At 44.7% G+C, this 278547-nt stretch overlaps 3 long non-coding RNA genes across 10 annotated transcripts; 2 read left to right on the top strand and 1 right to left on the bottom strand.

Moving 5' to 3' along the window:
• The first annotated feature begins 38217 nt into the window (after positions 1 to 38217).
• Positions 38218 to 161203, top strand: LOC140471958 (uncharacterized). 5 transcript variants are annotated; one of them, XR_011957288.1, is made up of 6 exons: positions 38218 to 38273; positions 94839 to 95054; positions 95166 to 95272; positions 100723 to 100848; positions 107289 to 107397; positions 114267 to 115044. It is a non-coding gene; the product is annotated as an uncharacterized lncRNA (long non-coding RNA). The 5 variants fall into 5 exon arrangements; XR_011957287.1 differs by lacking the exon at positions 38218 to 38273 and adding an exon at positions 94084 to 94118; XR_011957289.1 differs by lacking the exons at positions 38218 to 38273; positions 100723 to 100848 and adding an exon at positions 94084 to 94118 and having other exon boundaries at positions 114267 to 115043.
• Positions 79981 to 87454, bottom strand: LOC140471961 (uncharacterized). The gene is made up of 3 exons (XR_011957296.1): positions 87328 to 87454; positions 86226 to 86342; positions 79981 to 80117 (listed from the first exon to the last, which is right to left on the bottom strand). It is a non-coding gene; the product is annotated as an uncharacterized lncRNA (long non-coding RNA).
• LOC140471960 (uncharacterized) lies at positions 121170 to 147695 on the top strand. 4 transcript variants are annotated; one of them, XR_011957293.1, is made up of 5 exons: positions 121170 to 121229; positions 128050 to 128143; positions 133728 to 133849; positions 143618 to 143704; positions 146898 to 147695. It is a non-coding gene; the product is annotated as an uncharacterized lncRNA (long non-coding RNA). The 4 variants fall into 4 exon arrangements; XR_011957292.1 differs by lacking the exon at positions 121170 to 121229 and adding an exon at positions 126950 to 127008; XR_011957294.1 differs by lacking the exon at positions 121170 to 121229 and adding an exon at positions 126950 to 127008 and having other exon boundaries at positions 143618 to 143743.
• Positions 161204 to 278547: the final 117344 nt, after the last annotated feature.

Here is a 278547-nt window from a genome sequence, read left to right as displayed (position 1 = left end):
GAGGGGGCTTGAGAGAGGGGGTGGTGAGAGAGAGGGGGAGTGAGAGAGAGGGGGAGTGAGAGAGAGGGGGGGTGAGAGAGAGGGGGAGTGAGAGAGAGGGGGAGTGAGAGAGAGAGGGGGTGAGAAAGAGGGGTTGAGAGAGAGGGGAGTGAGAGAGAGAGTGGGGTTGAGAGTGAGAGGGGTGGGGGGTGAGAAGGATAGGAGTGGAGGGTTAAAGAGAGAGGGGTGAGAGAGTGAGAGGGTGGAAGGCAGGGGGTGTGGGAGAGAGAGGGGGTGAGCGAGAGAGCTGGGTGAGAGGGAGAGGTGGGAGTGAGTGACACAGAGGGAGTGGGAGAGAGAGGGGGTGAGAGAGAGGGAGCGAGAAGGAGAGAGAGGGGATGAGAAAGAAAGAGAGATGGTGGGAGAGAGGGAGGAGGTGAGAAAGCGAGGGTGTGTGAGAGTGTGTGTGAGAGAGAGGGGGATGTGAAAGAGATGGTGGTGAGAGAGAAAGGGGTGGCAGAAAGAGGGGAGAAAGGGGGGTGAGAGAGAGATGGATGTGAGAGAGAGAGCGGGGTTGAGAGAGCGTGGGGAGAGAGACTGAGGGGATGAGAGAGTGAGGGGATGAGAGTTTGAGGGGTGTTGAGAGAGGGGGTGTTGAGAGAGAGGGGTGAGAGAGAGGGAGTGAGAGAGAGACCGTTGAGAGAGAGGGGTTGACAGAGTAAGAGAGGGGTGTGAGAGAGAGAGGGGTGAGAGAGAGAGGGGTGAGAGAGAGGGTGTGAGAGAGAGAGATGAGTGAGAGGGCGGTGAGAGGGAGAGGTGGGGGTGAGTGACAGACAGGGCGTGGGAGAGAGAGACGAGTGAGAGAGAGAAGTTAAAGAGAGGGACGAGAAGGAGAGAGAGGGAATAAGAAAGAGGCAGAGCGATGTTGGGAGAGAGGGAGGGGGTAAGAGAGTGAGGGTGTGTGAGAGTGTGTGTGCGAGAGATGGGAATGTGAAAGAAATTAGGGTGGAAGAGAGAAGGGTGACGGAGAGAGAGGGGAGAGAGAGGGGGGTGAGAGAGAGGAAAATGTGAGAGCAAGAGGGGTTGAGAGAGTGGGGGTGAGAGACTGAGGGGGTTAGAGAGTGAGGGGGTTGAGAGAGGGGGTGGTGAGAGAGAGGGCGTGAGAGAGAGGGAGTGAGAGAGAGGGGTAAGAGAGTGAGGGGATGAGAGAGTGAGGGGGTTTGAGAGAGGGCGTGCTGAGAGAGAGAGGGATGACGGAAGTTAGGGGTGACAGAGAGGGGTTGAGAGAGAGGTGTGTTGAGAGAGAGAGTTGGTGGAGGGTGAGAGACAGAAGGGTGAGAGAGAGAGGGTTGAGAGAGAGAGGGGTGAGAGAGTGAGAGGGTGGAAGGGGGGTGGGAAAGAGAGGGGGATGAGACAGAGAGAGCTGGGTGAGAGGGCGGTGAGAGGGAGAAGTCGTAGTGAGTGACAGAGAAGGGGTGGGAGAGAGAGGGGTGAGAGAGAGAGCGGGGGTGAGAGAGAGGGAGTGAGAAGGAGAGAAAGCAGAGGAGAAAGAGGCAGAGAGATGGTGGGAGAGAGGGAGGGGGTGAGAGCGCGAGGGTGTGTGAGAGTGTATGTGAGAGAGAGGGTGATGTGAAAGAGATTGGGGTGGGAGAGAGGGGTGAGGAAGAGAGAAGGGAGGGGGGTGGTGAGAGAGAGGGGGGTGAGAGAGAGGGGAGTGAGAGAGAGTTGGATGTGAGAGAGAGTGCGGAATTGAGAGGGGGTGAGAGACTGATGGGAATGAGAGGGTGAGGGGATGGGCGATTAAGTGGTGTTGAGAGAGGGGGTGGTGAGACAGGAGGGTGAGAAAGAGAGGGTGAATGAAAAAGAGAGAGTGTATGTGAGAGAGAGAGTGCGTGAGTGAGAAAGAGAGAGCGGGTGAGAGAGAAGGGGTGAGAGAGTGGGGGTGGGGTGAGAGGGGTGAGAGAGAAGGGGTGTGAGACAGAGGGGGTGGGACAGAGAGAGTGACTGTGGTGAGAGAGAGAGGGGGTGAGAGAGTGAGATGGGAGTGAGAGAGAGGGTGTGAGAGAGGGGTAAGAGAGAGAGGGAGTGAGAGAGAGTGAGTGTTAGAGAGAGGGGTAAGAGAGCGAGGGGTGATAGAGAGGGGTTGAGAGTGAGAGGGGGGTGAGAGAGAGAGGGGTGAGAGTGGGGATGAGAGAGTGAGGGGTTGAGAGAGAGATGGGGGTGAGAGAGAGAAGGAGGGTGTGGGAGAGAGAGGGGGTGAGAGAGGGAGCGGGTGAGAGGGAGCGAGAAGGAGAGAGAGGGGATGAGAAAGAGACAGAGAGATGGTACGAGAGAGGGAGGGGGTGAGAGAGCGAGGGTGTGTGAGAGTGTGTGTGAGAGAGAGGGGGGAGTGAGAGTGATTCGGATGTGAGAGAGAGAGGGGTTGAGAGAGAGGGGGTGAGAGATTGAGGGGGTGAGAGAGTGATGGGATGAGAGATTGAGGTGTGTTGAGAGAGGGGGTGGTGAGAGTGCGGCGGTGAGAGACAGAGGGAGTGAGAGAGACAGGGGTGAGAGAGGGTGTGAGAGAAAAACAGGGGTGAGAGAGAGAGGGGAGGATGAGCGAGAGGGGTGAGATGGGGAGGGGTTAGAGGGAGAGAGTGTGGAGTAAGAGAGAAAGGGAGAGGGGTGAGGGGGTGAGAGTGGGAGGAGGGTTGAGAGGGGGTGACAGAGAGAGGGGTGAAAGAGAGGGGATGAGAGCGTGAGGGGGTTGAGAGAGGGGGTGGTGAGAGACACAGGGAGTGAGAAAGAGGTGTGTGAGAAAAGGGGTGAGAGAGCGAGGGGTGAGAAAGCGGGGTTGAGAGAGAGAGGGGATGAGAGAGAGGGAGGGTTGAGATGAGAGGGGTGGGGGGTGAGAGAGAGGGGTGGGGGGTGAGAGAGAGGGGTGGAGGTGAGAGAGTGAGAGGGTGGAAGAGAGGGGGTGTGGGAGAGAGAGGGGGTGAGAGAGAGAGAGCTGGGTGAGAGGGCAGTGTGAGGGAGAGGTGGGAGTGAGTGACACAGAGGGAGTATGAGAGAGAGAGGGGTGAGAGAGCGAGGGTGTGTGAGAGTGTGTGTGAGAGAGGGGGTGAGAGAGAGAGAAGTCAGAGAGAGAGGGGGAGAGAGGGGATGAGAGAGGAAGTGAGAGAGACGTGGTGAGAAAGAGGGGTGTGAGAGAGAGAGAAGGGGTGTGAGAGAGAAGGTGTGTGAGACAGAGAGGGTGGGAAAGAGAGAGAGACGTGGGCCGAGAGAGAGAGTGGGGTGAGAGAGTGAGATGGGAGTGAAAGGGGGTTTGAGAGTGGGCTAAGAGAGAGAGAGGGAGTGAGAGAGAGGGAGGTGGGAGAGAGAGGGGGTGAGAGACAAGGGGTGATTGAGAGAGAAAGTGGGGAGGGGGTAAGAGAGAGAGTGGAGTGTGAAGGAGAGCGTGTCAGAGAGAGAGTGGGTGAGAGAGAGGGGTTGAGAGAGAGGGAGGTGAGAGAGAGGGGGGTGAGAGAGAGAGCTGGGCGAGAGTGCGGTGAGAGGAAGAGGTGGGACTGAGTGACAGAGTGGAGGTGGGGGAGAGAGAGGCATTAAGAGAGAGAGGGAGTGAGAGAGGGAGTGAGAAGGAGAGAGAGGGAATGAGAAAAAGGCAGAGAGAGAGGTGAGAGAGACGGCGGGGACAGAGAGCGAGTGAGTGTGTGAGTGTGTGAGAGAGAGGGGGGATGTGAAAGAGATTGGGGTGGGAGAGAGAGGGATGACGGAGAGAGAGGGGAGAGAGGGAGGGGGTGAGAGAGAGATGGAACTGTGAGAGAGAAAGGAGTTAAGAGAGAGGGGGTGAGAGAGTGAGGGGGTGAGAGACTGAGGGGATGAGAGAGTGAGGGGGTTGAGAGAGGGGGTGGCGAGAGAGAGGGGGGTGAGAGAGAGAGGGGTAAGAGAGAGAGGGGGTGAGAGAGAGGGGGGTTGAGAGAGAGGGGTTGTGAGAGTGAGGGTGTGAGAGAGTGAGGGGATGAGAGAGTGAGGGAGTTTGAGAGAGGAGTGCTGAGAGATAGTGGGATGATGGAACAAGGGGTGAGAGAGAGGGGCTGGGAGAGAGAGGGGGGTGATAGAGTGAGCGGGTGGAAGGGGGGGTGGTAAAGAGAGGGGGATGAGACAGAGAGAGCTGGGTGAGAGGGCGGTGAGAGGGAGAAGTGGGAGTGAATGACAGAGAAGGGTGAGAGAGAGTGGGGGTGAGAGAGAGGGAGTGAGAAGGAGAGAAAGGGGATAAGAAAGAGGCAGAAAGATGGTGGGAGAGGCGGAAGGGGTAAGAGAGCGAGGGTGTGAGAGACAGTGTATGTGAGAAAGAGGGGGTTGTGAAAGAGATTGGGGTGGGAGAGAGGGGTGAGGAAGAGAGAAGGGGGGGTGGTGAGAGAGAGGGTTGCGAGACAGTTGGATGTGAGAGATAGTAAGGGATTGAGGGGGGGGTGAGAGACTGAGGGGGAGAGAGAGTGAGGGGAAGGGCGATTGAGGGGTGTTGAGAGAGGGGGTGGTGAGAGAGGGGAGTGAGAGAGAGAGGGAGTGAGAATGAGGGTTGAGAGAGTGACAGACAGAGAACGATAGAGCAAGAGTGAGAGAGAAGAGGTGAGAGAGATAGGGTGGACTGATGGAGAGGGAGAGAGAGTGAGAGTGACAGACAGAGAGAGTATGTGTGACAGAGAGAGAGCGAGCACGAGCGAGAGAGAGCAAACGAGAGAAACCGTGAGATAAGAGAGAGAGGGAGGCAAGAGAGAGGGAGAGAGGCAGGGAGAGAGAGAGAGAGAGTGTGTGGGAAACGGGTGAGAGAGTGAGAGAGACCGCAAGAGGAAGAGAGCGAGCGGTAGAGTGGGGGGGGTGAGAGTGAGAGTGGGGTGAGAGAGTGAGATGCGAGTGAGAGAGAGGGGGTGTGACGGGGGAGAGAGGGGGTAGAGAGTGGGCGGCAAGAGAGGGGAGAGAGAGAGGGGAGAGAGAGGGGAGAGAGAGGGGGACAGAGAGAGGAGTTGAGAGAAATGGGGTGAGAGAGAGGGGTTGAGAAAGAGAGAGAGTGAGTGAAAAAGAGAGAATGTACGTGAGAAAGAGAGAGCGTGAGTGAGAAAGAGAGAGCGGGTGAGAGAGAAGTGGCGAGAGATTGGGGTTGGGGTGAGAGGGGGGTGAGAGAGAGGGGGTGGGACAGAGAGAGAGAGACTGTGGTGAGAGAGAGAGGGGTGAGAGAGGGTATAAGAGAGAGGGGGAGTGAGAGAGAGAGGGAGTGTGAGAGAGGGGTAAGAGAACGAGGGGTGAGAGAGAGAGATGGGGGTGAGAGAGAGAGAAGGAGGGGAGAGAAAAGAGGGGTGAGAGAGAGAGGGGTGTGAGAGAGAGAGACGGTTGAGAGAGAGGGTTGAGAGAGGGGGTGAAAGAGTGAGAGTGTGAGAGAGTGAGTGGATGAGAGAGTGAGGCTGGTTGAGGGGTAGGGAGAGAGAGTTGGGGCCAGAGAGAGGGGTGAGAGAGAGAGGGGTGAGAGAGAGAGGTGTTGAGAGAGAGGGTTTGAGAGAGAGGGTTGAGGGAGAGAAGAGGGTGAGAGAGAGAGGGGGTGAGAGAGAGGGTTGAGGGAGAGAAGAGGGTGAGAGAGAGAGAGGGGGTGAGAGAGAGGGTTGAGGGAGAGTTGGATGTGAGAGATAGTGAGAGATAGAGAGGGGGGTGAGAGAGAGGGGATTGAGACAGAGAGGGGGTGAGTGAGAGAGGACGATATGAGGGGGTGAGAGGAAGGGGAGAGACAAAGGGGGAGAGACAAAGGGGGAGTGAGAGTGGGTCAGAGAAAGATTGGACGTGAGACAGAGAGGGGGTTGGGAGAGAGAGAGGGGTTGAGAGAGTGGGGGAGAGTGAAAGAGGGGTTGAGAGAGAAGGAGGTAGAGAGAGAGGTTGAGAGAGGGAGAGAGGATGAGAGAGATGGGTTAGAGAGAGAGGGTGAGAGAAACAGGGGGTGGGAAAGAGAAGGGTGTGTGAGGGAGTGGGGTGAGTGAGAGAGGGCGATGTGAGGGGGGTGAGAGAGAAAGGGGGAGAGACAAAGGGGGAGAGAGTGGGTCAGAGAAAGACTGAAGGTGAGACGGAGAGGGGCTGGGAGAAAGGGCATGGGAAAGAGAGGGGTTGAGAGAAATGGGGTGAGAGTGAGATGGGGTGAGAGAGAGGAGTGAAAAAGGAGAGAGAGGGGATGAGAAAGAGACTGGAGAGAGGGTGGGAGAGATGGAGGGGGCGAGAGAGAGGGGTAAGAGAGAGAGGGGTGGTGAGAGAGAGTGCGGGTGAGGATGTAAGAGAGAGAGATCGATAAAGTGAGAGAGAGGAGTGAGAGAGAGCGGTTGCGGGGGTGAGATAGAGGGGGTGAGAGAGAGAGAGAGAAAGAGCAAGGGGTGAGAGAGAGGGGTTTTAGAGAGAGAGGGAATTTGAGAGAGTGATAGAGAGCGGGTGAGAGAGAGAGGAGGATGAGGGGGGTGAGAGAGAGAGGGTGAGAGCGAGGGTGAGAGAGAGGGGTTGAGAGAGGGGGGTGAGAGAGAAAGGGGTGAGAGAGAGAGGGGTGAGAAAGGGAGAGAGGGGAGAGAGAGAGGGCTGAGAATGAGAGAGAGGGGAGAGAAAGAGAGGGTCAGATAAAGAGTGAATGTGAGGGGTGTGAGAGAGAGGAGGTGGGAGAGAGAGTGGGAGAGAGAGGGGGTGAGAGAGAGGGATTGAGAGAAAGGGGGAGAGATAGAGAAGGGGTGAGAGAGAAAGGGGGACAGCAAGAGAAAGAGGGATGAGAGAGATGGGACGTGAAAGAGAGAGCGAAAGGGGTGAGAGAGGGGGTGAGATAGACAGTGAATGATGGGTTGAGAGAGAAAGAGAGAGACAGAGAGAGAGAGAACGAGTGAACAGATGAGAGTTAGAGGGGTGTGAGGGCGATGGGGAGAGAGAATGGGCGCTAGAGAGAGACAGAGCGAGAGCAAGGAGGAGGGAGGAAGAAAGGGGTCAAAAGAGAGAGAGAAATGGGGGTGAACAATAAAAGAGGGTGCAAGAGAGGGGGTATACAGAGAGAGAGAGAGAGAGAGAGAGGGGTGTGAGACAGAGCACGAGAGGGAAAGGGAATGAGAGAGAGAAAAAGGGAACGAGAGACAGAAGGCAATAGAGCGAGAGAGAGGAGGGGATGAGAGAGAGGACGCGGAGAGAGAGGGTGTAAAGAGGAGAGAGGGTGAGGGGTGACAGGGAGACAGGTGTGAGAGTGAAAGAGCAGGGTGGAGATAGAGGGTGTGAGAGAGCGCGAGGGGGAGAGAGATAACAAGGTGAGAGAGAAAGGGTGTGTGAGAGAGAGAGGCAGTGAGAGAGAGAAGGGGATGAGAAAGACAGGGGGTGCAAGAGAGGGTGGATGAGAGCGGGAGGGGATGAGAGAGATGGGTGAGATAGGGAGAGTGTGAGAGAGGAGGGATGAGAGTGGGAGGGGGAAAGAGGGACAGCATGAGAGAGGGAGGGTGAGAGAGAGAGGGGTGTGAGAGAGAGGGGTGAGAGAGAAGGGTGTGAGAGTGGGAGGGTGGGAGAGAGGGATGGTTTGAGAGAGAGAGGGCATGAGAGAGAGGGTTGTGTGAGGGAGAGAGAGGTGAGAGAGAGGGTGAGAGAGGGGGAGAGAGAGGGAGAGAGAGGGGGAGAGAAGGTAAGACAGTTCGAGTGGTGAGAGAAAGAGAGAGGTGACAGAGAGATGGGTTTGAGAGAGAGGGGTTTGAGAGAGAGGGGCTGTAAGAGGCGTGTGAGAGAGAGCTGGGTGAGAGGGGGTGAGGGGGGGGCTGAGAGAGGGAGAAGTGGGTGAGAGAGAGAGTGGGGATGAGGGAGAGGTTGGTGAGAGATCGGGGTGGAAGAGAGAGCAGGTGTGAAAGAGAGAAGGAAGGGGTGAGACCGAGACAGGCTGAGAGAGAGAGAGAGGGTGGGGGGCGAGAGAGCGGGATACAGAGAGCGGTTTAGAGAGAGGGGTAAGAAAGAGAGGGGTTAGGATGAGAAGGGGTATGAGAGAGACCGGTGTGGAAGAGAGAGCGGGTGAGAAAGAGACGGGGGTGAGAGAGAGATAGGCTGAGTTAGAGAGAGAGGGGTGAGAGAGAGAGGGTAAGAGAGAGAGGGTAAGAGGGAGGTAAGAGAGAGAGGGAGTGAAAGAGAGAGGGGTGAAAGAGAGAGAGGGCCTGAGAGAGGGGGGTGAGACAGAGAGGGGGGAAAGAGAGAGAGGGGTGGGAGAGAGAGAGGAGTGTGAGAGAAGGTGTGTGAGAGAGATCTGGGTGGGAGAGACTGGGGAGAGAGGACGGGGGGCTGAGAGAGAGAGGGATGAGAGAGAGTGGTGAGAGAGAGAGGGGTGAGAGAGAGAGGGTGAGAGAGAGAAGGGTGTGAGAGAGTGGGTGAAAGAGAGAGAGAGAGACAGGCAGAGAAAGAGAGGGTGAGAGAGAGAGGCGTAAGAGAGAGAGGGGGAAGAGAGAGAAGGGTGAGAGGGTGAGAGAGAGAGGGAGGATGAGAAAGATCGTGGTGGGGAGAGAGGGGGGTGAGAAAGAGAAAAGCGGTGAGTGAGAGTGGGGGATAGAGTGGGGGTGAGAGAGAGACGTAAGGGGGTGTGAAAGAGAGAGGGGTAAGAGAGAGAGGGGTGAGAGAGAGGGGTGAGAGAGGGGGGTGAGAGAGGGGTGAGAGAGAGGGGTGAGAGAGAGGGGTGAGAGAGAGGGGGGTGAGAGAGAGGGGGGTGAGAGAGAGGGGTGAGAGAGAGAGGGGTGAGAGAGGGGGGTGAGAGAGAGGGGTGAGAGAGAGGGGTGAGAGAGAGGGGTGAGAGAGAGGGGTGAGAGAGAGGGGTGAGAGAGAGGGGTGAGAGAGGGGGGTGAGAGAGAGGGGGGTGAGAGAGAGAGGGGTGAGAGAGAGAGAGGGGTGAGAGTGGGAGGGGGTAAGAGAGGGGGGTGAGAGAGGGGGGTGAGAGAGAGAGGGGTGAGAGAGGAGAGTGGTGAGAGTGGGAGGGGGTAAGAGAGTGAGAGGGCGAAGAAAGAGAGGTGGTGAGAGAGAGAGAGGGGTGCGGGAGAGAGGGGGGTGAGAGAGGGCGTGAGAGAGAGGGATGAGACAGAGAGGGTTGTGAGAGTGAGGGGGGTGAGAGAGGGGGGTGTGAGAAAGAGGGGTGAAAAAGAGGGGGGGTGACAGAGAGAGGGGAGAGAGAGAGAGGGGTGAGGAGGGGTGAGAGAGGGGGTAATGAGAGGGGGTGAGAGAGAAAGAGAGAGATGAGAGAGAGAGGTGTGAGAGAAGGGTGAGAGAGAGGGGGTGTGAGAGAGAGAGGAAGGTGAGAGAGAGAGGGGGGTGAGAGAGAGAGGGCCTGAGAGTGAGGAGGTGAGAGAGGCGGTGAGAGAGTAGGGGTGAGGGAGATTGGCTGAGAGAGAGGTGTGTGTGAGAGAGAGGGGGTAAGAGAGAGAGGTGTAAGAGAGAAAGGGTGAGAGACAGAGGAGGATGCGAGAGACAGAGTGAGAGGGAGAGATAAGACAGAGAGGGGGTGAGAGAGAGAGAGGGCCTGAAGAGAGGGGGTGAGATAGAGAGAGGGTGAGAGAGACAGGCTTGAGAGAAAGGTGTGTGAGAGAGATCAGGGTGGGAGAGACTGGGGAGAGACGGGGGCTGATAGAGAGAGGGGACTGAGAAAGAGGGGGGTGAGAGAAAAGGGGTGAGAGAGAAGGGGTGAGAGCGCGGATAAGAGAGAGAGATGAGAGAGAGAGGGGTAAAAGAGAGAGGTGAGAGAGAGAGAGAGGGGTGAGAGAGAGGGGGGTGAGAGAGGGGTTGGGAGAGGGGGTGGTCAGAGAGGGGGTGAGAGAAGGGGGGTGAAAGAGAGGGATGAGACAGAGAGGGTGAGAGAGAGGTGTGTGAGAGAGAGAGACGTGTGAGAGAGAGGGGCTGAAAGAGAGGGCCTGAGAGAGAGGGGGTGAGAGAGGGGGTGAGATAGAAGGGATGAGAAAGAGGGTGAGAGAGAGGGGTAAGAGAGAGAGGGTTGTGAGAGAGGTGAGAGAGAATGAGTGTGAGACAGGGGGTTGAGAGAGAGGTGTGTGAGAGAGAGGGGGGTGTGAGAGCGCGATGGCCTGAAAGAGAGGGCCTGAGAGAGGGGTGAGAGAGAGAGGGTGAGAGAGAGAGGGGTGAGATTGAGAGACGGGTGAGAGAGGGGGGGGTGTGTGAGAGAGGGGGGTTGTAAGCGAGAGAGGGGAGTGAGAGAGAGAGGGGTGAGAGAGAAGGGTGAGAGAGAGAGAGAGAGGGCCTGAGAGAGGGGTGAGAGAGAGAGGGTGAGAGAGAGAGGGGTGAGATTGAGAGACGGGTGAGAGAGAGAGAGGGGGTGTGTGAGAGAGGGGAGTGTAAGCGAGAGAGGGGAGTGAGAGAGAGAGGGGTGAGAGAGAAGGGTGAGAGAGAGAGAGAGAGGGCCTGAGAGAGGGGTGAGAGAGAGAGGGTGAGAGAGAGAGGGGTGAGATTGAGAGACGGGTGAGAGAGAGAGAGGGGGTGTGTGAGAGAGGGGGGTGTAAGCGAGAGAGGGGAGTGAGAGAGAGAGGGGTGAGAGAGAAGGGTGAGAGAGAGAGAGAGAGGGCTTGAGAGAGGGGTGAGAGAGAGAGGGTGAGAGAGAGAGGGGTGAGATTGAGAGACGGGTGAGAGAGAGAGAGGGGGTGTGTGAGAGAGGGGGGTGTAAGAGAGAGAGGGGAGTGAGAGAGAGAGGGGTGAGAGAGAAGGGTGAGAGAGAGAGAGAGGGCCTGAGAGAGGGGGTGAGGGAGAATGTGAGAGAGAGAGGTTTGAGAGAGAGTGGGTGAGAAAGAGAGGTGTGAGGGATTGTGAGGGCCTGGAAGAGAGGGCCTGAGAGAGAGGGTGAGATGAGAAGGTGAGTGAGAGGTGAGAGAGAGAGGGTGAGAGAGTGCGAGGAGCTGAAAGAGAGGGCGAGAGAGAGGGGTGAGGATAAGGGGTGAGAGAGAGAGATAAGAGAGAGAGAGGGTGTGAGAGAGTGGGGGTAAGAGAGAGAGGGTGAGAGATAGGTGTGTGTGAGAGAGAAGGGTAAGAGAGAGGGGGGGTGAGAGAGAGGGTGAGAGATAGGTGTGTGTGAGAGTGAGATGCTGCACTCCATCCATACTGACCGACTGACAATGCTGCACTCCCTCCACACTGACCCTCTGACAATGCTGCACTCCATCCACACTGACCCTCTGACAATGCTGCACTTCCTCCACACTGACCCCCTGACAATGCTGCACTCCCTCCATACTGATCCTCTGACAAAGTTGCATTCCCTCCACACTGATCCTCTGACAATAATGCACACCCTCCACACTGATCGTCTGACAATGCTGCACTCCCTCCACAGTGATCCTCTGACAATGCTGCACTTCCTCCACACTGATCCTCCGATAATGCTGAACTCCCTCCACACTGACATTCTGACAATGATGCACCCCCTCCACACTGATCCTCTGACAATGCTGCACTGCCTCCATACTAACCCTCTGACAATGATGCACACCCTCCACACTGATCCACTGACAATTCTGCACTTCCTCCACACTGATCCTCTAACAATGCCGCACTCCCTCCACATTGACCCTCTGACACTGATGCACTCCCTACACGCTCACCCTATGACAATGCTGCAACCCCTCCACACTTATACTCTGACAATGCTGCACTCCCTCCACACTTACCCTCTGACAATGCTGCACTTCCTCCGTCCTGACTCTCTGACAATGCTGCACCCCCTCCATACTGACCCTCTGACACTGCTGCACTCCCCCCACACTGACCATCGGACAATGATGCACTCCCTCCACACTGACCCACTGACAATGCTTCACTCCCTCCACACTGATCCTCAGACAATGCTGCAGTCCCTCCACACTGACGCTCTGACAATGCTGCACTCCCTCCGTCCTGACTTCCTGACAATGCTGCACCCCCTCCATACTGACCCTCTGACACTGCTGTAATCCCCCCACACTGACCCTCTGACACTGCTGCACTCCCTCCACACTGACCCTCTGACAATGCTGCACTCCCTCCACACTGACCCTCTGACAATGCTGCACTCCCTCCACACTGACCCTCTGACAATGATGCACTCCCTCCACACTGACCCTCTGACAATGCTGCACCCGCTCCACACTGATCCTCTGACAATGCTCCAGTCCCTCCACACTGACCCTCTTACAATGCTGCACTCCCTCCACACTGATCCTCTGATAATGCTGCACTCCCTCCACACTGATCCTCTGACAATGCTGCACCCTCTCCACACTGATCCTCTGATAATTCTGCACTCCCTCTGCACAGATCCTCTGATAATGCTGCACTCCCTCCACACTGATCCTCTGACAATGCTGCACCTCCTCCACACTGATCCTCTGATAATTCTGCACTCCCTCTACACTGATCCTCTGACAATGTTGCACTCCCTCCACACTGACCCACTGAGATTGCTGTACGCCCACCACACTGATCCTCTGATAATTCTGCACTCCCACTACACTGATCCTCTGAAAATGCTGCACTCCCTCCAAACTGATCCTCTGACAATGCTGCACTCCCTCCACACTGATCCTCTGACAATGCTGCACTTCCTTCACACTGAGCCACTGACAATGGTGTACTCCCTTCACACTGATCCTCTGATAATTCTGCACTCCCACTACACTGATCCTCTGAAAATGCAGCACCCCCTCCATGCTGATCCTCTGACAATGCTGCACTTCCTCCACACTGATCCTCTAACAATGATGCACTCCCTCCACACTGATCCTCTGACAATGCTGCACTCCCTCCACACTGATCCTCTGACAATGCTGCACTCCCTCCACACTGATCCTCTGACAATGATCCACTCCCTCCACACTGATCCTCTGACAATGCTGCTCTCCCTCCAAACTGACCCTCTGACAATGCTGCACTCCCTCCGTCCTGACTCTCTGACAATGCTGCACCCCCTCCATACTGACACTCTGATACTGCTGCATTCCAGCCACAATGACCTCTGACAATGCGGCACTCCCTCCACACTGACCCTCTGACAATGCTGCACTCCCTACACACTGACCCTCTGACAACGCTGCACTCCCTCAACACTAACTTCCTGACAATGCTGCACTCCCGCCATACTGATCCTCTGACAATGCTGCACCCGCTCGACACTGATCCTCTGACAATGCTGCAGTCCCTCCACACAGACGCTCTGACAATGCTGCATTCCCTCCGTCCTGACTTCCTGACAATGCTGCACCCCCTCCATACTGACCCTCTGACACTGCTGTAATCCCCCCACACTGACCCTCTGACACTGCTGCACTCCCTCCACACTGACCCTCTGACAATGCTGCACTCCCTCCACACTGACCCTCTGACAATGATGCACCCCCTCCACACTGATCCTCTGATAATGCTGCACTCCCTCCACACTGATCCTCTGACAATACTGCACTCCCTCCACGCTGATCATCTGACAATGCTGCACCCTCTCCACACTGATCCTCTGATAATTCTGCACTCCCTCTACACAGATCCTCTGACAATGCTGCACTCCATCCACACTGACCCTCTGACAATGCGGTACTTCCTTCACACTGACCCACTGACAATGCTGTAGTCCCTCCACACTGATCCTCTGACAATGCTGCACTTCCTCCACACAGACCCTCTGACAATGCTGCACCCCCTCCACACTGATCCTCTGATAATTCTGCACTCCCTCTACACAGATCCTCTGACAATGCTGCACTCCCTCCACACTGACACTCTGACAATGCTGCACTCCCTCCACACTGACCCTCTGACAATGATGCACTCCCTCCACACTGACCCTCTGACAATGCTGCACCCGCTCCACACTGATCCTCTGACAATGGTGCAGTCCCTCCACACTGACCCTCTGACAATGCTGCACTCCCTCCACACTGACCCTCTGACAATGCTGCACCGCCTCCACACTGATCCTCTGATAATTCTGCACTCCCTCTACACAGATCCTCTGACAATGCTGCACTCCCTCCACACTGACCCTCTGACAATGCGGCACTTCCTTCACACTGACCCACTGACAATGCTGCACTTCCTCCACACTGATCCTCTGACAATGCTGCAATCCCCCGTCCTGACCCTCTGACAATGCTGCACCCCCTCCACACTGATCCTCTGATAATTCTGCACTCCCACTACACTGATCCTCTGACAATGCTGCACTCCCTCCACACTGATCCTCGGACACTGCTGCACTCCCCCCACACTGACCCTCTGACAATGATGCCCCCCCTCCACACTGATCCTCTGAAAATGCTGCACTCCCTCCAAACTGATCCTCTGACAATGCTGCACCCCCTCCAGACTGATCCTCTGACAATGCTGACCTTCCTTCACACTGACCCACTGACAATGCTGCACTTCCTCCACACTGATCCTCTAACAATGCTGCACTCCCTCCACACTGATCCTCTGACAATGCTGCAATCCCCCATCCTGACTCTCTGACAATGCTGCACTCCCTCTACACTGACCCTCTGACAATGCTGCACTCCCTCCACACTGACACTCTGACAATGCTGCACTCCCTCCACACTGATCCTCTGACAATGATCCACTCCCTCCACACTGATCCTCTGACAATGCTGCTCTCCCTCCAAACTGACCCTCTGACAATGCTGCACTCCCTCCATCCTGACTATCTGACAATGCTGCTCCCCCTCCATACTGACAATCTGATACTGCTGCATTACCCCCACAATGACCCTCTGACAATGCGGCACTCCCCCCAAACTGATCCTCTGACAATGCTGCACTCCCTCCACAGTGACCCTCTGACAATGCTGCACTCCCTCCACAGTGACCCTCTGACAATGCTGAACTCCCTCCACACTGACATTCTGACAATGATGCACTCCCTCCACACTGACACTCTGACAACGCTGCACCCCCTCCACACTGATACTCTGACAATGCTGCACCCCCTCCAAACTGATCCTCTGACAATACTGCACTCCCTCCATACTGATCCTCTGACAATTCTGCACTCCCTCAACACTGATCCTCTGACAATACTGCACTCCCTCCATACTGATCCTCTGACAATTCTGCACTCCCTCAACACTGATCCTCTAACAATGCTGCACTCTCTCCACACTGATCCTCTGAGAATGCTGCACTCCCTCCACACTGATCCTCTGACAATGCTGCAACCTCTCCACAATGATCCTCTGATTATTCTGCACTCCCTCTACACAGATCCTCTGACAACGCTGCACCCCCTCCACACTGATACTCTGACAATGCTGCACCCCCTCCATACTGATCCTCTGACATTGCTGCACCCCCTCCACACTGATCCTCTGAGAATGCTGCACTCCCTCCACACTGATCCTCTGACAATTCTGCACTCCCTCAACACTGATCCTCTAACAATGATGCACTCTCTCCACACTGATCCTCTGAGAATGCTGCACTCCCTCCACACTGATCCTCTGACAATTCTGCACTCCCTCAACACTGATCCTCTAACAATGCTGCACTCCCTCCACACTGACCCTCTGACACGGATGTACTCCCTACACGTTCACCCTATGACAATGCTGTACCCGCTCCACACTGATCCTCAGACAATGCTGCAGTCCCACCGCACTGACCCTCTGCCAATGATGCACTCCCTCCACACTGACCCTCTGACAATACTGCACCCGCTCCACACTGATCCTCTGACAATGCTGCAGTCCCTCCACACTGACCCTCTGACAATGCTGCACTCCCTCCACACTGACCCTGTGACAATGCTGCACCCCCTCCACACTGATCCTCTGATAATGCTGCTCTGCCTCCACACTGACCCTCTGACAATGCTGCACCCCCTCCTCACTGATCCTCTGACAATGCTGCACTCCCTCCACAATGACCCTCTGACAATACTGCACTCCCTCCACACTGATCCTCTGACAATGCTGCACTCCCTCCACACTGATCCTCTGACAATGCTGCACCCCCTCCACACTGATCCTCTGACAATGCTGCACTCCCTCCACACTGATCCTCTGACAATGCTGCAACCTCTCCACACTGATCCTCTGATTATTCTGCACTCCCTCTACACAGATCCTCTGACAATGCTGCACTCCCTCCACACTGACCCTCTGACAATGCGGCACTTCCTTCACACTGACCCACTGACAATGCTGTAGTCCCTCCACACTGATGCTCTGACAATGCTGCATTCCCTCCACACTGATCCTCTGACAATGCTGCAATCCCCCGTCCTGACCCTCTGACAATGCTGCACCCCCTCCACACAGATCCTCTGATAATTCTGCACTCCCTCTACACTGATCCTCTGACAATGCTGCACTCCCTCCACACTGACCCACTGAAATTGCTGTACTCCCACCACACTGATCCTCTGACAATTGTGCACTCCCTCCACACTGACCCACTGACAATGCTTCACTCCCTCCACACTGATCCTCTGACAATGCTGCACTCCCTCCACACTGATCCTCTGACAATTCTGCACTCCCTCAACACTGATCCTCTAACAATGCTGCACTCCCTCCACACTGACCCTCTGACACGGATGTACTCCCTACACGTTCACCCTATGACAATGCTGTACCCGCTCCACACTGATCCTCAGACAATGCTGCAGTCCCACCGCACTGACCCTCTGCCAATGATGCACTCCCTCCACACTGACCCTCTGACAATACTGCACCCGCTCCACACTGATCCTCTGACAATGCTGCAGTCCCTCCACACTGACCCTCTGACAATGCTGCACTCCCTCCACACTGACCCTGTGACAATGCTGCACCCCCTCCACACTGATCCTCTGATAATGCTGCTCTGCCTCCACACTGACCCTCTGACAATGCTGCACCCCCTCCTCACTGATCCTCTGACAATGCTGCACTCCCTCCACAATGACCCTCTGACAATACTGCACTCCCTCCACACTGATCCTCTGACAATGCTGCACTCCCTCCACACTGATCCTCTGACAATGCTGCACCCCCTCCACACTGATCCTCTGACAATGCTGCACTCCCTCCACACTGATCCTCTGACAATGCTGCAACCTCTCCACACTGATCCTCTGATTATTCTGCACTCCCTCTACACAGATCCTCTGACAATGCTGCACTCCCTCCACACTGACCCTCTGACAATGCGGCACTTCCTTCACACTGACCCACTGACAATGCTGTAGTCCCTCCACACTGATGCTCTGACAATGCTGCATTCCCTCCACACTGATCCTCTGACAATGCTGCAATCCCCCGTCCTGACCCTCTGACAATGCTGCACCCCCTCCACACAGATCCTCTGATAATTCTGCACTCCCTCTACACTGATCCTCTGACAATGCTGCACTCCCTCCACACTGACCCACTGAAATTGCTGTACTCCCACCACACTGATCCTCTGACAATTGTGCACTCCCTCCACACTGACCCACTGACAATGCTTCACTCCCTCCACACTGATCCTCTGACAATGCTGCACTCCCTCCGTCCTGACTTCCTGACAATGCTGCACCCCCTCCATACTGACCCTCTGACACTGCTGTAATCCCCCCACACTGACACTCTGACACTGCTGCACTCCCTCCACACTGACCCTCTGACAATGCTGCACTCCCTCCACACTGACCCTCTGACAATGCTGCACTCCCTCCACACTGACCCTCTGACAATGATGCACTCCCTCTACACTGACCCTCTGACAATGCTGCACCCGCTCCACACTGATCCTCTGACAATGCTGCAGTCCATCCACACTGACCCTATTACAATGCTGCACTCCCTCCACACTGACCCTCTGACAATGCTGCACCCCCTCCACACTGATCCTCTGATAATGCTGCACTCCCTCCACAATGACACTCTGACAATGATCCACTCCCTCCACACTGATCCTCTGACAATGCTGCTCTCCCTCCAAACTGACCCTCTGACAATGCTGCACTCCCTCCATCCTGACTCTCTGACAATGCTGCTCCCCCTCCATACTGACACTCTGATACTGCTGCATTCCCCCCACAATGACCCTCTGACAATGCGGCACTCCCTCCACACTGATCCTCTGACAATGCTGCACTTCCTCCACACTGATCCTCTGACAATGCTGTATCCCCTCCACAATGACCCTCTGACAATGCTGCACTCCCCCCAAACTGATCCTCTGACAATGCTGAACTCCCTCCACACTGACATTCTGACAATGATGCACTCCCTCCACACTGACACTCTGACAACGCTGCACCCCCTCCACACTGATACTCTGACAATGCTGCACCCCCTCCATACTGATCCTCTGACATTGCTGCACCCCCTCCACACTGATCCTCTGAGAATGCTGCATACCCTCCACACTGATCCTCTGACAATTCTGCACTCCCTCAACACTGATCCTCTAACAATGCTGCACTCTCTCCACACTGATCCTCTGAGAATGCTGCACTCCCTCCACACTGATCCTCTGACAATTCTGCACTCCCTCAACACTGATCCTCTAACAATGCTGCACTCCCTCCACACTGACCCTCTGACACGGATGCACTCCCTACACGCTCACCCTATGACAATGCTGCAACCCCTCCACACTGACACTCAGACAATGCTGCACTCCCTCCACACTTACCCTCTGACAATGCTGCACTCCCTCCGTCCTGACTCTCTGACAATGCTGTACCCCCTCCATACTGACCCTCTGACACTGCTGCACTCCCCCCACACTGACCCACTGACAATGCTTCACTCCCTCCACACTGATCCTGTGACAATGCTGCACCCGCTCCACACTGATCCTCAGACAATGCTGCAGTCCCTCCACACTGACGCTCTGACAATGCTGCACTCCCTCCGTCCTGACTTCCTGACAATGCTGCACCCCCTCCATACTGACCATCTGACACTGCTGTACTCCCCCCACACTGACCCTCTGACACTGCTGCACTCCCTCCACACTGACCCTCTGACAATGCTGCACTCCCTCCACACTGACCCTTTGACAATGCTGCACTCCCTCCACACTGACCCTCTGACAATGATGCACTCCCTCCACACTGACCCTCTGACAATACTGCACCCGCTCCACACTGATCCTCTGACAATGCTGCAGTCCCTCCACACTGACCCTCTGACAATGCTGCACTCCCTCCACACTGACCCTCTGACAATGCTGCACCCCCTCCACACTGATCCTCTGATAATGCTGCTCTGCCTCCACACTGACCCTCTGACAATGCTGCACTCCCTCCACACTGACCCTCTGACAATGCTGCACCCCCTCCTCACTGATCCTCTGACAATGCTGCACTCCCTCCACAATGACCCTCTGACAATACTGCACCCCCTCCACACTGATCCTCTGACAATGCTGCACTCCCTCCATACTGATCCTCTGACAATGCTGCAACCTCTCCACACTGATCCTCTGATTATTCTGCACTCCCTCTACACAGATCCTCTGACAATGCTGCACTCCCTCCACACTGACCCTCTGACAATGCGGCACGTCCTTCACACTGACCCACTGACAATGCTGTAGTCCCTCCACACTGATGCTCTGACAATGCTGCATTCCCTCCACACTGATCCTCTGACAATGCTGCGATCCCCCGTCCTGAACCTCTGACAATGCTGCACCCCTCCACACAGATCCTCTGATAATTCTGCACTCCCTCTACACTGATCCTCTGACAATTCTGCACTCCCTCCACACTGACCCACTGAAATTGCTGTACTCCCACCACACTGATCCTCTGACAATTGTGCACTCCCTCCACACTGACCCTCTGACAATGCTGCACCCCCTCCACACTGATCCTCTGACAATGCTGCACTCCCTCCACACTGACCCTCTGACACTGCTGCACTCCCCCCACACTGACCATCGGACAATGATGCACTCCCTCCACACTGACCCACTGACAATGCTTCACTCCCTCCACACTGATCCTCTGACAATGCTGCACCCCCTCCATACTGACCCTCTGAGACTGCTGTAATCCCCCCACACTGACACTCTGACACTGCTGCACTCCCTCCACACTGACCCTCTGACAATGCTGCACTCCCTCCACACTGACCCTCTGACAATGCTGCACCCGCTCCACACTGATCCTCTGACAATGCTGCAGTCCCTCCACACTGACCCTATTACAATGCTGCACTCCCTCCACACTGACCCTCTGACAATGCTGCACCCCCTCCACACTGATACTCTGATAATGCTGCACTCCCTCCACACTGATCCTCTGACAATGCTGCACTCCCTCCACGCTGATCATCTGACAATGCTGCACCCTCTCCACACTGATCCTCTGATAATTCTGCACTCCCTCTACACAGATCCTCTGACAATGCTGCACTCCCTCCACACTGACCCTCTGACAATGCGGTACTTCCTTCACACTGACCCACTGACAATGCTGTAGTCCCTCCACACTGATCCTCTGACAATGCTGCACTTCCTCCACACAGACCCTCTGACAATGCTGCACCCCCTCCACACTGATCCTCTGATAATTCTGCACTCCCTCTACACTGATCCTCTGACAATGCTGCACTCCCTCCACACTGACCCACTGAGATTGCTGTACGCCCACCACAGTGATCCTCTGATAATTCTGCACTCCCACTACACTGATCCTCTGACAACGCTGCACTCCGTCCACACTGACCCTCGGACACTGCTGCACTCCCCCCACACTGACCCTCTGACAATGATGCACCCCCTCCACACTGATCCTCTGAGAATGCTGCACTCCCTCCACACTGATCCTCTGACAATTTTGCTCTCCCTCAACACTGATCCTCTAACAATGCTGCACTTCCTCCACACTGATCCTCTAACAATGCTGCACTCCCTCCACACTGACCCTCTGACACTGATGCACTCCCGACACGCTCACCCTATGACAATGCTGCAACCCCTCCACACTGATACTCTGACAATGCTGCACTCCGTCCCCCCTTACCCTGTGACAATTCTCTACTCCCTCCGTCGTGACTCTCTGACAATGCTGCACTCCCTCCATACTGACCCTCTGACACTGCTGCACTCCCCAGACACTGACCCCCTGACAATGCTGCACTCCCTCCACACTGATCCTCTGACAATTCTGCACACCCTCAACACTGATCCTCTCACAATGCTGCACTTCCTCCACACTGATCCCCTAACAATGCTGCACTCCCTCCACACTGACCCTCTGACACTGATGCACTCCCTACACGCTCACCCAATGCAATGCTGCAACCCCTCCACACTTGTACTCTGACAATGCTGCACTCCCTCCACACTTACCCTCTGACAATGCTACACTTCCTCCGTGCTGACTCTCTGACAATGCTGCACTCCCTCCGTCCTGATTTCCTGACAATGCTGCACCTCCTCTATACTGACCCTCTGACACTGCTGTACTCCCCCCACACTGACCCTCTGACACTGCTGCACTCCCTCCACACTGACCCTCTGACAATGCTGCACTCCCTTCACACTGACCCTCTGACAATGCTGCACTCCCTCCACACTGACCCTCTGACAATGATGCACTCCCTCCACACTGACCCTCTGACAATGCTGCACCCGCTCCACACTGATCCTCTGACAATGGTGCAGTCCCTCCACACTGACCCTCTGACAATGCTGCACTCCCTCCACACTGACCCTCTGACAATGCTGCACCCCCTCCACACTGATCCTCTGATAATGCTGCACTCCCTCCACACTGATCTTCTGACAATGCTGCACTCCCTCCACGCTGATCCTCTGACAATGCTGCACCCTCTCCACACTGATCCTCTGATAATTCTGCACTCCTCTACACAGATCCTCTGACAATGCTGCACTCCCTCTACACTGACCCTCTGACAATGCGGCACTTCCTTCACACTGACCCACTGACAATGCTGTAGTCCCTCCACACTGATCCTCTGACAATGCTGCACTTCCTCCACACTGATCCTCTGACAATGCTGCAATCCCCCGTCCTGACCCTCTGACAATGCTGCACCCCCTCCACACTGATCCTCGGATAATTCTGCACTCCCTCTACACTGATCCTCTGACAATGCTGCACTCCCTCCACACTACCCACTGAGATTGCTGTACGCCCACCACACTGATCCTCTGATAATTCTGCACTCCCACTACACTGATCCTCTGACAATGCTGCACTCCCTCCACACTGACCCTCGGACACTGCTGCACTCCCCCCACACTGACCCTCTGACAATGATGCCCCCCCTCCACACTGATCCTCTGAAAATGCTGCACTCCCTCCAAACTGATCCTCTGACAATGCTGCACCCCCTCCAGACTGATCCTCTGACAATGCTGCAATCCCCCATCCTGACTCTCTGACAATGCTGCACTCCCTCTACACTGACCCTCTGACAATGCTGCACTCCCTCCACAATGACACTCTGACAATGATCCACTCCCTCCACACTGATCCTCTGACAATGCTGCTCTCCCTCCAAACTGACCCTCTGACAATGCTGCACTCCCTCCATCCTGACTCTCTGACAATGCTGCACCCCCTCCATACTGACCCTCTAACACTGCTGCACTCCCCCCACACTGACTCACTGACAATGCTTCACTCCCTCCACACTGATCCTGTGAAAATGCTGCACCCGCTCCACACTGATCCTCAGACAATGCTGCACTCCCTCCACACTGACCCTCTGACAATGCTGCACTCCCTCCACACTAACTTCCTGACAATGCTGCACCCCCTCCATACTGACCCTCTGACACTGCTGTACTCCCCCCACACTGACCCTCTGACACTGCTGCACTCCCTCCACACTGACCCTCTGACAATGCTGCACTCCCTCCACACTGACACTATGACAATGCTGCACTCCCTCCACACTGACCCTCTGACAATGATGCTCTCCCTCCACACTGACCCTCTGACAATACTGCACCCGCTCCACACTGATCCTCTGACAATGCTGCAGTCCCTCCACACTGACCCTTTGACAATGCTGCACTCCCTCCACACTGACCCTCTGACAATGCTGCACCCCCTCCACACTGATCCTCTGATAATGCTGCTCTGCCTCCACACTGACCTTCTGACAATGCTGCACTCCCTCCACACTGACCCTCTGACAATGCTGAACCCCCTCCACACTGATCCTCTGACAATGCTGCACTCCCTCCACAATTACCCTCTGACAATACTGCACCCCCTCCACACTGATCCTCTGACAATGCTGCACTCCCTCCACACTGATCCTCTGACAATGCTGCAACCTCTCCACACTGATCCTCTGATTATTCTGCACTCCCTCTACACAGATCCTCTGACAATGCTGCACTCCCTCCACACTGACCCTCTGACAATGCGGCACTTCCTTCACACTGACCCACTGACAATGCTGTAGTCCCTCAACACTGATGCTCTGACAATGCTGCATTCCCTCCACACTGATCCTCTGACAATGCTGCAATCCCCCGTCCTGACCCTCTGACAATGCTGCACCCCCTCCACACAGATCCTCTGATAATTCTGCACTCCCTCTACACTGATCCTCTGACAATGCTGCACTCCCTCCACACTGACCCACTGAAATTGCTGTACTCCCACCACACTGATCCTCTGACAATTGTGCACTCCCTCCACACTGACCCTCTGACAATGCTGCACCCCCTCCACACTGATCCTCTGACAATGCTGCACTCCCTCCACACTGACCCTCTGACACTGCTGCACTCCCCCCACACTGACCATCGGACAATGATGCACTCCCTCCACACTGATCCTCAGACAATGCTGCAGTCCCTCCACACTGACGCTCTGACAATGCTGCACTCCCTCCGTCCTGACTTCCTGACAATGCTGCACCCCCTCCACTTTGACCCTCTGACACTGCTGTAATCCCCCCACACTGACCCTCTGACACTGCTGCACTCCCTCCACACTGACCCTCTGACAATGCTGCACTCCCTCCACACTGACCCTCTGACAATGATGCACTCCCTCTACACTGAACCTCTGACAATGCTGCACCCGCTCCACACTGATCCTCTGACAATGCTGCAGTCCCTCCACACTGACCCTTTGATAATTCTGCACTCCCACGACACTGATCCTCTGACATTTGTGCACTCCATCCAAACTGACCCTCTGACAATGCTGCACTCCCTCCACGCTGATCATCTGACAATGCTGCACCCTCTCCACACTGATCCTCTGATAATTCTGCACTCCCTCTGCACAGATCCTCTGACAATGCTGCACTCCCTCCACACTGACCCTCTGACAGTGCGGTACTTCCTTCACACTGACCCACTGACAATGCTGTAGTCCCTCCACACTGATCCTCTGACAATGCTGCACTTCCTCCACACAGACCCTCTGACAATGCTGCACCCCCTCCACACTGATCCTCTGATAATTCTGCACTCCCTCCACACTGACCCTCGGACACTGCTGCACTCCCCCAACACTGACCCTCTGACAATGATGCACCCCCTCCACACTGATCCTCTGAAAATGCTGCACTCCCTCCAAACTGATCCTCTGACAATGCTGCACCCCCTCCATACTGATTCTCTGACAATGCTGCACTTCCTTCACACTGACCCACTGACAATGGTGTACTCCCTTCACACTGATCCTCTGACAATGCTGCACTTCCTCCACACTGATCTCTAACAGTGATGCACTCCCTCCACACTGACCCTCTGACAATGCTGCAATCCCCCGTCCTGACTCTCTGACAATGCTGCACTCCCTCTACACTGACCCTCTGACAATGCAGCAATCCCTCCACAATAACCCTCTGACAATGATCCACTCCCTCCACACTGATCCTCAGACATTGCTGCTCTCCCTCCAAACTGACTCTCTGACAATGCTGCACCCCCTCCATATTGACACTCTGATACTGCTGCATTCCACCCACAATGACCCTCTGACAATGCGGCACTCCTTCCACACTGACCCTCTGACAATGCTGCACTCCCTCCACACTGACCCTCTGACAATGCTGCACTCCCTCCACACTAACTTCCTGACAATGCTGCACTCCCTCCATACTGACCCTCTGACACTGCTGCACTCCCTCCACACTGAACCTCTGACACTGCTGCACTCCCTCCACACTGACCCTCTGACAATGCTGCACTCCCTCCACACTGACCCTCTGACAATTCTGCACTCCCTCAACACTGATCCTCTAACAATGCTGCAGTTCCTCCACACTGATCCTCTAACAATGCTGCACTCCCTCCACACTGACCCTCTGACACTGATCCACTCCCTACACGCTCACCCAATGCAATGCTGCAACCCCTCCACACTTGTACTCTGACAATGCTGCACTCCCTCCACACTTACCCTCTGACAATACTGCACTTCCTTCGTCCTGACTCTCTGACAATGCTGCACCCCCTCCGTCCTGATTTCCTGACAATGCTGCACCCCCTCTATACTGACCCTCTGACACTGCTGTACTCCCCCCACACTGACCCTCTGACACTGCTGCACTCCCTCCACACTGACCCTCTGACAATGCTGCACTCCCTTCACACTGACCCTCTGACAATGATGCACTCCCTCCACACTGACCCTCTGACAATGCTGCACTCCCTCCACAATGACCCTCTGACAATACTGCACCCCCTCCATACTGATCCTCTGATAATGCTGCACTCCCTCCACACTGATCCTCTGATAATGCTGCACCTTCTCCACACTGATCCTCTGATAATTCTGCACTCCCTCCACACTGACCCTCTGACAATGCGGCACTTCCTTCACACTGACCCACTGACAATGCTGTAGTCCCTCCACACTGATCCTCTGACAATGCTGCACTTCCTCCACACTGATCCTCTGACAATGCTGCAATCCCCCGTCCTGACCCCCTGACAATGCTGCACCCCCTCCACACTGATCCTCTGATAATTCTGCACTCCCTCTACACTGATCCTCTGATAATTCTGCACTCCCTCCACACTGACCCTCTGACAATGCTGCACTTCCTTCACACTGACCCACTGGCAATGCTGTACTCCCTTCACACTGATCCTCTGACAATGCTGCACTTCCTCCACACTGATCCTCTAACAATGCTGCACTCCCTCCAGACTGATCCTCTGACAATGCTGCAATCCCCCATCCTGACTCTCTGACAATGCTGCACTCCCTCTACACTGACCCTCTGACAATGCTGCACTCCCTCCACAATGACCCTCTGACAATGATCCACTCCCTCCACACTGATCCTCTGACAATGCTGCTCTCCCTCCAAACTGACCCTCTGACAATGCTGCACTCCCTCCATCCTGACTCTCTGACAATGCTGCTCCCCCTCCATACTGACACTCTGATACTGCTGCATTCCCCCCACAATGACCCTCTGACAATGCGGCACTCCCCCCAAACTGATCCTCTGACAATGCTGAACTCCCTCCACACTGACCCTCTGACACTGATGCACTCCCTCCACACTGACACTCTGACAACGCTGCACCCCCTCCACACTGATCCTCTGACAATGCTGCACCCGCTCCACACTGATCCTCTGACATTGCTGCACCCCCTCCACACTGATCCTCTGAGAATGCTGCACTCCCTCCACACTGATCCTCTAACAATTCTGCACTCCCTCAACACTGATCCTCTAACAATGCTGCACTCCCTCCACACTGATCCTATGAGAATGCTGCACTCCCTCCACACTGATCCTCTGACAATTCTGCACTCCCTCAACACTGATCCTCTAACAATGCTGCACTCCCTCCACACTGACCCTCTGACACGGATGCACTCCCTACACGCTCACCCTATGACAATGCTGCAACCCCTCCACACTGACACTCTGACAATGCTGCACTCCCTCCACACTTACCCTCTGACAATGCTGCACTCCCTCCGTCCTGACTCTCTGACAATGCTGCACCCCCTCCATACTGATCCTCTGACACTGCTGCACTCCCCCCACACTGACCCACTGACAATGCTTCACTCCCTCCACACTGATCCTGTGACAATGTTGCACCTGCTCCACACTGATCCTCAGACAATGCTGCAATCCCCCGTCCTGACCCTCTGACAATGCTGCACCCCCTCCACACTGATCCTCTGATAATTCTGCACTCCCTCTACACTGATCCTCTAACAATGCTGCACTCCCTCCACACTGACCCTCAGACACGGATGCACTCCCTACACGCTCACCCTATGACAATGCTGCAACCCCTCCACACTGACACTCTGACAATGCTGCACTCCCTCCACACTTACCCTCTGACAATGCTGCACTCCCTCCGTCCTGACTCTCTGACAATGCTGCACCCCCTCCATACTGATCCTCTGACACTGCTGCACTCCCCCCACACTGACCCACTGACAATGCTTCACTCCCTCCACACTGATCCTGTGACAATGCTGCACCTGCTCCACACTGATCCTCAGACAATGCTGCAGTCCCTCCACACTGACGCTCTGACAATGCTGCACTCCCTCCGTCCTGACTTCCTGACAATGCTGCACCCCCTCCATACTGACCCTCTGACACTGCTGTACTCCCCCCACACTGACCCTCTGACACTGCTGCACTCCCTCCACACTGACCCTCTGACAATGCTGCACTCCCTCCACACTGACCCTCTGACAATGCTGCACTCCCTCCACACTGACCCTCTGACAATGATGCACTCCCTCCACACTGACCCTCTGACAATACTGCACCCGCTCCACACTGATCCTCTGACAATGCTGCAGTCCCTCCACACTGACCCTCTGACAATGCTGCACTCCCTCCACACTGACCCTCTGACAATGCTGCACCCCCTCCACACTGATCCTCTGATAATGCTGCTCTGTCGCCACACTGACCCTCTGACAATGCTGCACTCCCTCCACACTGACCCTCTGACAATGCTGCACCCCCTCCACACTGATCCTCTGACAATGCTGCACTCCCTCCACAATGACCCTCTGACAATACTGCACCCCATCCACACTGATCCTCTGACAATGCTTCACCCCCTCCACACTGATCCTCTGACAATGCTGCAACCTCTACACACTGATCCTCTGATTATTCTGCACTCCCTCTACACAGATCCTCTGACAATGCTGCACTCCCTCCACACTGACCCTCTGACAATGCGGCACTTCCTTCACACTGACCCACTGACAATGCTGTAGTCCCTCCACACTGATGCTCTGACAATGCTGCATTCCCTCCACACTGATCCTCTGACAATGCTGCAATCCCCCGTCCTGACCCTCTGACAATGCTGCACCCCCTCCACACTGATCCTCTGATAATTCTGCACTCCCTCTACACTGATCCTCTGACAATGCTGCACTCCCTCCACACTGACCCACTGAAATTTCTGTACTCCCACCACACTGATCCTCTGACAATTGTGCACTCCCTCCACACTGACCCTCTGACAATGCTGCACGCCCTCCACACTGATCCTCTGACAATGCTGCACTCCCTCCACACTCACCCTCTGACAATGCTGCACTCCCTCCACACTGATCCTCTGACAATGCTGCACTCCCTCCACACTGATCCTCTGACAATGCGGCACTTCCTTCACACTGACACACTGACAATGCGGCACTTCCTTCACACTGACCCACTGACAATGCTGTAGTCCCTCCACACTGATCCTCTGACAATGCTGCACTTCCTCCACACTGATCCTCTGACAATGCTGCAATCCCCCGTCCTGACCCTCTGACAATGCTACACCCCCTCCACACTGATCCTCTGATAATTCTGCACTCCCTCTACACTGATCCTCTGACAATGCTGCACTCCCTCCACACTTCCCCCTGAGATTGCTGTACTCCCACCACACTGATCCTTTGATAATTCTGCACTCCCACGACACTGATCCTCTGACATTTGTGCACTCCATCCACACTGATCCTCTGACAATTCTGCACTCCCTGCACACGGATCCTCTGACAATTCTGCACCCCCTCCACATTGACCCTCTGACAATGCTGCACTCCCTCCACACTGATCCTCTGACAATGCTGCACTCCCTCCACACTGACCATCTGACAATGATGCACTCCCTCCACACTGACCCTCTGACAATGCTGCTCTCCCTCCACACTGACCGTCTGACAATGCTGCACTCCCTCCACACTGACCATCTGACAATGATGCACTCCCTCCACACTGACCCTCTGACAATGCTGCTCTCCCTCCTCACTGACCCTCTGACAATGCTGCACCCCCTCCACACTGATCGTCTGACAATGCTGCACTCCCTCCATACTGACCCTCTGACACTTCTGCACTCCCCCCACACTGACTCTCTGACAATGCTGCCCTCCCTCCACACTGACTCTGTGACAATGCTGTACCCCCTCCATACTGATCCTCTTACAATGCTGCACTCCCTCCACACTGACCCAATGACAATGCTGCACTCCCTCCACACTGACCCAATGACAATGCTGCAATCCCTCCACACTGACCCTCTGATAATGCTGTACTACCTCCACACTGATCCTCTGCCAATGCTGCACCCCCTCCACACTAATGCTCTGTCAATTACTCACTCCCTCCACACTGACCCAATGACAATGCTGCACTCCCTCCACAGTGACCCTCTGACAATGCTGTACTCCCTCCACACTGATCCTCTGACAATGCTGCAGTCCCTCCATACTGACCCTGTGACAATGCTGCACTCCCTGCACACTGACCCACTGACAGTGCTGTACTCCCTCCACACTGATCCTCTGACAATACTAACTTCCTCCACACAGACCCTTAGCCAATGCTGTACTCCCTCCACACTGACCCTCTGACAATGAAGCATTCTCTCCACACTGACACTCTGGCAATGCTGTACTCCCTCCACACTGATCCTCTGACAATGCTGCACTCCCTCCATACTGACCCTCTGACAATGCTGTACTCCCTCCACACTGATCCTCTGACAATGCTGCACTCCCGCCACACTGATCCTCTGACAATGCTGCACTCCCGCCACACTGACCCTCTGACAATGCTGCACCCCCTCCACTCTGATCCTCTGACAATGATTCTCTTCCTCCACACTGATCCTCTGACAATGATGCCCTCCCTCCACACTGACCATGTGACAATGTTGCACTCCCTCCAAACTGACCGTCTGACAAAGCTGCACTCCCTCCAGACTGACTCACTGACAATGCTGCACTCCCTCCACACTGATTCTCTGACAATGCTGCTCTTCCTCCACACTGACTCTCTGACAATGATGCCCTCCCTCCACACTGACCATGTGACAATGTTGCACTCCCTCCATACTGACCGTCTGACAATGCTGCACTCCCTCTACACTGACCCTCTGACAATGCTGCACCCCCCCGCCAAACTGATCCTCTGACAATGCTGAACTCCCTCCACACTGACATTCTGACAATGATGCACTCCCTCCACACTGATCCTCTGACTATGCCGCACTCCCTCCACACTGACACTCTGACAACGCTGCACCCCCTCCACACTGTTCCTCTGACAATGCTGCACTTCCTCCATACTGGCCCAGTGACAATGCTGTACTCCCTCCACACTGATCCTCTGGCAATGAAATACTCCCTCCAAACTGACACTCTGATAATTCTGCACCCCCTCCACACTGTTCCTCTGACAATGCTGTACTCCCCCACACTGACCCTCTGACAATGCTGCACTCCATCCACACTGACCCTCTGACAATGCTGCACTCCCTCCACACTGATCCTCTGATAGTGATGCACTCCCTCCACACTGACCCTCTGACAATGCTGCACTCGCTTTACACTGACCCTCTGACAATGCTGCACTTCCTCCACACTGATCCTCTGACAATGCTGCACTCCCTCCACACTGACCCTCTGACAATGCTGCACTCCCTCCTCACTGACCCTCTGACAATGCTGCACTCCCTCCATACTGAGCCTCTGACAATGCTGCATTCCGACCACTCTGATCCTCTGAAAATGCTGCACGCCCTCCATACTGATCCTCAGCCAATGCTGCACCCACTCCACACTGATCCTGTGATAATTTTGCACTCCCTCCTCACTGACCCTGTGACAATGCTGCACTCCCTCCACACTGACCCTCTGACAATGCTGCACTCCCTCCACACTGACTCTCTAACAATGCTGCACTCCCTCCGCACTGACCCTCTGACAATGCTGCACTCCCTCCACACTGACTCTCTGACAATGCTGCCCTCCCTCCACACTGACCCTCTGACAATGCTGCACTCCCTCCACACTGACTCTCTAACAATGCTGCACTCCCTCCACACTGATCCTCTGACAATGCTGCACTCCCTCCACACTGACCCTCTGACAATGCTGCAACCCCTTCACACTGACCCTCTAACAATGTTGCACTCCCTCCACACTGACCCTCTGACAATGCTGCACTCCCTCCACACAGATCCTCTGACAATGCTGCACTCCCCCAACACTGACGCTCTGACAATGATACACTCCCTCCACACTGACCCTCTGACAATGCTGCACTCCTTCCACACTGACCCTCTGACAATGCTGCACTCCCCCGACACTGACCCTCTGACAATGATGCACTCCCTCCACACTGATCCTCTGTCAATGCTGCACTGCCTCCACACTGACTCTCTGACAATGCTGCACTCCCTCCACACTGATCCACTGACAATGCTGCTCTACCTCCACACTGACTCTCTGACAATGCTGCACCCCCTCCATACTGATTCTCTGACAATGCTGCACCCCTCCACACTGATCCTCCTACAATGCTGCATCCCCTCAATACTGATCCTCTGATAATGCTGCACCCCCTCCACACTGATCCTCTGACAATGCTGCACCCCCTCCATACTGATCCTCTGACAATGCTGCACCCCCTCCACACTGATCCTCTGAAAATGCTGCACTCCCTCCACAATGATCCTCTGACAATGCTGCACTCCCTCCACACTGACTCTCTGACAATGCTGCACTCCCTCCATACTGATCCTCTGACAATGCTGCACCCCCTCCACACTGACTCTCTGACAATGATGCACTCCCTCCACACTGATGGTCTGATAATGCTGCTCTCCCTCCACACTGACTCTCTGACAATGCTGCACTCCCTCCACACTGACTCTCTGACAATGCTGCACTCCCTCCACACTGACGCTCTGACAATGCTGCACTCCCTCCACACTGACCCTCTGACAATGCTGCAACCCCTCCACACTGACCATCTAACAATGCTGCACTCCCTCCACACTGATCCTCTGACAATGCTGCACTCCCTCCGTCCTGACTCTCTGACAATGCTGCACTCCCTCCACACTGAACCTCTGACAATGATGCACTCCCTCCATACTGATCCTCTGACAATGCTGCACACCCTCCACACTCATCCTCTGACAATGCTGCACTCCCACCACACTGATCCTCTGACAATGCTGCACTCCCTCCATACGGACCGTCTGACAATGCTGCACTCCCTCCATACTGACCCTCTGACAATGCTGCACTCAATCCACACTGATTCTCGGACAATGCTGCCCCCCCTCCACACTGATCATCTGACAATGCTGCACTCCCTCCACACTAACCCACTGACAATGCTGTACTCCCTCCGTCCTGACTCTCTGAGAATGCTGCACTCCCTCCACACTGACCCACTGACAATGCTGTCCTCCCTCTACACTGACCCTCTGACAATGCTGCACTCCCTCCACACTGATCATCTGACAAGGCTGCACTTCCTCCACACTGATCCTCTGACAATGCTGCACTCCCCCCACACTGACCCTCTGACAATGATGCCCTCCCTCCACACTTATCCTCTGTCAATGCTGCACTCGCTCCGTCCTGACTCTCTGACAATTCTGCACACCCTCCACACTGACCCTCTAACAATGCTGCACTCCCTTCATACTGAACATCTGACAATGCTGTACTCCCTCCACACTGATCCTCTGACAATGCTGCACTCCCTCCACACTGATCCTCTGTTAGTGATGCACTTCCTCCACACTGACCCTCTGACAATGCTGCACTCCCTCCACACTGACCCTCTGACAATGCTGCACCCCCTCCACACTGACTCTCTGACAATGCTGCACTCCCTCCACACTGACCCTCTGACAATGCTGCACTCCCTCCACACTGACTCTTTGACAATGCTGCACTCCCTCCACACTGATCCTCTGACAATGCTGCACTCCCTCCGTCCTGACTCTCTGACAATGCTGCACTCCCCCCACACTGATCCTCTGATAATGCTGCACTGGCTCCACACTGATCCTCTGACAATGCTGCACCCCCTCCACACTGATCCTCTGATAATGCTGCAACCCCCTCCATACTGATCCTCTGACAATGCTGCACTCCCTCCACACTGACCCTCTGACAATGCTGCACTCCCTCCACACTGATCCTCTGACAATGCTGCAACCCCCTCCATACTGATCCTCTGACAATGCTACACTCCCTCCACACTGATCCTCTGAAAATACTGCACTCCCTCTGCACTGATCCTCTGACAATGCTGCACCCCCTCCGCGCTGATTCTCTGAAAATACTGCACTCCCTCCACACTGATCCTCTGACAATGCTGCACTCCCTCCGTCCTGACTCTCTGACAATGCAGCACTCCCTCAACACTGATCCTCTGACAATGCTGCACTTCCTGCACACTGATCCTCTGACAATGCTGCACTCCTCCCACAATGACGCTCTGACAATGATGCACTCCCTCCACACTGATCCTCTGACAATGGTGCACACCCTCCACACTGACTCTCTGACAATGCTGCACTCCCTCCGTCCTGACTCTCTGACAATGCTGCACTCCCTCCACACTGATCCTCTCACATTGCTGCACTCCCCCCACACTGACCCTCTGACAATGCTGCACTTCCTCCACACTGACCCTCTGACAATGCTGCACCCCCTCCACACTGACCCTCTGACAATGCTGCACTCCCTCCTCACTGACCCTCTGACAATGCTGCACTCCCTCCACACTGACCCTCTGACAATGCTGCACTCCCTCCATACTGAGCCTCTGACAATGCTGCATTCCCACCACTCTGATCCTCTGACAATGCTGCACCCCCTCCACACTGATCCTCTGACAATGCTGCACTCCCTCCACACTGATCCTCTGATAATTCTGCACTCCCTCCTCACTGACCATCTGACAATGCTGCATTCCCTCCACACTGACTCTCTGACAATGCTGCACTCCCTCCACACTGACCCTCTGACAATGCTGCACCCCCTCCACACTGTCCCTCTGACAATGCTGCACCCCCTCCACACTGACCCTCTAGCAATCCTGCACTCCCTCCACACTGATCCTCTGATAGTGATGCACTCCCTCAGTACTGACTCTCTGACAGTGTGAAAGTTGCCCTATACTGACCCTCCGACAGTGTGCCCCAATCTCAGGTCAAAACCTCTGACATTGCAGCACTCCCTCAGTACTGACTCATTGACAATATAGCACTCCCTCAGTACTGACCCATTGCCTTGGTCGTGCACCTCTGACAGTCCAGCAGTGCCTCAGTACTGTCTATCTGACAGTGCAGCACTCCCTCAGTACTGACCCTCTGACAGTGTAGCACTCCCTCAGTACTGACCCTCTGACTGTGGAAGTGGCCCTATATTGACCCTCTGACAGTGTGGCCCAATCTCAGGCCAAAACCTCTGACAGTACAGCACTCCATCATAACTGACTCTCTGACAGTACAGCACTGCATCAGTACTGACTCATTGACAGTGTAGTACTCTCTCAGTACTGACCCTCTGCCTCGGTCCTCCACCTCTGACAGTCCAGCAGTGCCTCAGGTTACTATCTATCTGACAGTGTAGCACTCTCTCTGTACTAACCCTCTGACAGTGCAGCACTCCCTCAGTACTGACCTTCTGACAGTGCAGCGCTCCCTCAGTACTGACCCTCTGACAGTGCAGCACTCCCTCAGTACTGACCGTCTGACAGTGCAGCGCTCCCTCAGTACTGACCCTCAGACAATGAGGCACTCCCTCAGTACTGACCCTCTGATGCTGTAGTGCTCTCTCAGTGCAGATCCTCTGATAGGGAGGCTTGCCGTCTGGACTGACCCTCTGACAGTGTGGTGCTCACTCAGTACTGACCCTCCGACAGTGCAGCACTCCCTCAGTACTGACCCTCTGACAGTGCAGCACTCCCTCAGTACTGACCCTCTGACAGTGCAGCACTCCCTCAGTATTGACCCTCTGAGAGTGCAGCACTCCCTCAGTACTGACCCTCTGACCGTGCAGCACTCCCTCAGTACTGACCCTCTGACAGTGCAGCGGTCCCTCAGTACTGACCCTCTGACAGTGCAGCACTCCCTCAGTACTGACCCTCTGACAGTGCAGCGCTCCGTCAGTACTGACCCTCTGACAGTGCAGCACTCCCACTGTACTGACTCTCTGACAGTGCAGCACTCCCTCAGTATTGACTCTCTGACCGTGCAGCACTCCCTCAGTACTGACCCTCTGACAGTGCAGCACTCCCTCAGTACTGACCATCTGACAGTGCAGCATTCCCTCAGTCCTGACGCTCACACAGTGCAGAACTTCCTCAGTACAGACCATCTGACTGTGTGGCTCTGCCCCCATACCGACCATGTGACAGTGCGGTACTGCCTCAGTACTGACCCTCTGACAGTGCAGCTCTTTGGCAGTGCAGCACTCCTTTAGTTCTGACATTCTTACAGTGTAGTGCTCCCTCAGTACAAACCCTCTGAGAATGCACCGCTCCATCAGTACTGACCCTCTGACACTGCAGCACTCCCTCAGTACTGACCCTCTCACAGTGCGGCACTCCATCAGTACTGACCCTCTGACATTGCAGCACTCCCTCAGTACTGACCATCTTACAGTGCATCATTCCCACAGTACTAACCCTCTGACAGTACAGCACTCCCTAGGTACTGACCCTCTGGCAGTGCAGCACTCCCTCAGGGCTTCATGGTAATTTCAGACATGATAGAGATTGAACCAACAATGTTGGCATCACGAACCTGTTAGCTGAGGTTAATGACCCCCCTTTGTAGCAGAGGGATTCAATCCCTCTGACAGTGCAGCACTCCCTCAGTGTTGACCTTCCGACAGTGTAGCACTCCCTCAGTACTGACTCTCGGACAGTGCAGCACTCCCTCAGTACTGACCTTCTGACAGTGCAGCACTCCCTCAGTACTGACCCTCTGACAGTGCAGCACTCCCTCAGTACTGACCCTCTGACAGTGCAGGACTCCCTCAGTACTGACCCTCTGACAGTGCAGCACTCCCTCAGTACTGACCCTCTGACAGTGCAGCACTCCCTCAGTACTGACCTTCTGACATTGCAGCACTCCCTCAGTGTTGACCTTCCGACAGTGCAGCACTCCCTCAGTACTGACCCTCTGACAGTGAAGCACTCCCTCAGTACTGACCCTCTGACAGTGCAGCACTCCCTCAGTACTGACCTTCTGACAGTGCAGCACTCCCTCAGTGTTGACCTTCCGACAGTGCAGCACTCCCTCAGTGTTGACCTTCCGACAGTGCAGCACTCCCTCAGTGTTGACCCTCTGACAGTGCAGCACTCCCTCAGTCTTGACCCTCTGACAGTGCAGCACTCCCTCAGTGTTGATCTTCCGACAGTGCAGCACTCCCTCAGCACTGACCCACTTTTTTTCTATTTCACAGAGTCTTGTGGAAATTTGTAGACATAGGGTTTGCAGATTCTGAGGAAGCATGAGAGAGACACACAAACCAAACCCTGTCTGAAACTCTCGGCAATAGACTATTCAGAGGCACAGAGTCACTGAGCTGAAACTCTCTGCAATAGACTATTCAGAGGCACAGAGTCACTGAGATGAAATTCTCTGCAATAGACTATTCAGAGGCACAGAGTCACTGAGATGAAACTCTCTGCAATAGACTACTCAGAGGCACAGAGTCACAGAGATGCACAGCTTGGAAATGGACGGTCCTATCCAACTCGCCCATAACAACCAGATATTCTCATTCCATTTCATTCCATTTGCTAGCACTTGGCTGATATCCCTCTAAACCCTTCCTATTCACATAATCATCCTGATGCCTTTGAAATGTCGCAATTATACCAGCCCCCATCACTTCCTCTGACAGCTACCTGCATGCCCTTGAATAAGTGCTCAAACATTCATACTGTCGATACAAACTCTAATAAACACCAACCTACGAAGGATACCATTGTCATTTTCAACTGACCCTTAGCTTCTTCATTTCGCTGATTTGAACAGAGGTAAAGAAACAGAGTTAGTGACCATCCACCGTCACCCTGTTATAAAACTTATTTTCAAATGTGGCTTGTATGTGATTCCCACCCCCTCTAATAGTTGCCTGGAAGGTGGGGGTGGGGTGTACTCTCTTGCTGCAGTCCTTGGGTGTCCCACAGTGATGTTAGGGACGGAGCTCTGGGATTGTGACCTGAACCATGTAAAGAGCTCTCTTACTGGAGTGCTTTTTTAAAGTTGGGAAGTTATTATAGACCAGGAGGACCCGAGAGCTGTTGTTCTGTCAGAGGGAGAGGCCTGGTGGGTCACACACCTCAGGTAAGGGGCGAGGTTGAGAAGCTGGGGCCTTCATGGTCATTTCAAACATGATAGAGATTGAGCCAACAATGTTGGCATCACGAACTTGTTAGCTGTGGTAACTGACCCCCCTTTGTAGCAGAGGGGTTCAATCCCTTGAACAGAGCAAGCTTGAGAATTCAACACTAAAATCAATCTGTACGGACGCGCTGGAGACCTGAAACATCAATATAGAGATTGCTGAAGAGGCTAAACATGTCTGGCTGCATCTCTGAAGGGAGAGGGAGAAAGAGACAGAGAGTTCACCTTTCAATCCAGTGATTTCTGCGGGAAAGTTCCTTCAGAACAGACCATTTTGATGAAGGGTCACTTGACAAAGGCACTTCACAAAGTTCCTGATCAATGTAACTTTGTGATGTTAGTTCAGAAGGAACAGCTCAGACCTAACATTTCGGTGTGCCTTTGTTCTGTATCTGTTCTCCCATGTTGCCCGCCCTCCGAATACAATACCTTACACAGCCTTAAACCTGTTTGTCAACTTTCAGCAGAAGCAGCCTCAGGGCATTGAACACAGACTGAATTACTCAGTGACACTTGGATCAGGTGAAGTTCTCAAGTAAACAGATGGTGGGGAAATTCAGCACAATTCAGCAGGTAGCAACGCTGAAGAGAGAGAGAGGAACAATTCGCATTCCAAGTGACTCTTCCTCAAAACGGTCTGTTCTGAAGGAACTTTCCCGCAGAAATCACTGGATTGAAAGGTGAACTCTCTCTCTGTCTCTTTCTCCGTCTCCCTTCCAAGATGCTGCCGGACATGCTGAGCTTCTTCAGCAATCTCTGTTTTGATGTTTCAGGTCTCTAGTACGTCCGTACATATTGATTTTAGTGTTGAATTCTCCAGCTTACTCTGTTAAAGGGATTGAATCCCTCTGCTACAAAGGGGGGTCAGTTACCACAGCTAACAGGTTCGTGATGCCAATATTGTTGGTTCGATCTCTATCATGTCTGAAATGACCATGAAGGCCCCAGCTTCTCAACCTCTCCTCTCACCTGAGGTGTGTGACCCACCAGTCCTCTCTCTCTGACAAGACAGCAGCTCTCGGGTCCTCCTGGTCTATAATAACTTCCCAACTTTAAAAAGGACACTCCAGTAAGAGAGCTCTTTACATGGTTCAGGTCAAACTCCTGGAGCTCCCTCCCTAACATCACTGTGGGACACCCAAGGACTGCAGCAGGAGAGTACACCTCACCCCCACCTTCCAGGCAACTATTAGAGGGTGTGGGAATCACATACAAGCCACATTTGAAAATAAGTTTTATAACAGGGTGACGGTGGATGGTCACTAACTCTGTTTCTTTACCTCTGTTCAAATCAGCGTAATGAAGAAGCTCAGGGTCAGTTGAAAATGACAGAGGGTCAGTACTGAGGGAGCACCATACTGTCAGAGGGTCAGCACAGAGGGAGCGCCATACTGTCAGAGGGTCAGCACAGAGGGAGCGCCATACTGTCAGAGGGTCAGCACAGAGGGAGTGCCACACTGTCAGAGGGTCAGCACAGAGGGAGTGCCACACTGTCAGAGGGTCAGTACAGAGAGAGTGCCACACTGTCAGAGGGTCAGTACAGAGAGAGTGCCACACTGTCAGAGGGTCAGTACAGAGGGAGTGCCACACTGTCAGAGGGTCAGTACAGAGAGAGTGCTACACTGTCAGAGGGTCAGTACAGAGAGAGTGCTACACTGTCAGAGGGTCAGTACAGAGGGAGTGCCACACTGTCAGAGGGTCAGCACAGAGGGAGTGCCACACTGTCAGAGGGTCAGTACAGAGAGGGTGCTACACTGTCAGAGGGTCAGCACAGAGGGAGTGCCACACTGTCAGAGGGTCAGTACAGAGAGAGTGCTACACTGTCAGAGGGTCAGCACAGAGGGAGTGCCACACTGTCAGAGGGTCAGCACAGAGGGAGTGCCACACTGTCAGAGGTCAGTACAGAGAGAGTGCCACACTGTCAGAGGGTCAGTACAGAGGGAGTGCCACACTGTCAGAGGGTCAGCACAGAGGGAGTGCCACACTGTCAGAGGGTCAGTACAGAGAGAGTGCTACACTGTCAGATGGTCTGTACAGAGAGAGTGCTACACTGTCAGATGGTCAGTATTGAGGCACTGCTGGACTGTCAGAGGTGCAGGACCGAGCCAGAGGGTTAGTACTGAGGGAGTGCTACACTGTCAATGGGTCAGTACTGAGGGACCACAGCGATGTGAGGGGGCCAGTACTGAGGGATCACCACGCTGTGAGGGGGTCAGTACTGAGGGATCACCGCGCTGTGAGGGGGTCAGTACTGAGGGATCACCGCGCTGTGAGGGGGTCAGTACTGAGGGATCACCGCGCTGTGAGGGGGTCAGTACTGAGGGATCACCGCGCTGTGAGGGGGTCAGTACTGAGGGATCACCGCACTGTGAGGGGGTCAGTACTGAGGGATCACCGCACTGTGAGGGGATTAGTACTGAGGGATCACCGCACTGTGAGGGGGTCAGTACTGAGGGAGCACCACACTATGTGTCGGACAGTCAGTACTGAGTGATTGCTGCATTGCCAGAGGGTCAGTACTGAGAGAGTGATGCACACTCAAAGGGTCATTACGGAGGGAGCGCTACACAGTCAGTGTGTCAGTTCTGTGGGAGTGTTGTTACAGAGGGTCAGGACTGAGGGAGTGCTGGACTATCAGAAGTGCAGGACTGAGGCAGTGCCGCACTATCAGAATGTCAGTACTGAGGGAGTTCTGCTCTGTCGGAGGGTCAGTACTGAGAAAATGCCACGTTATCGGAGGGTCAGTACCGAGGGAGTGCTGCACTGTAGAAATGTCAGTGCTGAGGGAATGCTATTGTGTCAGAATTTCATTTCTGAGGGTGTGCTGCAGTGTCAAAGGACCAGTGCTGAGGGATTGCAGCACTGTCAGAGTGTCAGTACTGAGGGATTGCAGCACCGTCAGGGGCCAAGGGGCTGTTGCAGTGTCAGAGGGTCAGTTCTGAGGGAGTATTGAATGATCAGAGGATGCGCCTGTCTTAAAGTCAGTATGAAGGTGCGCCACACTGTGGGAGGGTCAGTGTACGTGCAATGCTTCACTGTCAGTACAGAGGGTCAGTACAGAGGGAGTGCCGCAGTGTCATAGGAACAGTACTGAGGGGAGTCTCACTGTCAGAGGGCCAATACCAAGGGAGTGCTGCACTGTCAGAGGGTCAGTACTGAGGGAGTGCTGCACTGTCAGAGGGTCAGTACTGAGGGAGTGCTGCACTGTCAGAGGATACTACTGCAGGAGTGCTGCGCTATCAGGGGGTCAGTAATGGGGAATAGCTGCAATGTCAGAGGGTCAATCTGGGGGCAGTGCTGCACTGTGAGAAGGTCAGTACTGAGGGAGTGCTGCACTGACAGAGGATCATGACTGAGGGAGCGCTGCACTGACAGAGGATCATTACTGAGGGAGCGCAGCACTGACAGAGGATCATTACTGAGGGAGTGCTACACTGTCAGCGCATCAGTCTGGGGGATACCTGCATTGTAAGAGAGTCAGGACTGATTGAGTGCCACACTATCAGATGGGCTGAATGGCCTAATTTCTGCTCCCATAGCTTGTGGCCTAAGAGGAATATCTGAAATTGTTCAGTATATTTCTGCCTCTGCTTCCTACATACCCTGCTCAGAATTAATCCCACGTTCAGATTCCAGAGACTGTGTTCAAACAGACCGTCTTCATTTGGTTACCACCCTCTTTTCCCAGTGTTGGGGTTTCTGTTTCGTGTGACTGACTTGCCAGCTCAAAGGGATATTTTCATGCTGCAGGGCTGAGGTTTATTCCTCAGCTTCTGTGTGCTCATCCCAAATGAATCCCACTGTCCCACACTCATCACAGTCGTGTGTTCCATATTTCTGAGTTTCCCAATGCTAATCCACATCCAGACTGACATCCCACACTCCTCCAAATCGTATCACAGGCTAATTGCCTGGGAGAAAGGAATGCTAAGAGGGGAAATAGAATTCTGAATGGACCTTACAGTGACATTAAGGGTGAATTGATAATGACAGAAACACAGTGAGAATTTGTGCATGGACCCAGAGGCTACAGTGAATGGATTCATTTTGTCAATGCTCATTGGGACAGGGTTGGTATGAAATCGTGAAGATGCTCTGTGATACAATTAAATGAATGAGCATATATATATAGAGAGATGGTTCTGAGTGGTCTGGTCTTCTTACAACCCAATAAATCTCCAAAGACGGTGGAAATGTATCTCAGTTTACCGAATGAGGTGATGGAGGAAGTAGCAGGTACACTTGCAAACATTTTCAAATCCCCTCTGGCCACAAGAGAGGTGTCGTCGGACAGACCATGTGGTACTGTTATTCAAGAAGGAGCATGGGATATACCAGGCAGCTACAGGCCAGTCAGGCTAATACCGTGGGTGGGACGTCTGTTGGAAGCAATTTTGGGAGATAGAATTAATCAGCATTTAAAGAGACTGGAGTTCATGAAGACCAGTCAGAATGGTTGTGTTAAGTGGAGGTCAGGTCTTACCAATGGGATTGCACTTTTTAAGGAGGTGACCAGGTGTGTAAAAAGGTGCAACACTTTCCTGTCGCCTGCTTGGAGGTCAGTAAGGCTTTTTATCAGGATCCATACTGGAAACTATAGTGAACATAAAAACTCAAGATCCAAGGAATTTGGCGCAGAATGCTGAGTGGCAGGAAGCAGACAGTGATGGCCCAATTAGAAATCTCTGTCTGTTCATGTCTCACTGTTGGGGTCTTGCTGATGTGGTTGATAGAAAAGGTTTAGATTTGAATGGTGGAGGGTTAATCATTGGGTTCATGAATGATATGAAGATTGGTTGGGTGATAAATACTGAGGAGGATAGCCTTAGATTACAGAAGGATGGAGATGGCCTTGTCAGATGGACCGATCAGTGGCAACGGGTGAGGTGCCTGAAGACTGGAGGGTGATTAATGATGGGCCATTATTGAAGTAAGGCTGCAAGGAACAGCCATTGAACTATGGAGCTGTGAGCCTGATGGCAGTGGGGGGTAAGCTGTTGGAGGGCATTCTGAGAGACAACTTACATGGATTTGGAAAAGCAAGAATTGATTAGGGATGGTCAGCATGGCTTGTGGAAATGGTTTATCCAACTTGATAGAGGTTTTGAAGGGTTGACTGAGAAGATAGATGAGAAAGTTTCACATGGGAGACTGGTTAGTAAAAGGTTAGATGACATGACATCCAGGGAGAGAGAACAGCACGGTGCCGCAGTGGTTAGCACTGCTTCCTCACAGCACCAAGGATGCAACTTTGATTCTAGCTCCCAGCCACTGTCTGTGTGGAGTTTACACATTCTCCCTGTATCTGTGGGTTTCCTCTGGGTGTTCCGGTTTCTACCCACAATCCAAATATGTGCTGGTTAGGTGGGGTGGCCATGGGAAATGCAACATTACAGGGATAGAATAGAGAGTGTGAGTGTAGGTGGGATGCTTTTCAGACGGCCGATGTGGACCTGATGGGCCGAATGGCCTGATTTTACACTGTAGGAATTCAATGATTAATCAAGAGACCCAATAATGTTCTGAGGATCAGGGCTCCAATCTTGGACTGCGGTGGATGTCGGTCCTTACAATCTGAAGGGGTTTGTGGATAAATGCAGTCTGAGAGTTGGGCTGGGCTGTGTTCTGAGGTGTTAAGGGTGTGAATATTTTGTGGAGGTACTGTATGAGGGGCATTGTGGGTATACACAATAGAGTGGTGCTTTCTGAGGTATGAGGGAGCACTGTCTGGTGGTACAAGGTGCAGAATGTAGGAAGGTACAGATACCCTTCCCTGATCATTCCCTCAGGGTCCGCAAGGCACACTGGTGTCGCAATTTGGGATGGAGGCCACGTCCATTTTAGAAGATTCAGATCTTTTTGAACAAACATTGAAAGATAACATCACCATGTGTCTTAAACATGGATTGGAGGAAAACTGTTGTCAATGTATGGTCACTTGTAGCTTGGAGACTCTCTAGAAAAGCAGGCACCCAAACAGACCAACGCTGTCGATGCAAGACGTGGTGCACAGGAAGATCCAACAAGTCATTTGCAGTTACTGTCTGTCTCCCTACAGCAGTCATCATGCGAGATCAGGGTTTAGTCCTAGGAGAAGTAATCTCTCCATCGAACCTTCCTCCATGTTTGTACAGTAATCGTGGTTGTGTGTGTGTATCTCTGTGTGTGAGAGAGAGACAGAGAGCGAGTGTCTGTCTGTGTGTGAGAGAGAGAGTGCATGTGTGTGTATCTCTGTGTGTCTGTGTGTGTGAGAGAGGGATTATGTGTTTATGTATGTGTCTGTTTGAGTGTGTGTTTGTGTGCGTGTGTGTGTGTGAGAGAGGAATGTGTGTGTGTGTTTGAGGAAGTCAGAGTGTGTTTGAAAGAGAGTGTGTGTTTGTATGTATGTGTGTGAGAGGAATGTGTGTGTGAGAGAGAGAGGAATGTGTGTGTATATGTTTGAGAGTGTGTGTTTGGGAGAGTGAGTGTCTGTGAGAGTGTGTGTGTGTGTGTGTGTGTGTGTGTGTGTGTGTGTCTGTGTGTGTCTGTGACACAAAGGAGACACAAAGGTGCAAAATCCTAGAGAGGGGGCAGCTGCAAAGTCTGATCCCACCGATCTCACTGCTTCCCACTCCCATGAGAGCTCTTATGTATATTTCTGTGTACCCAGCTGTCTCTCCCACATTTTTCCTTCACTCCCTATCTCACAACATCCTTCATATCTCTGCCCTGTTGACATTTCCCTGCAGATTCCCTTCCTCCAACACTCTGCCCCATTGTCACCCCATCATGTTTTTCAGGAATGTTTAATCATTCAATCTTCCCCAACACCAACACCTTGCTCATCTCTCTCTGCATCTTTCTCTCAGCTCTGGGGGATCTTGCCTTTCTTGTCTCTAAATCATTCTCATTGCATCACAGCAGCCCCCCCCACCCCCACCCCTCAACTCTCTCAGCTCTATGCTGCTGCTGCAACTCCCCCCTCTCTCTCTCTCTCTCTCTCTCTCTGTCCTATATCTCTCCCTGGGATTTCTCTCTTGCTGTCTATTTGAACTTCACTCCCTGTCTTTGCCTCCCCTTTTCCCCCTCAAATCTGTCTGACATTGTATTTCTCTTCCTAGGGTTTTACTATCTCTCTCTCCTTTTCTCTCTCTGCCTCTCTCTTGCTCTTTTTCAGTTCTTCTCACTTTCTCTCCCACCCTCTGCCTGCCTGTCTTTCTCGTGTTCTCTCCCTCCCTCTCACTGTCTGTCTACCCATCTCTCTTTCTCTCTTGTCGTTTCTCTCCCTCTGTCTCCCTAGACCCCTGTCCCAGTAACTGGGAAAGGGACATTGGGAAGAGTTTGTCTCTGTCTCGCTGGATGTTGTACAGTTAATGCAGAGGATCAACCTTTTCCTGGTCTCTCCCGAATGTTACCTCGACTGTGGGGAGGGGGTTAGTGTAAGGGACATAAAAGGACTTTTCTCATTGAGTCTGAAATGAAGAAAAAGAGAAGGGAAGGGTGACAAAAAGAGAAAGAGAGAGATGGAGAGAGTGGGGATGGAGAAATTGAGGAGAGAGAGAGATGGGGAGTGAGAAACAGGGAGAGGAAGAAGGACACATATGAAGGGAGAGCGACAGTGTGTGCAGCTGGGGAATGGTTGCAGAGTGGGATCTTTCTGTGCATGACAGCAGTCAGTCAAAAGGTGTGTTAGTCTCTGCACCATGTCCTCTAGCCCAGGAGCTGTGGGTCTACATGGGAAGGGGGAGATTGGGAGACAAGGGGGGAGTGGGACAGCCAGAGATGGGGGACTGTTTGATGGGGTTTTGGGGTTGGTGGAGAAAGGAGGGGCTGCTGTGAGAGAGAGAGAGATTGAGGGAGGGACAGCATGAGACACAAAGTCTGAGACAGGATGGAGAAGAGGTGTTCAAAGTTTGGGAGAAGATTTGTAGCTCGGGTGCTCATTGTTGTGGTTCTGTTCGCCGAGCTAGGAATTTATGTTACAGACGTTTCGTCCCCTGTCACATCGACCTGGACCCAATATACCGGCTACTGCAGCGGACAGCTGGAACTGACAACCGGAAGCAGCAGAGACAGGCCACTATACATGTCAGAGGAAACATCACAGAAGCGCTTCACAGGAGGCTCCCAAACACTGAGGATGTCACCTAGACAGGGGATGAAACGTCTGTAACACAAATTCCCAACTCGGTGAACAGAACCATAACACGGAGAAGAGGTTTCCACAGAAAGGATAGTCAGTGAGGCCATTCAGGGGACAATCCTGAGGATCCTGAACAGGACCAAGATCATTTAATGGGGGAGGGGGGAATGGGCAGAAAGGACTCCATCTGTGATACAAGCCTTCTATAATTCTGGGACTGGGATCTTGCTGTGCATTAAAACAGCCACAGGCCAGTCAGTCAACCCAAACTCATTTACCTGTGTGAGAAAGTGAGGACTGCAGATGCTGGAAAGTCAGAGTTACAAAGTGAGGAGCTGGGGAAGCCCAGCGGGTCAGCCAGGAGAGTCGATGGTTCTGGCCTGACCTGCTTGGCTTTTCCAGCTCCGCACTTTTCCACTCAACTCCCTCTGCCCCAGGGAGTGGGGCTCACAGCAATGTTGGGGGGACAGCAAAATATTTGAGGGGGGGGGCACAGTTGGTGAGGCAATTATTTGGGAGGGAAGGCATTTGGGAAAGGGGATAAATTTGGGAGGACAGTGAAAATGAGGGGCATAGTATTTTTGAGGGGGTACAAAATTGGATGAGATCTTTTAGGTCTGAAATAGCGAAAAACAGAAAGGGAGAGTGAGAAAAAGAGACATAGAGATGGAGAGAGTGGGGATGGAGAAGGGGATCGGAGAAAGATAGGCAGAGAGAGACAAGGAGAGGGAGAGAGTGAGAGAAAGAGTGTGTATGTGAGAGAGAGAGAGAGACAGACAGAAGGACAGAGAGAGAGGGGACAGAGAGAGGGAGAGAAGGGGAAGTCAGACTAAGACTAAGGAGTTAAACCATGGACAGACTGAAGGGGTGACACTTGTTATTCCAGTTGGTTCCAACTCTCTCTCTCAATTGATTTTCACATTCCCTCTCTCCCATGCCCCTGGGGTTTGCTTCAGCCTGTCTCTCTCTCTCTCCCTCTCTCTCTGGTTCTGCCTCTGGGTCTGTGAAACTGTTTTCTCTTGCCCTCTCTCTCTCTGGATGGTCAGATGGTCTCTGTCTCTTGCCATGCTGGTCTCCTCAGAAGGTCTTCAGAGATTCAGTCAATCAGTCTGCAGATAAACCCTGTTTTTGTTCATTTCTAGATGGTTTTCCGGAACTTTCTATCGTTCCGGCCAATTAGGAGAATCTGTTAATAGTTTGAAGCATTGCCAATCATTGGGATGGCTTGTTGCTGTTAGTTTCTTTGTGTAGCAGGAGCCGGTGCCTTCCTGTCTGGGTCCTCATTTGTTTGGTAGATACGTCTGTCCAGAATAACTGTTACCTTTTACATTATGCAGTGTTTGCGCTGTGCCTGGTGTGCGGGTTTTGTGATTTGGGAGATTTCCTTGGCCAATACACCTTGGCTGTCTCTCTGTGTTTTAACCAGGAGTTTGTGACATCTCCCCCAACTCATCCACTTGAAAGGAAAGAAAAGAAGCTTATGCAATAAATTACAAACCTAATTTTAAAAGCTGGTTATGCTTGTTGTCAGAGTAGCCAGCTGTCTGTGCAAAAGCCATTGTGTACGTTTTCCAAACCGATGATCTTATAGCTTCACTTGAAGGTTGCCACTGATGATGCTACCCAGCCAGGTAACGAAACGTCTGGATATCAAATCTATCACCGAGCAAACCTACACCCTAAGTCTTAGAGCTGATAAGTGATATCATAAAATCTTGAGAGAACAGAATCAGACCGTTCGGCCCATTGAGTCCACAATGACCCTCTGAAGCGAATCCAACTCAGACCCACTCCCCCCAAAATATCCCTGAAACCCTGCATTTCCTATGGCTATTCCAGCTAGCCCGAATATCCCTTGACAAAATGGGCAATTTAATATGGCCAATCTGTCGTAATGGCAACTTCAGACAGGCAATCAATACTGGGCCCAGCCAGGAACACTCAAACACTGCAAATGAATGAAACTAAGGTGATCACCCGGGGAGTTCCATCTACCTTCCAGCCCCTGGGGGTGTGTCCAAGCATTATTCACCATGATCGTACCCATCTGTTACAGCCTGCAATCCTAACCACCGGTATCCCGAGATATATCAAGGTGAGTGCGGTTAGGACCACAGCCAATGTGAGAGGAGCCGAATTCTTGGATAACAGGCTATGGGAATGTCATGGTATGACCTGTTCCTTCCCATTTACGTAAGTATGGTCCCTGTCAATGTTCCCTCTATCTCTACAGTAAGTGGGAGGTAATCATGATAGCCCATCCAAATATCTTTTTTATACAACTTCGATAATTTGGACTTCATCCTAAATTTGGTCAATTGGGTTAAATAGAATCTCTCATACCAAGCCCAGGTGTTCCACCGAGAGTGTCCTTACAGCTGTTATTAACCCAGCCCTTGATGAGCTGCTGTCACTGACAGTGAGAGAACTTGGTGTGGGTGTTCTCCTGGAACAAATATTTATTCTGTTTGTCACTAACCCGGGATGGGACTTTCCCTTGGCTGGCCTGCCTGAGCTCCTCCCTCAGCTGTTCCATCATCCCGTTACTGCACAGGGTGTGGTTTTACTGCTCACCATAATCTCTGATTGGGCCGTGGATGATCTGGTTAATCGTGTTGGCCTGACCCTCCAGTTTGGTCACTAAGTGATGGTTAGCCTGATTTTCCACGAATTGTCCCATGGTCTCCTCTGGGTTTTCTGTATTCAGTCTTTCTCAGGCTCATTAGAGAGTTGTTGGGTCAGGATCCTGAGTTTATTCTCCAAATTAGCCAAGTCAGGTGTACTGACCTGTAACACTCCTGCCCTGGGGGTGGACTCGTATACTGTGGCTAAATCATTAAGGAGTTCCCTTTTCTTTTGTCTGTTAATTACTTTTCTGCGTTCTGTGTTTTCCCTCAATTTTCCCTGTCCTTTGTCCCATTATCCTGTGGGTCAGTTGGGAACATGATTATTTTAATGGGGAAGGACACCACTGTGATTACTGTATCCCTGATACATTCATTATGATTAGTGTCAGGTTGTGATAAATGTTCGTGAACAAGGAATTCCCTGTGAGTTTAATGCCCAGTCCATTGCGAGAGCCTCGTATGTGTGGGACAAGCTGGAGGAGGAGCCTTCCCTCCTGGTCACAGCCCGTTTTTAATTTTGTTTCTGAGGAATCCTCCCTGGTGGACTTCCTGGGATATTACTGTCCGAAAATGACCCCGAGTCCAGGCAGGGATCTTGGTATCCTACTACCATGCACCCATTCTCGGGGAAACCCTAACAATCGCTTCTGATCCCTGAGCTCCTGTAACACAATGTGGAAATCCCTAAAGTCTATTTCATATTCAGCAATTAATTAGCAGAGAACCCAAGCCTCATTACGGGCACGATTTTGGGTCGAATCCCAGGTGTCCCTCCTCCTTTCTGAGACATGGGAGACAAAGGGTCGGGCCCAGTTTCTCATCGCTAAGAGAGGTGCAGGTCATATCCCCAAAAATCCAGACAAATTGGAACTAGAGTCTCTGGGTGAAGTTGACAGGGGGGAGGGGGGAGCATTCCCCTGGTTGTTGTTCTGCAGTTATGTAGCGCCTCTGCAGGATATGCCTTATCCTGCCCTCGAGCAGTGAGGATCACTGTCTTCATCTCATCATGGATACCCCTCCCTAGCTGTTGGCCCTCAGGGAGGGCTGAATGGCCTGCTGGACTAAGGCACATGGCGATTCATTTGGTTTGCTCCTCAGCGTCCACTCTGTGTATGACAGACTGTCAGTCAGTATCTGTGACAGAGACGGGATCTTTTTGGTGCTGCTCACCAGCTGGGTGCCTGGAATGGCTGTTGTGTACGGAGTGAGACCATAAGCTGCTTTACACTGGGTAACCACAGGATTCATGGACTCTGAGTTCGGCTGTGGGTCAGGGCTGGGGGCAAAAGTTGCAGTTACCTGGGAGACAGGCAGTGGGAGTCCCCATCTGTGAGTGGGTGTGGATGTGTCAGTGTGGGGCCTGTCGTTATCTCCCTGGGGAGGTAGAACCCCAAAGGCACACATTATCCCATTCTGGGAGGGGTCCTAGTTCCCTAGGGATTGTATTTGCTCCTGACACCTCCTACTAGGGCCTGATGTGTGTTGCTCCGTGTTGCAGGTGTACAGGACCCATGAAGCTGCTTGGAGCTCATACACTGTCCTTCCAGATTGTCAATGTAACCTGAGGCTGCCTCCCCATCCCCAGAGACCCTCCTTTCACTGGATTGGGCTCTTCCCAATTGGAACTGGAGTAGTCCCATGTGGGTGAGATTTTCCTGCAACGTTCTGTCCTGCTCAATGTGTCAGAGACCTAGCTCTGTCACAGCCTGTAGTTTTCCCTGGGGTGACCGGATCCCAGATGTCTTATCCCAGCCGGGGGTCCTCTAGGCTATCGGCAGTGGAGTGAGCTTTCCAGCTTCCTTCCCCAGCTTCTCTATGGGCATCTCACCACAGCTCCTGTACCAGGAATCCTTCACTGCAAGGCCAGGCTGGCTTCCTGCCAAATTCTACAGGACTGTTTCACATTTGTACCAGCTCGTGTTCATGTTGCTTTGGCCGCTTCTGGATGATGGGACACTTAGGTATGTTCATAGAATTCTACAGCATGGAGACAGGCTCTTTGGCCCAAACTGGTCCATCCACACTAACCCCGTTTCCCTGCACTTGGCCCATATCCTTCCAATACTTTCCTCTCCATGTATTTGTCCAAGTGCATTTTAAATGTTCTTAAATTTATCCTCCTCGACCACTTGCACTGGTAGTTCATTCCGTATGTGTACCACCCTCTGGGTAAAAGCATTGTCCCTCAGGTTCCCTTTTAATCTTCCTCTTTCACCTTAAAACGATGCCCTTTCATCCTTGATTCCCCAAGCCTTGGATAAAGACTGAGTGCATTCACCCTATCCATGCCTCCCATGATCTTATACACCTCTATAAGGACACGCCTCAGTCTCCTACACATGAAATAAAATGTCCTTGCTTGTCCAACCTCTCTCTTTATCTGTCTAGTTGAGTTCTGGCAACATCCTTGTAAGTTTCTTCTGCTCTTTTTCCAGTTCAATAACATCCACTCGATAGCAATGTGGGCAAAACTGAACACAATACTCCAAGTGCGGCCTCACCAATATCCTGCACAACTACAACAGAACTGACCAACTTCGATATTCCATGCCCTGACTGATGAAGTGCCCAGTGTGCCAAAAGCCTTCGTCACTGCCCTGTCTCCCTGAGTTCAGAGAGCCGTGCTCCTGGAATCCAAGGTCCCTCTGTTCCACCACACTCCTTCAGGCCCTACCATGAGACCCCTGTCTTGATGTGACTTTCCAAAATGCTAGATCTCACACTTGTCTATTTTAAACTCCATTTGCCGTTTCTCAGCCCAATTCCCCAGCTGATCAAGGCCATGTTGCAATTGCTGAGAACTTTCCTCACTTACATTAGTATAATCTGAAAACTTTCTAATCATGCCTTAAACATCCTCATCCAAATCATTGATATAGATAACAAACAGTAATGGGCCTAGCACTGACAAGCTCAGCGGCACAATGGCTCAGTGGTTAGCACTGCTGCCTTACAGCACTGTCGATCTGGGTTCAATTCCAACCTCACAGGATGCTCTGTGTGGTTAGATCCTGTTCGGGTTAGATTGCGTACAGTATGGAAACAGGCCATTTGGCCCAACAAACCACACCAACCTGCTGAAGAGTAACCCACCCAGAGCCATTCTCCCGACCCAACATTTACCCTTAACGAATGCACCTAGCAATATGGACAATTTAGCCTGGTCAATCCATCTGACCTGCGCATTTTTGGAATGGGGAGGAAACGGGACCACCCAAAGGAAACCCACGCAGACACAGGGAGAATGTGCAAACTCCACACAGTCACCCGAGGCTGGGGTCGAACCCGGGTCCCTGGCGCGGTGAGGCAGCAGTGCCAACCACTGTGCCACCATGCCACACCAACTGAGTTTGTACGTTCTCACCATGTCTGCGTGGGTTTCCGCTGGGTGCACCAGTTTCCTCCCACAGTCCAAAGATCTGCAGGTCAAGTAAATTGGCAATGCTCAATTGCCGAGAATGTTCATGGATGTGTAAGTACGTTGCATTAGTCAGGGGTAAATGTAGAGTACACATTCCACAGAGGAGGGATTCTATGATTCTATGACCGCTGAGGCACACCACTAGTCACAGGCCTCCCGTCTGACTGTTACCCTCTGCTTCCTACCATCAAGCCAATTGTGTACTCAGCTTGCCAACGCCCCCTGGATTCCATGCGATCTAACCTTCCAGAGCAAGGTACCATGTGGAATCTTATCAAATGCCTTCTTGAAATCTGTAGAGTCTACATGTACTGGCCTGCCCTCGTCAAACTTCCTGATCACTTCAAAAAAGAACGCTGACAAATTTGTGAGGCATGGTCTCCCATGCACAAGGCTTTGCTGACTACTCCCAATCAAATGTATTTCCAAATGCATGTCTATCTAATCTCTCAGCATCTTCTCAAGTAACTTACTTACCACGGATCTTATGTTTACTGATCGATCGTTCCCAGGTTTATCTTTGCAGCCCTTCTTGAATAAGGGCGCAACATATGCTCTCTTTCAGGCTTCCGTGGCTAACGGTGAGGCAAAAAGATCAGCAGGGACCCCACAAGTACTTCCCTCGCCTCTTGAGGTGCCGTTGGATATGTTTGGTCAGATCCAGGAGATTTATCCACCTTCATACATTCTAATGCATTCAACACATCCTCTCCTGTGATATGGTCTGACCCCAAGAGATCATCACTAACTTTCCCAAGTTCCCAAGCCTTCATGTCCTTCCCCAAGGTCAACACAGAGGAGAAATAACTCCTGCGATTCTGCACACACATGTCCACTTTGGTCCTTGAAGGGTCCTATTTTCTCTCTAGTTATTCTTTTTTGCCTTGGGAGGGGGAGATTGCAGTGTTGGGTAGGGATCAGTCAGGGAGGGGGTGAGTGCAGTGTTGGGTAGGGATCAGTCAGGGAGGAGGAGATTGCAGTGTTGGGTAGTGATCAGTCACACGGCTGTGTCCCTCAGCCCCCTACTGTACTCCCTGTACACACATGGCTGTGTCCTCAGCCCCCTACTGTACTCCCTGTACACACATGGCACTGTCCATCAGCCCCCCACTGTACTCCCTGAATACACACAGCTGTGTCCCTCAGCCCCCTACTGTACTGTACTCCCTGTACACAAACGGCTGTGTCCCTCAGCAGTGCATTGATCTATAAACCCAGACGAGATATCTGTCCAGGACGGGGAGCTGTGCAGACCACAGCTGTGCTTGATCTATAAACCCAGACTAGATATCTGTTTAGGGCAGAGAGCTGTGCAGAACACAGCAGTGCATTGATCAATAAATCCAGATTGGATATCTGTCTAGGACGGGGAGCTGTGCAGACCGCAGCAGTGCATTGATCTATAAACCCAGACTAAATATCTGTCCAGGACGGGGAGCTGTGAAGACCGCAGCAGTACATAGATCTATAAACCCAGACTAGATATCTGTCCAGGACGGGGAGCTGCGCAGACCACAGCAGTGCACTGATATATAAACCCAGACGAGATATCTGTCCAGGACGGGGAGCTGTGCAGACCACAGCAGTGCATTGATCTATAAACCAGAACTCGATATCTGTCCAGCATGTGGAGCTGTGCAGACCACAGCAGTGCATTGATATATAAACCCAGACGAGATATCTATCCAGGGCGGGGAGCTGTGCAGACGACAGGAGTGCATTCATCGATAAACCACGACTGGATACCTGTCCAGGACGGCGAGCTGTGGAGACCACAGCAGTGCATTGATCTACAGACCCAGATGAGTTATCTGTCCAGTACGGGGAGCTATGCCGACCACAGCAGTACATTGATCTATAATCCCGGACTAGATATCTGTCCAGGACGGGGAGCTGTGTAGACCACAGCAGTGCATTGAACTATAAACCCAGAATAAATATCTATCCAGGACGGGGAGCTGTGCAGACCACAGCAGTGCATTGATCTATAAACCCAGACTCGATGTCTGTCCAGGACAGGGAGCTGTGCAGACCACAGCAGTGCATTGATCTATAAACCAGGACTAGATATCTGTCCACTACGGGGAGCTGTGCAGACCACAGCAGAGCATTGTTCTATAAACCCAGACTAGATATCTGTCCAGCACCGGGAGCTGTGCAGACAACAGCAGTGCATTGGTCTACAAACCCAGACGAGATAACTGTCCAGGACGGTGAGCTGTGCAGTCCACAGCAGTGCATTGATCTATAAACACGGACTAGATAGCTGTCTAGGGCGGAGAGCTGTGCAGAACATAGCAGTGCATTGATGTATTAACAAGGACGAGATATCTGTCCCGGACGGGGAGCTGTGCAGACCACAGCAGTGCATTGATGTATAAACCCGGAATAGATATCAATCCAGCACGGGGAGCTGTGTAGACCAGAGCAGTGCATTGATCTATAAACCCGGAAGAGATATCTGTCCAGAATGGGGAGCTGTGCAGACCACAGCAATGATTGAGCGATAAACCCAGACCAAATATCTGTCCAGCACTGGGAGCTGTGTAGACCACAGCAGTGCATTGATGGATAAACCCGGAATAGATATCTGTCCAGCACGGGGAGCTGTGTAGACCAGAGCAGTGCATTGATCTATAAACTCGGAAGAGATATCTGTCCAGCACGGGGAGCTGTGCAGACCACAGCAGTGCATTGATCTATAGACCCAGACGAGTTATCTGTCCAGTACGGGGAGCTATGCAGACCACAGCAGTACATTGATCTATAATCCCGGACTAGATATCTGTCCAGGACGGGGAGCTGTGTAGACCACAGCAGTGCATTGAACTATAAACCGAGAATAAATATCTGTCCAGGACGGGGAGCTGTGCAGACCACAGCAGTGCATTGATCTATAAACCCAGACTCGATATCTGTCCTGAACAGGGAGCTGTGCAGACCACAGCAGTGCATTGATCTATAAACCCGGACAAGATATCTGTCCAGTACGGGGAGCTGTGCAGACCACAGCAGTGCATTGTTCTATAAACCCAGACTAGATATCTGTCCAGCACCGGGAGCTGTGCAGACAACAGCAGTGCATTGGTCTACAAACCCAGACGAGATAACTGTCCAGGACGGTGAGCTGTGCAGTCCACAGCAGTGCATTGATCTATAAACACGGACTAGATATCTGTATAGGGCGGAGAGCTGTGCAGAACATAGCAGTGCATTGATGTATTAACAAGGACTAGATATCTGTCCAGGACGGGGAGCTGTGCAGACCACAGCAGTGCATTGATGTATAAACCCGGAATAGATATCAATCCAGCACGGGGAGCCGTGTAGACCAGAGCAGTGCATTGATCTATAAACCCGGAAGAGATATCTGTCCAGAACAGGGAACTGTGCAGACCACAGCAATGATTGAGCGATAAACCCAGACCAAATATCTGTCCAGCACTGGGAGCTGTGTAGACCACAGCAGTGCATTGATGGATAAACCCGGAATACATATCTATCCAGCACGGGGAGCTGTGTAGACCACAGCAGTGCAGTGATGGATAAACCCGGAATAGATATCTATCCAGCACGGGGAGCTGTGCAGACCAGAGCAGTGCATTGATCTATAAACCCAGACTAGATGTCTGTCCAGCACCGGGAGCTGTGCAGACCACAGCAGTGCATTGATCTATAACCCCGGACAAGATAAATGTTTAGGGCGGAGAGCTGTGAAGAACACAGCAGTGCATTGATCTATAAATCCAGTTTGGATATCTGTTCAGCACGGGGAGCTCCGCAGACCACAGTAGTGCATTGATCTATAAACCCGGACTAGATATCTGTCCAGAATGGGGAGTTGTGCAGACGACAGCAGTGCATTGATCTATAAACCCAGACTAGATATCCGTCCAGGACGAGGAGCTGTGCAGACCACAGCAGTGCATTGATCTATAAACCCGGACGAGATATCTGTCCAGACGGGGAGCTGTGCAGACCACAGCAGTGCATTGATCGATAAACCCAGACTAGATATCTGTCCAGGACGGGGAGCTGTGCAGAACACAGAAGTGCATTGATCTGTAAACCCAGACTAGATATCTGTCCAGGACGGGGAGCTGTGCAGACCACAGCAGTGCATTGATCTATAAACCCGGACGAGATATCTGTCCGGGGCGGGGAGCTGTGTAGACCACAGCAGTGCATTGATCTACAAACCCGGACTAGATATCTGACCAGGACAGGGAGCTGTGCAGACCAGAGCAGTGCATTGATCTGTAAACCCAGACTAGATATCTGTCCAGGACAGGGAGCTGTGCAGACCACAGCAGTGCATTGATCTATAATCCCGGACTAGATATCTGTCCACAATGGGGAGCTGTGTAGACCACAGCAGTGCATTGATCTATAAACCCGGAATAGATATCTGTCCAGTACGGGGAGCTGTGTAGGCGACAGCAGCGCATTGATCTATAAACCCAGACTAGATATCTGTCCAGAATGGGGAGTTGTGCAGACCACAGCAGTGGATTGATCTATAAACCCAGACTAGATATCTGTCCAGGACGGGGAGCTGTGCAGAACACAGCAGTGGATTGATCTCTAATCCCGGACAAGATATCTGTCCAGCACGGGGAGCTGTGCAGAATACAGCAGTGGATTGATCTATACACCCGGACTAGATATCTGTCCAGGACGGGGAGCTGTGTAGACCACAGCAGTGCATTGATCTATAAACCCGGACTAGATATCTGTCCAGGACGGGGAGCTGTGCAGACAACAGCAGTGCATTAATCTATAAACCCGTACTAGGTTTTTGTCCAGTACGGAGAGCTTTGCAGACAACAGCAGTGCATTGGTCTATAAACCCAGACGAGATAACTGTCCAGGACGGTGAGCTGTGCAGTCCACAGCAGTGCATTGATCTATAAACACGGACTAGATATCTGTATAGGGCGGAGAGCTGTGCAGAACACAGCAGTGCATTGATGTATTAACAAGGACTAGATATCTGTCCAGGACGGGGAGCTGTGCAGACCACAGCAGTGATTGATCTATAAACCCAGACTAGATATCTGTCCAGCACTGGGAGCTGTGTAGACCACAGCAGTGCATTGATGTATAAACCCGGAATAGATATCAATCCAGCACGAGGAGCTGTGTAGACCAGAGCAGTGCCTTGATCTATAAATCCGGAAGAGATATCTGTCCAGCACCGGGAGCTGTGCAGACAACAGCAGTGCATTCATCTATAAACAGAGACTAGATATCTGTCCAGGACGGGGAGCTGTGCAGACCACAGCAGTGCATTGATCTAAAAACCCGGACTAGATATCTGTCCAGGACGGGGAGCTGTGCAGACCACAGCAGTGCATTGATCTATAAACCCAGACGAGATATCTGTCCAGAATGGGGAGTTGTGCAGACTACAGCAGTGCATTGTTCTATAAACCCAGACTAGATATCCGTCCAGGACGGGGAGCTGTGCAGACCACAGCAGTGCATTGATCTATAAACCCAGACGAGATATCTGTCCAGACGGGGAGCTGTGCAGACCACAGCAGTGCATTGATCGATAAACCCAGACTAGATATCTGTCCAGCACAGGAAGCTGTGGAGACCACAGAAGTGCATTGATCTATAAACCCGGACGAGATATCTGTCCAGGACGGGGAGCTGTGCAGACCACAGCAGTGCATTGATCTATAAACCCAGACTAGATATCTGTCCAGACGGGGAGCTGTGCAGACCACAGCAGTGCATTGATCTGTAAACCCAGACGAGATATCTGTCCAGGACGGGGAGCTGTGCAGACCACAGCAGTGCATTGATCTATAAACCCGGACGAGATATCTGTCCAGGGCGGGGAGCTGTGTAGACCACAGCAGTGCATTGATCTACAAACCCGGACTAGATATCTGTCCAGGACGGGGAGCTGTGCAGACCACAGCAGCGCAGTGATCTATAAACCCAGACTAGATATCTGTCCAGAATGGGGAGTTCTGCAGACCACAGCAGTGGATTGATCTATAAACCCAGACTAGATATCTGTCCAGGACGGGGAGCTTTGCAGAACACAGCAGTGGATTGATCTCTAAACCCGGACTAGATATCTGTCCAGCACGGGGAGCTGTGCAGAACACAGCAGTGGAATGATCTATAAACCCAGACTAGATATCTGTCCAGGGCGGGGAGCTGTGCAGACCACAGCAGTGTATTGATCTATAAACCCAGACTAGATATCTGTCCAGGACGGGGAGCTGTGCAGACCACAGCAGTGCACTGATCAAAAATCCAGTTTGGATATCTGTCTAGGACGGGGAGCTGTGCAGACCGCAGCAGTGCATTGATCTATAAACCCAGACTAAATATCTGTCCAGGACGGGGAGCTGTGAAGACCGCAGCAGTGCATTGATCTATAAACCCAGACTAGATATCTGTCCAGGACGGGGAGCTGTGCAGACCACAGCAGTGCATTGATCTATAAACCCAGACGAGATATCTGTCCAGGACGGGGAGCTGTGTAGACCACAGCAGTGCATTGATCTATAAACCAGAACTAGATATCTGTCCAGCATGCGGAGCTGTGCAGACTACAGCAGTGCATTGATATATAAACCCAGACGCGATATCTATCCAGGGTGGGGAGCTGTGCAGACGACAGGAGTGCATTCATCGATAAACCCGGACTAGATACCTGTCCAGGACGGCGAGCTGTGTAGACCACAGCAGTGCATTGATATATAAACCCAGACGTGATATCTGCCCAGCACGGGGAGCTGTGCAGACCACAATAGTGCATTGATCTATAAACCCAGACTAGATGTCTATCCTGGGCGGGGAGCTGTGCAGACAACAGCAGGGCATTGATCTATTAATCCAGACGAGATATCTGTCCTGCACGGGGAGCTGTGCAGACCACAGCAGTGCATTGATATATAAACCCAGACTAGATATCTGTCCAGGACGGGGAGCTGTGCAGACCACAGCAGTGCATTGATCTCTAAACCCGGACTAGATATCTGTCCAGGACGTGGAGCTGTGCAGACCAAAGCAGTGCATTGATCTATAAACCCGGACTAGATATCTGTCCAGGACAGCGAGCTGTGGAGACCACAGCAGTGCATTGATCTATAAACCCGGACTAGATATCTGTAGAGTACGGGGAGCTGTGTAGACCACAGCAGTGCATTCATCTATAAACAGAGACTAGATATCTGTCCAGGACGGGGAGCTGTGCAGACCACAGCAGTGCATTGATCTAAAAACCCGGACTAGATATCTGTCCAGGACGGGGAGCTGTGCAGACCACAGCAGTGCATTGATCTATAAACCCAGACGAGATATCTGTCCAGAATGGGGAGTTGTGCAGACTACAGCAGTGCATTGTTCTATAAACCCAGACTAGATATCCGTCCAGGACGGGGAGCTGTGCAGACCACAGCAGTGCATTGATATATAAACCCAGACGAGATATCTGTCCAGACGGGGAGCTGTGCAGACCACAGCAGTGCATTGATCGATAAACCCAGACTAGATATCTGTCCAGCACAGGAAGCTGTGGAGACCACAGAAGTGCATTGATCTATAAACCCGGACGAGATATCTGTCCAGGACGGGGAGCTGTGCAGACCACAGCAGTGCATTGATCTATAAACCCAGACTAGATATCTGTCCAGACGGGGAGCTGTGCAGACCACAGCAGTGCATTGATCTGTAAACCCAGACGAGATATCTGTCCAGGACGGGGAGCTGTGCAGACCACAGCAGTGCATTGATCTATAAACCCGGACGAGATATCTGTCCAGGGCGGGGAGCTGTGTAGACCACAGCAGTGCATTGATCTACAAACCCGGACTAGATATCTGTCCAGGACGGGGAGCTGTGCAGACCACAGCAGCGCAGTGATCTATAAACCCAGACTAGATATCTGTCCAGAATGGGGAGTTCTGCAGACCACAGCAGTGGATTGATCTATAAACCCAGACTAGATATCTGTCCAGGACGGGGAGCTTTGCAGAACACAGCAGTGCATTGATCTCTAAACCCGGACTAGATATCTGTCCAGGACGTGGAGCTGTGCAGACCAAAGCAGTGCATTGATCTATAAACCCGGACTAGATATCTGTCCAGGACAGCGAGCTGTGGAGACCACAGCAGTGCATTGATCTATAAACCCGGACTAGATATCTGTAGAGTACGGGGAGCTGTGTAGACCACAGCAGTGCATTCATCTATAAACAGAGACTAGATATCTGTCCAGGACGGGGAGCTGTGCAGACCACAGCAGTGCATTGATCTAAAAACCCGGACTAGATATCTGTCCAGGACGGGGAGCTGTGCAGACCACAGCAGTGCATTGATCTATAAACCCAGACGAGATATCTGTCCAGAATGGGGAGTTGTGCAGACTACAGCAGTGCATTGTTCTATAAACCCAGACTAGATATCCGTCCAGGACGGGGAGCTGTGCAGACCACAGCAGTGCATTGATCTATAAACCCAGACGAGATATCTGTCCAGACGGGGAGCTGTGCAGACCACAGCAGTGCATTGATCGATAAACCCAGACTAGATATCTGTCCAGCACAGGAAGCTGTGGAGACCACAGAAGTGCATTGATCTATAAACCCGGACGAGATATCTGTCCAGGACGGGGAGCTGTGCAGACCACAGCAGTGCATTGATCTATAAACCCAGACTAGATATCTGTCCAGACGGGGAGCTGTGCAGACCACAGCAGTGCATTGATCTGTAAACCCAGACGAGATATCTGTCCAGGACGGGGAGCTGTGCAGACCACAGCAGTGCATTGATCTATAAACCCGGACGAGATATCTGTCCAGGGCGGGGAGCTGTGTAGACCACAGCAGTGCATTGATCTACAAACCCGGACTAGATATCTGTCCAGGACGGGGAGCTGTGCAGACCACAGCAGCGCAGTGATCTATAAACCCAGACTAGATATCTGTCCAGAATGGGGAGTTCTGCAGACCACAGCAGTGGATTGATCTATAAACCCAGACTAGATATCTGTCCAGGACGGGGAGCTTTGCAGAACACAGCAGTGGATTGATCTCTAAACCCGGACTAGATATCTGTCCAGCACGGGGAGCTGTGCAGAACACAGCAGTGCATTGATCTATAAACCCAGACTAAATATCTGTCCAGGACGGGGAGCTGTGAAGACCGCAGCAGTGCATTGATCTATAAACCCAGACTAGATATCTGTCCAGGACGGGGAGCTGTGCAGACCACAGCAGTGCATTGATCTATAAACCCAGACGAGATATCTGTCCAGGACGGGGAGCTGTGTAGACCACAGCAGTGCATTGATCTATAAACCAGAACTAGATATCTGTCCAGCATGCGGAGCTGTGCAGACTACAGCAGTGCATTGATATATAAACCCAGACGCGATATCTATCCAGGGTGGGGAGCTGTGCAGACGACAGGAGTGCATTCATCGATAAACCCGGACTAGATACCTGTCCAGGACGGCGAGCTGTGTAGACCACAGCAGTGCATTGATATATAAACCCAGACGTGATATCTGCCCAGCACGGGGAGCTGTGCAGACCAGAGCAGTGCCTTGATCTATAAACCCGGAATAGATATCTGTCCAGTACGGGGAGCTGTGTAGGCCACAGCAGCGCATTGATCTATAAACCCAGACTAGATATCTGTCCTGCACGGGGAGCTGTGCAGACCACAGCAGTGCATTGATCTATAAACCCAGATTAGATATCTGTCCAGGATTGGGAGCTGTGCAGACCACAGCAGTGCATTGATCTATAAACCCAGACTAGATATCTGTCCAGGATTGGGAGCTGTGCAGACCACAGCAGTACACTGTTCTATAAACCCAGACGAGATATTTGTGCAGGACTGGGAGCTGTGCAGACCACAGCAGTGCATTGATCTATAAACCCGGCCAAGATATCAGTCCAGGACGGGGAGCTGTGCAGACCACAGCAGTGAAATGATCTCTAAACACAGACTAGATATCTGTTTAGGGCGGAGAGCTGTGCAGAACACAGCAGTGCATTGATCTATAAATCCAGACTAGATATCTGTCCAGGATTGGGAGCTGTGCAGACCACAGCAGTGCATTGATCTATACACGCAGACGAGATATCTGTCCAGGATTGGGAGCTGTGCAGACCACAGCAGTACACTGTTCTATAAACCCAGACGAGATATTTGTGCAGGACTGGGAGCTGTGCAGACAACAGCAGTGCATTGAGCTATAAACCCAGACTAGATATCTGTTCAGCACGGGGAGCTGTGCAGACCACAGCAGTGCATTGATCTATAAACCCGGACTAGATATCTATCCAGAATGGGGAGCTATGCAGACGACAGCAGTGCAGTGATATATAAACCCGGACGAGATATCTGTCCAGCACGGGGAGCTGTGCAGACCACAGCAGTGCATTGATCTATAAACCCGGACTAGATATCTGTCCAGTACGGGGAGCTGTGCAGACCACAGCAGTGCATTGATCTATAAACCCAGACGAGATATCTGTCCAGGACGGGGAGCTGTGTCGACCACAGCAGTGCATTGATCTATAAACCCGGACTAGATATCTGTCCAGTACGGGGAGCTCTGCAGACCACAGCAGTGATTGATCTATAAACCCAGACTAGATATCTGTTCAGCACGGTGAGCTGTGCAGACCACAGCAGTGCATTGATCTATAATCCCGGACTGCTTCTCTGTCCAGAATGGGGAGTTGTGCAGACCACAGCAGTGCATTAATATATAAACCCAGACTAGATATCTGTCCAGGACGGGGAGCTGTGCAGACCACAGCAGTGCATTGATCTATAAACCCAGACTAGGTTTTTGTCCAGGGCGGGGAGCTGTGCAGACCACAGCAGTGCATTGATCTATAAACCCGGACTAGATATCTGTCCAGCACGGGTAGCTGTGTAGACCACAGCAGTGCATTGATCTATAAACCCAGACGATATATCTGTCAAGCACGGGGAGCTGTGCAGACCACAGCTGTGCATTGATCTATAAACCCGGACGAGATAACTGTCGAGGACGGGGAGCTGTGCAGACCACAACAGTGCATTGATCTATAAAACCAGACTAGATATCTGTTCAGCACGGGGAGCTTTGCAGACCACAGCAGTGCATTGATCTATAAACCCAGACTAGATATCTGTCCAGAATGGGGAGCTGTGCAGACCACAGCAGTGCATTGATCTATAAACCAAGACGAGATATCTGTCCAGCACCGGTAGCTGTGCAGACCACAGCAGTGCATTGATCTATAAACCCAGACTAGATATCTGTCCAGGACGGCGAGCTGTGCAGACCACAGCAGTGCATTGATCTATAAACAAAGACTAGATATCTGTCCAGGGCGGGGAGCTGTGCAGACAACAGCAGTGCATTGATCTATAAACCCAGACTAGATATCTGTCCAGGGCGGGGAGCTGTGCAGATCACAGTAGTGCATTGATCTATAAACCCAGACTAGTTATCTGTCCAGGACGGGGAGCTGTGCAGACCACAGCAGTGCATTGATCTCTAAACCCGGACTAGATATCTGTCCAGGACGGGGAGCTGTGCAGACCACAGCAGTGCATTGATCTCTAAACCCGGACTAGATATCTGTCCAGGACGGGGAGCTGTGCAGACCACAGCAGTGCATTGATCTATAAACCCAGACTAGATATCTGTCCAGGACGGGGAGCTGTGCAGACCACAGCAGTGCATTGATCTCTAAACCCGGACTAGATGTCTGTCCAGGACGTGGAGCTGTGCAGACCAAAGTAGTGCATTGATCTATAAACCCGGACTAGATATCTGTCCAGGACAGCGAGCTGTGGAGACCACAGCAGTGCATTGATCTATAAACCCGGACTAGATATCTGTAGAGTACGGGGAGCTGTGTAGACCACAGCAGTGCATTGATCTATAAACCCAGACGATATATCTGTCCAGCACGGGGTATTGACCATTATCAGGACACAGGATTATTCATATATAGTATTGACTTTCCTGAAGCCACAGGATTTTTCACACACAGTATTGACGATCCTCAGGTCACAGGTTTATTTTCACAAGGTACTGACCATCATCAGGCAACAGGATTATTCACACACAGCATTGACCATCCTCAGGCCACAAGATTACTCCAACACAGTGTTGAGCATTCATAGTTCCCAGGATTATTTACACACCATATTGACCATCCTCAGGCCACCAGATTTCTCACACACCTTTTTGACCTTCCTCAGGCCAAAGGATTATTCCCACACAGAACTGACCATCCTCAGGCCACGGGATAATTCCCACACAGTTTTGGCCATCCTCAAGCCACAGGATTGTTCACAAATAATATTGACCACCCTCACACTGCAGGATTATTCACACACAGTGTTCACCATTCACAGTCCACAGCATTATTCACACACAGCGTAGACCGTTAACAGACCACAGGGTTATTCATACAGAGCATTGAACAACCCCAATCAACAGGATTATTCACACACAGCATTGACCATGCTCAAGCCACAGGATTATTCACACACAGTATTGACCAGTCTACAGCCACTGGATTTTTGAACCAACTGCCTTGACAGTTTACAGGCCACAGGAATATTCATACATGGAACTAACCATTCACTGTCCAAACGATTATTCACACACTGTATTGACCATTCTCAAGCCACAGGATTAATAAACACACTGTCCTGACCATCCTCAGGCCACAGAATTGTTTACACATGGTATTGATAACCCTCAAGCCATGGTTTATTCACACACAGTATTGACGCTTCACAGGCCAGTGGATTATTCACAGAGTATTAACCATTTTCAAGTCACAGGATTGTTCACAGAGTATTGGCCATCCTGACGCAACACAATTATTCACACACAGTATTGACCATCCTCAAGCCACAGGAATTTTTGCACACAGTATTGATGATCCTCAGGCCACAGGATTATTTTCACATGGTATTAACCATCATCAGGCCACAAGATTAATCACACACCGTATTGACCATCCTCCTGCCACCGGACTTGTCACACACAGTATTGACCATCCTCATGCAACAGGATGAATCACACATGGTATTGATCATCCTCAGGCCACAGGATTATTCACACGCAGCTCTGACCCCCCCTCAGGCCACAGGATTAATGAACACACTGTCTTGACCATTTACAGGTCATAGATTTATCACATAGAGTTTTGACTACCCTCCGGCCGCAGGATTATGCACAGATAGTACTCACTACCCTCAGGCCACAGGATTGTTCACATACAGTAGTGACCATCCTTAGTCCAAGGATTGTTCACACACAGTATTCAGTGCACATGATAGTTCACACACTGTACTGACCATTCTCAGGCCACAGGATTATTCACACACAGTATTGACCGTCCTCCGGCAACAGGATTTTTCACATACAGTATTGACCATCCTCAAACTGCAGGACTATTCCCACACAGTAATGACAATCCTCAGGCCACAGGACTATTCGCATACAGTACTGACTAACATACGGCCACAGGATTAAAGAACACACTGTCTTGACCATTTACAGGTCGCACAAATATTCCCACCCAGTATTGACTATCCTCAAGCGACAGGATTATTCCCACACAGCATTGACCATTCTCAGGCCAACACGATTATTCACACACAGCATGGACAGTCCGTAGGTGACAGGATTATTCACACAAAGTATTGACAATCCTCAGGCCACAGGATTATTCACTCACTGTATTGAACATCATCAGGCAGCAGGATATTTAACACACACAGTATTGACTATCCTTCGGCCGAACGGTTATTCCCACACAATATTGGCCATTCTCAGACCACAGGATTATTCACATACAGTATTGACTTGCATATGGCCACATCATTAATGAACACACTGTCTTGATTATTTGCATGTCACAGGATTTTTCACAAACAGTATTGACCATCCTCAGGGCACAGAATTATTCACACACAGTATTGACTAGCATACGGGCTCATCATTAATGAACACACTGTCTTGATTATTTGCACGTCACAGGATTATTACCACGCAGTATTGACGATTCTCAGGCCACAGGATTATTTACACACAGTATTGGCCATCTTCAGACCACAGGATTATTCACACACTCTATTGAACATCCTCAGGCCACAGGATTATTCACACATAGTATTGAGCAGCATACGGCCACAGAATTAATGAACACACTATCCTGACCATTTACAGGTCACAGAAATATTCGCACCCAGTATTGACTACCCTCAAGCCACAGGATTATTAACACACAGTATTGCCCATTCTCAGGCCACAGGAGTAGTCACACACAGTATTGACCATCACCTCAGGGCACATGATTATATTTACACGGTATTGACCATCCTCAGGCTACAGGAATATTCACACACAATATTGACAATTCTCAAATTACAGGATTGTTCACACGCAGTATTGACGATTCACAGGCCAGAGCATTATGCATACATGGTATTGACCATTCACTGTCCAAAGGATTATTCACACACAGTATTGACCATTCTCAGACCAAAGGTTATTCACACACAGTACTGACGATTCACAGGCCACAGGATTATTCCCATACATTATTGAGTATTCGATGGCCACAGGATTATTCACACACAGGATGGCTGCCCTCAGGCAACATAATCTTTCACACACAATGTATGGACCATTCTCAGGCCACAAGATTATTCACTCGCGGTGTTGAACATCCTCGAGCAGCAGGATATTTATCACACACAGTATTGACTGTCCTTCGGCCTAACGGTTATTCCCACACAGTATTGAACATTCTCAGTCCACAGGATTATTCGCACACAGTATTGACCACTATATGGCCACAGGATTAATGAACGCATTGTCTTGATCATTTGCACGTCACAGGATTATTTTCACGCAGTATTGACGATTCTCAGGCCACAGGAATATTCACACACAGTATTGACCATTCACAGGGTACAGGATTATTCACACACAGCATTGACTAGCACACGGCCACAGGATTAATGAACACTCGGTCTTCAATATTTGCAGGTCATAGGATTGTTCCAACATAGAATTGACAATCCTCAGGCTACATGATTATTCACACTCAATATCGACCAGCCTACAGCCACAGAATTAATGAACACACTGTTTTGATCATTTTCAGGACACAGGATTATTCCCACACAGTATTGACCATCCTCAAGGAACAGGAATTTTTACACAAAGTATTCACCATCCTTAGGCCATGGATCATTCACACACAGTATTGAGAATCCTGAAGCCACAGGATTTTTCCTACACGCTATTGACCATCCACAGGCCACAGTTTTATTCGCAAACAATACTGACATTGCACAGGACAAAGATTATTAACACATAGTATTGACCATCCACAGGCCACAGGATTATTATCATACAGCATTGAACATGCACAGGCCAATCATTATTCACACACAGTATTGCCCATCCTTAGGCCAAGGGTTATTCACATACAGTATTTACAATTCACGGGCCATAGGATTATTCACACACAGTATTGACTGCCCTCAGTCCACAGGATTATTCACACACTGCATTGAGCATTCACAGTGCACAGGATTAGTCGCACACTGTATTCACAATTCTAAGGCCACAAGTTAATTCACACACAGTATTGACCATCCTCAGGCCACAGGATTACTCACACACAGTATTTACCATTCACAGTCCACAGCATTTTTCTCACAGTATTGACCATTCTCAACCCACAGGATTATTCACACACTGTATTGAACCACCTCAGGCAACACGATTGTTCACACACAGTATTGACGATTCACAGTCCACAGCATTTTTCACACACAGTATTGACCAACCTCAGGCCACAGGATTATTCACACGCAGTATTGACCATTCACAGTCCACAGGATTATTCATACACTGTATTGAACCACTTCAGGCAACACGATTGTTCACACACAGTATTGACCATCTGCAAGCCAAGGGTTATTCACACACAATACTGATGATTCATAGGCCACAACATTATTCACAGTGTATGGACCACTCACAGTCCACAGAATTATTCACACACAGTATTGACCATCCTTAGGCCAAGGGTTATGCACACACAGTATTTACGACTCATGGGCCATAGGATTATTTACACACTTTATTGAGCATTCACGGTGCACAGGATTATTCACACACTGTATTCACAATTCTCAGGCCTGAGGTTAATTCACACATGGTATTGACCATTCTCTGTCCACATGATTAATCACATGTTGTATTGACCATTCACAGTCCTCAAGGGTCATTATCTCTGGATTACTGCCCGAGCCACGTGCCAATTGGCATAGGGACAAGAAAATTAGGCAAGTAAACACGTGGCTAAGGGATTGGTGTGGGAAAGAGGGATTCCACTTCATGGGGCACTGGCATCAGTTTTGGAACAGGGGGGATCTGTACCGTTGGGACGGTTTGCACCTGAACCGATCAGGTACCAATGTTCTGGCGAAGAGGATAAATAGGGTGGTCAGTAGGACTTTAAACTTCTGAGTTGGGGGGAAGGGAAAGTGAAAGCGACAGGGAGTATGGAGGTAAATGGAAAGATAAGCAACAGGATAGCATGTTTCCAGGCGGATTTAAAATTGAGGCAGACTGAGAATGCAGAAAAAAGCAAGGATAACTTAGGACATATGACTTACAACATCTCTAATAAGGAAGTTAGCATTAAGGCACTTTACCTGAATGCTCGTAGCATTCATAACAAAGCCGATGAACTAATGGCACAGATAATAGTGAATGATTATGATGTAGTAGGCATCACAGAGACTTGGTTACAGGGGGGTCAGGACTGGCAGTTAAACCTCCATGGTTTTTCGACTTATCGAAAAGACAGAGAGGTGGGCAGAGGGGGTGGGGTTGCCTTGTTAGTTAAGAACAAAATTAAATCTATGGTATTGAATGACATAGCGTCGGATGATGTGGAGTCTGTGTGGGTGGAATTGAGGAACCACAAAGGCAAAAAAACCATAATTGGAGTTGTGTACAGACCTCCTAACAGTGGTCAGGACCAGGGACGCAACATGTACCGGGAAATAGAGAAGGCATGTCAGAAAGGCAAGGTTACATTGATCATGGGTGACTTCAATATGCAGGTGGACTGGGTAAATAATGTTGCTAGTGGATCTAAAGAAAGGGAATTCATGGAATGCTTACAGGATGGCTTTTTGGAACAGCTTGTCATGGAGCCCACAAGAGAGCAGGCTATTCTGGACCTAGTGCTTTGCAATGAACCAGACTCTATAAAAGATCTTAAAGTAAGGGAACCCTTAGGAAGTAGCGACCATAATATGGTAGAGTTCAGTCTGGAGTTTGAAAGGGAGAAGGCGAAATCTGATGTAATGGTGTTACAGTTGAATAAAGGTAATTATGAGGGCATGAGAGAGGAACTGACTAAAATAGACAGGAAGCAGAGGCTAACCAGGAAGACACTAGAGCAAAAATGGCAGGAATTTGTAGGTATAATTGAGGACACTGTACAGAGGTTCATTCCCAAGAAAAGAAAGATTAACCGGGGAGGGATGAGACAACCTTGGCTGACAAAGGAAGTCAGGAAATGTATTAAAGAAAAAGAGAGATCCTATAAAGTGGCTAAGAACAGTGGGAAATCAGAAGATTGGGAAGGATACAAAAGCAAACAGAGGATAACAAAGAGTGTAATAAGAAATGAGAGGATCAAATATGAAGGTAGGCTAGCCAGTAATATTAGAAATAATAGTAAACGTTTCTTTCAGTACATAAGAAACAAACGACAGGCAAAAGTAGACATTGGGCCACTTCAAACTGATGCAGGGAGCCTAGTGATGGGAGATAAGGAAATAGCAGGAGAACTTAACAAGTACTTTGCGTCAGTTTTCACAGTGGAAGACATGAGTAATATCCCAAAAATTAAAGGGTGTCACGGGGCTGAGTTGAGTATGGTTGCCATTACAAAAGAGATGGTGCTAGAAAAGTTAAAAAGTCTTAAAATTGATAAATCTCCTGGCCCCGATGGGATACACCCTAGAGTTCTGAGAGAGGTTGCTGAGGAAATAGCAGAGGCATTGGTTGAGATCTTTCAAGAGTCACTGGAGTCAGGAAAGGTCCCAGATGATTGGAAGATGGCTGTAGTAACCCCCTTGTTCAAGAAAGGATCAAGGCAAAAGATGGAAAATTATAGGCCAATCAGCTTAACCTCGGTTGTTGGTAAAATTCTAGAATCCATCATTAAGGATGAGGTTTCTAAATTCTTGGAAGAGCAGAGTCTGATTAGAACAAGTCAACATGGATTTAGTAAAGGGAGGTCATGCCTGACAAACCTGTTGGAATTTTTTGAAGAGGTAACAAGTAGGTTAGACCAGGGGAACCCAGTGGATGTGGTCTATCTGGACTTTCAAAAGGCCTTTGATAAGGTGCCACACGGGAGACTGCTGAGCAAGGTGAGGGCCCATGGTGTTCGAGGTGAGCTGCTGGGATGGATTGAGGATTGGCTATCTAACAGAAGGCAGAGAGTTGGGATAAAAGGTTCTTTTTCAGAATGGCAGCCGGTGACGAGCGGTGTCCCGCAGGGTTCCGTGCTGGGGCCACAGCTGTTCGCATTATATATTAATGATTTGGATGAGGGAACCGGGGGCATTCTAGCGAAGTTTGCCGATGATAAAAAGTTAGGTAGACAGGCAGGTAGCACTGAGGAAGTGGGGAGGCTACAGAAGGATCTAGACAGGTTGGGAGAGTGGTCCAGGAAATGGCTGATGGAATTTAACGTGAGCAAGTGCGAGGTCTTGCACTTTGGCAAAAAGAATATAGGAATGGACTACTTTCTAAATGGTGAGAAACTTAATAAAGCCAAAGCACAAAGGGATCTGGGAGTGCTAGTCGAGGATTCTCTAAAGGTAAACGTGCAGGTTGAGTCTGTGATTAAGAAAGCGAATGAAATGTTGTCTCTTATCTCAAGAGGGTTGGAATATAAAAGCAGAGATGTACTACTAAGACTTTATAAAGCTCTGGTTAGGCCCCATTTGGAGTACTGTGTCCAGTTTTGGTCCCCACACCTCAGGAAGGACATACTGGCACTGGAACGTGTCCAGCGGAGATTCACACGGATGATCCCTGGAATGACAGGTCTAGCATATGAGGAACGGCTGAGGATACTGGGATTGTATTCGTTGGAGTTTAGAAGATTAAGGGGAGATCTAATAGAAACGTACAAAATAATACATGGCTTTGAAAAGGTGGATGCTAGAAAATTGTTTCTGTTAGGCGAGGAGACTAGGACCCGTGGACACAGCCTTAGAATTAGAGGGGGTCATTTCAGAACGGAAATGCGGAGACATTTCTTCAGCCAGAGAGTGGTGGGCCTGTGGAATTCATTGCCACGGAGTGCAGTGGAAGCCGGGACGCTAAATGTCTTCAAGGCCAAGATTGATAGGTTCTTGTTGTCTAGAGGAATTAAGGGCTACGGGGAGAACGCTGGCAAGTGGAGCTGAAATGCGCATCAGCCATGATTGAATGGCGGAGTGGACTCGATGGGCCGAATGGCCTTACTTCCACTCCTATGTCTTATGGTCTTGTAGTCCACAGCATTTTTCACACATAGTATTGACCATTCTCAGGCCAGAGGACTATTCACACACCGTATTGACCAACCTCAGGCCACAGGATGATTCCCACAGAGTCTTGACCATTCACAGGCCACAGGATTATTCACACACAGCATTGACCGTCCTCAGTCAACAGGATTTTCCCCACACAGAATATGACCATTCTAAAGCCACAGGATTATTCACACACTGTATTGACCATCCTCAGGCTACTGGATCATTCCCACAGAGTGTGGACCATTCACAGGCCATAGGATTATTCACTCGCTGTATTGAACAACTTTGGGTAGCAGGATATTTAACACACACAGTATTGACTATCCTTTGGCCCAAAGGTTATTCACACACAGTATTGACCACCATTCGGCCACATCATTAATGAACACACTATCTTGATCATTTACACGTCACAGGATTATTTCCACGCAGTATTGACAATTCTCAGTCCACAGGATTATTCACACACAGTATTGACTAGCACATGGCACAGGATTAACGAACACTTTGTCTGGACCATTTTCATGTCACAGGATTGTTCCCACATAGTATTGAAAATCCTCAGGCCGCATGATTATTCACACTCAATATTGACCAGCCTACGGCCACAGAATTAATGAACACACTGTCTTGACCATTTACAGGTCACAGGATTATTCCCACACAGTATTGCCCATCCTCAGGCCATGGATTATTCCCACACAGTATTGACAATCCTCAAGACACAGGATTATTCCTACACAGTATTGACCATCCTCAGGCCACACAAGTACTCACACACAATATTCAACATTCTCAGCCGACAGGATTATTCCCACACAGTATTGACAAGCATACGGACAGAGGATTCATGAACAAAATGTCTTGACCATTTGCAGGTCACAGGACTATTCCCACACAGTATTTACCATTCTCAGGACACTTGATTATTCGTACTCTGTATTGACATTCAAGGGCCATAGGATTATTCCCACACAGTATTGGCCATTCTCTGGCCACAGGATTATTCACACCCAGCATTGACCATCCTCAGGCCACAGAATTATTCACACACAGTATTGACCATCCTCAGGCAAAGGTTATTCACACACAGTATTGCTGATTCACAGATCACAGAATTATTCACACCCAGTATTGACCATTCTCAAACCACAGGATTATTCACACACAGTATTGCCCATCCACAGGCCACAGTATTATTTGCAATCAGTATTGACCATGCACAGGCCAGAGATTATTAACACATTATATTGACTATCCATAGCCCACAGGTTTATGATCACACAGCATTGAACATCCACAGGCCATATTATTATTCACACACGGTATTGCTCATCATTCGGCAAAGGACTATTCGGACACAGTCTTGACAATTCACAGGCCATCGGATTATTCACACAGTATTTACCATCCTCAGGCCGCAGGATTATTCATACAGTGTATTTGCCATTCACAGTTCAAAGGATTATTCACACACAGTATTGACCATTCTTTGGCCAAGGGTAATTCACACACTGTATTGACAATTCTCAGGCCACAGGATCATTCACAAACTGTATGACAATCCTCCGTCCACAGGATTACTCTCACATAGTATTGACCGTTCACAGTCCACAGCATCTTTCAACACAGTATTGACCATCCTCAGACCACACGAGTTTTCACACACATCATTGTGTATCTTCAGGCCACGGAATTACTCCCACACACTATTGACCATCTACAAGCCACTGGATTATTAACACACAGCATTTACCATCCACAGGCCACATTATCATTCACACACAGTATTGACAATCATTAGACAAATGGTTAATCACACACAGTATACAGCATTCACAGTGCACAGGATTATTCACACACTGTATTGACCATTCAAATTCCAAAGGATTATTCTCACACAATACTGACCACCCTCATTCCACTGGATTACTCAATCACAGTATTGAACATTCTCAGTCCACAGGATTATTCCCACACAGTATTGACCATGTTCAAGCCTCGGGATTATTCACAAGACGTATTGAGCATTCACAGTGCACAGAATTATTCACACACTCTACTGACCATCCTCAATCCACGGGATTACTCACACACAGTATTGACCAGCATACGGCCACAGGATTATTCACACACACTATTGCCCATCTTTAGACAAAGGATTATTCACACACAGTATTGATGACTCATGGGCCACAGGATTATTTACACACTGTATTGACCATTCACATTCCAAAGGATTATTCACACACAATGTTGACCATCCTCAGTTCACAGGATTACTCATACACAGTATTGACCATCTGAAAACGACAGTATTATTCACACACAGTATTGACCATCCTCAGTCCACAGGATTATTCACACACTGCATTGAACAGACACAGGCCACAGGAAAGTTCACACAGAGTATTGACCAACTACAGGCAACAGGATTAATTACACACGCTTTTTACCATCCTCAGGCCAAAGGATTACGCCCACACTGTATTGATCATTCTCAGGCGACAGGATTATTCAAACGCAGTATTGATCATTCTCAGTCCACACGATTAATCACACACAGTATAGACCATTCTCAGGCCACAGGATTAATCACACACAGTATTGATCATTCTCAGTACTCAGACTTATACACACACTGAACTGACCAACGTCAGGTCACAGGATTATTCCCACACAGTATTGGCCATGTTCAAACCTCAGGATTATTCACACACAGTATTGAGCATTCACAGTGCACAGGAGTATTCACACACTATATAGACCATCCTCAGTCCACAGGATTGCTCACACGCAGTATGGACCATCCTAAAACCATAGGATTCTTCACATACAGTATTGACCATTTACAGTCCACAGCATTACTCATACACAGCATTGATCATTCACAGGCTAGAGGATTATTCAAACACAGTATTCTACATCCTGAGGCCTCAGGATTATTCAAACACAGTACTGATGATTCAGAGGCCAGAGGATTATGCACACATAATATTGACCGTCCTCTGTCCACAGGAGTTTTCACACACAGATTATGACCACACTCAGGCCACAGTATAATTCACACATAGTATTGACCAAGCTCAGGCCACAGGATTACTCCCACACAGTATTGACAATCCTCAGGCCAGAGGAGTGTTCACACACAGTATTGATAATCCTTAGGCCACAGGATCATTCGCACACTGTCTTGCCCAACCACAGGCCACAGAATTATCCGCACACAATATTCAACATTCTCAGCCAACAGGATTATTCACACACAACATTGACTAGCATATGGCCACAGGATTAATCAACACACTGTCTTGAGCATTTACAGGTCAGAGGATTATTCCCACACAGTATTGACCATTCTCAGACCACAGGATTATTCACATACAGTATTGAACATCCTCAGGGCACAGGATTATTCCCACACAGTATTTTCCATTCTCAGGCCACTGGATTATTCTCACCCTGTTTTGACCATCCTCTTGCAACAGGACTTTTCACACACAGTATTGAACATCCTCAAGCCACAGGATTAGTCACACACATTATTGACCTTTCTGAGCCCAGAGGATTACGCACACACTGTATTAAACATCCTCAAGCCATAGGATTATTCTGACACTCTATTGACCATGCTCAGGCCACAGGATCATTCACACAAAGTATTGATCATACTCAGGCCAAGGTATAGTCACACACAATAATGACCATTCACATGCCAGAGTATTATTCACACACAGTATTGACTCAACTCAGGCCACAGGAGTATTCACACACAATATTCAATGTTCTCAGCCCAGGATTATTCACAAAGTATAGACCAGCCTACGGCCACAGGATTAATGCACACACTGTCTTGATCATTTGCAGGTCACAGGATTATTACCACGCAGTTTTGTCCATCCTCAGGCCACAGGGGTATTCACAAAGTATTGAACATCCTCAGGCCACAGGATTATTCCCACACAGTATTGAACATCCTCCGTCCACAGGATTACTCACACACAGTATTGATCATCCTCAGGTCAAGGGTTATTCACACACAGTATTGACCATTCACAGGCCACAGGATTATTCACGCACAGTATCGATCATCCTAAAGACATGAGATCATTCACACACTGTATTGACCAATCCGAGGCCACAGGATTAATGAACACATTCTCTTTACCAATTAACAGATCACAGGATTATTCCCACACAGTATTGAACATCCTCAAGCCACAGGATTATTCTGACACAGTATTGACCATTCACAGCCATATGATTGTTCACACATAGTATTGATCATGCTCATGCCAAGGATTAGTCACACACAGTATTGACCATTCACAAGCCAGAGGATTACCACACACAGTATTGATCATGCTCAGGTAACAGTATCATTCACACACAGTATTGACCAACCTCAGGCCACAGGAGTATACACACACAATATTCAATATTCTCAGCCAGCAGGATTATTCACACAGAGTATTGACCAGCATATGGACACAGGATTAATGAACACACTGTCTTGACCATTCACAGGGCACATGATTATTCCCACACAGTATTGACTATCCTAAAGCCACGGGATTGTTCACACACAGTATTGACCATTGTCAGGCCATAGGATTATTCACACACAGTGAAGACCATCTTCCGGCCACAGGATTGTTCCCACACAGTATTGTCCAACCTTAGGCCACAGGATTATTCGCACACTTTATTGACCATTCTCAGGCAATAATATTTTTCACACACTGTATTCACCATCCTCAGGCCAGAGGGTTATTCACACACTGTATTCACCATCCTCAGGCCAGAGGGTTATTCACACACTGTATTCACCATCCTCAGGCCAGAGGATTAGTCACACACAGTATTGAACATCTTCAGGCCAGAGGATTATTCTCACACAGTATTGACTATTCTTAGGCCAAAAGGTTATTCCAACACAGTATTGGACATTCTCAATCCACATGATTATTCGCACACATTATTCACTACCCTCAGGCCACTGGATTATTAACACACAATATTGACCATCCACGGCTCACAGGATGATTATCACACAGCATTGACAATCCACAGTCCACATTATTATTCACACACAGTATTGCCCATCCTAATGCAAAGACTTATTTACACAGTATTTACGATTCACAGGCCACAGGATTAGAGACACACAGTATTGACTGGCCTCAGTCCACAGGATTATTCACACATGGTATTGAGCATACACACAGTACTGAACATTCACAGCACACAGGATTATTCACACAATGCATTGAGCATACACACGGTACTGAACATTAACAGTCCACAGGATTATTCACACAATGCATTGATCATGCACAGTCCAAAGGATTATTCCCACACAGTATCAACCATCCTCCATCCACAGGATTGCTCATACACAGTATATACCATCCTAAAACCATAGGATTATTCACACAGAGTATTGACCATTCACAGTCCACAGCAATATGCACACACACCATTGACCATTCATGGGGCACAGGATTATTCACACCCAGTATTGAACAACCTCAGGCAACAGGATTAATTACATACAGTTCTGACCATCCTCAGGCCACAGGATTGTTCACACATAGTATTGACTATCCTCAGGCCAAGGGGCTTCCACACACGGTATTTACGATTCACAGGCCACAGGAGTAATGAACACAGTGTCTTGACAATTTACAGGCCACAGGATTATTCATACACAGTATTGACTATCCTCATACCACAGGATCATTCATTCACTGTACTGACCAACCTCAGGCTAGAGGAGTATTCTCACACAGTATTCAACATTCTCAACCAACAGGATTATTCCCACACAGTATTGACCAGCCTATGGCTACAGCATTAATGAACACATTGTATTGACAATTTACAAGTCACAGGATTTTACACACACAGTATTGACCATCCTCAATCCACAGGATTGTTCACACACAGTATTGACAAACCTCAGGCCACAGGATTATACACACACAGTATTGAACATCCTCAGGCCACAGGAGTATACGCACACATTATTGACCAGCCTCAGGCCTCAGGATTAATCACACACAGTATTAAACAACCTCAGGCCAGAATAATATTCACACACAGTACTGACTATCCACAGAACAAAGGATTATTCCTACACAGTATTGTCCATCCTCAGGCCAAAGGATTATTTACAAACAGCATTGATAGTACACAGGCCACGGAATTATTCACACACAGTAATGACCATTCACAGGCCACTGTCTTATTCACACAGAGTATTGGTTATCCTCAGACCAAAGGCTTATTTACAAACAATATTGACCATGCAAAGCCCACAGGATTACTCACACATAGTATTGACCATTCACAGGCTACAGGATTATTATCACACTGCATTTACCATCCACAGGCCACAGGATTATTCACACACAGTATTACCCATCCTTCAGCAAAGAGTTAGTCACACACAGTATTGACCATCCTTCGGCCAATGGTTATTCACACACAGTATTTACAATTCAAAGGCCATAGGGTTATTTACACACAGTATTGACTGCCCTCAGGACACAGGATTTTTCACACTCTGTGTTGAGTATTCACAGTGCACAGGATTATTCACACATAGTACTGAATAACCTCAGGCAACAGGACTAATTACACAAAGTTTGGACCATCCTCAGGCTAAGGGTTATTCACACACAGTATTGACCATTCACAGGCCAAAGGATAATTCACAAACTGTGTTGACCAATCTCAAGCCACACGGGTATTTACACAAAATATTCAACATTCTGAGCCCACACGATTATGCACACACTTTATTGACCAGCATGTGGCCACAGGATTATTCTCACACTGTATTGATCATCCTCAGGCCACAGGATTATTCACACATTTTATTGACATATGTCAGGCCACAAGATTATTCTCACACAGTATGGACCACCCTCAGGCCAAAGGATTATTCACACACAGAATTGATCATCCGCAGGCCACAGGATTATTCTCACATAGTATTGATCTTTCTCAGGCAACATGATTATTTACACACAGAATTGACCAACCGCAGACCACAGGATTATTCTCACACAGTATGGACCACCCTCAGGCCAAAGGATTATTCACACCAGAATTGATCATCCTCAGGCCACAGGATTATTTTCACATAGTATTGATCTTTCTCAGCCAACAGGATTATTTACACACAGAATTGACCAACCGCAGACCACAGAATTATTCTCACACAGTATTGACCATTCTCTGGCGACAGGATTATTCACATACCATATTGTCCATCCACATGCCAAGGGTTATTCACACAGATTACCGGCCACACAAAGTGAGAGTGTTAGAGGTGCTCAGAGGAGCAAACAGAGATGCGGAGTGTTGTGGCGACTGGAAAAGGGTCTGAAAAGGATTTTACAGTGGCAGGGTGGACTGTAGTTATTGTGAAAAACCACAGAAATAGCGATTATTGTACTGAGTGCAGGATGAGATTATTGAGATTCGGCATGTTATCAAGACTAGAGCAATTTACAAATATGAGGAATCATCAGAATTGGAGTAGGGATCAAATTAATAGTGGGATTGTGGGCAGGGTTAAGGTTATAGAAAAAAGAACTTTTCTGGGAATTACAAGCATTCATGGCCCAGGCACAGATAAGTTGGACCGAAAGGAACGTTTCCTTAATGAATGACTCCATCCCATGACAAAAGTTAGCGTGATCGGGGGAAGTGTGGAATATAAAGATCCCAGGATTCAAAACCATCTCCTTGGGGGAGGCCTGCTTTCCCCGCTTTTGTACTGATCCTCACTAAGACAGCACAGGCCTGGATTGATAACTGTCAACTTCCTATATTGACAAAGGAAGACTCAATACAGCAGAGAAGAAAGTAAACGAGAGAGTGGAGATTGAGCCTGGGACCATCACACTCTGTATTCACCCTTCAACTCTGTACCTATGTCATGTCCTCCATACCAAAGATCGATCGCTGAAATGCTCTCTGCTCTGTTCACTGTGAGTGGGCCTATCTTGCTGCAGGATTTCTTGAAGGCTCCAGGTCTCCCTTCCCTCTGAATGAAATGTATCCCAATCTGCTTTGGGAGGTAAGGGAGGAGATTGTTGGGGCCCTGGTGGATATATTTAATACATTGCTGACCACGGATGAAATGCCGAATGACTGGAGGATAGCAAATGTGGTTCCTTTGTTCAAGAAGGGCAGCAGGGATAGGCCAGGAAATGACAGAGCAGATAGGTCACCCCATTAGAGGAACGATGTGTAAGATTTGGAAAAGGCTCAGTGGAGATTTACTAGGATGTTACCTGGTATGGAGGGAATGTGATATGAGGAACTTGAAGCTGTTTTTGTTTGAGTGAAGACGTTTCAGATGAATTAATTGAGATATTAAGATAATCAGAAAGTGAAATGGATTGGACAGTGAGAGCCTTTTCCCTCAGATGGCAATACCGAGCATGAGGGGGGATAGCTTTAAATTGAGCGGTGAAAGATATATGACAGATGTCAGAGATAGTTTCTTTACTCAGGGTAGTAGGAGCATGGAACAGACTGCCTGCAACAGGAGTAGATCTGCTCACCTTAAGGGCATTTAAACGGTCATTGGATAGTCACATGGATGAGAATGGAATAGTGTTGGCTACTTGGGCTTCACATTGTTGCGCCAACCTGTGGAACCCATCGAGAGCCGAAGGGCCTGTACTGTGCCGCCGTCTTCTATGTTCTAGAGGGAATAAATATAAGGTGAGAGGGGAAAGACTTAAAAGGGATTGGAGGAGAACATTTTTCACACAGAGGATGGTGCAGGTGGTAGGGAAAAGTACAATAACAACATGTAAAAAAGATTTGGGCAGAAACATGGAGAGTAGAAGGTTTGAAGGGATTTGGGTCAAATGCAGGGAAATGCGACTCGGTCAGGGACTCTGGTCAACATGGATGAGTTGGATCGAAGGAAATATTTTCGTGCTGCATGACTCAGTCTCCTCCTCCAGTAACTGGAGACAACCGAGATAAGGCATGTTGTAGACACTGAAGCAAGTTACAGTGATAGGGATAGTAACCTGGAATGCAGTACGTTTCAAATACGTGGAGTGACTATTGGGATAGGAGGAGGTTACAGGGATACGAACTGTTATTGGAGTTAAAAATTATTGAAGACACCAGTCCACAAAACATGCCAAAGGTGCAGTGTTGGAGTGTAGCAAGTTTTAGTACAACAGAACTTAAAGTTGGGATGGGGATTGTGCATGGGGTGGGCCTGTACTGTATTCCCCCTCCAGATCTGTATCGATGTCATGTCTTGTTAACAGAGGTTTGGAGCCTTCTCATTCCTCTCTTCTCAGTTATCGAAACTGGATGAAGTTATCAATACCGAGGGTTGAAGAATTAGTAAGGACTCTTCAGACTGGCCAAGGTTACAGGTAGAGAGAGCTGTTGGGACTGGAAGAGGTGACAGTCCTCAATAGGATGGTACACATTCACGGATGATTTTAGTGACTGCAGGAGGTTACAGAGTTAAGAAGGCTAGTAGTGATGGGAGGAGGTCACAGAGATAGATAAGATTGCAGAGATTGGCCAAGGTTACAGATCTGGGGAACGGTCATGTGGCTTCAAAGGGAGGATGGGCAGGAATGGCTGTGGGAGCTGGAGGGATTTATACAAATAAGGAGGTTTATAGGGATGGTAGAAGGTTCATGGGAGTGAGGTGCTGTAGGATAGGATGGAGGAGTGCTGTGGGGACTGGAGAAGTTTGCAGTGATATCATATGATGGAAAGGCTTGAGGAAGGTACAAGCCTTTGGTAACGGCTGGAGGATATTAAAGAGACAGGGTGGGCTGTAGGTACTGAACATTTTGACAGAGATAAGGATAAGGTAGTGTTTGGGGATAATGACCATAATTCTGTACGTTTTGAAGTCATGATGGAAAGAGCTAAGGATCATGCAGAAGTTGTGTGTCCAAATTTGGGGAATGCTACTTATCATTTCATTATCACTATCACTGATCATTATTACTAGCATTAGACAGGATTTGAAAAATATAGACTCAGAGGAACTATTTGCAGTCGAGCCTACAATTGGAAAGAGGGAGTATTTTCAAGTGATACAGTGAGAATTCAGGGCCAGCGTGTACCATGAACAGTGAATGACAAAGGCACCAAGTTCAGCGAATACTCATCAAGTGATATTGTGAGTTTGGTAAAGAAAATACAGTGCAATCAAACCAGGTGAAGCCCTTCAACAACGATAGAGAGTGCAAGGGGGTCCTTAAAAATGAGGGGCACTCAATGGCCATGAAACCTCCTTGGCAGACACTAGTAAGGAAAAGGTACAAGATATTATATGACGAGAGGCAGAGTAAGAAGATGCCCAGCTAAAGAGTGCGGTCTGTTGGAAACCAAAGGGACGATCTGCGCATGGAGCCAGAGGAAGTAGCTGAGGTCTTCAATGTATGCTTCCCATCTGTATTCACACAGGAGAAAGACACTGTAGCCCAGGGATTTCAGTCAGGATGGTGAGACTCGAGAACATGTTAAGATCAATAAGGAGATATTAAATGCTTTCACAGGCATAAAAGGGGAGAAATCACCAGTGCCCAATGAAATGTATTGCAGGCTGCAGTGGGAGGTAAGGGAGGAGATTGCTGGGGCCCTTTTGGATCTTTTTAATACTTTGCTGACCATAGGGATATTGGGTAAAAATTGGGAACAATTCTGAGGGTCAAGATGTATCAACATTGAAAATGAAGGAACAGATTCAGGACAGATTTTGTAAAGGAGAATCCTGTCTGATGAATTCAATTGAGTTTTTTTGAAAAGTTATCTAAAATTATTTATGAGAGTAGTGCAGATGATGTGGTTATCCTGGCGTTTGGTAAGGCCTTTGACCAAGTCTCAGTCAATATGTAAATGGCCCAACTGGAGAAAGGAGCGAAACCTGACCTCCCCTTGGGAAACAAGGTAGGGAATAGGACTGAGGTGTTAGTGAGGGAGCACTTTGGCAAAGTGACCGCAATTCTATTAGTTTGAAAATAGCTTTGCTGAAAGACAGGCCTGATCCAAACGTTAAAGTTATAAAATGTGGCAAGACAAATCTTGATAGTATTAGACATTAACCTTTTTAAAAGTTGATTAGAGTGTCTATTTGCAGGTAAAGGGAATTCTGACAATTGGGAATATTTTAAATGTGAGATAAAAGGACCGTTGAGCACCAGCATGTTCCTGTTTGTGTGCAGCTCAATGCTGACAGTTTTCAGAAACACTGGCTGTCGACTGAGACTCTGCTCAAGGAAAAGGGGGCACATGTCAGGTATAGCCAGCTGGATCAAGGGAATCCCTGAGGAGCATAGGGGCTGTAGGAATACTCTTTGGATTGAAATCAGGAATGCAGAAAGGGGACATGAAATAACTTTGACACATAAAGTTAAGGAGAATCCAAAGTGTATTAAGAGCAAAAGAAGAGCTCGGGACAAAACCGGTATTCTTAATGATCAACAAATCCAACGACGTGTGGAACTACAAGATCCTAAACAAATATTTCACTTTGGAACTTACTGTGGATAAGGTCTGGGGCGCTCAGTGTTTGGCCGAACCACTATTGGAATATTGTGTGCAATTCTGGTCTCAATGCCATCGGATGGATGTTGTGGAACTTGAAAAGGTTCAGAAGAAATGAATAAGGATGTTGCCAGGGTTGGAGGGTTTGCGCTACAGAGAAAAGCTGAAGAGACTGGGATTATTTATACTTTAACATGGGACGCTGAGGAGTTATCTTATAAAGGTTTCTTAAAATCATGATGAGCATGGAAAAGGGTCAATAGATAAAGACTTTTCTCCGGTCGTGGGGGGGTGAGTCCAAACCTACAAGGCATAGCTTTAAGGTGAGAGGAAAAGATTTAGAAGGGACCAAAGGGACAGCTGTTTCCTGCAGAGGTTGGTATATATATATATGATATAAACTGCCAGAAGAAACGGTGGAGGCTAACAGAAATATATTTAGCAGGCATCTGGATGTGTATATAAATATCAGGATTTTAGAGGGATATTGACAAAGTTCTGGCAAATGGGTTTGACAAACGTCATGGAGGAGTTGGACCAAAGGGTCAGTTTCCATGCTGTACATCTCAATGACTCCATGTCTTGAAATGAGTCCACATTATAGAAGAGGCGGTGTTGGAAGATTTAAAACATAGAGGTAGATAAATCCCCAGGACCTGATCAAATGTATCTCAGAACATTGTGGGAAGCTGGGGAAGAAATTGTAGGGGCCTGAGCAGTGATATTTGTGGCATTCTGGGCAGTGATGGAGGTTTTCTGAGTTTACAAAGGGATCTTGATGAAATGCGTGAATGGCTGAAAAACTGCAGACAGAGTTCAATTCGGGTAAATGCGAGGTAATACATTTAGGTTACAACAAACAAGGGTCGAGCTTTCACAATTAATGGTAGGGTCTTCAGTAGTGTTGTACGCCTTGGGGTTCAGGTACGTAGTTCTTTGAAGTTTGCCACAAGGAGAGACAGGATGGTTATAAATGGTACTTGCCTTCATTGTTCAGTCATTCGAGTTTAGGAGTTTGGGAAGTCGTGTGTAGATTGTACAGGACATTGGTAAGGCCTATTCTGGAATACTCTGCCCAGTTATAGGAAGGATATTAAACTGGAGAGGGTTCAGATCACATTTACCAGGATGGTGATGGGTATAGAAAGTTTCAGTTATAAAGGAAGGTTGTATAGTCAGGGACATTTTTCACATGAGCCTGGAGATTGAGAGGTGAGCGTATAGAAGTCTATAAAATAATGAGGGATATAGATAGAGTTAACGTGACTTGTCTTTCCCCAACAGCAGGTCATTTTAGAACTAGGGGCTACATTTCTTAAGGTTAGAAGGGAGAGATTTAAAATCAGAAAACATAAGGAGCAAACTGTTAGAGTGTGTTTTGTGTGTGGAATGAAATTCCCAAGGAAAGGGTGATTGTGTGTACAATTACAAAGCTTGAAATATTAGTACAGGAATAGGAAAGGTTTGAAGGGGTGTGATCCAGGAAGAGGCAGGAGGGACGAGGTTAGTTTAAGATTATGGTCGGTATCAACCCAACAGTCAGTTTCTGTGCTGTATGACTGTCTGACTATGAAAATAATTTTGTGCCCTTAGTTAAGAAAGACTGCAAGGGGAAGCCAAGGAACTGCAGACTGAGGAGACAGAAATCAAGGATGGGTAAGGTGTTGGAGATCATTCTGAGACATAGGAGTTACATGCATTTGGAAAGACAGGATTGATTACAGACAGTTAGAGAGGCTTTGTGCGCAGGAAAACATGCCTCACAAACTTGCCTGAGTTTGTTGAAGATGTGACCAAGAAAAGAGATGGAAGCAGAGCAATAGACATTGTTTCTGGGTTCAGCAAGGCCTTTGAAAGGGTTGAGCAGGCTTCATGGGTTAGTAAGGTTCGGTCACATGGGTTCAGGGAGAGCGACCCAACTGGATGCACAATGGGTTTGATAGGAGGAGGGAGAGAGTTGTTCAGACTGGAGGCCTTCGACCAGCAGTGTGCTGTAAGGATTGGTGCTGGGGCCACCAATGTGCATCATTTATATAGAGGATCTGGGTAAAAATATAGGAGTCACTGTTTGTATGTTTGCGGATACCAAAATTAGTGGAAGAGTGGGCAGGGAATATAGTTATCGAAGGGGATGGTAATCAACTGGGCCAGTGGGACAAGGAATGAAAGATGGAATTTAATTCATGTGTTGGATTTAGTTAAGACAAACCAGGGAGGACTAAGACAGGTAATGGTTGGGCTCTGGACAATGTTGTTGAACAGAGAGAGACCAAGGGGTGCACTTACACTGTTTTGGAATGGAATCACAGGGGGACATGGTGGGGAAAGCAGCATTTGGCACACTTGTCTTCATTGGTCAGAGCACTGAGTACATGAGTTGGAGATATTTGTAACATTGTCGTCAATATTTCTCCTGGGTAAAGGAGGCTACGGGGTGGCCTTATAAAGGTTTATGAAACCATATAGAGCCTAAATAAGGTGAAAAGCCAAGGGTAGGCGAGTCCGAAGCTTGAGGCATAAACGTGAGGTGAGAGAGCAATGATTTAAAGAGGGAGCTGAGGGGCAACATTTTGCACAGAGGATGGTGCATAGACGGAATGGACCGCCAGAGGAAATGGGAAAAACAAGTACAATTACAACATGGAAAAGATACTTGGGCAGGTACATGGAGAGGAGAAGATTGGAAGGGGTATGGGCGAAACACAGGCAAATGCAACTCATTCCAATTAGGAAACTGCAAACAAAGAGTCATGCAGCACAGAAACAGGCCCGATGGCCCAGTTGTTGGAGGAGGAGACTATCGAGACAAGGCATGTTGTAGAGACTGAAGCAAGTTACAGCGATACGGATGGTCGTCTAGACTGGAGGTTTCAAATATGTCAATTAATTGGTAAGAGGGGAGGGGATGACAGAGATAGGAACTGTTATAGGAGTTAGAATGATTGAAGACACTGGTCCACAAGATGACCCATAGATACAATGTTGGAGGGGGAATAGAGAACAGAAAGATCCCAGGCAGCATTACCACTCTCTCATGTGAGGCCTGCATTCCCCTCTGTTGTCCTGGTGCTCACCAAGATAGCCCACGTCTAGATTGAAAACTGGGAATTCCCGATGCTGTCTCAGTGCAACAAAACTTAAAGTAGGGGTGGTGTATGAGCCTGGGGTGTGCCTGTACTTTGCTCCCCCTCCATCACTATGTCTATGTCATGTCTTGTTAGCTGATGTTTGGAGCCCTCTCATTGCTCTCTGCTCTGTGCACTGTGAGTGATCTTACCTGGCAGCAGGATTTATTAAAGGCTCCCGACCTCCCTGACTTTCATCTCACTGGCTGACCAATCATCTTTCCAACCAGCAGTTGGCAAGTCTATTGAGTCAGGAACTCCCCGAGTACCTGTAGAAGACACAGAAATAAGCAGAGTCGGAAATTAGACTGATGCTGTGATGGTTACACATGTAGAATGGCCCACAGAGATCTGGGAAATTCTAGTCTCCATCCCTGGCCTGTGCTGCCTCATCTCTCTGGAGTGGAGAATTCTGTTGGCTCAGGATCTGGAGTAGCTGCAAGAGTGAGAGACACTGACAGAGGCAGCAATTAGACGCATACAGTGAGGGTTCACACATGGAAAAATACTGACTGATAGCACCAGAGTTCAGGATCAAATAATTGTGTGGGAAGAAAGGGTTTTGATTCATGTTGCACTTAGATATACAAACTGTGAGCAGGCGAAGTGATGGCCTCGTGCCATTATTGTGTGACAATTTATCCAGAAAGTCAGCAAGTGTTCTCTGGACACAGGTTCAAATCCCACCATTGCAAATGATTGAATGTGAAGTAAATGCTTCAAAAAAGATGTAATAAAAAACCTGTAAGTGAGTATTAAACAATTGCTGATGTTAAGAAAAATCCACCGGGTGCATTTAAGTCTTTAGTGAAGTAATCTAAGATGGGTCTGGGATATCACAGGTATTACAGAAACAACAGCTGAGGGAGGGACAGGACAGGCAGCTCAATGTTCCAGGGGACAGATGCTGCAGGAAGGACAGAAGGGGAGCTGAGAGAGGAGGAGAGCTACTGGTTCTGATGGGGTGAAACATCCCAGCAGGACTGAGAGAGGATATTCCTGCAGGATCGCCCAGTGAAGCTGTGTTCGTGGAATTAATCAACAACAATGGGGCTTCCCTTTCCTCTGATTGTTCTACAGACCCCGATAACCCCGCCCTCCTGCACCTTGACCTTCTCAAGATGGCGGCCCTGAGGCCCGGGCTCCCTCTTCCCTCAAACAAATGGCGGCCGTGACCCTGGGCCCGTTCCCTGATCAGAGACCGCCACCTCCTTTCCCGGGCCTGGTGGGTCTTTTCCGAGTTTTTTTTTTCACCTTTATCCGGGACTTGTGAATTCTCTCCGCTCCTTTCTCCCGGCGAGGCTCCCACACACCGGCTCTGAGCGCCGCTTTCTGAAGCCGATCGCAGCCGCTGCCGGCCAAAGTAGCTCCATGTCTCTCTGTGTCCTGACCAATGTGATACTGCGCATGCTCTACATAGAAACCAAACTGCGCGTGCGTCTGAGGTGATCAGTGAGTTTATAGAGAATATTCATATCTGCACAGACTGATGGGTAAAATATTAATCATTATCAATTGCTTTGTCGAGTTATAATCATGGAGATGTCTAACATGGAAATTGTCTGGTCCAAATCAACCATACTGGCCAGGTATGTAAATCACCAACTGTGTTGGGAGTTTGAAAAGAAGTTTCTTTCTCGAGTAGTGTGAATCGATTGGAAATATGTACGTTATCCGATTTACATTTCAACTACAGTATTTTTAAAAATCTCACATTGATTTATGAGAGACGTTTAATGCTCCACTATGTCGTGAGAATGATCAATCCTGCAAAATAGTTTGCTCTCTGACCAATCCTGAAGCGTTCACTCCCGAGAATGCTTTGGCCCCTCTCCTCATTCACTCTGGTTAAAGGACCGGCCGCTACTCGGTCCTCCTGTTCCGCCCCTTCCTCCCAATTGCAGAGTTGATTCAGGTGTGACTTAGCAGGCAAGGGACAAAGGAAGTTCAAGTCGATGTTTTGTGACGCGGTGAAAATATCCCGAATCTTGAACGAGAGGCCTGGGTTCAATTCACAGCTTGTGCAGATGTGTGTAATAACAACTTTAGCAGGTTCATTAGGAAAACTAAGGGAAGTCAGGAAGAGAGTGAAAACAAGAGAAAATGCATGCAATGTGATGGGGCTTTCAATGCTCAGATGATTTGACTCTTTACCAAGCGTTTCAGGGTCCCAGTACAAACTGTTGCACTGCTCTTCGTGCACAGCCAGATACCACGATTGTGGGGGCAAAATGTTGTGGTGATTATACAGATGCTTTTCTGGAAGGCGCTCGGTTTTTGTGGTGAAAACAGTTGAGAAGGAGTCGGGTTTTGGATGGAGATACCTGTCTCCCTCCTGTTGCAGCCTCTTATTATTGCCCTGACTCTACCTCGTACATGGAGAAAGTAAGGACTGCAGATGCTGGAGATCAGAGCTGAAAAATGTGTTGCTGGAAAAGCACAGCAGGTCAGGCAGCATTCGCTACCTTGTACATGTTTGGTTGAGATCAGTGACACTTTGTAAGCTCACAATACAAGATCCATCACTCTGTTTAAGACAGTAAAAATCTCTTGTAGCACAATAGCCAGAGAAAAACACAGCGCAGAACAGGCCCTTCAGTCCTTGATGTTGCGCCGACCTGTGAACTATTCTCAGCTCGTCCCCCTACACTATCCTGAAATCACCCATGTGCTTATCTAAAGGACTGTTTAAATCTCACTAAATTGGCTGAGTTAACTACATTAGTAGGTAGTGGATTCCACGCGCTAACCAGTCTCTGAGAAAAGAACCTGCCTCTGACATCTGTCTTAAATCTATCACCCCTCAATTTGTAGTTATGCCCCCTCATACACACTGATGTCATCATCCTAGGAAAAAGACTTTCACTGTCTACCCTATTTAAGCCTCTGATCATCTTTTATGTCTCTATCAAATCCTCTGTTAGCCGCCTTCTTGCCAATGAGAACACGTTCAAATTGCTCAACCTTTCCTCATAAGACCTTCCCTCCAGACCACACAACATCCTGGTAAATCTCCTCTGCACCTCTTCCAATGCTTCCACATCCTTCCCGAAATATGGCACCAAAACTGCACACAATATTCCAAATATGGCCGCACCAGTGTTTTGGAAAGTTGCAGCATGATATTGTGGTTCCAGAACTCAATCCATCTATGAATAAAACCTAACACACTGTATGCCACCTTAACAGTACTGTACACCTGGGTGGCAACGTTCAGGCATTTATGTACGTGGACTCCAACATCCCTCTGCACATCTACATTACCAAGAATGTTTCCATTGACCCAGTACTCTGCCTTCCTGTTATTCTTCACAAAGTGTATCACCTCACATTTAGCTGCATTGAACTACATTTGCCACCCTTCAGCCCAATTCTGCACTTTATCCAAGTCCCCTTGCAACCTGTAATATTCTTCCACACTGTCCACTACTCCACTGACTTTCGTGTCGTCTGCAAATTTACCAATCCATCCACCTATGCCTGCATTTAAGACTTTTATAAAAAATTACAAACAGCAGTGGTCCCAAAACAGATCCTTGTTGCACACCACTAATAACCGCACTGGAGGCTGATTATTTTCCATCATCCACCACTCACTGCCTTCTTTCAGAAAGCCAGTTTCTAATCCAAACTGCTAAATCACACTCAATTCCATGTCGCTGCATTTTATCTAAGAGCCTACCATTTGGAACCTTATCAAAGACTTTACTGAAGTCCATGTATACCACGTCAACTGCCCTATCCTCATCTATATGCTTGGTCACCATCTCAAAAATACTCAATGAAGTTTGTGAGACAAGACCTGCCCTTGACGAAACCATATTGACAATCTGAAATCATATTGTTGTTTGCCAGATGATTACAAATATTGTCTCTTATAATCCTTTCCAAAACCTTTCCGGCAACAGAAGTAAGGCTCACTGGAATATAATTAACTGGGTCATCTCTACTGGCCTTCTTGATCAAGGGCATAACATTTGCAATCATCCAGTCCTCTGGTACTGAACATGTAGGCAATGACGACTCAATATCAAAGCCTAAGTATTTGCTATCTTCTCCCTAGCTTCCCAGAAAATCCACAGATAAATCCCATCCAGCCCAGGGAACTTGTCTACTTTCAATCCTTTTAGAATTGATAACACCTGTTCGTAACTAACCTCGATCCTTTCTCGTCTAACATCTTCTACCTCATTATTGTCTGCGATATTCTCATTTTCCTGAGTGAAAACCAATGAGAAATATTCGTTTAGCACCTCTCCAATTTCAATAGTGTCCACACTCAACTTCCCACTCCTGTCTTTGATTGGCCCTATTCCTACCCTATCCTTTATTCCTCACATACCTAAAGAAAGCTTTAGGGTTCTCCTTTATTCTATTTGCTAAAGACTGCTCATGTCCTCTCTTTGCTCTTCTTAACTCTCTTTAAATCCTTCCGAGGTGATCTGTAAGTCTGCATGGCCTCATCAACACATAAGCCTCCTACTTCTTCTGAACAAGAGATGCAATTTCTGTGGTAAACCACAGTTCCCTTACCTTATCACTTCCTCCCTGCCTGACAGGGACATACCAATCAAGGACACGCAATATTTGTTCCTTAAACCAGCTCCACATTTCTATTGTCTACATCCACTGCATTTTGCTACCCCATTCTATGCATCCTAAATCTTGCTGAATTGCATTATTATTGCCACTGCCCCATTGATAATTCTTCACCTGTGGCACGTACCTATCACTTTTCATCGCTAAACTAAACATAACTGAATTGTACTAATCTCTCCAAAGTGCTCACCTACAACTGAACCAAACACCTAGTCCGGTTCATGACCAAACACCAGATCCAATGTGGCATCCCCTCTCGTCGGCCCTTCGACATACTGTGTCAGGAAACCCTCCCGTACACCTTGGACAAAAACTGATCCATCCAACATACTAGAGTAATAGCATTTTCAGTCAATGTTTGGGAAGTTAAAGTTCCCCATAATGACCACCATGTTACTTTCGCTCCTACCCAGAGTATTTTTGCTAATACTCTCTTCCCCCTCCCTGGAACTCTGCAGCAGCCTATTAAAAAGTCCAAGCAGTGTGACCTCCCCTCTCCTGTTTCTAACTCAGCCCACACTACTTCAGTAGAGAAGTCCTCATCAAATGTTCTCTCAGCCACCGTTATACTATCCTTGACTAACATAACATGCATGGGCCCATTGCGGTGCTTCAAATTCCATGAGGCAGCCATACTGTCTATGACAGACAGACTCAGTCCAGAACCTCCTCTGTCCTTAAGACTTTAAACACTGCCTGCACTCCTCGATTTCCCCTTTGCACGTTGCCTTTCCAACCCACCCCACCTGCATCACTCCGCAATTGGAACTGTCAAGGGCAGAAGTCTGTGGAAAACCCTCCCTAACCTTCTCTATCCTCTTTTAAGATGCATTTTAAAATCATTCTCTTTAATCAATGTTTTGATCATCCATGAAGCACCTTAGGAGATTTGCCATTGTGAAAGATTCCATACAATGCAAGTAGTTGTTTTTATTGCCATACATTAGGAGAAACAGGAATGATGCTTTCAAAATGTTAACAAGAAAGTCACTGATAGGCGCAGTGTGTAGGCCAAATAATAATGTCACATTGGGATGGGCAATTATCAAAGAAGTAACTAAAGCCTGTAAAAATGGCATGTCTATTACCATGGGTGATTTGAATCTACAAGTAGATTGGTCGAACCAGCTCAGTCAGGGTAGCCATGAGGAGTTCATTAAGTGTATCCATGATAGTTTTTTTGAACAGTATGAAATGGAAATGACAAGGAGCAAGCTATCCAAAATCTGGCCCCTGTGCAATGAGACAGGAATAATTAATGACCTCAGTGTTAGGGATCCTCTTGGAAGAAGTGATCACTGTATGATTGAAGTTAGAACACATATTGAGTGTGTAAAGATAAAATCTAATACCTTGGTCCTGTGCTTGAACACGGGGAACTAAAATAGAATGAGGGAGAACCTGGATAATGTAGACTGGAAACAAAGATTTTATGGTGGGACAGTTGATGAGCAGTGAAAAATTTTCAAAGACATTTTAGGAAGTGCTCAGCAAAAACATATTCCAGTGAAAAGGAAGGACTGTAAGAAAAGGTGGTGGACAAAAGATAGGGAATTCTACACTAGTTCGTTTATTCTCTGTAGTTAGAAAGATGCTTTGGTCTATTATCAAGGAAGAAAAAGCAGGGAATCTCGATAGAAATTGTCCCATTGGGCAGACAGAGCATGGATTCATGAAGGGCAGGTCATGCTTGACAAATCATTTGGAATTCTGTGAAGACATTTCGAGCAAGGTGGACAATGGGGACCCAGTGGATGCGGCGTGCCTGGATTTCCAAATGGCCTTCAACAAGGTGCCACGCAAGAGGCTGTTGCATTATATAAGGGTGCATGGGATAGAGTATTAGCATGGAAAGAAGATTGGTTGATTAACAGGAAGCAAAGAGTGGGGATAAATAAACCTTATTCTGGCTGGCAATCAGTAGCTAGTAGTGTGCCTCAGGGATCAGTGTTGGGACTGCAATTATTTAGAATTGATACAGATGATTTGGAGTTGGGGACCACATGTAGGGTGTCAAAGTTTGCATATGACACTGAGATGAATAACAGAACAAAGTGTGCGGAGGACTGTGAAACTTTGCAGAGGAACAGAGATACATTGAGTGAGTGGGCAATGGTTTGGCAAGTGGAATATTATGTTCATAAATGTAAAGTCATACTCTTTGGTTGGAGTAATATTAGTAAAAAGTTTACTATTTGAATTTTTTAAAAATGCATTATTTGCTATGCAAAGGCACCTGAACATCCTTCTGTATGAGGGTTGGTCACCAGGTACAACAATCAATTCAGAAGACAAATGGAATATTGTCCTTCATTGCTGAAGGGATTGTGTTTAAAAGCAGAGGTGGGCTATAGTGGGTGCTGGTGAGCCCACACCTGGAGTACTCCATGTAGTTTTTATCTCCTTTCTTGCTCAAGGATGTACTGGCACTAGAGGGGGTGCAGAGGAGGTTAACTATGTTGACTCCGGAGGTGAGGTGTTTGGTTTAACAGAGACTGAGTAGATTGGGATTATATTCATTGGAATTCAGAAGAATGGAAAGATATAAAATAATGAATGGAATGGATAAAATAGAAATAGAGAGAATGTTTCCACTGGCCGGTGAAGCTAGGACAAGAGGGCATCACCACAAGATTAGAGGCAGCAAATTTAGGACTGAATTGAGAAGGAACTTCTTGACCTCTATGGAGTGCATTGCCCAGGGAAGTAGTTGATGCTAGTTCAGAAAATGTTTTTAGAGCTAAGTTAGTTTTTTAAAAAGAGAAATAATTAATTAAGGAATACGGTAAGAACGTGGGTAAATGGTTCTGCGTCCACAAAATGATCAGCCATGATCTTATTGAATGGTAGGGCAGGCTCGAAGGGCAGGACAGCCTTCTACTTTTCCTAGATCTTTTGTTCTTGCATTATGCATTCCTCCATCACTCGTGACTTGGAGTTGTTGGATTAGGATGGACAAAATTAAAATTCACAGAACACCAGGTTATAGTTCAACAGGTTTATTTGGAAGCACTACTTTGCCGGTCCTTCATCAGGTGGTTGTGTGATTTTTAACTTTGTCCCTCACTCTTGTAATTGAGAAACAGCAACAAAAGCCACGAAGCAGTGTGCAAGCTCCAGCCAACAGTTGGTATTGTGCAGAATGAAGAAGGTTATCTCAGAATACAATGGGATATTGATCAGATGGGCCAGTGGGCTGAGGACAGGCAGATAGGATTTAATTTAGTTAGATGAGGTTAGTATATCTGGTCGTCATAGACAGGTTGGACCGAAGAAGTGATTGATGTCAGCGGCGGACCAATGGAAAGGCAGGGGCGGAGCTGGAGGACCTGGCGGGGCAGTTGGTCCTCCGACCAATCAGTGAATAAGAGCGGCACTAGACTATACCACGTGATCACCCTCGCGGTGGGCGTGGATTTTAGGGACATATGTGCGGAGAGCTGTCGGTAAGGAAAGAAACAGCAGGAAGTGGGAGGGAAATGGTGTTGGTATGGTCTGAGAGGTTTTACTATCATTTGCTGCACATCGGAAAATACAAATTTGAAACTTACAGTCCCGTTTTTGCAGCAAATGGGAATATGCCTCGTTGAGTAATCGGCCCGAGTGAGCGCCGCCATCTTTATTCGGGGCAATGAGTCACTGGACACGTGCGCGGCCGCCAGCTTTGTAGGGGGCAAAGTTCAGAGGGATGTATGTACAGCCTTCCCTGGGAAAAAGAGTCATAGGGCAGGATTTACACAGCATATTCAAACCCAGAGAAGTGCATTTTTTTCCGGATTTGTTTCGTCATTCACTTAAATGATTTGGATGTGAATAGAGGCCGTATAGTTAGGAAGTTTGCAGGTGACACCAAAATTGGAGGTATTGTGGACAATGAAGACGGTTATCTCAGAGTACAGTGGGATATTGATCAGATGGACCAATGGGCTGAGGAGTGCCAAAAAGGATTAAATTTGTGGAAATTAGGTTAGGCTATCTGGTTGGCATAGGTTGGACCGAAGAAGTCTGTTTCTGTGTTAGACATCTTTGACTGTGGGATCATAAAAGTGAACTCTGCTCTGGTTCACCTCTGGGTTCTCTGATGTCCACTTGTTCATTATCTAGCTTCCTCAGTCTCTCGTGGGTAAATTTTTGATCTGTATAGTATTTTACTATTACTTTCACAGCTGCTTTGTAAATGAATTGAAGAATGTAGAGCTGGAAAAACACAGCAGCGCAGGCAGCATTCGAGGAGCAGGAGTATCAACGATTCGGCATAAGCCCTTCTTCAGGAATGCAAATGAATTGTCCACTGCTGCCCGGCTCCTGACCGTATGATGTTCCATTATCAGTTTATCTTTTCCACAATATCTTTGACGGTCAAGAATTCTTTTTTCCAATAAGTGAGTGCATTTTCCTTCAATTTTCTGACAGTCAAATTCTGCACCATTTTCATTCCCTGTAATTCATATTGCACTCCCTGAAACATCAACTGTGTATTTCTCCTTCCACAGAAACCAGTGATCAATGCCAAAGCCTTGTTGCCTGTGGAGAGGGTAATGTTTGACTTCCTTGTACTGCTGCAGTTTGTGTGGTGAAGGTGCTCCCACAACGTGGTTGGGTAAGAGACATTACAGATTATTCACTCAGCGATATTGAAGAGTAGAAGATATCTGTACAAATCATCATGGTTTTAATTTCACAAAAATATGATTGAGAACTTTTGACATAAGGCTACAGATGGAGAATATTGTGTCCAGTGATCAAAACCATTGCCAAATAAGCAGTTTTTCAAGAATGCCTTAAAGGAAGAAAGTAGATCTTAGAGGGTTAGAGTGGGGATTCCAGACCATGTTCCCTTGGAGTCTATAGAAACAGTCACACAGGTGAACTCAAAAATAAACACATCATTGAGAGTCTGAACTAAAATGAGTTATTGAGATATGAAAGGGTGTGTGGTGCAGGGAGATAGGAATGATTACAGCCAGGAATTAATTCAAAGGTGCGAAAGTAAATTGTTGTCGCTTACAAATGAGAGTCTTTTGATTGATCAGCAAGTTTTGGTACATGTGAGCACTTCGGCAGTAGAGTTTTCAATATTCCAGAGATTATTGGGAGGGTGAATGTGGGATGCTGGCCAGGAGTGGGTTTAGATAATGAAATCTAGAGTTAACAAAAGGAATGAATGAGAGATTCAGTAAATGAGCTGAGACTGTGGTGACGTCAGGTGATATGACTGAAGTCGAAATAGTGGTCTTGGAGGGGGTCTGGCCTGTCATCCTCACCTCATTCAGCTGTTTGTCAGTTTGTGAATCAAGTGTGTAACAAGCTCAGGAACTGAGTGGCCCTGGCAGAACCCAAAATGGGCATCGCTGAGCAGTTGCTTGACAGCACTGTTGATGACACCTTCCATCACGTCACTGCTGAGCGAATGTGGACTGACGGAGGGCAATTGTCTGAGTTGGATCTACCCTGCTTTTTTGTGTTGGAACATCCCTGAGAAATGTTCCACAAAGTCGGTAGGTGCCAGTGCTGGAGCAGTACTTGTCTTGGTGGGCAGCAAGTTCTGGAGCACAGCCAACAGTATTATTGCCAGAATATTGGCAGGGCCCATACCTTTACACTGCTTATCCATTTCTTGATCTGATTTGAAATGAGTTTTCAACCAAGTTGATTCATATCTGTGATGTGAGGGACCAATGGAGAAGGCTCATCCACTTGGCACTGCTGGCTGAGAATCGCTGCTAATGCTGTCCTCTTATCTGTTGCATGAATGTGTGAGACCCTTCCATCGTTAAGGGTGGGGATATCTGTGATGCTTCCTCCAGTGAGTTGTTTAATTGTCCATCACTATTCTTGACTAGGTGTGGCAGAACTGCAGAAATCAGATCTAATCTGTTGGTTATGGGATCACTTAGTTCTATTTGGTGTTGCTTGTGGTGTTTGGCATGCAGGTTTGGTAGCTGCACCAGGTTGGCACCTCATTTTTAGGTATGCCTGGTACTGCTCCTGGCATGCCCTCCTGCATTCACCATTGAACCAGGGTTGATTCCCCTGGCTTGATGTTAATGGTTGAGTGGTGGATATCAGGCCATGAGATTTCAGATTGGGCTGGAGTACAGTTCTGCTGCTGTTGTTGGCCCACAGTGAGGCGGAAGTTGCAGTGTCAAGAGGGCTGATTTTGTGGTTGTATTTGCTTGTGCATTGGTCGATGTAATGTGGTCCATCTAGTTTCATTCCTTTGTTGAAACTGTGCAGTGATTAATACAATGAGTGACTTGATGGTCCACTGTCGGGTTTCTTTCCCTCAAGGACATTGTCAATAGCAGAAAAACATCCCCAGTGGTTCCATGGCAAACAGTAGATTCTTCATTCCAGTTAATTTTTTCTTGACTTCAGAGCCACCCTCTACCAATTTGGGATTCAAACCTGAACTTCAGTTGTATATTTTAATATTCTTGATAAATACGACAGGTTTGTTCACTTATTTTTAGAATCACTATCACAGGTTTTGTTTATTGTTTTGGAAATAAAAACAATGTCCATTATCCTGTCTCCTCCATCCTCCCCTCCAACAACAAGAGTGAGGAGCACATGGAGTTTCTCTGTCAATAACATTGAGACAATCCGATCAGCTGCCTCTGCTTCTTTCCTCCCTCTCCACGAGCCCACCAAGCCATTCTGCCTCACAAGGATGCTCCTCATGTAAGTCCTAAACTTGCATTTCCTAGAGTCCCTTGTCAAGCCTTATTTGAGGTCATCTTGGCCATTTACCCTAGTGTAGCTAAATCATGGACATTCCAAATCTCTGTCTCATCCTCCTGCTTGTCACCGTCATTTCCGCCCGCACCTCCCCCCCACCCCCCGCCTTGCAATTCACAGATATTGTTCCTTGTTCTGTCTGTCTGTCTTTTCTGGTTATGTCCTTCTCTCCCATTCTGCTAAAACCTAATATTTGACCTCACCCTCATTGGAAAATCCTGCTCGATCTCCACTCTCCCTTTCTGAATTCATTGTATTTGGTGTCCCTCCAGGATCTATCCTTAGTCCGTCCTGTTTCTCACCTACATACTGCCACGAGGTAACATCGCCCAAAAGCACTGTGTTAGGTTTCACATGTACACTGACAATGTCCAGCTCTCCCTTCCCATCTTCCGTCTCCATTTCTCCACTATTACTCAGTTATCAATCTGCTTACCACGCTTCGATTAGCTGCAATTCACTCCAATGAAACACCGCAATTGTTAAACCCATTGCCTTCAGTTGCTATTCCAAATTCATTTCCCTTACTGCTGTGCCCCTCCCTCTCACTGGGAAGTGTCTACACTCTTCATAATATTGCTTTCATATCTGACCCCAAGGTGTCCTTCTGATCAGACATCTACACAATCACAAACACCAGGAATTCCAATCTCTAAAATGCTGCTTGTCTCCTTCTCACCCCAGCTTCATTGCGACTGAAACCCTAACCTGTGTCAGTGTTGCCTTTAACTTAACAAATCTGAAACAGAACCCTTGATTCCGCGACTGACCCAGAATCTGGTTCAAGACACATCCTCTCCATATTTATCCTGTCAAACCTCGACAGCATTCTGTATGTTTCAGAGATCATCTCTCATTCTTCCAAAGTCCAGTGAGTAGATTCCCAACTTATTCAGCCTTTGCTTACAGGATAATCCCTTCAAAACAGGGATCATCCCAATGGATCTTCTCTGAAATGCCTCCAATAAACTGCTCTATTTCATGAACTAAAGTGACCAAATCTGTTCACGTTACTCCAGATGTGGTCTCACTTGCCATTTGTTTAGTTGCCCTAAGGTATATGCACCAAACTCTGAAATTGCAAACTCTTTGAAATAAGGGACAGCATTCCATTCCCTTTCCTGATTCCATGTTGTAACTGTGTGCTCGCTTTCTGTGTTTCCTGCTCATTTTCCCCCAGTCCCTTTGTGGTGCAGCTTTCTACAGTTTATCCCAAGTTATACTCTATTTGCCAACTAGTTGCCCAGGTTTCCTGTGCATATTTATCTCTAAACTGTTTATAATCCTTTTGGAACTTTCCTGTTATGCCTTTTCTAGGAGATTTCCCCCCTCATTATTCGAAACATGTACTGTGAGCACTGGGCAGTGGGAAGCATGCTCAGTTGCTATCTTTCAGGGATACTCTGTTTCATGACTGAGAGGAGCTTGCTGCCCATTGGTCAGAATGGAGAAACTTGCCCATCAAGGTGCATGAGCCTTTCACACCCCATGTCTTATTGAGGAGGCACAGCGGCAGAATGGAAGGAAAGAAAAGGAAGCAAATCCTGCTCTCCACATCTCACTGAATCTTGGGACATTCTGTCTCATGTTCAGTCACATGAAGTCCCAAGGTGGAAACTCATCAATACCCACATAGATTTGCCCTTGAAGTTCCTGCTAACCTCCGCCAGGGGTAATGTGTACAGTCCTCCTCTGCCAGGAGGAGGGGATTGTATGTGTTTCAAACTTGAACTGACAGTGACGGATTTTATAAACTTGTATTACAGGCAGATATTCAGATGGAAATCTCAGTCATTATAACGCCAAACTCTGACAGAATTACTCAATACATCAGGACCTGGATATTCATATTGTGTGAGAGTATTGTGTTCCAGATCAATACCATTTGCTGAATAAAAGATCTCCTTTGAATCAAACCATCCTCTCAATAGATCTTCCCAAATCTTCAACATGTGTCCTGTAACCCTTGTATAATGAGCTGATGGGTCTAAGGTTTATTATTACAACGTGTAACTTTTGTAAACCGCTTTGTCACAGCTCTCCAAATTTCCTTTGCTACAAGGAGAACTCATCAGTTTCCCCAAACCCCTGATTCCCCAATGTCTGTTTTCTCTCTATAAGGTACACATCAGGATTGTGTTGGAACATTCTCCACTTGCCTGCATCAGTGCACCCCCCCACCCCCCCAACAATATTAAAGAAAGTGAACATCCTCCAGGGTAAAGCACTGTACCTGAGTGGTTTCCCGTCCACCACCTTCAGCATTCCCTTTCCCCACCCTCGAGGCACAGTGGCATCACTGTAAAAGATCAAGTCAGCATTGTCCTACCTGACCATAGGACTGCTCACTCATTAGAGAGAGATGTCTAGTAGTGGTTAACCTGAATATTACCACAGCACATGCAAGGGGAGAGGTTGAAAAGGAGAGTCCATTAATTGCGGATGGTTATTCTTGATGTGTATTAGCAACACACATGTCACGTGAACAATTAATGTTAAAAAAGCCCCACAAATTCTGCAACTAAAATCCCCCATTCCTTGAACCATCCTGGTAAATCTCCTGTGCCCCCTGTCAGGGACCCTGCCATCCTTCCCAATGTGTGGGCGATCTTTGGTGCGCACAGACCCAGCATCTCTGAACCCTGTGGGTGATAGCATAAAACAACAGTTGCACTAAACCTCACTGTCTGGAAGAGAGTGAGAGACAGAAATCCCGAAGGCATTTAAAATCTATTTAGGATCACACGTGCAAGGCCAAGACTAACAGGTCTATGGCCTCTGTGCTGGAAAATGGGATTAAAATAGTTAGCTGGGAGATTTCTTTACAGCATAAACCCAATGGACCACAAAACCGTTTTCTGTCATGTAGACCACAGATGCGTAATATAGGAATATGACAAGCCACAAATAGAAACCGGGTCAGAGAAGGTGATATTAGAATAGATGATACGTGATTGATTAATGTTTTTTGGAGGAAATGTGACAGAGGTTAAGTGGGACATTGTGGAGCTCTGGGTGCAGGAATCTGAAATAAAAATGGGTTATCCTGAAGGCTGGAATGAAAGAAAGGCACATCACAGAGATTTGAGAGGGTGGACAAGATTAAAGATACAAAGTGTGTTGAGACTGGAGGAGATTAGAGGTTGGAGGATGTTGCAGAGATTTTGAGATGTCTTTGATACAGAGATAGTGATAGTTCTGAGGCTAGAGATGAATTATAGAGATAAGGATGAGTTGTTAGCTTTCCCAACCCGACCTCTTCACTGATAATGATTGTTTCTCTGTCCTCATCTGCCATTGCCTCCATAGGCCTGCGACAATGAGAGTACACAGATAGTATGTTCCTGTTAAGGCCAAGGCTGGGAGGCATCGAGAATGCTGCATGACCTGAGAAATTGAGGCTCTGGTCAAGAAAATGAAGGAAGGATATGGCAGGTACAGACCCCTCTGTGTTTGTGTGAATCCATAGAGGATGATAAGACAAGTAGGAGTATACTCGCAGAAAACCAGAAGGCAAAAAAGGGGACATGAGATAGCTTTGGGAAATAGGTTTAAGGAGAATCCAAAGAGATTCTACAAATACACTAAAGAGAAAAGAATAACTAGGCAGAGAATAGCCACCCTCAAAGATCAACAAGACTGTCTATGGAACAGCAGGAGGTGGGAGAGATTTTAAGTATTTGATGTCAGATTTTAATGAAAGGGGATATGAAAGTTAGAGAAGTTGGAGAAATAAATAGTGATAACTTGGCAAGTGTACATATTACAGAGGAGGTGGTACTGGATGTCTTAAAATGCATAAAGGTGGATAAATCCCTGAATCTGATCAGGTGTATCCCAGAACTTTGTGGGTAATTAGGGAAGCTTTTGCCGGGCCCCTCGCTGCGATATTTGTATCATCGATCGCCACAGGTGAGGTGCTGGAAGACTGGCGCCATTATTTGAGAAAGGTGGTAAGGAAAAGCCAGGGAACTATAGACCGGTGAGCCTGAAGTCAGTGGCAGAGAAGTTGTTGGAGGGGATTCTTAGGGACAGGATTTACGTGTCATTGGAAAAACAAGAAATGATTCGGGAGAGTCAGCATGGCTTTTCTTTTGAAATCAGTAACTTGGACTTGAGAAAGACACAAGGTTTCACATAACACACTGGTTAGCAGGTTCAGTACCATAGAATTCTGGCGGAACTAGCTGTTTGAATACGGAATTGGCTGGAAGGTCAACGAGTCAGAGATGGACAGCACAGAAACAGAGACCTGTCGGTCCAACCAGTACATGCTGATCAGATATCCCAATGTAATCTAGTCCCACCTGTCAGCACCCGGCCCATATCCTTCCTATTCATATACACATGAAGATGCCTTTTAAATGTTGCAATCGTAATGGCCTCCACCACTTCCTCTGGCAGCTCATTCCATACACGTCCCACCCTCTGTGTGAAAACGTTGCCTCTCAAGTCTCTTTAAAGTCTTTCCCCTCATACCATAAACCTATGTCCTCTAGTGCTGGAATCCCCGACGCCAGGGAAAATACTTTGTCTATTTATCCTATCCATGCACCTCAGGTTTTCATATACATCGATAAGATCACCTCTCAGCCTCCGACGCTGCAGGGAAAACAGCCCCAGTCAATTCAACCTCTATTCAACCCCCAGCCTAGCTCAAATCCTCCAACCATGGCAACATTCTTGTAAATCTTTTCTGAACCCTTTCAAGTTTCACAACATCCTTCCAATAGGAGGGTGACCAGATTTGTACGCAACATTCCAAAAGTGGCCTAACCAATGTCCTGTACAGCTGCAACATGATCTCATAACTCCTGTACTCAATACTTAGTCCGATAAAGGCAAGCATTCCAAATGCCGCCTTCACTATCCTATCTACCTGCACTCCAAGGTCTCTTTGTTCAGTAACACTCCTCAGGACCTTACCATTAAGTGTATAAGTCCTACTAAAATTTGTTTTCCCAAAATGCCACTCCTCAGCCCATTCACCCATCTGACCGAGATCCCATTGTACTCTGAGGTAATCTTTTTCACTGTCCACTACACCTCCAGTTTTGGTGTCAACTCACTAACTTTACCTCCTATGTTCACATTCTAAGTCATTGATATAAATGACGAAAGGTAGTGGATCCAGCAGTGATCCTTGTAACACTCCACTCGTCACAGGCCTCCAGTCTGAAAAGCGACCCTCCATCACCACCCTCTGTCTTCTGCCTTTGAGCCAGTTCTGTATCCAAATGGTTAGATCTCCCTGTATGCCATGAGCTCTAACCTTGCTGAGCAGTCAGTGTCATAGTGCAGGATGCTTTTTGGACTGGAAGCCTGTGATGAGCAATATGCTGTCAGGCTGGGTGCTGGGTCCACTGCTTTTTGCCATTTATATAAATGATTTCTATGTGAATATCGGAGCTATGGTTAGTAGGTTTACAATAGACACCAAAATTGGAGGTGCAGTGGATAGCAAAGTTACCTGAAAGTACAATGAGACTCCGATCAAATGGGCTGAGGAGTGGCAGATGCAGTTTAATTTAGATATATGTGAGGTTCTGCATTTTGGAAAAGCAAATCAAGGCAGGACTTCTACACTTAATGGGAAGGTCCTGGGGAGTGTTGCTGAACAAAGAGATCTTGGAGTGCAGGTTCATAATTCCTTGAAAGTGGAATCATAGATAGGCAGGGTAATGAAGAAAGTGTTTGGTGTACGTGCCTTTATTGGTCTGTGCATTGAGTACAGGAGTTGTGACGTCATTTTGCGGCTGTACAGGACATTCCTTCAGCCACTTCTGGAATTCTGCTTTCAGTCCTGGTCTCCCCGCTATTGGAATGATATTGTGAAACTTGAAAGGATTCAGAAAAGATGCAAAGATGTTTCCAGGGTTGAGGGATTGAGCTATAGGGAGAGGCTGAATAGACTGAGGCTGTTTTCACTGGAGAATCGGATGCTGAGAGGTGACCATAGAGGTTGATAAAATCATTAAGGGCAAACAGCCAGGGTCTTATTCCTGTTTAGGTGAGTCCAAAACTAGAAAGCACAGGCATGAGGGAAAAGATTGAAAAGGGATATTAGGGGCAAAGTTTCAAGCTGAACGTAGTATGTGTATGGAATGAGCTGCCAGAGAAAGTGTGGAGGCTGGTACAGTTACAACATTGAAAAGGCATCTCAATGGATATGTGATTGGGAAAGGTTTCCAAGGCTATGGGCCAAGGGCTGGCATATGGGACGAGATTAATTTAGGATATCTGGTCGGCATGGACAAGTTGAACTGAAGGGTCTGTTTCTGTGCTGTACATCTCTATGATGCTAATAAATTAAAATTAAGATAGGTTTCTCTTTTATGGAGAGTTACCAGAAGGCCAGACAATTCTCCTTAGAGCTGAGAAGGTTAAGCAGTGATTTTGACCAGGAGTTGATTTGTTTCCAGGGTATTTCATTTACAGAGAGACAGAGTGAGAAATTTTTAACGTCACAATTTTTAGTAACTATTTTCAGGTGACTGGCAAATAATGCAAAGAAAAATGTCAAGATTTTTTTACTCAGTAAGTTCTGAGCATCTGGAACAGTTTGACCAACAGCTGGATGCAGATTCAGTAGCTATTGTCAAAACAATTTTGAAATTTAACATTTTTAAGGAAGGATTTGGAGGGCTATGTCCAAATGGGAGGTGAGTTGTGATAGACTGGCACCATCTCCAGAGGAAGAGAGTACAGCCCCAATGGGCTGAATAGCCTTCAGTCCCTGTGCTCTGTGATACTGACCCATTCACTGTGAATGATGAAGCTCATCGCAGGGCAGAGCCGTAGAGATGTACAGCATGAAAATAAACCCTTTGGTTAAACTGGTCCATGCTGACCAGATATCCCAACCTAATCTAGACCCATTTGCCAACACTTGGCACATATCACTCTACACCCTTCCTATTCATATTACCATCCAGATGCCAAATCGTTTAATTGTACCAACATCCTCCACTTCCTGACAGAAGATTCCATACACGCACCAACCTCAGTGGGGAAAAATATTGTCCCTCAGATCCATTTTAAATTCTTCCCCTCTCATCTTAAACCTATGCCCTCTCATTCTCGACTCCCCGACCCCAGGGAAATGACCTTGTCTATTTATCCTACCCATTGCCCCTCATGGTTTTATAAACCTCTATGAGGTCACCCCTCAGCCTCTGATGCACCTGGGAGGATCCCACCACTCGGGTCACAATGGGGCCTGGCTGATTGACACAGCTTCAAACCAATAGGAGAGTTGGCATGATCCTCCAGCCAATGGGAGTGAATGAGGGGTGGGTCCAGCAGGCCAACACTTGACCATCAGCTTTGCAGGTGCAGTGTCACTGTGAGGGGGGACTGAATGTGAAGGAGTGGGAGAGACAGCAGATACTGGGAGAGAGATGGAGTTAGTGTGGACTGAGAAGGTTGATAAACACTGTTTCAGTCTGCTGGACCTGAATTAGATACTCCGGGTAAATTAGAACCACAAGAACTTCGGATGCTGTAAATCACACACAACAACCAGAAGGTACTGGAAAAGCTCAGCAGATCTGGCAGCATCTGTGAAAAGAAATCAGTTCGCATTTTCGATCCAGTGATGCTTCCTCAGGAACTGATGTTACTGAGAAAAAAAGAGTCTGTTTTTACGCAGAAGGTAGGGATTAAGGAGTAAATGATAAGTGGGGATAGAGTCCAAAGAGAGAGATAGGAGCAGTTGGACAGAGGAGTGAATAACGATCGGACGGGGGGAGGGTGAAGAGCTGTTTATGGGGACTGTTAGTGGCTAACCATAGGTAGTGTGTAATGGCAGGCTACGTAATAACAAGGCCTGGTATGTGGGGTAGGGGGCAAAGACACTAGGACGTGGGAGAGTTCAGGACCTAAAATTATTGAATTTGATGTTGAAGCCAGAGGGTTGCAGGGTTCCCGATTGGGAGATGAGGTGTTGTTCTTCCAGTTAGTGTTAAAATGTGGCGCTGGAAAAGCACAGCAGGTCAGGCAGCATCCAAGGAGCAGGAGAATTGATGTATTGGGCATGTCAGCACTTCATCAGAAATGTGGGTGGGGGAATACGGCTGAGAGATAAATAGGGAGGGGTGTTTGGGGTTGGGGGAAGCGAGCTAGGGAGGCAATAGGTGGTTGTAGATGGAGGGTAGTGGTGAGAGGGTGGAATGGATAATTGGAAAGGAAGATAGACAGGTGGGACTGTTCAAGAGGCCAGTGCCGAGTTGGAGGGTTGAATCTGAGATAAGGTGGGGGGTGGGGGATGGGAGATGAGGAAACCTTCATGCTGTGTGGTTGAAACTTCCCAAGATGGAAGATCAGGTGTTCTTCCTCCAGGTGCCGGGTGGCTCGGATTTGGGGATGGAGGACTTGCATGTCCTTGGCAGCGTGGTGACGGAGGGGGTGGGGGGGAAACCGAAGTGGTCGACTACAGGGCGGTGGGGTTGGTTGGTGCATGTGTCCCAGAAATGTTCCATGGAATATTCCACAATTTGGCGTCCTGAGAGCAAGGGACACAATCGGTGAGGTGTTTGAGTGAGCAGGGAAATCTCTGCTGGATGTGGGAGGATCCAGTGGTGCCTTGGATGGAGTTAAAGGGAAGGTGTGGGCACAGGTTTTCCACCTCTTGCAGTGGCAAGCGAAGGTGCTTAGAGTGGAGTGTGGGTTGGTGGGGAGTGTGGATCTAACGTGGAAGTCACAGAAGGTATGGTCTCTGTGGAATGCTGAAAGGGGTGGGGAGGGAAATATATCTCAGGTGGTTGGATCTGATGGTGGAAAGAGCAGAGGATGATGCGTTGTATCTGGGTGGAAGGTGAGGATGGTGGGATTCCATCTTTGTTGCATTTGAAGGGGTGGGGTTCAAGGGCAGTGGTGTGGGAAGTGGAGGAGATACACTGGAGGGCATTGTTGACCACATGGGAGGGGAAATTGCAGTCCTTGAAATAGGAAGCCATTTGGTATGTTCTGAAGTGTTCTTCCAGCTTGCATCAAACTTCACTGGAACACTGCAGTAAGCATGAGACAGAGATGTTGGACAGGGAACAGTCTTGTGTGTTAATGAGCAGGCAACTGGAAGCTCAGGGTCTTTTTTGCAGCACAATGTAGATCATCAGCCACCATTTCCACCACCGCCACTGAGATGCGAGAAGGTTCCTGTCTCCTCCATTAACAGCTTTCCACCTTCCCACTCCTTTGTCTTTCCAAATGTTCCTGTGTCTCTTTGGGCTCTGTCCCCACCTATTATTTACTCTTTAACCCCTGTCTCCTGTAGTCCAAAGATCTGTAGGTTCGGTGAATTGGCCCAGCTAAGGTTCCCATAGGGTTCAGGGATGTGTATTAGTTCGGGGGAAATGGAGAGTAATAGAGTAGGAGAATGGGTCTGGGTGGGATAAACTTCGGAGGGTGGGTGTGGAATCGTTGGGCCAAAGGGCCTGTTTCCTGAAGGGATTCTAATTTTCCCAGCTGTCATCGGTTCTGAGGAAGGGTCACTGGACCCATGATGACCCATGGTGTGTGTAGGAGGCGGAAAGGGGAAAGTGGCAGCAGAAACCAGATGAAATGTATCAGTGTAGACTGGGAGGGTTTAGTTACACTCTGGGCAGGTAGTTAGTCTGAATTAGAAACTCTTGGTCCCACGTTTGCAGCAAAGGGGAAGATGGCTTGGGCCTCAGGTAGTGAGAAGTCCTGGGTTATGGCCACCATCTTTATTTGGGGCAAGGTACAGCAAGGAGCATGCACGGGTCCTCTTCCTGGGTGGGGGCGGGGTGATTTGAAGAGGAGCATTTACACATCAAACACATACCAAGAGAAGTGTTTGTCTTCACTATTTATCTTGCACTGACTGAGCTTTGTTTTGTGAATTCATTTTATAGGATATTAATTGAGGATAATTGAGACTGGGATCTCAATAAACAAGTTTCTCCAGATAGCAGAGTCCTCAGGATCTGAATATCATTGGGATTTAACTGTGGAACGAGAAAGGTTTGTCTGTTCTGTCTGTGGGAAAATATATCTTCAATATTTTTGTCAAGCCAAAAGCAGAACGATGTTCAAGTTCATGGTTGGATCACCCTTGGGGTATGTGTTCAATTCTTGGCCCTCTAGCTGTGGAAGGAGGTATTGGCCTGAGAGAGAGCACAGATTTATCCAAATTACACCTCGTCTTTTTGCAGGAGCTGTCAGATTTAGTCTCACTCATCCACTTTATAATGTTAATCTGTAAACTCCCGACTTCCAATTCTCTGCAAATTTCTCGTGGACTCAAATTCCAGCACCATTTCAGGTGGAACGTTCCAGATTCTGACAACTGTCTGTTCATTCAGAAACTGCTGAAGTCCATTTTGACTCTGGGGTTACAAAGGGCTGAATTGAAAGATGCAATGCTGGTCTGAGCTCCCATTGAGGTGCATTGGAACAGTACAGGAGGCTGAGGGAAGTGTAGGTGTGAGCAGACAATGAAAATGACAGGGCTGCACTGTGAGGGCTGCTTGCCTCCATGAGAGTGTTTTGGAGTTGGGTGTAAATAGTGAGGTGAGACAGGGAGAAGGTGAAGCTGAAACTCCGTTTTAGTTCAGGCCTTTCAGAAATTCACAGTCCCAATGGGAATAGCCAATTTGTTAGTGATACCTGTGGAGTATTTAAGTTTTTAAAGTGTGACATATCAGCTTAAGTAAAGATTTTTTTTTGTTATTATAATGGACATGTTTGAAGTGAAGGAAGGTTACTCACTCATTTAAATTCTCTTAATGGGAGTAACTAGATGAATGTAGAGAGACGTTGTGACAGGAGCCCTCAGACCTGTGGTGTGCTCCTCTTGTACAATGTGGGAAATAAGGGCCGCTTCCAGTGTCCCTGACGGCTATGTGTGCAGGAAGGGTTCCCATCTGCAGTTACTGGGAAACTGCTTTTCAAAGCTGGAGCTGTGAGTGGACTCACTGTGGAGCATCTGCAATACTGAGAATGTTATGGACAGCACGTTTAGTGAGTTAGTCACACTGCGAGTGAGGGTTACACAGGCAGAAAGGGAATGGGTGAACATCAGATCGAGTAAAAGGCTCAGGAAGTGAGTACAGGAGTCCCCCGTTGTTATCCCCTTCTCATACAGATACTGTATACCGCTTGGGATTCTGTAAGGGCGGGAATGGGTGGGGTGGCTTCTCGGGAAATCAGCATCAGCCAGGTTCATGACACCACAGAGAGCTCTGCTGATCAGAACAAGAGGACTGACAGTGGCAGGGTTATAATGACAGGGGATTCAATAATCAGGGGTACAGCCTGGCACTTCTGTGCCCACAGACATGAATCCAGGATGGGATGTAATCTCCCTGGTGCCAAGATCCATGATATCATGGAGTGGCTGCAGGACGTTCTGGAGCTGGAGGGTAAACAGCCCGTGGTGGTGCAACACACAGATACCAACGACATCGCTAAACAGAGGGATGAGGGCCTGAAAGCTGGACATAGGGAGAGCAGAGATACATTAAAATGTAGCTCCTGAAATGTAATAATGTCAGACTTACTCCCAGTGCCATGTGCTAATGAGAGCAGGAATGAGAAGGTAGATCAGCTGGATGTGTGGCTGGGGAAATGGTGTACCACAGAAGGGTTATGATTCATCAGGCACTGGGACCGTTTCGGGGACGGACCTGTACCAGCCTGACCGGTTACCCCGGGCAGAGCTGAGACACATCCGTTGGGACTTTTGCCAGTTCTATTGGTGAGTTTGTAACTAGTCTGGCAGGGGAATAGGAACTAAAGTGTAGGCTTAGATGGGTCAGATTCAGGACAGGGAATGGGAGGTAGAATATTTGTGATTTTTAGATTAGATTAGATTACTTGCAGTGTGGAAACAGGCCCTTCGGCCCAACAAGTCCACACCGCCCCGCCGAAGCGTAACCCACCCATACCCCTACATCTACATCTACCCATTACCTAACACTACGGGCAATTTAGCATGGCCAATTCACCTGACCTGCACATCTTTGTGACTGTGGGAGGAAACTGGAGCACCCGGAGGAAACCCACGCAGACACAGGGAGAACGTGCAAACTCCACACAATCAGTCACCTAAGGCGAGAATTGAACACGGGTCTCTGGTGCTGTGAGGCAGCAGTGCTAACCACTGTGCCGCCCACTAATGTAGTTAGCGGCTCAGAAAGCCAAAGGAAAGGAGGATTAAACGAAGATTGAGTCCCTCTTCATCCATCAGTCCTGACATCCCAGGAAGGTGAGTCAACAAAATCTGGAGCTTTGTACATGTCGATGACTCTGTGCTTCAGCAAAATGGTGGAAATCTGCAATAAAAACAAAAAGCGCTGGAGATCCTCAGCAAGTCTATCAGCATCTGAAATGGTGACAGATGCAGGAAACATTGCAGCTTTGAAGTGTTTAGATGATCACACCAAGCACTACAATATTGGTTACATGCTGAGTGCCAGAACGTGGGACTAGCATAAATAGGTGCTTGATGACCAGCATGAATACGATGGGGCTGGAAAGGTGACGTTTCGGGTCAGGGCTATTTATCAAGACTGACAAAGGGTCCTGACCCAAAACATCAACCTTCCTTCTCCTCTGATGCTGCCTGACCTGCTGCACCTCCCCAGGTCCACTTTGTACAGACTCTGACTTCCAGCATCTGCAGTCCTTAACTATCTTCACATCCCAGGACTCATCTGGTGATCCTCCTTTACACTCTCTCAATAACCAGGAGAGCCTTCCTTGGAAAAGGGGAACAAAGGTGTATACAGTACTCCAGGTGTGGTCTCACCAAGGCCCTTCCAGAAAGGGATCCCTGTCCCCATCTTATCCATAATGGTCATCAAGCACACGGGCCTGGTGTGATCATTTCAACACTTCTTCAAGGCTGCAATGTTTCCTGCATCTGTCACCATTTCAGATGGGGCCAGACCTGCTGAGGATCCCCAGTGCATTGTTTTCTCTGCTGTCGAGTGTTGAAAGGGGGGATTTGCAGTTGAGAAATTCAAATTGAACTTCATGTTACTGGATCCGTGCCGATCTGAATATCATTGGCCTTTTCATCTGGAAGGAAAGGTTTGCATTCTGTCCCTGGGCGAATATTTCAAATCTCAGTGTGACAAAAAGTACTGAGACAGTGAAGTCCATGTTAGCGTGGGGACTTGGTTTTTGAAAGTCTAAAACAATCATGGCACATTTCCCTGGAACAGTCAAGCCACAGATTGGTTTTGTATGAGGACAATTAGCCATGAAACCAGAAAGACCAAAGGATTCCTGCATCATGGAAAAAGCTATAAAAATGGGATTGTTGTAATGGAGTGAATTATTGATTGTAATCCAATGGATTGTAATCCATTGGTGTTGTCACATCGGTTCCAGCGCCGTAGGGAAACACGGGAAATGTGATGAATGCAGTGTCAGTTTAAGTTATTCAACTGGAAAGGTGAAGAAGAAATTTACAAGGATGATGCCAGGACTCAGGGGTCTGAGTTACAGGGAGAGGTTGGACAAGCGAGGACTTTTTTGTTTAGAGCAGAGGAAACTGCGGGGGAATATTTTATAGAAGTGTATAAGACCATGAGAGGCATGGGTAAGGTGAATGCACTCGGTCTTTTTCCCAGGGACTCAAGGATTGGAGGGCATCAGGTTAAAGTTAGAGGAGAAAGAATACATGGGAACCTGAGGGGCAACTGTTCTACACAAAGGTGGTATGTATATGGAATGAGCTGCCAGTGGAAGTGGTTGAGGTGGGTATATTAACAACACGTAAAAGACATTTGGACAAATACATGATAGGAAAGTTTCAGAAGCAGATGGGCTAAGTGCAGGGATATGGGGTTAGCGTGGATGGACGTTCTGATCGGCATGGGCCAGTTTGGGCCAAAGGGCCTGTCTCTGCTGTAGGATTCTATAACTCTCAGTGCATTTGCTCTTTCTCCCCCTAACTCTGGTATCCTGGGATGTATTCCATTGGGGCAAGGAGACTTGTTTACCTTTAGCTCCATTAGCTTGCCCAGCTCTAACTCTTTCACGATAATGGTTATTATCTAGGTCCTCACCCTCCTTTAGTCTCCTTATCAATCACTGGCATGTCCTTTGTATCCTCCACTGTGAAGACTGACTGCTGTGTACTCATATTCCTGAACCCTGCTGGATAGGAATAACTGGGCACAGAACTCTGAGAGGTCTTCTTTGAGTCTTTATTGATGAGACACGGCAGTTACCTGGATAGTGTACATGCAGAACACCTCCAGGCAGCATCAGGTAACTCCCCGCCTGTCCGATGTGCCGCTCCCATTCTTAAACCTTTGTGGTTTGGGACTTTGAATAGAGACTGTCTCTCAGTATTCTCTCCATGGCAACGGCAGTTAGAAAGTCGAGTGGTTAAACCACACACCCCTCCCCCACGCCCCCGTGGCTCCCTCAAGTACCTGACAGGTGCTTCAGTTTCCGTGGGGCTGTCTATCGGGATGGTGATGTGGAGCAGCCGGGGTTGGGGTGGGGTGGACAAAGTTAAAAACCACACATCACCAGGTTATAGTCCAACAGGTTTATTTGGAAGTACAAGCTTTTGGGGTGTGCTGTGATTTTTAACTTGATCAGGATTATCTCTATGGTAACAGTTAAGTGCTTCAGCAATTACAGAGGCCATCTGTTCCCCACACGATAGGTTCCCCTCTAGCAGGGTAAACTGCTATTCTGTCCTTGGGGATAGTTACTCACCACTTTTCTCCCCCAATCCCATCTCGCTTTCTGTTGATCTTTAAAGTTTTTCCAATCTCCGAATTTATCCTTGGTCTTTGACAGTTTGTATGCCTTCTCCTTCAATTTGATAGACTCCCTTATTTCCTTAGACATGGCAGATTACTCCTTTTCCTACAGTCCTTCCTTTTCACTGATATATACTTTTGCTGAGAAATTTGAAAAATTACTTTGATGTTCCTCCACTGTCTGTCAACTGTACCACAGGAAAGTCTTTGCTTCCAGTCTGCATTCGCCAACTCCTGCCTCCTCCTATTGTAGTCTCCTTTGTTAAAGCACAGTATCTTGGGATTGGATTTAATCTTCCCGCTTTCCATCTGTGTTCTAAATTCAACCAGATTAATGACAAGTCTTTTTATCAGATTACGAGGGGAGGCAATGTTTCCTGGGTGTTTTGGGTTCATTGTCAGTGACCTTGGCTTTGTAATAAAGTGCAGGATAGATATTCACAACAGAGTATTCTGGATGCTGTGAATGTACTACACAGTCTAAAACCATAAATCACTGTCACCCCTCAGTTTAAAATTGCAAAATCATTATCTCCTACACGCTTCCTCATTACCTAAGTTTGAACGCTAATCCACCTGACTATCCTGCTCTTTCTGAAAATCTCCTTTGGTGAAGATGGTGAGTTTTGGATTCATCTTTCTGTTATTACCGTAAGAAGATAAGCACTGGGCACAGGAGAGGCAATGCAGCCCTTCGAACCAGCTCCACCATTTAATACGGTGATGATTGAGCTCACCTCGGTCTCAGCTGGATTTTTCCGCCTGCTCTCTCTCACGGTTCAACTCATTGCAAATTCAACATCTGTATCTCTTCATTAAATTGGCTCATTGTCCTGGCATCCACCGCATTTTGAATAGGAAATTCCACAGATTCACAACACATTGAGATAGGTACATTCTTCTTCATGAGAATAGAACAGAGTCCCTATAGTGCAGAAACAGGGTATTCATCCATTGATTCCACACCAACCCTATGATGAGCATCCCATTCAGACCCACTCGTTCCCTGTAACCCTGCATTTCCCGTGGCTAATTGCCTAACCAGCACATGCATGGACCCTATGAGCAATTTGGCATGACCAATCCACCTAACCTGCACATCTTTGGACTGTGGGAGGAAACTGGAGCACCGAACAAAACCATACAGACGTGGGGAGAATGTGTAAACTCCACAAAGTTGCCTAATGCTGGAATCAAACCCGGGTCCCTGACACTATGAGGCAGCAGTGTTAGCCACTGAGCCACCTCTGCTTAAAACCTGGTGCCCATTATTAACCTCCCCACCCCGCAATTGGCTGAATGTATATTCCTTACGTCAGAAGTCCGGGTGTCTAAGTGGATGTCTCGGTAAATCCCCGTGACAGCCCACATGTCCTGTGTGTCTGAATAGATATCCTATACACAACACCCTCCAGCCCACACTTTCTCTCACTTTCCAGGGACAGGTCTCCAGAGACTTCATGGGGACTACAAATCCCACAGTCCCTGAGGCAGGGACCACACGTGTGTGAGGAAACCCACCACTGTACATGTACAGAATGTGGGCGGGTTTTGGAGCATGTTCTTTGGGTAACTAGCGGAAAGCATTTCACACTGTGATTGGCAGGAGAAGGGATGCATCTGCCGATGGTATTGATCAGTTTTGGGGGGATCAAAGTGTCACTACGCCTAGATGGGACCAAGTTCCATTCGCAACTTGTCATAACACTGGGAATTGACCAATGGGAAACAAGGAAGAATCTGACCCATTTTCCCAGACTGAAGGTTCCTCTTCTGTCCAGGATCTGCCACCTCCCTTTCTGTTTCCGTCTGTTTCATTCTGCTGTTACATTATTGACTTGCAGCAAATGAAGGGAAAGGAAGTGAACCCAGAAAGGGTGCAGAGTCTAACCAGAGACGAGAAGTGGTGCCATGGATTTGTTTATCAGTAACTCCATGAGAATGTAGAGCGTGTACATTAGTGGGGAGCAGAGTCAGAACGGTGGGAGAGAGTAAGTGGGCTGGAGGGTTACAGCTTTGGGAGAAGAAAGGGGAAAAAGATATTCCAGAGAAACTAGAATTGTCTGTTCTGAATTTCTAACCTGTACATATTCTTTTATACAGGGTGCTAGATAGTGAAGATTTGCAGACTGAAATCTCAAAATCATGTGCAGATTGTGATTAAGTTAACCAGCATTTGAAGAACCAAAGATGGAGAATCACTCGGCCAAAATCCTGCAACACTCTCCCTCCCAGCATTGTCGGTCTATCTGCGCCAAATGGACTGTGAATGGTACAAGACAGCAGCTCCCTACCATCTTCTCAAGGGTAACTAGAGATGGGGAATAAATGCTGGCTGAGACCGTGATGCCCATATCCTGGAAATGGGTTCTATCTCTAGTTGCTGAACCCCGGTTGATGTTCCTGCAGGATGATGAGGGACGCTGAGTGCATCCTCCAGGAGGCAGCACCATCACATTACCCCTGCCTACACCCACACAGTAACACCACAACGTCACTGGAACAAAAGGCAGTGAAGCCAAAGGAGGGCTTAGATATAGTTCTTCAAGGTAAAGTCATGAAAGGGGATTGGAACACAGCAGGAACAGGAGACTGAGCTGGATGGTCAGCTGTTTCCCCTTGAATGATGGAGCAGGATTGAAAGGCTGAATGGTCTCCTGCTGCTATCTCCCAGGTATGTATATAACCATGGAGCCCGGGTAGGAAGAAGGGGGCAGGGATTCTCCAGGAGATTGCACTTCCACAACAGTTTTCAGTGAGGGATGGTTTGATGGATTTTATTTAACATTTATCTTTAACACAAGGTTTCTAAATATTGGTTTTAAAATGTTGTAAGAGCTTTTTGCACCGCAAGTAAAATTAAAGAAAATAAATTGAACTGTTTGAATATAACAGTTTAAAGCTTTCAACCTCCTGTAAAACAAAATCCTGTCTATTCCCAGACACCATCACTTTCCAGCTACTCAAACTCCAGGGAAATATTCCCTCCCTGTCTGAACCTTTGGTTTGATTTAACTGCTTTTCAGTTGTCATTCTGTGAGGTGTGAAGCGTTCTTTTTCCCCATTTCTCTGACCCAGAAATGTGAGCACAGCAACCGTCCCACCATCAAAATCATTATTACGCCATTTTGCTTTTGGTTAACCTATAATCTCCAGCAGTGCAAAAGTGAGGACCACAGATGCTGGAAAACAGAGCCTAGGTTAGAGTGGTGCTGGAAAAGGGCTCTCGCCAAAACATTGATTTTCCAGCTCCTCGGATCCTGCCTGACCTGCTATGCTTTTCCAGCACCACTGTAGTCGAGACATATAATCACCAGCAGTAAACCATTTGTGTAACCAATTGAATATTTCCAAACAAAGCCTATTACGGGTCAAGCAAACCATTACAAGTGACAGAGTGAGAAGGGACTAAATCAAAGTAGAGTTGTGGGGAGGGGGCAGCGGTGGAGATAAAGCACTGTATCCCCTACGGTGCCCACATCTATCTAAAGGCATTGAGAGCATTGATCCACACTACATGCTCCTTCTCCAAGGACATCCTGCTGTGTAGCCTTAGAATAAAATCATAGAATAAAATCCCTACAGTGTGGGAGGAGAGCATTGGCCCATCAGACCCCACCGACCATCCGAAGAACATCACGCCCAGAGCACTCTAACACTGTAACACTGCATTCCCCACGGCTGATCCACCTAGTCTGCACAATCCTGGACACTGTGAACAATTTAGCACGACTGATCCACCTGACCTGCACATCTTTGGACTGTGGGAGGAAACCAGAGCATCTGAAGGGGACCCACACTATCGTGGGGAGAATGTGGGACCTCCACACGGGCCGTTGGACAAGGCTGGACTCCAACCTTGTACCTGATGCTGTGAAGCAGCCGTGCTATAATCCCAATTTAAATGAAAACAGATGATCCCTGTTTATTGTCACATTGCTGTTTGTGGAGACTTACTGCCCAGAGAGACATCCTGAGGTTCAGAAAGTGGCAATGTAAGTTCAATCACCTCCAGCCCAGTTAATGTGGTTAACAACAACAACATCAATACTCCAACAGTGTCATCATGTACAAGGTCCACTCCTGACTCTGATGGACAGTAACATCAGAATCAGAGTCCTGCAGTCCACATGGAGCAGGGGGATGACCACTTCCCTGTGAGCACTCACTAGGCTCTCAATCGTGTTGAAGACACAGCAAATCCCTTGTCACACAGAGGGGTGAACAGCTCCTACCCAGTGTGAACACGCTGGGGTGTCAGGGGGTGAGATGAATCACTGAATCCTCTCTCACACACTGATCATCTGAATGGTCTCTCCCCCGTGTGTGGGCTCACTGGGGACTTCACAGGTGCTGCATTTGAGTGAATCTCCCCCCACACTGGGAACAAGTGAATGATCTTTCCCCAGAGTGAGCTCGCTGGTGTTTAAGCAGATCAGAAGACTGAGTGAATCCTTTCCCACACACTGAGCAGGTGAAGGGTCTAAATCCACTGTGCTATCTCTGGTGACTCAGCAGATTGTAAGATCGAGTAAATCCCTTCCCATACGTGGGGCAGGTGACGGGCCTCTCCGCAGTGTGACTGTGTCGGTGGGTGTCCCACTGGGAGGGGTAAGTGAATTCCTAATTCTGATTGAGTACGTCCTCCTGTTTTCTCGTTTGTTATTGACAATCTCATTCCCCTCGCACCAGAGCCTGTTCCAGTGTTACAGAAACAACAGAATGGTCAGCTACAGCTGGTCACCTGACTGATCACTGGACACTAACGGTTCACTCGAAACAGATGCTGCCAGACCTACTGAAGTTTTCCAGCAATTTCTGATTTTGTTTCTGATGTCCCAGAGTTTGCAGATGTTTAGTTTTCCAATACTCATCTTGTGTGTTTCAGAGGAGTTTATTGATGAAATTAGAGAGGTTTGAAAGTTGTACGTTAGGTCACACATCAGCTATCATCATCATGAATGGTAGAGCAGAGTTGAGGGGCTGAATGGCCTCCTCCTGTTCCAATGAAAGTTACCCATCGGCAGCTTTTGACAACAGATATTACTCACTACCCTCAGGCCACAGGATTGTTCACACACAGTAGTGACCATCCTTAGTCCAAGGATTGTTCACACACAGTATTCAGTGCACAGGATAGTTCACACACTGTACTGACCATTCTCAGGTCACAAGATTATTCTCCCATAGTAGTGACCATTCTCTGTCCACATGATTATTAAATCACAGTATTGACCATCCTCTGGCCACGGGATTATTCCCACACAGCATTGACCATTCTCAGGCCAACAGGATTATTCCTATACATTATTGACCATTCTAAAGCCACAGGATTATTCACACACAGTATTGACAATCCTCAGGCCACAGGATTATTCACACAGTGTATTGAACATTCTCAATTCACAGGATTATTCGCACACAGTATTGAGCACCATACGGCCAGAGTATTAATGAACACACTGTCTTGGTCATTTACACGTCACAGGATTATTACCATGCAGTATTGACTATTCTCAGGCCACAGCAATATTCACACACAGTATTGACCATTCACAGGGCACAGGATTATTCACACACAGCATTGACTAGCACACGGCCACAGGATTAATGAACACACTGTCTTGACCATTTACAGGTCACAAGATTATTCCCACACAGTATTGACCATCATCAAGCCACGGGATTGTTCACACACAGTATTGATCATCCTCAGGCCACAGGATTATTTACACACAATATTGACAGTATCCAGGCCACAGGATTATTCACACGCTGTATTCACAATCCTCAGGCCACAGGATTATTCACACGCTGTATTCACAATCCTCAGGCCACAGGATTATTCGCAGACTGTATTGAACATCCTCAGGCCACTGGATTATCCACACACAGTACTGACCATCCGCAGTACACACAAGTATTCACACACAATACTCAATATTCCCAGCCCACAGCATTATTCACACACAGTCTTGATTGGAACACGGCCACAGGATTAATGAACACACTAACTTAACCATTTACATGGTCACAGAATTACTTTCACACAATATTGACTATCTTCAAGCCACAGGATTGTTCACACACAGTATTGAACATTCTGAGACCACAGGAGCATTCACACACTATATTGACCATTCTCAGGCCACAGGATTATTTACACACAATATTGACCATCTTCACACTGCAGGATTATTCACACACTCTATTGAACATCCTCAGGCCACAGGATTATTCACACATAGTATTGAGCATCATACGACCACAGGATTAATGAACACACTGTCTTGATCATTTACAGGTCACAGAAATATTCGCACCCAGTATTGACCATCCTCAAGCCACAGGATTGTTCACACTCAGTATTAACTGTCCTCAGACCAAAGGAGTATTCACACAGTATTGACTATCCTCAGGCCACAGGATTATTAACACACAGTATTGCCCATTCTCAGGCCACAGGAGTAGTCACACACAGTATTGACCATCCCCTCAGGGCACATGATTATATTTACATGGTATTGACCATCATCAGGCTACAGGAATATTCACTCACAATATTGACAATTCTCAAATTACAGGATTGTTCACACACAGTATTGAAGATTCACAGGCCAGAGCATTATGCATACATGGTATTGACCATTCACTGTCCAAAGGATTATTCACACACAGTATTGACCATTCTCAAGCCAAAGGTTATTCACACACAGTACTGACGATTCACAGGCCACAGGATTATTCCCATACATTATTGACTATTCTAAGGTCACAGGATTATTCACACACAGTATGGCTGTCCTCAGGCAACATAATCTTTCACACACAACGTATGGACCATTCTCAGGCCACAAGATTATTCACTCACTGTATTAAACATCCTCAAGCAGCAGGATATTTAACACACACACACACAGTATTGACTATCCTTCGGCCCAACGGTTATTCCCACACAGTATTGAATATTCTCAGTCCACAGGATTATTCACACACAGTATTGACCACTATACGGCCACAGGATTAATGAACGCATTGTCTTGATGATTTGCACGTCACAGGATTATTTTCACGCAGTATTGACGATTCTCAGGCCACAGGAATATTCACACATAGTATTGACCATTCACTGGGCACAGGATTATTCACATACAGTATTGACTAGCACACGGCCACAGGATTAATGAACACTCGGTCTTCAACTTTTGCAGGTCACAGGATTGTTCCAACATAGAATTGACAATCCTCAGGCTAGATGATTATTCACACACAGTATTGACCAGCCGACGGCCACAGGATTAATGAACACACTGTTTTGATCATTTTCAGGTCACAGGATTATTCCCACACAGGACTATCCTCAAGGAACAGGAATATTTACACAAAGTATCTCCATCCTCAGGCCATGGATCATTCACACTCAGTATTGACAATCCTGAAGCCACAGGATTTTTCCTACACGGTATTGACCATTCTCAGGCCACAGGATTATTCACACGGTACTGAACGACCTCAGGCAACACGATTGTTCACTTATAGTATTGACCATCTGCAGGCCAAGGGTTATACACACACAGTACTGATAATTCACAGCCCATAGCATTATTGACTGCCCTCAGGCCACATTATTATTCACGCAAAGTATTGACCATCCTCCGTCCAGAGGATTACTCACATACAGTATTGATCATCCTCAGATCAACGGTTATTCAAACACAATATTGACCATCCTAAGGCCATTAGATCATTCACACACTGTATTGACCAACCTGAGGCCACAGGATAAATGAACACATTCTCTTTACCAATTAACAGGTCACAGGATCTGGAAAATCCCAGTCTCCATTCCTGACCTGTGCTGCCTCATCTCTCTGGAGTGGAGAATTCTGTTGGCTCATGATCTGGAGTATCTGCAAGAGTGAGTGACACTGACAGAGGCAGCAATTAGACACATACAGTGAGGGATACCACATGGAGAAATACTGACTGATATCACCAGAGTTCAGGATCAAATAATTGTGCGGGAAGAAAGGGTTTTGATTCATGTTGCACTGCGAAATACAACCTGTGAGCAGGCGAAGTGATGGCCAAGTGGCATTATTGTGTGACAATTTATCCAGAAACTCAGCAAGTGTTCTCTGGACATAGGTTCAAGTCCCACCATTGCAAATGATTGAACTTGAAGTAAATGCTTAAAACAAAAGTAATTAAAAACCTGTAAGTGAGTATTAAACAATTGCTGATGTTAAGAAAAATCCATCAGGTGCATTCATGTCTTTAGTGAAGTAATCTAAGATGGGACTGGGATATCACAGGTATTACAGAAACAACAGCTGAGGGAGGGACAGGACAGGCAGCTCAATGTTCCAGGGGACAGATGCTGCAGGAAGGACAGAAGGGGAGCTGAGAGAGGAGGAGAGCTGCTGGTTCTGATGGGGTGAAACATCACAGCAGGACTGAGAGAGGATATTCCTGCAGGATCGCCCAGTGACGCTGTGTTCGTGGAATTAATCAATAACAATGGGTCTTCCCTTTCCTCTGATTGGTCTACAGACCCCGGGAGCCCCGCCCTCCTGCACCTTGACCTTCTCAAGATGGCGGCCCTCAGGCCCGCGCTCCCTCTTCCCTCAAACAAATGGCGGCCGTGACCCTGGGCCCCTTCCCTGATCAGAGACCGCCGCCTCCTTACCCGGGCCTGGAGGGACTTTTCCGAGTTTTTTTTAACCTTTATCCGGGATTTGTGAATTCTCTCCGCTCCTTTCGCCCGGCGAGGCTCCCACACACCGGCTCAGAGCGCCGCTTTCTGAAGCCGATCGCAGCCGCTGCCGGAGAAAGTAGCTCCATGTCTCTCTCTCTCTGTGCCCTTACCAATGTGACACTGCGCATGCTCTGCATAGAAACCAAACTGCGCGTGCGTCTGAGGTTATCAGTGAGTTTAGAGAGAATATTCATATCTGCACAGACTGATGGGTCAAATATTAGTCATTAACAATGGCTTTGTCGAGTTATAATCATGGAGATGTATAACATGCAAATTGTCTGGTCCAAATCAACCATACCGGCCAGGTATGTAAATCACCAACTGTTCTTGGATTTTGAAAAGAAGTTTCTTACTCGAGTTATGCAAATCGATTGGAAATATGTACGTTATCAGATTTACATTTCAACTACAGTATTTTTTAAAATCTCACATTGATTTATGAGAGACGTTTAATGCTCCACTATGTCGTTAGAATGATCAATCCTGCAAAATAGTTTGCTCTCTGACCAATCTTGAAGCGTTCACTCCCGAGAATTCTTTGGCCCCTCTCCTCACTCACTCTGGTTAAAGGACCGGCCGCTACTCGGTCCTCCTGTTCCGCCCCTTCCTCCCAATTGCAGAGTTGATTCAGGCGTGACTTAGCAGGCAAGGGACAAAGGAAGTTTGAGTCGATGTTTTGTGACGCGGTGAAAATATCCAGAATCTTGAACGAGAGGCCTGGGTTCAATTCACAGCTTGTGCAGATGTATGTAATAACAACTTTAGCAGGTTCATTAGGAAAACTAAGGGAAGTCAGAAAGAGAGTGAAAACAAGAGAAAATGCATGCAATGTGATGTGGCTTTCAATGCTCAGATGATTTGACTCTTTACCAAGCGTTTCAGGGTCCCAGTACAGACTGTTGCATTGCTCTTCGTGCACAGCCAGATACCACGATTGTGGGGGCAAAATGTTGTGGTGGGATATAGAGATGCTTTTCTGGAAGGCGCTCGGTTTTTGTGGTGAAAACAGTTGAGAAGGAGTCGGGTTTTTTATGCAGATACCTGTCTCCCTCCTGTTGCAGCCTCTTATTATTGCCCTGACTTTACCTCGTACATGGAGAAAGTAAGGACTGCAGATGCTGGAGATCAGAGCTGAAAAATATGTTGCTGGAAAAGCACAGCAGGTCCTTCCACATCCTTCCCGAAATATGGGCATCAGAACTGCACACAATATTCCAAATATGGCCGCACCAGTTTTTTGTATAGTTGCAGCATGATATTGTGGTTCCAGAACTCAATCCATCTACGAATGAAACCTAACACACTGTATGCCACCTTAACTGTACACCTGGGTGGCAACTTTCAGGCATCTATGTACATGGACTCCAACATCCCTCTGCACATCTACATTACCATGAATGATTCCATTGACCCAGTACTCTGCCTTCCTGTTATTCTTCACAACGTGCATCGCCTCACATTTAGCTGCATTGAACTCCATTTGCCACCCTTCAGCCCAATTCTGCAGTTTATCCAAGTCCCCCTGCAATCTGTAATATTCTTCCACATTGTCCACTACTCCACTGACTTTCGTGTCATCTGCAAATTTACCAATCCATCCACCTATGCCTGCGTCTAAGACTTTTATAAAAAATTACAAACAGCAGTGATCCCAAAACAGACCCTTGTGGCACACCACTAATAACCGCACTGGTGGCTGATTATTTTCCATCATCCACCACTCGCTGCCTTCTTTCAGAAAGCCAGTTTCTAATCCAAACTGCTAAATCACACTCAATTCCATGTCGCTGCATTTTATCTAAGAGCCTACCATTTGGAACCTTATCAAAGGCTTTACAGAATTCCATGTATACCACGTCAACTGCCCTACCCTCATCTATATGCTTGGTCACCATCTCAAAAATACTCAATGAAGTTTGTGAGACACGACCTGCCCTTGACAAAACCATATTGACGATCTGAAATCATATTGTTGTTTGCCAGATGATTACAAATATTGTCTCTTGTAATCCTTTCCAAAACCTTTCCTACAACAGAAGTAAGGCTCGCTGGTATATAATTACCTGGGTCATCTCTACTGCCCTTCTTGATCAAGGGCATAACATTTGCAATCATCCAGTCCCCTGGTACTGAACTTGTAGGCAATGATGACTCAATATCAAAGCCGAAGTATTTGCTATCTTCCCCCTAGCTTCCCAGAAAATCCATGGATAAATCCCATCCAGCCCAGTGGAATTGTCTACTTTCAATCCTTCTAGAATTGATAACACCTGTTCATAACTAACCTCGATCCTTTCTCATCTAACATCTTCTACCTCATTATTGTCTGCAATATTCTCATTTTCCTGAGTGAAAACCAATGAGAAATATTCGTTTAGCACCTCTCCAATTTCCACATTGTCCACACTCAACTTCCCACTTCTGTCTTTGATTGGCCCTATTCCTACCCTATCCTTTATTCCTCAATTATCTGTAGAAAGCTTTAGGGTTCTCCTTTATTCTACTCGCTAAAGACTGCTCGTGTCCTCTCTTTGCTCTTCTTAACTCTCTTTAAATCCTTCCTAGCTGATCTGTAAGTCTCCATCACCTCATCTGTACCATTTGCCTCATCAACACATAAGCCTCCTACTTCTACTTAACAAGAGATGCAATTTCTGTGGTAAATCACGGTTCCCTGACCTTATCACTTCCTCCCTGCCTGACAGGGACATACCTATCAAGGACACGCAATATCTGTTCCTTAAACCAGCTCCACATTTCCATTGTCTGCATCCACTGCATTTCACTACCCCATTCTATGCATCCTAATTCTTGCTGAATTGCATTATAATTGCCACTGCCCCATCGATAATTCCTCACCTGTGGCATGTACCTATCACTTTCCATCGCTAAACTAAACATAACTGAATTCTAATTACTGTCTCCAAAGTGCTCACCTACAACTAAATCAAACACATAGTCCGGTTCATGACCAAGCGCCAGATCCAATGTGGCGTCCGCTCTTGTCGGCCCTTCGACATACTGTGTCAGGAAACCCTCCTGTACACGTTGGACAAAAACTGATCCATCCGATATACTAGAGTTATAGCATTTTCAGTCAATGTTTGGGAAGTTAAAGTCCCCCATAATGACCACCATGTTACTTTCACTCCTACCCAGAGTAATTTTGCTAATCCTCCCTTCCCCCTCTCTGGAACTCTGCAGCAGCCTATAAAAAAATCCGAGCAATGTGACCTCCCCTCTCCTGTTTCTAACCTCAGCCCACACTACTTCAGTAGAGAAGTCCTCATCAAAAGTTCCCTCAGCCACCGTTATAGTATTCTTGACTAATATGACATGCACGGGCCCATTGCGGTGCTTCAAACTCCATGAAGCAGCCGTACTCTCTAGGACAGACAGACTCAGTCCAGAACCTCCTCTGTCCTTAAGACCTTATGCACTGCCTGCACTCCTCGTTTTCCCATTTGCACGTTCCTTTTCCAACCCACCCCAACTTCATCACTCCGCAATTGGAACTGTCAAGGACAGAAATCTGTGGAATACCCTCCCTAACCTTCTCTATCCTCCGTTAAGATGTATTTTAAAATCATTCTCTTGAATCAATGTTTTGATCATCCATGAAGCACCGTAGGAGATTTGGTATTGTGAAAGATTCCATACAATGCAAGTAGTTGTTGTTATTGCCATACGTTAGGAGAAACAGGAATGATGCTTTCAAAATGTTAACAAGAAAGTCACTGATAGGCGCAGTGTGTAGGCCAAATAATAACGTCACGTTGGGATGGGCAATAAACAAAGAAATAACTAAAGCCTGTAAAAATGGCATGTCTATTACCATGGGTGATTTGACTCTACATGTAGATTGGTCGAACCAGCTCAGTCAGGGTAGCCGTGAGGAGTTCATTAAGTGTATCCATGATAGTTTTTTTGAACAGCATGAAATGGAACTGACAAGGAGCAATCTATCCAAGATCTGGCCCCTGTGCAATGAGACAGGAATAATTAATGACCTCAGTGTTAGGGATCCTCTTGGGAAGAAGTGATCACTGTATGGTTGAAGTTAGAGTACATATGGAGAGTGTAAAGATAAAATCTAATACCTTGGTCCTGTGCTTGAACATGGGGAACTAAAATAGAATGAGGGAGAACCTGATAAAGTAGACTGAAAACAAAGATTTTATGGTGGGACAGTTGATGAGCAGTGAAAGATTTTCAAAGTCATTTTAGGAAGTGCTCAGCAAAGGCATATTCCAGTGAAAAGGAAGGACTGTAAGAAAAGGCGGTGTACAAAAGATAGGGAATTCTACACCAGTTAGTTTATTCTCTGTAGTTGGAAAGATGCTTTGGTCTATTATCAAGGAAGAAATAGCAGGGAATCTCGACAGAAATTGTTCCATTGGGCAGACAGAGCATGGAATCATGGAATGTCTGGATTTCCAAAAGGCCTTCAACAAGGTGCCACGCAAGTGGCTGTTGCATTATATAAGGGTGCATGGGATAGAGTATTAGCATGGATAGAAGATTGGTTGATTAACAGGAAGCAAAGAGTGGGGATAAATAAACCTTATTCTGGCTGGCAATCAGTAGCTAGTAGTGTGCCTCTAGGATCAGTGTTGGGACTGCAATTATTTAGAATTGATACAGATGATTTGGAGTTGGGGACCACATGTAGGGTGTCAAAGTTTGCATATGACACTAAGATGAATAACAGAACAAAGTGTGCGGAGGACTGTGAAACTTTGCAGAGGAAACGCGATACATTGAGTGAGTGGGCAATGGTTTGGCAAGTGGAATATTATGTTCATAAATGTAAAGTCATACTCTTTGGTTGGAGTAATATTAGTAAAAAGATTATTACTTGAATTTTTTAAAAATGCATAATTTGCTATGCAGAGGCACCTGAACATCCTTCTGTAGGAGGGTTGGTCACCAGGTACAACAATCAATTCAGAAGACAAATAGAATATTGTCCTTCATTGCTGAAGGGATTGTGGTTAAAAGCAGAGGTGGGCTATAGTGGGTGCTGGTGAGCCCACACCTGGAGTACTGCATGTAGTTTTTATCTCCTTTCTTGCTCAAGGATGTACTGGCACTAGAGGGGGTGCAGAGGAGGTTAACTATGTTGACTCCGGAGGTGAGGGGTTTGGCTGAACAGAGACTGAGTAGATTGGGATTATATTCATTGGAATTCAGAAGAATGGAAAGATATAAAATAATGAATGCAATGGATAAAATAGAAGTAGAGAGGATGTTTCCACTGGCAGACGAAGCTAGGACAAGAGGGCATCACCTCAAGATTAGAGGCAGCAAATTTAGGACTGAATTGAGAAGGGACTTCTTGACCTCAATGGAATGCATTGCCCAGGGAAGTAGTTGATGCTAGTTCAATGAACGTTTTTAAAGCTAAGTTAGTTTTTTTTAAAAAAAATAATTAATTAAGGAATACGGTAAGAACGTGGGTAAATGGTTCTGCACCCATAAAATGATCAGCCATGATCTTATTGAATGGTAGGGCAGGATGGCCTTCTCCTTTTCCTAGATCTTTTGTTTTTATATTATGCATGCCTCCATCACTCGTGACTTGAAGGTGCTGGTGTTGGATTAGGATGGACAAAATTAAAATTCACAGAACACTAGGTGATAGTCCAACAGGTTTATTTCGAAGCACTAATTTGCCTGTCGTTCATCAGTTGGTTGAGTGATTTTTAACTTTGTCCCTCACTCTTGTAACTGAGAAACAGCAACAAAAGCCACGAAGCAGTGCGCAAGCTCCAGCCAACAGTTGTTATTGTGGACAATGAAGAAGGTTATCTCAGAATACAGTGGGATACTGATCAGATGGGCCAGTGGGCTGAGGAGTGGCAGATAGGATTTAATTTAGATAGATTAGGTGAGTACATCTGGTTAACATCGACAGGTTGGACCCAAGAAGTGATTGATGTCAGCGGTGGACCAATGCCTAGGCAGGGGCGGAGCTGGAGGACCTGGCGGGGCAGTTGGTCCTCCGACCAATCAGTGAATGAGGGGGGACGAGACTTTCCTGGGGCGCGGATGTTCAGAGTGTGTGTGCGCGGAGAGCTGTCGGTAAGGAAAGAAATAAACAGCAGGAAGCGGGAGGGAAATGGTGTTGGTATGGTCTGAGAGGTTTTACAATCATTTGGTACACATCGGAAAATACAAATTTGAAACTTTTGCAGCAAACGGGAATATGCCTCGTTGAGTAATCGGCCCGAGTGAGCGCCGCCATCTTTATTCGGGGCAATGATTCACTGGACACGTGCGCGGCCGCCATCTTTGTAGGGGGCAAAGTTCAGAGGGATGTATGTACAGCCTTCCCTGGTAAAAAGAGTCATAGGGCAGGATTTACACAGAGCACATTCAAACCCAGAGAAATGGACTTTTTTTTCTGGATTTATTTAGTCATTCATTTAAATGATTTGGATGTGAATAGAGGCCGTATAGTTAGTAAGTTTGCAGGTGACGCCAAAATTGGAGGTATTGTGGACAACGAAGGAGGTTATCTCAGAGTACAGTGGGATATTGATCAGATGGGCCAATGGGCTGAGGAGTGGCAAAAAGAATTTAATTTAGGTAGATTAGGTTAGGATATCTGGTTGGCATAGGTTGGACCGAAAAAGCCTGTTTCTGTGCTAGACATCTTTGACTTTGGGATCATAAAAGTGAACTCTGCTCTGGTTCTTCTCTGGGTTCTCTGATGTCCACTTGTTCAGTATCTAGCTTCCTCAGTCTCATGGGCATATTTTTGCTCTGTATAGTATTTTACTATTACTTTCACAGCTGTTTTGTAAATGAATTGAAAAATGTAGAGCTGGAAAAACACAGCAGGCCAGGCAGCATCCGAGGAGCAGGAGAATCAATGTTTTGGGCATAAGCCCTTCTTCAGGAATGCAAATGAATTGTCCACTGCTGCCCGGCTCCTGACCATATGCTGTTCCATTATCAGGTTATTTTTTCCACAATATCTTTGACAGTCAGGAATTCTTTTTTCCAATAAGCGAGTGCATTTTCCTTCCATTTCTGACAGTCAAATTCTGCCCCATTCCCATTCCCTGTGATCCATGTTGCACTCCCTGAAACATCAACTCTGTATTTCTCCTTCCACAGAAACCAGTGATCAATCCCAAAGCCTTGTTGCCTGTGGAGAGGGTGATGTTTGACTGCCTTGTACTGCTGCAGTTTGTGTGGTGAAGGTGGTTGGGTAAGAGACAGTACAGATTACTTACTCAGTGATATTGAAGAGTGGAAGATATCTGTACAAATCATCATGGTTTTAATTTCACAAAAATATTATTGAGAACTTTTGACGTAAGGCTACAGATGGAGAATATTGTGTCCAGTGGCCACAACCATTGCCAAATAAGCAGTTTTTCAAGAATGCCTTAAAGGAAGAAAGTAGATCTTAGAGGGTTAGAGTGGGTATTCCAGACCATGTTCCCTTGGAGTCTATAGAAACAGTCACACAGGTGAACTCAAAAATAAACACATCATTGAGAGTCTGAACTAAAATGAGCTATTGAGATATGAAAGGGTGTGTGGTGCAGGGAGATAGGAATGATTACACCCAGGAATTAATTCAAAGGTGCGAAAGTAAATTGTTGTTGCTTATTGATCTTTTGATTGATCAGCAAGTTTTGGTACAAGTGAGCACTTCGGCAGTCGAGTTTTCAATATTCTTGAGATTATCGGGAGGGTGAATGTGGGATGCTGGCCAGGAGTGGATTTAGATAATGAAATCTAGAGTTAACAAAAGGAATGAATGAGAGTTTCAGTAAATGAGCTGAGACACTGGTGAGGCCAGGTGATATCACTGAAGTCGAAATAGTGGACTTGGAGTGGGGCTGGCCTGTCATCCTCACCTCATTCAGCTGTTTGTCAGTTTGTGAATCAAGTGTGTAACAAGCTTAGGAACTGAGTGTCCCTGGCAGAATCCAAACTGGGAATCGAAGAACAGGTTATTGCTGAGCAGCTGCGTGACAGCACTGTTGATGACACCTTCCATCACTTCACTGCTGAGTGAGTGTGGACTGATGGAGGGGAATTGGCTGAGTTGGATCTGCCCTGTGTTTTTGTGTTGGAACATCCCTGAGCAATGTTCCACAAAGTCGGTAGGTGCCAGTGCTGGAGCAGTACTTGCCTTGGTGGGCAGCAAGTTCTGAAGCACAGCCATCAGTACTATTGCCAGAATATTGGCAGGGCCCCTAGCCTTTACACTACTTATCCATTTCTTGATCTGATTTGACATGAGTTTTAAACCAAGTCGATTCATATCTGTGATGTCAGGGACCAATGGAGAAGGCTCATCCACTTGGCACTGCTGGCTGAAAATTGCTGCAAATGCTGTCCTCTTATCTGTGGAATGGTGTGTGAGACCCCTCCATCAGTAAGGGTGGGATATCTGTGATTCTGTAATTGTCCATCTCCATTCCTGACGAGGTGTGGCAGAACTGCAGAACTCAGATCTAATCCATTGTTTATGGAATCACTTAGTTCTATTTGGTGTTGTTTTTGCTGCTTGTAGCTGCACCAGGTTGGCACCTCATTTTTGGCATGCCCTCCTGCATTCACTATTGAACCAGGATTGATTCCCCTGGCTTGATGTTAATGGTTGAGTGGGGGATATACCAGGCCATGAGATTTCAGATTGGACTGGAGTACAGTTCTACTGCTCTTGTTGGCCCAGAGTGAGGCAGAGGTTGCAGGGACAAGAGGGCTGATTTTGTGGTTGTATTTGCTGGTGCATTGGTAGATGTAATGTGGTCCATCCAGTTTCATTCCTTTTAGATTAGATTAGATTACATAGTGTGGAAATAGGCCCTGCGGCCCAACAAGTCCACATCGACCCACCGAAGTGCAACCCATCCAGAATTGAACCCGGGTCTCTGGCACTGTGAGGCACCAGTGCAAACTACTGTGCCACTGTGCCACCATGCCGTCCTTTGTTGAGACTGTGCAGTGATTAATACAATGAGTGATTTGTTGGCCCATTGTCGGCTTTCTTTCCCTCAAGGACATTGTCAATGGCAGAAAAAAACATCCTTAATGGTCCCATGGCAAACAGTTGATTCTTCATTCCAGTTTCTTTATTTTTCTTGACTTCAGAGCAACCCTCTACCAATTTGGGATTCAAACCTGAACTTCAGTTGTATATTTTAATATTCTTGATAAATGATAAATACGACAGGTTTGTTCACTTATTTTTAGAATCACTATCACAGGTTTTGTTTTTCATTATTTCGAAAACAATGTCCATTATCCTGTCTCCTCAATCCTCCCCTCCAACAACAAGAGTGAGGAGCACATGGAGTTTCTCTGTCAATAACATTGAGATAATCCGATCAGCTGCCTCTGCTTCTTTCCTCCCTCTCCACGAGCCCACCGAGCCATTCTGCCTCACAAGGATGCTCCTCATTTAAGTCCTAAACTTGCATTTCCTAGAGTCCCTTGTCAAGCTTTATTAGAGGTCATCTTAACAATTTACCCTAGAGTAGCTAAATTATGGACATTCCAAATCTCTCTCTCATCCTCCTGCTTGTCACTGCAAACCCCCCTCCCCTTGCAATTCACAGATATTGTTCCATGATCTGTCTGTTTTTTCTGGTTATGTCCTTCTCTCCCATTCTGCAACAAACTGATATCTGACCTCACCATCATTGGAAAATCCTGCTCCATCTCCACTCTCCCTTTCCTTTCTGAATTCCTTGTATTTGGTGTCCCTCCAGGATTTTTCCTTGGTCCGTCCTGTTTCTCACCTACACACTGCCAGGAGGTAACGTCGCCCAAAAGCACTGTGTTAGGTTTCACGTGTACACTGACAATGTCCAGCTCTCCCTCCCCTTCATCCGTCTCCATTACTCCACTATTACTCAGTTATCAAACTGCTTACCATGCTTCGATGAGCTGCAATTCATTCCAATGAAACACTGAAATTGTTAAACCCATTGCCTTCAGTTGTTATTCCAAATACATTTTCCTTACTGCTGTGTACCTCCCTCTCACTGGGAAGTGTCTGAGGCAGAACTACATTATTCACAATATTGCTTTCATATCTGACCCCAAGGTGCCCTTCTGATCAGACATCTACATAATCACAAACACCAGGAATTCCAATCTCTAAAACGTTGCTTATCTCCTTCTCACCCCAGCTTCATTGCTACTGAATCCCTAACCTGTGTCAGTGTTGCCTTTAACTTGCCAAATCTGAAACAGAACCCTTGATTCCGCGACAGACCCAAAATCTGGTTCAAGACTCACCCGTAATAGGACACATCCTCTCCATATTTACCCTGTCAAACCTCGACAGATTCCTGTATGATTCAAAGACATCTCCTCTCAGTCTTCCAAAGTCCAGTGAGTAGATTCCCAACTTGTTCAGCCTTTGCTTACAGGATAATCCCTATAAAACAGGGATGATCCCAAAGGATCTTCTCTGAAATGCCTCCAATCAACTGCTCTATTTCGTTAACTAAAGTGACCAAATCTGTTCACGTTCCTCCAGTTGTGGTCTCACTCGCCATTTGTTTAGTTGCCCTAAGGTATACATTCCAAACTCTTATGTTGCAAATTCCTTGAAATAAGGGACAACATTCCATACCGCTTCCTGATTCCCTGTTGTAACTGTGTGCTAGCTTTGTGTTTCCTGCTCATTTTATCCCAGTCCCTTTGTGGTGCAGCTTTCTACAGTTTATCCCAAGTTATACTCCATTTGCCAACTTGTTGCCCACTTTTCCTGTGAATATCTCTCTGTAAACTGTTTATAATTCTCTTGGAACATTCCTGTTTTGCCTTGTCTTGATTTTCCCCCTCATTATTTGAAATATTTACTGTGAGCACTGGGCAGTGGGAATCATGCTCATTTGTTATCTTTTCAGGGATACTCTGTTTAATGACTGGGAGGAGCTTGCTGCCCCTTAGTGAGAATGGAGACAACTTGCCCATCGAGCTGCATGAGCCTTTCACACCCCCATGTCTTATTGATGAGGCTCCGCGGCAGCACGGAAGAACAAAAAGGAAGCAAATCCTTCTCTCCATATCTCACTGAATCTTGGAACATTCTGTCCCATATTCAGTCACATGAAGTCCCAAGGTGGAAACTCATAGAAACCCACATAGATTTGCCCCTGAATTGCCTGCTGACCTCCACCAGCGGTAATGTGTACAGTCCTCCTGGGCCAGGAGGAAGGGATTGTATGAGTTTCAAACTTGAACTGACAGTGACGGATTTTATAAACTTGTATTACAGGCAGATATTCAGATGGTAATCTCAGTCACTGTAACGCCAAACTGACAGAATTACTCAATACATCAGGACCTGGATATTCATATTGTGTGAGAGTATTGTGTTCCAGATCAATACCATTTGCTGCATAAAAGTTCTTCTTTGAAACAAACCATCCTCTCAATAGATCTTCCCAAATCTTCAACATGTGTTCTGTAACCCTTGTATAATGAGCTGACGGGTGTAAGATTTAATATTATAATGTGTAACTTTTGTAAACCGCTCTGTCACAGCTCCCCACAATTTTCTTTGCTACAAGGAGAATACTCTCAGTTTTTCTAAACCCCTGATTCCCCAATGTCTGTTTGCTCTCTATAAGGTACACATCAGGATTGTGTTGGAACATTCTCCACTTGCCTGCATCAGTGCACCCCCCCTCACCCAACAAGATTAAAGAAATTGAACATCCTCCAGGGTAAAGCACTGTACCTGAGTGGTTTCCCATCCACCACCTTCAGCATTCCCTCTCCCCATCCCCGAGGGACAGTGGCATCACTGTGTGAAAGATCAAGTCAGCATTGTCCTCCCAGACCATAGGACTGCTCTCTATTAGAGAGAGATGTCTGGTGGTGGTTAACCTGAAGGTTACCACAGTGCAGGCAAGGGGCTCGGTTGAAAAGGACAGTCTATTAATTGTGGATGGTTATTCTTGATGTGTATTAGCAACACACATGTCACATGAGTAATTAATGTTAAAAAAGCCCCACAAATTCTGCAACTAAAATCCCTCATTCCTTGAACCATCCTGGTAAATCTCCTGTGCCCCCTCTGAGGGACCCTGCCATCCTTCCTAATGTTTTGGGCGATCTCTGGTTCACACAGACCCAGCTGCTCTGTGTTCCTGTGGGTGATATCAAAGAGCAACGGTTTCACTAAACCTCACTGTCTGGAAGTGAGTGAGAGACAGAAATCCCGATGGCATTTCAGATGTATTTAGGAACACACTTGCAATGCCAAGGCTGACAGGTCTCTGGGCTCAGTGCTGGAATATGGGATTAAAATAGTTAGCTGGGAGATTTCTTTACAGCATAAACCCAATGGACCACAAAACCATTTTCTGTCATGTAGACCACAGACGCGTAATATAGGAATATGACAAGCCACAATAGAAACCAGGTCAGAGAAGGTGATATTAGAATAGGTGATACGGAATTGATTAATATTTTTTGCACGAAAATGTGGCAGAGGTTAAGCGGGACATTGTGGAGCTCAGGGTTCAGGAATCTGAAATAAAAATGGGTTATCCTGAACGTTGGAATTAAAGAAAGGCACATCACAGAAATTTGTGAGGGTGGACAAGATTAGAGATAGGGAGGGTGTTGAGACTGGAGGAGATTAGAGATTGGAAGATGTTGCATTGATTGAGATGTTTTTGATCCCAAAGATAGTGATAGTTCAGAGGCTAGAGAGGAATTACAGAGATAAGGATGAGTTGTTAACTTTCCCAACACTACCTCTTTACTGATAATGATTGTTTCTCTGTCATCATCTGCCATTGCCTCCATAGGCCTGCAGCAATGAGAATATGCAGATAGTAAGTTCCCGTTAAGGCCAAGGCTGGGAGGCGTCGACAATGCTGCGTGACCTGAGAAATTGGAGCTCTGATTAAGAAAATGAAGAAAGGATATGGTAGGTACAGACCATGGGGTTTGAGTGAGTCCCTAGAGGACTATAAGGGCAGTAGGAGTATATTCGCGGGAAACCAGGAGGCAGAAAAGAGGACATGAGACTCAACAGTCAACAAGACTGTCTATGGAACAGCAGGAGGAGGGAGAGATTCTGTAATTATTTCATGTCAGTTTTTACTGAAAGGTGATATAAAAGTTGAGATGTTGTAGAAATAAATAGTGATAAGTTGGCAAGTGTATATATTACAGAGGAGGAGGTACTGGATGTCTTAAAATGCATAAAGGTGGATAAATCCCTGGAATCTGATCAGGTGTATCCCAGAACTTTGTGGGTAAATAGGGAAGCTTTTGCTGGGCCCTCGCTGCAATATTTGTATCATCGATCGCCACAGGTGAGGTGCTGGAAGATGGGTGCCATTATTTGAGAAAGGTGGTAAGGAAAAGCCAGGGAACTATAGACCGGTGAGCCTGAAGTCAGTGGCAGAGAAGTTGTTGGAAGGGATTCTCCGGGACAGGATTTACATGTCATTGGAAAGGCAAGAAATGATTCGGGAGAGTCAGCATGGCTTTGTGCATTGAAATCATTAACTTGGACTTGAGAAAGACACAAGGTTTCACATAACACACTGGTTAGCAGCTTCAATACCATAGAATACTGGCGGAACTAGCTGTTTGAATACGGAATTGGCTGGAAGGTCAAAGAGTCAGAGATGGACAGCACAGAAACAGAGACCCGTCGGTCCAACCAGTACATGCTGATCAGATATCCCAATGCAATCTAGTCCCCCCTGTCAGCACCCGGCCCATATCCTTCCTATTCATATACACATGAAGATGTCTTTTAAATGTTGCAATCATAATGGCCACCACCACTTTCTCTGTCAGCTCATTCCATACACGTCCCACCCTCTGTGTGAAAACGTTGCCTCTCAAGTCTCTTTAAAGTCTTTCCCCTCTTACCATAAACCTATGCCCTCTAGTGCTGGGATCCCCCACGCCAGGGAAACGTCTTTGTCTATTTATCCTATCCATCCACCTCATGTTTTGATATACATCGATAAGATCACCTCTCAGCCTCCGACGCTGCAGGGAAAACTGCCCCAATCTATTCAACCTCTATTTAACCCCCCAGCCTAGCTCAAATCCTCCAACCCTGGCAACGTTCTTGTAAATCTTTCCTGAACCCTTTCAAGTTTCATAAAATCCTTCCAATAGGAGGGAGACCATATTTGTACGCAACGTTGCAAAAGTGGCCGAAACAATATCCTGCACAGCCACAACATGACCTCACAACTCCTGTACTCAATACTTTGTCCGATAAAGGAAAGCATACCAAATGCCGCCTTCACTATCCTATCTACCTGCATTCCAAGGTCTCTTTGTTCAGTAACACTCCTCAGGACCTTACCATTAAGTGTATAAGTCCTGCTAAGATTTGCTTTCCTAAAATGCCATTCCTCAGCCCATTCACCCATCTGATCAAGATCCCATTGTACTCTGAGGTAACCTTTTTCACTGTCCACTACACCTCCAGTTTTGGTGTCATCTCACTAACTAAATTTCCTATGTTCACATCCAAGTCATTGATATAAATGAAGAAAGGTAGTGGATCCAGCACTGAACCTTGTAACACTCTACTCGTCACAGGCCTCCAGTTTGAAAAGTGACCCTCCAACACCACCCTCTGTCTTCTGTCTTTGAGGCAGTTCTGTATCCAAATGGTTAGTTCTCCCTGTATTCCATGAGCTCTAACCTTGCTGAGCAGTCAGTGTCATAGTGGAGGGTACTTTTGGACTGGAAGCCTGTGATGAGCAATATGCTGTCAGGTATTGTGTTGGGTCCACTGCTTTTTGCCATTTATATAAATAATTTCTATGTGAATATAGGAGCTATGGTTAGTAGGTTTACAATAGACACCAAAATTGGAGGTGCAATGGACAGCAAAGTTACCTGAGAGTACAATGAGACTCCGATCAAATGGGCTGAGGAGTGGCAGATTCAGTTTAATTTAAATAAATGTGAGGTTCTGCATTTTGGAAAAGCAAATCAAGGCAGGACTTCTACACTTAATGGGAAGGCCCTGGGGAGTGTTGCTGAAATAAGAGATCTTGGAGTGCAGGTTCATAGTTCCTTCAAAGTGGAACCATAGATAGGCAGGGTAGTGAAGTAAATGTTTGGTGTAATTGCCTTTACTGGTCAGTGCATTGAGTACAGGTGTTGTGACGTCATTTTGCGGCTGTACGGGACATTCATTCAGCCACTTCTGGAATTCTGCTTTCATTCCTGGTCTCCCTGCTATTGGAATGATATTGTGAAACTTGAAAGGATTCAGAAAAGATGCAAAGATGTTGCCAGGGTTGAGGGATTGAGCTTATAGGGAGAGGCTGAATAGACTGAGGCTGTTCTCACTGGAGAATCGGATGCTGAGAGGTGACGATAGAGATTGATAAAATCGTTAGGGGCATGGATAGTGTAAACAGCCAGGGTCTTATTCCTGTTTAGGTGAGTCCAAAACCAGAAAGCACAGGAGTGAGGGAAAAGATTGAAAAGGGATATTAGGGGCAAAGTTTCAAGCTGAACGTGGCACGTGTATGGAATGAGCTGCCAGAGAAAGTGTGGAGGCTGGTACAGTTAGAACATTTAAAAGCCATCTCACTGGATATGTGATTGGGAAAGGTTTCGAAGTCTATGGGCCAAGGGCTGGCATGTGGGACGAGATTAATTTAGGATATCTGGTCAGCATGGACAAGTTGGACTGAAGGGTCTGTTTCTGTGCTGTACATCTCTATGGCACTAATAACTTAAAATTAAGATAGGTTTCTCTTTTATGGAGAGTTAGCAGAAGGTCTGACAATTCTCCTTGGAGCTGAGAAGGTTAAGCAGTGATTTCGACCAGGAGTTGATTTGTTTCCAGGATATTTCATTTACAGAGAGACAGAGTGAGAAATTTTTAACGTCACAATTTTTAGTAACTATTTTCAGGTAACTGGCAAATAATGCAGAGGAAAAATGTGAAGATTATTTCACTCACTAAGTTCTTAGCATCTGGAACAGTTTAAAAGACAGCTGGATGCAGATACAGTAGTTATTGTCAAAACAAATTTGAAATGTAACTTTTTTAAGGAAGGATTTGGAGGGCTATGTCCAAATGGGAGGTGAGTTGGGATAGACTGGCACCATCTCCAGAGGGAGAGAGTACAGCCCCAATGGGCTGAATAGCCTCCAGTCCCTGTGTTCTGTGATACTGACCCATTCACTGTGAATGATGAAGCCCATCACAGGGCAGAGCCGTCGAGATGTACAGCATGAAAATAAACCCTTTGGTTAAACTGGTCCATGCTGACCAGATATCCCAACCTAATCTAGACCCATTTGCCAACACTTGGCACATATCACTCTACACCCTTCCTATTCATATACCCATCCAAATGCCAAATGGTTTAATTGTACCAACATCCTCCACTTCCTGACAGAAGATTCCATACACGCACCAACCTCAGTGGGGAAAAAAAATTGCCCCTCAGATCCATTTTAAATTCTTCCCCTCTCACCTTAAACCTATGCCCCCTCATTCTGTACTCCCCGACCCCAGGGAAATGACCTTGTCTATTTATCCTACCCAGGCCCCTCATGGTTTTATAAACCTCTATGAGGTCACCCCTCAGCCTCTGATGCACCTGGGAGGATCCCACCACTCAGGTCACAATGGGGCCTGGCTGATTGACATAGCTTCAGACCAATAGGAGAGTTGGCGTGATCCTACAACCAATGGGAGTGAATGAGGGGTGGGTTCAGCAGGCCAACACATGACCATCAGCTTTGCAGGTGCAGTGTCACTGTGAGGGGGGACTGAATGTGAAGGAGTGGGAGAGACAGCAGATACTGGGAGAGAGATGGAGTTAGTGTGGACTGGGAAGGTTGATAAACACTGTTTCAGTCTGCTGGACCTGAATTAGATACTCCGGGTAAACTAGAACCAAAAGAACTTCGGATGCTGTAAATCACACACAACAACCAGAAGGGACTGGAAAAGCTCAGCAGATCTGGCAGCATCTGTGAAAAGAAATCAGTTCGCATTTTCGATCCAGTGACGCTTCCTCAGGAACTGACGTTACTGAGAAAAAAAAAAGTCTGTTTTTATGCAGAAGGTTGGGGTTAAGGAGTAAATGATAGGTGGGGATAGAGTCCAAAGAGAGAGATAGGAGCAGTTGGACAAAGGAGTGAATAATGATCGGACGGGGGGGAGGGTGAATAGCTGTTTATGGGGACTGTTAGTGACTAACCATAGGTAGTGTGTACTGGAAGGCTATGCAACAACAAGGCCTGGTATGTGGGGTAGGGGGCAAAGACACGAGGACGTGGGAGAGTTCAGGACCTAAAATTATTGAATTTGATGTTGAAGCCAGAGGGTTGCAGGGTCCCCAAGTGGAAGATGAGGTGTCGTTCTTCCAGCTTGTGTTAAAGTGTGCTGCTGGAAAAGCACAGCAGGTCAGGCAGCATCCAAGGAGCAGGAGAATTGACGTATTGGGAATGTCAGCACTTCATCAGAAATGTGGGTGGTGGAATACGGCTGAGAGATAAATAGGGAGTGGTGCTTGGGGTTGGGGGAAGCGAGCTCGGAGGCAATAGGTGGTTGTAGATGGAGGGTCGTGGTGAGAGGGTGGAATGGATAATTGGGAAGGAAGATGGGCAGGTAGGACTGTTCAAGAGGCCAGTGCCGAGTTGGAGGGTTGAATCTGAGATAAGTTGCGGAGTGGGAGATGAGGAAACCTTGATGCCATGTGTTTGAAAGTTCCCAAAGTGGAAGATGAGGTGTTCTTCCTCCAGGTGCCGGGTGGCTCGGATTTGGGGATGGAGGACTTGCATGTCCTTGTCAGCGTGGTGGCGGATGGGGTGGGGGGTAGGCGAAATGGTCGATCACAGGGCGGTGGGGTTGGTTGGTGCATGTGTCCCAGAAATGTTCCCTGAAATATTCCAAAATTTGGCATCCTGAGAGTAAGGGACACAATAGGTGAGGTGTTTGGGTGGGCAGGGAAATCTCTGCTGGATGTGGGAGGATCCAGTGGTGCCTTGGATGGAGTTAAAGGGAAGGTGTGGGCACAGGTTTTCCACCTCTTGCAGTGGCAAGCGAAGGTGCTTGGGGTGGAGGGTGGGTTGGTGGGGACCGTGGATCTAACGTGGAAGTCACAGAAGGTATGGTCTCTGTGGAATGCTGAAAGGGGTGGGGAGGGGAAATATATCTCAGGTGGTTGGATCTGATGGTGGAAATAGCAGAGGATGATGCATTGTATCTGGGTGGAAGGTGAGGATGGTGGGATTCCATCTTTGTTGCATTTGGAGGGGTGGGGTTCAAGGGCAGTGGTGTGGGAAGTGGAGGAGATACACTGGAGGGCATTGTTAACCATATGTGAGGGGAAATTGCAGTCCTTGAAATAGGAAGCCATTTGGTATGTTCTGAAGTGTTCTTCCAGCTTGCATCAAGCTTCACTGGAACACTGCAGTAAGCATGAGACAGAGATATTGGACAGGGAACAGTCTTGTGTGTTAATGAGCAGGCAACTGGAAGCTCAGGGTCTTTTTTTGCAGGCACAATGTAGATCATCAGCCACCATTTCCACCACCGCCACTGAGATGCTGGAAGGTTCCTGTCTCCTCCATTAACAGCTTTCCACCTTCCCACTCCCTTATCTTTCCAAATGTTCCTGTGTCTCTTTGGGCTCTGTCCCCACCTATTATTTACTCTTTAACCCCTATCTCCTCTAGCCCAAAGATCTGTAGGTTCGGTGAATTGGCCCAGCTAAGGTTCCTGTAGGGTTCAGGGATGTGCATTAGTTCGGGGGAAATGGAGAGTAATAGAATAGGAGAATGGCTCTGGGTGGGATAAACTTCGGAGGGTGGGTGTGGAATTGTTGGGTCAAAGGGCCTGTTTCCTGAAGGGATTCTAATTTTCCCAGCTGTCATCTGTTCTGAGGAAGGGTCACTGGACCCACGATAACCCATGGTGTGTGCAGGAGGAGGAAAGGGGAGAGTGGCAGCAGAAACCAGATGAAATTTCAGTGTAGACTGGGAGGGTTTATTTACACTCTGCAAGTCGTTAGTCTGAATTAGAAACTCTTGGTCCCACGTTTGCAGCAAAGGGGAAGATGGCTTGGGCCTCAGGTAGTGAGAAGTCCTGGGTTATAGCCGCCATCGTTATTTGGGGCAAGGTACAGCAAGGAGCATGCACGTGTCCTCTTCCTGGGTGGGGGCGAGGCGATTTGAAGAGGAGCATTTACACATCAAACACATACCGAGAGAAGTGTTTGTCTTCACTATTCATCTTGCACTGACTGTGAGCTTTGTTTTGTGAATTCATTTTATAGGATATTAATTGAGAATAATTGAGACTGGGATCTCAAAAAAACAAGGTTCTACAGTCAGCGGAGTCCTCAGGATCTGAATATCATTGGCATTTAACTGTGGAATGAGAAAGGTTTGTCTGTTCTGTCTGTGGGAAAATATCTTCAATATTTTTGTCAAGCCAAAAGCAGAAAGATGTTCAAGGTCATGGTTGGATCACCCTTGGGGTATGTGTTCAATCCTTGGCCCTGCAGCTGTGGAAGGAGGTATTGGCATGAGAGAGAGCACAGATTTAACCAAATTCCACCTCTCCTTTTTGCAGGAACTGTCAGATTTAGTCTCAATCATCCACTTTATAATGTTAATCTGTAAACACCCTACTTCCAATTCTCTGCAAATTTCTCGTGGAATCAAATTCCAGCACCATTTCAGGTGGAACATTCCAGATTCTGACAATTGTCTGTTCATTCAGAAACTGCTAAAGTCCATTTTGACTCTGGGGTTACAAAGGGATGAATTGAAAGATGCAATGCTGGTCTGAGCTCCCATTGAGATGCATTGGAACAGTACAGGAGGCTGAGGGCAGTGTAGGTGTGAGCAGACAATGAAAATGACAGGGCTGCACTGTGAGGGCTGCTTGGCTCAATGAGAGTGTTCTGGAGTTGGGTGTAAATAGTGAGGTGAGACAGGGAGAAGGTGAAGCTGAAACTCCGTTTTAATTCAGGCCTTTCAGAAATTCAGTCCCAATGGGAATAGCCAATTTGTCAGTGATACCTGTGGAGTATTTAAGTTTTTAAAGTATGACATATCAGCTTAAGTAAAGATTTTTTTTGTTATTATAATGGACATGTTTGAAGTGAAGGAAGGTTACTCACTCATTTAAATTCTCTTAATGGGAGTAACTAGATGAATGTAGAGACGTTGTGACAGGAGCCCTCAGACCCGTGGTGTGTTCCTCTTGCACAATGTGGGAAATAAGGGCAGCTTCCAGTGTCCCTGACGGCTATTTGTGCAGGAAGGGTTCCCATCTGCAGCTACTGGGAAACTGCCTTTCAGAGCTGGAGCTGTGAGTGGACTCACTGTGGAGCATCTGCAATACTGAGAATGTTATGGACAGCACGTTTAGTGAGTTAGTCACACTGCAGGTGAGGGTTACACAGGCAGAAAGGGAATGGGTGAACATCAGATCAAGTAAAAGGCTCAGGAAGTGAGTACAGGAGTCCCCTGTTGTTATCCCCTTCTCATACAGATACTGTATACCGCTTGGGATTCTGTAAGGGCGGGAATGGGTGGGGTGGCTTCTCGGGAAATCAGCATCAGCCAGATTCATGACACCACAAAGAGCTCTGCTGATCAGAACAAGAGGAATGAGAGTGGCAGGGCTATAGTGACAGGGGATTCAATAATCAGGGGTACAGCCAGGCACTTCTGTGCCCACAGACAAGAATCCAGGATGGGATGTAATCTCCCTGGTGCCAAGATCCATGATATCATGGAGTGGCTGCAGGACATTCTGGAGCTGGAGGGTAAACAGTCCATGGTCGTGCAACACACAGATACCAAGGACATTGCTAAAGAGAGGGCTGAGGGCCTGAAAGATGGACATAGGGAGAGCAGAGATGCATTAAAATGTAGCTCCTGAAATGTAATAATGTCAGACTTACTTCCAGTGCCATGTGCTAATGAGAGCAGGAATGAGAAGGTAGATCTGCTGGATGTGTGACTGGGGAAATGGTGTACCGCAGAAGGGTTATGATTCTTCAGGCACTGGGACTGTTTCTGGGTGGGACCTGTACCAGCCTGACCGGTTACCCCTGGGCAGAGCTGAGACAAATCTGGTGGGGGATTTTGCCAGTTCGATTGGTGAGTTTGTAACTAGTCTGGCAGGGAGATGGGAACGAAAGTGTAGGCTTATATGGGTCAGATTCAGGACAGGGAATGGGAGGTAGAATATTAGTGATGTAGTTAGCGGCTCAGAAAGCCAAAGGAAAGGAGGATTAAACGAAGATTGAGTCCCTCTTCATCCATCAGTCCTGACATCCCAGGAAGGTGAGTCAACAAAATCTGGAGCTGTTTACATGTCTATGACTCTGTGCTTCAGCAAAATGGTGGAAATCTGCAATAAAAACAAAAAGCGCTGGAGATCCTCAGCAAGTCTGTCAGTGTCTGAAATGATGACAGATGCAGGAAACATTGCAGCCTTGAAGAAGTGTTCAGATGATCACACCAGGCACTGCAATATCGGTTACACGCTGAGTGCCAGAACGTGGGACTAGCATAAATAGGTGCTTGATGACCAGCATGAATACGATGGGGCTGGAAAGTTGACGTTTCAGTCAGGGCTATTTATCAAGACTGACAAAGGGTCCCGACCCAAAACATCAACCTTCCTGCTCCTCTGATGTTGCCTGACCTGCACCTCCCCAGGTCCATATTGTACAGACTCTGACTTCCAGCATCTGCAGTCCTTAACTATCTTCACATCCCAGGACTCATCTGGTTATCCTCCTTTACACTCTCTCAATAAGCAGGAGAGCCTTCCTTGGAAAAGGGGAACAAATGTGTATACAGTACTCCAGGTGTGGTCTCACCAAGGCCCTTCCAGAAAGGGATCCCTGTCCCCATCTTCTCCATAATGGTCATCAAGCGCACGTGCCTGGTGTGATCATCTCAACACTTCTTCAAGGCTGCAATGTTTCCTGCATCTGTTACCATTTCAGATGCTGCCAGACCTGCTGAGGATCTCCAGCACTTTGTTTTCTCTGTTATAGAGTATTGAAAGGGGGGATTTGCAGTTGAGAAATTCAAATTGAACTTCATGTTACTGGATCCATGCCGATCTGAATATCATTGACCTTTTCATCTGGATGGAAAGGTGGTGTATTCTGTCCGTGGGTGAATATTTCAAATGTCTGAGTGACTGGAAAAAGTACTGAGACAGCGAAGTCCATGTAAGTGTGGGGACGATGGAGAGAGATTTCATTGGTTTTTGAAAGTCTAAACAATCATGGCACATTTCCCTGGAACAGGTAAGCCACAGATTGGTTTTGTATGAGGACAATTAGCCATGAAACCAGAAAGACAAAAGGATTCCTGCATCATGGAAAAAGCTATGAAAATGGGATTGTTGTAATGGAGTGAATTATCGATCATTGATTGTAATCCATTGGCGTTGTCACATCGGTTCCAGCGCCGTGGGGAAACACGGGAAATTTGATGAGTGCAGTGTATGTTTCAGTTATTCAACTGGAAAGGTGAAGAAGAAATTTACAAGGATGATGCCAGGTCTCAGGGGTCTGAGTTACAGGGAGAGGTTGGACAAGTGAGGACATTTTTATTTAGCAGAGGAAACTGCGGGGGAATATTTTATAGAAGTGTATAAGACCATGAGAGGCATGGGTAAGGTGAATGCACTCGGTCTTTTTCACAGGGACTCAAGGATTGGAGGGCATCAGGTTAAAGGTAGAGGAGAAAGAATACAAGAGAACCTGAGGGGCAACTGTTCTACACAAAGGTGGTACGTATATGGAATGAGCTGCCAGTGGAAGTGGTTGAGGTGGGTATATTAACAACATGTAAAAGACATTTGGACAAATACATGGATAGGAAAGTTTCAGAAGCAGATGGGCCAAGTGCAGGGAAATGGGGTTAGTGTGGATGGACAATCTGATTGGCATGGGCCAGTTTGTGCCAAAGGGCCTGTCTCTGCTGCAGGACGTTATAACTCTAAGTGCATTTGCTAATTTTCCCCCTAACTCTGTTGGTATCCTGGGATGTATTCCATCAGGGCAATGAGACTTGTTTATCTTTATCTCCATTAGCTTGCCCAGCTCTCACTCTTTCGTGATAATGGTTGTTTCTTGGTCTTCACATTCCTCAGACTCCTTATCAATTACTGGCATGCTCTTTGTGTTCTCCACTGTGAAGACTGACTGCTGTGTGCTCATATTCCTGAACCCTGCTGGCTAGGAATAACTAGGCACAGAAATCTGAGAGGTCTTCTTTGAGTCTTTTATTGATGAAACATGGCAGGTACATGGATAGTGTACATGCAAAACACCTCCAGGCAGCATCAGGTAACTCCCCGCCTGTCCGATGTACAGCTCCCCTTCTTATACCTTTTGTGGTTTGTGACTTTGAATACAGACTGTCTCTCAATATTATCTCCATGGCAACGGCAGTTCAAAAGTCTAGTTCAGTTCAGCACTCTGTTGTTCAACCACACACCCCTCCCCCACGCCCCCGTGGCTCCCTCAAGTACCTGACAGGTGCTTCAGTTTCAGTGGGGTATCTATCAGGATTCTGATGTGCAGGTGCCGGGGTTGGGGTGGGGTGGACAAAGTTAAAAACCACACATCACCAGGTTATAGTCCAACAGGATTATTTGGAAGTACAAGCTTTTGGGGTGTGCTGTGATTTTTAACTTGATCAGGATTATCTCTATGGTAACAGTTAAGTGCTTCAACAATTACAGAGGCCATATGTTCCCCATACAATAGGTTTCCCTCTAGCAGGGTAAACTGCTATTCTGTCCCTGGGGATAGCTACTCATCACTTTTTATCCCCAATTCCATCACACTTTCTGTTGAGCTTGGAAGTTTTTCCAATCTCCGAATTTATCCTTGGTCTTTGCCAATTTGTATGCCTTCGACTTCAATTTCATAGACTCCCTTATTTCCTTCGACATGGCAGATTACTCCTTTTCCTGGTCCTTCCTTTTCACTGATATATATTTTTGCGGAGAAATTTGAAAAATTACTTTGATATTCCTCCACTGTCTGAGAACTGTCCCACAGTAAAGTCTTTGCTTCCAGTCTGCATTAGCCAACTCCTGCCTCATCCTATTGTAGTCTCCTTTGTTTAAGCACAGGATCTTGGGATTAGATTTAATCTTCCGCTTTCCATCTGTGTTCTAAATTCAACCAGATTAATGACAAGTCTTTATCAGATTACGAGGGGAGGTGATGTTTCCTGGGTGTTTTGGTTTCATTGTCAGTGACCTTGGCTTTGTAAAAAAGGTCCAGGATAGATATTCACAACAGAGTATTCTGGACGGTGTGAATGTACTACACAGTCTAAAACCATAAATCACTGTCTCCCCTCAGTTTAAAATTGCAAAACCATTATCTCCTACACACTTCCTCACTACCTAAGTTTGGAACGCTAATCCACCTGACTATCCTGCTGTTTCTGAAAATCTCCTTTGGTGAAGGTGGTGAGTTTTGGATTCATCTTTCTGGTTATTACCGTATGAAGATAAGCCCTGGGCACAGGAGAGGCAATGCAGCCCTTCGAACCAGCTCCACCATTTAATTCGGTGATGATTGAGCTCACATCGGTCTCAGCTGGATTTTCCCGCCTGCTCTCTCTCACACTTCAACCCATTGCAAATTAAAAATCTGTATCTCTTCATTAAATTGGCTCACGTCTTGGCATCCACCGCATTTTGAATAGGGAATTCCACAGATTCACAACACATTGAGATAGGTACATTCTTCTTGATGAGAATAGAATAGAATCCCTATAGTGCAGAAACAGGGTATTCATCCATCGAGTCCACACCAACCCTATGATGAGCATCCCATTCAGACCCACTCATTCCCTGTAACCCTGCATCTCCTGTGGCTAATTGCCTAACCAGCACATGCATGGACCCTATGAGCAATTTGGCCTGACCAATCCACCTAACCTGCACATCTTTGGACTGTGGAAGGAAACTGGAGCATCGAACAAAACCATGCAGACATGGGGAGAATGTGTATACTCCACACAGTTGCCTAACGCTGGATTCAAACCCGGGTCCCTAATGCTGTGAGGCAGCAGTGCTAGTCACTGAGCCACCTCTGCTTAAAATCTGCTGCCCATTATTAACCTCCCCACCCCACAATTGGCTGAATGTATATTCCTTACGTCAGAAGTCCGGGTGTCTAAGCAGATGTCTCAGTAAATCCCAGTGACAGCCCACATGTCCTGTGTGTCTGAATGGATAACCTATACACAACACCCTCCAGCCCACACTTTCTTTCACTTTCCAGGGAAAGGTCTCTAGAGGCTTCATGGGGACTACAACTCCCACAGTCCCTGAGGCAGGGACCACATGTGTGTGGGGAAATATATGTATATTCTGTATATGTACAGAATGTGGGCGGGTTTTGGAGCATGTTCTTTGGGTTAACTAGTGGAAAGCATTTCACACTGTGATTGGCTGGAGAAGGGATGCATCTGCCGATGGTATTGATCAGTTGGGGGGGGGGGGGGGGTGCAAAGTGTCACTACACCCAGATGGGACCAAGTTCCATTCGCAACTTGTCATAACACTGGGAATTGACCAATGGGAAACAAGGAAGAATCTGACCCATTCTCCCAGTGAAGGTTCCTCTTCTGTCCAGGATCTGCCACCTCCCTTTCTGTTTTATTTTGTTTCATTCTGCTGTTGTATTATTGACTTGCAGCAACTGAAGGGAAAGGAAGTGAACCCAGAAAGGGTGCAGAGTCTAACTAGGGACGGGAAGTGGTGCCGTGGATCTGTTTATCAGTAACTCCATGAGAATGTAGAGGGTGTACATTAGGGGCAGTAGAGTCAGAATGGTGGGAGAGAGTAAGTGGGCTGGAGGGTTACAGCTTTGGGGGAAGAAAGGGGAAATAGATATTCCACAGAAACTAGAATTGTCTGTTCTGAATTTCTAATCTGTACATATTCCTTTATTCAGGGTGCTAGATAGTGAAGATTTGCAGACTGAAATCTCAAAATCATGTGCAGATTGTGATAAAGTTAACCAGCATTTGAAGAACCAAAGATGGAGAATCACTCGGCCAAAATCCTGCAACACTCTCTCCCAGCATTGTCGGTCTATCTGCGCCAAATGGACTGTGAATGGTTCAAGACAGCAGAGATTCCCATCTTCTGAAGGGTAACTAGAGATGGGGAATACAGGCTGACTGAGCCAGTGATGCCCATATCCTGGAAATGGGTTCTATCTCTCATTGCTGAAACCCAGTTGATGTTACTGCAGGATGATGAGGGATGCTGAGTGCATCCTCCAGGAAGAGCACCATCATATTACCCCTGCCTACACCCACACAGCAACGTCACTGGAACAAAAGGCAGTGAAGCCAAAGGAGGACTTAGATACAGTTCTTCAAGGTAAAGTCATGAAAAGGGATTGGAACGCAGCAGGAACAGGAGACTGAGCAGGATGGTCAGCTGTTTCCCATTGAATGGTGGAGCAGGATTGAAAGGCTGAATGGTCTCCTCCTGCTGCTATCTCCCAGGTATGTATATAGTCATGGAGCCCGGGTAGGAAGAAGGGGGCAGGAATTCTCCAGGAGATTGCACTTCCACAACAGTTTTCAGTGAGGGATGGTTTGATGGATTTTATTTAACATTTATCTTTAACACAAGGTTTGTAAATTTTGGTTTTAAAACGTTGTAAGAGCTTTTTGCACCGCAAGCAAAATTAAAGAAAATAAATTGAACTGTTTGAATATAACAGTTTTAAAGCTTTCAACCTCCTGTAAAACAAAATCCTGTCTATTCCCAGACACCGTCACTTTCCAGCTACTCAAACTCCATTACGCGCCAAGCAAACCATTACAAGTGACAGAGTGAGAAGGGACTAAATCAAAGTAGAGTTGTGGGGAGGGGGCAGGGGTGGAGATAAAGTACTGTATCCCCTGCGGTGCCCACCTCTATCTAAAGGCATTGAGGGCATTGATCCACACCACATGCTCCTTCTCCAAGGACACCCTGCTGTGTAGCCTTTATCCTCAATCATAGAATAAAATCCCTACAGTGTGGAAGGAGAGCATTGGCCCATCAGACCCCAGCGACCATCAAAAGAACATCACGTCCAGAGCACACTCTCACTGTAACCCTGCATTCCCCACGGCTGATCCACCTCGTCTGCACAATCCTGGATCCTGTGAACAATTTAGCACAACTGATCCACCTAACCTGCACATCTTTGGACTGTGGGAGGAAGCCAGAGCACCTGGAGAGAATGTGGGAACTTCACACAAGCCGTTGGACAAGGCTGGACTCCAACCTTGTGCCTGGTGCTGTGAAGCAGCCGTGCTACAATCACAATTTAAATCAAAACAGATGATCCCTGCTCATTGTCACTTTGCTGTTTGTGGAGACTTACTGCCCAGAGAGACATCCTGAGGTTCAGAAAGTGGCAATGTAAGTTCAGTCACCTCCAGCCCAGTTAATGTGATTAACAACAACACCATCAATCCTCCAGCAGTGTCATCATGTACAAGGTCCACTCCTGACTCTGATGGACAGTAACATCAGAATCAGAATCCTGCAGTCCACACGGATCAGGGGGTTGACCACTTCCCTGTGAGCACTCACTGGACTCTCAATCGTGTTGAAGACGCCGCAAATCCCTTGTCACACAGAGGGGTGAACAGCTCCTACCCAGCGTGAACCCGCTGGAGTCTCGGGGGCAGGATGAATCACTGAGTCTGTATCCCCTGGGATCCACAATCCCCGTTTATTTCCTTCTTCCACTTTCATTCGGGCTATTGAACTCTCGGTTTCAATCCTTTCTCCTGTCATGCTCTTCAACATGTCCATGTGGGTGGACTAGAGGCAGCTGGGATTTAATGAAGGGGAGTGGGGATGAGGCGGAAACACGAGGAGAGGTGACAGCAAAGACAGTTCTCATTGTAACGGCAGAGTTTCTCCGTGACACAGTGAGTGGTGAGGCACCTGAGATTGTGGGGGGAGGCAGATTCAATCAGGGATTTGGTAAGATACTCAGACAATGACCTGTCCATCTGATTGTTAACTCAGATAGATAGATAGAAAGATGCACATTTAGATAGCACCTTTGATGATCTAGTGCAATGAAGCATGCTTCCAACCCAATGACTTCAACCACAAATCTCTGAAAACACAAACACAAAGCTTTCTACTTGTACCAGGCTATCTCTGAGCCTCCTCTTTTCTTGAGAAAAGCGTTTTGAGCTGTTCAGCCTTTCCTGGTGATTATAACCGCTATATTCCTTTAGGATTTGTGACTGAACCTTTACTTTCCTGTTCCTTGTGAGTGATGAAAGGAGCAGAAACAGCTCCTGACCTGTGACAGGTTTCGGTTGGAGTATTTATATTTACAAATCCATTCCCACCCTCACATACAGTGTGAAATTGATGTAAAACTGAAGGGAAGGAGTGAGTGAGCACCCACAGAATCATATGTGTGAGTTGAATGAACCTGGCATGAGGAAAATGGGACAACACTCGCAACTAGTTAGAATCACAGAATCTAGTGGGTGCAGAAAGAGTCTATTCTGCCCATCGTGTCTGCAATGACCTGCTCACCCACCCTACCCCCATATCCCCACATTAACCATGGCTAGCCCAACCCACCTAAATTGCACACTGCGACCATGTTAGCATAGCCAATCCAGTAACGTTACACATCTGTGGGAGGGTCACAAATGACTCTGACACAAATGCTCTGCTTTTCAAAATAAAATCAGGGGGAAACTGCAACCGGAAAGATTTCTGATTTATCTCAGGAGGAAGAGAATTCAAAACTCGTGCCATTGACCCAGGGGGCGCAGTGATAGTTACAGAGGTCTAGGAACCATCAGAAATGTAACAGGTTGTGAGCAAGGTGGGGGTGAGACAAGGACATCAAGACACTCTGTCACACCGCCGAAGGCAGGAGAGATTAAACAGCAGAAATGGTCGACCACCCCCCCCCCCCAAGGTCATGGGGGATAGAATTAGGGCTGGGAAAGAAACAAGGAAACAAGGTGTGCAGCTGTCAAAGAAATATGTTAAAAACAGATTATAAAAGCATAGAGGGCAGAGTACAGTCTGAAATTGTTGCTCTCAATGGTGAGTACAAAAAGCTGTAAAGCCTGGGGTGTTTACAGCCAACACATACTCAGGATTGGCCAAATGGGCTCAAACTGTGCTGTACCTTTCTGATAATTTCTTTTTCTGACATTTGTCGTTAAAGTCTGATGACGCTCGTAACTTTTCAAATTGGACTGGAGTTTAATATTCTGGAGACGTGTCAAATAAATCACATTGATCACATTCTGCAGATCTCAGTCCATTACCCTGCATGTTCCAGCATTTCAGTTACATCCATGTCCTGCCGGTGGGACAGGACATACAAGGATGGTGACGATGGTGTCTAAGTCATTGTAAGCTATGATTCTGTGCATATGATTGTGTCAGCTTGTTGCTTGACTAGTCTGCGTTCCAGTTCACCCAATAAGATGTTAGCAGAGTGAGACACTACAGTTGGAACTCCTCTTCTCGCCAGTTCCTTTCTTTTCTCCTTTTAAAAAAATTCTTTCTCTCTTACTCTCCACTTTGCAGACTCTGACACAAGTGTCAACATTGACTCATGACATTTTTTTTTTAAAAGGACATGTCTCTACAAGAAAACCAATGGAGGAAAATATATTATTCTTGCATCAACTGCATTTTTAAACAAAAACAATCCTGTTCAATAAACACTTTTTTTTCCCCTTCAATTCTATCAAGCGAGCTATTTGATCCCTCAGTTTACCGATCTTAATAAATATCCAATCAATTTCAGAGCAACATGCTTACAAAGTATTGAACCAATGTATCTGTTTAGGTTTTAGCATTAGTTATTAAGTCATTGCCATTACAATAATTGCATAATAATTGGTCTGGGTAATAAGTATACTGAGGTTCACAATTTAATTTATTGACTGTTTGAAAAATGGTACAGTATATCATTTTTTCAGGATTCTAACAGTAATTATTAAAGAATTTGCATGACAATAATTATTATATGGTTTAGTTTATCTTGCTAACAACTACAGTGAAGTTTATATTTGAATTTAATCCAATCTTCCCTCGTACCTATAAAGTAATATAAAAATCCATTTTATTTCCAATCAACACACCTACTAAAGAATCCATTATTTCTGATGCAACATGCACTGTTAAAAATATGACTTTTGCTCATTTGAATGATCTGTGTAATCCCAGCCTTATAAATTTAGAAAAACCTAATTACTTTTCCCTGCAACAATTCTTGTTTATTTTTGCATATAGCACAGTCAAATAGCAAGATGAAATTTATCATTATTCTTAAGTTTGCTAATACAATTTTGACAATCTATATGTTGCTAATATATAAATGTTCATTTCCGTCCATAGAATATCGAACAGTACAGCACAGTACAGGCCCTTTGGCCACGATGTTGTTCCGACCTTTTATCCTCCTCTAAGATCAAACTAACCAACATGCCCTTCATTTACTATCATTCATGTGCCTATCCAAGAATTGCTTAGATGTCCCTGATGGATCTGAATCTACTACCACCACTGGCAGTGCATTCCACGCACCCACCACTATCTATAAAGAAAACATCTCTGACATCTCCCCACAACTTCCCCCATTCACCTTAAAATTATGCATTTTGTGGGGAAACGTCTTTCATTATCCATTCCATCTATGCCTCTCATCATCTTACTCAAAGCTATCAAGTAAACTCTCATCCTCTTCCACTGCAATGATCAAAGCCCCAGCTCCCTCAACCTTTCTTCATAAGACACGCCTTCCAGTCCAGGCAACATCTTGATAAATCTCATCTACACCTTCTCTAAAGCATCCGCATCCAATGTGTAATGAGTTGATCAGAACCAACCACTATATTCCAAGAGTAGTCTCACCAGGGATCCATAGAGCTGCAGCATAACCTCATCACTCTTAAACTCAATCTCCCTGCTAATGAAAACCAACACACCATGCACCGTTTTAATAACCCTATCATCTTGGATGTCAGGTATGAGGGATCTATGGACGTGGACCCCACGATCCCACTGTTCCTCCACATTGCCAAGAATCCTGCATTTAATCTGAAAATATGCATTCAAATTTGAAATTCAAAAATGAATAACTTCACATTTTCCCCGGTTGAACTCCATCTGCCACTTCTCAGCCCAGCTCTGCATACTGTCAATGTCCTCTAGCAACCTACCAATGCCCTCCACACGACCCACAACTCCACCAACCCTCATGTCATTGGCAAACCTCCTAGCTCACCCTTCCACTTCATCATCCAGGTCATTTGTAAAAATCACAAAGAGCAGAGATCCCAGAAATAATCCCTTCAGAACACCATTGGTCACCGTGCTCCAAGCTGAAAACTATCGATGTAATCTCACCCTGTCTTCTATGGGCCAGCAAATTTATTATCTAACCAGGCAGGTTTCCCTGTATCCCATGCCTCATTACTTTCTAAATGAGCCTACCATGGGGAACCTTATCAAACACCTTGCTAAAATCCATATACACCACATCCACTACTCTGTCCTCACCAATGTGCTTGTCACATCCTCATATATTTCAATAAGGCTTGTGAGGCATAACCTGCCACTCATAAAGCCATGCTGACCATCTCTAATCAATCAATGCTTTTTCAAATAATCATAAATCCTATCTCTAAGAATCCTCTCCAATAATTTGCCCACAATTGATGTAAGACTGACTCATCGATGATTCCCAGGATTATCTCAATTGCCTTTCTTGAATAAGGGAATAACGTTTGCCACCCTCCAATCATCTGGTCTGACTCCGGTGGACAGTGAGGATGCAAAGATCATTGCCAAAGTACAGTAATCTCTTGCCTCCCTTCCCATAACAACCTAAGTTATATCCTTTCTGGACCAGGGGACTGATCTATCCCCATGACTTTTCAATATTTTCAGCACATTCTCAGACTTAACATCGACCTGTTCGACCATATCAACCTGTTTCACGCTGTCCTCACAAAGAACAACGTCCCACTCACTCGTAAGTACTGAAGCAAAGTACTCATTAAGGACCTCCCCTACCCTCTCAGACTCCTGGCACAAGCTTGCTTCACTATAAGGGATATAAATGTGGAATTACGCCTCAGTACTGAATTAATGTAAAGATATTGCAGTGTAATCACTCGATTACTTTGAATATTGAACTGTATTTTAACTGAGAAAACACAGTTGAATTGATTTGATTATATTTCACATCATGCTAATGTTTATTGTATTTCAAACCACAATAAGAGTTTCATTTTTACATATATAAAACTTAAAATTCATCGCACGTTTATGTACAGAAAATAGAATTACCATCTGCTTGTTCCTTCCTTTTTCAATGACTGTTCATTTTGAATTTGTGGAAGTTGTACGTTGTTGAATGGAAGGGAAATTGTCTTCAACTGAATATTCACATTGAATGATGCATTTTTAAATCAAAGTACAATGATCACGCAGTTTTGTCAATTTGTCTTTCAAAGAATTGTCATGAGATTCCTGTTTATTTAAGAGTATCATTCATTTATTCTATTGTTATTGTAAAATATTGTTCAATTTCCAGTCCATTACACACAGAAACTACCTAATTAATTCCCATTCAAATTACAACAATAAACGGCTGATTAGTTTTCATTTGAGAAACCGCATGAAACACAATATTGCAGTCCTGCCGTCCTGAGTGGGAACATTATGAAAGGAGCCTGTGGAGCTGTGGCAGTGTCTCTATTACTAGACCCGAGGGAAGGTTTCAAATCACACCTTCAACAGAAATATAGCAAGAGCTATCTGAATGTTGATTAGAGAGTACCTAAGCACAGACTGAATTGCTATTCAATACAACATTAGATCTGCTTTTATCTATTATATCAATCATCACAAAATCTGATACTTATCAGATTACCAGGTTACCAAGAAATATGTGTTGGAAAATTCGCTTCAGCCACTTTGCTTTTACAAAAGACTTTCATCTGTCCCTGTTTTCTCTAACTGAAAGAAATATGAAGAGGATTTTCACTTTTACGAAAAAAGAGGACATGTTTCCCATATAAATTAATGCTTCTTCGACTAAGGCCTTTTCAGATTATGTAAGGTTTCATAATAACACTTTACTTTCGGATAGTGGGGATACCTGTATCTAATTCTGTCGCTTATAAGTTCCTGGAGAATATTTGAAAATGTTGCAGAATTCAAGATTACGATGTCTAAGTAATTAGATTGATCTTTTTTTTGTTGCAAAGGGGCAAGTCCAAACAATTGAAACACATTAAACATTATTCTCTCATGCTATAAATTTGAAATAAAGTTGATACCTTCTTCAGTAAACTAACAAACTCTACCATCTATTACTTGTCAGTCAGCTGATTGCTTACTTTGTAACTAAATGTTGTTGATTCATCTAAATATTACTCTGTCCTTTGATCAAAGTGAATTTGTAATTGTTGTTCAGTTTATGAATTGTCAGATACTTGTTTTTATTTTTCCATTCACCTGTTCATTTTGACCATAAGATTGAAATGCTTTGAAAATATTGGAGTTCGTTCATTTAAAAATAAGGTTTGCACATCTCTCACATATCTCATTTCTTGTATTATGATTCAAGAATGTTTTTTGGTGGAATTCAAGTAAATTCCAAACATTTGTTCACTTCAAATAAGGTCTTTAACACCCAGTTATCAATCTGATGTTAATGTTTCAGCTGGTTACATTGACATTGATTAGGTACTCATTCAGAGAGATCAACTGACAATTATAAACTATTTGCAGGATTATTGAATTGAAAGAAAGATTCAGACGTGCAAACATTTTTTGGAAGGAATTGCTTTTTCATTCAAATGTGTAGGCTTTTCAAGAATTCTATATCGCCTTTCACTGGTTTTCTTGTCGAGAAGTCAAATTTATAATTCATGTGAATTCTAATGTGTTCGTATTTTGAAATTTGCATCAGATTTAAGAAGAAAAAGAGGAAGAATTAACATGGAATCTTCAGTGAATAGAAAGCACCGTAAATTAAATTGATCGAGGCAACTTTTAATATTATCTCTGAACATTCAGTCAAATATTTCTAATGTCAAAAGAGAGTGGTGCTGGAAAAGCACAACAGGTCAGGCAGCATTCGAGGAGAAGCAGAATCGACGTTTTGGGCATGAGCCCTTCATCAGGAATCTTTTCTGATGATGGCCTAATGCCCGACAGGTTGATACACCTGCTCTTTGGATGTGCCTGCCCTTTTCCAATTCTACAGCTTTCCTCACTTTCTCCAAATATGTTTAATGAACACGAACTGAATATGTTCGCATCAGCAGTTGAACAAGACCAAATTAACACATTTCTTTGCAATATCTATAGTGAAAACCTGTTTGAGAACATGCAACAAATCAGATCAAACAACATCTCTTGCCATTAGAACCCTTGGCCATCCATAATAAAGTATAACCATGCTTTGAACAACCAGTATGGTGTATAACTACTGAACTGAAATATCAGAGGGACAACGATTGCATTTATTGGAGGGAATGATAACCAGATCCTTTATGTGATAATGGTGATTGATCTCAGAAACAATAAAATTTTACTGTGATTATTCCACTGAACAGTAATTAGATGGTCATGAAGATATTTGTGTGGCTTAATGTGCAGGGTTTTGTGTGAACATTGATTTCAGTGACATTTAAATATTTTACAAGATTGACAATTAACAGTTAAAGATAAGTTTTAAATGCAACATTTTAAAAAAATGTCAGTTTTGTTTAGCAAAACACAATTCTAAGTTTATGGAATCCCTACTGTATGGAAACAGGCCATTTGGCCCAACAAGTCTACACTGACGTTCCAAAGAATAGTCCACTCAGCACCATTCTGCTCTCAGATTACTGGACATTTATCACTGACTAATGTACCTAACCTATACATCCCTGAACAGAACGTGCAGCTTAGCATGGCCAATTTACCTACCTGCATATCTTTGGATTGTGAGAGAAAACCAGAACATGCAAACTCCGCGCAAACATGTGGCCGAGGATGGAATCAAACCCAAGTGCATAACAGTGTAAGACACGAGTGCTAACCACTGATCCTCTGTTCTCAATGCCCAGCCCCCATGCAAGAAATGAGATAAGTGAGAGACGTGCAAAGTCAAATTTCAAATGAACACTCTCTGATGTTGCCAAAGCATATCAATCTTACATTCAATACGAATACGTGAATTGAAAACGAAAAATAGAAATCCCTGGCAAATCATGAATGAACAATAATTAGAAAATTAATATGATCAAAGGGCACAACAATATTCGGATGAATTGCATTGTTTAATTACAAAATTGGGAAAGGGCTAACTTGGGAAGTGAAATTTCTTTTCTTCACTGATGAAGAAATTGACTTGCTTTTCATCTTTGTAACACTGCAGAATTGCAATTCATGTGCCTGAAATGTTTGAATTAAGCTCTTCCCAATAAAAAAAAATCAGTAAAATCACATTGACTTCTTCATCTTTAAGACTGCAACAACATCAAATACTTTCCAGGAATTTAGAACCAGCAGAATTAGTTAATTTGGTTGCTTGGGAACTCGAAGAGAATAAACAGCAGATTCTGTGAATTAGTCATTCAATGTGATTATTCAGCTGAAGACAACATCCCTTCTTTGCAAAAATGCTCAACTTCGAAAAATTCAAAATGCATTCTCATTGTTTAATGAAACAATACAGAAATGTTAATTCTTTTTCATTTGACTTAACAAAACGCAGGAATTTTACATGATTTTGTGTCATGAAAAATACTTAAATCTTATGATGATTAGAAATACAGTAAATGTTCGCATCAAAGTGAAATATATTTAAATGAATTCAATTATGTTTCTGCCGGTAAAATAAGAATTAATATTAACAATGATTGAGAGATTGCACACTATATTAGTTATTCGTGTAAAGAGCTGTAATTCCATGTTCACAGCACGTACTGGATTGAATAATTATTAGGTATGAGCAACAACTGAATTATAAAATTCGATCAATGAATTTAGAAATAATGAGAAATCTCGTTTTGCTATTTGACTGAGGAATATGTGCAAACAAACAGGAATTATTGCAATGAAAAGTAATTGCAGGTCTGTGAATTTAAATTCTGTGATTACAGAGATCATTCAAATAAGCAAACATCAGACATTCACAATTAAAGTTGGATAGGAAGTCCTTGGATCCATTGTGGGAAACTTGACCTGAAAATAAAGTTTCATATTGCAGTGTTGGTACTCAGAAACAATTGGTTAAATTAAAATGTGAATCTCACTTTACTTGTTCAAACGACTTTCTTAAATAATTGCACAATTATTATCATGACAATGACTTGATAATGTTGCTATACGAGCAATTAAAATGATTCAATATTTCAAAATATTTGCTGTTATGTTGATTGGATATTTATTAAAATTGGTAAATTGTGGAATAAAATATAGTAACTAGCTTTGTGAATTGAAGAAAAAATGAGCCATTCAGTGATTATAGAAATTTTTTTTCTTTCTTTACTAAAAAATGAAGGTAACACAAGAAATATGAATTTCTATCAAATGGTTTCATCATAGAGACATGTTATTTTAATTGAGATGATTAATATTATGGTCAGAGTTCAGACATTTGTGTCAGAATTTGGAAGAAAGTTAATCGATAATGAAAGTGAGCATGAAAGTGAACAAATGATACAGTCAGTGACATTTGGTACATAAAAGAATTATAATAATTGTTCATTATTGTACAGTGATGTTGGAATAGAAAAGACAAAAAGAATTAACATGTTCAAAACAGTTATTTTCTTACAATTAAATGAAACCAATAATCATTTTGCAAAGCACATGATTTGGAAAAAAAACCAGTCATTTACTGTGTTATATAAACTGAAAACTACTTCCATTTTGCAAAAATGGAGACTTTCCCAAATTCAAAACTTAGGTTTGCTGAATTATACAACAAAAACGGTTGTAATTTGAAATATCTCTTGCACACAAATTTAAAATAAGCCATCTTAAAGATTTTTAGAATCACAAAACGTTTGTTGTTTACATGATTGTATTACAGTCAATATCGTGATAAATTGGAAGCATTGTTTTAAGCAACATAAATCATCTTTAACTACTGAACTGAAATAGAAGATAACAGTTGCACTTGTTGCATAGAATAGTAAACAAATGCTTACTGTTGTCATTGGTTTCAGGAGCAATAAGGTACTTACTCAGGTTAATCTACTGAACAATAATCAGATGGTGATGAAAGTCTTTGTGTTGTTTTATGGGTATTGTTTAGTATGAACATTTGTTCGATAAAATTGAGATATTTACATGAATTAGGAACAGAGTGATAATTGGGTGCGAATGATCTGATTTAAAATCAGACAGTTTTTGATATTTACGAGGATTGCTGAACGAAACGTTCTTAAACCATCATGCAATCAATGGGATAAGTGACAGATATGCAAATTTAACTTTCAAATGAACACACCCTGATATTTTCACACCATTTCAATGTCACATTCAATATAAATAGATGACTGGAAAGCTAAAAACAAATCTCACACAATTCATAAACTGACCAAAAATTGATAAATAATAGCAAGTGACATTTGTTTATTTTACTGAGAAGTAATTGAACTTTTCTCATATTTATAGCAGTGGAGCATAAAATTCTGTGTTGTTTTAACTAAGATCTACAGAACAAGAGAAAGTTAATGATTATCATGACTGCATATTTCAGCTTTATGACTGCAACATTCTCAAATATTTTCTCAGGAATCTTGATTGAGTGGAATTAGATACATTTTGCTATGAGTGACTAGAAGAAAGTATATAGCAGATACTGTGATTATTGGAATGGACGATGATACCTCCAAATAATCTACTGATATTGTGATTGGATATACAGTAAGTGTCAGAATCAAAGTAAATTATAATCAAATCAATTCAAAAATGTTTCCAAGTTTAAAATAAATACAACATTCACAATGATTGAGAGATTGTACACTGTAATGTCCTTGCAGTATTTATTGTACAGAAGCATAATTCCACATTTTTAGCCCTTACTAGATTGCACAATTATTAGATATAAGATATATTAGCAACAAATGGATTTTAAAAATATATATTCGTGAATTTGAGAATAATGAGATATCTCATCGTGATATTAGACTGAGTAATATGTAGAAATGAAGAGTAATATCGCAGGGAAAAGTAATTGGAGTTCTCTGAATTTCAAAGGCTGAGATAATTGTTATATTTCACCTGAGCAAAAATCAGATATTTACAAAGAATTTTGCAAGGGATATTATTGGTCGTTTGGTATGTGTATGGGCCTGAACAAATAGGTATTAATATAGTAGCATTGACAACAAGAAATAATGAATGACATTTTCAAAAAAACACTGCATTTTTACCAAGTCTATGTTAAATTGCTGTGCAATTATTGTAATTGATAATTGCTTTTAGAATCCTGACAGATAAATTGACTTAATATTTTGAAAACACTTTGCTCTGAAGTTGATTGGATATTCATTAAGATTAAGGAACTGAAACTTAAAGCATAAAACTTAGCTGTATGATGTGAAAAAATCATTCAGCAGCAATTGAAAAAAATGATTTTGTTTAAAAATGCAGGCAATGCAAGATTTATATGCTTCCAATAGTTTTCTTGAAGAGTCATGTCAATTTTGTTGATGTAATTTTTACCACAATAAATGTTCTGATATTTATTTCAGAATTAGGACGAAAAGAATTAGGCCATGAAAGTGACTATTATTGTGAACAAAACACAGGGTCACTGACATTTGATACGGAAAGGAATTCTCATAATTGTGTGATTATTGTTCACTGACATCTAATATGGGAGGAAAAGGAGAATTGTCAACATTTCCAAGCAATTTTTTTCTTATTATGAAATGAAAATAAAAATAATTTTGTAGGGCAATTTGTTTGAAAAAAGGAAACAGTCATTTCATATGAAATTTGAGCTGAAGACTCGTTCACGTTTCCCCCCATTGGAGTCTTCACAATAATTTAAAGCTTAGTGTTGGTTGAACAAAAGAACAAACGGATATAATTGAAATGTTTTGTTGTAAACCAAAAAATAGTAAATGTAAAGCAATTTTATCATGAAAATTATATCGCTCTGAATGTAATCATTTCAAACACAATAAATGTATGTGTTGAATTGAAATGTCATCATAGCTGTAGAATTGTTTTCACTGGCAGGGAATGAGGACTCAGGAGGCAATCTGAGCTCAGCCATGTGGAAGATGTTTACTCATGCAGCAACCAGTTAATGAAGGGATCATCCCCGGAAGCCCATCTCGGAAGGGAGATCCATAACACACTGTAACATGCACAGTAAAAAGCAGCATTTTTATGGACTTTCTGCATCACAATGGCCACATGCAATGTGGTTACAGCCCTTCCCTCCTCATCCAGCCACCCAATTGAAACACATAATCGCAGATGGGCATTCTAATGGACATCCCCAGATTCCTATTGGGATCTTTCCATGTATCTTATTGACTTAGATTCCAAAGCTATTCCTGAACTCCCTCGGGCCTCTCAGGATACCTTATCAGCTGGGACATTTTGAGTTCTGCTATTCATTATATTTTATTTTATCAAGTTCGTTATATTGTGTAAAATTATACAGCTACTCGTTCTTTCAGGACTTTATAATTAATGAGCAATCAACATCATACCGTGAAGTTAATTCCTAAAACTAGCTAACTTCAAATCTCGTTCTAAATGCTTTTCTATAATGTTTTAGTCGGCATTGGTTACATATATCAAACTTACATTGCAAATTTCCCCTATTATACTCAAGAATCTGTAATTAGAACCTATGTTTAATATTCTGAGTAACTGTAAAATAATAACTATATCTGACAAATGAACTCTTCTGTTGTCATGATAGCTGCTTCGTGAGTTAACTGGGCTGCACCCTACAGCTGCTGTTTAGTCATTTACTGGGACAATTATCCTTTCATTTATGAAGATCAGGATTGGTCATTTGTCTGTATGTCGGCATGCTCTTATCAAGAAATGTCAGGAATGCTGTCGTCCTGGCGTTGGAGTAGGTCCATTGGTAGTGTGCTTTCTTTTAATTTAAGGCTGGAACAGAATGTTAATCTAGTTTATCACCCCCTGACACCTTGTGTTTTAGTTCTAAGGTAGGCTGCCTGTTTTTGATTGTCAGGCATTTTGTACGAGCCAGTTTGGACCATTCTATTCCAGGTGGGGCAGGCCGTGCCCAGAACAGTAAATCAACTAAGATTCAAGTATTGAAATAAAAATCACTATTCGCTACCATTGGTTTCTGTACAATGCAATACGTTTACGTTACTGAGCCTTATTTTCACACTTAAAGCTAGATATACTGGATTTGATCAATTCTTAAATATTAGATATAAGTAACAATTAATCTTAAAAACATTTCATAGCAACACTTAAAAATGGTTAGAAATCTCATATAGCTGCCCTTCATGTGTAAAAATGAGCAGCATTTATTGGATGTAAAATAATCAGACGTCTCTTAATATGTAAGGCCGAATATTAATCCAATGATTTCTGTGAACATTCAAATGAGAAGGGAACAGATATTATCTGTGAGTGTTGGATAAGGAATCATTAATTAGTTTGTGTTTGTGTTATCCTGGAATAAGAGAACTATTATTATTATTTTAATATTGACACTAAGAAATAATGGATAAAATTAACATGTGAATTTGACGAAGTTTGTTACAAAACCTAAACTGAATTACTATGTGATTTTTGGAATGGCAATGAATTGATAATTAATTTTAGAACTTTGGCAAAGTAAATGATTCAATATTTCCAAATGGATTTGCTCTGATGTTGACTAGATATTTCTTCATCTGTCAGCTGAGAATGAAAATTCTGGCATGATGACATGGAAAGACATTAGACATTCAGTGAACGTTGATCAGAAATGGTTTGTCATTCACAATTCTCAGATCTTCAAGATTTCTATCCTTGGTTTCTCTACTTTTCTTCTGGAGAAATATAATATATAATAAGAACAAATTCTGCATTGTATTTAATTCATGCAATTTTTCATATCATCAATATTTAGACATTTGAGTCAGAATTATAATGAAAATAAGTCAATAAGGAAGATTTATTTTCACAGAAACATACAGTCAACAGCATTTATCAACGTATTTGTTTCAATATTGTCTCTGAATAAACAGTTAAATATGTTTAATGGGGATCTGTTGACAATGTAATCAACCACAATATCATTTTTATCATAATTTTTGGATTGGAAATCTATCAGAAAAAAAATCCTATATTCAGGACTTGCTTCATCTCGATACATGTTGCACGTAGTATCCTCAGGCATAAGTAATAAGGTGTTATCAATAATCTGGGAAAGACGTAGTGTGTAAATTATAATAAGGTGTCTCTTACATATGTTTGGATCTGGTGCGACTGTGATGTTTGTTATGATTATTCATCCTGAGAACAATAAGGTACGTACAAAGTGTTTTTCACCGAACAATAATTAGGTGGTCTTGAAGACCATTACAAGTACTTTGATTTCAATAATGTTGAGCTGATTTCCATGATCTGGGAAATGTTTCACAACATTTACCAAAATTCTGGATTCTAAGCATTCAATGGGTTTCGTGCAAACACCCTTCACTTGTCGTCATTCTCAAGTGAGGTGTCTGATGCTCAGGCACTGGCTGGAAGTCAAGGTGCCAGGAAGTCTGCTTCAACCTCTCCAAAACACAGCTCTTGGGCTGGTTGTAACAGGATCTCCCGAACCTTTGTGAGCTCTTTGACCGGGCTTTCCACTGTTTTCTGGAGCTGGTTACTTTGTCTACTGTTTCCTTTAGTTTGACCTTTTTTTTTAGCTCTGCTTTTCCCAGCTGTAGGAATATTTAGAATGTTCAATTATGGGCCACTGGTCACTTGACCTTAGCGGACAGATAAAATATGGTTCACTTACTGTTGTAATAACGAATTGAGAATGAATCTTTGCATTTTAATAAATAAAATGTTTCAATTTTATCAGTGGTTTACAATGACATTGATTAGATAGTCATTAAGAGAGATCAACTGACAATTATAAGCTATTTGCAGGATTATTGAATTGAAAAAGGATACAGACGTACAGAGATTTTTTTGGAAGGCATTGCTTTTTCATTCTAATATCTTTGTTGTTCAAGAGGTCTATGTAGCTGTTCATTGGTTCTCTTGTCCAGATGCTACTTTATAATTCATATTGCTTTTATTGTGCCCGGAGTTTTGAGATTTGTATCAGATTAAGAAGAAAACGAGGAGCTATTAAAATGAGAACTTGAGTGAATAGAAAGCACAGTAAATTTAAATTGCAGAGGAAACAGAGAGTATTTGTTTCAAATAAGCAAATATTTTTTTATGTCGAAAGTGTGGTGGTGGAAAAGCACAGCAGACCAGGCAGCATCCATGGAGCCGGAGATTCCCGATGAAGGCTTATTCCTGAAACATGGTTCCTCCTGCTCCTCAGATGCTGCCTGACATTCTGTGCTATTCCGGCACCACATTCTTGACTCTGATCTCCAGCATCTACTTTCCTCACTTTCTCCAAATATTTGTAATGGACATGAACTGAAAATGATCGCCTCGGCAGTTGAACAAAACCAAATTTACACTTTTTTGTGCAATATTTGGACTGAAAATTGTTTGTGATCATGCAACACATTAGGACATATGAACACCTCTTCTGTTAGAATCCTTTGCCATTTATAATAAAGAATAACCACTGCTTTGAACAACCAGTATCGTGTGTAATTACTGAACTGAAATACCAGAGGACAACTTCTGCATTTATTGGAGGGAATGATAACCAGATCCTTACTGTGGCAGTGGGGATTGATCTCAGGAACAATCAGATAGTTCTTCTGATTATTCCACTGAACAGTAATTAGATGGTCATGAAGACCTTTGTGTGGCCTCATGTTTAGTGTTTTGTGTGAGCAATGATTTAAAAAAACATTGAGATATTTTACAAGATTTCGGAACACTGATAATCAAGTGTTCAAGGTATTAACTAAAGTCAACTTTAAAAAAGTTAGAATTGCTTAGAGAAACACAATTAAACTATTGTAGAATCCCTGTTAGCACAGTGTGGTAACAGGTCATTTCGTTGAAAAAAATGACCCTCCAAAGAGTAACCCAGCCAAACACTTTCCCAACCATATTCCTCGACATTTACTGCTGACTAACATGCACATCCCTGAACACAATGTGCAATTTAACATGGCCAGCTCACCTAACCTGCACATATTTGGATTGTTGCAGGAAACCACAGCAAAGTCACATAGACTTGGAGAGAATGGATAAAGTACACAAAGACAGTCACCGAGGATGGGATCAAACCGAGATCCCTGGCACTGTGAGGCAGCAGTGTATATGCAAAGACAAATTTCAAATAAACACCCTCCGCTATTGTCAAAGCATGTAAAATTTACATTCAATACGAATAGATGAATGGAAAACAAAAAAAAACTCCAACAATTCATGAATGAAAAATAATTAGAAATTTAATTTGATCAAAGGTCATTCCAATATTTAGATGAATTGCAATTTTTAATAACAAATGTAGGTAATTAGCTGACTAATGAATAATTGGAAGTGGCATATGTTTACTTTACAGACGAAGAAAGTGACTTGGTTTCCCCCCTTGTAACACAGCAGAATAACAATGTGAATGTCCGAAATGTTTGAATCAAGCTCTTTCGAACAAAATACTGATCACTTACGATCACTTAGCTTTTCACTTTTAAGACCGCAACATTCTCAAATATTTTTTCAGGAATTTAGAACCAGCAGAACTATTTAATTTCTTTTCTTGGGAACCCGAAGAAGAGAATAAACAGCACATACTGTGAAAAAGTCATTCAATGCGAACATTCAACTGAAGACAATATTTCTTCTTTCAAAATATGTTCAACTTCCAAAAATTCAAAATTTATTGTCATTGTTGAATGAAACAATAAAGAGATGCTGATGCTTTTTCATTGGATTTTGTTGCATGAAAAATGCTTAAGTCTTAAGTGTTAGCATTGAAGTGAAATATATTTACATTAATACAACTATGTTTCAACAGGTAAAATAAAAATTAGTTGTTACAATGAATGAGAGATTGTACACTGCAATACATATGAAGAATTAACATGATTCAATATTTCAAAAGCACATTGCTGTGATGTCGATTGTATATTTACTAAGATCAGTAAACTAAGGAATAAAACATAGTAGCTAGCTTTACGTATTAAAGAAAAAATGAGACATTCAGTGATTATTGAACAAAATTCTTTTCTGAACTCCAAAATATATGCAATATACAAATTGTGAATTTCTTTCCACTGGATTCCTTGTAGAGATGGTACGTTGATTAATATTATAATCAAAGTGTCAGAATTAGGAAGAGAATTAATAGATCATGAAAATGAGCATGAAACTAAACAAACAATGAAGTCACTGCTGGGTGGTATATAAAGCGATTGTAATAATTGTGTCATTATTGTACAATGATGAATAATGTTGGAATTGAAACAACAAAAAAAATCAACACTTCTTTTCTTACAATGCAATGAAAGCAATAATCATTTTTTGGCATGCATGTTTGGAAAAAGCAGTCTTTTAATATGACATACAGTGAAGACTAACCTTTTTGCAAAATTGTAAGAAGTTCATAAATTCAAAATGTAGCGTTTGTTGAATTTGCAACAAAAATGGTTATAATTTGAATTGTCTCTTGCACACACACAACAGAAGAGGAGCTTAAAGATTGTTAGAATAGTTAAAAAAATGTTTCCAGTGTTCTTGTATTACAGTCAATATCCATGATAAATTAGAATAATTGTTTTAAACAACATAAATCGTCGTTAACAACTGAACTGAAATATAAGATATCAAATGCACTTACTGCATGGACGAGTAAACAAATGCTTACTGTTGTCATTAGTCTCAGGAACAATAAGATACTCAGGTTATTCCACTGAACAGTAATCAGCTGATGATGAATATCTTTGTGTCGCTTTATGTGCACTGTTTTGTGTGAACATTGACTTCAAGAAAATTGAGATATTTACATGAATTAGGAATAGATTGGTAATTGGGTGTTAAGGATCTTATTTAAGATTAGACTTTTTAAATAGTTGATAGAATTGCTGAGCAAAACACACTTCAGACATCATGCAATAAATGAGATAAGTGATTATGAGAAACGAAGTTCAGTCACTTCAATAACTTCAGTCTGGAACAAGACCTGAATCAGTAGTATCGTTTATTACGCTGTTGCACGAGGGGTGTGGTGTCCACTGTCCACAAGGCACACACACACACACTGAATTTAATGAGTACACAATATTTATGTAATTCGTTTCTCTTCCCTCCTCCTATTGCTCCTCCCCTGTTTACAACTATTTCTAATCTAAACTGGCTGTTTATCTCTGAATTCATCCAGCCTGGTCCCTGACAAAATGTTTATCTCTGGCCTCACAAGGCCGTTTGACCACCTCCCTCTGTGGTCTTATTGTTATTTATCCTTCTTCACTGCCATCTATTTCCATGCTAACCAAAGCATAATTTCTTTTTATTCTTTATTTACACCGAGCCTTATGACCTTTTGATGGTGTTATTTTGTTCCTGCTGAAGCGGGAAACAGATGCTTGTAACTGTTTGTACAGGCATATCTAGCTTAACCTACACCCCTCCCCTCACAGCACCTTAACTATTTGTCTATAACATCTCCCATTATGTGCAGACACATTTCAATCTTGTATGCACATTTTAGCTAATACAAAAGCAATAATATATTTCCTTCACATAGTTTTCATTCTTGTTAACTCAGCTCTTGGCTGAAACAATTATACACTGGTGCGAGTTCATTTACCTTGAATAAACAATTATGATTGCAGAAGTAACACTGCTTTACATATATCCCACAGTGATAAATATGCAAAGTCAAATTTCAAATGAATGCACTTGGATATTTTCACAGCAGTTCAATCTCACATTCAATATAAATAGGTGAGTGGAAAATGAAAAACAAATTTCACACAATTCATAAACATCAATAATTAAAAATTGATAAATAAAAAGAATTGGCATTTGTTTATTTGACTGAACAAGAAATGTATTTTTTCTCCTCATTTTTATAGCACTGGAGCATCAAGTTCTATGTACTGTTTGAACTCAGCTCTTCAGAACAAAAGAAAATAAATTAATATCATTACTTTGTATATTTCATCTGTATGACTGCAACATTCTCAAATATTTTCCAACGAATATTGATTGAGTGGAATTAGATACATTCTGCTATTAGTGACCTGAAGAAAATTAATAGCAAATATTGGAATGAACAACAGATGGAAGCATATCTAGCATTAAATTGAAAGGCAATTCATTTGATTCTTAGATATTTTCTAACCAACATTCAGAGCTGCTCTGGCACAACTCTGTGCAAGGTGGGAATTGAAACTGTACCTCCTGGTCTGGTAACAGAGACACTATCAGAGCTGCACAACATTCCTTCATAATGTTCCCAACTAGGCTGGGCAGGTCTATAATAACATGCTCACTGTGGTTACTCAAGTGAAAAATAATCAGATGTTTATTGTGATAATTGGATTGTAATTAAATGGATGGATCCTGTGTGTAATGTACTTAAAATTAAATAGTAATTTATAATAATGATGGGAGTTAACAGATGTCTTAATTAAATATGATTTTTATGATAATTTGTGGAATAACAACTTGACAGATGTGTGATTACTGTAAATTGATAAATAAAAATGAATACAATCATTCTACATGTTTATAATAGTTTCTCATTTTATAAAATGCAACATAAACTTTGTTTGTTCTACACGTAAATTGGAACAAAATGATGACTTGGTCAGTCAATGTTACTATTCAGCTGAAGACAACTTTCATTGATTCTGAAAATGTCTGGTTTCTAAGAAGTCACCATTTCCCGTGAGTGTTTAATGAAACAAGAAAGATGTCAATCCTTTTTTTGTGTACTTCAAAAAAATTCATCGGAATTTAAATAATTTTGCACAAGAAAAATATTCAACTATTATTGTGATTAGAAGCACAATAAATGTTAACATTGAAGTGAATTAAAACCAAATCATTTCAGGAGTGTTTCCAAGTTTAAAATGAAAAGCAATATTCACAATGATTGAAAGATTCTACATTGCTAAGTTCTTGCAGTAGTTATTACATGGAACCATAATTCCACACTTACATCCTTTGCCAAATTGAACAATTATTTGATATGAGCAACAAATTGATTTTAAAACTACTATTAATGAATTTAAGAATAATGATTTATCTCATCTTACTATTCCACTGAGTAATGTGCAGAAATGAAGAGAAATATTGCAGTGTAAAGTAACTGGTGTTCTCTGAATATCAATGACTGTGATGACTGTGATCTTTCAAATGAGCAAAAGTCAGATATTTACAAAGGATGTCGCAAGGGTAGTTATTGGTCTTTTCTGGGTGTATTGGCCCGACCAAACAGGTTTTTATATTGTAGCATTCACAATAAGAAATATAGAAAATATTAATAACACATTAACTTAGACTTCGTAACAAGCACAAAGTGCTGTGTAATTATTGTAATTGTTCATTGTTTCTAGAATATTGATAGATAAATTAACTTAATATTTTGAAAGCACTTTGCTCTGACATCGATTGCGTCATAATTAAGATTGATAAACAGAAAATTAATATATAAAAAGTCGTTTTAATAATTCTAAAAAATACTCAGCAACAATTGACACCTTTCAACATTGGGTTTTTTTGTTGAGTCGTGTTTATTTTTTAAATTTTTCTCGTGATAAATGTTTAGACATCTATGTCAGAATAAGGAAGAAAATAATTAGACCAGGAAAGTGAGTACTATTGTGAACAAAAAGTCAAATAAATGACATTTGGTACAGAAAATTATTTTGCACAAAATGACTGATAATTATGTGATTATTGTTCATTGACAACTCATGCTGGAAGTAAAAGAAGCAGATTTTAACATTTCCAAAGCAGGTTTTTTTTTTCTTATAATGAAATTAAAATACAAATCATTTTGTATTGATTTGAAAAAGTGTCATTTAATATGATATTTGAGATGAAGAATCGTTCTTTTTCCCCCAGTGTAGTCTTTTCAATAATTTAAAATTTAGTGTTATTTGAGCTAAAGAACAGATGGGTGTACCTACATTGATTTCTTGCGTACAAAAGAAGTAAAGTCAACAACATTTTTAAGTTTCGTAGAGTTAATGAGCAAAATGCATTGAAGCTGTCATGCATGAAGTGAGATAAGTGAGAGAGAGAGACAAATTAAATGTTCAAATGAACACGTCGATATTTTGAAAGCATATCAATCTTATGAATTATGTATTGGTGGATGGAAAATAAAAACAAATTCCTGACAATTCAAGAATGAATAGTAATAAGAAATTTAATTTGTTCAAAGCACATAACAATATTTAGATGAATTGCAATATTTAGTTACAATTGTAGGTGATCAACTGACCAATGAATAATATGAAGTTGCATTTGGTTATTTTGCTGAAGAGGAATTTTGACTGTTTAGTTTTTCATCTTTATAATACTGGAGGAAAAGGATTTATGTGCTTGAAATGTCTGAACTAGGTTCTTTCAAACAGAGAAGAAAAAATCAATGAGTATCATTTCTTAGACTCTTCCAACTTTAAGATTGCAACATTCTCAATTACTTTTTCAAGGAATGTTGAACTAGCAGATATGATACGTTTTATTAGTGACCTGAAGAAAATAAGTAGTAGATATGGGGATGATTGAAATGCACAGCAGATTGAAGTATATTTCATGTTGTTTTGAAAAGCAGTTCAATCTATGCCAGGTATTTTGTCATGAATATTTTGAGCTGCTCTGACACATCTCTGCTGAATGTGGGAATTGAAATTATTCCTCCGGATCTTGTCGTAGAGACACTGTCAGAGCTCCACACGGACCCTTCATAATGTCCTCACCCCCGGAAGGGTAGGACCATAGTCACATGCTAACTGTGGCAACACAAATGAAAATGAATCAGATGCTTATTGTAATAATTTGTATGGGAATTAATTACATATTTTCTGTGTGTAATGAACTGACAAAATGAATTAGTAATTTACAGTAAAGTTGTAACAAAGCAATAATGACTTTAATTAAATATGAATCTCATGATGATCCATGATAGGAAAAAAAGCCTAATCATTTGATCATTATACACTGATGAACAAAAATCAATCAAATAGTTCCATATGTTCAAAGCAAGTTTTCACAGAATAAAAAGAAAATTAAAATGCTTTTGCAACATAAATGAATAGGAAAATAAATGAATTAGTCAAACAATATGACTATTCATCTGAAGACATCTTCCCTTCTTACCCAAAATGTTCAAATTCCCAAAGTTCAAAATGTACTGTGACTATTTCATGTAACAATAGAGATGTTAGTTCCTTTTGTTGTACTTCAAAACGTCACAAGAATTTTAAATGATTTTGTTCCATGAAAAATTATTAACTTTATAGTGTTTATAAATACAGTAAATGTTAGCATGTAAGCGAAACATAATTAAATCAATTCAACTTTTGCTAGGGTTAAAATAAAAAATGATATTTACAACACACACAGCAAATCTTTACAATATTTCATGCATGAGCCATAATTCCACAGATATACCCTGAACTATATTGAACAATGATTAGATAATAGCAGCAATTGGATTGTCAAAATTCTATCAGTTAATTTAAGAATACGGAGAAATCTTAGTTGATTATTTCACTGAACAATTTGGAGAAATGCCCAGGAATTATTCAAATGAAAAGTAATTACAGTTCTCTGAACGCTTCAGGCTGAGATTAGCGTGATCATTCAAATGAGCAATCATCAAATATTTACAATGAGGCATTGAATGGGAAGTCATTGGTTCCATTATGGAATCGTTCAGCTGAATAGTAAATTGATTTTTATATTGTAGGGTTCGTACTCAGAAACAATTGATGCAATTAAAATGCGATTCTCACTATATTTGTTAGAAAGATTAACTCCAATAATTGTGCAATTATTGTAATGGCAGTGACTGGAAAAATAACATTATAATCCGAAAAAATAAATTGATTTAATATTCTAAAAGCACTTTGCTGTGATGATTATTGGATATTCATTAAGGTCGATAAACTGAGGAATACAATATAATGGCTAGCTTTATGGATTCACAAAAATGAGCCAGTTATTATTCAGCAGAATTGTTTTCGGGTCAAACATGCAGAATTACAAGAATGACATGTTACCATCCATTGGTTTGCTTCTTGAGACGTACTTTTAATTTATATACTTTTGATCATGACCAATGTTTCGACATTCCTGTCAGAAGTAGGAAGTTAATAAGTAGATAGTGAAAGTGCGTATGACAGTGAACGTAAGATACAGGGAACTTCCATAATTTTGTGATGATTGTACATTGATAAATAACTTTGGAGTAAAAAAAGTAAATCAACATGTTCAAAGCAGTTTTTTTGCTCATAACAAATTGAAAATTAAAAAAATCCTTCTGCAGTGCACATGATTTGAAAACGCATCAGTCACCAGTCACAAAAAAACATCGGCGCGAGACAATAAGACCCTTATGAAGGGGATTCGACTCAACAGGAATTCGAGGACCTTGAACATCTTCATGTCGTTCTTGCAAAGATTTTTAAGGTGCAAGCTCAAAGTGTTTTCACCTACTGGTTGTACTAAACCAAAATACATCATTTTATTTTGCGATACTTCAACTGGATTGGAAATCTGCTATGTATGGTGACGTTAGCATCCTCGCTCATTTGTAATAAAGCATTGTTATTGGTTTTAGCGAAATATTTCGTGTGCAATTACTGAAGTGAAATGTAAGAAATCAAGTGCATTTATTGGATGGAACAGCTCACCAAATGTTTATTGTGGTTCTTGTTCTCAGAAACAATAAGATACTTACTCAGGTTTTTCTCTGAGCAGTAATTAGATGACCAGGAAGATAATTGTGTGGTTGTGTGTGCCGTGTTCAGTGAGCATTTTTTTTCAATTACAACTATATTTTAAGAATATAGGAAGGGATTAATAATCGTGTGTTAAAGATCTTAATTAAAGTCATATTTTCTTTTAAAAATTACGAGAATTCCTTTGTGCAACAATAATTTGGAGATCTCGGTATTGGACTAGGGTGGACAAAGTTAAAAATCACATGACACCAGGTTATAGTCCAACAGGTTTATTTATAAGCACGAGCTTTCAAGGCTATGGCTCTGTATCAGGTGATCTGGTCTCTTAGGAGAGACACTACTAGAGATACACAAGTGCCTTTCATTATCGTCCCAACAAGGAAGGTTGGGATTACTCAAATGAAAACTAACCAGTGTTCATTCCAATAATTGGGCTGAGAATTAATTAGACTGTTTCTGTGTAATGGACTGAGAATGAAATAGTATTTCACTATAATAATGGTACTAAGCACATATGCTCTTACTTACAAATTAACATCAGATTAATTGGAAGAAAGATAAATCGACATATCATGAGCTTATTGTAAATTCATAAAAAATACAACTGCTGAATACGTTTAAAGCAGTTTTTCTTATAAAGAAAAAGATAATGAGAATGTTTAGCAGTCGGACGGAATCAGCAGAAAAGGTCATTCACTGTGACTATTCAGCTGCAGACATCTTCTCTTCCTTCCACAAATGTATAACTTGCAACAATTCCAAATGTATTCTGACTGATAAAGGAAAGAGCAAACACCTGTAAATTCTATTTTTTTGGTTATGAAAAAGTCACAAATTTAAATAATCTTACTGTGATCAGAATTACAATAAATCTTTGTGTTGAAGAAAAATATAATCAAATCAAATCAAAATATACGTCGATATTCACAATAATTGGCAGAGTGAACACTGCAATATCTTTCCATTAGTTGATGTACTGAGCCATATTTCCACTTTTCTATCCCTGACTGGATTGGTCAATGGTTAGATATTAGCAATAACTAAATTATTAATATGCTGTCAGTGAACTGAATATTAATGAGAAACTTCACATTGCTGTTTGAACGAGCAATGTGTCAAAATAAACAGCAATTATTGGTGAAATATCATTAGATATCTCTTAATCGATGAGGCTGTGATTACTTTGATTGTTGAAATGAGTAGTATTCCAATATTTCCAATGAGCATTGGATGGAAAATTGATACTTTTTGGTGTAGAGCTGAATTTTTTTTATTGTAGTATTGGCAGTAATAATCAATGGATTAAAGTATGATGTGCATCACACCTTACTGAATATTTTCAAGTTTTCTAACAGGTTTCTAGTCCAATCTTCAATTTAAAAAGGGTAATTTTGGCTCAGCACATCAGTAACTGCAAACATTTTCAACACATCTCCAAAGTTATTAATATTATAATTTTAAAAAAATCAAAAAATTACCTCTGTAAATGTCATTGACTCTATCTTTAGATTATAGTCAAGTTTGTTCTCTACTTATTTTCTTCCTATTTCTGACACCAGTGGCTAAATATTGATTAGATTAAATGTCATATGAGTGAGGTATTAGTTTTCTCTGAAAGATGTGTGCAGCACAGGAATGGGTCCTTTGGCCCGTAACGTTGTGCTGAATATAATCCAAAAGAAACTCATCCCTTCTGCCTATCCTTGGTCCATATCCGTCCAAATTATCTAAATGAACATTAAATAGCCTTAATGTATCTGCCTCCACCACAAACCCTTGAAGTTCATTCCAGAGACCTACCACTTCCTGTGTAAAAAGTAAATGCCCCTCACATGCCCCTTGAACTTCCCCTCCCTACCCCCCCCAACCTTAAATGCGTGCCTCATAGTTTTGACGTTTCAACTCTGGGAAGAAACGTCCTGACTGCCAACCCTACCTATGTATCCCATGATTGTATAGACTTCAATCAATTCTTCCCCTCAGCCACCGCCACTCCACAAAAAAGCAGCCTCTCCAAATCCAGGCAACATCCTGGTAAACGCCCTCTGTGCCATCTCCAAAGCCTCCATACCCTTCCTGAAATGTGGCGAACAGAAGTGAATACAATACTTTAAGTATGCCTTAACCAAAGTCTTACAAAGTTGCAAAATGATATCCTGACTCTTGTAACCAGTTCCCTGACGAATAAAGGCAAGCATGCTATTTGCCTTCCTTACCACCCTATCTACTTGCATGGACACTTTCAGGGAGCCATGGTCTTGAACGCCAACATCCCTTTGAACAACAAAGCTGTTCAGGGTCCTGCCATTAACTATCTACTTTCCCTTAACATTTGAGCTTCCAAAGTGTGACACCTCATACTTGTATGGATTAAGCTTTACCTTTAATTTCTCTGCCCATAGCTGCAGTTTATCTTTTTCGTGCTGCATTCTTTGACAACCTTCTACATTATTCACAACTGCACTGAACTTTGTATCATCTGCAAGCTTATTAACTCACCCAATTAGGTTTTAATTCATGTCACTTCTATATATTTGTATCGTAACCAGAAGGGTTCCAGTACAGATCCCTGTGGAAAAAAGACAGAAAATTAGGGAAATTTCTTGAATAAATGTGTTCTTTTCAATGACAAAACAATTCTGATGAATAATCTCTGAAGTTGTGATTTTTGTTTTAAATTAACCCAATATTTTAATTCTCAGTTTACTGATCTTAATGAATATCCAGTACAAACTGCTTTTAATATATTGAATCATTTGAAGTGTTGAGTTCTAACATTAATTATTATTTGATTGTCATTTCAATTCTCACACCATCATGAGATTCACATTTTAGTTGAATCCATTATTTCAGTATCACAATGAAATGTTAACATTCTTTTCAGGTCAACGCACCTGCAATCTTCCAGAGTTTTCTCACCCAACACTCATAGTAACTATCTCATTCTCTTACATTTGAATTCTCATATTAATGGAAGGATTATTAATCAGCCTTATCAATTAAGAGATGGCTAATTATTTTTCACTTCAAATTTCATTTTTTTTCAGATATACTGCACAATTACATTGCAATAAGGATTTTCTTATCAACCTTAAATTTGGTTTCAGCCATTTTAAAACTAATTATTGCTAATGTCTAACTGGTAATCATTGTTTAAATGCAATATATCCAGCTGTCGATGTGGAACAATGACTCAATACATCAACTGACAAACAATATTGCACTCTACGATCTCTTAATCTTAGCAAAATAATTTTCAGTATGGAAGCTTAGTTGGATTGAATTGGCTGTGAGCAAAAATACATTCTGAAGAAAGGTCACTGGACCCAAAGTATTAACACTGAATGCTTCCCACAGATGCTGCCAGACCTGTTGTGTTGTTTTCCAGCAATTACTGATTTTGTTTCTGAGTTCCAGCATCCACAGTTTTTTGCGTTCTTGTACTGATTGTATTTCACTTCAATGCTAACATTTCTATATTTCTGATTAATACAAAAGAGCTAACTATTTTTCACATTAAACATTATTTAAATTTCATGTTTCTTGTGTACACAAACCTGATTAACAAATGATTGATCTATTCTTTTACAATAAATCTTGAATTCTTAGAAATCACAATTTTGTGAAACTGAGGAAAGTTGTCTTTCGCTGAGTAGTCACGTTGAATGGCGAATGCTTTATTTCCAATTCATGTGCGTTACAAAGCAGGTCAATGTTAATTTATGTATATGAATAACTGCTTCAAACACATTGAATTATTTGATTATCATGAGAATTATATTTATTTAAGATCATTGCCGCTTCGTTCCATCATTATTAGAAATTAGGAATTCTTTTTCTCCATTACACACTGGAGCTGTCTAATACAATCCTAGTCCAATTATCACGATAAATATCTGAGCAGTTTTCCCTGTGAGTAACCACAGTAAGTATATGATCATAGTCCTGCCCTTTCTGCATGGGAACATTATGGAGGGTTCTGGTAAAGTCTGTACTAATAGACCATGAGGTAGGCATTCAATTCCTACCTTAAACAGAGATGTGTCAAAGCACCTCAGAGTTGATTAGAAAATATCTAAGTGTCAATTGAATTACTTTTCAATCCAACATTTTCTCAACTTGTATCTGTTGTTGATTATAATGGTCACAATATATTGAATTTATTTGCTTCAGGTCACTGATTAAAGTATGAATGTTATGAAGGTAAGGGGGAAAGTTTTAAAAGGCATCTGAGGGGCAACTCTTTTCACAATGCGTGTTTGGCATACTGAGATGAGATGTGACAGGAAAGGCAGCGGCTGGTACGATTACAACATCTAAAAGACTTTTGGACAGTTACATGGATAGAAAACATCCAGAGGGATATGGGACAAACACAGGAAAATGGGACTAGTTTAGTTTCGGAAACCTGGCCGGAATGCCAATTTGGGCTGAATGGCCTGTTTCCGTGCTGTATCAGTCTAACTTTCTACAATTCAAACTTGACTGTGATAGGTAAAGGAAAGCAAAAACGGGTATTAATTCTGTTTTGTCTCCATAAAAAAGTGACATGAATTTTAAATAATTGTGTCACATGAAATAGTTCACTCTTATTGTGATTAGAAATACAATGAATGCGAGCATTAAAGTGAAATAGAATTGAATTAATTCAACTGTGTTTCCATGGTTAAAATAAAAATTGATTTTCACAATGATTGTGAGTTTGTACACTGCAATATATTCACATCAGTTCATGTACTGAGCTATTATTACACATTTATACCCCTTACTGAACTGAACAATAGTTACACATTAGCAACACATAGATTTTTGAAAATATATCAGTGCACTTCAAAGAAGGAGATATTTAATGTTGCTATGTGACTGTGCAATGTGTAGACATGAACAGCAATCATTGCAGTGAAAAGTAATTACAGTTCTCTGAATTTATAAGGCTGAGATTACTGTGATTATTCAAACGAGCAAAAGTCAGTTTTCAAAGCATGTTGGGTGCAAAATCATTGGTTCCATTGTGGGATACTTGACCTGAAAACAATAGTATTGTTACAATGCATTAAATTAAAATATGGATCTGACTATACATGTTAGACAGACAAACAAATTATTCTGTAATTATTATAAAGATAATGAATTCATAATAAATGTTGGAATCAGAACAAATATGTTGACTCAACATTTTAAAAGCACTTTGCTCTAATGTTGATTAGACACCATTAAGCTCGGTAAATTGAAGACTAAAATCTAACAGCTGGATTGATGGATTGAGGACAATAAATGAGTCATTCAGTAATTATTGAAAAGAAATGATTTTTGCTCAAAATGCAGACAATACAGAAGTAATGTATTTCATTTAATTAGTTTACATGTAGAAACGTTTGTTTTTAAATTATTTAATTTTATCCTGATCGATGTTCAAACATTTGTGTCTGAATTAGGAAGAAAATAAGGAGATAACGAAAGTTAATATTAGAGTGACCACAAGATACAGTCCATGACATTTGATAGAAAAAGGAATTTGCATAATCTTGTAATTATTGAACATTGTTAACCAATTAACTCCTCAGGTACTGAAGCAGTCCAACCCCAAGAACAACAAGATCTAGACAATATCCAGATTTGGGCTGACAAGGGGCAAGTAACATACATGCCACACAAATGCAGGCTGCGACATCACGTATAAGAAATGACCTAACTACCATCACTTGACATTCAGTGCTGTTACCATCACTGAACACCCACTATCAACATTATCCTGGGGATAATCATCGCTCAGAAACTGATTTGGTCTCACCACACAAACACAGTGGCTACAAGAGTAATTCAACTCCTGGCTCCTGAAAGCCTGCCCAACAGCTACCAGGCACAAGTCAGGAGTGTGATGGAATACTCCCCACTTGCCTGGATTAGTGCCACCCTAACAACACTCAAGGAACTGATGGCCACTTCCATCTCGAAGGACAAAGGCAGCAGCTAGATGGAAAGGCAACTACCTTCAAGTTCCCCTCCAAGGTACTAACCCACCCTGACATGGGAATATATTGCCATTCCTTCACTGTCGGTGGGTGAATGTCCTGGAAATCCCCACGCCAATGGCATCATGGGTCAACCCACAGCAGGTAGACTGCAGCGGTTCAAGAAGACAGCTCAGTACCAATTTCTCAAGGGTAACTCGGGACGGGCAATAAATGCTGGGCTCAGCCAGTGACACCCAAATCACATCAAATAAATATTAAAATAATGTCTGCAAGATAAAAACAGCTTCAACACTGTCCTAGCTGCAGTCTCTGCCTCTTCTTATTGACAAAGATAAAAGGTTACCTTGCTCAACTTTCTCATCAGTACAGTATTCCCCCCAGCCCTCTCTTATACCAACCAGCAGCATTTCCATCACCAGCAGCAACTCCGCTTAAAATATTTTGTCAGTAACTTTTCATTAACTAGTTACTTCAATTACAATGCAATCTCTACAAACAGACCAAGTACTTTTTCGGCAACAACAAATTTTCTAACAACTTTTCTTGATCTCTCTCTGCCATTCTTTTTGGTTATATGAGGTAGGGAGGGATGGGATCACCACAGTGATGTAAGATATATGTAACACAGTGAGACAGGAAAGCTAGTATGGCTCACGTTGACTCTTAGACCCCACACAGTGGAACAACACATTCACTGCATAATAAACACAATACAACATTTCAACCCGGCGTAACAGTAATAAAATGTGGATCGGTTGGACAGGCTGGATTTGTTTCAACCGGAGTTTGGGAGAGTGAGGGGTGACATGACTGAAGTGTCTAAGATCCTGCTTGGTTTGTTAAGGAGGATGTGGAAAGGATGTTTCCTCTTGTGGGTCATACGTGAACTCGAGAGAACTGCTTTAAAATTAGATTCACCCTTTCAGGACAGAGATGAGGAGATTTATTTCCTCTCAGAGGGCTGTGCAACTTTGGAACTCTCTGCCCCAGAAGGTGGGCTCACTGATTATTTTAAGATACAGGTTGATAGGTTCTTGTTAAGGGACATTGGGGGAAGATGGAACACAAATCACTAACAGATCAGGCCTGGCCTTATTGAATGATGGAGTGGACTTGAGGGGCTGAAACTTCACCTTCTGCTTCATTCTCACATGACACAGGACTGAGAGCTTTGTTGAAAATTCATTCACTGGATGTAGGTGCCACTGGCTATGGGCAGCATTTATTACCCAGAGGGCAGGTAAGAGTCAACCACATTGCTGTGGGTCAGGGGTCACATGTAGACTAGATCAGGTAAGGATGGCAGCTTCATTCCCTAAAGGACATCTGTGACCGAGATGGGTTTTTCCTGACAATCGAGAATAATTTCATCAATAGACTCATAATTCTAGATGATTATTGAATTCAAACTGCTGAAACTGACTGACCATGTGGCTGTCAGTGAATCCAACACAAGTGAATGGAAACATTGCTCAGAATCTGGTTCTGGAACATTCAATACAACCAGGAAATGGAAAGTGAATAATTAGCTGAAAACAAGGCCACTGCTCTGTTAGAGACAAAATCAATCAATGTTCAGTTACTGAACATTATTGACTCACAGAATATGCGAACCTGCAGAATCACAGTAAAAGGGGAAAGTAAACAACATTCTTGGCAAAGACAGAATGAACCAACTGCTTGTATAAAAACAGCTCAGAACAAAGGGGCTGAATCCTCCACAAACTGACAAATCAGATTTGTAGATAGAGATTGGAAATCTTTAGAAAAAACCCTTCCCTGCTGATGGTGTGTGCTAGAAACCATTCTCAGGGTGAACTGCCACTTATTTCCCCTCACAAAAGGAGGTGTGTTGCTCACTTACAGACTGATTTCCAGACAAAGGAAACCTGATCAGGGACTCGCAGGTTAATTAAGCTATTAGTGACAGTCCATTGCACACACCAAGAGCTTAGACCACAACAGATTCTCGTGAAACCAACAGTGCAATGAAAATGGCAAATTAGTCTTTATAATCATGCAGCCTCTCTCAATTAAAATAATCCCAGTCAACTTCTCAACATTTTAAAACTATTAATATAAATGAATATATATTTATTTCCATTCCTAATTTCCTCCAAAAAATGTATCTGATTATTCTCTTCAAAATATATTTTCAATGGTGTATTCCAAATCACAATTCATTTCCAATTATTCTTAGAGCAAAACAACTTGCAAACTAAAATAGTTTTCATGTCAATAATGACACTGGAAACTTTGTCATGTAGTTCAACCATATTTCCAAATATTTGGTTCATTATTGCAGTAAAGCTAAAATTAATGTCTATTTATTTTCTCTGATATCCTTCAATTAATTTATTCCCTAATAAGAATGCCCACGGTGTAATGGGTGACAAACGTTAAATAAAATTGAATTTTCATTGCAAGAACTTGTACAAAATATCATATTATTCAGTTCATTCATTGTCGTTGATTATCTGTTATTTTCATTGATGATCACGTTAAATTCACTTAAATAATCACAGTAGAATTTTCACCTGTATAGATATGTAAAGTGAATGTCAAATTATTAATATTTCAAGTAAAACCAAATTCACATTTTGCTCTGTTTTATTCCAGGAATGACAGGATGTGTTGAATTATTATGGGAAACAGGAACAAGTGAAGGTGGTGGCTCTCTGACGTGAGGCCTTAAAGCCAAAGGGCCAGGTGGTAGTTACAGTGGGGGGAGGTACCGAGTGCCCCGCTCTCCTCAGAAGGCAGTGAGGATGGTGACACTGACTGGAACGGGTTAGATGACAAAGCGCCCATGTATGGACAGAGGGACGACAATGGGTGGGATGATCCACTGCCCTATAAGGCCCAGAAGGCCGTGTCTATGACACCACTGGGCATCAAAGCTCAACTTGGAGAGACAGTAGGGAGCAACAAAGGGAACTGACAGAAACCAAACCTGAACCGTTCACCCGCTGAATGACAGATGTTGGTGAATGAACACCCAGCCTGATGGAGAAATGGTAGTAATGGGCCTTATTGGGACAATATGGATGAATTAGTAGAGGTACACAGTCTCACCGAAGATGATGTACGGACCCTCCCTCGGCCCAAGATGCCCTGACGTGTACAGCAGAAACTGTCCCTGCAATGAGAGGATGGGGTGTGAGCCAGTTCCCCCCAGAGTACAGCTGATCCATGGCGCCAGGCATTTACAGATATTACAGGGACACACTGGGGACACACAGGCTGAATGGGCTAAAATAATCTTGGTGTCTTAGGGAACCAAGGGTAATATCGAGGATCATACAGAGAGGAAGCCTGAGGTGTGTAAGGACCACGGGGGATTACCAAACCCCAACCTGTGATGATGAAATAGGTTTGATGTATTTAAAAGATGAAATGGGACACTATTTAACTGTAATTATAAACATGGGACTCCCAGTGGGAGATAATTCTAACCACATTCTGAACTGGGCCATGAGAGCTGAGGCAAACACAGAAACACAGGGGAATAGCTGCAGTACAGGGAGGGTAATCAGACCCACAATGTTACAAGGGAAGCAGGAAAGGGCACATAGACAAGGAACATAGGCAGAGAGAGGGAGATAGGTGTTCACATTGTGAGTGGCCTGTGTTCATGTATGTATATGCATAGCCCATGAATATTCATTGACGTGCTGTTAAGGGGCCAACCCTTGCATGATTCTAACACCGGAGCACCTTTGTCAGTTACTGATAAGGATTTACCCCTCACCCCCTCAATTACTAAAATGAGAGCAGTCGGAGAGGGAACCTGGGAAGCTGGATGAAGCAAACCTGTCCCGATGTAGACCGGGAGTATGACAAAATGTATTCAGATATGGAGGTGTGAAACTCAAGAAGGGACCATTCTGGGAGTTGCTCCTATTTTTTCTAAAATGGCAACTACTGACATCAACACCCGAATTTAAACATGGGGATGCTCCGGCCAGGACTGGGACAGAAAGAAAAGGAAAGGCAACCTCTCCGGAGTAGCTACATTGGAGGGAGACTGGGACAGTCAGAGAATCTGGTGGGTTGTAGCTCGGACCCACTCAGCGGTGTGCGTAACTCAAACAGGAAAGTGGGTTGTTGTCTATCGACTCTGTAGAGATCGAGGGCCCTCTCACTCCCCACACAAATGGGATCTCATCAAAGCTGGGGCTGAGGAGGCAGTAATTGTGACAGTGATAGATTGACAGAAGCTGGAAATAGTCTGGGTCCATACCTGTGGACATTGAATGGCAGAAGAGAGTGGTGTTTACTGACCGAAGAGAAAAGGCCTCCAGGATACTATTACCTCAGGGATCCCACAATATTCCAGTATATCCCACCGATGTGTGTTTGATGGATTTTGTCACACTGATCGAACCACAACACCTCAAGCGGTGAGAAAGAACATATCCAGATATTAGACAGAGTATTGGATCAGGTTAGCCAGGCCAGGCTTAAAATTAACACACAGAGAGTGAAACTGGGAAGATAGAGAGAGACGGAACTGGGACATCATAGTGGGGAGATCAAATCAGGAAGGGAGAGGGAACAGACCCAGCGGGAACAAAAACTATGATTATAAAACTATCCACCCGCACACCGTAAAGGGATCAGGCAAACTTTAGGATTGTTTAATTATTGTGGGAATTTTGTGAGGAATTATCCAGAAATAGAGAACCATCACGAGCCCTGGCAGAAGCGCGGACATTAACCAGTGGTGAGGGAGGCAAAATGCACACAGTCAGCATGCCTTTGGTATAGTTCATGACTGAGCTCGGTGAAGGTATATCACCCCACCCTGTCTGGGGGCCACATTGAGCATGAAGAACAGGTCAGAGAGTTGGTGGAAGCAGCTAACTTTCCCAGTGAAGCAGCAATAATGAAGATTAGAGCTCACAGGGAAGTAGAAACTCCATACCAACGGGGTAGTTGGTGAGCATGGGTGAGCATACTTACTGAAACAGTGCATACATTTGAGGAGGATGCAGTGGCAGTAGCTACAGAAGCGAGAAAGGAAAGTTTAAAGACATTTCCAGAAACAGTCCCACAGCAAGAGAAACAGGAACGGGAAAAGGGTGGGGCAGTAATAGGACATAGGATGATCCAGCAGTGCCACTGTATAAGACAAACATTATGAAAAACATATGATGGGCTGGCCAGGTTTACTCAGTGGGTGGAAGCATTCCCCTACAGATTCTGACCAAGGGACACATGTTCCAGGAAATGAAGTTAAGCAGCTCTGTGGCCTGTTTGGTACTGAGCAGAAATCCCATCTCACACACCACCCCCAGAGCTCAGGGACAGTAGAAAGAATGAAGCAGACACTGAAAGCTAGTCTGACTAAGGCCCTGACAGAGACAGGCCAGGATGAGTTAGTGTACTCCCCACAATCCTAATAAAACTGACGTCAACCCCAGCAAAGGGAACTGAGCAATCCCCCTTTGAATTAGTGACCGGATGGACTATGCAGCTGCCAGAGGATATGGTAGAGGGAGGGCAGGAGATGTACAATGGCAAGGATAGGGTGAAACAATTTGTGAAAGAACTGACAAAGCAACTGCATGAGCTGAGAGGGGAAGTTGCAGACGGACAGAGAATCAGAGACTGGGAAAGGGAGCTCATAAACATCCGAGCTGACATCCTGAACCCAGGAGATCGGGTCGGGGAGAAATATTAGTGGAACGTATGAAAGAAACACATCCAAATGCTGGACTTGGCTGGGGGAGCCACAGAATTCCAGAGAGGGAACTCTTCCATCAGGCATTAGTAAGGAGCTCTGAATAAACATTGGTTGTGCTGCTCAGCACAGAACTCAAGGCTCCTCTTTGATATTTCTCCCAGTAACAGTTGGGCAGGGGTATGTTGGTGGCTGGAGGTCTGTGACCAGTGCCTCTGTTCCACAAGGGTCAGAGCTGGGACATCTGTCCTTTGTAATACATATAAATGATTAGCCTGAAAAAGTAAACGATTTAATTAGCAAGTTTGTCGATGGCACAAGGTGAAGCAGTTGTGAATCGTGAAGAATGTTGTCAAAGGAAAGATCAAGGACGAGATCAATTGGAAGGTTATGCGGAGAAATTGCAGATAGATTTTAATTCAGACAAATGTGACGTGATGTGTTTTGGGCAGCTCATTGTAAGAGGAATGTATACACTAAAAGGAAGTGCCCTGAGCAGCACAGATATACAGAGGGATCTTCAGGTGCAAGTTCACAGCTCCCTGAATGTGGTGAAGGAGGTGGATGGCAGGTTTGCCTTCTTCTGTCAGGGGACTGAATATGAAACTGTCATTAGGCCCCCTTTGGGGTATTGTGTGCTGTGTTGAGCACCGCATTATAAGGAGGATGTGAGGCTTTGGAGAGGGTGGAAATGGGTTTACCAGGATGTTGCCTGGATTGGGAGAGTTTGGAAAATCTTGGATTGTTGTCTTTGGAAAGTCAGTGGCTGTAGAGTGATCCGAGAGGTTTCGAGTGAATAATCTGAATCGTTTTCCAAGCGGAAAGTACCAATTCACAGGCCATAGATTTAATGGGAGAGGGGGCAAGTTTAAAGGAAATGAAAACCGAAAGAACAGCAGATGTTGTAAACCAGAAAGAAAAACAGAAGTTTCTGAAAAAGCTCAGCAGTTCTTGCAGCATCTGTGAAGAGAAATTAGTTAACATTTCTGAGGAAGGGGGACCGGACCTGAAACATTAACTGATTTTTCTTCACAGATGCTGCATGACCTGCTGAGCATTTTCAACAGCATCTGTGCAAGTTAAAAGGGAGTTGTCTCAGACAAGTTTCTTATGCAGAAGGTGGTCAGTGACTAGAATGTACTTGCCTGAGAGATGGTAAAAGCAGAAACAATCACAATGTTTAAGAGGCATTTGGACAGACAGATAAACAAACATGTGTTAGCAGGGATATGGATCATATACAGGCAGATGGAATCATGATCCACACAGACATGGTGGGCCGATTATTCTGGTGCTGTACCGTTCTGTTTTCCAGGGGGGAGAATGTGTGGAGCGAGAGATAATATTTTGAGTATAATACGTCTCTTCGTTAGAACACACAGTAAGTTGATGCATTTTGAGAGAAGCAATGTAGAAAGGGAATATATATTTGAATGGCACAGACAGAGAGAGCAGGACAGCAGGAATGCGGGACAATGTGTACAAATCCTAAAAGGAGAGAGAACATAAAGTGTTTTGAGTAAACGTAAGGATGCTGGACTTCATTAACAGAGGGAATGATAACATACTCATGGAAAAGATGCTGACCGTTGAAAAAGTTCTAGTTAGGTCACAGTCAATCATTGCATCCAATTGTGGTCAACAGATTCCTGGTCAGGATGAGGAAGTTAAAATAGCACAGGGGGGCCTGTGCCATACTTTGCTTCTCTTTCAGGATGCATTGGCGACTCAAGGGTTAAACATTCTCCTGCCAAAGGTCTTCCTGCCGTATTGTAAGAGTACAAGGCCTGTACTCTTCCAATACAGACTGAACACCTCAGTAGGGGTGAGGCAGACCATATCTTCAAAACAGAACCTCTTGGAGCCACACATGTGGATTCCACCATAACCCCAGATAGAGCAATTTGACCTTTCCAGACAAGTCTGAGAACCCTGGGCACAACCCTCTAAAACTGCCTCCTGCTCCCATTGTCTAACTTCCCCTCCATATGAGCATAGGTAAGTGAATCCCCCATTTACTGAGAGAAAAACCCTTCTGCCTTAATCTCTTCCTGTCAACACATAATCATGAACAATACGATAATCACAGGTCATTGATATTCATCAAGCTTTGTAATTTCATAATTACCAGCTTTAAACTAGGTAATGGCAATCGCCCATGCGACTGATATGCCTTTGTCTAATTCTTATTAAATATACTGTCTCTGTGGGTAAGGCAGAGATTCGTGAAGATGACTCTGTACAAGTAGACACTCGGCTTCTTTAGAGATGCTTTGAAATTCTTGCTAGCTGTCCGATAATAAAGCTACTGCTGATGTACAGAAAATTTGTGTTGTCTGGATTTGTGGAACAAAACAGACATTAACAAGGAAGGATAGAAGTGATCTTCAGGGTGTGGAGTACAGACTTACTGGAGTGGTTCACTGATGAAGAAAATGCAGTCACTGGATTGATTTGAAGAGATTGGTATTTTCTTTGAAATAAACAAGTTAAATATATTTTTGATAAAGCTGTATAAGATTATAACAGACCTAGATATAGCAGACAAAAATATCTGTATTTGATAGGTAATGGCACAAGAATTAAGACTAGATGTAAGGTTTTGTGACAGCGGGAGATGAGTAAGTATATCTGCTGACTGTTTTGGCTGGAAATATGCAGAATATGCTGCCTATTATGGTGTTGCAAGCAGAGAAGATGAATGATTGATAAAAAAAAAATTATATCAGATCTGAAGGAAATAAAATCGCAGAGTTTGGGGACGGATGGGGAATGAGAATGTTGGATTCTGCTACAGAGAGCCAGCTTGGATTTGATGGGCTTCTTTCTGTGCTAGAATGCATTTTATTTGGACTTGCCTAACTTGCTCTGGTCACCAATTAAATTGTCATTGAGGTAAATCTGCTCAGTGTCCCTACTCAGACCAATACAGGCTGTCCTTCGACAGCAGGAGATAATGTTTACTGCTTTATACTGGGTTCTGGGGGTGGTGGGGGTTGGGGGTGTGGGGTTGCTAACTGTGTGTATAACAGTCTGTCAGCATTTATCTGAAATGGCAAAATACCAGAATAGGGACAGACTCTGGAAATGTGAGGAATACCAGAAGGGAATTCTTTACCCATCCCACCTGGACACTGGCCAAACTCGTCAGACTGGGGAGAAGCTGTTCACCTGCTGTGTGTGTGTGTGGGGGGGGGGGGGGGGAGGGATTCACCCAGGCATCCATCCTGCTGAGACACCAGTGAATTTACTCATAACCACAAGTTGAAGGATTTTTTTTTCTCTTGTTCACACCAAGTCACCAAGTAATGAACAATGGTTTTGGCAGTTCATAAAGTTGTGCACATAGAGAACTTAGTTTTAGAAATGTTCACAACATCATTGAACATGTACAGATTCACACTGGGTAGAGACTTTTATTTTCCTTTATTCATTCACAGGATGAGGGTGTCGCTGGCCCGGCAGCATTTACTGCCCATCCCTAATTGCCCAGAGGGCAGGTAAGAGTCGACCACATTGCTGTGGGTCTGAAGTCACAATGTAGGCCAGACCAGGTAAGGATGGCAGCTTCCTTCCTGAAAGGGCATTACTGAACCAGATGGGTTTTTCTGACAATCGATTAATGGTCATCATTAAAATCTTAAATTCCAGAGCTTTTTTTTATTGAATTCAAATCCCCCCATCTGCTGCAGCAGGCTTTGAAACCAGGTCTCCAGAACACTATCTGGGGTTTTAGATTAACTGTCTCACAACAATACCAGTAGGTCAATACTTCCCCACATCACTGTCCATCTGCATAGAGTGAACAGTGGTTTTCTGGTTCATCAGAAAAGGGTAATCACACATATGTTTGTTGAATAATTGCAGGAGTTGGATGTTGATGGGCTATTGACACCCATCTCTGAACCATGTATTCTGGGGTTTGTTTCTGTTGTCTTGCTATCCTGTGGGGATAAAAACAGTTTCAATTAGCTTTCTATTAAGTGCATGACTATCAAGTCAATCCCATAACTCTCAGGCAGATTAGTTTCTTTTGAAGGGCTCTCCATCTCCCCGACCTCCTCCATCCTCACCTCCAGCAGTACAATAATCTGATCAGCTGCTTCTTTCCCTACTCCTATGACAAGTTGGCTCTTAATCTCCCCTTGCTGCAGTTGTGATCCTGCATCATTGTACAGTGATGCTTGCATTTCATTTCTTGGCCTATCAGTGTTCATGAGACTGCATGTAGCTTCTTGCATATACGGCTTACAGTGCAAGAGTTTAGCTCTTTACTTCTACCAACAGCAGTAGAATAGTACTCCAACAAAACGTACAGAATCACGTCCCAGCATATTCCCCAACTTGCCTCTTACCTTCAAACCAGAGGATCAATCCTCATTCAACTGAGAGAATTCAGGAGGGCATGCCAGTAACAGCAGCATGAATACCAAAAAATGAGGTGTTAACCTGATGAAGTTACCAAAGAGGACGACTTGTCTTCCAAACAGCATAAGCAGCAAGTGATAGACAGAGTGAAGCAATCTGGGAAACAACAGAACAGATCTAAGATCTGCAGTCCAGCCACATCCAGTTGTGAATGAAGTCAGAGCAAAGCTGGAGTTCTGAGGACAGTTCTCTTCAAGATATTAACCAACAAGAATGTCAGACTGGATTAATTATCATAAAACTCAAGTCCTTTTGATATTCATATATTTACAATCAGTGTTCAATTCACCAAATGTAGCTGAAGGTAAAGATAATCGTCAAGTGATTGTAACAGTGGAGACATCTGAATACTTGATCAGCAACTTAAAGCCTGTTGTGTTTAGATAGTAGTAATTTTAAAGAGATTTTGAAAAGTAAGGTGACTTGAGTAGCTGATAATCTTGTTTTAATCTGAAGTTAATTTAGGATTAGTTAACAAATAATCACATGGTAGGGAATATTTCTGGCTGCAGTTTCCCCTAGATTTTATATTGAAAAAAAAGAGGATTTTGAGCCTTCATCCACAATTCTGAGCACTTAGACATTAGTTGAGACCCTCCCACAGATGTGCAGGTTTATTGGATTGGCCGTGCTAACATGGCCTGTAGTGTGTAGGTTAGGTGGGTTGGGTTAGCCATGGTAAATGTGGAGTTATGGAGATAGGATGGGACAGCAAGTCATTGCAGACTCAATAGACTGAATAGCATGTTTGTGTGCCTAAGGGATGCTGTGATTCTAACTAATTGTGATTGTTGTCACATTTTCCTCATGCCAGGTTCATTCAGCTCAGGTACACATGATGCATTTTGTGTTTCTCTGGGTTCTCACTCAATCCTTTCCTTCAGTTTTACATCAATTTCACACTCTATGTGAGGGTGGGAATGAATGTGTAAATATAAATACTCCAACCGAAACACCTCACAAGTCAGGAACTGTTTCTGCTGCTTGCATCACTCACAACAGGAAAATAAAGGTTCAGTCACAAATCTGACAGAAACGCAGAGGTTATAATCACCAGGGGGTGATTAACAGCTTAAAACTCTTTTCTTAAGAAAAGAGGAGGCTGAGAGACAATCTGGTACAAGTAGGAAGCTTTGTGTCTGTTTTCAGAGGTTTGAGGTTGAAATCATTGGGTTTGAAGCATGTTTCATTTCCCCAGGTCATCAAAGGTGCTATCTAAATGTGCATCTTTCTTTCTGCCTATTTGTCTGAGTCAACAATCAGATAGATAGGTCATTGTCTGAGTGTTTTCCCGAATCCCTGATTGAATCTGCCTCCCTCGACAATCTCAGATGCCTCACCACTCACTGGGTCACAGAGAAACTCTGCTGTTATCATGATAGCTTTCTTTGCTGTCACCTCTATTAGTGTTTCTGCCTCATACCCACTTCCCTTCATTAAATCCCAGCTGCCTATAGTCCACCCACATGGGTATGTTGAAGAGCATGACAGGAGAATGGATTGAAACTGACAGTTCAATAGCCAGAATGAAAGAGGAAGGAGGAAATAAATGGAGTTTGTGGATCCCGGGGATACAGACTCCAGGATTAGTCCTGATGGGCATTCCCACAGTAATACAAGACAGCATTCCATGATGAGAGTTAAACACGGGTGGCCGGAGAGGGAGCCACTGAACATGAACAGGTTTCGTTCACACACAGGAGGTTTGTTCAGTCAGAAACAGTGTGTTCAACATGGATGTGAAGTGAACAGTGAGACCAGCCTTCCATGTTAGATCTTGTTTAAGGACTTAGTCAAGTCCATGTAAACCACATCATCTGCACTGCCCTCGTCAATATACTTAAGCACCATTTCAATAAAACTGAACTGAATTCCTCAGACAGTATCTTCCTCTGCCAAATACGTGATGACTAAACCGAGTTGATCCTTACCTTTGCAAGTGTTGATTCATCCTCACAATTGGTTCCCAATAATTTCCCTCCCCCTGCTGTCAGACTATCTGCTCTGTAATTACCTGGCCTATCCCTGCTGCCCTTTTTGAACAAAGGAACCACATTAGTGATCCTCCAGTCATTCAGCACTTCACCTGTGGCCAGCAAAGTATTATATTTATCCACCAGGGCCCCAACAATCTCTGGGTAATTAGCATGGGGTCAAAGAATGCTGGTCTAGGCAGTGACACCCACATCCCATGAATGAGTAAATAAAAATACATATGTCCCTCACTACCTCTGTAAACCCCTCCATCTGCAGCAATCCGTATTGGCTTTGTAACACCGTTCAGGCCCTGACCACTCTCTGTAACACTCTCACCACCTCCAGCACCTTCACCTCTCCATGTTCGTATCGTGTCAATAAACCCTGACAACGATTCCCCTTCCCATTGCCCTCCTCCTGCGAGCAGACCCATTGCAATCCCTTTAAAACTTACTCTAAAACTCTCTCTCACTTCAGGATTTTTAAGTACTTTCTGGTGATTTTCTCAGACTCATAACCTAATGTGATCCATTTTGTCCTGCGTGAGGGACCGGTGGGGATTTCTTGCTGAGCTTTTGTCTGTTTCAGTGGAATGTCCCTTTGTTGAGTATTTTACACTGTTCCTTCAAATATTTTCCACTGTTCATTTACAGACACATATTTCAGTCTGTTTAGCCTGTTTACCTTGGTCAGTTCTCCTCTCAAACTTATGTAATTGGCTATTTTTGTTTCGAATTGTAGCTTGTCCTTTCTGTGATTCACTTTAAAACTTTATATTTCTTTAAACTGCACTTTATCACAATTTCCCAGAGGATCTCTCCAGGTGACATTACTCATTCACGAAGTGTTATCACACAACAGTCTCTCTGAGACAGTTACATCCCTCGCCAGTTGCACAATGTGTTATTCTAAGAAACACTGAAAAAAATTCTCTAAACTCCTCTTCCAATATCACTGTTGTCAGTGTGATTGTCCCACACTTTGCGAATATTGACGTTTCACTAAATGTTCACCATGCCTGTATTAAACATTCCAATGAATTCCTATTTATTGCAGTGACAAGCCATGAAATGCTGTTCAGTGGGTGGTGTAAACCTGTTCTGCTGCTTGTGTCCTTGGCAAGTAGTAGCCAGAATTTACATTCAGCCTGACTATACTTCATGATCTGATGCCAAATGCTTTCTCTGTAATGCCTTTCTTACCCATTATTGTTAGCATCATCCATTTTGCCTGAATTTGCACAAGGTTGTGAACCATTGAATATTTATGTTCCACCTTTTGTTCGCCCTGTAACCACATCTCTCTGGTGTCTAAATCCCTTTTATCTCTGTGTCACAAATCCATCTACCTGGTTGCAGAGACTTTGTCCATTAATAAAAAAAACATAATTTACTCGTTCCCACAATTTCCTGTCACAGATGCATTTGCTGATCTACAGTTTTAGTTAAACTTTGTCCCATCCTGTTCCTTTCTGTTGTCTTCAGTCACATTCCCACGCTGCTCTGATGCTTCCCGTTTTCTCTTTGGATTTGGAAATCTCCTTTCACCTGAAGCCTGTCCCTGCATCCTCTCTGTCAGTTTAAAGTCCTGTCCATAAACCTACCAACGTGGTTGGCCAGGACAATGTTCCACTGGAACCGTGCTGGGATCATTCTGAATGGATTTTTAAAAAATCAGGTATGGGATGTGGGTGTCTCTGGCTAACTAGCCTTTATTGCCCATCCCTTACTGCCCTTGAGCTAAGCAGCTGGCTCACCCATTTCACAGGCAAACACTTTGCTGTGGGTATGTCGTGCAGACCACATGAGAGTGAACTGTCAAGTTTTCTGAAGGTCTAGTTTTTGGATTTTTATCAATACTTATTTATGAATTGTTAATTCCAATTTTTAAAACATATATTCATTTAAAATTCCACATGGTTAGAAGTTAGAAAGAAGAAGGGGGGTGGTCACTTTGTTGGGACTGTATTGTAGACTGTTGTAGACCCAACAGATACCAGAGGAGCAGCTGTGTAGAGAGATTGCAGATAACTATAGGAATAATAGAGGAGTGCAGGCTGGAGATTTTAATATTCCCTGTATTGACTGGCCACCTCGAGTATAAAATGACCTGGACGGAGAGCAATTTTTCAAAGGTGTCCAAGGAAGGTTCCTAAATCAATATGCAGACGGCCCTACTCTACTCAGGCAGGTGCAACACTGGACCTCCCCTCAGAAAACCAGGTCGGGCAAGTGACTGAAGTATCATTCAGAGAGCACTTTGGGTCCAGTGCCCACAACTGTCTTCGTTTTAACATAGTTATGGAAAAGGATCAGCAGGTCCACAGATTGAAGAGGAAAACTAGCACAGGGCCAGGTTTGGGGCCAGTAGGCAGGATCTGGCCAGCGTCAATGCTGTGAATTTAAAATTGCACAACGTCCAGTTATAATCCAACTCGCTTTGGAAGCGCTGGCGATCACTGTAACAGATGAAAGGCTTAAACTAAATTTGTTTGATATTATGTTCATTGACACTGCCATTCTGTTGCTATAAATTCTTTACCTTAGGATTATGCTCCACAACCACCTGATGAAGAAGCAGTGTTCTGAAAGCTAGTGCTTTCAAATAAACCGGTTGGACTGGAACCGAATGTCGGGTGATTTTTAACTTTGTACATCCCCAGTCCGACACCAGCACCTCCACATTATGATTCTAATCGATTGGGTGAGTCTGTTTGAAGGAAAAGGAACAACTGGCAAATGGGAGGCTTTACAAAGTGTGATATCAAGAATCCAGGGCCAGTATGCCCCAGTGGGGTAAAGGGAAAAGCTGGTAGGTTTAGGGATCCTTGGCTGATGAGGAATAATAAGGATCTGGTCTTGAAATGAAGACTGCATTCATTGGGTTTAAGATTTCCACATCTACATATTCTGAAAGACACGATCAATCAGTGGAGACCCGACAATCCTCTCAGTCCCTGTTATACTCCCAACCTGCAGAAGTCATTCCAATGCCTGTGACTCTTTCAATACAGTTCCTACAAGACCCACTATCAATGTGATAGCTTTTCATTGCCAGCACCCACCCTGTCAATGTAAGCTCCTCCAGTGTCTCCATCCATCTAGTCCAATCTCTGCAGTGCTCTGTATAATCAGCCTCACTGTGCCTGGAACCTGGCTTCAATTCCAGCCGTGGCCGACTGTCTGTGTGGACTTTGCATGTTCTCGCCCCGACTGTGTGGGTTTCTTCCGGGTGCTCGGGTTTCCTGCCACAGTCCAACATTTGCACGATACATGATTGGCCATCATAAGTTGCCTGTAGTATTCAGGCAAGTGTGGTTTAGGTGAGTTCACCATGAGGAATGCAGGGTTTATTGGACAGAGAGAGGGATGGGTCTGGTTAGGTTGCTCTTTAGATGGTTGGTGTGGACTTGTTGGGACGAATGGCCTGTTTCCACACTGGAGATTCTATTCAGGTTATTGTCCAGTCCTGTCAAAAATCCCTGTCTCTTGAACCTTGCCTCATCCCCAATACTCCCCTTATATGTGTAATCTCCAACAGACTCTAAAACACTCCTTGGCGATGTCAGCTTCTCTAGTCTTTACAAAGATCGATATGACTGTCACCGCTTCCTGCTTTTAGAACAATCCCTATAACTCTTGCCATTCGTTGCATCACTCCCAATCACTGTTCCATTCTGAAACCCCCAAAAACATTAATATCTCTGTAAACTCATCTGGACTGTCTATACTTCCTTTCGACAGTCGCGTTCTGAGACTTTCACTATATCAAAAAAAGTCATTAAATGTAAGTAACCCTTATTATTGTAACCTCCCACCAGCCTTACAGCACTGAGGATCTGTAGAACCTCTTTTCAAACCGACAGCCATCTCTGTGTCTGTAATCTCCTCCACTCCCCATAATACATTCTGTCTGAGCTCCTCTGTAGTCCATTAAACAATCTTTAACCCTGTCTTTATCAGTGTAACCTTCACCAAAAACACAACCTTCCCTATCTGTGTCAATCCCTACACCAGTCCCTATCCCTCCCAGCTCCGTCTAACAATACAACCCTCCATGTCTGTGCATTCACCTTCAGTCCCTACTCACCTCCCTATCTGTGTAACCTTCTCCATGCATTTTTGCTTCAGTCTCTTCAACTGTCCCTGTCAGTGTAACCTCTTCCAGATGCGAAAACTCTCCTCTTTTTGACTTACTCAGACCACACAACCCTCACTATCTGTGACCTACTCCTATCGGAGAACCCTCCCTCTGTGAACTGCTCCAACTCTTCAACTCTCCATAAGCTCCTGCAGCGCTTCCAGCCCTCCCTGTCTACCAAACCTCTTCCAGTCCCTAAAATGCCATCAGTCTGTGGGGACCCTGCCACCATCCCTCTCTGTGTTATCCTCTCAGGTCCCTGCAACACTCCCAATCTGTAGATCCCACTCCAATGCCTGTTCCTCTCCCGATCCTGTTCGTACAAGCCTCATTTACAATGTAACATCCTCCCGTCACTATCACCCACCCTGTCAATGTAAGCTCCTCCTGTTTCTCCAAACATTTTACTCATCTCCATAATCTTCTCCAGCTCTTACAACCATCTGTGTAAATGTTACTCTCCACTTTAACTCTCCCTACCGCAGGAACTTCCTCCTTTTTGTGCTATGCTCCCTTATCTGTGAAACTGTATCCAACCAAACTTGCTACCTAATCTCTCAAAAAAGAATCCAGATTCCACAGCCTCCATGTCTAAATAACCCCCAGAACCTAAGCCTTCCTATATCTATAAACATCTTCAGTCACGATGACCCTCCATATCTCTGTTTGTTCCGCCAGATGATACAAATCTCTTTATCTCTGTAATCTGCTCAGCTCCCTAAAACAGTCCCTGTCTGTGTAATCCAGCCCTGTCCTACAAACATCTTTATCCCTGTAAAGTTCTTTATCCCTCCCAGCATTCCCAACTCCATGAACCCGTCAGCCCTACAGCTCCCCACATTTCTGTAACCTCCTGTGGGTCTATGGTCCTCCCTCCCTGTGAAACCACCTCCAGTCCCCACATTCCTCCCAATCTGGGTCCTCTGCTCCAGATCAGACCATTACTGTCTCTGTAAACACCTCCGCCCCTGACAACTCTTCCCATTTGTGTAACCTCGTTCAGACCCCATACTCTCCAGCTTCCTGAATCCTCTTCCTGCATTGCAATCAAAACCACATGTTTATGTAACAACCTCCAGTGCTTAAACCTCCCCGACTCAGTAACCACTTGCAGTCCTAACAAAGCACCTAAACTGTGAAACCTGTCATTTCCCTACAATCCCCCTCCCTCCTCAAATGCCTTCATCACCATGAAACCTCACAATAACTGAAGCCTCCTTTTGGCATTGCAACCCTCCTACTGTCTGCAAAAACCTCCTGTCCTGATATCCCTCCCTGACTCTGTAATCCCCACCACGCTCCAGTGCGCTTCTGGGGAACATGGCAGAGGAGAGAAGATTTGTAGCGTCTGGACCATATTACAGAGGTAGAATTCTGGAAATTACAGATTTGGTCTAATGTCTGCGGTGTGCAGATTATTGGCGAGGACTCTAAAGAACGGATTTATGACTACTTGGAAAGCCAAAGTTAAATTAGAGACAGTATGGGTTTGTGAGGGCAGGTCATGCCTCACAAACCTTATTGAATTCTTTGAGGATATGACAGAATATGTTGATGGCTCATTCAAAAATGAAGGATGATTGGGATACAGGGAAATCTGTCTGTCTGGATACAGGATCGGATGGCATAGAGAAGACAGAGTATGGCAGCAGATGGACAGTATTGAGCCTGGAGCTCAGTGACCAGTGGTGTTCTGTAACAATCAGCTCTGGGACTCTGCTCTTTGTGATTTTTGTAAATGAGTTGGATGTGGATGTTGGAGTCTGGGTTAGTAAGTTTGTCAATAACATGAATTTTGGTGAGTCGTGGGGAATGTGGAGGGCTGTTGGAGGTTGCAATGTGATATTGACAGGACGCAGAGCTGGGCTGGAAGTGGCAGATGGAGTTCAATCTGGAAAAGTGTGAAGTGATGCATTCTGGAAGGTCGAACCTGAATACAGAATACAGGGTGAAAGGCAGAATACTTGGCAGTGTGGAGGAACAGAGAGATCATGGCGTCCATGTCCATAGATCCCTCAAAGTTGCCACGCACATTGATAGGGTTGACTAAAAAGGCATATGTTGTGTTGGCTTTTCTTAGCAAGGAGATCGATTTCAAGAGCCATGAGGTTTTACTGCATCTTTATAGTGACCTGGCGAACCACACTAGGAATATTGTGTTCACTTCTCATCCCATCTTTACAGAAAGGATGTGCAAGTTTTAGAGAGCGTACACAGGTGATTTACCAGGATGCTGCCTGGAATGGAGGGCATTTCTTATGGGGAAAGTTTGAGGGAGCTAAGGCTTTTCTCATTGGAGTTAAGAAGGGGGTGGGGTGACTTGGTAGAGGTGAACAAGGTGATGAGAGGCACAGAGTGAGTGAATAGTCAGAGACTTTTTCTCCTATGGCATAAATGACTATTACAAGGCGGCATAATTTTAAGGTGATTGGAAGATGGATAAGAGAATAGAGAATGTTATGTGGTTGGATGGACTGCCAATGGTTCTAGTAAAATTAGACACATTCGGGACATTTAATAGACTCTTGGACAGACTCATGGATAGAGTAAAATGAAGGGTATGGAGGCTAGTTTGATATTACAGTCGGATAAAATGTTAGCATAGCAGCATGGCCGAAGGGTCTTGGACTGAACTGTTCTGCGTTCTATGTTCTGTCTGGAAAACCGAGTAATAAGCTCAGATCAGTGTAAAAGGATATGGCATTCAGGAGGAGCTAGTGAACTGGATACAAAATTTGCTTGATGGTTGTAGACATAGGGTGAAGGGAGACATATTGTTTTTCTGACATGAGGCATGGGACCAGCGGTGGAGTGGGTCCACTGTTGTTTGTCATTTGGATAAATGGTTTGGATGGAAATATTGGTTTCCTGGTAAGTAATTATTTTGGGTGACACTGAAATTGGTGGTAAAGTGGACAGTGGAGAAGGTTATCTATGATACAACAGGATGAACAGTACTGCTGGGATAGTGGGCTAAAGAATAGCAGATGGACTTTAATTAGATAAAGGTGAGGTGTTCCATTTTGGTGAAACAAACCAGGGTGGGTCTTGTACAGTTAATGTTCGGGCCCTGGGTAGGGTTGTCAGTCAGAGACCCAGGGATGCAGGTAGACAGTTCTTTGAGTGTGGTGTCACAGGTTGACAGGCTGGTGAAGCAGTCCTTTGGGGTGGTTACCTTCAGTGGGGAGAGCATTAAGAGTAAGAGTTGGGATGTCATGTTGTGGCTGTAAAAGACATTGGTGGGACCACCATTAAAACATTGTTGATCAGGAGGAAGAACTCCTCTAGTCACTTACTTCCTTTAAGGAAGGGCATTAAATATTCTAACCTGGTCTGGCCAACATTTGACTCCAGACCCACAGCAATATGGCTGACTCTGAGCTACCCTCTGGGTAATTCGCAGTTGGATCAAAGAATGTTAGTCCAGGCAGTGACAACCACATCCCATGACTGAATAAATAAAAATGCATATGTCCCTCCCTACCTCTGCAAACCCCTCCAGCTGCAGCAATCCGTACTGGCTTTGTAACACCGTTCAGACCCTGACCACTCTCTGTAACACTCTCACCACCTCCAGCACCTTCATCTCTCCCTGTTCCTATTGTGTCAATAAACCTTGACCATGGTTCCCTTTCCCAATGCCGCCCTCCTGCTAGCATACCCTTTGCAATCCCTTTAACACTTAACCCTAAAACACTCTCTCACTTCAGGATTTTAAGTACTTTTTGGTGATCTTCTCAGCCTCATAATCTAGTATGATCAATTTTGTCCTGAGTGCGGGACCACTGGGGATTTCTTGCTGAGGTTTATACTGTTTCAATGGAATGTCCTTGTGTTGAGTGTTTTATACTGTTCCTTCAAATGTTTTCTGCTGTCCATTTACAGACACATGTTTCATTCTGTTTAGCCTGTTTACCTTGGTCATTTGTCCTCTCACACACATGTAATTGGCTATTTTTGTTTCTAGTTGTAGCTTGTCCTCTGTGAATCCCTTTCAAACTTTTTATTTCTTTAAACTGCACTTTATCACAATTTCCCGAAGGATCTCTGCAGGTGACATGACTCATTCACTAAGTTTCATTACATGGTCGCTCTGCGTTCGTTATGTCCCTTAACAGTTGCACAATGTGTTTTTTCAAAGAAACACTGAAAAACAAAATTCTCCGAACCCCTTTTCCAATATCAATGTTGACCGTGTGTTGTCCCAGATTATACAAATATTGAAGTTTTCCAATATTATCACAATGCCTTTGTTAAAAAATTCCAATGAGTCCCTGCGTAATGCAATGATGAGCAATGGTATGCTGTTCAGTGGCTAAAACTGTTCTGCTGCTTGTGTCCTTGGCAAGTAGTAATTTACATTCAGACTGACTCTACTTCATGATCTGCAGCCAAATGCTTTCTCTGTAATGTCTTTGCTATCCATTATTTTTAGTGTTAATCATTTTTCCTGAGTTTCCGCAAGATTGTGAACCATTGAATATTTTTGTTCACCCTGTATCCATGTCTTCCTGGTGTCTAAATCTCTTTTATCTCTGTGTCACAAATCCATCTACCTTATTAAAGTGACGTTGTCCATTTAAAAAAATATATAACTTACTCTTTCCCACAATTTTCTGTCACAAATCTTTTCGCTGATGTACAATTTTAGTTAAACTCTGTCCCTTCCTGTTCCTTTCTGCTTGTCTTCAGCCACATCCCCATGCTGTTCCGTTGCTTCACCTTTTCTCTTTGGATTTGGATTTGGAAAGTTCCTTTCACCTGAACCCTGTCCCAGGTATGGGGTATGGGTGTCTCTGGCTGACCAGCCTTTCTTGCCCAGTCCTAGCTGCCCTTGAACTGAGTAACTTGCTTGGCCTTTGAAGAGGGTAATTGGGAGGCAAATACTTTGCTGTGGGGATGTCGTGCAGACCATGTGAGGATGGGCAGATATCCTTCTCTGAATGACATAGCAGCCTGGGATACATTTCCCTGGGCACTGGGGATTCCTCCACCTTTATGCCTGTGAAAACATTTAATACCTCCTCCTTATTGACCTTAACATATTCTGGAACCTCAGCATCCCAACTGAAATCCCCAGCGACAGTGTCTTTCACCTGTGTGAATACAGATGGGAAGTATTCATTGAAGACCTCACCTGCTTCCTCTGGCTCCATGCACAGATTGTCCCTTTGGTTTCTCACAGGCCTCCCTCTTTCGTTGGGAATCCTCTTACTCTCACGATGCTGATAAAATACTTGAGGCTTTTCCGCAATCGTATCTGCCAAATATATTTCATGACCATTGCTTGTCCCTCATTTTCCACAATCCCCTTGCACTCTCTATACTTGTGAAGGGCTTCACCTGATTTTATTGCACTGTATTTTCTTTATCAAACTCCCGGTATTCACTTGATCAGTATTCCCTGGACTTGCTGCCTTTACGATTCACTCTTCAAGGAGCACACTGGCCCTGCGTTCTCACTGCATCACTTTAAAATACTCCACTTTCCTAACATGGACCCAACTGCAGGGAGTTCCTCCCTGTCTCTGTTTGCCAGATCCACTGTAATGATCGTGATACTGATAGGAGGCTCAGTTGTGAGGGGGACAGACAGGAGACCGTGTGGCTCCAGAGGAGACCCCAGGATGGTGTGCTGCCTCCCAGGTACCAGGATCAAGGATGTCTCTGAGTCGTTATTGAACATTATGAAGGGGGAGGGTGAACATCCAGAAGTCATTGTGCACATAGATCCACATGACAGAGGTAGACAAAGGGATGGGGTCCTGTGGAATGAGTACAGGGAGTCAGGTGAGAAGTTAAAAAAGCAGGATATTGACCTTAATGATCTCCAGATTACTCCCAGTGCCAAGTGCCAGTGAGGATAGAAATAGAAAGGAGGCCGGATGGATGTGTGGCTGAGGAGCTGGTATAGTGGGCAGGGTTTTCAGTTCTTGGGTCATTGGGATCTCTTCTGGGGTAGAGGTGACATGTACAAAGGGGATGGTTTGCACTTGAAGCAAAGGGGCACAAGTATCCCAGGGAGGAGATTTGCTCGTGTTACCCAGGAGGATTTAAACTAGTTTGGCAGGGAGTTGAGATTCTGAGTGAGAGGGACCATCGAAAAGTCAGGGGAAATACATCAGCCATCAAGAGCAAGTTACCTATTCAGGATATCCAGGGGCACAGTCTAGGGAGGGAAAGATATCCGGTTTAAAGGGCATTTATTTCAATAGATGAGGCCTGACTGGTAAAGCAGACGAGCTCAGAGCATGGATTAGCTCTGGGGACTGGGATATTATAGCCATAACAGAAACATGGCTGAGAGAAGGGCAGGACCAGCAGCTCAGTGTTCCAGGATACAGAAACTACAGGCGGGACAGAGGACCAAGTAAGTGAGGAGGGGGAGTTGTCCTTTTGATTAGGAAGGACATAACACCTGTGCATCGAGACAATTCTTTTAAGCAGTCACCAAATGAGGCCATAAATTTATAGGCTAGAAACAAAGAGGAGATGGTCAGTCTGCTGGGATCGTGTTCTAGACCCTCAAATAGCCAGCGGGTACGAGAGGAGCAAATGTGTAGTGAGTTTGCAGGTACCTATAAAAATAATAGAGTAGTATTGGATGGAGATTTTAACTACCCCTGGATTGGCTGGGTCACCCAGAGTGTAAAAGGTCCGTACTGGGTGGAAATTGTAAAATGTGTCCAAGAAAGTTTCCTCAATCAAGACGTAGAGGGCGGAATGCTACTCAGGCGGGTGCAACACTGGATCTCTACTCAGAGGATGGTGGGCGGCACGGTGGCACAGTGGCACAGTGGTTAGCACTGCTGCCTCACAGCGCCAGATGACCCAGGTTCAATTCCCACCTCAGGTGACTGTCTGTGTGGAGTTTGCACATTCTCCCCGTGTCTGCGTGGGTTTCCTCCGGGTGTTCCGGTTTCCTCTCACAGTCCAAAGATGTGCAGGTCAGGTGAATTGGCCATGCTAAATTGCCCTTAGTGTTAGGTGTAGGGGAATGGGTCTGAGTGGGTTGCTCTTCAGAGGGTCAGTGTGGACTTATTGGGCCGAAGGGCCTGTTTCCACACTGTAAATAATCTAATCTAAATCGAGGTCAGGCAAGTGAGTGAAGCGTCAGTCGGAGAGCACATTGCGTCCAGTCACCACAACTGTCGTTGTTTTAACATACTTGTGGAAAAAGATCAGGCAGGTTGACAGATTTTGGTCTTAAACTGGAACTGGGCCAATATTGGGGCCATTCAGCAGGATCGAGCAGGGGTTGATTGGGTGAAGGTAAAACTCACACAACACTAGGGTATATTCCAGATGGTTTACAGAGGAACCCCGATTATCTGAACGAGATGGGCGGGCACTATTTCGTTCGGATAATTGATTATTCGGTTAATCGATTCAATACCTTTCCTCTGGGGCTTGTAGTTTTCAGTCCAGTCTGCTCCCTGTTCAGGTGACTAGGCAGCAGTAAGCCATGAGTGAGCCCCCACACTCTGCCAAACCCCGAAAACACACCCCGCTCACCTCCAAACCCATCCAACATCGCCCCCACCCGCCTCTCAACGTCACCCCCCCCAAACCGACCCAACAGCGAATCCTGCCCCCAAAACTGTCTGACACCACCCTCCACCCGCTGCCTGCCCCCAACTCCCAGACACATCCTACATCACCCTTAGCCCATCCCCAAACCCGTTCAATACCGCCCCCCACCCACCACACCCACTGTCCAATCCATGTCCACACCCATGCCCCCGTAAGTGTTACCTAGGTAAGCGGATAGTGAAGAAGGTGTTAGTATGCTTTCCTTTATTGTTCAGAGCATTGATTATAGGAGTTTGGAGGTGATGTTGCAGCTGTACAGCATACTGTTTAGGGCACGTTTGGGATATTGCATGCAGTTCTAGTCTTTTTCCTATTGGAAGGATGTTGTGAAACTTGAAAGTGTTTAGAAAAGTTTTACAAGGATGCTGCCAGGATTAGAGGATTTCAGCTTATCGGGAGAGGCTGAAACGACTGAGACTGTTTTCCCTGGAGCATCAGAGGCTAAGGGGTGACATTCTTGAGGTTTATAACATCATGAGGGGCATGGATAGGATAAACAGACAAGGTCTTTTCCCTGGGGTAGTGAAGACCAGAAATGGAGGGAGTAGGTTTAAGGTGAGAGATGAAAGATTTAAAAGGGACCTAAGGGGCAACCTTTTCACGCAGAGTGAGGTTATGTATGGAATGTACTGCCAGAGGAAGTGGTGGAGGCTGGTATAATTGTTGCATTCAAAAAGCATCTGGATTGGTATGTGAATAAAAAGGGTTTATTGGGATATGGGCCAAGTGTTGGCAGATGGGACGAGATTAGGAAAGGATATCTGGTCGGTGTGGACGAGTTGGACCGAAGGGTCCGTTTGTGTGCTGTACGTCTCTCGGACTCTCTGGCTCTAAATGTGTTCCACTGTTCATTTACAGCCTGACATTTCAGTCTGTTTCCCCTGTTTACCTTGGTCAGTTCTCTCCCAAAATCATATAATGGGCTTTGTTACTGTTGCTCGGGTGTGCTTTATGGTCACTTTAAAATGACATAATCTCTTTGAATTCCAGTATAATTTCTTGGAGGATCTTGGTGTGATATTACTCATTCACTCAGCTTCATCACCCAACCGTCGATCTGAGATAGATACATCGTAGCTATTTGAACAATGCGTTATTCAAAGAAACACCGACAAAAACATTCAAGGAGGATCTCGGATAATATCACTCTTGCTAATGTGTCTGTCCCAGATTACACAAAGATTGAAGTCTCCAAAAATTTTCACACCATCTTTGCTACAATTTCTAATGAATTCCTGTTTAATGCAGGGATGAGCAATGAAATACGGCAAGGCAGCATAAAAACTGTTCTCCTGCTTGTGTTTTTGACACATAGCACCCAGAATTTGCATTCAGGCTGATTCAGCTGCATAATCTGAGGCCAAATGCTTTCTCTGTAATACCTTTGTTATCCATTAGTGTTAGGGTTCCCATCTTGCTTTTCCATTCTGCCTGAGATCCTGTAAGGCTGTTTACTGTTGAATATTTATGTTCCACCTTTTGTTCACCCTGTAATCACGTCTGTCTGGTGACTAAGTCTCATTTATCTCTGTGTCCCAAGTCTATTACCTTATTGTAGATACTTTGTCCATTCCAAATCAAGACAACATTATAATTTCCTCTTCCCCACAATGTCCTGTCACAAACCGATTCATTGATGTACAGTTTTAGTTAAACTCTGTCCCTTCCTGTTCCTTTCTGCTTGTCTTCAGTCACATTCCCATGCTGTTCCGAGGCTTCACATTTTCTCTTTGGATTTGGAAAGCTCCTTTCATCTGAACTATGTCCCTGCACCCTCCATGTCAGTTTAAAGCCCTATCCATAAACCTACCGACATGATTGGCCAGGACACTGCTCCCAGCAGTGTTGATTTTAAATCACTCATGGGATATTGCTGTCTCTGGCTGGCCAGCATCGCATGCCCACCCTGACCAGCCTTAGAGCTGAGTGGCTTGTCAGATCATTACAGTGGGCATTTCAGCGTCAATCCCATTGCCCTGGGTCTGGATTCATGTGTAGGCCAGACTGGCAGCCGATAACAGATTTGCTTACTGAAAGGGTATAATTAAGCGGTTAGATGTGTATCCCTGACTCTGGCATTAAATTCTGGATGAACAGTCTAGTGAGAGTAACACGAGGTCATTGCCTGGTCCACTGATAGCTCCCTCATCCCTGAGTACTGATCCCAGTGCACCTTCTTCCTGACCGTGATTTGATCCTGATACCTTCCTGCACTCTGGTGATATCACACAGTCTCTCTCCATGTGGTGTCTGTCACTGTGAGGGTCTAATAGAGGCCGGTGACTGCACCTTTTGCAGCTACTCCAAATCCTGAGCCAACAGAATTCTCCACTCCAGGGAGATGAGGCAACTCAGACCAGGGATGGAGACTGGGATTTTCCAGATCTCTGTGGAACTCAGTGCCAGTCTCCATGTGTAACCCTCACTGCATCAGTGTAATTTCCCATTCTGTCTGTTTCTCTATTTCCTGTAGATACCCAGGATGCTCTTGACTCAACAGAATTCCCAATTCCTGATTCGTCCATCACCACACTGAAGACAGTTGGTCAGCCAGAGAGATGCAGAGTGAGATCTGGAGCCTTCAGTAAATCCTGCAGCGAGGTAAGATAACTCACAGTGAAGAGAGCAGAGTGTATTTAGGGGATTGAACTTTGGTCCAGAAGACGTGACACAGATACAGTGTTGAAGGGTAAACACAGAGCATGATGGTCCCAGGCTCAATCCCCACCTCTTGTTAATTTTCATCTCTGCTGTACTGAGCCTTCCTATGTCAATACAGTAAGCTGACAGTTATCAATTCAGGCCTGTGCTATCTTAGTGAGGATCAGTACAACAGAGGGGAAAGCAGGCCTCCCTCAAGGAGATGGTATTGAAACCTGGGATCTTTCTGTTCTATAGTCCCTCCTCACGCTATCTTTTGTCATGTGATAGAGTTATACAGCAAGGAAACATGCCTTTCAGTCTAACTTGTTTGTGCCAATGTCTTGAATGCTTGTAATTCCCAGAAATTTTACTATTTCTGTAACCTCCACCCCTCCCAAATTCCCGCTGTATATTTGAAACCTACTCCGATGCTGACGACTGTCCCTTTGTGTAAATTGCTCCAGTCTCGATGATATGACCAATCTCAATAATCTCATACAATAATCTCATGCACTCAGTACAATAATTCCCATTTCTATAGTTTTGCACGATGCTTACAGTAATGCCGTCTCTGTAAAACCTTCCAGCTATGAGCAAAATACCCACCTGTGTACTTTCCTCAAGCCCCAAGAAAACATGATATCACTGTAACCTCCTGCAGGTCCGATCACACTCCTGCCTCCTGGCCTATAGCACCACACGACCACAGTAACCTTCTCCCAACCCTCCCGACCTCCTTACCGATATGAACACCTCCAGACCCTTTTCAAGCCACAGCAGCACTCCACATCTCTGTTTGCTCGTCCTCTCCCTACAGTCCTCCCAGCACCTCAAACACTCTCCCTTTCTGTAACTCTGCAATTTTGGCAGCATGGTGGCTCAGTGGTGAGCGATGGTACCTCACAGTGCCAGGGACCCAGGTTCGATTCCAGCGTTAGGTGACTGTCTGTCTGTGTGGAGTTTGCACCTTCTCATTGTGTCTGCGTGGGTTTCCTCCAGGTGTTCCAGTTTCCTCCCACAGTCCAAAGATGTGCAGGTCAGGTGAATCGGCCATGCTAAATTGTCCATAGTGTTAGGTGCATTGTCGGAGAGAAGTGGGTCTGGGTGGGTTACTCTTTGGAGAGTTGGTGTGGACTTGTTGGGCCGAAGTACCTGTTCTCATGCTGTAGGGAATCTAATCTAAATTCTCCCTCTGCGTTCCATATTACTGCCCCTAAATATATCCATCTATCAATAATCAGCCCCAACCCCTTCAAACCTCCGAGTCTCTGTGAACTTTCACAGCTCCAACATCCCTCCTTAACTGTGTAACCTTTTCCATTCCTGAAACACTCTGAAAATGTGGACATCCTACAAACCTCCCTATCTGGGTAATCCTCTCAGGACCCTGTAAAACCATAAATCTGTGGAACCAGCTCCAAGGCTTGTGACTCTCCCGAGCAGTTTCTACAAGACTTACTATCTATGTAACATCCTCCTGTCACTATCACCCGCCCTGTCAATGTAAGCTCCTCCGGTCTCCCCACCAATCTAATCATCTCCATAACCTTCTCCAGGTCTTACACCCCTATCTGTGTAAACATTACACTCCCCTACAACCATCCCTAAAGCAGAAACTTCCTCCAGTGTCTGCAATACTCCCTATCTGTGTTAGTGTCTCCAGGATCTATTGCTGTTCCTGTCTCTGTAACCTCTGACAGATTGTACAGCTTGCCGGTCCATATTCTTTCCAGAACCTTGGCATCTGACATCAACAAAAGTCTTCATTAACTACAGCCTTCCATATCTATCTTCTTTCCTCAATTCTATACAACTCTCTTAATCCCTGTAAGTAGCACAATTCCATTAAAAAGCCCATGCCTGCGTAAACTGACCCAATCCGACAGTGAGAAGACTCTCCGTCCTTTTGATCACCTGTAATCCCTTCAGATCTCCCTGTATCTTCCCTGACTCCATTGAATACAGCCCATCTCATGTTATAACTCCTCTAACTCATATGTTACTCTGCATCTCTGTGATATTCTTCAGTTACTGCAATTCTCATTCTTTATCTCCAGAGCTTCCAATCCCCCTGATCAATGTAAGGTTATTGATCCCTTGCAGCACCTTTAACACCTGCAGCAGCCACCAACACCTCAATCCATCCTGTCGCTGTAACCTCCTCAAATACTACAGCTCACTGTCTTTGTAATAACTTCCAGTATCTGCAACCCTGTCGATTTCTGTAAGCCACTCCAGAACAGCACTCCACATCTCTGTGTAGCTGATAGGAATGCTGTAAACCTGCCTTCCCAGTGCTCAGTAACTCTCTGAACTTCTGCAGCCCTACAACCCTCAGCATCTCTGGCTCCTCCAATCCCTACACTTCTCCCTGGCTGTGTGAACTGATCCAGCCCCTTCAAACCTCCCTAGCTCACTCACTCCTGCAGCTCCAACGCTTGTCCATGTCAGTGTAATTACCAGCGCCAACAATCCTCCCAGTCTCTATAAACTCCTGCAGCTCCAACTACCACCCCTACCTGTGTACTCTCCAGTCCCTCCAATCCTCCCTTTCTCTATTAACTCCTGTAGCTCCAAAACCACCCCATCTGTCTACTCTCCAGTGCATCTGTGTAATCTCTAGTCCCTATATTCCTTCCAATCTTTGTAAATACTTCAGAACCGATAATCCTGTAACTCTACTTGACATCTTTCAGCCCGATAACCACCTGATCTCAAACCACCGAACTCTGTAACCTCCACCAGTCTCTACAGCCCAGCTTTTCTCTGTTAGCTTCTCTGGTAACTGTATTCCCCTTCATCTCCGGTTACAGATTCTTGCTCAGTGAAACAATGTCTCAGTACCGAATCTGTCAGAACACAAGAAATTTTGGTGTATCAATAAATTTGCCTCATTTTCTAAATTTTAACGACGGCAAGTTCAACCTCTCCACCTCTTCTCATTAATATCCCTCCATTTTGAAGACCAGCCTGGTGAACCTTCTCTGGGCTGCCTCCAATGCAAGGACATTTTCCCTCCAGATAGGGGACCAAACCTGTTCACAGTATTCTCAGTGCAGGCTGACTGGAGTCCTCTATATTTAGTACAAGCCTTCCCTATTTTTATTCACCATTCCCTTTGAAATCAATGCCAGCATTACATTTACCTTCTCTATGTCATGCTGGCCCTGTATGCTACCTTTCTGAGATTTATACACCAGGATTCCCAAGATACTCCATGGTGTAGCTTTCTGCAGTTGATCTGAAACCAAGAGCTGACAGCAATAATCACGAAAGTGCTGGAATGTATGTTAAACGATATGCCAGAAATACTAACTGCACACTTAGAAACTTACGGAATAAGCGCAGTCCATAAGACCATCATATATAGGGGTAAAATTAGACCATTCAATCCATCAGGTCTATTCCACTATTCGATTGTGTATGAATTGTTTCTCAACCCCATTCTCTCACTCCCTGTAACCCTTGATCTCCTTATTCATCCAGAACCTGCTTATCTCTGAGTAAGATACACTGAATCACTTCGCATCCTCAGCCCCATGAGGCAGTGAGTTCCACAGATCCATCACCCTGTGACTGAATAAATTCCTCCACATCTCTATTCAGAAGGGTCGTCCCTTCACTCTGAAGCTGTGCCCTTGGCCCCGAGTCTCTCCTGCTCGTTGAAACATCTTGCCCACGTTCACTCCATCCAGGCCCCTCAGTATTCTGTAAGTTTGAATGAGATTCTGCCACTGCCTCTGAAACTTCATCAAGTGCAGACCCAGAGACTTCACCTGCTCCTCATATGACACAAATTTCATCCCTGAGATCTTTCTTGGATACCCATTTCTCGTACCCCTTCACATCCTTTGTTCAGACTCTGAACGAATAACGTGTAGAGTGTAGTCCCAACACTGACCCCTGCGGAACTCCTCTCATCACCAGTTCCCATCGTGAAAAAGACCCCTTTCTTCACACTCTCTGTCTTGTGCCAATCAGACAAATCCTCTCTCCATGCTCAGCATGTTGTTCTGACAGGGAAATTTCATTTCACACCCACTGTTGGATTTATTTTTCTGTCTGGCTTTAAACAGCAGAGTTTCACCATTACCTTCCCATCTGTAATTCCCTGGAGAAGGTGGTGGGGAGCTGCCTTCCTGACCCATTGCAGTCCTTTGGGTGTAGGGACAGACACAGTGCTGGGAGGATGGAGTGTGGCTTGGAAGGCATCTTGGAAATGCTGGTGTTCCCATGTACCCGGAGCTCCTGTCCTTCCAGGATATAGTTGTTCCGGGTTTATGAAGTACTGTTGAAAGATACTTCCTGAGTGATCTCAGTGCTACTTGTAGATCTTTTATTCCTTCATTCATGAAGATGAGCTTTGTTGGCTGGGCCAGTATTTATTGTTGATTTGGAGTTGTCCCTGAGAAGGTGATGGGGAGCTGCCTTCCTGAGCCACTGCACCAGCCGTTGGAACTGTTGTTATCCGTGTACCCTCCAGCAGGCGCTACAACACTCCTCATGTCTGTAACTACACACAGACAATGCAGCTCTCCCTTTTATATCTGACATCCTCCCCGACTTATAACTCTTGTAGTTCCTCACAATATCTCACCTCATCCAATCCCATCTGTGCCTGACATCTCTAAAATTTCTTTATTCTTGTTTAAACTTCTGATCACCTCAACTCTATCCCTTTTTAAATTTGTAAACCGTTAAGCTTCTATAACTCTCCACATAACTGTATTCAATGACAGCACAGGTTCCCTTCCTAAATCTCTGTAATTACAATGGTTGTGTGTGCTAAATTGCCACTTTTCATCCTCCTTATCCATCTAAGAACTTCCAGCTCCTCTAATCCCATATTTGGAATGCTCCCATTCTCTGTACCTCCTCCTGTCCTTTTTAGTGTGGAAACAGGCCTTTCAGGCCAACAAGTCCACACCGCCCCACCGAAGCGCAACCCACACCATTCCTCTACATTTACCCCTTACCTAACACTACGGGCAATTTACCATGGCCAATTCACCTGACCTGCACATCTTTGGACTGTGGAAGGAAACTGGAGCACCCGAAGGAAACCCACGCAGACACGGGGAGAACGTGTAAACTCCACACAGTCAGTCACCGGAGGTAGGGAATTGAACCCCGGTCTCTGGCGCTGTGAGGCAGCAGTGCTAACCACTGTGCCACCGTGCCACCATCCTGAGGGTCCTTGAACATCACAAGTGCTCCAAAAGTTTATATTCCGCCCAGTTGCTGCAAGTCTTCTAACTCTGTAACATGTAACAGTCTCCAGTACCTTACACCACTTGCTGGCTGTCAATTTGCATTTGTTGAAGTCGACACATTTCTGTCAGCAGCGCAGAAAAAGCCTTTTAGACTCTACAAAGCACCGTCATGAACAAGCCACTATCTCTCTAATTCCTTTGCCTTCTTCAATGTCTGAAACTCTCACTGTATCTTCCAGTAAACTTCTTTAGTTGCTGCAGGTCTGCCTAGCTCCCCAGATAACCTGTTCCATCCCATACAGCTCGCTCAGTCACTGTAACACCCTCTGCTCTGTCTAATCCTCCCCTTCCCCACTGTCCTCCAGGCACAACAGCAATCCTATAAGAGACCAGTGCGGAATGGGATGTTATAAACCTCAGCTGAGGCTTGAGGCCTACCATTACCTGGGAGTCACAAATGGAGAGAACCTGAGAGAGAGCAGCACAAACCTGGAGAATATACATCCGCAACGAGGATCGAGGCCGACTGGGACTTGGAGTTGGAGAAACAGCAGAGCAGGAGCCTCGAAATCAGCACCGAATCACAGAGGGAGTGATAATGTGACAGAACAACTTGGAGCAGGAGCATGAGGCTAACTCACACCTGGGAATTACAGAGGCAGCAAAGTGGGAGGATATAAATCAACACTGTGGATCAAGGCCGAATCGTGCCTGGGAGTCACAGAGACGGTGACCCTGTGGGGAGCAGAGTGGAGTGGGAGCTGAAAGATTACACGACCCTGGGAGTCACAGAGACGGTGACCCTGTGAGGGAGCAGGGTGGAGTGGGAGCTGGAGGATTACACGTCCCTGGGAGTCACAGAGATGGTGACCCTGTGAGGGAGCAGAGTGGAGTGGGAGCTGGAGGATTACACGTCCCTGGGAGTCACAGAGACGGTGACCCTGTGAGGGAGCAGGGTGGAGTGGGAGCTGGAGGATTACACGTCCCTGGGAGTCACAGAGATGGTGACCCTGTGAGGGAGCAGAGTGGAGTGGGAGCTGGAGGATTACACGACCCTGGGAGTCACAGAGACGGTGACCCTGTGAGGGAGCAGGGTGGAGTGGGAGCTGGAGGATTACACGTCCCTGGGAGTCACAGAGATGGTGACCCTGTGAGGGAGCAGGGTGGAGTGGGAGCTGGAGGATTACACGTCCCTGGGAGTCACAGAGATAACTTTCTGCTGCTGGAACCTGCCTGCACTGAGTTTGAAAGAAGTGCAAGAGCCATCACAGAAAAATCTGCAAGTTCATTGGCTGATAAATACACCGGTATTAGCAACTGTCAGTTAATTGCTGTAAGTTAGCAATTTTTTTTTAACTTCTGAAATAAGGGTTGAGCACAGAAATAAGAGGGAGAAGTGAAATTGTGAGCCAATAATCAATTCAACGTTTGGGAGAAGATTTGTAGCTCGGGTACTCGTTGTTGTGGTTCTGTTTTAGGTGGGTGAGAGTGTGACTGGAACGATGGTGTAGCAGGAAGGGCTTCAGCTTCCTGGGACATTGGGACTGGTCCTGTGGAAGGCAGCAACTGGACAGGCTGGATGGGCTAACGTGACAGAGCTGGGACTGAATTCATTGTGGGCTGTGTGGGAGGGATTGAAAATAACTTCATGTGTGCTTCGGATCCAAAAAGGAATAGTAGAGGAGACTACCAGGATTCTCAAAATAATGGGAGCTACAGTTGGTACTAATTTACAGCAACAAGTTAATTACTGGAAGATGGAGTAAGAAAGGAAGCCTTAATCTGACGTACTCTGCATGAACATAATACTCGGAAAGTAGGGAGTTCCAGATGTAGATTAGTATGTGGAAATCTGATGCACTGATCACCGAGAGCTGGCTCAAGGAATGGCAGAACTGTGTGTTAAATATTGCTGGGTATAAAGGATTCCAAAATGATAGAAGGGAAGGGAAAGAATGAAGGTAGAAGTATTGGTTTAGATTAGCATTAGTTAGGGCGTCCAAGAGAAAGAGGATCTGTCCAAGGACAGAATTTGGCTGGAGCTACACAACAAAAAGTATGCAATTAAACTGTCAGGTACAGTCTGTCTGCCAGGAACCAAAGAAATGATGGAGACAATAAATACGCTGGGTCATTTGAGAGCGATGACAATACTACAGATTAGTTATACTGAGAAAATTAATGTTTCCAGATGTAGACAGAGATACTGGTGGTGAAAGGTCATGAGGGTCAAGTGTTCCTGGATTACATGGAGGAGAGCTCACTGCAGGAGTATGTATCCAACCCAAGAGAGCATGTACTATTGGACCTGGTCCTTGGGAAAGAGGTGGGACAAGTGGATTCAGTGTCAGTAGGGGATGGTTTTGGGGCGCAGCAATCATTTTATTGTAAAGTTCAGGATAGTGGTAGAGAATGAAATGCAATAATTGAGAGTGAGAAACATTAGTTGACTGACAGCAGTCTTCAATGTGGCAAGAATGAAGCTGGGAACTTTTCAACAAGGCCAGTGAAATGGTAGCTTTAAATAGTGTGAACCAGATCAGATGGAGATGGGGCTGTAGTGTGACCACGACAGACCTGGATAATCAAATCTTTTCCCCATTTCTACAGGAAGGATAAACAGGCCAACACAGCGATGTAGCAATGTGTATAAAGGATGGGACCAGTATTATTGTGATGCTCATCAATTTATACACTGCTCCTCTCTGCCCTAACCCCTCATCCTTGCGTATTAATCCTTATTTATTAATAAATTGGTCACCTTTGCAAACTTCGGAAAATAGCACAGTATAGAGGAGATACGTCTGTCCACTGTCTGCATTGCACAAGATGTAACGTTGTTTTTTAAAGCCCAAGTTCTGTCTCCCCAGACAGTGTAGCACTTCAGGTGCAGATACTGACACCTTTTTAAAATGGTTTGAGAGTTTCTGCCTCTACTCCGCTTCCATGTGTCACTCCCAGATCCCGACCATACTCTGGGTGAAATCACAACTTTCCTCATCATGTCTCTACTATTTCAACCACATACATTAAGTATTCGCCACAGGTAACTGAGCTCTCCAACAGGAACAAGGTATTCTCTCCCTTTCTATCCAGACTCCTGACATTATGTGCACCCCAATCAAATCTCCTCTCAGTATCCTCCATTTTCAATCTTTCCCCATAACTGCACTTCCACTGTCACAGGGTAACGGATCTCCTCTATTCCCTTTCCAGTCCAGCCTACTTCATTTACCTGCCCTCACTGACCATACTCTCATTTATTGTTTATTCCTCTCTCTTGTTGATGTCCCCAAATGCCTTGCCTTGCACTTCTCTGGGTTATTTGCTCCATTCCCCTGGATCCGAGAGTTTCTGTTTTTAAACAGTCTGCCATGGGATCTCTCGTCAAATCCAAGAAATTCACATGCAGTTACAGGTTAGTGCCTCAAACCGACACAGTCAGATTAATTACACACAATCTTCCTTGCACAAATCCAGACCGACTGTCCTTGAGGCCCTGGAACTTCCTCAGTGACCGTTTATCCACTGTCTCAGAATTCCAGCCGCGACCTATTCAGTCAGTCCCTGGCTCTACATTAAACAAAGTTGGGTATTAGCCATTCTCCAGGCCTCCAGCACCATCCCTGCATTCGGTGAGGATTGGATAATGTAGGTAACTATAAGGCCGGGAATTTTCCCTGGCTTCTTTTAACAGTCTGGAACATTGCGTTGCCTCTTTCTAAGGATTTAAATCTTCTGTATATTTGTCCGCTCCAAGTTTGTTGCTCCCAATATTTCATCCCTATTTTGATCCAGACAGAAAAAGGCCTAACCCATCTTATGATTGGTCAAGTCTCATTTTAATCGGGTTTTATGGAGGGTTTCTCTCCACAAGGTGAATTGCATTTTCTCATGATACCATCCCCAATCTGTCTGATTAACTACTCTCCCTGCCCGCGTGGTCTTCCTCTCATCTGACACTAACACAATGATTTTTCCCCTTTGTCATAACAACTGCCCTCTGCCTGAATATCCCAGAATGCACCGGCCTCCCTGTTTCCAAAAGCCATTTTTAAAAAGTAATTTTACTCTTGGATTGTGAATCTGAAACTGCCCTGGACATGGCAGAGGGGGTAAAACTGGGGCCTCACTTTGTGGCCAAGCCCTGAGTTTCTGGTGGATGGCATGGTGCAGGAGAGGGACATTATCTTCCTAAAGGGCTGGCAGGGGAAGCTATGACACCAGACCCTGCTAGCTTCGTCCGAGGCTAGCCCCCTAGGTCAGTGAGGTACCAGCCTTCTGCGTGCATACCCAGCAGTATAGGAAGGAGGTCAGTGACCTTCTCCACTCCACCAGGGTAAGTGCCACCATCTGAAATTTGTGACCTCACCCTCACTCTCTCTCTCTGTTACTGCACCCACCTCTCAGCAAGGCTCATTTTCTCCCACCCTCACTGAATGCAGCACCTTCTCTCAGTCTCTCTGTAATCTCTTCTCTGCCCCTCTGCCCAACTCTGCCTGGTGTCTGTGCTGCCCCCTCACTCACTCAGAACACCTCGACACCTCTCCCCCAGTAGTGCCAGCACTAACAGCTGTACCAACCACTTCCATTTCACTAATCCTACTTGGTAATTCTCACATTCCGGAAGGAACCATCCCACACTAGGGCACAAAGAGCGAAGAGGGATATGGGGCAGCCTAACAGTCAACTCCTCACCCCCTCACAGGGGAAGGATCCTGACCCTAACAACCATGAGAGGCTGACTGACCGTGTCCAAGCTCCCGAACTGGGATCTGAGACTCCCCCTGACTCACTGTGCTGGGCACCGTGACCGACCATGTCCAAGCTCCTGCACTGGGATCTGAGACTCCCCCTGACTCACTGTGCTGGGCACCGTGACTGACTGTGTCCGAGCTCCCGGACAGGGATCTGAGACTCCCCCTGTCTCACTGTGCTGGGCACCGCGACTGACCATGTCCAAGCTCCCAGACTGGGACCTGAGACTCCCCCTGACTCACTGTGGTGGGCACCGTGACTGACCGTGTCCAAGCTCCTGGACTGGGATCTGAGACTCCCCCTGACTCACTGCTGGGCACCGTGACTGACCGTGTCCGAGCTCCCAGACTGGGATCTGAGACTCCCCCTGACTCACTGTGCTGGGCACCGTGACTGACCGTGTCCAAGCTCCCGGACTGGGATCTGAGACTCCCCCTGACTCACTGTGCTGGGCACCGTGACTGACCGTGTCCAATCTCCCAGACTGGGATCTGAGACTCCCCCTGACTCATTGTGCTGGACACCGTGACTGACCGTGTCCAAGCTCCCAGACTGGGATCTGAGACTCCCCCTGACTCATTGTGCTGGGCACCGTGACTGACCGTGTCCAAGCTCCCGGACTGGGATCTGAGACTCCCCCTGACTCACTGTGCTGGGCACCGTGACTGACTGTGGACAATGATATCAAGCTTCCTGGGTTTGTGTATCTGCTAAACACTAAGACAACACAGCAGATGAGTGAGCCTGGTAGATGTAGCTGAGGAGAAACGCTGCTAAAGGCAGTGTAAGGCAAGGCAATAATTCTGTGAGCATTCAAGTCAGTTCAAAGTGAATGTGTACAAACATGGATTGAGCAACCCAGAGAGACAGCCCATGAGCGGGGTGGGTGTCCCTGAGTACAGTGCCCTTGCAGCAGGATTGTGTGTGTACAAACACGGAGTGAGCAGCCCAGAGGGACAGACCATGAGCTGGGTGTGTGTCCCTGAGCACAGCGTCCTTGTAGCAGCATTGCAATGAGAGTTGTCAGTGCACCTTGAGCTGCAGCATTGAAGTACAGAAGCGTACTGTCGGTGGGTCGGAGATATACTGGGATGGCATGGTGAAGCTGGCATGTGTCAGATGCCAGCATTGGTGGGTGTGGAGTACATGCAGCTTCTGTCAGTGCAGTGTCCCCGGAGACGTTGGTGTCCAAGACAGAAGTCTGCAGGAGCGAGGGTCAAGGTGGCTTCACCAGGTACCAGCTCTGACATTCATGTCAAATTCTCAATATTCAGTTTCCCCACATTGGGAAACGATCTGAAGCTGCAAGATGATGAGGGGAGGGATCCACAATAATGTGGCTGTTGATCATCAGTAATCATTCAGTGAGCATCTCGCCACTCCCGTGCTCAAATCTTGTCTTAAAGAACAGTCCAGCACAGGAACAGGCCCTTCAGCCCAGCAAGCCCGCATTGATACAGGATGACCTTCTAAAGTTAAAACAAAAGTCTTTGCTCCAATACCCTCTATGTCATTCTGTTCCCTACTTACTCATACTTGTGCCAAGATCCCTCTTAAACCTTGCTGTATTGGCTTCTTCCCCTCTATCAGTGCATTTCAGGCACTTTCACATTCTGTCTGGAACAGCAAAAAAAAAACCCTAACCTATCGCATCGCCTTAACTTTCTCCCTTTTATCTAAAACCTATGGTCCTGAGTAATTGATATTTGTACTCTGGGTGGGGGGTGGTGAGGGGAAGCCTCTAGCTGTCCTTCTATCTATGCCTCTGATGATTTTGTAAATATCTACCAGGTAGCCCCATAGTCAATGATGCCCAGGTGCAAATAAACCATGTGTGTTCAATTTCTCCTTCTGGGTAATACCCTCCAAACCAGACAACATGCTGGTAAAACCTTTCCATACCCTCTCCAACACTTCAGCATCGTGTGGCAACTAGTACTGAGCACATAATTCTAAATGTAACTCAAACTAAGTTTCTCTACAGCAGCAATATGACCTGTTAGTTTTCATACTGCATGCTCTTATGCTTGTCTGCAAGTTTGCCGTCAGTCTTCTTGATCACCCTCTCCACCCGTGTTACCACTTTCAGGGAACTGTGGAGCTGTACACCAAGATCCTGCGGATGTTGAAGCAATCAATAGTTTTTCCATCCACTTTATACTTTAGACCTTCTAAAATGTATCACGTCACAACTGTCCAGATAAAGTTACATCAGTGTTTTCTCTGTCCAAGTCTGTAGCTGACCTATATCCTGCTGTATTATCTGGTACTCATCCACCCAATATGCAACTCCGCCAATCTATTTACAGATCTCCAGTCACAAAAACACTGTTCCACCACTACTCTGTCTTCTATGACCAAGCAGTTCTCTATCCATCTTACTAACTGACCGCTGATCCCAGTTCACTTCACCTTCTTCATGAGCCTGCCATAAGGAACCATATCAAAGGACTTGCTAAGGTCCAATTGGCCAACATTCAGCCCCGCGCCCTCATCAATCAATTTTGTCACTTCCTCAAAACATTCAATTAATTTTGTGAGACATGATCCTCCCCACGCAACTGCGTTGCCTGTTGCTAGTAAGTCCATACTAGAGTGCTGTTGGAGCTGCACTCATTCAGACAATTGATTATTCTATCATATTCGTGACTTGAACCTTGCAGAGTAGATTAGATTCCTGACAGTGTGGAAACAGGCCCTTTGGCCTAACCAGTCCACATCAACCCTTTGAAGAGTAACCCACGCACACCCAATTCCCTCTGACTAAAACACTTAAATAATTAGCATGGCCAATTCACCTGGCCTGTGGGAGGTAACCCATGCAGACACGGGGGGAATGTGCAAACTCCACACAGACGGTCGCCTGAGGCCAGAATCGAACCCAGGACCTTGGCGCTGTGAGCCACCATGCCACTCTTGATGGTTCCCGTAGAGTGGGACATACGATGGGCCGTGATGGTTACTGTACAGTGGGAGGTCTGTCTAGCTGTGAGGTTGAAGAGTGAATGAGCTGTACAGAGTATGATTCTGCTGCTGCCGATGGCCCTCTGCACCTCAAGGCTGCATCATCATTAATTATCCAATCTGTTTACAGTCTGTCCCATTCAGTACTCAACGGGCTACATATCATGGTGAGGAGGGTCTGCCAAATGTGAAGATAGCCCTTGCTCCCCATTGTGGAGTGACCATTCTTACTGATGTTTGAAATGGAGAGGTGTATCTGCAGCAGGCAGATCGGTGACGATGTGATCAATTATATGTTTCCCTTTTATTGATTCCACCATAACCTGCCACAGAGCAGTCTAGTAGCCACAGGACCCAGCATCAATGCTGAGCACTATCATTGGATTAGATTCCATACAGAATGGGAACTGGCCCTTCGGCCCAACCAGTCCACACTGACCCTCCGAGGAGTAACACACGCCTCTCTGAGTAATGCATGAACACTTTGGGCAGTTTACCATGACCAATTCACCAGAGCTGCACAGCTTTGGATTGTGGGAGGAAACCCACGCAGACACAGGGAGAATGTGCAAACTCCACACAGGCAGTTGCCCGAGGCTGGAATCAAAGCTGGGACCCTGGTGCTATAAGGCAGCAGTGCGAACCACTGAGCCACCATGCCACCCTATATTGACGATATACCAAGGAGCTGTCCCCCTCTGCCTGGCTGTGTCCTGTCAGTGGGACAGAACCTACCAACGAGGGTGGTGATGTTGCCTGGGACATAGTCCTGTTCACAGAATCCTGCTTTACAGACAAAATCTGACTGTTGCTGATTAGTTCATGGGAAATATATAACAGGTCACTTTCACATTTTCTGTAATGAAGAGTTAATATCACTTTATTTCTTGCATATTTTAAAATAAACCAAACATCATTATTTTTCAGTTGAGAACTGTTGAAGTGAACAATAATTGAATTACCAGAGCGCACACCGAACTATTACACAATTCAGTGACTGTAGTAAACAGCCGATTCATGTTCAGATCAGTGAACACACCATCTCGCAGGCAGCAAAGCTGTTGAAAATGACTTTGAGGAAAAGCCTGAATTCAGACACAGTGTTATTGGGCCTCACCACGACCTCCAAAACACTGGCCATCTCCAAACTCTGTCCAGAGAGCTCCCAAACTGGAGCTGGGCAGTTACTCGCACAATCCCTCACAATAGACTGGTTAGAGACATAACTGAACAACGGGGAGATGTGTGTGGTTCAGACTGGTCAATGGACTAACACATGGCGCTGGTCCAGACGCAGTTCAATATTTATAACAACGACCTGTAAACAGCCATGTCTTGCAAGTATATCTCTTCTTGTGTGCCACCTAAACTCTGTAATTCTGTACCTTGGACCCGATCCTGAAGGACTGTGTTATAAAGGTGATGGACTCCTGCAGCACATGGCATCTGACATTGAATCCCTCATAAACCATATCCAGTGTATGTTAGCTCCACAATGTCAGTATCGAAACAGAATTGTGCAGCTCCATTGATGGCCAGTGTGATCCCAGCCCAATGACCTTGTGTTTTACTTGAGCTGGTTATTTCTGTGTAAGTGTTTGCAGCATTGTTCTCACCATTAACAGCCATTGAGTAAAGTCTCTTTCCTGAAGGTCCGATAGCCTTTCATAATACCAACTTTTAGATTGTCCAATAAGCACAAAATCCACCCATTTATTCAATACACTGTTATAACAACAATGTGATGAAAACTCACAGTAAATTGAAATGATGAGTCTCATTGCCACACCCAAGACCAAATTGTTATTAAGTACAAGGACTTTGAAAATATACAATTATTTTCCCTTGTATTAATATTGTTAACTAATAGTCGATTCTCCTGCTCCTCAGATGCTGCCTGAACATCTGAGGTTTTTTTTTTCAGAACCACACTTTTTGACTCTTATCTCCAGTATCTCCAGTCCTCACTTTCTCCCTGCTAATATTTACTCATAATCATTTTCGTGGCAACAATATCACTGTGTTGAAACATGTTCCAGTCAAATATGAGTACGTTTTCAGTTGCTTCTGTCTATCTCAGAGCTCAGTAATGTGGGATGACAATGCCGTGTCTGTGGTGCTCAGTATGTAGGCCATGCCTCTGAGAGACTGACAGATTGTTTCAAAACATCATATCCCTTCAGCTGTTCACAACAAGCAAGGTACTGTCTGGACCAAACAGCCTGAACTCACAAAACCCACCATTGAACAGGTCTAGAAATTTTTTTTATATGTTAATTTATTCATGAAATGTGATTGGAACGGCATTTATTGATAGATAGGGAACTTGAAACAGTGACACTGAAGGAATGGCAATATGCTTCCCAATCAGGATGGTAGATGGCTTGGAACAGAAGCGAACATGGTGCAGGTCCCGTGTATCAGCTTCCCTTGTCCTTTTCGATGGTCAGGGGTTCAGAGGTACGTTGTAAGGAGCCATGGTAAATTTCTGCACAGCACCTTGTAGATGGCAGGTATTGCTGCTACTGAGTGTCAGTGGATGAGGGGTGAAGCTGCACTCACCTGGCAAATGGAAGTATTCAATCACACACACATTCAACATGTGTCTTAGCAATAGGGGACAGGCTTTCGGAAATTTTGGGGTGAGTAATTCCTGCAGAATTTCGAGCCCCTGACACATTCTTGTAGCCAATATGCGTCAAAAAGTGGCGCTGGAAAAGGAAAAACAGGTCAGGCAGCATCTGAGGTACAGGAGAGTCAATGCTTCAGCATAAGCCCTTCACAGAAATGGATAATGAAATCATATGGTCAGTCCAGTTCAGGTTAACGGTAATCTCCGCGATATTGCATTTTGTGTGTTCAGTGATGGTGGTGGCATTAAACGTTAGTGGATGTGGTTCAATTTTCCATTGTTAGAAGTAATCGTTGTCTGGCACACGAGTAATGGAAATGGTATTGTCATTTTTCCAGGTCATGTTCCATTTGGATAAGGACTGCTTCAATATGTGAGTAAATCACGAATGGTGTTGAACATTGCATAATCATTGGCAAACATCCCCACTTGTGATTTTTCAGCCATTTATGAAGCAGCTGAAAATTATTGGGCCTAGGGCAGAGAGCACTCTTACTGCTCACTGATGCTGTCCCTCTCTCTGAGTTAGGAAGCTTGCTTCTAGTTCCACCTGCTCCAGAGGTGTCTAACAACATATCTGAATGGAATAATATTACAATATCTAACCCAAGGAGCTGAGTGAGGACTTGGTTAGGTCAATCAGTTGGACGGCTAGTTTGTAATGCAGGTTAATACTAACACTGTGGGTTCAATGCTGCACTGACTGAGGTGACTGAAAAGGGCTGTCCAACCCAACATCTCCCTTACTTGAGGCATAATGAATGTCCAGTTAAACTACCCCAGTCATCTTTGTCTAACGAGAGAGCAACCCTATCATGCTGGAAGAGTATGGTACCTTATTTTCTATTTCTTATCTACAGGCTAACTCAATCATCAACACAGGGAAACTGCTGCGGAGCTGTCCTGGAGCTGAGATGGCTGCTCTCCTCCAACTCCAACCCCAACCACCTTCCTTTGTACCAGGTATAACTTCAGCCAGTGCAAATGATTCCTATTTGCTCCAGTTTTGCAGTTAATCCTGGATATGACACTTGGTCAAATGTAGTTATGATGATGTTAAGTGCAGTCACTGTTGCCTCACCTCTAGAATTCAGCTGCGTGGTCTCTTGTTGTACATCGTTAAACCAAGGCTTCAATGAGCCCGAGGGTTGAGAGCCCAATCTGAGCTTCAGTGAGCTGGTTGGTGCTGAGGAAATGTTGCTTGATCCCACTGTGGGTGACATCTTCCATCCCTTTAATAATGATAGAGATGAGAGCAATGGGGCAGTCAATGATTGTCTGATGGTTTGTCTGTGTGTGTAAAGGACATACCCGGACAGTTTCCCACATTGACAGGTTGATGCCAGTGCTGTATCCCTGCAGGAACTGCTTGAATGTAATGTTCTCAGGGCCCACAGACTTTGCATTCCCCATCCCTCCAGCCGTTTGGAATTACCACACACAGTGAATCGAATTAGCTGAAGACTGCCATCTGGAGGAGACTAAAATAGATCATCCGATCGATACTTCGTCTGAACACTGTTCTGGTCATTTTAGCCTTAGCTTTTCTATTGTTGTGTTGGGTTCTTCGGTCACTGAGGAAGGTGATATGTGGGGATCCTCCTCCTCCAGTGAGTTGTTTGATTGACACCACCATTTAACCTGACTGCATGTGACAGGACTGCGGAGATTAGGTCAGATTTGTTGGTTAGATCTGTCTGTCACTAGCTGTTTATGCTATTTAGTGAGTAAGTGGTCCTGTTTGGTAACGTTACCTCATTTTGAGGTGTACCTAGTGTTGCTCTTGGCCAGCCCTCCTGTATTCTTCATTGAACAAGGGTTTATCCTCTGGCCTGATGGTCAGGATAAAGTGGACCATATGCCAGGTAGTGAAGTGGAAATTGTGCTGGAGTACTATTCTGCTGCTGTTGGTAATGACCCGAATCACCTCATGCAGGCCAGTGCTGAGTTCTAGATCTCTTCGAAATCTGTCCCGTTTAGCATGGGCATAGTATCTCTCACATGTGCGCTCATGTATATAGACACACACACACACACACACACACACACACACACAATGAGTCTGTCTCCAGAAATGCTGTGTGCGGTAGTCATTGTTCCCAATATGGCCATCGATCAATGTCTCTGCAGCCGTGGTGAAGATGAGGTCAAGTGTGTTTCTCCCTGTCAGTCGTTCACTCCCCAGTTGGTGCAGACCCAGTCTCGCAGCTATGTACTTTTGGACATGCCCATCTCGATCAGGAATGCTGCTGCTGAGCCCCTCTTGGTGGTGATTTTGAAATTGCCAACCCAGTATACATTCTCCAGCTCATTCACTCTGTTCAATGCAGATGGACACTGATCCATCAGCTGAAGGAAGGGAGTCAGCAGGGGGTTTCCGTGTCTGTGTTTGATCTGACACGTGAGGCTTCGTTATGTCAAATTGTTGCTTGAGGAGTCTGTAAAACGCCTCTCCCAAATTTAGCCCTAGCCCCCAGACGTTAGGAAGGAGGGATTTCTAATGTCTGCATGGCTTTTACTTTTCTATCACTATCAATCGAAGGGCCTCTTCTGTGCTGTATGACACCCACTCTATGACTCTTGTGATTGGACAGTCCAAAGTCTCACTTATTCAGTCCCTCCCAGTGCCTTGTCTATTCCACAGATTTCTACAATATTTTCTCTATTAAGACATTGCACAATTCCATCTTTAAACTATCTATGTGTATCTCTGTATCTTTCCCTGTCATCTCCCTCCAGCTGCGACATCGATATGGATATCAGTAACCCTCCATATCACTACAATCTGTATATCATACTACAGCCCCACCTATCACTGTAAACTCCGCCAGCCCCTACACCCCTCCCTATCTCTCTAAACTCCAGCTGCTTCACCATTCCCCATATCCTGTGAATGAGTTCAAAAATATCTCACTCATAGCATGCACAGGCCACACTATTTCTGTAATACCTCCAGTCTTGCTTTCCTTTCTCTGTAACATCTCGCACCTTGCTTTCCTATCTCTGTTAAATTTCCAGCCTTGCTTTCCTATCATGGAACTTCTCCAGTCTTGCTTTGCTATCTCTGTAACATCTCCAGCCTTGCTTTCCTCTCTCTGTAACATCTCCAGCCTTGCTTTCCTCTCTATGTCACATCTCCAGTCTTGCTTTGCTATCTCTGTAACATCTCCAGCCTTGCTTTCCTCTCTCTGTAACATCTCCAGCCTTGCTTTCCTCTCTCTGTAACATCTCCAGCCTGCTTTCCTCTCTCTGTAACATCTGCAAACTTGCTTTCCTCTCTCTGTAACATCTCCAGCCTTGCTTTGCTATCTCTGTAACATCTCCAGCCTTGCTTTCCTATCTCTGTATTGAGCTCTTTGTCAGGAAGGGATTGGTGCATTCCTTTTTCTTTGATTCCATGATTCGCAGGACGTCGGGAACCGTACTTGCTTAGGAAGGCAGCACTGCATGTGGCACTGAAATGGAAAGCAGTCAATCAGTTGGTTGGACAGTGTGTAGACAAGTTGAGGGGAAGTACAGACTGATTGAAGTACAAACATAATGATAGCTAAACCCCTGGGTCAGATGGGGTATACCCTAGGTTACTCCAGGAAAAGATGGAAGAGATTAATGTGCCTTTGGTGATAATCTTTGCATCCTCGCTATCAACTGGGGTAGTGCCAGATAATAAGAGAGTGGCAAATGTTATTCCCTTGTTCAGGGAAGGGAATAGGGATAACCATGGGAATGATAGAACAGTCAGTCTTACACCAGTGGTGGGCAAAGTATTGGATACTATTCTGAGAGACAGGATTTACCATTCCTTAGAAAACGATAGTTTGATCAGCGATAGTCAGCATGTTTTTTTGAGGAGCAGGTCATGCCTCACAAATCTTATTGAATTCTTTCAATATGTGAAAATAAATGTTGATGAAGGTAGACCAGTAGATGTGGTGAACAAGAATTTTAGAAAAGCATAAGATTCCCCCAATGTAGTCTCATTCAGAAGGCATGGGACGTAGGGAAATTTGGCTGTCTGGACACAGGCGTGGCTGGCCCATAGGAGGGAGAGGATGGTAGCTGATGGAAAGTTTTCAGCCTAGAGCTCACCAATGGTGTTCCACAGGGATCGGCTCTGGGGCCTATGCTCTTTGTGATTTTTATAAATGACTTTGCTGAGGAAGTGCAATGGTGCGTTAGTAAGTTTACGGATGACATGAAGGTTGGTGGAGTTGTGTATAGTGTGGAGGGCTGCTGTAGGTTGCAGCAGGACTTTGACAGGATGCAGAGCAGGGCTGCTAAGTGGCAGATAGAGTTCAAACTTAAAAAGTGTGAAGTGATTTATTTTGGAAAGTTGCATTTGCATACAAAATATAGGGTTAAAGGTAGAATTATTGGCAATGTGGAGGAAAAAAGGTACCTTGGGGTACATGTCAATAGATCTCACAAAGTTGCCACCCAAGTTGATAGAGTTGTTAAGAAGGTGTATGGTGTGTTGGCTTTCATGTTCAGGGGTTGAATTTAAGAGCAGCGAGGTTAATGCTTAGCTCTATAAAGCTGTGGTTCAAACACAGTTGGAATATTGTGTTCAGTTCTGGTTGCCTCATAATAGGAAACATGGGGAAGCCTCAGAGAGTGTGCCGAACAGATTTACCAGGATGTTGCCAAGAGTGGAGGACATGTCTGAAGAAGAACGTTTGAGGGAGCTAGGACTTTTCTCCCTGGAGCGAAGAGAGAGCTGACTTGATAGAGGTGTACGCGATGTTGAGAGACAAAGATTGGATAGCCAGAGTCTTTCCAACAAGGGGCGTAATTTTATGGTGATTGGAGGAAGGTTGTTATGTTCTGTGTAAGGACACACCAGGAACTATAGACAAGTGAGACTGACAGTGCTGGTGAGCAAGTTGTTGGAGGGAACCCTGAGGGACAGTATGTACAAGTATGTGGAAAGGCAAGGTCTGATTAGGTATAGTCAACATGGCTTTGTGAGTGGAAAATCATGTCTCACAAACTTGATTGAGTTTTTTTGCAGAAGTAACAATGATGATTGATGAGGGCAGAATGGTGGACGTGATGTATTTGAACTTCAGTAAGGCTTTTGACAAGGCTCCCCATGGGAGACTGGTTAGCCAGTTTAGCTGTCATGTAATGCAACGAGGACTAGCCATTTGGATACAGAACTGGTTTAAAGGTAGAAGACAGAGGGTGGTGGTGGAGAGTTGTCATTCAAACTGGAGGTCTGTGACCAGCGGAGTGCCACAAGGATCAGTGCGGGTCCCCTACGTTTCAGCATTTATATGAATGATTTGAATGTGAGCATAAGAAGTATAGTAGTAAATTTGCAGATGACACCAAAATTGGAGGTGTAGTGGACAGCGAAGAAGCTTACCTTGGTTTGCAACAGGATATTGATCAGATGGGCCAATGGGCTTAGGAGTGGCAGATGGAGTTAATTTACATAAATGCGAGGTGTTGCATTTTGGGAGAGCAAATCTTAGCAGGAGTCATACTCTTAACAGTGAGGTTCTAGGGTGTGTTGCTGAACAAAGAGACCTTGGAGTGCAGTTTCATTGTTCCTTGAAAGTAGAGTCGCCCATAGATAAGATAGTGAAGAAGGCGTTTGATATGCTTTATTGGTCAGAGTATTCAGAAAAGGCGTTGGGAGGTCATGTTGAGGCTGTACAGGACATTGGTTCGGCCACTTTTGGAATATTGTGTGCAATTCTGGTCTTCTTCCTATCAGAAGAAGTTGTGAAACTTGACAGGTTTCAGAAACGATTTACAAGGATGTCGCCAGGGTTGGAGCATTTGAGCTGCAGGGGGACGCTGAATAGGCTAGGGCTGTTTCCCTGAAGCTTCGGAGGCTGAGGGGTGACCTTATCGAGGGTTATAAAATCATGAGGTTAAAAATCACACAACACCAGGTTATAGTCCAACAGGTTTAATTGGAAGCACATTAGCTTTCGGAGCGACGCTCCTTCATCAGGTGATAGTGGAGGGCTCGATCGTAACACAGAATTGAATGCACAAATTTACAGTGTGATGTAACTCAAATTATGCATTGAAAAATTGATTATCTGTTAAGCCTTTCATCTGATGGAATACAGTGATAGTTTCACTTCTTTCATGTGTAAATCACGAAACATTTTTTTTTATTAAGTTGCATTCTTGGGTTAGCTGTTAACAATGGTGATAGCTAGACAATATGTTGAAGGTGTTGGCCCCCTGTGTTCTGTCTATGCCATGGTGTTTAGATCGATTCTAATCTTAAAAAGTGAGATAACAGAGTTTTACATAAATGCATGCAGTTTTTGAGCAAAGTACAATGTTGCTCTGCAAGTACAAATTCATCCCACAAAATACATGTGTGCATGTGGGTCTTTGTGTGTCTCTGTCTGGGGTGGGGTTTGTGAGTGTGAGAAAGTGTGTGTGTGTGTGTAGTGAGTGCAGAGTGTCTTAGGTCTGTGAGGGGGTACATGTGTGAGTGTGGGAGTGTGTGTCTGTAAGGGTGTGTGTGGGTGTCTGTGTGCACGTCTGTGTGTACCTGTGTCCGTGTGTGTGTGTGTGTGTGTGTGTGTGTGTGTGTGTGTGTGTGTGTGTGTGTGTGTGTGTAGTGCAATGGTGATCACCTGTAATGTGACATGAACCCAAGGTCCCGGTTGAGGCCCTCCCCATAGGTACCGAACTTAGCTATCACCCTCTGCTCGGTCACATTTCTCTGCTGCCTGTCCCGAAATCCACCTTGGAGGATGGTCACCCGATGGTCCGAGGCTGAATGAACTGGACGACTGAAGTGTTCCCCAACTGAGAGGGAACCCTCCTGTCTGTTGATTGTTGTGCAGTGCCCATTCATGCGTTGTCATAGCCTTTGCTCGGTTTCCCCAATGTACCGTGACTCAGGGCATCCTTGCCTGCAACGTATAAGATAGACAACGTTGGCTGAGTTACACGAGTACCTGCCATGCACAAGGTAGGAGGTTTTCCCACGCGTAATAGTGGTATTTATGTCCACAATCTAACAATCCAACACTTCTTGCAGCGTCCATCGTGACAGGGTTGTATGGAGTTGTCCTGAGAGCCGAACAGTTTGCTATGAACAATGATCTGTTTGAGATTTGGCGGTTGTTTAAAGGCACGTCGTGGAGGTGTGGGGAAGGTCTTGGTGAGGTGCTCATCCTCATTGATAATGTGATGCAGGTCACGAAGAACATGATTTACACATGAAAGAAGTGAAACTATCACTGTATTCTAACAGATGAAAGGCTTAACAGACAATCAATTTTTCAATGTATAATTTCAGTTACATCACACTGTAAATTTTTGTTATAAATTCTGTATTGCGATTGAGCCCTCTAATATCACCTGATGAAGGAGCATCGCTCTGAAAGCTAGTGTGCTTCCAATTAAACCTGTTGGACTATAACCCGGTGTTGTGTGATCTTTAACTTTGTCCACCCCAGTCCAACACCGCCATCTCCAAATCATGAACATCATGAGGGGTATGGATATGGTAAATAGACAAGGTGTTCTCCCTGGTGTGTGGGAGTCCAGAACTAGAGGACATCGGTTTAGGGTGAGAGGGAAAGATATAAAAGAGACCTAAGGGGAAACGTTTTTCTGCAGAGGGTGATACTTGTATGGAATGAGCTGCCAGAGCAAATGTTGGAGGCTAGTACAATTGCAACATTTAAAAGGCAACTGGATTGGTATATGGTAGGAAGGGTTTGGAGAGATATGGGCGGGTGTGGGCAGGTAGGATTCAATTGGGTAGGGATATCTGATAGGCATTGACGGGTTGGACCAAAGGGTCTGTTTTTGTGCTGTCCATCTCTATGACTCTATGACTCAAATTTAGAAATGACAATAATTTAGCACGCACTGTCAAATAATAAATGGTTTATGTCATTAAATTGGAGCAAACAATATGTCGAAAACTTGCCATTTTTAGAATGAATAATAAAGAATGAAGAATAAAGAACATTCTAGCACAGAAACAGGCCCTTCATCCTGCTAAGCCGACACCTATCCAGAACCTCTGTTTAAAACTGCCGCCTATTTTCTAAGAACCTGCATCCCTTTGCTTCCTGCCCATTCATGTGTCTGTCTAGGTAAATCTTAAATGATGCTAAAACAAAATACCCCAATACGGTCTGATCAGAGCCTTGTAAAGCCTCAGAAATCCATTCCTGCTTTAATATTCAAGTCTTCTCAAACGAAATGTCATCACTTTGTCTTTCTGACCGGATAGGCCACTCGAAACAATGAACGTATAGTGGACATTAATAAACTTACCATGGAGTTACAGAAATGAACAATGATTAAAGCATGATGGGGAATGGATCCCAATCTTCAGGAAACTCTTTGCGCTAATCCATAGCTGCAGAATCCAGCCAGGCTACAGCTCCCCACGGACGGTTTGCAAACAAACCTGACAGCAACAGACCCTGCAATACCCACCTGAAGATGGACTTTAATGGGACAATGAAATGTCACCCTTGGGCCATCAATGTGCCAGCCCTTCGTTGGGATTGATTGATCTGGGTAAATGAACTTGATCATTTCATTGGAAGATCCTCTATACCTTCCCAAGGGCTTCAAGACTTGGAAGGATTACAATCACCTCAAATCCCCATAGAGTGCAGTAACTGGAGAATAACCACTGATAAAGAAGACAACACCAAAACCATCAGAAGAATAAGAAGGCATCACCACGTGGATCCTGGCCAATTTCTAATGTGGTGGTACACAATCAGCCAAAGTTCAGCTAAATCAGTTTGTAGTATTTTTCATAACTTTATAGCAAACTGTATTGTACTAACATTGATTGTGCTCAATAAACAAATATAGTTGTTTGTAAGAGTTGAGTCAGTTCTTTTGCTGAATAGAAGACTTTAAACATACTGTGCAGCAGATACAACACCTTCCTAACTGTTTACTCAACCTGCAGGTTTACCTTGAGACAATCCTGTATGAGAACTCGCAGCTCTCTTTGCACTTCAGACTTCTGAATTTTCTCTCCATTTATAAAATAGTCCATGCCTCTTTCCCTCCCATCACCTCACGCTTTCTCAAGATGTAATCCATCTGCCACTTCTTTGCCCACTCTCCTATCCTGTCTCAATCCTTCTGCAGCGTCCCTGCCTCCTCAATGCTACCTGTCATTCTACCTACCTTTGTATCATCTAAAAGCCAAGCCAGAATACTCTCAGTACCTTCATGTAGATCGTTAATGCACAACGTAAAAAGTTGCGGTCCCAACACTGAGCCTTGTGGAACACTGGTTGTCATCAGCTGCGATCCTGAGAAGGACCCTTTTATCCCCACTCTCTACTTGCTGCCATACAGCCAAGCTTCTGCAGACACTAGTATCTTGCCTCGAACAAAATGGGCCCTTATTTTACTAAGCAGCATCCTGTGCGGCACCTTGTCAAAGTCCTCCTTGAAGTCCAGGTGGATAACATCCACTGGCTTACCTTTGACTCACTTTCTTGTTACACCCTCAAATAACTCTTACAGATTTATGAGGTATGACCTCGCATTGATGGCACCATACTGACTTTGCCCAATTTTACAATTCACTTGAAAGTATTAAAATTCTCATCCTTCACAATGGATTCCAGGATCTTCCACACGACTGAGGTTAGGCTAATTGTTCTGACACTTTCAGCCTTTTGCTTTCTTCCTTTTTAAAGAGGGTGTCATGTAAGCAACTTTCTAGTATTGTGAGCTTCTCCCTGATTCTAGAAATTCCAGAATGATCACCACAAATGTCTCCATCATTTCTTCAGCTATCTCCCTTGCAACCCTGGGATATCGTCCATCTCGTCCAGTTTATTTCCCCATTTAGTTTTTCGAGCAATTTCTCCACTGTCCCCTCGCTATCTTGAATTTGTGTGATACCATCCGTGTTTTCACTGTTAAAACTGACGTGAAATAAATGTTCAGTTTCTCAGCCATTATTTGTTCCCCATTACTATATCGCCAGCGTCGTATTCCGCGTCCCAATATTTATTTCTGCCTCTCTATTGCACTTTATCTATTTAAAGAAACTCTTAGCATTTTATATTACTGGCTAGTTTACCCTCATATTTAATCTTCTTCCTCATATTTCTTATTTTGTTGCCCTCTGGTGGTATTTGTAAGCTTCCAACTCCTCTGGTTTCCCACTGCCATTTGCCATGTTATCTGATTTCTCTTTTGCTTTTACGCTAACCCTGATTTCCCCAGTCAACCATTGTTGCCTCATCCTCCCTTTACATGCTTCTTTTTCCTTGGAATGAATCTCTACTGTGCCTCCTGAATTACTCACAGAAACTCCAGCCATTCCTGTTCCACTGTCTTTCTTGCTAGCCTACTCTCCCAATCAATTCAACCCAGTTCTTTCCTCAGGCCTTTGTATTTGCTTTAACTCAATTGGTAATATTGTTAACACTTCTATCTACTTCCTGTCAAATTGAACAGTAGGTTCAATGATATTATGACCACTGCCTCATAAAGTTTACTTTACCTTAAGCTCCCTTATCAAGGTTGCCTCATTGCTCAACACTAAATCCAGTCTTGCCCGTTCGATTGTTCCCTGCAACATTAGCTGCTTAAAAAACCCATCTTATCGGCACTCCACAAATTCCTTTTCTTACAAAGCACTACCAACCTGATTTTCCCAGTCCAGCTGTATATCGAAATCCTCCTAATCATTATAACTTTGCATTTTCTACACGTCTTTTCTACCTCCTGATGTGTCCACTGCCCCAGCTCCTGACTACGATTTGTAGACCTGTATATAACTCCAAATATGTTTTTTTTTATTCACCTTTGCCATTCCTCCATTCTATCCACACACATTCCACATCATTTGTCCCTACTTTGAGTTTTGGGAACTGAGTGAAGTGACTGCAAAACACTTTACCATTGTCAAAAATTCATAGGTTAGACATTGATTAAAATATTACATTGTCAATTACATTGAAAAGTGGCCACAATCTATTTCTTTGGCCAAATATTCTGTCTGTATTAGGGAGGAATACAGACTTTTGAAACTGTTAGAAAGGCAAGATATGAAGAGGATTTGAAACTATAAAGAGATTAAGGTGGGTCAAGTGAACAGAAAAATATTGTTGTATGGAGTATTGTAGGAAATATTGTCTATGCGCTCAAAGATATTGGCCGGTTGAATTGAAAGGCAGTGTATTATTTCAATGGAGAAATTGGCTTGAGGCAAAGAGGAATCGGGCACCTGGATGACATAATAAAACCTTTATGTGTGTAAAAAGCTTTGAGGCAGGTAAGATAAATGTAGAAACTTTCTGCAACAGAATACATGCAAAATTAGGGAAGATTTTCTCCAGTTTTGCAGAGTTGCGGCAAGACAACATCGATCGAACAATGGTCATACTGACATGCAAATCAGTCCAGAAAAAATTCATTCAACTGACTCCTGTGTGAATCATTTATTTCAGGAGGAAATCTTGAACCGACTGACTCTGGATCGGCTGGAGTTTAGGTGAACAACATGTGATCTTGGTAAGGCCAAAAATTCCAAGTAGTCTTTTCAAGTTGAATTCTAAAACAATATTTCAGCTTATGTGAGAGATGACCAGGAGTGGGCTGGCTATACAACTGAAGACTATCTCAGTGAAGAAGATGGTGGTTGTTTTAATTCTCTCAAAGTGTCGTGTATTTGTGAACTCTCTTCCCAGATAGCAATGGAGGATAAAACATTGAATGTTCCTAAGGCAGAGGCAGGCAGATTCCTGACTAAGAACGATGCACTAACATTGTAAGGGCAAAGGAGGAATAAGAGGGAGACTTCGTACGTGTAGTGGACAGCGAAGTGGGTTATCACAGATTACAACAGGATCTGGACCAGATGGACGAATGGGCTGTGAAGTGGCAGATGGAGTTTAATTCAGAAAAATGCGAGGTGCTGCGTTTTCGGAAAGCAAATCTTAACAGGATTTATACACTTAATGGAATGTTGCTGAACAAAGAGACCTTGGAGTGCAGGTTCATAGTTCCTTGCAAGTGGAGTCGCAGGTAGATAGGATAGTGAAGAAAGCGTTTGATATGCTTTCCTTTATTGGTCAGTGCATTGAGTACAGGAGTGGGGAGGTCATGTTGCGGCTTTAAAGGACAATGGTTAGGCCACTGTTGGAATATTGTGTGTAATTCTGGTCTCCTACCTATCGGAAAGATGTTGTGAAATGTGAAAGGGTTCAGAAAAGATTTAGAAGGATGTTGCCAGGGTTGGAGGATTTGAGCTATCGGGAGAGGCTGAACAGGCTGGGACTGTTTTCCCTGGAGCGTCAGAGGCTGAGGGGTTACCTTATAGAGGTTTACAAAATTATGAGGTGCACTGATAAGGTAAATAGGCAATGTCTTTTCCCTGGGTCGGAGAGTCCAGAATTAGAGGGCACAGATTTAGGTTGAGAGGTGAAAGATATTAAAGAGATCTAAGGGGCAACGTTTTCGCGCAGAGGGTGGTGCATGTATAGAATGAGCTGCCATAGGAAGTGGTGGAGGCTTGTGCAATTGCAACATTTAAGAGGCATTTGGATGGGTGTATGAGTAGGAAAGGTTTGGAGGGATATGGGCCGGGTGCTGGCAGGTTGGATTAGATTGGTTTGGGATATCTGGTCAGCATGGACGGGTTGGACTGAAAGGTCTGTTTCCATGCTTTACATCTCTATGACTCTACGACTGTGTAATTGAGATCACAATCAGCTCATCCAATATCTTATTGCATGACGGACCTCTATTGGTGACTTACTCCTGAAGCTGGTTTCTGCATTTATATTGTCTTTAGATACTAAAAAATTATGAGATGATTCTCATGAGCATGAAGACTGTTCCTTTCAGATTATTGGGCACAGCTTTCCATATGTGACTTTTTAACAGCACTCAAAAGCACTCAGCGAAATTTTATGGTTCTGGAGAAAGGTCAGGAGCATAGCGCAAAGTAAAGGTCTGAATTGATACTGCTTTCGATCTCAGATTGGGTCGAATGGATAACTTTAATTCTGCACATTCCTTTCAGTTTTTCTTGTGAGGTGAGTTTCATTAGCAAGGCCAGCATTCAGTAGCATATATGTAATTTCTATTCAGTATATGGTAATAAACCCCAGGGATTATAGTGGTGCAGGGACACTAGCAGGTATGTTACAAAGAGAGAAACGGGGTTCTGAACCATTTGATAGTGAATGGAGAATGATATAGCTTCGAGTCAGTGTGCTGTGTGACCTTGCAGATTTTATTCCTCACCATTTGATGCAATTTGAAGCTATAGAAATAGGGAGAATAAATTTCCTGTTTTCAAAAATGAAAGTGATAGTCATACAGCATATAAATCTACCCTTCAGCCCAACTCATCAATGCCAGCCAGAAAACACTAACGGATAAGATTCCCAGTTACCTGAAGACCTATAGCCTACTATGCCCTGGCAGTTTTTACTAAATGTTGCATTGCCTTGTATTATCTGTGATCTGAGTGTGTTTATTGTTCTTTTAATATATGCACAAAATCGTTTCATGGACGCAGATAACACAGCTATAAAGAGAGCAGCAAGCTCATCAGATCAATAAAACTCACTACTTTTTTCAATAATGATAGAAAATCCGATTGTCTTTCCAATTGCTTTGGGATTTTAATGGAGCTTGACCAGCATTAATTGCCCTTGAGACGTTTCAGTCCCAGTTGATGTTGGTCCATCCAAGTGGGTGGTAGGATGGAGTATCAGCAGTGCATCTCATGTGCTGGTTTAACTGGGAGTAAATATTACTGGTGGTGGATGGAGTGTTACGCAAGCCGTCATGCTGTGATGAACAGCTCGCAGGAAAACAGGAAAATGGACTCATTGTCACAGCGAACATATAGGATGCAATTTATTATTTTTCTGAGAAATAGCAACCTTACAGCTCCCAGTCTTTATAATAATGAAGGGAAGTCTGTTTCTATGTTATTGGTGTTCTTAAAATAATGATGTCAAACAGCTGGAATAATGTTGGCGCTGTCGTTGGAGGATTCTTGCACTGAGCATGTGAATTAACATGGATTATTTCAGAGATGGCTGGGCTGTCCGAGGCTAGTAAATGCTGATAATCCATGGGATGAGGCTCGTTTGTAATTTTGCCACTTACTGAGCACGGTTTGCCAGAACAAGACAACAAGTACCTTTGGTTACTTCTTCAGAACGTATCAGAGCTTTCATGGCTGCCACCACATGGAATCATATATAAAGACAAGGCCCATCGAGTCTGCACCACCCAGTGCTAATGCAAATGCTTTATAAATTTTGTGAAGTTACCTTCCTGAACCATCCTCCAAGCCAATGCATTCTAGACACAGACCATCCTCTAGATTCAAAACATATTGCACAACTCCCCTCTCAATATCTTCTCTTTCACTTTAAACATGTGACCCTTGTTTTTGACCCTTTGACTAAGGGGAACTGCTGTTGTCTGTTCACTCTGCCCATACCTCTCATGCTCTTATACACCTCTGTCAGGTTCACTCCTTACCCTTTTCTGTTACAAAAGCAAGACTAGACTTTCTTCATGGTTTGAGTTCTCTGTTGTCTTGTTACTTCTTCCAAAGTGCAGCATCTCACATAATTCAGTGTTAGTTTTTATCTGGTCCCCTGAACAATCTGTTTGTACCCTCCTGTAATTTAACACGTTCCTCCTCACCGTGACCCATCCGGCTAATCATTGCATCATCCACAACATTGTTTATCATCCTCCAACACACCCCATATCCCACATTCATATCATCAACATTTATGAATATCAGAAACAAACCTTCATTTCCTTCCTGTTCTACAGATCTATTGCAGAGGAAGAAATGACAATTCCAGTCTCAAGTTTTTCATCTTTTGGTGAATTGTCAGCGTGATGCGGTTGAGGTCTTTTATGACAGAGCCATAAATAATATTTTGCACATGGAGCTGAATTCTGCTTTTACACTCCGCCCCTCTGCATGTAATATTCATAAGGCTTGTATATCATTAGTTTTGGACGAGCCTTTCGCACTGTGCACTGAAACGTTGTATATGGGCCTGCAGCTTATTCTGGATAACATTCAGTCAGAGCTGAAGATTTTTTTTTCATCTGTCGGATGGACGCAGGTTCATTCATTAAATTTGTTTGAAAGAGCTAGAGGGATGAGGATAAAGATTAAATTAAATTCTGTATTATAAACACACTGTAGCAGATGAATTCACATTCTCATTTCTACGTTGAATTGCTAGCAAATTAAAAGAACAAGCACCCCAGTTCTGAATATTGTTTTAACAAGTGACATCATTTTGCAATAATATATTGGGGAAAGAGAAAATGTCTGCACTTGATGGAGATACAGAAATACAGAGTGAATGTACAACATGATCAAGAAACAAGTGTTAATAAAAGAAGTATGAGGAACTTTTTTCTTAATTTTCAAAGGATTTTACATCAATCTCACTTTTCCAACTACATGCTTTTCCCTGCCACTGATGGGACTTCTGCCACACCTCCTCCTCCCTCTTCCTACTTTTTACTTACTCACCTACTTCCCTTACATTGCCCCTTCTGATGCTACATACCCTGCCACTGACCATCTCCTTTCACACTTCTCGCACTGTATGACATACCATTTCCCCTGTCACTCCCACTTTCCCTGACCCTCCCTTTCCCTTTTTTGCTGTCAGAGTAGAAGATGTTGATTTCTGTGCGACTACTGGTCATTAGTGAATGGTGAGTTTGGAGTGATCAATGTCAAATAGCTTCAGACAATAGGATGTTTGCCACTGTTTGATGCACCGTTAACAGATAGTTTTGTTCACTGTTGGTACAGATTGGAGCTTCTTCCTGTCCGTCTGACACAATGTTTAACCAAACGACCTCATCACCATAAGGACAAACAACTTCTGACAGAGTCGGAAGGCAATGTATAAATTTTCTTTTGAATATTGTGAGGACATTGTTCTAACAAACATTGTTCTTGTCTTTTGCTCCTTATTCTTTCTACTGATCTTCCCATGTAATTTGAGTTGAGATCAGAGTGACTTCCCTTTCAATCGAAGCAGGACTTGACTGAGGGTGGAATCAAGGACCTTGAGCAAAACTGTGATTAATGGTAATTAGAGAACATTCTGCACTGGTAATGGGAACAATGGAAAAAGCACTCTCTGCAAGTTATCTTCCAAGTTGCATGGCATCCTGACGAAGGAACTAATTTGCTCTTCCTTCACAAGTATTTGCTAAAAATCTTGGAACAGCTCTGTGTGGGTTTGCATTACTTGGATTGAAGAGGTTCAAGTAGGTAGCTCTCTGGCGACTTTTCCAGAGCTACTGGGGACGACAAATAAACTCTGCCCTTGCTAGTGCCTTCCAAAATCCTGGATGAATATGTCCTGTTAAAGAAATAAACACATGATATTTTATGTTTGCACACTCTAAAGTTTCGGAAAGGTAAGACCTTGCTGGATGAGTGCGATGCCAGTGACATCAGGAGCATGACAAGACGTTGATAACATTTGGAATCGTTAATTCAGTTAGTTACTTACAGAAGATTGACTGTGTGATATCAGTGCCACTGAGTTCAACATTTTCATCATGCATAATGGTAGTCATTCTCATACTTTAAAAATTTTCATTCAGAAGCCACAACCAAATACTCGAGAGCCAAAAGAAATGGCAATTTCACTGTTCCCTTTCAGATCAGACAATTATCCACAGTCCAAAAGACTAAGTAAGTTGAAAGTGCTGGAAAACCGGAGCAGACAGAAACAGATTTAACTTATTGAGTCGAATATGAGTTTTTCCACATTGGGTAATATCAGGCTTAATATTCTAACTCTGCTTCTCTTTCCAGATACTGGCTCATCTGTAGTGTTTTGCCACTGTTTTCTGTTTATATTACAGATTTGCATTTTCCCCAGTATTCCCTAGCACAGGGATTCATTGGGGGGAGCAGGGTGGGAGTGCCATGGTGTGTCAGTGGTTAGCATGACTGTCTCACAGTACCATGGACCGGGTTTAGGGGGGAGGGGGTGGAAGTGGCATAGTGTCTCAGTGGTTAACACGGCTGTCTCACAGTACCAGGGGCCTGGCTTGCTTCCACACTCAAGACTGTTTGTATTGAGTTTTCACATTCTCCCCCTGTCTGAAAGTGTTTCCTCCAGGTGCACCAGATTCCTCCCACAGTCTAAACACTTTCGGTGGATTGACCATGCTAAATCGCCCATCTAACACAGTTTTGAATAAATGCAAACACACAGGTGCCACAGACCTGTGGGGAAGACAATTCCAACTCAAACGGTCCTTAGATAATTTCTCCTTCTCCTACTGAGGTTGGAGAGTCATTGTATTTGTTTCTAGTCCCACTCCTCCATCTGTCACGAGAAATTATCAGTGTAACCAAGTGTGTGATATGGTAAATGATATCCGTCTCATACTGGATCAGGTACAGTGTTCCGAACATGTCAGGCATGTTTCTTAAATTTGTAAAAATAATTTATTTAAAACAAAAGCAAAGTTATTCAAAGAAACGATGGAAAGAAAAATGATAGACAGTTTGGACATTGATGATATGTGTATCATCCTTTATTTTCCTTTAAATCAGAGACACACACACATACGTCTGAAAGTAAACAGAGAAAAAAAACAAACTCTGCAGAATATTAGTTTGGAAGAGTTTTGTCCAGATAATAGTTAATTTCATGGCAAAAGGAAAATTGAGATGGTCTCAATTGTTATTCTGCCTCATAGATGCTGATGGCAATAGGTTTCTTCCTGGAACAGTTGGACTTGGCTGAATTCCCTTCTCTGTTGGCAGTGGGGACATTCCAATGAATTCTCAAAAGGAACCCTCCATGAGTGGTAAAGATGACTGATAGATTTTCTGCTCTCTCTTAAAGAGGAATACAGTGTGTTAGGTTTCATTTGTCGAGCGATTGAGTTCCGGTGTCACAATGTCATGTTGCAATTATACAAAACGCTGGTGAGACCACACTTGGAATATTGTGCACAGTTCTGGTCCCGATATTGCATGAAGGATGTGGAATCATTGGAAAAGTTGCAGAGGAGATTTATCAGGATGTTGCTTGGTCTGGAGGGAAGGTCTTATGTAGAAAGGCTGAGAGGGGGTTTGATAGAGACATACAATATGATCAGAGGATTAGATAGGGGAGACAGTGAAAGTCTTTTTCCTAGGATGATGATGTCAGCTTGTACGAAGGGGCATAATTACAAATTTAAGAGTGATAGATTGAAGACAGATGTCAGAGGCAGGTTCTTTACGCAGAGAGTGATAAGGGCATGGAATACCCTACCTGCTAATGTAGTCAACTCAGCCACATTAGGGAGATTTAAACAATCCTTAGATAAGCACATGGGTGATTTTGGGATCGTGTTGGGGGACGAGCTGAGAATAGTTCACAGGTCGGACCAACATTGAGGGCCAAAGGGCCTGTTATGCGCTGTATTGTTCCATGTTGTATGTTCTATATGTTGCTGTCGAGACGAACAAGTAAATTGATGGATCAATGGCTGTGGCTGTTCAGACAAGTTACATTTTCTTCCTCTCTGAGCGGAAACATATAATAATGTCACCAGAACACCAACGTGAACCATGTAATGTCTGGTTAAACATTCCCCTGATTGCATACTCCATCCCTGTTACCTGCTCCATTTAGGACTGATTTGTAATTTATCATTTGTAAATACTTTTATGTGTGGCATCATAATTATTGTATAATAAATTCATCTCTTCAAAGTACTGTGTTAAAATGCATATATTGTTTTATTAAATTAAATCCTTAGTTTTATTCTCTCATTCCTCAGCTACGTTCAGTATGCTCTCCTCAGGGCCCTTTATGGTTCAGTGTGAACATCTCATATCCTCAGGCCTGAAGTGCCCTGACCTTGGAGAGGCCATGAGGGGCATGAATATGGTTATTTTCCAAGGGCTGAGGAGTCCAAACCAGAGGGCATAGATTTAAGGTAAGAGTGGCAAGATTACAAAGATTCCTGCAGGGGTAACCTTTCTGTAAAGAGGGTAGTGTGTGAACGGAATGAGCTGACAGTGAAAGTGATGGAGGCTGTTACAATTATAACATTTAAGAGGCAATGGGCATGTGAATAAGAACCGTTTAGAGGATTATGGGTCTAATGCTGGCAAAGATGACTACATCACATTGGAATATCTGGTCGGTGCAGATAAGCTGGACTGAAGGGTCTGTTTCCGTGCTGTATGACATTATGATTCCATCAGGCCTTCATTCTAGCAAAGAGTAAAGTGAATCATCAGTGAATAGCTTCTAAAACAATTGCATATTTTTGTTTCAGTTTAGGGGTTCATTACGAGAGACAGTATATCAGATGTAGTCTCAGAATTGTCACGTACAAATGCAGTAATGCATCCTAATGATTATACCCAATAGCTTTTGCATAAAACAGCAAGATTCGATGCCCTTTTCTAATTATTGGCTGAATCTGCTGACTAGGTTTATGTGGCTCATTTACTGGAATGCACTAATCCTTCTGTACCAGAGTTCTGTGATTTTCTCTCCATTTAAGTGGGTTACTGTTATTTTCTCTGTTCAACACAGCACTGATTTCTCTTAACCCACATTATGCTGTTTTCTGCCAAGGTTTTGCTCACTAACCTCCCCGTCTCTATGCATTGCAGAGTCTTCATGTCCAGTTAAATGACTATCTTGGTGAATGAGCTAACTGAGCTCCAAGCCAATCAATCCTCTCATCCACGTCATTGGCATAGATTCTAAATAGTTGATAATCTCACACTGCTCCCCGAGGAACTCCAACACAGTTACAACTTTACAACCTGAATATCCCGAATGTTTATTCCCTGATAGTTAACTGGGTTTCCCCTGTTGCTGGGCAGCAGGCTAGAAAGGTTGGATGGCCTCATCCTACACTGTGTAAGGTACTTGGCGAGTTGAATGATGACTTCAGTTTATTCATGCGTAAATCCTTAGAGAACAGAATGGTCTCCTTCTGTCTCATTATAATGATGCTGACAGGCTGAATGGAATCTTTCTTTACCTCTGTAACAGTACGGAGTGTTTGAAAGAACAACACATGTGTTAGGAACAGCAACTGGCCAATCAGCCCCTTGAGCCTGCTGCACCATTTGGAATGTGCATTGTTGATGTGATTGTAAATAAACATAATTTTCCTGTCCCCAATAAACATGGATTCTCCAGTTCATCAAAGTTCTATGGAACTCAACCTTGAGTGTTTTCTGTAATCCAGTCTTCACTGCTCCCCAGGGATGAGAACACCACAGATTACACAAGCCTAAAGAGAAAGGAGTATCCCTGCCTCAGTTTGAAATGGGAAGGTCCTTATTCTCAAAATGTGTTCCCCTCAAACCAAGCACCACTCTTTGTTGTATAAGGATTCGACAATTAGAAACAGATATCGACCGCTCAGCCCCTCAAACCTGTCCACATTCCCATTAACTCTCCTAAACCAAATACATATCAAATTCAGTCTCCATTGACCTCATAGAAAGACAATTCCAGGAAAGATCATATGAGCAATGAACACTGGAGCAGAATGAGGCCATTCAGCTAATCTTTTCTGCCATGATATTTGATCACGGCTGAAGTATTTCTGAACCCCATTCTCCTGCCTTCTCCGACTAACCAATGATAACTTATTAACTAAAAATTAATTAATTTTCCCTGCACATTCTCCCTGTGTCTGCGTGGGTTTCCTCCGGGTGCTCCAGTTTCCTCCTACAATCCAAAACCAATGTGCAGGTTAGGTGAATTGGCCATGCCAAATTGCCGGTAGTGTTAAATGAAGGAGTAAATGTAGGGGAATGGGTCTGTGTGGGTTGCGCTTCAGCAGGTCAGTGTGGACTTGTTGGGCCATAGGGCCTGTTTTCACGTTGTATATAATCTAGTCAACTATTCTAAAAAAAAAGTATTTATTTCTGTATTAAAGATCGTGTGTGCCTCTATATGGGGTTATATTTGTGCGTTTTTGTGTAAATGTCCATATCTACGCGCGTATCTCTGTGGGCATGTGTTATGTGTGTTAGTGTCAGTATTTCAGTTTGTGTGTACCTCTGTCTGCATCTCTGTGCAAAGTTGTTTTTGAAGTAAATAGATTGAACTTGGAATCAAAGTCTTCCTCCTCTTCTCTCTCCGTCTGTCCCTTTTGTTCATAGAGTGCATCGAATCGCTCCAGTGTGGAAACAGGCCCTTCGACCCAACAGGTCCACACTGATCCTTCGAAGAGTAACCCACCCAGACTCGTTCAAATGCTATCCTACGCTTGCCCATGACTAATGCCCCTAACCTACACATCCCTCGGCACAATGGACAATTTAGCATGTCTAATTCACCTAACATCCACAATGTTAGACTGTGGATGGAAACCAGAACACCCAGAGGGAACCCACACAGACACTGCGAGAATATGAAACTCCACACAGACAGTCGCCTGAGAGTGGACACGAGTGCGGGTGCCTGGTGCTGGGAGGCAACAGTGCTCGCCTCTGAGTTTTGTGATTAGATTCACACAATACCTCCCTCTGCTGGACTACCCACACCACTGCATCGGTGTCACTGTTTTTAACTCTGAGAAGATAAGAAATCCTCTGCTGTGAATCTGTCAAATTGCATGGCCGTTTGATTTTTCAAATAATATCTTTGGAAGCACAGAGCAGTTTTGTCTGATGCTAAACAATGTTGTTCCTGTGTCATTACCAACATTACTGGACGTATTCTGGGACTTTTCAATACTTTCTCACATAATTTTTAAGCATTACAAGTCACAGAATGAGAAATCAATCCATCTCATCTCCTGACAAAATGTTTCACTCGGAAGCGAGCATTTCTATTCTGACAGATCTAAGTATATTTACAACCCTCGACCTACCAGCATTGTGTGTGAGTGTGTGTGGGGGTGGGGGGTGGAGGGCGTTGGGGGAAGGTGTACGTGTTGATGGTGTTGTCAGTTTGGATAGTGCTGTGAGCTGCTTCCGTCTCTCCCTCCCAGACTGAATTCTTGAAGGGTTTCACTCTCTGCTGCTGTCATTGCAGCAGGGTAAGGAGGCTAGCTGATGGAGAGATTGTGTCGTTTTAAACACCACAGAGACTGTCAGACCTGCACCCACATATAGATACCCACAGAGTCAAATACAGACACACAGGTAAATGAGTGGGTTGGGGAAACCCAACTTCACCCTTTGTGTCCTATTCCGAGCTGTTTGTCCTGGAATAGGAGACGGTGAAGGATGAAGTGAGGGTGAGAGTGGGTGACTCTGCTGTTAGTGCTGATGTAGGTGGGGGAGGGGGGAAATCGTGACGTGTCCAGAGGGAGTCAGTCAACAGCGTTGTATCCATCCAGTGGTATTAGTGAGGGAGATATAGGAGAAAGGAAAGAAAGAGAGAGAGAGAGAGAGAGATGGTGCTGCATGCTGGGTGGTAAGCCCAGACCATGCTCGCTGTGTCTAGTGGTGTGGCCCCCACTGGGAAGAGAATGGTCCCCTCTGTACTAGCCCATCCACTAGCCCCTCCGTGCCCCTGTGAACAAACCATGGTGTAATTGCCCCTTATATGCCATGTTCAGGATAAATTGTGCAGGACAGTGCCAGCCTGAGAAAGCTCAACCATGTGCCCATTGGCCTTTTAAAGATGGCGCCAGTGCCAAAGATCACGGAATACCAAGGGGCATGCGGGTGATGGTGATTACCTCCAACTTTGATGGGTGGGAGAATCAGGCTGGTATTGAATGAGAGGGACACCATGGGGTGGGGTGGGGTAGTTAATGAGGTGATGCCAATACGATCACACGAGGAATCTAGCTCAACCTTGTGCAGATAATCCATCTGTCACACTCAATGAAAATGGCATTGAGACAAATTATTATTCGATTCAAATGAATGAGCCGAAGACTCTGCTGACCTAAATCCCAATTACAACACTGCAGCTTCTTGACCAATGCTCTCCATCACAGAGAAGGAGCAAAACGTCACCTTCCCCTTGGGAATTAAGACAGTGGGGAGGGGGTGGTTTTGGTATCAGTGTGGGAGCACTTTATGGCAAGTCATCATAATTCTATTCGTTTTAAATTAGAGATGGAAAAGGAAGAACCAGGTCTAAAACTTAAAGTTCGAAATTGTTGAAAACCAATTTTTATGATATTAACGAAGTATATTCCAAATACGATTGGGACAGATATTCGCAGAAAAGGGGGTCAGTTGGGAAGTGGGAAGCCTTCAAAAATGAGATGTCAGCAGTACAGAGACATTATGGCCCTGTTACGGTGAAGGGTAAGGCTGGTACGTGTAAGGAATGCTGCAAGATTGGAGAAGTTGAGGTTCTGGTCACAGATAAAAGGGAAGCATACGTCAGGTATGGACAGCAGGAATTGAGGATTGTTTTCTTAATTCATTCACGGGATGAGGGCGTCCCTGGCTAGGCAAGCATCTATTACCCATCCCTAATGGCCCAGAGGGCAGTTGGCAGTCAACCACATTGCTGTGTGCCTGGAGTCACGTGTAGGCCAGACCAGGTAAGACTGGCAGTTTGTTTCCTTAAAGCGTGTCAGTAAACGAGATGGATTTCTCCATCAATCGGAATGGTCATCATTATCCTCTTAATTCCTGATTTAAAGTGAATCACGAGAAGAGTCGGAAGGCAACAAGCGTATACTTGTGGGAAATTTGGAGCATAAAAAGGGGACATGTGATAGCTTTGGCAAATAGAGTTAAGAAGAATCCAAAGGAATTCTACAAATACGTCAAGGACAAAGAGTAACTGTGGAGAGAATAGGACATCCTTAAAGATCAGCAAAACTGCCCATGTGCAGAACCACAGGAAATGGGCGAGGTACTAAACGAATATTTTGTATCAGTGTTTACTGTGCAGGAGGATATGGAAGCTAGAGAAATTGGGAAAAAAGTAGTGACATCTTGGAAAGTGTCTGTATTACAGAGGAGCTGCTGGAGGTCTTAAAACATGCAAATGCAGGAAAATCTCCTGGATTTTATTAGATGTACGCTAGAACTCTGTGGGAAGCTAGGGAAGTGATTGCTGGGCACGTTGCTATCATTATTAGCCACAAGTAAAGTGTCGGAAGACTGGAGGTTGGCTAACGTGGTGCCACTACTTAAAGGATTTAAGAAGGGTAATAAGGAAAAGTTAGTGATTCTGACGTCAGTGGTGGGTAAATTGTTGGAGGGGATTATGAGTCATTGGATTTTCACGCATTTTGAAAGGTAATGACTGATTAGGGATAGTCAACATGTCTTTGTGCAAGCAATCTTGTGTCTCACTGACTTGACTGAGATTTCTTTGAAGAAGCGACTAAAAAGATTGAGATAGAGTGGTGTACATTGTCGATATGGACTTCAGTAAGGCATTGAATAACATTGTGCATGGTCATCTTTTTATCAGGGTTGGTTCATATGAAATCCATGTGGATGCAATGCTGGCTCAAAGGTAGGAGGCAGAGGGTGAAGGTAGAGGGTTGCAATATCCTGGCAAAGGTTTGCAATGCTCCCCATGCTGTGCAGATAATCCAGTTTATCGAGTAATCCACTGGCACGGCCGACACAGCTCTCCATATTAGCCGTTACCTTACCCCAGTTTATGGTGTCTGGGCTGGTTCTGTGAAGATGAATCAGAATTTGAGGCAATGGACCATTGTAGCGGACCTGGCAATATTTGCGTTCTTGGGATTGGACCCACCATTGGTCTCCCTTATCCCCTTATCCCAATCCCCTCATCTCCTTATCCATATTTTCAGCAAGTTATCAGTTAATAAATTATTTGCTTTTTTTCTGTATCTTAGTTGGCCTTAGTTTTCGACTCCATCGTGCATCGAGTGCTGGCATGGTGAAGCTCAGAAACATTGCAATGGTGTGTGTCAGACTGTTGTTCACTTCCCGTTGTGTCCCATGTGGTGTTCCATTGGCAGGAGTGTTCCAGCAGCTCTGACTCAAGTGGTTGAAACTTGGTATGGGCCTGCCCACGGAACGCCTCTGTTTGTCTCTCTCAGTTAATCGTGCAGTCAGTTACACGAGGAGAATCCTCGAGTATAATTATTAAGGATCAGGCATCTAACTTGTAGCTGTGGGGCTTCTGACTGACTCTTGTTATTGAACAATCAGTGGTGGGGCTGGGGATGGTTTTCTGAAGGTTGTGCTGTGAGCTGCCTCACACATTCAGGGAGACCTGAGGATTTGCTGACCCAACACTGGATGCAGCATGGGGACTGTAGTTGCTGTAGCTGGGTCTGTAACATGGACACCAAATGGGGCAGATGCTGCAGAGAGGTGACGCTCTGAAGCCACGGAGTGTGTGTGTGTGGGGGGAAAGGGATGTGCTCTATCTGTCTGTGTTTTCGCCTGGACAAGCACATACTCTCACTCTCCCCGTTACATACACTGTGGATACTCTCCCTATCCGCTCCACACAATCTCACTATCCCTGTCTCACATGCTGACACGCACACTCCACTCTGTCACATGCACGCATGAACACACAGCCTCTCTCTCTCACTCCCGCACTCACACACACAATCCCCCTCACTGTCTCTCACGTACATAGAGTGTCTCTCTCTCTCTCCCCCCTTCACACAGACACGCTCCCCTCTCTCCCACATACACACACACGTGTGCACATATAAATTTGTGGGGAGAATTTGGATTTGACCATTTGTATTTGCAGATGCATTTTATTTTGTTCCAAAAACATACAATTTGTATTCAGTCAGCCAATGTGATATTTTATAAACTCCTAATTTGTAAATAAAACCAGTCTGACTCCAGGTGAGGACACAGACAGCGTCCAATCAAGTTCTCACGCTTAGAAGACATTGTCTGACCGCAAGTGTTACTTCATTTACCTGAAAGTATCTCCAGGCAGTGACTCGAAATAAATTCTGTGATTTGCATAATAATCAATCAAATTTGCATCCCCATTCTAACTGATTAAGTATTTAAGAGCCATCTCAGTTGTGTGGACAATTCATGTGCACAAGTTGTACAACCCTTTCATCTTTTCCTTATAACCTCTGTGTTTAAGGTGTTCCTCTCTCTTACACCTGATGAAGGAGCAGTGCAATGAAACCTTGTGTTTACAAATAAACCCACTGGGCTCTAACCTGGTGTCGTTTGATTTTTTACCTTGTCCAACCATGTCCAAAACCAGCGACTCCATATCATGGTTTTTACTGGTGAGCTAATCCTCTTCCCCAACAAGTAAGGAGTGGACATGAATTGATGGGTTTCTGAAGAGAATATTGACAAGAATTATTAGAGTGAACTGTCAATGGAAAAGGTAAGAGTAAACAAGAGCAGCTTCATTGCAGTCTGAACCCAGAGGAAGGAGAATAGAGAACAGAGCAATAGCAGAACTATGAAGCAATTATTTCAGTGATGTCCTCACAGAAGAAAACAAATCAAATCTTCCCAGGAAGACTGGAAAGCCTAAGTCTCAAGAGAAAAAGAATGAAATTAATAAATAAATGCTTTGCGAGAAATTATTGGAACTGAAAGTATGGTTGAATTTAGAATAGAGATGGAAGGTGAGAAGGTAAAATCCAATAACAGGGTCCTACGCTTCAACAAAGCAGACAACAATGGGATGAGGGAAGAGTTAGCTAAAGTTAACTGGAAGCAAATACTTTATGGTGGAACTGTATATGAACAGTGGATGGCTTTCAAAGCAATTTTTCCAAGTGCTCTGCAACAGCATATAACAGTGACATGGAGGGACTGTAGGAAAAAAGGTAAGCTGCCATGGATGTCTCAGTAAATAAGGCTATCAAATTAAAATAAATGGCATAAATAATGGCAAAGACCAGTGCAAAACTAAAAGATTGGGAAAACTTTAAAGGTCAAAAGAGCAACAAAAAAACTGTCAAGAAATATAAAATAGATCGATTATGAGAGTAAACTGCCTCAGAGTATAACGACAGATAGCAAAAGATTATATAAATATATAAAACGAAAATAGTGGCTCAGGTAAGCATTAGTCCTTTAGAGGGTGAGAAAGGGGTTTCCGTAATGGGATATGAGGAAATGGCCAAGCAATGGAACAGATATTTAGTCGGTCTTCACAGTGAAGGACACCAATAACATGCCAGTAATTGTCAAATGGAGGAAGGTAGGTGAGGACCTGGAAACAACCATTCCGACGATGGAGAGAGTGTTGGGCAAGCTAATGGATCTAAAGGTAGGTAAGTCTCCAGGACCTGATGCAATGCATCCCAGGGTACTAACAGAATGGTGCGAGAAATAGCAAATGCATTTGCGGAACTTTTCTAAATTCACCTGACTCTAATGCAGTTCCAGAAGGTTGGAAAACAAGAAATCAGACACCACTGTTTAAAAAGGGAAGTAGGAAAAAAGTGGCGAGTTATACACAGTTAAGCCTAACATGTGCAGTGGGGAAAATATGTCAATCTACAATCAAGGAATAAATAGCATGCATCTCGATAGAAATTGTCCCGTTTGACAGACACTGCATTAGTTCATGAAAGACAGGTTATGCTTAAATAATTTACTAGACATCTATGAAGACATTATGACCACGGAGACACAGTCGATGTGGTGTACCGACATGAACAAAAGGCATTCGACACAGTGCCACCAAAAACAGCTGCTGCGGAAGGTAAAGATGCATGGCATTATGGGTAATGTATTAACATGGATGGAGGATTGGTTAATTAACAGGAAGCAATGAGTGGGAATAAATGAGTGATTCTCTGGTTACTGATCAGTGACGAGTGGTGTGCCTCTGGAATCGATGCTGGGACCGCAATTATTCACAGCTTACATCGACGTTTTGGAGTTGGGGACCAGGTGTAGTGTCTCAGCGATAGCAGATTATACTAAAATGAGTGGCAGAGCAAAGTGTGCAGAGAACTGATAAACTTTACAATGGGACATAAATATTATAAGCAAAGGTCTGGATTACAATTATAATAAATGTGAAGTCATCCATTTTGGTAGGACTACCAGTAAAAAAAGACTATTATTTGAATGGTAAAAATTCAGCATGCGTCTGTGTAGAGGGACCTGGATGTCCTTGTGCATGGATCACAGAAGTTGACCTGCAGGTGCAACAAATAATTAACAAGGCAAATGGAATTGTGTCCTTCATTGCGAAAAGGATTGAGTTTAAACACAGGGAGGTTATGTTGCAGCTGTACAAGGTGCTGGGGAGATCACACCTGCAATACTCTGTGCAGTTTTGGTCTCGCTACTTGAGAAAGGATGTCCTGGCTACAATGGATACAGAGGAGGTTCGCTATGTTGGTTCTGGAGTTGAGGGGGTTGGCTTATGTGGAGAGACTGAGTGGACTAGAATTATATATTGATTGGAATTTGAAATAATGTGGGAGGATCAGATAGAAACATATATGATTATGATTGGAATAGATAGGATAGAAATAGAGAGGATGTTTCCAGTAGCAGGCGAAACTTCGGCAAGAGGGCAAAATCTCAAAATTAGGTGGAGCAGATTTAGGACTTGAATTGAGAAGGAACTTCTTGATCAAGAAGATTGTGAATCAGTGGAATTTCCTGCCCACTGAAATAGTTGAGGCGTTCTCATTGAATGTTTTTGAAGCTCAGATAGATAATGTTTTGAGCATTAAAGGAACAAAGGGTTATGGAGAGCGGACGGGAACGTGGAGCTGAGGCCATGAAATGATCAGCCCTGATCTTATTGATGCTCAGAGATTTTATGTAATGGGTCAACATGAAATGGGAATCATACTTGAGAAAATGACTGGTTGATAGGTACGGAGAAGCAATGGATGCAATGCATTTGGATTTTCAGAATGATCTTGATACAGACTCTAGACTAGTATGCAAAATTAGATGTTACAGGATTGGGGTAAAATATCAACATGGTTTTAGAATAAGAGAGCTGACAGGAAACAGTGAACATGAATAAAGCCATATGTTTTGAAGTGGAAGCCACATGTTTTGAAGTGTGTTGCAAGGATTGGTGCTTGGGTCTCAGCTGTTCCCAATGCATGTTTAACATTTAGTTGAGGGAATCAAATGCACTATTCCCAAAACTGCTGCAAGCACTGAATGAGGTCGGATTGTGCGTGGGTGGGGGGATGTAGAAAAGCTACAAGGTGATTGAGACAAGTTGACTGAATGGGCAAATACGTGGCAGATGGAGAGCAATGGGGTGGATGTGACGGTGTGTATTTTGGTGGGAACAATAGAACAGCAACCTATCATTTGAAAAGAGATAAGTTGAAACATGTTGATCTTTAAAGGGATTTATTTTCTGTCTTTGTTTCTTCTGTGCAGCCCTCCGAGGTCCATGCAGGGCAGTGAGTTCTGAACCCAGAAGTCAATACTGGGAATGGTATTGGCACACTGACCAGTGAACATAGACCCAACAAGAGGAGACCTGTAATATTGAAAAGGGCCTGGATATCCTTGTACACCAGTTACTGACAACAATATTGCAGGAAAGAAAGCAGTTAGGAAGATAAACGTGTTGACCTTCATTTCAGGGAGATTTAAGTGCAGGAGTAAGGGTGTCTTACTGCAGCTGTACAGGGCCTTGGTGAGACCCCATCTCGAACATTGTGCAGTAATGTGTGCAGATGTGGTCTCCGTACCTCATAAAGAATAAACCTAACATTGAGGGAGAGCAGTGAAGGATGACCAGACTGATCTCTGGGATGACAGGCTTGTTATGGGGCAGCTCTTGCATTGACTGGATTGGGACTGTAATCCATGGGCTTTAGGAAAACGAATGGAGATATCAATGAAATATATAAAACCCAGACTGGTCGAGACAGATTGGAAGCAGGAATGGTAATTGCATTGGCTGGGACGGATAAAACAAGGAGCCACAGTATTAGGTGCAGGCAGGTCACTCTGCATTGAGATGATAATAAATGTCTGCACTCACAGACTGATGAACCTGGGGAATTCTCTCTCATATAAGGCTGTGGAAGCCAGGACATTGAAAAAAAATATGGATTTCTGGACATTAAATGGATCAGGAGACAGCTGGAGTACAGCTGTCAGAGGATCAGAGATGTTAAGAAGGAGGTCTCTGCAGTGTCAACAGGACTGCGTTTCCTGTTCCCTTTTTCAATACCGAGTTTTCAGTCGGTTTTATCCTTCCAAGCCTCGGAGCAGTTTGATACATTTGAGTGTCTTGCTTGTCCATTGAAGAGTGTATCACATGTCTCTGTGTCTGGAGTCACTTTTAAGCCAGACCAGGAAAGCACGGGAGATTCACTTCCTGAAAGTACATTGGGGAAGGAAATTCTGTTTACAATCGACATTGGCTTCAAGGTCACTGTTACTAACACCAGATTATAATTCTTGATATTTTATTAATTGTTTTAACTTCCACCAGCTGCCAGAGCATCAACCTGGTCTGGATTAGTAATCCAGTGACATTTCCACAACAGCACCATCTCCACATGGGGACCTATCAGATTCCACACTGAGCAGGTTATTTCTGTGCTGCTTGACAGCTCTGTCAGAAAAAAAACCCACTAATTTCACTTTTATGAAAACACTGATGGTGTGATAATTAGTCAGATTGTAACTATTTCTCGCTTTGAGAACTGGACGTAGCTGAGTAGTTTTCCGCATTCCCCAGGGAGATGTCAGAGTTGTCAGCTTGGTGGAAATGGTCGACTGAGGGATTATCCCAGCCAAAAAGTTACAGATTGTGTTTGAATATAATGCTGTTTCAGCTGCTGCTACTGCTGTGGTGTACAGCACCACAACAATGCCAGGAATTCTGTATTTTAGAACGTTCAGCGAGTTGTATCGTTGAAAGTATTTACAGAGGAGTTTTAACTTGGAAAATAATTGAATGCAGTGAAGAAGTAGTGACAAAAGAGGAGTTCTGGAGTCAGAGACTCTTAGACTCATACAACATGCAAACAGACCCTTTGACCCAAATCATCCATGCTCACCAGGTTTCCTAAACTTCCAAACCTTTCATATTCATGTACACATCAGATTGTCTTTCAATTGTTGTAATTGCACTCACCAATACCTCTTCCTCTGACAGGTCACTACATTTATGCACCAATCTCTGTGAGAAACAGCTGCTCTTAGATCTCTTTTTAATGTCTTCCCTCTCACCTTAAACTTATCCTCTCTGATTTTGGACACCCCCACTCTGGGCAAAAGACCTTGTCTATTTATCCTATCCATGTCACTCTTGATTTTATAAACCTCTGTAAGGTCACCCCTCAGCCTCCTACGCAAAAGGAACAAAATCCCTGCCTCTCCATGTATCTTAAAACCTCCCGTCTCCGTCACATCATTTTAAATACTTTGTCCCCTTTCCAGGTTATAACATCCTTCCTGCAGCAGGGCGACAATAATTGTACTCAGTACTCCAAATGTGGCCTTGTACAGCCACAACATGATGTCCCAATGTCTGTACTCAATGCTCTGACTGATGTAGGTAAGTGTGCCTAATGCCTTCTTCACAACACTGTCTATCTGTGACTCTACTTTCAAGGAACTATGTACCTGCACCCTGGATCTCTCTGCTCGAATACAATCCCCAATGCCCTACCATTAACTGTATAAATACTGCCCTAGTTTGTCTAACAAAATGCAACACCTCACAGTTAGCTGCATGAAGCTCTACCTGCCAATCCTCAGCCCAATTTCTCAGTTGATCACGATCTAATTGTTCTTTAAGATAACCTTCTGTACTGTCCACTATTAACACCAATTGTGTGGGGTTTGTCGACGAACTTATTATCCATGGTTCATATATTCTCATCTAAATCATTTGCAGAAACAATGAACAGCAGCAGATTGTTCCTTGTGGCGCACCACTGGTCACGAGCCTCCAATTTGGACAACACATCTCTCCCAGCATCAGCTACCACCTCCTATCAAGCCAACTTTGTGTCTAATTGGCGAGCTCTCACTGATCCCCTGTGATGTAACCTTATGAACGAGGCTACCATGAGGAACATTGTTGGGCCTCACTGAGGTCCACATAGACAACGCATGCTGCTTTAACTTCCTCTATCTTTCTGATCACCTCTTCAAAAACTGCAATCTAGTTTGTGAGACATGGATTCCCAGACAAAAAGCCGTGCTGAATATCCCTAATCAGTCCTTGCCTTTTCAAATGCATGTAAATCCTGCCTCTCAGAATCTCCTACAAACACTCACCCATCCTCGACATCAAACTCACTGGTCTGTAGTTCCCTGGGCTTTCCTTGCAGCCTTATTACAAATAATATAAAAACATTAGCTGCCTTCCTGTCCTCCAGCACTTCAGCCAAGGCTGCCAATGATACGCATAAGAAAGTCAAGAGAACTGCAGATTTCGTAAACCAGAAATCGAAGACAGGTATGTGCTGGAAAAGCTCAGCAGGTCTGGCAGTATCTTTGCAGAGAAATCAGAGTTAAAGTGTTACAACACGGGGTAAACCCCACCCCCACCCCCATCCCGCACGCCAATTTAAACTTGCAAGACAGAAAAGATTTAGACAGTGCTGTAATCTGTAAAAATTCGGAAGGCCAAGAACCATCCTAAAGGTGAGTATTTAAAGTAAAAATCAACAACTTTGTTTTTAAAGGCTAACAGAGAATAATTACCTAATAACTATTTGCAACTCCTTTCTCTGACCTATCTTTTACTTTCCCTTCTACAATACTGGTCCGATAAACCCCCCAATTCAGATTTACCAAAGCAGACAAATTGCACAACCTGCCAGCTATCGAATCTTCTCTTTGTATCTTCCTCTGTCTTCTTTTATTCTCCGTAGTGTTTCTGTCTCACAGGTCATTGATAAATATAGATGGATTTAAGAGAGCTATTCTCCGGGCAGTCTGCAGATGTTAGTGACGTGGCAGTTCTCCCCGAACTGGTCAATTTCGTTTACAGCTTGATATCACAAAGCATCGGCTCATTACATTTTTAAAAAAATCTTGCCAAATGCCAAATTTAAACTCGATTGTAGTTTAGCTTCTTGGGACATAATGTAAACGGATTGGACAAATTTGATTTTATCTTTTATCTCATAGCAACCCAGGTTCTGCCAGCTGCTGAACCAAATGTTACATTCTAAATTTTCCAGAACTCACTGTGCTTGTAAATCCTTCAACTCTCTTAAAGGTACATTACCCTTCACACGTTCATAACATCTTCTCTCTCAAAAAAGAACCATCATAATGAAAACACGGTCTCATTTGTTTTTCTATTCTTTAAACACATTACCATAACATACAGATAACTGAAATCTAAGATCACATTAATTTTTCCCATATACCTATATTTTCCATTGGATAAATGCAAATTCCGTCTAAACTTTATCAGTTAAATCTGTAAGAACGCATCTGTGATTATATCCTTACGACATGCTACATGTCTATTTTTTAAACTAAAAGTCTGTAACTTAAGACTCCAATGAAATAGTCTTTAATGCGTTCAATGAATGTATGCAGATTGGGATCTGTGTACACAACTGCCTCCAACACGCTGTTTTGTGAGTACACAATAAAATGTCGTAAGGCTAGTGCCAAATGCAATAGTTCTTTGTCAATCATGGAACATGTTCTCTGGTGGATGTTGAGTTTCTTTGAAAAGTACAATCCCATCTCATCATCCTGTCGGAGGATAGCTCCAACTCCTACGTCACTAGTGTCCACGGCAACTTTGAAAGGTTTTGAATCGTTTGGTATATCTAAAACTGGTTTGGTGGTCAATATTTCTTTTTAATGGTCGAGTGCCTCATGGCATTGTTCTGTCCATCTGTTCTTTTTCAGCAAATTGGTTAATGGTGCCACTACACTGCTGACATTTGGAACAAATTTCTGATAGAATCCGCTGACTCCTAAGAAGCGAAACATCTTTTTATTCGAGGTTGGTCGTGGAAATTCCTGAGTAACTTTTGTCCTTGTGTTCCATGGGGTAAACTTTCCATGACCGATGTTATGTCCCAAGAACATCACGTCTGCTTTCGTGAATTTAGTTTTGTTTAATTTTATCACCAGTTTTGTTTCACGTATTCATTCAAAGAGCTTTTTCAACTGTACCAAGTGATCTTTCCAGGACTTAGTAAAGATCACTACATCGTCCAAACAGATTGCCCAGTTTATTAATCAGGCCACAACTCTGTTCATAGGTCTTTGGAATGTGTTGGGTGTGTTGTTCATTCCAAAAGGCATCACTTTGAATTGATACAGTCCATTTGGCGTTACAAGTCAGAAATTTATTTTACTGTCTCTGACAAAGGTACCCGCCAGAAACTACGCATCAAGTCCAACTTTGTGGTGTAACTGACTTGTCCAACTTTCTCGATACAGTTTTCCAATGTCAGTATTGGATATAAGTCTCATTTTGTAACAGTGTTGATCTTCTAATAATCCAACCAAATTCATTGAGTCCCATCCGGTTTGGGAATGAAGATAATCGGCGAGCTCCGCTCGCTCTGGCTTGGTTCGATGATGACCTAATTGAGCATAGCCTCCACCTCCTTCTGGACCTGTCTACTTTGAGAGATTTAAGCCGATAGAGGTGTTGATTTATCGGAATAGTATTCTTTACGTCTACTTCAGGTACAATGGCATTAGTTCTCCCCGTATCATTCTTACATATGCCCTCATATTGCAATAACAAACGTTTCAACTGCGTTCTATACTCCTGAGGCAGATTGTTTATGAACCTATCCCACTGCTCAAGGACTTCTACATTTTTAACATATTTTGAGGCACATTAAAATTCACACCATTTGGAATTGATTCCTCACTCTGTTCCTTCAGCACCTGTTCCTTCAATTCTTTCCCTCCTGTACTTTTCCGGAGGACACACTAATTTATAAGCCACATGAAGGGGTTTCTGAATGTGGGAATTGGTGACAGAGGTCCTAGTTTCATTACTGCCTGTGGCCTACCTGCTATTTGGCATGCATAACACGTATGCCAGAAGTTAACCATATCTTTGTGCATTCCAGGACAGTAAAAATGTTTTTGTCCCTTAACCTGAGTCTTTTGTACCCCTTGGTGATCTCCCATAAGTAGTTCACGTGCTACCCGTAACACTTCCTGTGTTCTATTTTACCAGCAACACAACCTGGTGCACTTCAGCACACTACCCCTCTGCACTAACGTGCCGTAGTCTCCATTTCCGTTTTACGATTCTATATTTCTGATAATAATCCTCAGGAATAACTTTGCCTCACTTTCAGAGTACGCATCCACATATATATCTTTTACTATCTTGCCTGTCTGTTGCAAATCCCTTCGCCTTTCAGGACTAAACACCTTTGTCTGACCCTCTCTTTGTTCATGTTTTCCCTGCACTATTACGTCAAACAGGATGTCAGCTAACAGAACCTTAACTCCTTCATCGTTGTCTTTAGTTTGTGCTTCCTGCTGTTACTTATGATAGTGGGATCTGGTTACTGTACAGTCTGGGAAAATACCAGTATATTTCTGGTTTAACTCCTCAGTGTCTTAGTCTTCTTGGGCTTCTCCACAACAAGGGGTATCGCTCCCAACTTGGACCCTGCTAAATCATCCTCGAGAACAAACCGGATTCCTGGAACTCACACTCTGTCAGTCACTCCCACGGTTCCTTCCCCAGACTTGAGAAGGCACTCCAACCTCATCTTATTGTGAGGAAAGCTTAATTTCTGTTCATATATCCCACAAATTATAACACTCTCGGGTAACAGATCAGAAATACTGCAAAGTAGCTCATCTCTTACTATTAGAAACTGGTTTGATCCTGTATCTCTCATAATTATGACTTATTCTTATTCTCCCCCTGTTGTTTCTGAGTAAATATTACTCATAGATGCAAATTCCTTATAGAGATCAGGTACTAACTCCATAGCCAGCCTCTGCCTATGCTGTGCAATTTCCTGCAGCTCTTCAGTTCTTGTTGGGTTTTCCTTTAAGACTTTCAGTAATGTCACTGTCTTACCTTCTTTTACCACATCTTTTCCCACAGTCCCTTTCTTAACGATCAGTGCTGTGACCATACATATCCCTTCTTATAGCAGTGAAAACATCTTTTCCCAATGCCCTTTTGAAACCACTGGCACTGTAGCTTTCCGTGCCCCCACTCTATTAAGTGAAAGCAACTGAGGCCTCTTTGGCTTCTTCTTTAACCTGTGGTAAACTCTTATTCTTTACTGTTTCTTTTACAGTGTAGCATCTCCACATCTCCCAAATGCGATCCTTCACAGGACGAAATTCTGGTTGGAAGCTTGTCTTATGCAGCAACATGTATTCATCTGCTAATTCTACTACCCTTCTCAATTTCTGAACTTTCTGTTCCTCCACGTGAATTCTTATCGTCTCTAGAAGTCAATTTATCAATTTGTTCAGCAAAATAATCTCAATTAGAGCCTCATAGGTCATATCTACTTTTAAAGCAAGCATCCATCGATCAAAATGCCTATGTTTAACTACTTCAAACTCAACATAAGTCTGACCTGATTACTTCTTTATGTTTTTGTATTGCTGTCTATATGATTCTGGTACCAATTCGTGAACACTTAAAAGAGCTTGTTTGATGTCTTGAGAATCTCGTGACCCTCATCTGACAGCGGAGAAAATACGCCACTCACCCTGCCTACCACTTTAGTCCGAACTAGCATTACCCTAAATCCTTGGACCACTCCAAATGCCGAGCCAATTTTTCAAATGAGATAAAGAAGGCATAAAAATCTTTCTCATTAAAATTATGCAGAGTATTGACATAGTTGCTACTTTGTCCCCACCCCGACCCTCCTCTAGCTTATCTCTCCACGCTTCAGGCTCACTGCCTTTATTCCTGATGAAGGGCTCTTGCCCGAAACGTCAATTTCGAAGCTACTTGGATGCTGCCTGAACTGCTGTGCTCTTCCAGCACCACTAATCCAGAATATAGTTGCATATAACACTACCGTCTCTTTTAATCGCCATCTTTTTAATGTGTCTTTGCTGATTAAATCACAATTTCTCAAGTTCAAATTCTCTCTCTTTTTGGTCAGCTAAGAACCTTCTCTTTTTCTCTCTCTCTGTTCTGTCTTGCTTTCTGTTTCTTCTTTCTCTCTCTCTTTATCTCCCTTTGTTTATCTTTAAACTGCATTTTCCTCAATTGTAATTTATGTTTTTTGTCACTCTACAGCCCTTGTATGTGTTTCTAACACACGTTAGTATGTGAGAAATTCCCGGACAATTTCAGCTTTACTTTTGTCCTTGATTAAATCCAAATCTAACTTCCTTGCTAATTCTAAAAGTTTGGCCTTTATCTTTCCTTCTTAGATTTCGTGGCAAATTTGAGAATCATCATTAAACCCCTCTTAACTGTTTAACAGCCATTTTTCTCACTTTTAATTTAAACAAACACAAGTCATCGGAATTAAACAAGTTGTCTCACTGACATTTTACTTAAAGATCTCAGACACGAACGTGCAAATGTTTAAATATACTTTGTTTTCTTTTCATCCCTCAAATCTATATAAATCTGCTCAAACCTCAGACTGGATCTGTCTAAACCTGTTCATATCGTGGACGAAAGCCCCCAAGCTGTTACGACACAGGGTTAACCCCCTCCTAATTTAAACCAGCCACAGAGAAAAAGTTCATGCCATAATCCATTAAATTTCGAGATGCAAAGACCCATTTGCAGAGGTCACAATTTAAAGTAAAATTAACAATTTTGCTATTTAAGTACAACAGAGAATAATAAAACAAACAATTATTTAGAACTCCCTTCGGTTAAACGTATCTTTTACCTCCCACTCTACAATACTGGTCCGATAAAACAAAAAAAAAGCTTTACAAAAAATTATCATGTTTCAAAACCAGTGCACTTTGTCGATTCTCCTTTGTAGACTTTCCTCTGTAGGGTTTTCTCTCGATTGGCTTCGATGTTCTGCGGAGCAAACCTCTTACAAACAGGTACCTTTCAGAAAGTCCTGCAGCTCGCAGTCTATCTTTCTGGATGCCCTTAGCAGTTCTTCTCCCAAAATGTTCAAAATGTCCAGTTTTACACCTCTAAACATCGGACCATTTCATTGATTTTGATGTCATCAAGTATTTCAAACTCAATTTGATTTCAGTTTGTTGGGGCAAATTTTAAACTGGCCGAATTTGAATTGGTTTTTGTTTCGTGCCAACTCAGCTATTGATTGCACAGTCAAATGTTGCATTTACCTTCTTTCAGAACACTTTGTGCCAGCTTCCAGTCTCTCTTAAATGTAACATATATCTCTACACCTTCATAACAATAACTTTTATCTGCCCTGCATACCTTTCCATAAATTTGATCAACTTAGTAAGTTCACACATTCGTCTTTTCTGTTCCAAAAAGACCCATTTTCTCTCTTCCTTCCTTTACCTAAATCCTTCTTTCCAGTTATCATTCCAATTACTTACAATGTTACTAGTATTCTTCGACAAAGAATTATATTGTGTGGATGTGTGTGTGTATGTACGTGTGTGTGTATGTGTGTGTGTGCTTGCATGTGTGTCTATGTGTGTATGCATGTGTGTGTGTATGTGTGTGTATATGTATGCATGTGTGTGTTTTGTGAATAATTCTCTGTAATTGGACTGACATGAAAGAATGAGATGTTATCACATTCCCATATGAAAGAGTAAATGTACCACGTTTCCAAGGTTTCTGATACCAAAAAAGATGTAAGAACCTCCTTTATTCATGATTGAAAAAGTGAACAAATGGTGTTCACAGACCGAACAGCAGTAATGAAATTAACCTTTATTGGGATCATTAAACGACCAAATATTTAGTTTTCGCGTGAGAGTTTAAATTCAGCTTTTCTTTTTCAATTGTGTGATGCATACCTTTTTATCAAAATGCAATCAACATCGGTGACAAAACCAGAGGTTTCTGGAAATGCTCAGTAGTTCTTTCAGTATCTCCTGTGAGAAAGCTGATTCAACATAACGTAGAGAATGGGTCTGGGTTGTGTTGCCAATAGTGTTCAGCGATGTGCCACTTAGGTGCAATAGTCAGGGGTAAATGTCGAGTAACAGAGTAGGGGAATGGGTCAGAATGGGTTAATCTTCAAATTGTCAGCGTGGACGTGCTGTTTGAAATGGCCTGTTTCCCCACCGTAGGTATTCTATGATTCTATGATTTCTTTATAAAAAGGCAGGTCGGTGCCAGGATCAAGAATGTCTCCAAGCATGCTCAGGTCGTATTTAAATGAGAGGGTAAACAGCCAGAGGTCGTGCTTCACGTTGACACAAATGACATCGGTAAGAAGAGTGAAAGGTTGAAAGGCCCTGCTAAGAAAATTCAGGGAGTTAGGAGTGAATTTAAAAGGAGGATCTCCAGGGTTGTAATCTTGGGATTACTCCCCGGGCATCTAGAAGTGAGTCAAGGAAGAGGAAGATAGTCGAGTTGAACATGTGGCCAAGAGCTAGTTTGGAAGGAGGGTTTCTGATTTTTGGATGATTGCGATCATGTCCAGGGTAGGTGAGAACTGGACAAAAAGGAAAGTGCGCACTTTAACTGGAGGGGCCCCAAAATCCTGGAAGGGAGGTGCGATCACGTAGATTTAAGCTAATGATGCAGGAGGATGGGAACCAAAGCAGCAGGTCAGAAACTGAGCAGAAAGTAAAGGTTTGTCAAATAAACTTGAGAGCCATTTTAATGACCATGCTGAGGGAACTAATCACAACAATTTTAAAAATGTGAGTTGCAGGTTGGAGTAAGGCTCACTATTATCAGGGATCAATAAATAAAGATGAAGAGACTGTGTACACAAGTATTAAAAGAGAAAGATAAATTGATAGAACTTATTTTAACACGTTTTCTAACTAAATATGTGTAGTATTTGGAATAAAATGTATGAGCTGATAGCGCAAACAGTTATACATAAGTACAGCATGGTGGGCATGACTGAAATGTGGTTACATGAAGGTCCGGACTGGGGTGTTAAATGTCCAGGCTACTCAGTATTCAGATAAGAAGGAACAGCAATTGGAGTGCCTGTATTCGTTCAGGATTATGTCAAGGCTGTATTAAGAAATGATATTAGAACGTGGGACAAATCTGATGAATCAGTCTAGTTTGAAATAAAACACATTGAATGAAATATATTGGTAGGAGCATTTCCAGCCCACAAACTACCCCCACCCCACCCCGACAAATTACATTCAATGTAGGGAATAGCATGAACCAGGAAATAACGATGGCTTGAGACAAGAGCACAAGAATGATTATGGGAATAAGAGCATGCAAATTGACTGGATTAATCAATTTGGCAACGGTAGCCTCAAAAAACGATTCGTCGAATATATGATGGATTATTTCTTTGATTAACATGTAATGGAACCAACCAGAGAACTGGCTTTGGTATTACATCATGAGGAAGGAGTGATAAATCATATTGTAGTTCAGAATCATCTTAGAAAGAGTGACCACAACTTGTTTGAGTTTCATATTCAGACTGTAACAGCGAAGACAGAATCACATAGGAGAGATTTAGTGTTGGACAATGATAATTTTACTGGCCTGAGAAATGGCTTGGCCTGAATGGACATGTCAAAAAGATTAAAGTACAAGACATTTGAAGAAGAGTTGCAACTACTTAGGGAGATAGTCAAAACCCCTCAAAGTGTAATCCTGAGTGGAAGATGAATTGTAAAAAGATGAAAAGCAATCCATGTCTTAACAAGGAAGTCAACAATAACATGAAGGTTCTTGTCTGGTGGTAGTATCGCTGACTGCTAATCTAGGTAATGTTCTGGGGACATGGCTTCAAATACCACCACGGCAGATGGTGGAATTTAAATCCAATATGAACCTGGAATTAAGAGTATATTGATGATAATGAATCCATTGCTCATTGGTGGAAACACAAATATGTTTCATTAATGTTCTTTATGTCCAGAAAACACCATCCTTTACCTGGTCTGAGCGACATGTGACTTCAAACCCATACAAATCTGGTTGACGCTTAACTGCCCTCTGGGCAATTAGGGACAGACAATGAGTGCTGTCTAACCAGCAACACGCTCATCCTTTAACGAATTAAAGAAAAACACTTTAATTGTAAGCGAACGGCTACTAAAAACATCATCAAAATGGCTATGAAGGAAAATGAGAAGTAAACATAAGGAATGATAAAGAACACTTCTCAGAATAGTCAAAAAGCTTAAAAATGCTGAAATCAAATTTTGTCTTTGTGAGGATGAAAATGGCGAGGTAATAATGGGAAACCCAGAAATGGCAGAGGCAAAACCAACACTTTCTGTTTTCACAGTGCAAGATAATTTCTTCCCAAAATTTAAACAACTGCAAAGGATCATGATGGAAGTACGATGACGAGGAAGAAGATGTTAAATACATTGATGGCATTATAGACAGGTCAGACTCTCGGCCTGCAATATATCATATTAAAGGATGTAACAGCAGTGATAGTGGATGTGTTAGTAAGGATATTAAAAAAAATCCTTGAATTCTGGAACGGTACTGATCTATTGGAAAATTAATAATCTAGTACTCGTTCCCAAAACAGGAGATAGGCAAAAGTTCACAAACTGTAGACCAATGAGTTGAACCTCTGTAGTGGGGAAGTTTCTTCAGTCAACTGTAAAGTATGAAATAACTGAACACTTGGAAAAACAAAGATCAATTCACCAGTTTCAGCACAGTTTCATGATGGGCAGGTTGTGCTTGACAAACCTGCTGGAGTTCTTTGAGAATGTATCCAGCAAAGTGGATAATGGGGATGCAGCAACTGCTGTGCATCTGAACTTCAGAAGGCATTTGACAAGGTGCTGCATAAAGGACTGATCTAGGCAGTTAGAACCGAGGGGTTAAGGGTAGAGTATTGAATTGGATAGAGGATTGACTGACTAACAGAAAGCAGAGCATCGGGATAAATGGTCTTTCCCTGGCGAACTGAAACTAGTGAGGTGCTGCAGGGTTCAGCTCTCAGACCTCAATTGTTTAGAATCTGCTCAAATGACCTGGAAGGAGGGACAGAGTGTAGCAACTAAATTCACAGATGGTATTAAACTAGGTGGTAAAACAGGCTGTAATGAGGAGCTAAAGAGTTTACAGATGAATAATGGTAGGGTTAGAAAATGGGGCGAATTGCTATATCTGGCAGATGGTATTAAATGTGGTTAACTGCACCGTTGAATTTCCTACTGCCAGTCGTAATTTCTATTTTCTTCAGTTGTTTGGATTTTATTCACCGTTGGTGGCTGGGGTCACAGGAGTCGAGAGGTTTGGTTGTGGGAAATGCAGGTTGCTCTATGTGTCTGGAACAAGACATTAATGTGGAGAAAATATCGCAGTCAGGCCTTGTTGATTCCCACAGCAGGCCTGGCAACCAGATGGCCTATCCCTGTTCTTACCCCCTGATGTTTAATTGCCTGGAGTAATCCGCATCAAAATGTTACAGTCAGACAGACAGTCCGTAATTAATATGCCCATTTCACAATAAAGGGACAAATGACCACTTAGATCAGAATTAAAGACTTGGCAATTCTTTTAAGATTTAATGACTATTTGCTGCACATGCAGGCTGGAACTGGGTGATGGGACAACAAAACAGTTCAGCATTGTTGCAAATTTATTGGTTAGATATTGAGTAAAAATATTCTGTTCGAAAGGGTCCATACACTATATCTTATGAAAAATGTGTTGAAGGTATTGTGGGAAAATACAACATTGAATTGATTAAAACAGGAAGATGTGAAGTGGATATAAGTCATAGAACATAGAACATTACAGCGCAGTACAGGCCCTTCAGCCCTCGATGTTGCACCGACCAGTCATACCAATCTGAAGCCCATCCCACCTACACTATTCCATATACTTCCATATGCTTGTCTAATTACGACTTAAATGTACTTAAAGTTGGTGAATCAACTACCGTTGGAGGCAAAGCATTATATAACGTTACTACTCTCTGAGTAAAGAAACTACCTCTGGCATCTGCCCTATATCTATCACCCATAATTTAAAGCTATGCCCACCCCGTAATCGCCATCATCATACTTGGAAAAAGGCTCTCCCTGTCCAACCTATCTAAACCTCTGATCATTTTATATGTCTCTATCACGTCACCCCTGAACCTTCTTCTCTCCAACGAGAACAGCATCGAGTCCCTCAGCCTTTCCTGGTAAGACCTCCCCTCCATACCAGGCAACATCCTGGTATCTCCTCTGCAACCTTTCCAAAGCTTCCACACCCACCTCATAATGTGGTGTCCAGAACTGAACACAATTCTCCAAGTATGGCCGCACCAGAGTTCTGTACATCTATAGCATAACCTCATGGTTCTGGAATTCGATCACTCTATTAATAAATAGCGAAACCATTTATGCCTTCTTAAGAACCCTGTCAACCTGGGTGGCAACTTTCAAGGATCTGTGTACCTGGACATGAAATCTCTCTACTCAACACAACAACCAAGAATCTTACCATTAGCCCATTACTTTGCATTCCGTTTACTCAAACCAAGGTGAATCACCTTTGTCCACACTAAACTCCATTAGCCACCTCTCAGCCCAGCTCTGCAGCTTATCTATGTCTCTCTGTAAACTACAATATCCTTCGTCACTACCCACAACTCCAGCGACCTTTGTGTCATCTGCAAATTGACTAACTCACCCTTCTATGCCCTCATCCAGGTCGTTTATAAAAATGACAAACAACAGTGGACCCAATACCGATGCTTGTGGTACACCACTAGTAACTGGACTCCAGGATGAACATTTCCCATCAACCACCACCCTCTGTCTTCTTTCAGCAAGCTAATTACTGATCCAAACTGCTATATCTCTCACAATCCTATTACTCCGCATTTTGTACAATAGCCTACTGTGGGGAACCTTGCCTGGCTGAAATCCATATACACCACATTAACCGGTTTGCTTTCATTTCTCCTTTCTGGTCACCTTCCCAAAAAACTCAATAAGGTTTGTGAGGCACGATACCCTTCACAAAAGCGTGCTGACTATCCCTAATCAAATTATTCCTTTCTGGATGATTATAACTAAAAGCTCTTATAACCTTTTCCAACACTTTACCAACAACTGACGTAAGGCTCACTGGTCTATAATTACCAGGGTTATCTCGACTACCCTTCTTGAACAGGGGAACCACTTTGCCTTCCTCGAGTATTCTGGCATTATTCCTGTAGACAATGATTTAAAGATCAATGCCAAAGGTTCGGAATCTTCTCATTGGCTTCCCAGAGGACCCTAGGATAAATCCCATCCAGTCCAGGGAACTTATCTATTTTCACATTCTGCAGGATTTCTAATACCTCTTCCTTGTGAACCTCAACCACACCTTGTCTAGTAGCCTGTACCTCTGTATTTTCCCCGACAACATTGTCATTTTCTAGACTGAATACTGTCGAAAAATATTCATTTAATGCTTCCCCTATCTCCTCTGACTCCACACACAACTTCCCACTACGATCCTTGATTGGCCCCAATCTTACTCTCGTTATTCTTTTATTCCTTAAATACCGATAGAAAGCCTTAGGGTTTACCCTGATCCTATCTGCCAACAACTTCTCATGTCTCCTCCTGGCTCTTCTGAGCTCTCTCTTTAGGTCTTCCCGGACTACCTTGTAACCCTCAAACGCCCTAACTGGCCCTTCACATCTCATCCTAACATAAGCCTTCTTCTTCCTCTTGACCAGAGATTTCACTCCCTTCGTAAACCATGGCTCCCGCACTCTACATCTTCCTCCCTGCCTGACAGGTACATACTTATTTCGGACACTCAGGAGCTTTTCCTTGAATAAGCTCCACATTTCTAATGTGTCCATCCACGGCAGTTTCTTTCCCCGTCCTATGCTTCCTAAATCTTGCCTAATCGCATCATAATTGCCTTTCTCCCAGCTGTAAATCTTGCCCAGTGTTATACACCTATCCCTTTCTATCACTAAAGTAAACATAACAGAATTGTGATCGCTATCACCAAAGTGCTCACTTACTTCCAAGTCTAACACCTGGCCGGGCTCATTACCCAGTACCAAATCTAACGTGGCGTCGCCCCTTGTTGGCCTGTCTACATACAGTGGCAAGAAGCCCTGCTGCACACAGTGGACAAAAACTGACCCATCTATATTTCACATACCATAGCATTAGCAGTCAATATTTGGAAAGTTGAAGTCCCCCATGACAACTACCCTGTCTCTCTCACTCCTATCAAGAATCATCTTTACTACCCTGTCCTCTACATCTCTGGAACTATTCGGAGTCCTATAGAAAACTCCCAACAGGATGACATCTCCTTTCTTGTTTCTAACCTCAGCCCATTCTACCTCAGTTGACGATTCCCCAAACATCCTTTCTGCAATTGTAATACTGTCCTTGACGAACAATGCCACACATCCCCTCTTTTAACATCTTCTCTGTTCTTACTGAAACATCTAAATCCTGGAACCTGCAATAGCCATTCCTGTCCCTGCTCTAACCATGTGTCCGAAATGCCCACAACATTGAAGTCCCAGGTACTAGCCCATGCTTCAAGTTCACCTACCTTATTCCGGAAACTCCTGGCGTTGACGTAGACACACTTCAAACCAACTTCTTGCTTGCTGGTTCCATCTTGCATCCCTGAAACTTGATTTCGAACCTCCCTACTCTCAATATTTTCTATACTCGAACTACAATTTTGATTCCCATCCGCTTGCTGGATTAGTTTAAAACCACCCAAACAGCCTTAGCGAATTTCTCCCCCATGATATTGGTACCCCTCTGGTTTAAATGAAGACCATCCTGTTTGGAGAGGTCCCACCTAGCCTAGAAAGAGCCCCAATTATCCAAGAATCCAAAACCTTCATTCCCGCATTTCCCTGTAGCCACGTGTTCAATTCCTCTCTCTCCCTGTTCCCCGCCTTACTAGCACATGGCACGGGCAACAAACCAGAGACAACAACTCTGTTCGTCCTAGCTCTAAGATTCCATCCTAGCTCCCTGAATTTCTGCCTGAAATCCCCGTCTGGCTTCCTACCTATGTCATTGGTGCCTATGTGGAACACGACATGGGGCTGCTCCGCCTCCCCTTTAAGGATCCCAAAAACATGATCAGAGACATCACGAACCCTGGTACCTGGGAGGCAACACACCAACCGTGAGTCTCTCTCGTTCCCACAGAACCTCCTATCTGTCCTCCTAACTATGTAGTCCCCAATGACTACTGCTCTGCTCCTCTTCTCCCTTCCCTTCTGAGCAGCAGGGACAGACTCTGTGCCAGAGCCCTGTGTCCCACTGCTGTCCCCTGGTAAGTCCTCTCCCCAACAGTATCCAAAACGGTATACTTATTGTTGAGGTGAATGGCCACAAGAGATCCCTGCACTGCCTGACGATTCCCTTTCCATCTCCTGACTGTAATCCATTTGCCTTTTTCTTGTACCTGAGGAGTGACTACCTCCCTGTAACCCCTCTCAATAACTCCATCTGCCTCCCGAATGATCTGAAGTTCATCCAGCTCCAGCTCCAGTTCCCTAACGCGGTTTTCAAGGAGCTGGAGTTGTGTGCACTTCCCGCAGATGTAGTCAGCAGGGACACTAGTGGTGACCCTTACCTCGCACATTCTGCAGGAGGAACATTCAACTGCCCTCATCTCCATCCATTATTGTGAATTCCCAAAGAGATGTTAAAAAAAAAGGAATAAAAAATAAACTCGCTACCTTACCAATCTGGCGCACAGAAGTTTGTTTTTGGTCAGAGGAGGAGGTGGGTGGGAGACACGACCCGTGTAGTGTTTTGAGTAACGCAACCACACAAATATATGACTTCCCAGAAGTCGTTCGCTCCTCCCTCACACCTCTCAGCAAATGGTGGCCCGATTCCCAAGGTAAGTCCCTTTTAATTCTTTATATAGGTCTCGGCATGTCAAGGAACAGGCAAATATTGGTCTTTGGATCATATTAGGAAAATGTGCCTGTATTAGAGCACAATGACGAGTGGAATGGAAAAAACAGTGTTTTATTTCAATGAATTTAGTTCAATGAATTATTTCCTTATTATTGAGTCTTCGAGTAAGTGGAAGAGCTACTCTTTGTTTTCCTTGTCTAGACCCCTCATGTTGTTAAACACTTCCATCAGGAGGACCTCTCAGCCTTCTTTGCTTAAAAGTAAAATCAAGTAGATCCAGCCTCTCTTCAGTTTGAGTACACTCTTTTCATGTAACTTCTGAAAGGTATCAGTGTTAAATTTCATTAGCGATTGATCTGTCCACCTGAACAACAGGTTTATACCATCCTGTACCCTCACACTGTCCTCCTCACTGTGAACCACCAGCTCATCTTGGTGTCATCCACAACATTATTTATCATTCCCTCCAAACTCCATCCCTCCCATTCTCCTCCTCATCGTTTATGAAGTTCACAACTAAGCCATGAATTTCTCCTGTTCTTCAGATGTTGTTCAAGGGAAGGCATTGAGAATTCCATTCTCTTGTTTTTTCCTATTTTGGTGAATTTACAGCGTGATGCAGTTCAGTTCTTTTTCACGAGGGAGCCACCAATTTTATTTTGGACATGGAGCTGTCTTCTACTTTTATACTATGCTCCTCTGTATGTTTTATTGATTAGCTTGTACGTAATTAGTATTGGATTAGGTTTAGATGGCTTTCACTGCAACATTTGTGTTCCATGTGGATCTGGAAAATGTTCTTTATATCGTTCCCTGCAACAGCCAGAGCTGAAGCAAGTTTCCGTGTCGACGATAGTGACAGATTCACAATTTTGTTTGAAATAGTTGGAGTGATAAGGATAAAGATTCAGCTAATTTCTGTATATAGACGTACAGAAGGAGATCAAATCATTTCGTCAAGTCCACCTTGAACTGGAAACAAATTAATAAATTATATGCCCACTTTTCTTCTTATTACAAAAACATTTTCAAAAAAATGTTCTTAGAGCAGCGTGGACCTTCTAGCTGCTCCTGGGAATGCAGGCAGTTAAATATTTAATATAGTCTTTTTGCAGTTGATGTTATAGTTTATTAATTTAATATAATTATTTCCATTTTGCTTTATTAACATTCAAAAACAAACAAAACAGCAAAAAAAACCTCATGATTTTCTTTCAAACGAACTTTTTTTAAAAAAAGAGTTGTTTAAGGGTGGTTTACAAAGAAAACGAAAAGTCTATTTTTATTTTAAAATGTTTCTTTTATTATACTGCAGAAGGTTTTTTGTTTTGTAAAATTAATTAATTAAAATAAGGAGGTGTACCTTCATTCCGGAGAATCGTACACATTTTCAGCTCTGGAGAAGACTATTTTCTTCTCGGACTTTATTGAAGAGGAATATTTTTATTAATTTAATTAGTTAAATGGTTTATTTTGTTTAATCTTTCTATGTTTGATACGTGTATGTCTCTATTTTTCAATTTTAACATTGTCTGTCGGTAATGAAAGGTAACAGAAGGTGCCGTAAAAAGGTTCTGCTTTTAGGCATAATATTATTAAGGTCTCATAAGGCACAGAGAGGACGGCTGGAAGATTTGGAAAAAAAAAATACTATCCAGCATATCAGTCATATAGGTGTTTGGCTCTCAGGAAAGATAAGAAAGTAGTTCAAAATTCTCCTATGACTATTCCTCTACCAAAATGCTTTTCAGCTTTTAGAACAGCTGAAGGGGATTGTTTCTCTGAGGAAAATGGAAGAGTAATCAATTATTGGACACTTGGAATGATTCTTATGTTCAGCAGCTTTTGAGGAGATTTAGTAGAATTATTGCTTCAGTGAACTTTTCTATCAGGGGCACTAACACAAGATTCTGTGGCATTGACCACTAATTCAGGATGCTTTGTTTATTTTCCCGTGCTAAGATTAAGAACGTCTCGAAACATTTCAAGCACGTTGTTCAAGATGACATTGAGTAGAGAAACATTACTGTAGATATTGGCAGTAATGATATGTTTTAGGGAAAGATTAAAGCAGTACAGAGTGAACTTAAGAGGTGAGGTAGAGTATTAATAAAAAAACTTTTAAAGCAATACTTTCTGGTGTACTCCAATGCCAAACCCAACTGGGAAGGAACAAAAGGTTAACCGAGAAAAACAAACGGCTGTAGAGCTACTGTGTTATTGAGGGATTTCGATTTTTGGGAAATTAGAATCTATTTTAGAATAGAAATTACCTGTTTGGAAAGGATTGGTCTAATCTAAACTGGAAAGCAACCAATATCTTAGCAGGGAGATTTGCTCCTTCTATGTAGGGAGACTTTATGTTGATAGAGGTAACAAGGGAGATATTCCAAGTAGAATTACAAATGGTAGGATGGATGGAGAAGTTTATGAATGTGAGGAGTACACAGCGATTAGAAAAGAAAAACAAGAGAGTCAAAAGTATATAGTAATGCTGAAGCACGAAATTGCATTTATTTCAATTGAGGGGTCTTACAGGGGAGGCTGATGAACTCGGGGCATATTTAAGAACATGGGATCGGGACATCATATGTATTAAAGTAAATTGGTTGAGAGATGATCAACTCGGAAATGTAGTACTGGGAAAGCACAACAGGTCAGGCAGCATGTGGGAAGCAGGACAATCAACGTTTTGGGAAAAAGCCCTTGATCAGGAATGGGCTGATGAAGGGATTTTGCTTGAAGTGTCGATTTCCCTGCTCCTGGGATGCTGCCAGACCTGCTGTGCTTTTCCAGCACCACACTCTCGACTCTAACTTCTATCATCTGCAGTCCTCACTTTCGCCTGAGAGATGTTCAAGCTGAGAGATGGCAATTCAATCTTCCAGTTGTTAAGCGTCATAGAAAGGGTGGAAAATATATACGGAGGGCAGGGAGGGGATGAACTGCATTTTTGATTAAGGAATAAATTGTTGCTGGAACAGGGAAAGGCATTTCTGAAAGATTATCCAGTTAAAATATGCAGATAGTATTAAAAATAAGAAAATAAAGTTAACTTTGAACAGATTGCACTAAATGCTCTTTTATGAAAAACCGTCCAGTGAAAATATATTAGTCGAAATTAAAAAGAAGAAAGGAAAGTACACGTTGATTGTATTGTACCAGATGCTCTGCAACAGTAAGAAAGAAATTGAGAAACAAACATGTAGGGAAATCTCGGATATACATATAAGCTTAAGGTTGTGATAATGGGGGATTTTAATTTTCTAATAATTGATGGAGACTACCACAGCGTTAAAGGGTTGGATAGTGAAGAATTTGTCAAATATGTTCACAAAAATTTTCTTCATCAATATTTGGATGATTCTAACAGAGAAGGAGCAAAACTAGGCTTCTTTTGTGCAAAAGGCAGGGCAAGTGACTGAAGTAAACGTGAGGGAATGTTTTGGGCATTGCAATCATAATTCTATTAGTTTCATAATGGTTATGGAAAAGAAGAAGCCGTTCATTACTTTTTTTTATTTGGAGTACCATAAATTTTAATGGCATGGGACAAGGACTTATCAAGTTTGATTGGAGTAGACTGTCAGCAGGTAAAACAATGTCTGAAAAGTGGGAGCCATTCAACAGTGTGACGACGGGAGTTGAGGGAATTATGTTCCTGTTAAAGTGAAGGGAAGATTAAGGAACAGTGGACGACTACCGTTATTGAGCTTTTATGCAAGAATCAAAGAAAACCTTACATGAGATACAGACAACTTTATTCAATTTAATCTCTTAGACAATATAAAGAATGTGGGGCATTATTTCGAGAAAAATCAGGAAAGCAAAAAGGCGATATGAGATAGAATGGGCAGATAAGGTTAAGGATAATCCAAAAATATTGTGCAACTACATTAACAGCAAGAGGGCAACCATAGAGAGGGTTAGGCCTCTCAAAGATTATGAAGGACATCGATGTTTTGAACTCAGGAAATGGGGAATAAAATCATCCCATTCCTGGTGCAACAGACAGCAACAAACACACACAATTGCCTGCACCTCACATTCATCCAACTAGAACTCTATCTGCTATCTGTCAGTCTATTAACCCATTTCATCAAGATCCTTTTGTATTCTTAGAAATCATTCTTCACTGTCCAAGTTGCCACCAGTTTTGGTGTCATCTACAAACTTACAAACCATGCCTTCAATATTCTCACGCAAATCATTTACATACATGACAAACAAAGAAAACTCAGAACCCACCTCTATGAAACACTGCTTGGCATAAGCCTTCAGTTAGAAAAGCAACCACCCACCATTACTCTGTTTCCTGCCATTGCACCAATTGAAAGTGCTGGAGAGAAACAGCACTGTTCAGGCAGTATCGGAGCAGAGAACAATGGAATTAACTTTTTTTTAATCCAACATAACTTGTTCAAGATAGGTTCATATAAGACTCGATATATTAACTCTGTTTCTCTGCCCAGATCCTGTGTTAGCTGTTGCATTTCTCCATCATTTTGCATTTGCATTTCAGATTTCCACTATTTCTAATATTTTGCTTTTTCTTGATTGGTCTGGATGTTGGTTATATTTGGACAATATGCTCCATTCCTGTCCCTATCACTTGTGTCAGTAACACATGTATTACACTGGAGTCTGTTTCTTCTTTAAGTTCTGAAAATAAATGCGCGGATCACACCAATGTGATTTTGATTTAAAAGGCCTTTTAGAGACAGCTACACTAGATGAAAAGTAGGAATAGTTTATTAATTATGATATTGCCTGTGTGTTTTATGACTCGACTTGTCTCCCCAGTCTCAGAACATTTTCCATAAGACCATAAGACCATAAGACATGGGGGTGGAAGTAAGGCCATTCGGCCCAGCGAGTCCACTCCACCATTCAATCATGGCTGATGCGCATTTCAGCTCCACTTACCAGCGTTCTCCTCGTAGCCATTAATTCCTCTAGACAACAAGAATCTATCAATCTCGGCCTTGAAGACATTTAGCGTCCCGGCACCCACTGCACTCCGTGGCAATGAATTCCACAGGCCCACCACTCTCTGGCTGAAGAAATGTCTCCGCATTTCTGTTCTGAAATGACCCCCTCTAATTCTAAGGCTGTGTCCACGGGTCCTAGTCTCCTCGTCTAACGGAAACAAATTCCTAGCATTCACCTTTTCCAAGCCATGTATTATTTTGTACGTCTCTATTAAGTCTCCCCTTAATCTTCTAAACTCCAACGAATACAATCCCAGGATCCTCAGCCGTTCCTCATATGCTAGACCTGTCATTCCAGGGATCATCCGTGTGAATCTCCGCTGGACACGTTCCAGTGCCAGTATGTCCTTCCTGAGGTGTGGGGACCAAAACTGGACACAGTACTCCAAATGGGGCCTAACCAGAGCTTTATAAAGTCTTAGTAGTACATCTCTGCTTTTATATTCCAACCCTCTTGACATAAGAGACAACATTGCAATCGCTTTCTTAATCACAGACTCAACCTGCATGTTTACCTTTAGAGAATCCTCGACTAGCACTCCCAGATCCCTTTGTTCTTTGGCTTTATTAATTTTCTCACCATTTAGAAAGTAGTCCATGCATTTATTCTTTTTGCCAAAGTGCAAGACCTCGCACTTGCTCACGTTAAATTCCATCAGCCATTTCCTGGAGCACTCTCCCAACCTGTCTATATCCTTCTGTAGCCTCCCCACTTCCTCAGTACTACCTGCCTGTCCACCTAACTTCGTATCATCGGCAAACTTCGCTAGAATGCCCCCGGTTCCCTCATCCAAATCATTAATATATAATGTGAACAGCTGTGGCCCCAGCACCGAACCCTGCGGGACACCGCTCGTCACCAGCTGCCATTCTGAAAAAGAACCTTTTATCCCAACTCTCTGCCTTCTGTTAGACAGCCAATCCTCGGTCCATCCCAGCAGCTCACCTTGAACACCATGGGCCCTCACCTTGCTCAGCAGCCTCCCGTGTGGCACTTTATCAAAGGCCTTTTGAAAGTCTAGATAGACCACATCCACTGGGTTTCCCTGGTCTAACCTACTTGTTACCTCTTCAAAAAATTCCAACAGGTTTGTCACGCATGACCTCCCTTTACTAAATCCATGTTGACTTGTTCTAATCAGACTCTGCTCTTCCAAGAATTTAGAAACCTCATCCTTAATGATAGATTCTAGAATTTTACCAACAACCGAGGTTAAGCTGATTGGCCTATAATTTTCCATCTTTTGCCTTGATCCTTTCTTGAACAAGAGGGTTACAACAGCCATCTTCCAATCATCCGGGTCCTTTCCTGACTCCAGTGACTCTTGAAAGATCTCAACCAATGCCTCTGTTATTTCCTCAGCCACCTCTCTCAGAACTCTCGGGTGTATCCCATCGGGGTCAGGAGATTTATCAATTTTAAGACTTTTTAACTTTTCTAGCACTATCTCTTTCGTAATGGCAACCATACTCAACTCAGCCCCGTGACACCCTTTAATTTTTGGGATATTACTCATGTCTTCCATTGTGAAAACTGACGTAAAGTACTTGTTAAGTTCTCCTGCTGTTTCCTTATCTCCCATCACGAGGCTTCCTGCATCAGTTTGAAGTGGCCCAATGTCTACTTTTGCCTGTCGTTTGTTTCTTATGTACTGAAAGAAACTTTTACTATTATTTCTAATATTACTGGCTAGCCTACCTTCATATTTGATCCTCTCATTTCTTATTACACTCTTTGTTATCCTCTGTTTGCTTTTGTATCCTTCCCAATCTTCTGATTTCCCACTGTTCTTAGCCACTTTATAGGATCTCTCTTTTTCTTTAATACATTTCCTGACTTCCTTTGTCAGCCAAGGTTGTCTCATCCCTCCCCGGTTAATCTTTCTTTTCTTGGGAATGAACCTCTGTACAGTGTCCTCAATTATACCTACAAACTCCTGTCATTTTTTGCTCTACTGTCTTCCTGGTTAGCCTCTGCTTCCAGTCTATTTTAGTCAGTTCCTCTCTCATGCCCTCATAATTACCTTTATTCAACTGTAACACCATTACATCCGATTTTGCCTTCTCCCTTTCAAACTCCAGACTGAACTCTACCATATTATGGTCGCTACTTCCGAAGGGTTCCCTTACTTTAAGATCTTTTACAGAGTCTGGTTCATTGCAAAGCACTAGGTCCAGAATAGCCTGCTCTCTTGTGGGCTCCATGACAAGCTGTTCCAAAAAGCCATCCTGTAAGCATTCCATGAATTCCCTTTCTTTAGATCCACTAGCAACATTATTTACCCAGTCCACCTGCATATTGAAGTTTCCCATGATCAATGTAACCTTGCCTTTCTGACATGCCTTCTCTATTTCCCGGTACATGTTGCGTCACTGGTCCTGACCACTGTTAGGAGGTCTATACACAACTCCAATTATGTTTTTTTTTGCCTTTGTGGTTCCTCAATTCCACCCACATTTTCTAATCGTTTCTATGAATAACTACAACAAAGATGGTTGTCATGCAGCCCATCATCACTGTACCAGCTCAATATGAAATATGAGCTGTCTTCCCTCTTACTCTGCTGGAACTCAAAGTAACCCAACACATTTTGTAATCTGTGTCTGTTTTTTGTTTCTGTATATCCCGTTCCGATATAAACAATCTTAACAACCTGTATAACCTGTGATTAAACAGTCTATATATAAAATATAATGATGTACATCACATTCAAAATTGTCCTATTCCATTCACATTGTCGTTTAGCATTCCATGTACCAAAGATCATCCGTTATCTTGCTCTGCATTGCATTTCATTCCATTTGTCAGAAACAGTGATGGCTGAATACTAGTAACTGGGAGATATTGCTGCACTCCCCTCAGGTCTCCTCAACCACTGGCCGCAGCCTTTCTGTCTCAGAGCCATTATCATATTCATTCCGTCCCTTACTCATTAATTCATGACTTTTAATAAACAAGGTTATTATACATTGTTATAGACCAGGCCCGACCACTCAAAACATTCTTAAGCACGTAGCCCAGTCCTTAATGTTGCCATTTGTTGAAGGTAAGTGTATAGTGGATATTCCCAGAGAGAATTAGTTGGTCCGACGGTTGACCTTTAAACAAACAGAATGTATTTGTAAAAATAATGAATGAAACACAACAAACCGAAAACAACCTACCTGAATAATTCATCCTATCCAAAACTGTCAGGCTACCTCGAATTATGGATGCTGATCCAAATTACTTGCAACAATCCCCATAAACAAACTCACGAGCACAAAGAGTAAAAATTACACAAAAAAGCTTATAGTTTACGAAGTCAGAGGACGGAAGGTGAGGCAGAGCGTCCAGTTTAAACAGTGAACCTGACTCAACTAACCCTTGAACTGAACTGACCTGTGCAGCCGGAGAGCTGGCCACATCCCCTTGATTACACCAGTTTTTTAAAAAGGCTTGACAGCCTTCTGCCCGAGGCATTATCTGCTATGTAAAAAAAAAACAATAGACCCCAATAAAGCATTCAATATTGAGACATGTTGGAACATTGCGTCATTTAGAACCTCTCTGAAAAAATTCAATGACAACATAACCTTGTAAAGGTACTACCTGTGTGACAACTCCCCCAATATAAAACAGAATCTTCAATATCCAAGATGGCTTCAGTTTTCAAAACTCCCAAAAATAGTAGTTTGTACTCTACAATGAGCATGTACATTCGTTTACTATAAACTTGTAAACATGCACAATTACATCCTGTTTCAGGGTGTGGTCCTTCCATCATTGAGTGCCTCCATTTGTCAGTCAAGTCTCAACAATTCATTGGAAATCATGTTTTCAAGACCTGCCCCGTGCACAATTTTCAAATTGAATGGCTGTAACAACAGGCTCCAGCTAAGCAGTCTCGCAGTTTTCCTAACATTTCTCAAAAAAGACTTCATTGAGTTATGATCAGTGTAAATGGTTGTCTCCGATACGTTACTGTTAATATAAACACTGAAATGTTGTCATACCAACACAAAGCTCACTGTCTCTTTCTCAACTGCTGAATATTTCTACTAATGAACATTCAACTTCTTGGAGGAATACCCAGGAGATCTCTCTGTCTTCTCGTCATCTTCCTGCAGGAGTCCAACAACGAAATCCACATCATTTGCATTTAAATCCACCTGAATGGTTTTGCATAATCAGGTGTGTCTGATCGTGGGCAGTGGTTAACACATATTTCAAATGCCGTCAAATGCCTTCTGACAGTCCTCTGTCCACTGAAACGTCTTGCCTTTCTTTAACAATTCAGTGAGTAGAGCAGTCACACTGCAAAAATGAGGCACAAACATTCGATAAAATCGACTTAATCCCAGGAACTGCTCCTTTTGTCAACAGGATGCAAAATGTCCCAGTTACCATCACTTTCAAATCTCCAATGCACCATTCATCTATGTCCAATAGCATGGCCAAGGAAGGTGACGTTTGCTTTGGCACATTCACTTTTCGCTCAGTTTACCACCAAGCCTGCATTCCAAAGTCAATCGAACAAGTCTGATAGATGCTGTAGTCTTCCTTCCATGAGTCACTAAAAATCACAAGGTCATCAATGTAAACCACAGGTTGGATAATCTGGCAACATATTGGTTAGTCCCTGTAATGTGGCCGGCACATTTTACATACCAAATGTAAGTTGCTTGTCCCACATTTTCAACACAGTTTTCCAACCGTGGAACTGAATATACATCAACCTTTTTAACTGCATTGACGTTACGATAGTCCACATATAATTAGAACATAGAACATAGAAGAATACAGCGCAGTACAGGCCCTCCGGCCCTCGATGTTGCGCCGATCAAAGCCCACCTAACCTACACTAACCCACTATCCTCCATATACCTATCCAATGCCCGCTTAAATACCCATAAAGAGGGAGAGTCCACCACTGCTACTGGCAGGGCATTCCATGAACTTACGACTCGCTGAGTGAAGAACCTACCCCTAACATCAGTCCTATATCTACACCCCCCCCCCTTAATTTAAAGCTATGCCCCCTTGTAATAGCTGACTCCATACGTGGAAAAAGGTTCTCACTGTCAACCCTAGCTAACCCCTAATCATCTTGTACACCTCGATCAAGTCACCCCTAAACCTTCTTTTCTCCAATGAAAACAACCCCAAGTCCCTCAGCCTTTCCTCATCGGATCTTCCTACCATACCAGGCAACATCCTGGTAAACTTCCTCTGCACCCGTTCCAGTGCCTCCACATCTTTCCTATAGTATGTCGACCAAAACTGCACACAATATTCCAGATGCGGCCGCACCAGAGTCTTATACAACTGCAGCATGACCTCAGGACTCCGGAACTCAATTCCTCTACCAATAAAAGCCATTACGCCGTATGCCTTCTTCACTGCACTATTTACCTGGGTGGCAACTTTCAGAGATCTGTGTACATGGACACCAAGATCCCTCTGCTCTTCCACACTACCAAGTATCCGACCATTAGCCCAGTACCCCATCTTTTTGTTACTCTTACCAAAGTGAATCACCTCACACTTAGCTACATTGAACTCCATTTGCCACCTTTCTGCCCAGCTCTGCAGCTTCTCTATATCCCGCTGTAACCTGCCACATCCTTCCTCACTGTGTACAACTCCTCCGACTTTCACATCATCCGCAAACTTGCTCACCCAACCTTCTAACCCTTCCTCCAGGTCATTTATAAAAATGACAAACAGCAATGGTCCCAAAACAGATCCTTGCGGAACACCGCTAGTGACGGCACTCCAAGATGAACCTTTGCCATCAACTACTACCCTCTGTCTTCTTCCAGCCAGCCAATTCCTAATCCAAACCTCCAACTCACCCTCAATGCCATATCTCTGTATTTTCTGCAGTAGCCTACCATGGGGGACCTTATCAAACGCCTTACTAAAATCCATGTATACCACATGAACCGCTTTCCCCTCATCTACCTGCTTAGTCACCTTCTCAAATTGTTGGGCACCATTTGGCTTTGGCACCATGACATTCGGTGATTTCCAGTCACAGTAACACATGTTGATTATGCCACCTTAGTGCTTGCATTCAATCGCCTTCTGAGCCTGTGCCAACTTTAGAGGATTAGGCTTGTAAGGATGTTGGTTAATTGTAGCAGCATCTCCTATAGTTACATTATGCACAATTAGGTGATTACTTCCAAGTTAATATCTGCATAATGTGATAGTGATAACTCTTTCTGATCATTTCAATTTTTTTCATGAAGGCAAATCAATAAATCATCCCAATTTTAGACAAGTACCTCATTGTCCACTTTAATTTGAGGAATGTCCGTTTCAGAATCCTCTGACTTCGTTTCTTACTTCTGTGCCGTATACATTAACAACTTGTCCTTTGGCTTTCCTTCCCCATCAAAGTACATTTTGAGTATATTCGCATGAGATACGCTGTGAGACTTCTTTCTTTCTGGAGTCCCTATCAAGTAGTTATCCTCTCTCTATATCCGTTGTATTTGATAAGGTCCACAAACCTTGCTTTTCAAGGTTCACCTATAACTGAAAGTAACAGGAATACCATATCTCCGATCGCAAAATTGTTTTTTTAAATTTCCTGTCCGCTTCCTGCTTTGTTGCATGCTGCAATACTTTTAAATGCTGTCCAGCCAACTCCCCAGCACTATTAATCGTTTCCTAAAATTTGAGACCTAAGCCAAATGTGTGGCATTTGAATTTTGATTTACTACTTTCTCCTTAATCAATAT

The sequence above is a fragment of the Chiloscyllium punctatum genome, unplaced genomic scaffold (assembly GCF_047496795.1).
Source record: "Chiloscyllium punctatum isolate Juve2018m unplaced genomic scaffold, sChiPun1.3 scaffold_211, whole genome shotgun sequence".
Classification (NCBI taxonomy): domain Eukaryota; kingdom Metazoa; phylum Chordata; class Chondrichthyes; order Orectolobiformes; family Hemiscylliidae; genus Chiloscyllium; species Chiloscyllium punctatum.
This window is presented reverse-complemented; position numbering and strand designations above follow the sequence as displayed.